Here is a 231,868-nt window from a genome sequence, read left to right on the forward strand (position 1 = left end):
AAAGTGTCAGGGACCACAGAAGTGCTATAAGTCATTTAATCATTTCTTACATTAAAATGCAAAATACGTCAAAGTACATTCTGTACAAACTCCAGCATAACACAGATGAAGTCTGAACAAATTAAAGATTAAATTCTTTCCAATCAATGCACCTTTATTTTTTCCTCTGCTCGTAATAAAACCTTTCAAGTTCTCATTGTGGAACAAATCCTGTCACCATCCTTGTAAGAAGGCAATAGAACGCAAGGCACACCTATGCTTTGTAAGAGTGGAGGACCAAGCTGCAAGGACTCCATGCAACAAGATTCCACAATCCCTCTACCTACCATGGAATTGTTCTGAAGCTGCATTCTGTTCTGCAACACAGTCTGTGGGGGCAAGTGAGGTTAATTCCATCTCTGCTGTTGATGGGGATTGAGGAATTATGGAAATGTCAATTATTTCTTCCTATGCCATGTAGTAAGGGATGACAGCCCGCCTATTGAAACAACAAAAACCGTGGGACATTAGAATTCTGTTAGTCAGTCCTGTAGAGGCCTTACAGGGTACATCTACACAGCAAGGCTAAGTCTAGACTGGCATGATTTTCCGCAAATGCTTTTAACGGAAAAGTTTTTCTGTTAAAAGCATTTGCGGAAAAGAGCGTCTAGATTGGCACGGATGCATTTGCGCAAAAGCACTTTTTGCGGAAAAGCGTCCGTGCCAATCTAGATGCAGTTTTGCACAAGAAAGCCCCGATCGCCATTTTTGCCATCGGGGCTTTTTTGCGCAAAACAGTTTTTACCTGTCTACACCGGCCCTCTTGCGCAAAAGCATTTGCACAAGGGGGCTTTTTCCCGAGTGGGAGCATCATAGTATTTGCGCAAGAACACTGACAATCTTACATTAGATCATCAGTGTTCTTGTGCAAATTCAAGTGGCCAGTGTAGACAGCTGACCAGTCTAGACACAGCCCAAAGCTAAAGTGGAATTAAACTACACAATTGCATAGCTTAAATTGAAATAGCTTAATTCGGCTTTTGGTGCTTCGACTTCCCTTACTGCTCATGAAATGAGGGTTACCATGAGTCAGAGTAAGAAGTCCTCCATCTCAGCATTATTTCAAAATAAAAGCTTGTAGTTTAGACATGCACTACGTTTTTTCGAAATAATGTCAGTTATTCTGAAATAATGCTGCTGTGTAGACATACCCACATAGAGCAGGTTCCTGTGTTTGAAACAGAGATATTATGTAAACTAACAATTTCAGCGATTGTTTGGTTATGTGAACAGGAGACATCTGCAGACCTGACAGCTTTGGTAGTTCCCAGTTGTGCTGCAGCATATGGTCTTCAGGTCTTGGTGTATCTTTATGTATCTTACTTTCTTGACTAGAAGAGTTCAGTTGTCAAGAATGTAATACATTCAAACTCAGTAGGATAGGGTAGGAAAAAATGATAGCTGTTTGCTGCAGAACTCCATAGTGTCAGTGCTAAAAGAGCCTTTTCCACTCTGAAAATGAGTTGAACATTTGCAGTAGGAGAAATGATAACTACAGTGGGAATTCCTAAAGGCTAGATCTATGCTGCACACCACTGATGCTGGCATATAGGGTACGTGTAACTATATGCCGCAATGAAAAGCAACCTGCATATACTTTGTGGTGTGTAGCAATACATCAATGAAAGATAGCAGTAGGGGGGAAATAGCTGTGGCCAGGGAAAGGCTCTGGTGATGATGAACATTGGGAGCCTTTCCCTACCATCTCCTCCATGCCCTTTCCTTGCTGCTAGAGTCTTTCCATGTGATGGGAAAAATTCCACTATACAAAACAGAACTAAAAGTAGCCCTACAGATGTGGGAGATATTGCTTGAACATGTAGAGAAGTGAAGCTGTTTGTAGGATAGGTGCCCACAGGGTTCAGACATGTCTATGCTCCACTCAGCAGTGCTTCCCCGTCTCCACTGCTATTCATGCACATACCAAAAGGATGTCTTACTCCACATGCCTCCATAAAGAGTGCGCAATGCTGACATATTTTCAGTTTAGGTCAGGAACGAGGTAAGAGATCACTCACTGTCAAATGGTCAGTTTCATACAAATTCAAATAGAAACGATGATTGACCATAGATAAAGTGTGTGTGTGTTGGTTTGTGGTTTATTTAGTTTTTGGTGAACTCTGTAAATGTCTGAGTCTATTGCATTCAGGAGGCTAACAGTATGCATTATATAAATTATTCTTGCACTATCTTCAAGATCGTAGATACATTAGGCTTTACATTATACTTTTTTTCTTATGAGATGTGACAGACATCTCTCCCAGCACCTTTAATCTAGTACCCATCCTTCTTGTGCAATTTGCAATCTGTAATATATACTAAGGTTACCCCCACAGTGCTGCAAAGTTTATTTATGTTGACCTGGTGTGATTTTAAAAAATCCTATTTGTCTCTCTAATGAAAGCCAGACAATCCACCCACAATGTATCTGATAGTGTAATAGTATTTCCAGATGCACAAACTCAGTATGTTATACTAACCATCAAAAACCCACATAATTTAATGTGTTGTCCAAATGTGTGTGTGCGCATATATATGCTGGTTTGTACAAGGAAAATATTATAAAACAATTTTTTTCTTAATTCAGTATTCCTTAACCAAGCAACACAGGAACAGGAGCATACAATATAGCAAAAACCATTAGTTCCAAGTAGGATCAGTGCCCAAGGGACTATGAGTTATTGAGGGAGGAAAGGACACATAAAAATAATATAGTTAGACTCTTTTTTTCTACTCTCACAAACTCCATAGAGAGTTTTAATGATAAAATGCACACTGTGGGAACAGGATCGGTCCCATAGAAAGCAGTAGCAAAACTCCAAGCTCTAGTGCACTGTCGTAACTTTTTTAATCATTAACTTCGTCCGGTAATTATTTATTTTTCCCCCGGGAGGTCCTTCATAAAGCTCTCTTGGCATTTTTTAAAAAGTTCATTTCCAAATCTCTCCTTTGAAAGCAAAGGAGCGACTGACTGATTTTAGCCTCCCACTCCCGTCTCCCACAATTACTCCTTATCAGTCTTTTGCTTTCTGACAGAGTTGCTCGGGAACTGATTTCCACTCTCGCCTCCTCAAGAACGCAGGCGAGACTTCCCAGTTCGCTTTTGCCAGACATCCTCCCTCTCTCACACACACCCAGAGAGAAGGGCCGAGCCCGTGTTTACTTCCAGGAGGTGCGGAACGCAGGGGATTCCAGCAAAGTCAATGGGATTAGGCTACCTCCTGCGTAGCTGCGGCGATTGTCAAAGGGCGGGGGGACGTGCAAGTGAGCAGGGCTCCAGTCCCCTCCCAGCCTTTCGCCCAGGGCTCAGCTCGCTCTGCCTGAGGAGCCCTGAGGCAAAGACTGTGCTCGATCCCTGCCCTTCCTAGGTACGAGGCCAAGGGCAGGGCTGCAAAGCTGCAGCCACAGCGAAGAGGGCGAGCTCCTCTTTAGCAAATGCTAAGGCGAGCGGCAGGCTGAGGGGACAGGCGCCCTGACTGGGCAGGAACTAGGGACATTCGCTTAGCTCCCCCCCCAGGGCTCCCGGCCCAGGTGAGCGCCCCCCTCCCCCCAGCCCCTCACCTGGAACACGGGAGGGGGAGGGCACCGCCAGGGTGTCTCCTCCCCCGGCCCCGCCCCTGCCCCGCCCCCTGCGCGGGGCGGGCGGATTCCCCAGAGGGAGCCCCTGAGCCTGCTGGCTGGCTGCGTGCGGGGAAAGTTTGGCTGCGAGCGGAGGAGTTGGGACAAGGGGGCGAGAGCGGAGCTGCCGCCTGCCCGAGCCAGCAGCGCCCTCCGCCCCGGGCGCGAGCAGCAGGGTCGCCGCCAGCAGCCCCCGGCACTTGCTCCGCCGCGCACGTGGGGCGGTGGGAGCCGCCGCCGCCGCCCTGGCAGCAGCAGCAGCAGCTCAGCATGGTCTGCAGAGCCGGGCAGCGCAGCTGAGCGCCGCCGGGACCAGGAGGGAGCCGCGACGAGCCCCGGGGATTGTTGCCCAGCCCAGCATGGGGGACTGGAGCCGCCGGCCGCGGGCAGCAGCCAGCGGGCACCTCCGGGCTGGGGGCGCCGCTGTCCTGGTGCTGCTCCTCTCCTGCGTCTGCCTCAGCGCCGCGGTGGAGAAGAAAGGTACCGCTCGCGCCCTGCTGCGCTGCCCGCGTGTTCGGGGGGAGCCCGCTGTCCCCAGGCTTGGGGGGGGGGGTTAAACTTTCCCTCCGGCTCCCTAGCGCTGCGCTCTCCAGATGCCCTGACCGAGAGGGTGTCACTGGCGCGGCGTCCCATTGCCTGAGGCGGGGGCTTGCTTTCTCCTGGGAGGGGGGGGGGGAGAGAAAATCCTGGGCACGTCCCTTGCCCTTTCCCCAGCCAGCACCGCGCGCTGCGATCCCCAGGCTGGCCCCTCGCAACCCGGCCCTCCGGAGCGCCCACCCCCCTTTGCGCCCCGCACGTGTAAACCCGGCAGCGCCCGAGGCGGGTCCTAGGCAGCCTGGCAAACGAAGTCCCTCCGTGCCCCGCTTCTCAGGGGCCTCTGCGAGGCGTCGCTGGGGGTGCGGAGCCACGAGGGGAGAGGCAGTGACAGGCGGCTGGGTCGGTTTCACAAGCGCTGAGGCTTGTCCTATTGCCCGAGGCTTATTAACGTCTTCCTGGATGGGGGCGCATGGATGATTCACAGACCTGCCGGAGCCAAATAACTCGTGTACCAGGCGAGCCTCAGTTTTGGAACAACTGCAGGCAGGTTGGGCTCTTGGCTTGTGGTTCTCACCGGCTCCTGAGCCCTGTTGAGCTGAAATGCGCGCAGGGGGCACGTTGTGGGGTGACCAGTCTAAACAAATTGGCAAGTTTTGTGAATGGCCGGCGCGGCTTGTTTCTCACGGTCGGCTGCGCTGACTGTTTCTTGTCCTGTAGCCGTGTACCGACGCGGGCGTAGTGAGAACTGTTCAGCCTAGTTTGCAAGGTTTTAATACGTTAAGGAAGCAGTTTCAGTTTGGGGAAGAAAAAAAGTTTTTGGTTGGCCAAACTCTCTCTTCCCCCCCCCCCCCTTTTTATAAGCTTCAAGGATAGGCAGCCAACTTCGGTTCCAGGCAAAATTGTCTTTATCTTGGGAATCCTCCAACAACAACACAATGCAGATTTTTGTTTAAAAAAAAATTGAGAAAAGACCTAATAGTTTTAGAAAGTCTGTTAGAGGAGCGTTAGCATTTCGTGACTCCGAACAATCAAACCATCTTTGAAAAGTAGAAACACGCCTTTTCAGAAAGCTAATTGCACAATCTTGAAATCAAGAGGCACTCTGGTTCCAAGAAGCAAGCTCGTACCTGTTGCTGATGTAATTAGGGCAGGGTTTGGGGGCAGTTGACTCCCTTTGCTGTGATTGTGCAGCTCAGATAAAATTGTTTTGAAACACAGACTGAGTTTTACAATTTCTGCAAAATATTTTGATGCAAGGACAATACTAAAGCTTACAGCATTAAGAGGTAGCAATTATTGTATTGGTGTTACAGTCTAGGAGCCCTAGGTCTGACCAGGAAGGAGCCCATTCTATGATTATTTAATAGCCAGTAGTAAAGAAATGATAGACAATAGCTTCACCACCCACACCCCGGTTATAATTAGTTGCCAGTGCCTTTTCACATCAGGAGAGTTAGACCTGTTGACCAAGACAGAAGTAGTGTATGTCATCTTCAAATTACACTGAGTTGCCTGATTGTTCTGTTTTTGCTGTATTTGTATGCTCATTAAAGGTGAGCAGCAGAAAAGTGCTTTTAGGTAGCATGCTCCTGCTTCAACAAATTAAATGATAAAATTCCCATTGGAGGCTATGATACAGGAAGAATCCTCACTGAAGAATCATCAAATAGTTATGTAGCACTTTAAAGACTAACAAAACATGTAGATGGTATCATGAGCTTTCATGGGCACAGCCCACTTCTTCAGATGAGCAGAGTGTTGGATGTCCAGGCCCAAAATAAATAGGGGAGAAGGGGGTGGGGATAGAAGAAGGAAAAAATGGGAGGGAGGAACAAGAAGAGGCAGTGGGTAAAAAATATCAAGGGGAAAGCTGAGCTGGAAGTTTTAAGTTTATCCTGGACAGACTAACTTGGATACCCGCTGAAGGTTCATAAAATAGTTCCACATTTTAACTTTTGCCTTCAAAGTAATAGGTGCATGATAGATCAGATCATCTTCATGACCCCAGAACCTGCCTCCATGTTTGGGTACATGGGATCCTTTTTTTGATACGATATATCACCAACTTGAGGGGCTGGAGGTGCATAAGCAATACAAACCAATGAAGTGCTACAGTAAACTAATATGAAGCATCTAAGAAATTTTAAGCTGTATATAGTTATGAGCATTCACATTTTAAAAATTTCACCTGAACTTAATGTCATTTCTTACTGTACAAAGAGATGATTTTTTTAAAGGACTCGGATACTAGTACAATGTTTGTTAGAATGCAAAATGTACAATTTTACATTTTGGTTTGAGTTGAGGTGACTTCAATACCATTTTTTTTAAATCTTTCTTTAAACATTGAGAATTAAAAACAAATTTAAATACAGCCGAGTGAAAACTAATCTTGTTTTTTTTTTTTTTTTTAAAGAATCATCAACTTTCCCAAACCAAATCAGTGATACTAAACATTTTAACATACTGACAGATGAGAATCTGGCTCAGCCTCAGATCCATTGGTGTAAACACAGATTAATGCAACAATGAGCCATTTTCACTTATCTGGTCACAATAATAGTTTTAATGCTAGAAATTTGCAGTAATAATAGGGCCAGTTCTTGCCTAGTACACTTCATTAATAACAAACTGAAGAGCAAATAGTAAACCAGTGGTACCACTAAAATTCAGATAACCTGTTTTTCATTGTATTCTGCATCAGTTTAATTTTGATTTTGAGTGGTCAGCCATTCATGTGAGCACAGTTCTATATACTGGGAATGTGCAGGGCAAAATACTGGGCAACTACAGATGTTCTCTTGGGTTTCCCATAGTGCCTGGTGTTCTGTATTTTTAATTTTAAAGAGTTTTTCATTTATTTTCATGTGAAATAAAAAGTACACATCCAATACTGTCCAATATTTGCACATCCACTAAATGTGTGTAAATATATTAGTATGCAGGCTAATGATGTCTTTTATTCTGTAGGCACCAAATATTTTGCTCATGTTCATACGCTGCTAAATACTGCTAAACCAATAGTTAACATTTCTGTTACAACTTTTTGGGTCATACAATTCTGGCATCATATAATATCCTTGACCCGCGCATGCAACTTCCTTTGATTTCTGGTAGACAGAAGACAATGTATTAGGGTCACACATGATACATATTGAGCAAAGAATTTCCTTTCAATGGGAGTTTTGCCCAAGGGAAGATGGTGCAATATGCCTTTTTAACATCTATATGTTTGTCTATACTACACACACAAACTAACTCTATTGGTTTAGAAACTGACATTTGTTACATTGTAGATGTGTACCTTAGTATGGTTTATTTTGATTAACATAAAATACAACATACATTGTTTAAAAAGGTGCGTTGATTGACCTCAGATTGCTGCCTAATGTATGAAAAGCTTAATCTTACCTGTTGTTTGTTTTAAAACACACAATAAAAAAAGGAATATCCACCCACTGAAGACCACAATTTGCCCTCTGCCTTAGTGCAAATATTTATTATATTCAAGGGATTTTCTCATATGTAAGGAGGGAAAGAGACAGCAGTAAAAGTATAGCCAAATGTATATAGTCCTGGGTTTTCATCCTCAATCTATGCCTTTGGCAAAAATGGTCAGATTAAAATCCTTAGGTGAGCAAAATAACTTTCAAACAAAATTGGGCCTTAAATTAAGAATATCTATAGAATATATGAATAAAACATATGCATAGCCAAGTGTAAAAAATACTAATGTATTATTTATTGCCAAAATAGTGTATTAAGTGCTTTTTATACAAGTAAGAAAACAGGGTGCCCTGGATTCTAAGTCCGCTTGTTAATTTATGGAGATAAACTCCTTCATGGAGAGTGTCAGACAATCTCTTGCTTGCTCTTGCATTTGGGTATCTGAGTTTGCTGTAATCTTTGTGATAGATTAGTTTAAGGCAGCAGTATAAGTGACTGGTCCAACCAGTTTGTTCATAGTGCTTCAGTGTTCCCTTTTAGATCAAATCTTGTCTTGTTTTGTGACTTGTCAAGAACAAGCATAGTGAACATGCATATCTGCCTTAACTCACTTTCTTCAGATTGCTTGTATCTTGATGAAATGGTTTGGCATGAAAGCTGCTGATATTCCCAGGGGAGCTTGGGTTGTTCCAAGTCTTGGTGATGCATGTGTGTATCAGAGAAACAATCATTCTGTATTTATGAATATTGTATTTTTAAAACGTGCCATAGTCACAAATACACAACATTTGTCTCAAATGTAGCATTTTAAAAGGTGAGTTTTTACCCTGTGAAATGGCATCCTAGCCAGAATAATAGAAATGTAGTCTCTGCTTCTTTGAGTTTCTACCTGTCAAGACTCTGATAATCTTGGCATAATTCAGAGTTCTTTAAAAAGATGGCTAAGATCTTATTTGCCCCCATGTTGGAGAGAGCGTACTAGCTCTTCTTTATGCAGATTTGCAACATGGCAGCCTTGTTAGTTCTATAGTTGTCTCTAGATACTTACATAGTATTAATCACGAATAGGATTTTGCTACAATTATTTGTGCCTTTCTCACCTCAAATGTAGACCACAGTAATGTTTCTACTTCCAGGACGCTTCTAAAGACCATGTGAAAACTAAAGGTAGTGTGAAATCCAGTGTATCTACCTCCCAAGCAGTGCTTCACACTAGCTGTTTTGTTGGTGATGAGGAAGCTGCTGTAGCTGTCAGCCAGAAAGTTTGCAACTGTTCCCAGATGACTTGCTACAGTTGTAATTAGCACAATCTGTGGTCAGTGATGTGATACTACGTGAGGAGCCCTTTACTCCAGAACACTCTTGTTATGTAAGAATGGTCAAACCCTGTCTAGACATCTTGATGATGAGGGTGGTATAAAAGCCTGGATGAATACAAAACGTGGAGAGTCATTCCTTCTTAAGCATTGCAGTTATTCATCCTTATCAGTGATTCCATGAAATGCATAAAGACATTGAGGACTGGTGTTAGAGTTTTATCATATTTTTGTTGGTCCAGACAGAAAACATTCAGCTAAGTTTCACTTTGCACTTTATGGCCATGAGGTCATAGTACATATTGTGGGAGCCTGTTATTTGATACTTCATTTGGACTCTTTTACATGTTGAGTTGACAGTCTTTGTTATACTTATTGGAACACATGATCTCACTCTTTAAGTCATATCAGTTTTATTTTGTTTGTTTTTCACATGCACATTGCTGTAAGGAAGGACAATAGTGCTATTTGGTTAGTGTGGGCAATACAAAGTCTGATACTGTTTCTGCCTATATGAAATAGTTTGCTGTAACAGTTCTCCGGTACTGTAATTCTTGGCCTTCAACTATGTCAAAATAGATTATAATACTTCTTTATTTAGGGCCTAATTCTGCCACCTTAATCATACTGAGTAGTACTCATTCCCCAAGTGTTTTAGGAGCAAGGAAATATTCCACAGGAATAAGTGCAACAGAATTGGCCTCTGTGTGTGTGAGAGTTACTATATGTATAGTGGGGCACTATCAAAATAAGTAATTGTCTGGTGGTACTGCAGGAAAATTGTCTATATAATCTGCCAACTATGATATACCTTGACTGGCTTCCTCACAGGGAAAATGCATGCATATGGGTGGCAGTGTGTTGCTGCCAATGACTCTCAATTTGTGCTCCGTTATTACTTTCAAAGAAAAGGGTTGAGGAACCTATTAATTTGTTTTCCCATTTAAAGAAAAAAGAAGCCTTCTTATAATCACAATCAACAAAGAAGGCATTGTCATTTGGCAACCAAATGTGTAAGTGCAGTTGCTGCAAATAGCTATGCTAAGGGTATATTGATACATACAGCACTGTAGTGGCACAGCTGTATTGATGCAACCGTGCTGCTGCACCATGTCTGGTGAAGACGTTCTAGTCTAGGCTGACACAACCCATCTCCAGAAGCAGCACAAACTCTTTTGGCAGGAGGAGCTCTCCTGCTGACATAGTCTGTGCACACAAATGCTTATGGTAGGGGGAGGGGTTGGGAGTAGAATCATCACATTGTGAGTGACATAAATTTTGCCAGCATAGGCTGTAGTATAGACATAGCCTGAGTGTATTTGAGGAACAAAATACTGATCGAGTACAGTGCTCGACTTACGTCAGTTGAGCTGGTGTGTGAGTTTAAAGTAGTACTACATGTGTTTTGCATGGTGAGAGCTCCCTATGAGACAGATGCAAGACTCCTTCACCTATTAAGCTAGTATTTTAACGAGCCTCCTCTAGTATCTTACTGTACATTTTAGAAATGTGCATTTGTCTGTCCGTCTGTGAGTCTGTTTGCTCAAGCGCTCTCCTAAATGATAAGAACTAGAACAACCAAGCTTGATATGCAGCTTCCTCTTACCTGGCCCATGAAAGCTCATCACCTATTAAACCATCTTGTTAGTCTTTAAAGTGCTACATAGTTTTTCCTGTTGTTTTAACAAGATCAGACTAACACGGCTACCTCTCTATTAGTAGGAGGGGGGCAGCTGTACTGCCAAGTGACCATAAGGGAACAACCGCACCAGTAATTGAGTGGCCAGGTGGGACCGGGACTCTGTGTATTGCAGGCCACAGGCAAGCGGCCCGCCTGTCCCAAAGCCACACCCCAAACCACTACCCCATCTCCAGCTCTTTGCTCCAGTGCTGGGCACAGGGCTGGGCAGCACAGCCCATCCCGCTCCAGGGCCCCTGAGGAAGCATTGCTGGCAAAGCAGCACATCTCTAGCCAGCCTTGAGGCTCCCCATATTCCACCACACACACTTCCTAACACCCTGCCCTTTCCCTCAATCCCCTGCCCTGAGCCCCCACAATGCCAGGTAAATCCTGTAGCATTACTCACTTTTATATGCATAAGGGATGTTAAGTATTGGTTAATTAACTAATCATATAGTCAGTGGCATTTCCATTGACTACCTGATTAGTTGATAAGGGGTGTGTGTGCTCCCACTGAACAGTCCCCCCACCCCTTAAACACCAGGAGTCCCTGGCCAAATGTACAGTAATTAAGTTGATGCAGTGTCAGTGTAGATTTAGATGCTGTGTTGCTTACATGGACTGTTGCTGCCTTTCAGAAGCCCCACAATGCCCCACAGTGATAACTAAATCAGTGCAAGTGCTTCTGGTGAGGGTGCACACCATTGACAAAAAGAACATAGTGTGAATATGCAAACATGTTTTAATTACTGCGGTGGCTGTGCGTCAACATAATTTAGGTTAACTGCATTTTAGTGTTGGATTAGTAGTAGCAGTAGTGGTGCAGACTTGCCTTAGAGCCTTCTTCCTGCTAAATGTTGGGAACTGGAGAAGAAAGAGGATGACGGGACTATGTCGTCTAGGAAGGAATAAGAGACAGTGAAGCTGTGAGGCTCAGGGGAGGGGAGAAGAAGGGCTCAAAGGTCAGGTCAGTGGGAATTGACTTGAGGTTTCTGCCAGAAGAGAATTACTGGTGTCCTGTTAGCTAAACATTATTTGCAGAGTGCACTCAGGTAAGCCTATTAAAGGAAGATAATACTTGATTCCACATCAATTTCTGCTCCCAATGCTTGAGGTTGCTTGGCAAAGGGGCAATGCGACCTTCATAATGCCTCTCTTAAGTAGCCAAGTATTATTTTGCCTATTGGCAGATTTGGAATCTGAGGCACAGAGCGGTTAAGCAGTTGCCTGATGCAACAAAGAGGGAGAGCTGCATTTTGGCCTCCAGTCCCATGCTTTACCTACTAATCACACTGCCTGTCAGTTTAATGTACCCCCCCTTCCACTTTCCCAGATGTGCTTATTGTCAAGCTTTGAAATGATCTGTTTCATTCAGAGGTCTATTTTCCCTGGTGCACATGTATAAAGGCTTATCTAGCATTTGCTGGGCTTGCAAGAACTGTGTGTGCTGCTCTGTGTTCATCCAGCTTCTATTACAAGGCATTCCCATCACCTGACTAGATCCTTGGAGCACAACTACAATATAACTAAACTTGATCTTAGCCAGAAGGCCGAGAAGTCAACCTCACAAAGAGGGCTCTCATGCAGTGTGCCTGGTTTAATACCACACTACCAAATTCCATTTCCATACTCTGATTGCTGATAAGGGAACTGTGATAAAACACTTAAAGCCAATAAAAGAGTCCCCTGTGGATATTTAAATAATGGAGAATTGTAATTGTAGAGCCAAATTCCGGGCTGTGTAAGCAGCTGCCTACTCACATTGGGTTTGAATTTGAATCCTAAATCACTTCTCCACTGTAAACGCAATATAATTTTAAGGCTGGTTCTAACTTCAGTGATATAGTGTTTTAAACAAAATAGTACTCTATTATTTGTATTACCAATCCCATAGCAACTAGATCTGTCAATTTCTGACTTACAATATGCATGCACACTGCTGATTAGATTGAGTGGAAATGGTGTGCACATCTGAGAGTGGAATTTGCCCTAAATGCAAAATAGTTAATACTACTTATTCAAATTCTGTGCACTTATTTCCATTAATTGCTGCTGATAGTCTTATGTTTAAATCTTCTAAATGATCCTTTATTGAAAAATGCTACATTTTTTTCACTGCACATATCATTTTAACAAGTGATGTGTCTGTTTTTAAACTTTGTTGGAGAGTAGGAGTGTATCTTTGAAATTCGTGCACAAATTCATGTGGGTTTCCTGAGACTGATCCAATATGTGGAGATATGTAAAACTGAAAGGGAATGAGGTAAGACTGGGGGAGAAACTTGTTTTAGCAGTTGGGTCAGTTATTTCAACAATGCCTTCAGCAAAGAAGCAAGAGGTTACTTACTGAAATCAATGGCTACTTTCCATGATTCAAATTAGGACACACATTTCAACTCATTTGGATGAGTAAATGACGGCTAGTAAAAGAGACAACCTCTGCAAATAGCACGTCACATATCTTGTGTTATTTATTAGAATAGATGTGATTAGGTGTGTTGCTTCTGACGAAGTGGGTCTTTGCCCACGAAAGCTTATGCTCCTACACTTCAGTTAGTCTATAATTTGCCACAGGACTCCTCGTCACTTTTGCAGATTCAGACTAACACGGCTACCCCTCTGATTCTGGAATAATGTTATGCTTTGAAAAAAAACCCACTTAGCAAAGGCTTACATTAAAATAAACATTTACACTTATTTGTATAGTGGGTATAGTATTATATCCTCAGCCTGCTGGATTTTTACTTGTCAGTAAACAAAATTTTGACTGTGAAAATTCTTTTCCCTCCTGCTTACATTTTTATAATTTTTGAGTTTCTCCTTTTTTTCCCTTCAATTGCTGTACCATTAGATGTCCTACTTACACTGTAGCCTCAGGTGCTTATGACACTCTAAGTGAAGCAGTGCAATATCAATCTAATATCAGTTTTATCTTTTCTCTCAAATGAATATATCTTGAGGTATGTATTATCTCTAGTGCTTCCAAGGGGTTGTGCTGCATAATCAATCAGGTCTCTTGCATCTCCAACTTTTATCATCCCGATTGGACTTTTGGTGACAGCAACACTTTCCCAAGGTGTTCTCAGATAAAGATTGAACTTATTCTTTGTTTCCTACTTTAGTTACTGTCAGTGTTGTCTTTTACTGCACAATCCGTTTACTATAAAAGTTCCTAGGCCCTTTGGTTGTATTGTGCAATAAGACACTAGACATATGGTCACCTAGTTTACTGTGTTGTTACTAGTGATCCCATGCTATCTTAGACAAAAGTGACTGATGAGGTTGTTATATGTTTGAAGGGATACATCCTAGAAATACTATGGTATTGCTTTATGTGTAAGGGTAGGACTTGGTATCTCTGTGGGATGGGAGTGCGGGTTGGCATTGTATGTATATATTTAAGAAAATACGGAAAATAAGTTTTCAGTGCTGTGTGAAAATGTATTCCTTCTAAGTGTAGGTAATATTTCTTTCACAATTAGAATTTCAGGTTGGGTTCCTTTCTCATACTTGGAGTGCCTAAAGCATGAATCTGAAAATAGTCAGGGTTTTAGCAGCATTTTAGCTGTAAAATGAGGCCATTATTTTTTTAAAAAAGAAATAGATACAACTATAACTTGGCAAATTCAAGTGTACATTTTTCATTGGAGGCATGTGGATTAATAATGTCCATTATGGCACATGATCACAGAACTTTAAACAAACAGAAACTCCCCCAAGTGTGTGTTAAATGAAGTTGTTGTAGTGACTGTTCATTTGGCAAAATTCACTATCATGGAATGACTGAACAAGAATTTGGAACTTTTAGCCATGAGCCAGTTGCTTTTTCCATCTTTAAACTTTGTTTGATGTTATAATTAAATTTCCTGTAAAGTTGAAACTTAATCCTCTTGCTTTTTTAAAAAAAGATTCATTTTGTTTAACTGCTATTCAGCCTGGTCAATTTTTGTTATGACCAGTGTTCCCTCTAATCTTTTTCAGTCATGTGTGGAATAAATTTTGTTATGTGCATTGATGCATGTGCAGAGGTGCACAACCATTAGAAACACATGTTGCTAGCTGTGGGTGCTGTGGGCACTTTGCTAATCAGCTGGACAGCATTTAAATCTTATTTTGCATGGCTGCCCAAATGCTCAGCTTTCAGGAAACACTGGTTGTGACTTCCAATTTTCCCCTGCCCATCCCCCCCCCCTTTCTTTTCTGTCCTGTTCTAAATTACAAACAACTTTTTTTTTTAGAGTGAATAACTTGGCTAGTTCTAATGGGAAGAGTTAAGAGTGGAATTTTTTTCTCTCCATTTCTTTGCTTTAGATGTGATACTTTAACATGCAGGTTTTAGATATGCATCTTATCACTGGATCAATTTGAGCACTTGCTCAGAGTTTGAAAGGATTACCACACACTCATTTCCATTTTCAAGAAGGGACACAATTAATTTTGAACAAGTGTATTTTCAGTGTGTATGTTTAGTCTTAGTAAGCTCTGCAAGCTGCTCTTGTTTAATGATTTTATTATTTCAATGCTTGTACTTTCTATGTTGGGTGGCTTTTTGTTTTTAAAGCTTTTTAATGAGGCTCATTCCCTAGGCAGCATCATTTAGTTGTGTGTGTGTGTGTGTGTGTGTGTGTGTGTGTGTGTGTGTGTGTGTGTGAAAATAATTCCCCTTGATGCTAAGGAGTATTGTTTGGGCACAAGTGAGATGGAATAGACCCTCACCAGAATAATGATTGGTTAGTACTTTGTATGGATGTATTTAAACTTCTTGAATAACAGTCTGTTATGTGTCAATTAATGTAAACTACCAACTGGATTAAAAGAATAAAAATTACCTATTAATTAACAAAGCTTCTGTTTCCTTTGTGTCTGGCTGGTACTAATTATGAACCTAATAAATTAATGATAGGAGAGAACATCCAAGAAGCTGCTAGTATAAAAAACTTATCAAAGATCTTGATGGCAATTTGCTGCCCTCAGATATAACTTGTCCCCTCCATGCTGCATTTCTAGATCATAAAAATACTGTGCTTGTCTACTACATGTCTACTATATTGTCTGTATTTTGTATTCATGAAATGACATGAAAGTCAGTCGTTGCCATTTACAAGAGAGATTGAGACTGATTGATCTTTCCGTACTGTGGAAATTGGACTCTGCCTATAAACTATTATCAAATAATGTTTCAAATCTTCAGCCATTTCAGAAGGAGTAAGCATGTTATTTCTATCTAAGTAAATGGACGAGCCAGAATAGATTGGATTATAAAATAGATTACTCTGGAGCAACATTGTGTTATTGAAAATGATGCTATTTTACCGATAATCCTATTGTTTGACTTTGATAAAGGTATTTGTAAAATTGGCAGCAAGAATTCTTACCTTTGGGAATTTTCAAAATGAACTTTTTCACTCTCCTTAAGTTAACAAATACATACATTTTAATGATACAAAATGACGCTTTCATTCCCTAGATGTAATACCACAATTGGGGGGGGAAGGGAGGGAGAAGGGGGAAAGACTGTCATTTTAAAATTCACGGGCTAGATCCTCAATTCGTGTAAATTAGCAGAGCTCCATTGAGTAGGCTGTACTAATTGACACCAACTGAGGATCTGGCTGTATTTGTTGTGAACACTGGTTAATCTATGTTGCCAATGACACCTTAGGTTCTTATGAAGAAAAGAATTTTAAAATTTGTTCTGTCATTAGTTATAGTCTTTGTCTAAACATTTTTCTCAATTTGGACAAAAAATCAAGTTTTACTTTGGTTCCATTTTCAGGCTTTTAATGATGTAATATTGAAAATTGACCCTGCAGTGGAATGTTGGTTTAAAATGTGCTTTAATTAGCATTCTAAAATATTACAGAAACACTTTAGCTTGTTTAAAACTTACATTTTGTGTCAGTCATAAGTGGATAACGTCCTTTTAAATTTTTCTCAAGTTTACTATTTCCCGCTGCCTCCATCCTCTTCTCCCGACTGGTAAAATAACAATCATGTGACATCTGATGGGAAATCTTCCCTGTAGACTCTAGAGAGAAGGCGACTTGGAACAAACGCCACGTGAGAGATGTTTACCAGGTTGCTTATGGCACCGACTGGATGGTACTTGCATAGTATGTAGATGAGGGCAATGTAGAATTAATTCACAAAAGCTGTGAAATAGCATGTCAGTTAGCATTCGTGATAGTTGGCACTACACGACAGAGGGACAATGGGGAAAAAAGCAGAGAGCTGAAAACGAGTTCTAGAACCTTACAATTTTGTAGTCCTAGTGACATGGGAACAACCTGTTTACCTGCGCAACCCATTGAACACTTTGCCTCCAACCCCAGTGTGCTACTAATAGAGAGATGAAATTACAGAAACTAGTCAGAATACTTGTGCACTCTCTGCAGCTCGCAGGCATATCTGTTAGCCCAGTAGTGAAGCTGGAGTTGGCAGGGAGAACTCAATGGTTATCCTGGCGTCTTTCCAGATGATAGTCTAGCCTTGTAATTTTGCAGTGCATTTCTTTTTGCAGAAAACCTGCAGTGATTCATCTCTCCCCATGGAAGTTCATAGGAAAAAGAAAATTTTGGTCTAACAACTCTTATGTGGCTCTGGAGTGGGATAGGGGATGAGGCATTTGGAGCAGTGGGGCTCCAGGCTGTGGTCAAAGGACTTGGAATGTGGGAAGGGGCTCAAGGCAGGAGTTTGGGATGGAGGTGTGGGGTCTGGTCAGGAATTTGGGTGTAGGAGAGGACTCAGAATTTGAGTGTGGAATGCAGAGTCTGGGGGAGAGGTAGCGTTTTAGGGTATGGAAAGGGGTTAGGATAAGATAGGAGACTGGAGTAGGGAGTTGTGCTGTGGACGCTTACCTGAGGTAGCTCTCATTTGATGATGGTACGGATCGGGGGCTCCATGTGACCTACGCTCCCTTGCAGGAAAGCACTGCTCCCACAACCCCCATTGACTAGGAATCGTGGTCAATGGAAGCTGTGGGGGGTGGAGCCTATAGGCAAGGGTAGTGCGAGGACAGTTTCTCGGTGCAGAGCTCATTGTACAGTGCCCAGAGGAGGACTGGTAGGATAGGGAGGAGAAACAGCAGTGTGTAAAGCCACCTTCCTCCTCCCAAGCTGGAAGGATACAGCACACAGGAGCTATGGGGGCTGCAGTCCAGGTTCCCAGACTAAGGGATTCCACGGGCTGCAGCCCCTAAAGCCCCTGTCTCAGTCTGGCTCTGTCTACCTCATGTTTTTCGTATCCTGGGACTGACCGCACTACAACATTTTATTATTGCTAGTTAGCTAGGTGTGCTGTGGCATATTTGCACTGGTATCCTGCCTGAAACCTCAATAAAGTTTGTTTGAACAAATACGAAAGCACTTTAACAAAGTTCATTGAGGCCAAGGTCAGTATCTGTGGCTGAAACTTGGGCAGTTGGCAGTTCCACAGGTGGCAGAATTTATTAGGACCGTACTGCAAGGACAAGGGAGCACTGTGAAGTGTGTGTGTTTTGGGATGGGGGTTGGGGTTCACTGAGAGAATCCTATTAATAATTTATTGGGACCTGGGCTTAAAAAGCCCAATAGTCTATGCAATTTTTTTTAAAGCCAATGAATGTTGCTTATGTCTGTCTAAGGACATTTAAATACGTTGTGTGGTAATTTGCCTTGAGCTTGAAAAAATCCAGTTCATATTCTTACGACACAATTATAAAAACAAACCAAAAAAAAACTCCTCCCAAAAATGTGACTTCATTTTTTTTCTCGCAACAAGGTCTCCACGAGCAGTTTTCGATTGCCAGTGAAGAGACAGTTCAGCATCATAAGAACTGGAGAAGTCATGTTTCTGTGTCTGATGACACTTGTAATTTATTTTGAGAGAATGTGCATATTTTTAAAAGTATAACTCCCTGCATTTCCAGTTAAGTTACTGTACCCTGGGGGATGACACAAGCATTGTTTGAGGTACTTTCCTCTAAAAATTGTTTTAGATGTATGTAAAAAATGCTTTTGGAATTTGAAACACCAAAAATAGAATAGGTCAGAAGTTTGACATTAATTTATCTGAAAGATGTTCTTAGTGGCACACTTGGTTTAAACATTGAGGGGATTTATATGGTATTCTACGCACAAAAAGGTTGAGGGATGAGGTGATGCCCATTTCTGTTTAGTCATCTGCGCTTTGATTTCTTTAAATTGCTGATACCACAAATGTGCTGTAATGAAACTTAAATACATCAAACCTGAGTTTTCCAGGAGAAGAGAGGAATGGACACAATCCTGGCCACAAAAGCATATTTTATCTAAGAAAGGGATTCTGTCCTGCATTTGCTGGGGTTAATGTTAAGCTCAGTGATGTACTAGGTCCATTGCAATTCTAACTATTGGTCTGGTACTGCAAGTAGTTACCCAGAATAATTGTCACACCCTATGGTCTGGGGCTCCCTGTTTGGCAAGATACCTAAGTAACATGCTTAACTTTAAACTCTTGAATAGTCCTACTGAAAACATTGAGACTAGTGCCATACTTAAAGAAAGTAATGGGCTTAATTGCTTTGCTGAGTCAGGGCCATAAATAGCAGGGATTAAAATGAGGGAAAAGTGGGGTGGTGGTTGTGTGGTTTTGTTTTTTGTTCGTTTTGTTTGGAACTTGCTGTAAAAGCAACAGTTAAGTGTGTGTCAAAAATTAGAATTAGAGACATTCTCAGGGATTAGAAAATAAATTGAAAGGCTTTGTGTTTTGTTCTGCTAAATCAGCAATAGTGTCTGACCCATCCTATTAAAACATATGCAAACTGTAGCTGCATTTCCTTCTTATAAAACATGCGGTGCATTCAAAAACAGATTAAGCTTGTTGATTTAAGGGTTACTTCTTAGCCTTTTGTTCATCTCCAATAAGGGCCATGACTATACTGCAAAAAAACCTCCTAAAAGCCCTGAAGCAGTGATTTTTATAGCCCATCCAACTGGTTGGCTACAGGGTTAAAAATACTAATAGAGAGTAGCCGTGTTAGTCTGGTCTTGGAAAAACAAAAGGAAAAAACATGTAGCACTTTAAAGACTAACAAGATAGTTTATTAGGTGATGAGTTTTTGTGGGCCTGACCCACTTCTTCAGATCATATCCTGAAAGAGAACTGGAATGACCATGTATAACAAAGGAATTCTTTTGTTATATATGGTCACGCAAATTCTCTTTCAGGATATAATCTGAGGAAGTGGGTCTGGCCCACTAAAGCTCATCACCTAATAAACTATCTTGTTAGTCTTTAAAGTGCTACATGTTTTTTCCTAGGGTTAAAAATAGTATCATAGATGTTCCCATTCAGGTTGGAGCCGCAACTCTGGAGCACAGCAAGGGGGAAGGGTGGAGAGCCCAGTCTCCAACCCCAGTAGGAACGTCTACACTGCTGAAACTAGCTTGAGCCCAGTTACCGTGAGTCAGTTGACCCAGGCTCTGAAATGTGCTGTGTGGTGGTTTGGTGTAGATGTACCCTTAGTTATGGACACAAACTAATGACTACATCAAAACAAAAAATGAAGGCTTATTTGGTTTGATGGGGGAGGTGTCTTCTATGGGGAGGAATAGCTAAGATTAATTTGTGCAGCAACCAGCGGTATGGGCAGGTGTTATCTAAAGCTAAGAATACCTCAATGTGTACAGGTATGGAACACAAGTTTTTAAGTAATTGGTAACATGGTGTTATGTAAACACGGGATCGAGTACTGCCCTTAGCTAAATCTGTCAAGCCCCAATGAAATAATGAGGTTACATAAGTGTAATTAAAGACAGAATTTGGGCCAAAATATCCTCTGAAACTAAGGCAAAAATCTGTCCTCTTTCCAGAAAATGGTGTGCTGTCCTATATACAGTAAACTTCCGATAATCCGCCACCTTTAGGACCTAGGGGGTGCCGGATTATCAGATATGCCGGACTATCGGAAGGGGGGGCTGTGAGGGATCTGGGGTGGAGTGGGGGGGATGTGCCCCTCTGTGCTGCGGGGCCAACCCGACAGCACCCCAGCTGCTCTGCCCCAGACTTCCTCATGTCAGCTGCTGCTCAAACTGACGAGTGGCTGAGTCTGGGAAGCTGGGGGCAGAGCAGCTCCAATTGTCCGGCTGCCCGGAGCACTTCTGGGTTCCAGATGGTGCCGGACCATCAGGAGTGCCAGACCATAGGATGCTGGACCACTGAAGTTTTACTGTATAGAATTTGTGGCAAAGCCGCCGTTTTCACCTTTATGAACTGTAATCACTCCGAACATCTTTTATGCATTAATTCTATTGAATTCTGAAGAGAATAACTTCTCTGTGTTTTTAACTACTGTAGAATTGTATAGAGCAGGGGTCTCCAAACTTTTCAGCCCGAGGGCCGCATTAACTATCAAACAGCAGTTCGGGGGCCGACTACACACTTGAGGTCCAAATAAAAAACAATCAAAACATGGATGTTGTTTTTAATTATTTATTTAATATTATTTTATTCAGTTATTATTTAATAACACATTCATACACTACACATGAACACCTGTATTAGTGTGAATGGTGAAATTGTTTCCTGGATGCCAAAATAGCAGACATTTCTGGCTTTAGATTTGTTGTCCCTAACATCAACAGTGACCTGAGATTATCATCGGACAAGTTTGTTCTCAAATTGTTCTTCACGTATTTCATTCTTGAAAATGTTTGTTCACACAGGTATGTTGTTCCAAAGATTGAAAGGTACCTTGATGCAAAAGTTTTGACATTAGGAAAGTCTTCCTTGGGCAAAAACTGGTAAAAACCCACCAGTCCTATTTTGAACTTGTCCCTAAGGAGGTCATTTGCTTGCAACTCAATGACTTCCAGCTGCAGTTCATCTGGGAAACTGGCCACATCTGCTTCAAATGGGTTTTGAAACAATCTCACTTCTTCTGCCTTTGAATCCAAAAAGGTCTCCACGGGCCGGATGAGAGGGCCTCGCGGGCCGCATCCGGCCCCCGGGCCGTAGTTTGGAGACCCCTGGTATAGAGGATTATGTTCCTGCTATAAAATTCTATATGATTCACAAAAATTGTGAGGATACTTAATCTCCATTAAATTCCATAGATTATTTAGAGCAATAGCTATAGAACCCTATTGACTTAAAACTATTACACTGCATTGGATTTTTCCATAATTTGTAATTTCTTATAATATATACTGCATGCTTAAGGCACATTGAAGTGAGTAGGAAGTGTGTTGCTCTGCTTTTCTTCAGACCTGGCCCTAAACTGGTTATGTGAGATGCTTTTAGATTAGTATACATTGGCCTTCAAATAACACATTTACATAGATGGCAATCATTTGTGCTCATCTTGAAGAAAAACTGGATCCTCCCTGGTAAAGTGAAAAGTAACATACATTTATTTCTGTAGCACCTTTCATCCCAAAGCAGTGGGTTTAACAGGTGTAAGCTTTGTTGTTACATGAGATCTTTGCAAAAAGACAGCGAAACAGTGGAGCAATGAAATGTGCGTTCTGACTCAAATTGTCATGTAGGTGTGCTGTGAAGTGGCTAGGATTTTTTTGAAGCATTAATTTTAGTTGTATCAGAAATGTATTGTTGTGGGGGGGTTGTTTACTTTAGCTGCAGGGAATTTTAGTTTAGTGTGTCAAATAATACTCCAGTGACCTGCAGGCATACGGAAGAAATACGGGGGTGGGGGGATGGAGTTTATTTGAGGAGAGCCTATTATGAAAGACAGCTTGAATTCAAGCATTAAATCCACTGCATGCTCTGATTTTTTGGACTATATAGGGATCAGAGTAATAGATTTCCCATGTGATTGCCCAAAGAGGATTATAAAGGCAGTGTCTGTGTAGTTCCTGTGATTACCCACATAGTAACATATTTTCAATATGCCTTATGTGAGACACTAGACATTATAAATAAAAAAGAAATCATACTTCTAAGTACAAAATGCATGGGCTTAAGGGATTCTCTTCTCTTTTTTTAAACTTTGTACAAAAGGAGGAGGAGAAATTCAAGGTAAGACATAAGGATGATAGATTAATGAGAAGCACCTTTGGTTTTTATTTTTAATTTCTGTAATCTGAAAGGTGTGTGGGTGTGCGCGCAGATATGCAATTAAAGAAAATATTCTTGTGATACTCCATTTTTCTGGGAACTTTAGCCTTAATCATATACAACTTACACTTTTTCTTTCCTAAGTGGGTGCATAAGGGGTAAAGGAGCAAGAGGTGTGACCTTCACATGGTCTGGGCTACCTACATTGCAGATCCCAGTGTAGGAACAACAGCTTCCATGAGGTTACTCCTCCATTTCCCTTTCACATGAGCAGGGTGCGGGCAGACAGAAATGAGTTAAGCCTGGTTTTGCTCTGTAATGCGCTGTTCCCCTGAGGGGGGAATAATTTATTCTCTGCTGCTTGTACCCGAAGTGAAATCACCTGTTTCTGGCCTAGACCATTGCTTTTACTGGTAGGGCAACTGGTAAAGACCAATCCCAGGTCTGGTATAATGGAGAAGCACAACGCAAATGACAGCTGTTGCAGTTGTTACAATACCATCACACCTTTTATGGAAGTGTGTACAGGTCTAAGTCATTCAGAGCCAGATTCTCAATCGGCTTAAATCCACTTAGCTCCATGATCTGGACCTTTTTTGTTTTCACAAAAATATGGATTTTTTTTTTAAAAAAACATGCATGCTAAAACCTTGTTATTTAAGGGCCTGTTTGGAGGAGAGATGTTGAGAAACCTCCATTCCCACTGAACTTAAGCGTGCACAGCATATCTCAGAATCAGGCTCTAATTACATAAGACATTTTAATCACCAATAGCCCCAGAAATCTTACCAGTCAAAACTTAGTTGTTCTGTGTCCAATGAAGTTAATACTCTGTTGATAAATTTGGAGGTTCTATTTGGTTTAGACATCGTTCACTGGGTTAAAAATATCATAGAATCATAGAATAATAGGACTGGAAGGGACCTCGAGAGGTCATCAAGTCCAGCCCCCCACCCTCAAGGCAGGACCAAGCTCTGTCTACACCATCCCTGACAGATGTCTATCTAACCTGTTCTTAAATATCTCCAGAGAGGGAGATTCCACCACCTCCCTTGGCAATTTATTCCAATATTTGACCACCCTGACAGTTAGGAATTTTTTCCTAATGTCCAATCTAAACCTCCCCTGCTGCTCTTTAAGCCCATTACTCCTTGTCCTGTCCTCAAAAAGCAAGAGGAACAAATTTTCTCCTTCCTCCTTGTGACACCCTTTTAGATATTTGAAAACCGCTATCATGTCCCCCCTTAATCTTCTTTTTTCCAAACTAAACAAGCCCAGTTCATGAAGCCTGGCTTCATAGGTCATGTTCTCTAGACCTTTAATCATTCTTGTTGCTCTTCTCTGCACCCTTTCCAATTTCTCCACATCTTTCTTGAAATGTGGCGCCCAGAACTGGACACAGTACTCCAGCTGAGGCCTAACTAGTGCAGAGTAGAGCGGCAGAATGACTTCACGAGTTTTGCTTACAACACACCTGTTGATACAACGTAGAATCATATTTGCTTTTTTTGCAACAGCATCACACTGTTGACTCATATTCAACTTGTGGTCCACTATGACCCCTAGATCCCTTTCCGCCATGCTCCTTCCTAGACAGTCGCTTCCCATCTTGTATGTATGGAACTGATTGTTCCTTCCTAAGTGGAGCACTTTGCATTTCTCTTTATTAAACCTCATCCTGTTTACCTCTGACCATTTCTCTAACTTGCTAAGGTCATTTTGAATTATGTCCCTATCCTCCAAAGAAGTTGCAACCCCACCCAGTTTGGTATCATCTGCAAACTTAATAAGCGTACTCTCTATCCCAATATCTACATCATTGATGAAGATATTGAACAGTACGGGTCCCAAAACAGACCCTTGAGGAACTCCACTTGTTATCCCTTTCCAGCAGGATTTAGAACCATTAACAATAACTCTCTGACTACGGTTATCCAGCCAGTTATGCACCCACCTTATCGTGGCCTTATTTAAGTTATGGGTAATTAAATAATCTAGTTTATTAAATTAATTCTAATTTATCTACCTACAACTATAGTCTAATAAAGTCTGGCAACGTATATGTAATGGAGAAGCAGAAGGCACAAAAATGAACTTTTGAACAACACACTGATTAACTACAAATCTATGCTTCTGCCCTCCAGTCCAATAACAAAAATGTATTTTAATAGATCAATTTTTGGGATTTTTTTTCTGTTCCAATTAATATTGAAAATGAAGATCGATGGGGTTTTTTGCATAACACTGGCTTTGCTGCTGTACACAAACTGGATTTTTAGGCCAAACTCAACTGTTGATAAATATGTAAATGTGATATTTCTGATGCTCCGGCAACACATTTTACTGTTGTTTTGTATTACAGGTGTCACTCTACCAGTATAACTGATTAGTATTAACAGGGCTTGACAAATGGCAGTGAAAGCTGCTTGCCAGTCCCGCACTGCGCATGCACAAGAGCCGCATTGCGCATGTGCGCGCTGCTGGTAAACGGGGCACATGGCTGAAATCTGCTTGCCACAGGCGAGTAGATTCTATAGTTTGTTGGGACCTGAGTATTAAATTTACTTCATGTCTTAAAAAGTGGTTGATCCATGAATATGGAGCTATACTTATTTATGCCAGTAGAGGCTCTGCCCCTTTTAAGCTGAGAAATATAAAGATCACAGTGTAATGTTTTGTTTAAGGTTCTTGTAAACATTTAGAAAATAATGATTCTGTGATGCAAAAACCTGAAGTTTTGTTTACTGGGAACTTGACCTGGAAGGTTCAGAGAGCCTCCTAAAAGGGGCTGAGCAAACTCCTGGATGGGTTATGAGGCTACTCCGCAATTGGCAAGATTGAGCCGTAAGGGAGATGGAAACTATTCAGTAACAAAGAAAAGCTTAGCCAGTCTTGGGTGTATTATTAGTTTTTCTTATTTCAGCTAAGTTGTATTTAACCCTTCCCATTGCTGTGTCTTTGTATTTGCTCACCGATCTGTCTTTGCAGGAAATTTTCATTTCATAGTGATGCTGAGCAACTGTGCTGCTGTAGCACTTCAGTGTCAGCCTTCACTACAGAAGCTAGAGAGGCTCTGCTGTCATTGTATTTAATCCATCTCCTACAGAAGCAATAGCTAGGTTGATGGAAGAATTCTTCTTTCAGCTTGGCATTGTCTGCATCACACCCCCAAGGCATCCAGTGTGTAAGCCAGCCTTAACTTCCACAGAATCAAACCACCACTACACTTCTCGTTTTCCTGTTCTAGTGTAAAGCACTTTTTTACAAGCTTGCATTCTTGCATACACCACATCAGATTAACTCCCCGTCACAAAGAGGTATACATTATACACAGGGCTTGACAAACGGCGGCAAAAGCTGCTCACCAGCCCCGCACTGCGCATGCGCAAGAGCCGCATTGCGCATGCATGCGCCGCTGGTAAATGGGGCACGCGGCTGAAATCTACTTGCCCTGGGCGAGTAGATTCTATAGTTTGTCGAGCCCTGATAATACATATACAATCTTTCTCTTTGGGGCGAGAGTGAAGAACATAGTTTGACAGAGGCTACATCTAGACTGCAGTCTTCCAGAAGAAGCTTTTCCAGAAGAGATCTTCCGAAATTCTGAAAGAGATCTTCCACGCTACCAAACCACATCGAAAAAACAATCTCGCATATACATTGTGATTACTATGGATGGAGTGGCCACTAGGGTGACTGACTGCTTTTTTCTCTTTCCTCGTCCCTCTTCTTCCAAAAGAACTCCCTCTTCCCCATCCACACACACCTTTTTCCGAAAGAGCTCTTTTGGGAAAAGGCTTCTTTCTTGTAGAAAGAGGATTACCAATGCCGAAAAAACCCTTCTGTTCTTTTGATTTTTTTTTTTTCTTTTGAAAGAATGCGATTGCAGTGTGGACGTAATTGAAGTTTTTTTGGAAAGTCATTTTTCTGAAAAAACTGTAGCGTAGACATACCCGAACATTACTCACTATCTGGTTTTTTTACTCTGGAACCAGAGTGACAAGTATGGTGTAAGAACCTGAAAAGAACAGACTTTTGATTTTTATTGACATTTTATTATTAGATAGCTATATTTTTCTGGCTCACATATAAAAAAGGAGCTTAATGTTCATGGCAGGTGGAAAGTATCTGGGGAAAAAAAATATTTGTGCTTTATCCTTTGTTCTGTGGCCATCATAGTCTTGGAGAGTGACCCCCTTGTTTTACCAGAGATTTAAATCCATTAAAACACACAGATCATGTAACAGACAATAGCATCTCATCCATATTGGGAGCACAGTCATGGACAAACATTTATTTGACCAGCATTGCTTAGTTGCTTTAGTGTGAAGTGGGCACTTAACAGCTTAATGGCCCTTTTTAAAACTTGAGTGCTTTATTTTTAGTATTTATTGACAAAATTGTGTCAGGAGTGCAATTTAGTATGATCCATACGGATTTATAAGCTAACACCTCAAAGTATTGTCACTGTTAGTTTGCTCCAGTTACTAGGTAAAGCTATTTGAATTGACTGCAAACATGGCTGGGTATTACTATTGCAATTTTAGTGAAATGTGATGTGCTGGGTATTTTAATTGCTTCCCTAATCATTGCAACAAGAAGACAGACAACCTGCCACTTAAATGAGAAATTTGTATGATGCAAGGGGAAATCATTCAGGTCTTAAATCAGCATAGTTTTTGAATATTTATTTGGTAAGCTAAGTTATAGATAGGTCAAATTTTAGTACACTGTGAAGGGAATTCAATTTAATAATATTTTATTAGTAATAAAGACAGTTTGTTGAATTTGCTGGGTTAAAATTTGAGGAGGTTTTTAGGGGGCGTTAAGGTGGTGAGACTGAGGGGAAATTTGTTTCCATAGCTTATAAGGTTATAATATCTATGGCAAAATTAAAAATCCAATATCAGCATGACAAAGTGATAAAACTAAACTACTTGGAATACTATAAATGGCTTGAGCTTGGGTACTGGAAGAGATTGTGGGATTTCCAGTGAATGGAAACTTTTGCTTACCAGTTTGAATCTAGTGCAGTGAATCTGGTCCAGATCAATGGTTACCAAAAAACATTTTCTTCTGATGGTGGCTGTGCATTCATTCTTGCTCACAGTAAACAAGTGTTTGTGTCACAAACAAAATTACTGACCTTGTAAGTTGTTCTGGACTTACAGTAGATCCCTTGAGTTTAAGATACTTGGAGGGAGAAGATCTCACTATAGATGCTCGTGCTTCCCTATTCAGCAACTTTTCCGAACACTAATTTCACTCGAAGAATAATTAATAATAATAAAATGGAACTTCTGGTAAAGACAGAATGTACTAGACTGGGCATTCATCTTCTCATCCCAGTTTAAGATCCCTGCAAAAGAGACTTGAATATGTGAGGAAGCATCTCCTGCTGATCTTGTGCAGGTTTCTCTGGCCAATGTTCAAAACAGCTGCAGGAACCACAATAAGCCTTCTCTGCCAGAGGAGAGGTGATTGTGACAGAGGGCCTTTTTGGAGGGTGGGAGACAAGTAAAGCTGTGGTTCTCACCTGGTGGTCCATGGTGACTTTTTTCGGTGGTCCACAGGAACATTGTCCAAAGCCACACGGCATGAGCAGGTGCCACCGTTAGGCTGTTTTACGCCGTGTTCATAAGCACACGGCATGTCATCCATAGCGTCACCTAGGACGCAACTGCGTTGTGTTGCCAGTAACTTCCATCTGAGGCTCTGAGTGTCAGTATAGCTGCCCCCGTCGTGCTGAGCAGTTGCTGTGTCGTTCGTCCTGTGCTACATGTGCTGTTTTACAGGTGTGATATAGTTTGTTTATAATGGCAACGACAGGAAGAAATGTCAAGTGCAAGTATTCGGAGGACAACATCAAATGCAGCTTCACTTGTCAAGAAAAAGAAGGCATGGATTTGCCACAATGTGGTGTTTGTTTCAAAGTCTTGGGGACTGATTCAATGAAGCTGGCTAAGCTGAAACTCCATCTCCGTGTCACCCCAATTTGTTGCAAAAGGATGAAGATTATTTTGAGCGGTGGTTATCAGGTCTGAAGCGGCAGCGCCTTGACTCAACAAGTGCATTCTACAATAAGACAAGCAATGTAGTGCACGCTTCCTACATTGTTGCATACAAAGTTGCACAGGCCAAGAAGCCTCATACCATTGTAGAGCAACTTGTGCTCCCCAGTGATGGTGCAGCTTGTTCTTGGCGAGGAAGCAGCAAGGAAGCTGAATGATATATCTGTCTCTAACGACACAGTATCGAGATGGATAAATGAGATCACAGAACATCATTGAACAAGTTGTGGATGAAATAAAGAAGTCTCCATTGTTTGCCATACAATTGGATGAATCGACCGACTTTGCATTGTGCTCTCCGCTATTGGTGTTCGCACGATACATAGTTGAGGGGACTTCAAGGATTAGTTGCTTTTTTGTAAGACTCTTGATACCACCACAAAGGCTCAGGATGTGATGGAAATAGTTAACAATTTCTTTGAAGTACATGGTCTGGATTGGGTAAATTTTATGGATGTCACCACTGATGGTGCACCTGTCATGCCGGGCTCAAGATCAGGCTTCCAAATGCAGCGTGCTCCAATGGTAACCAAAATTCATTGCTTCATTCATAAGGAAGCTTTGGCGTCAAAACACATTGCCTGATGAACGGAACGCCATTTTCAAAGGGTTGGTGTAAGTGGTGAATCACATCAAATCATCGGCTCTGAACACCAGGCTGTTCAAAAGATTTTGCCTGGACATAGGTTCCGACTTTGATGTGTTGCTGTTCTACACTTCTGTACTGTGGTTGTCAGCAGGGAATGTACTCAACAGAGTTTTTCAATTGAGAGAGGAGTTGGATTTATTTCTCTAGGCTCAAGGGAAAGAGGAATTCTGAAATGTGCTGATGCAGTCAAATTTAGAACTTGCTTATCTTGTCGATATTTGAACAAAGTGAATTTTCAGCTGAAAGGGAAAGCTGCAAGTCTGTTCGCTCACCAAAGCATCATCAAGGCTTTTCTTGACAAATTGGAACTCTGGATTGTTAGAGTTGAAGGCAATAATTTGGTTCCATTTCCATATGTGGATTGCCATGCTTGGGGAAAAGGAAGCCATTCGGACGCAAATTCTCAATCATTTACAGAAGCTACGAGACGAATTGTAATGATATTTTCCGGAGGTGGACAGGAAAAGGGATGGATTATCTTTCATCAGGAATCCATTTAAAACAGATGTTAATAGTGTTCCAGAGGATCCGTAGGAGGAATTCTTGGATCTGAAAAATGATTTTGTGGCTCAAGACATGTACCAGCAGTCTACCATAGAGAAATTTTGGGCCAGCGTGACTAGGAGTTGCCCAAATCTGTCACCACACGCATTCAGATTCTTCTGCCATTTGCATCAACTTATATGTGTGGGTATGTCTACACTACAGCGCTAATTCGAACTAAGCTAATTCGAACTAACGGATCCAGACTAAAAAACTAGTTCGAATTAGTGTTTTGCTAATTCGAACTAGCATGTCCACATTAAGTGGACCCTGAACCGGGCTTAAGGATGGCCGGAAGCAGTGCCGGCAGGGCATCAGATGAGGACTTAGAGCGTGGAGATGCTGTCTCAGGCTAGCCGAGGGCTGTGCTTAGAGGGACCCGACCCCCACCCCGGACAGACAGTTCTCAGGGGTGCCCCGCTTGCAAAGCAGTCCTGGCTTGGAGTGCCCTGAGTGCCCACACTGGGCACATCACAGCACTCGGCCATCAGACCGGCTGCACTTGCTGCAGGCTGCCATCTGGGGAGAGGGGGCAATTGGGGGGCTACAGAAGAGCTTCCACCCCCAGAAGCCCGCGGAACCAGCCCAGTCCTCCCCATTGGGGGCTCGTACCCCATTCCTCCCTCACCTCCTTCCATTTACCCTTCCCTAGCCCCCCTTCCTGATGTACAAAATAAAGAAAACGTGTGGTCAAAAATAGAATCTCTTTATTGAACAAAACTCGGGGAGACTGGGAAAAGGAGGTGGGAGAGGGGAAGAGAGAGGGTGGGAGAGGGGAGGGCAACTAAAATGATCAGAGGTTTGGAAGAGGTCCCATATGAAGAGAGGCTAAAGAGACTGGGACTTTTCAGTTTAGAAAAGAGGAGACTGAGGGGGGATAGGATAGAGAGGTCTATAAAAGCATGAGTGGGGTGGAGAGGGTGCATCAAGAAAAGTTCTTCATTAGTTCCCATAATAGAAGGACTAGAGGACACTAAAGGAAAGAAATGGGGTAGCAGGCTTCAATCTAGTAACAGAAAGTTGTTCTTCACAAAGCAAAGAGTCAACCTGTGGAACTCCTTGCTGCAGGAGGCAGTGAAGGCTAGAACTAGAACAGAGTTTAAAGAGAAGTGAGATAAAGTGATGGAGGTTGGGTCCATGAAGTGGTATTAGCCAGGGGGTAGGAGTGGTGTCCTTTCCCAAAGTTTGTGGAAGGCTGGAGAGGGATGGCATGAAACAAATGGCTTGGTCACTGTCTTCAGTCCATCCCCTCCAGGGTCCCTAGGGTTGGCTGCTGTTGGCAGACAGGCTACTGGGCTAGATGGACCTTTGGTCTGACCCAGTACGGCCATTGTAAGCTCAGGGCTCAGGGTCGGGGGTCTCAGTGGACCACCTTGATTTTCATGCACACCTGCTCCTGGGTGGCCAGGCTGGCAGCTATCCTGCCCTAGCCGGCCACTTTCCTGTGCCTAGTGCGGAGGTCGTGGATGAGGTCCAGGATGTCTGCACTGGACTAGGCGGGTGCCTGCCTCTTGCGGTCCCGGACAAGCTCCCAGGAGCCGCCAGCCTGGTCCCGGGAAGAGGGGGAGAGCTGGGGAGCATCGGGTGGCTGGCTCGAGCTGTGCCAGGTGCAGGGTCTGCTAGCTGGGTGCTGGCAGACTTGCACCTGGCACGGGCATCGTAGCCAGCCCGTGCCCCTTTATTGCCCCCCTCCCGGCCCCGGACCCCTTAGAGTTTCCCTGGTGTTGGCCAGAGTGGCCGCCAGGGAAAGCTGGGGAGGGCTAGCCTCCCACTAGTTCGAATTAAGGGGCTACACACCCCTTAATTCGAACTAGTAAGTTTGAACGAGGCTTAGTCCTCGTGGAATGAGGTTTACCTAGTTCGAACTAAGCGCTCCGCTAGTTCGAATTAAGTTCGAACTAGCGGTTTGCTAGTGTAGTGCCTATGAAAGTTAATTCGAACTAACGTCTGTTAGTTCGAATTAACTTTGTAGTGTAGACATACCCTGTGAGACTGGATTTTCATGTTTGTACACGTTCAGTCCAAACAGAGGAAGCGATATTCATTGTGTATTATCAGGTACTACTCCAAATATTGAAAAGCTTGTCAGTGAGAAGAGAATCCAAAAACCTGTTAGTAAGAAATACATTTCAAACCAAAATGTTCGTTGTCTGCTCTTTCTTTATTGTGTCTGAAAAAGGAGGTGGTCCACGAACATTTTTTGATTGGCCTGGTGGTCCATGGACTGAAATGAGTTGAGAACCACTGAACTAAAGGGAGGAAAAGAGCTGATAGTTGTTCTCCAACCAAACTCTTGTCAAACAAAAGCAATTGCCAAAAGGAGAGAACGAGACCCAATTTTATTCATGGGATCGATACAAGATTTTGAAAATAAGTATATGCACAGTGCATCGAAGGGACATTATTTAAACAGAAGTCAGTTTACTTTCTGTGGATTTGTGGTTATATTCCTTAAGTAACTGGTATGCACTGATGGGAGTTGCATATGTATATCAACAGGCAAACAGTCGCCTTTGTAAACAGTGGGTCCCTCCTGCATAATCTCCCTCTTTTTTTCTTGTTTGTTTCTATTGATGTCAATGGAAGCTGCATGTTTGGATCAAGCAGTACAATACATGACTCTGAGAGATCTCTTTTCATTGCCTTTGTTAATACCCTGTTATCAGTTTCATTCCTATTCATTTGAAGGGGCAGGCATGGAAAGCTTTTTTTTTTTTTCTCTTTTTCTCTCTCATTCATTCATTCATTCATTCATTCATTCATTCATTCAAAGTATTTACAGAGAAGTGAGAGTGGGGGAAGCCAGAATAGCCATGTTTGTGATTATCACCTAGGCCTCTGAAATCCTATTCTCTCTTTTCTAAAGTCTCTAATTTTCACTTTGTTGGAAAGACATCACTTTGTGTTAAATGTCCATCATTGAAAATATACAGTGATCAAATGCTTAATCCTCTTCCTGTATAATAGGTTGGCTATAGACTGTTTAGTTAAAAATACTAAATTAGTAACTTCTAAGGTTTTTAAAACTGATGTTAAAACTATTATATAGCAAAATTCTGAAGAGACAGCAAAATGTGCATTAGTGGATTGCCTGTATTGCGTGTATGGTATGAGTGTGGGTGTAGCTTTTAAAATGTCTTCTAATGCAGTTGAGAAGCAATAAACAGAAAACTGTCCCAGACTTAAACTCCATTTTTGATTTACCAGTGAGTATAAGTTTTGAAGCCTCCCATGTTATATTGGATGTCAGATACTGCATTCATAGAAGAACTATCATATTTATGCATGCAGATGACAGTATGCAGATGACAGTATAACATTTGTAACCTATATTGATTGTATCTTCATCATAGTAAATTCTGGAATTCTTATGGATGCGAGTATCATCTACTCTAGTGTGTACCTTTTACAGCTCTCAGTTTAAGAACCTGGCTCTTACACTCAAGCTGAACATACTCATATTTGGACCTCTTGACATCTCCGGTGTCTACCAAGATGATGGTTGTTATGCAAGTAACACCAGTTCCATGCAATAAAAAATTACTGGCGGTGTAATCCCTTAATTGGAATATTTGAAATTTATCCTAAACCACAATGACCAAAACCGTCATTAACTTCAGGGGAAGTTTTGTCTGACTAAAGATGTTGTAACTTTGATTATTTTTCACAACGTTATTCCGATTAATCTCAGACTTTGCTTTTCTTTTTATGAACACCTAACCTTAAGTGGAGGGAATGCTGAGTATTAAAGGTGTTTGTTAAACTGTTCGGGAAAGTGAGGAGGGAGGATAGCTTCAGTGTAGTACAAATCTGCTATTCTCATATAATTTGTGGAAGTAGCAGCAAGCAGTTTAATGCTTTTGATGTTTCAGTTCACTTGCTCAATAACCATTTTTATCTGGTTGGTTTCACATTTCAGCATAACTTATTTGTCTGCCCTGAAATAGTAAACTTTGGAGAAAAGTGTAGTTACACTGAACAGTCTGTGAGTATACAAAGAAGATACATATACATTTGTCTGAAGTCATTAGCTGACAAAGTATGTTTCCATTCTGCATAAATTGAGCAGATGACCAGTATACAGTTTTCTTGCACGCTGACTTTTAAAATTAAAAATAACCAGTGGGATTGATCACATTTTCCAGCACATCATAAGCATTTACCTTTGACAATAAACCAGACAAAATGCTATCCATATAGTTGCTAATGGCTGAATGACAATTATTAACTACAGGATTTTTTTTTAAAAGAGTGAAACAAAGTGTATTACCGTTCCAGAGAAATATTAGCCCCAATTTCATTAATCTGTTACATTTTAAGATGGAAAATAAGAGGGACTTATGTCCCGCAACAACATTTTATCAGCAGGCAGACTCTCATTAAATAAACCCCATCGGCTGCATTCAGGCCAATTTCTGAGTGGAAACGTATTAGTATAGCTCTTCCGTATAGGTTGTTACTTTAAAAACTGTAACAAAGTGAAAAATCCACAAATCCGCATTTCTCATTTATCCCAGGCATCAATATAAAGTGCAATATAGAAACATGGCTCCCTGAAGAGTCCCCTTTGTGCCATGGAGAGGAACAGAATTATTTTGCGTGTCTAAAATAATCTCGTGACTTTTTTTCTTTTATACTTAGTTTACTGTGGTTTTCATGAAGTTGGCCTGCATGTATGTTTTACTTTACGCCTATGAAGTTGATTACAACTATATAATTACATATTGCATATAATTTCTGGGATCATATTTTACCTTTTGTTTATTTGTATTATGTGGCAAAGTACATTTCTCTGTACAAAAATGCTGTAGGTGATTTCTTTTCTATTGCTCTGTTTCACCTGGCAGTATTTTGGGTCACACCTATAGTACATCATTAAGCTTGAAAACATTTCAAGTGAAAGCAAGGGAAATTTTATGAATTCTTAATTATACCTTCCCATCAAAGCTTTGTTTATAAAGGAATTTCACGGGTCTAACTAAGAAAGCTGACTCCTTTATTCTGTAGATACATCATAAATTTAGCATCTGGCAAACATTTTTTTTTTTAATTTCATAGCATTGCAACAGTTCCAGTAAACTTGGAAAGCTCTAAATACACCGCTCCCTAAATCTTTGTGAAAAGAATAGCATATTATGCCATATCCGGTAAGGGGGAAGCAACTTTTTTTTTTCCATACAAGTTTTATCAAATGTTAACAATAAGTAAAGACTTGCAGGGAGTTACTCCTCCTTTCTTGCATAAGAATTTAAACTGAGAAATGAAAAATAAAGTTATAGATGCTTATATTGCAGATTTCTTTCTCATAGATAGAATGAGTTGCTAAATTTCCAGAGGACTGAAAAAGCTCTAGGGCTTAAATTTGGATTTCCACCTGGCACAGGTGTATAGTTGTGTGTAGCATATATAGTTAAATGTTGTTCTTTCTATCCATAATCCACTTTTCCATTCTGAGAGCTCAGCAAGAGTAGAAAAACATTTTATCCCAGAAAGCTTTTTGAGTGCAAATATTGAATACAAGTTCAAATTACTGTGGTTATGCCAGGTGAATTTGAAGCAGTTGGCATTGTTGTTCTAGCTGATTTAGCTTTGTTGATAGTGACTGCATAGAGTGATAGTATAATGAAGAGAGCAAAGAAGTAAACACAGGAAAGGAGCCAGTTTTGTAATCCTCTTCAGATGTGAAGATTGGTTGAGTTCCATGAGTTGGTGTCATCTTGGATTGGCCTGAAAGAAATACTCTTTTTGTTCATTTGTTTTGTTTTCATCTGAATTTGGATGTTCAGAGTTAGGCCTTGGATATATGTCCTGATTTTAAGAGAAGTCATTGGGACTTCTAGGTATTCTGCACAGCTGAAATTCCCAAAGGCCAACTTTTGGCATTCAATTGTGGAAAAAATTGATCGTTCTATCTAAAGGCAGGAAGAATTTGTGAGTTTAATGCAACTCACAACATTTTCATAGGATAGGCAAAAATAATGTGAGAGTCCCTCAAGAAAAACACGACTACAATAATGGTAGAATTCTAGAGATGTTTCTAGAGATGTTCCCAGACTACTAGTATTGGGAGAGATGGGTCTTGTAAGCCTAAAAATGGATTCTATAACATCAGTGAGCAAAATCTTATTTTGTTTTGTGAGACTGAGCCCAAGTGGTAATGCTCTTGAAAGTTGTGCAGAAAAGACAATGTGGTTATCCTATAAATATTCTGGATGGAAATTATACAGAGGTTTTGTTACAGAAGCATCAGTCAGACCAATTAAGCCTTGATATGACCTTTAAGTTGTAAAGCTGTCAAAATGCAACAAGTCATTTAGACATAGATGTACAGGTACGAAAGGAAGCTTTAGTCTGTCCTGGATAAATTCTAGGGGTCTTTTCAGACTAGTTCATGGAGAGGAGCCTGACTAATGAGTATGAGGAAAATGTTGGAAAGATGATGGATTGAATTAAAATGGAATTCTAATCGCCTTTCAGAGGAATTACAGATGTATCTGTTACACAACATTATTTAGAGTGAGGTGGATCATTTATTAAGGCATGAAGCTTGCTTATTCTCTGGGGTGAACTCATTGCTACCAATGAATTATCTTTCATGGGAGAACTTCAATTCACAGGCAGTGACGGCCACACAAGACTTTGACCAAGGGATTTCTGAAATAAACATTATAATGCAATAAGTTCCTCCTGTACCATATGACTAGCAATTACAGATAAACACATGCAAAATATTTGTCACATATAAGTAAGACTCTGAGAGATGAAGCAGGCCAGCCATGAAATTATTTTCGTGATTTTTTTTTTTTAAACAGTCCATGATGGACTTTTCACACAAGACATCCATGTTTTTTTTTCCTTTTGGTGTGCCTATCTAGTATACTCCTTTCTAGTATTTGTGAGGTGCTCAGACAGCTGTCTGGAGATACCAGATCTTTCTGCCTCAATCTTCTGAAGCCTTTAGTAGAATAGAAGAAGTTTTAGAACAAATTGGTCAATTAAACAGCCATAAGGCACCATGACCAGATGATATTCACCCAAGAGTTCTGCAGGAACACCAGTATGAAATTGCAGAACTGCTAATTGTGGCATGTAATCTATTGAGGAAACAAGACTCTGTGCCAGATGACTTGAAGATAGCTAATGCAGTGCTGATTTTTTTTTTTTTTTTTTTTTTTAAAGCTGCAGAGGCAGCCCTGGCAACTCTGGGCCAGTGAGCATAACTTTGTCAACAGGGAAATTTATAGAAACCATTGTAGAACTGAATGATCAAACACAGAGCTAACCCTGGTGTGTTGAGGAAGAGTCAATAAGGCTTTTGTGAAGGGAAGTCATGTCTCAATTTATTAGAATTAACTCCGAGAGTGTCATCAGGCATGTAAATTAGGTTGATCAAGTCAATACAGTACTTGGATTTTCAGAAGGCCGTTGACAAGTTGCCTCACCAAAGTGTCTCAAGGAAACTTAAGTAGTTATGGAATAAGAGGGGATGGTCGTCTCATGTATCAGTAACTGGTTAAAAGACTGGAAACCGAGGTTAGGAATATGGCCTGCGGAATATGAAAACACTGGTCAGTTTTCACAATGGAGAGGTAAACAGTAGGGTATACCAGAGAGCATTACACGGACTAGTGCCATTCAGCATATTCATAAATGATCTGAAAAAAGTAATGAACAATGAAGTGGCAAAGTTTGCAGATGATACAAAATTGTTATAAGAAATTACAGAGGGATCTCACAAAACTAGGTGATTGTTCAACAAAATGGCAGAATTCACCATTAATAAGTGTAAAGTAATGCATGTTGGAAAACATAATTCCAGCTACAGCTCTTACCACTCAAAAATATTTTTGGAGTCATCATGAGTAGGTCTCTGCAGACATCCAGACAATAAAGAACATTGTTGATAAAGCCTAGTGGAATGTTGGGAACTACTAGGAAAGGGGTAGGAAAAAAAAGACAGAAAATATCATCATTCCTCTATCTAAATCCCTGGTCTTCCCACACCAAGTGCTGTAATTAGGTATTTTTACACCCAGGGCAAAATTTTAATTATGCGCCTCCTCTCCCTAGGTTAGCACACATTGCGCTCTTTACTTTTGCATCTTCTTATTGCATCTCTGTGCCCCTAATTATGATGCATATGGAGTGAGCACCCTGCTTGCCTGCCCTTATTATAGCCCCAGCCACATCTTGAATATTGTATCCAGTTCTGGTGTCTTCTCCCTCTTCCCCCATTCCAGAAAAGGATCTAGTAGAACGGGAAAAGGTTCAGAGAAGGCTAACACAGATGAACAAGAGTATGGAATGGCTTCCTTATGAGTAGAGACAAAAAAGATTACTTAGGGCTTTTCACCTTAGAAAAGAGACAACAAAGCGGGAGATGTGATAGAGGTCAATCATGAATGGTGTGGGGAAAAAAGGAATAGAGGAGGGTCCTTTACCTACTTCCACGTTATAAAAATTAGGTATCACCCAATGAAATGTGTTAATACTGATAAGAAATAATACTGTTTAATGGAACATACAATGCACCTGTGGAACTCATTGCTAGAGAATGTTACAGTGGATCAAAAGTATAACTAGGTTAAAAAAGAGCTCAGTAAGTTCATGGAGGAGAAGTTCAACACCTGTTGTTAGCCAAAATCTAGGGATGTAAAATCCCACTTAATCAGTTAAAAGGGGGTGGGCTGCTCCAGCCATGCTTGGCCCACCATGGGTAGGGACTACTCTGCCTGGGCTGGAGCACCCACTGCAGGCTGCTCCCATCATGCCAGGCCCATCGTGGGTTGGGGTTGTTCCAGCCTGGTCAAGCCATGGGTTAATTGTGATGGGTAAGTGTCACCCGGTGAAGGTGATGCTTACGGGTTAACTCTTCACATCCCCTACCCTAAACCTCTGACTTCCAGAAGCTAGGTGTTTAAGACAGAAGTAGGTTACTCCAACTGCCCTGTTCTGAAATACCGCCCCTCCTCACCCCCTTCCCCCGCCCCAATGTGACACTGGACTGTATCATGGACAAGATACTGGGCTAGACACTGATATGATCCAGAATAGCTATTCTGATGTTCCAGAACAGTGATGAGCAACCTTCAGCCATTAGGGTTTTGTGTGTGTGGCCGGTGAGACCTTTTGTTTACCATTGCCCATGGTCAGGGTTGCCAGATACTGCTGGTTTCTGTCCGCGTTAATTTTTTTCTATGGCGTTACTGAAGTGACACACACTTAAAACAAGGGCACGTGAAGGTAGGGGTGTGTGTGTGTGTTGATTGCACACAATATTGACTAAGAACCGTGTGTTGTGTCTGCATCCAGTCAAGGTAGGGGTGTGTGTGTGTTGATTGCACACAATATTGACTAAGAACCGTGTGTTGTCTCTGCATCCAGTCAAAGTGCTCCTACAATTCAATTTGCACACCCCGCAAATTCTAGTAAACAAGCAGAGTTAGCAAAGCCACCCTATCCCAGGAGGCCATCTTGGTTATGACACTCACTAGCCTAGGTTGTCCACTGCTGTTCTAAAAGACATGCTGGCAAGAATCATATGTCAAATGCTTTCTTTGATTGCACTGGGACAACAGTGAGTATTATGTTTGCCTCCAGAAAGGGAGCTCTTTGGAGAGACCACAGTGACCATAAGTTGGCCCAGGGAATGCTATTAATTGGTTTGGCCTAATTGTGAGAATGTTGTCCTTTTCTGGGAGCTATGTGGCAACAAAGATGCCATCTCGTGGGGCACAGCCTTGTCCCACAGCTGCAGGCTTTCTCACACAGGATGAATAACCTTGTTACCTTCCTGCTTGCTGATGTAAAATGTAATTGTCTGTCATTTGAATTAGGTCTGTGATTTGTAATGCCACACCTGACTGCTCTGAGTTCATCGAGGGCTTCTCTCATCTCAAGAAAGCTTACATCCACGTGCTGTTCCTAAACAGAGCAAACCAGTATCTTGGGTATGGTCCCTTTAATGTGGTCTCCTTTTTTCCCCAAATATAGTACTTGCAAGTTCTATATTTTTGGATGGGAGGAATTTGGATGTCCCTTCTGAAGAGCACATTCTGCGCTGTCATCACTGCAGCATCAGGCATCATTTCTCATCTGTGAGAAATGGCTGTGTGTGACCCCAGATATTACGGATGGTGCACCAAAATTGTTGCATGTGACCTTCTGGGGAGCGCTTTGGAAGAAAATGGTTGAATTCTGTAGTCCCACTTGACAATGCTGAGGACTCTTATGGCCAAGTTTCTGCCAGGAGAGGGTCTGTAGTCTCTCTTTCAAAGAAAAGTTCTCTAAAAGCAATTGCTGGCTGAATAGCTGTTTGTCAGAGCCTTTAAAAACATGAAGTGTCTTGGAAGTAATTCCCTGTAGCTCTGCTATGGGGGAAGTTGTACACCCTTACTCTAGTGATACTGAGCAACCTTGTAGCCTGACTAAAAAACATAAACCACCTTCTTCACTAGTGCCTTTCCCTTCTCCCACTGTTGGGCAAGAAAGAAGGCTACAGGACTGACCTTGGAAAGTAAAAGGTGTCTTCCTTTGTTTTGGCTTTGGAATTAACCTTTCCCACAATGGTTTCTCACTGTCTTGGCAAGTCCTTGAGTTTCTGCTGTGCTTCGGTAATGAAGGCTGGGTGATTGCAGCTGTGCAAATTGGCCTGCATCTTTCCCAGAGGCAGCTTCTCTTGCTGAACCATCAGATATCAAAGGCTGTCCTAACCGGCTGCTGGTATGTCTTTGTGCTCTTGTAGTTAACGTGTTTGATTTATATCCACATATCTTTGGACAGAGAATTGACTTGGGCCTTCTTCCATATTTCAGATTGGTACTTGCCAATGTAGGATGGGTAGCCAATAATCAACATTGGAGACTGATTTTTAAAATCACTTTTTGGGACGATGGTGGATATGAAAGCCAAACCATGGGTTCTGCCAGTTTTGCTTGCAGCATCTGTAAAAACTAAAAAGTACTCGTCATGTTCCTTTATAGGCTCCTGTTATGTTGTATTGAATCTGCCATCCCTCACCGTAACAGTTATCCTGTCAGCAGACGGTGCTGTGGCTGAGTTTTTCAGAATGCCTGCCTTAGAATAATGGGCTCCTCTTGAAGTCCAGTGTGCAAGGGAATACCGTGACCATTTTCTGAGTTAACAAATGAAAGGCAGGGTCAGGAGGAATCCCAGATCTCTGGAAGAGTTATTGGATTTTTTCCTCTTTCCCTGAAAAAATGCATCTTATTAGAAGGGTGATCTTCCATTTTGTGTCAAGATTGTACTTCTGGTAGGTAACTAAATATTCTGTAATAACTAGCACCAGTTTCATTGACAGCCTTTATCTCAATTATGTTTTTATGTTTGTGTGAAATGCTTTATGCCTATACTGAATCTTTTATTAAGTGAACTGCCTGCCCTCCTGCTCCCCATCCATTTAAGCCCTGACAGAGCTCTGTGTCAGTGCTATCAAAAAGGCGTAAGCTCTTGGTTATGGAAAATTGATTGGCACTATCCTGGCTTAGTCAATGTTTTGTCATTAGGGCCTTCTCGTCCAACGGTGTCAGGCCTGTAGTAAGGGCCAGAAGCAGCTTAAGCTGTTTCTGCAGGTTGTAGGTCCTAGGGTGAGCATCTAGGTCCAGACAGCACAGTGCAGCTAGGGTTGCCAGATGGTTTCAACAAAAATACCAGACACACTTGACATTACATCACAATCGACATTACATCTTATTTAGAAAATACTGGACATTTATATTTTCTCAATTTGTTTCCCAAACAGAAAGCTCAAATACTGGACTGTTCAGTTCTAAACCGGACACCTGGCAACCCTAAGTGCAGCCACTTGTTGCACTTTAACACACTGATTATGCTCAGTGAAGAACATTATACTTACACCAGTTAAAACAGAGGCTTCTGCTTCTCTGCCACAAAGATGGGGAGGGAAATGGACAAGAGAAAGTATGGATTAGAGATACTGCTGCAAAAAACATTTAATTATTTTTAGCCGCTCCAGAGCGTATGGTCCTGATCTGAACACTTACGTAAGCTTGGAGCTATGACCCCTCATGGCCAGAGGATGTTGTGAAGACCAGGACTTTAACAGAGTTCAAAAAAGAATTAGATAGATTCATGGAGGCTAGGTCCATCAATGGCTATTAGCCAGAAGGGGAAGGAATGGTGCCCATGTTTATCAGGGGATGGAAATGGATGACAGGAGAGGGATCACTTGATGATTCCCCATTGTCTTTACACCCTCTGGGGCATATGGCATTGGCCATTGTTGGCAGCCAGGGTACTGGGCTAGATGTACCTTTGGTCTGACCCAGTATGGTTGTTCTTATCAACAATAATTACTCCATTTTTTTAAAAAAGAACCCCCCCGCCCCCTAAAGCAACAGAAGGATAAACAAGTAAAAGCATATATTGCACACAAAGGAGGTAGGGAGAAGAGGCAACTCCCCATCAAGAGTGCAGAAAAAGTGCAGCAAGTAGCTGAAATGAGCATCACAACAACCCCCAGGGATCTTCTGTACAATCCACTGCAGGAGGGAAACTGATTTTTAGAACCTCTGAAGCTGTAGTTTTCAACCTTTTTTTTTTTTTTTTCATGTGTGGACCCCTAAAAACATGTTGGGTGGAGGTGTGCACCCCCTTTTGGAAATCTTAGAAGTAGTGTGTGAACCCCCAGATGTCCATAAGTCATAGACTGAAGATCACAACCCCATTTTGGTTCCAAGTAATGGCTGCTGATGCTGATGCACTAGCCCATGCTTTAGCTGATGGTTAAATCTTCCAGGCCTAGAATCATAGAATACTAGGACTGGAAAGGACCTCGAGGAGCTCATCGAGTCCAGTCCCCTGCCCTCATGGCAGGACTAAATACTCTCTAGACCATCCCTGATAGACGTTTATCTAACCTGCTCTTAAATATCTCCAGAGATGGGGATTCCACAACCTCCCTGGGCAATTTATTCCAGTGTTTGACTATCCTGACCGTTAGGAAATTTTTCCTAATGTCCAACCTAAATTTCCCTTGCTGCAGTTTAAGCTCATTGCTTCTTGTTCTGTCCCCAGAGGCCAAGATGAACAAGTTCTCTCCCTCCTCCTTATCACACCCTTTTAGATACCTGAAAATGGGTATCATGTCCCCCTTCACTCTTCTCTTTTCTAAACTAAACAAACCCAATTCTTTCAGCCTTCCTTCATGGGTTATGTTTTCTAGACCTTTAATCATTCTTGTTGCTCTTCTCTGGACACTCTCCATTTTCTCCACATCTGTCTTGAAATGCAGTGCCCAGAATTGGACACAATACTCTAACTGAGGCCTAACCAGTGCAGAGCAGAGCAGAAGAATTACTTCTCGTGTCTTGCTCACAACACACCTGTTAATGCATCTCAGAATTATGTTTGCTTTTTTTGCAACAGCATCACTCTGCTGACTCATATTCAGCTTGTGGTCCACTATAACCCCTAGATTCCTTTCTGCCATACTATGGAAGTTTCTCTGAGTGTGGGGATCTATGACTGCAGGGGCCTTCTGGAGGAGTTTTGAGAGAGAAGTTAATGCTGCCTTCTCTCTCTACTTCTCTCTGATTATAGATACGTTTCATTTTGCTCTCTGAGCAGAGAGTTTAATAGAAACACCTGCTTGTATCTGAGAGAGTGATATATGGTAATGTGTTCAAGGCCTAATGCTTCAAGTACTAAAGTACATAGGTCTCCTTGACTTCAGCAGGACTTCTTATACTTAGTACATTATGTTATGTGTGTGCTCAGTATGTTATGTTTATGCTCATGTACCTGGCTGAATTAGGGCACTAGATATTTATCTCCCTCTGAAATGTGTAACTGCTTGCCCCAGAGAAAGACTGCTTATTAAGTAAGGAAACTGATAACTTAGAACCCGGAAATTTGGCTTTGGCAGATAGTCTTTTAGTTCATTTAAAAAATGATACTATTTGCTGTTTCAAAGATCTGTTTCTGCAGTTGGGCTGTGTGCTGAATTTCATGCAAATTTTACATCTGTGCTTTGTTAAAGTTTTGGGATCTTAAATGGTTGTTTGATATATTAAAACATTGTACAATCACTTTTTAATGATAGGATATTTTTAGGCGTTTAAAAAGCTAGAAGGAATGCAAATTGAACAAAGTGATTAGGAAGCCATATGGTTAATAATTGAAAACAGCCCTTTTTCATGGAGGTTGTGGCATAATTAATAAATGACAAAAGGTAAAAATGCCATATGTGTTGAAATATTACTGAAAAATTCATTCATAGAAATATTTCAAAAAGAAAAATCTGTGCTACTGTAGGTAGTGAGTGGGCAGACCAAACACCCTTTTTTCTTTCTTTCTAATGATGAGTTTAAGCTGATTAATATAGAAGCTTAGAGTGGTGACTTTGATCATATTTGTGCATGAGAGGCCATGTCTGAAAAAGAATTGTTTTCTTTTGGTTAATAAACATTTTTTCTTTGCCTGGGATGCTAAAAAATGTTCTGTTCATTTGTAAGGTTTTACAAAGGAAACAAACAAAAAGCAGGGGAGGTAAATAAAACCTCTAATATTTGTGTGAAAATCTAGAACAAACAAATTTTTTGCTTATTTTTCCTTTATTGTAAACTTGTTACGTTGGTGAAATTACTCACTGCTCTGTCATGATGAGCTTCAAGTTTAGGCTGCCTCTTATAGATCTAGCTACCCACAGACTAGCAGTAATTAAAGCTATATCTTGCTATTAAGCAATTGTTTACTCAGGAAAATTCTACTGGTCTAAACTAAAGTCTGAATTTAATCTGATGCTATATTGACACTTAACTCAATGCCTTTTTTGTAGTTTTGTCTTCATTGTGGGCAAGGCATTTAGATGCAAGTGATATTCAGAAATTAAATCATATCATTGTTTTGTTCTTCCTTAGCAATGCACCAGTCCTTCAAAATATTTTTCTGGGGCACAAAATGGAAACCATGTATACATGCATGTGTCCTGCATGGCTTATAAATGATGTATGTGGTGGCATGTCTGTCTGAACATTTGTGGTTTTGAAAGTACATAGGTTAAAAAAAAAGTTCAATGTGATTATAGGACTTCTGCTTTTCATTTTCCTGTAGGACTTAAGAAATTGTATTTTTAAAAGTATTAACAAAAATGGCAACGTTAATTGCTTTGTAGCCATAATTCATGTTCTTAATACATTTGAGAATGATACTGGAGGAAAATGAGCCTGAGAGACAGATGTTGCGAACCTAAATTAGTGGTAGAAATTAGCTAATTTGTTTAGGTGAGTGTGGATCTCGTTCTTCTGTTCCTAGCTTCTGAACACTTCTGTATTTGTAGAGGTTTAGCATTTGTTTGTTATGCTCCTAGTTAGCTTATCAGATAAATGCAACTGGAACAGAACATATAGGAGCAATTGACTAAATGGCTCCAGCACCATTGCTGCAATAATAAATCATGACTGAGACATCTAAGTGGTTCAGAATGAATTACCACCTTTGTCAATTATTTTTCATGTCTTCTATAATAGCAATACGAACTACACTGAAAACAATAGTTTGATTTTTGGTAAGATGGTAATAAGAACCAATCAAAAGAGCGCATGAAGAATGAATCATAGAATACTAGGACTGGAAGGGACCTCGAGAGCTCATCGAGTCCAGTGCCCTGCCCTCATGGCAGGACCAAATACTGTCTAGACCATCCCTGATAGACATTATCCAACCTACTCTTAAATATCTCCAGAGATGGAGATTTCACAACCTCCCTGAGCAACTTATTCCAGTGTTTGACTACACGGACAGTTAGGATTTTTTCCCTAATGTCCAACCTAAATCTCCCTTGCTGCAGTTTAAGCCCATTGCTTCTTGATCTATTCCCAGAGGCCAAGATGAGCAAGTTTTCTCCCTCCTCCTTATGACACCCTTTTAGATACCTGAAAACTGCGGGTAGAGTGGTCTGGATTCTGATCACTTGCAAATGTTCTTATTTCAGTTTCCTTTAATTTTTGAAGGTCTGTCCAAAGATCTTATTTTTAAACTAAAAACAGGGTGTCTTATAGAATGTGAAATAGTTTATTTTACTGAGTATGGTATTTGAGTTTATATGAATGTTAAGAGTCAGATGTGCTGGAACTAGGGAGTGCTGCTGTACCCCCGGCTTTACTTGGTTCCACCTCTAGCACTCCCCATTATAAAAATTGTTTCAGCACAACTGGTTAGAGAAGTATACATGCAATATTAATGCCTTTGCACTTTTCATTATCTGTAACTTTTTTCTATTATTCATAAACTGCAAGAGAGTAGCCGTGATGAGCCCCAAACATGATTTCAAAGGACCAGATCCTTCCATTCTTACTCACTTCCAATTTTAAAAAATAATAAAAAAAAATCAAATTTTAAATATTAAAAACCTGATTTTTGTTTTAATTTTAAAAATAAGTCCTCAATATTGATCCACTCTGGTTTGTACAAGCTATATGCTGTAGCTCAAAAGTTTGTCTTTGTCACCAACAGAAACTGGTCCAATAAAACAATGGCTCTCAACTTGTCCAGATTACTTTATCCCTTTCAGGATTCTTAGGTATCTTGAGTACCCCAAGTGACATCTTACTAAAAATTACTTTTTCTTAAAAATCAGAATTAAAATTTCGTAAGTCTCACAGCACACAATCACTGGAAAATTGCTTGGCTTCTTATTTTTATATAATTATGTAATTAATCAATTGGCATGAATATATGTGTGTGTATATAATATAAAATGTATGTTTCAGTGTATAGAATATAGAACAGTATAAACAAGTCAACATCTGTATGAAATTTTAGTTTGTACGGACTTTGCTAGTACTTTTTATGCGTCCTGTTGTAAATCTAGTCAAATACCTAAATTACTTGATGTACTCTAAGATTATGCGTACCCCTGGATGAGAACTACTGCAATAAAAATATTACTTCACTCACCTTATCTATCTTTGTTCAACTATCTGTCAGGTTTGCTGGAGGATGTTTTCTTCCAGTTTATTTCAACAATGTGACAGAGGCAACAAGTCTCCTGTATATTTGGTGCACTGAGGCTAAAGAATGGTGCTTTAGCTGTTCCTCTTAAGGGAGTTCTACAATGTCTCAGAAGCCTGCTCGCCTGGAGGAGTCCTTCCTATTGCCTTTCCTATTCACCCCTCTGAGTGTTTACTTCTTTGGTTGGCACCGGGATGCTTTATTGTCCAACAGGACTGTTTTCATTTTGAAAGCGTTTTACAAATGATCCAAACTACATTTTACCGTTATTTTTCCTTGTAATATTCATTTGGTAACTTCATCCCAATTAAAAGATCAGGATTTGGAATTTCACACTTGTTTACTATCTGGTGAAACCCCACTTTTCACCCATGCTTTGGCACTAAGCAAAATGTAAGGGATTTATTGTCCTGATTCATCAGCAGTCATTACCACTCACAGCATAAAGTATGTTCCTGGAGAGATGTCCTGGTAAAAGTGATAATTAAGCATGCTCCAATTAAGTCAAATATATGGGTATGAATGTGTCCAATTACTTTATCGTTTGTTTGTATTCCCATTGCACCTAGGATTCCTTTTCATGGCTCAAGACCACATGGTGTTAGGCCCTCCAACACAAAATATAGAATCTTCAGTTTTAGGCTTTATCTGCCCAGGGAAGATTATACCAGCATAGCTATGACAGCATCACCGTGGACAGTAGATGCAGCCTAAGCCAACAGAAGAGCTATTTGTCAGCGTAGCACAATAACACCACTTCCCAAACAACATTAGTTACGTTGATAGCAACGTAATATGGATGAGTACTTCTGTGTCTACACTGGGGTCATGTTGGCTTAGCTACGTCTCTTGGGGTGGATTTTTCACTTGCCCAATTAATGTAATTATGCTGCTATAACTTGTAAGTTTAGTCCAAGTCTTTCTGGTGTATCTTGCTTATCAAGCCCTAAGATTGCAGAATGTAAGCACCAAAGCACGTGACTTTTTTGAATACCAAAATGGCTATGTGCACATGAAAGTGTCCGATTTATACATGCACAGCCGTCAACTTGAAAATCTGGCCCATGCTTTGTGAAGCATGTTAGATCTCTGATGGCAAGAGGTGCTATATAAATTTAAATTATTCTTAATTATCATGTAACAATAATAGATTCATTATTTTCTAATGCCACATTAGGAAGCTTATTAAGCTAAAGGGAACAGCACTGCCCTAAAGCTTGCTTCTTCCTTTTTCACCAAAGAACAACTATTTAGAACATTCTTCAGCTTGGGATCCACCTGGCTTTTGGTTACAGATTTAAAGAAACCGGATGCGCACACTCCGTGGAAAACTGCTGTAGATTTAAGATTGTAACTTGAAATAAAATACTTTTTATATCTAAGATGACAGTACCTGCCTCACTGTGGATATGTCTTCACATATCTATGTAAAATAACACAAAATTATCTGTGTTCTAGTTACTCTTTGCTAGTTAGTCTAGCTCAAGTGAGTCGCACACTGAAGTAACATGGCAGTAGGTAGTATCCACACTGGTGTTACACTAATGTGAGTGATACTTAGCCAGTCTAGGGACCCATCCTATGGTCTTTAGCACTACAGTAAGAATTCATAGAGCAGATCTGCTTTCTTAGTGGCAGAACTTACCTGTCCTTTCTGGGTATATGATAGTTTTGTGATGGTGTCAGAATGGCATTTGAGTGGCAGTAGCCTGTGTCCACACTGCAGAGTGGTCGTTCTAGCTAAGGGGTGGGCAATAATTTTTAAAAGGGGAGGGATGGGGTCTCTAGTTCAGAGGTGGAGCTTAGGGCAGAAGGGGCAGGGCTGGGAGATTTCTTGTGCATCCCGCCCTCCCTCCCCCAGGCCCTCTAGAGAGAAATGCCATCTGTTTTAAAACAGCTGGCAGTTTCCTCTAGGCACCTACAGGGAGGAGACCTTGCACCCAGGTCAATTAGTGCCTGTGGGGAGGGGAGCACACAGCAGCTAGACACACATGCCCGCAGTTTTAAAAGATCTGGCATGTGTCTCCAGCAGCTGTGTGCCCCTGGCAGGGCAGGTATGGGATGTGAGAGACTTTGTGTGCTTTTCCTCTCCATCCCCAGCCCTGATTGGCCTAGAGTCAGGGAATGTGCAAAGCTCCCCCTCCACTTCCCCCCACCAAAGGCACACGGCAGCTAGAGGCTGGCTGTTTTAAAAACAGGCAGTGTGTGTCATGTGCTCTTGTGGGGGTGAGAAGACTTCACTTGCTTCCCTGCCCTCAGGACCTGATTAGCCTGGGAGGTGGAGGAGCAGCCGTGGGCCAGATCCACTGGCTTGGCATGCTGGATTCAGCCTGCGGAGGGCTCTTTGCCCACCTCTGTTCTAGCTGCTGGTAAATTTTTGCAAATTGAAGCTTTGGCCTATTCACCCAAGAAGCCAGCCAAGGCAAATTAAAATCACCATCCCTCTGAAGGGATGTATGTGTGGATGGGACATGAGTTAGGGGTAACTTTTGAGTTATAACTTGAGTTAACTTTGCCATGAAGACAAGAGCTAAGCCTTAATATTACAAAAATCTGTGGACAAGGAAGATTTTATCTATAATGGAGTGAAATTAGACTCCTTATTGTGAACTCAATCTCACTCGTATATTGAGATTGTTTTTCATGTTGCATAATTCATTTGACTTGATTCACAGAGCTTGTGTCTATAGGAGTCTTCTAGGAGTTATTTATTCATTCATGTCTGCAGCACTGTTCAGCATGAATACTTGGTGAACATTTTTAAAGGTAGCTAAACCGTTCCCACATAGACACAAATCCCAATATTGCTGTGCCGTGCATCGAATCTGTAACTCTTAGATATGTAAATGAGGCTGAGAGGATACCAATTTCTGCTTTTGAGTCTTTAAAGGATTTTTTGAAATGCAGATCTTAGAGCTAGCAGTTAGTTGCGTGTTGTGGTTTTTAAAAAAATTATTAGATATAACATTCTGGAAGTATCCTAATTTAGAAGACTTTAAAAAAACCCCTCAGAAATCCTAATGGTTACTCAGTGTGCCCATTTGTGCCCTCAAAAATTACAAACCTATTAGAGGAAGCTATTGTTCTGTGAAATGGCAGTTAGGCTCAGGTGACAATGCCCTGAATGGTTTGAATTGTAGCCTTCAAGGAGTATTTCATTCAGAGTTGTTCTTTTTGACCTCTTCTTTGATGCCATTTACTTTGCTGTGAGATCCAGTCCAGAGAACAACAAAAATGAGTCTCACAGAAAAGCAGAATTTAACAGAACTGCCAAAGCATTAGTAATATTTGAGCATTTTCTAAACTAGTACAAACACTTAGGCCCCAACCCTGCAAATGTTTACATACCTGCTTTGCCATAAGCTTTTGAGGAATCTTGTTGAAGTTAAGAACCTGTGTAAATGTTTGCAGGACTGGGGTCTTTAATTGCCTCTCTAGGCATGGCCACAATAATTCTCTGAGCTCTGAGGCATTTGAGAACCAAATCTACTTCATGCATAATATAAGGTGTGATTAGCTTCTTCCTTCTGAAGTCCCCAAATGTGCACTTCAGGAATCCCCAGCTGCTTCATCAGTCGGTGGCTGCCTGTGCTGGGCTGGAGAAGGCTTTTGTTACTGATCAGAGTTGGGAAATAGTCAGCTTGTGGAGGAGAAAAATGCTGAAGTTTTGATTCTCTTCTGTGCTGTACAATCTCCTAAGGTTTTCAATATTTTATGTTTCACTGGCAATAAAAATAATGTAAGTGCCTTTGTGGGTAAGTTTTGCGTAAAATCAGGTTGGTGTTTCCTACCATACTGTTTGGTTTTATTACATTAGTTCTTAAAGGGTCAACCAAGAATAATGCCCCTTTGTGCTAGGTATGCTACAATCACAGGCAGGCCTGTGTTTTGCCCTGATAAGTGATGTTACCAACATGGAGTCAGCGTGTAACAGGGAGAACTCAGAGCAGGAAGCTGATCAAACCACTAACTTCGGAAATTGACAAAAGGAGGAGGATGTGACACCCAAAACATCGTAACTCTGGAAGAAATGGCTGAAATTGTTTGGCCATTCAGCTACTCCTGAGAGAAATTGGTCTATATTTTCCTAATGTAGAATCTCTTTTGTAGTGCTTTTTACAGACTTCATTTCAAGGATGTTTTCTTATTTAAAAAGAACTTCAACCCCCCGTCAGTTTCTTCTTAGTGGGCTGCTCAATAGCCACACATTATACATGATGCTGCCCTTTCCCCTCTCTTGTGTCCCCCTGCCCCCGCCCAACTTGGTGAAACCCTTCAATCAATTAGCAGGTTTTTAATGTTTTATGGTTTAAAAGGGCTTAGCTGCATTGTGCTACAGGCTATTAACCTGCATTCATTCAATTAGATAGATGTGATTCATGTTGATCTGACATAATGGGCTAATGAAATGTTCTGGCCCATAGATTGTTCTTATAGCTATGGTAAATGGATTTGCAGAGCAATTTTGTCAAGTTACCATTATTCCTCAGGGGAAAATATGCCTATACTGTTGGTTGTCTCATTTTGATAGGCATATTCAGAAAGGCAAACAACAACTTGTTGTTATTGTTTTTGCTATTTCCCTTCTGGCTACAGATCTTCTTTTTTCAGTAATCTTGAATATCTAAAAGGAGGACATACACCTATTATTTATCCTTTTTCTTGGGACACTCAGCCTGATTCCCTTTCAGGTGATAATTCTGTACATTTAGGCAGTTTTGCTTCTCTCCCTGAAAGAAAATGTTGATCCTCTGCTCTTCAAGTGGCACAAGAACCCAGCTGGCATTCCTTTGCTTGTCAAATTCAAGGTTAACTGCACCTTCGATTTCACTTCCCCACCCCCAAATTACATCTTCCTCAATGGCACCCTGTTAAGATGTGTGTCTCAGCTCCCTGAGGCCTTGTCTATACTGTCACCAGCCTTTGACCTAAGTTACACAACTTTAGATTAGGGAGGTAATTGTATAGTCGATTAACCAATAAGCAAAAGCATTCTCTCCCCCCCCCCCCCCCCCCGCCCCTTGCTAGTAAACATTTTAGCAGGCTGGCCAGCAGCCCAGCTCAGTCCCAGCTTGCACTGAATCCTGGACCTACCCCCCTCTGCAGCTCTGCATTTAAAGTGTATTAGGAGCCAGATGGGCAGGCAGCTTGGGAGCTGAGAACATCCCCCCTTTCTCTCCCCCGGACTGGGGCTGTGCCCAGGGACTATAGAATAGTCGACTACCCAATAAGAATTCATGAGGTTAATCACCTATTCAGTTAACTGATATTTAACATTCCCTACTTTAGATACATGAGCAAAACCCAATTCTTCTACTACATCAACTTCAGCTACGTTATTCATCAAAGCTCACGATACTTTACATATATTTTTGTTAGTCTCTAAAGTGCCACAGGGCTACTTGTGGTCTTTTTAAAAGCTATTTTTGATGGACTTAGATGGATCTGCTTCCTGTGGTATTTTCATAGTGAGAAGTCGACAGATGACACTCTCCCGTTGACTCAGTTTATTCGTCTCGTTTTGGTGTAGTACTGGAGTCGACGGAGTGCTTGGCAGTCGATTTTATCGCGTCTGTACTAAATGCAATAAATCAACCCCCGCGAGCTCAGTCACTGCCTGTCGATCCAGCCTGCAATGAAGACATGCCCTTATGAAGAGACCTCGGTTAGTTTTTCCTTCCAAACTAGGGATTTAGATTTATAATCCTCTAGTTTCCAAAGCATGTCTACCCAGGGCCCATCACCCACGGTTAACCTTTCTCCAAGAGCTACAGTAGAGTATGCTAGTTATCAGCTGCCTGCACACAGCAATCTGCAAGTATTCTTAGGATAAAAGCATTACAGAGAAAACACATACAAAGCAATATAAGTTTTGACTTATACAGGTATTAAAAACTTAGGAGTTATTATCGGTCATTGTTATGGGGTCTTAGCAGGAGAGGATTTACTATGAAACAAATTGTGATGTCACCTTGGGCTCCCCATGACAGGGGACTCCAAAATGTAGGACAAATCTGACAAATGACTTGAATTTAATTAGTGTTTCAAGTCGCAGAGTGGTCCAGAACATTTGAAAAGAATATCAGTATTGTGGGTCAGGGAAGACCAGCTTTTAATGCACCAAACCTACAATGAATTCATCACTGCAATGGCAGAGCAGCTCAGAAACCAATTTACTGATGAAATAAAGCAGGGGTGGGAACCTAAGGCTCGGGGGCAGGATAGGGTTCCAGTCCCTGAGGCTCAAGGCTCCCTCCTAGCATTGGGGAGCCTGTGCTGGTGCTCCAGCCTCCCCATCCACTCCCCTGTGGGACTGGAGCAGACAATCTACTAGCCTGGTGTCTCCAAGGCTCTGGTATGTGAGGGGAATGTGGGGAGTGTCTTTCTTCTCTTAGTCCGGGGGCACAACCGTGAAGATTTGGGAATGTTTCCTTCTCGCTTGTGTGTGGCCCCTGACTACTTTTTCTGTGGCTCAGCAGCCTTGGACCCAAAAAAGGTTCCCCATCCCTGAAGTAAACGATGCTATTTCACATGTCAGTTCAACATCAGGTATGGGTTATTGTAGACCCATTAACATTTATTTTAAGATCTGTGACTAGCAATGATGAAGTGTTAGAGTAATTTCTTTGTTCCACTAAAATCCCACACTTCTGAATATATAGAGATAACTCTTCTGGAAAACATTGCAAATTTAAGTTTGGACATTAAACCCTGTTGTGTGTAGAGCTTTGATTATGCTGCAATATGGCAGGTAAATCTTAGTCATTCCTTACATTTTAATCTGCAATTTTGCAGACTAATCTGTTGAGGGAGCTACATATTTTTTTACCTCCCACCCTTCTTCCCCCTTTTTCCCCCTATTTTCTTGCATTTGGTAGAGTATTCTACAATGACATTCAGAGCAGGCAAATGGAAAGCATTTGACAGTCAAAAGAATTTGACACACCAGATGGTCTGCCCATGCAGATGCAGTTGAGGTTTTCTACATATCATCATAGCTCATTTTCAAAGCCATACTAAACATTGCTACTTCACATTCTGAAAAGTCACGAGCGAAGAGAAGCAAAATCATTAGTAGAAAAATTTTGAAAGGTATGATATTGCTGTTTTGTGGAACCATTTACTTCAAAGAATTAATGCCATCATCAAATCATTGCAAAAGTAAGATACAAATGTATTGAATGTTGCCCAATTGTTAACCTCAGTACGTTTTCTCATGGAAGTTCAAAATGACTATAGCTAGGTGGAAGCAGAGGCACTAATATTAACTGAAAATAGATGTTCCTCTGAGAAATGTTTAAAAAAAAAAAAAAAAAAAGCTTTGATGAAACTAGAGACAATAAGGAAAAGAAGATCATGGTTGAGACTGTCAGTGTTATTTGTAACAAAATAATAATGCAATTACAGGATAGAGGTGAATCTCTAAAGAAACCTGATATATTTTACGTGTTTTTTGATAGAAGTATGGACAAAAATGCTGAAAGTCACTACAGTAAGAAATTAAATGAATTCTACCAAGGGGACATAGACACAAATCTCTTTGAAGAGGAAATGAAACATTTCATTCTTTTTATCAAAAATGATGAGGTCTATGCTTCAAAATCACCAGTTGGATATGTATAGATTTATATGTGACGGTTTGCAGGCAACTTTTCTGAATGTAGAAACCATTCTGAAAATATTTTAACAGTACTTTTCAGACATGCTTCTAGTGAATGTGGCTTTTCTGTATTGAAACAAGCTAACCTTATATGTGAAATATGTTGAGATGGGGACATTTGACAAATTCAGCAATATTGACAATTGAAAGTGCCTCTTCACAAACGATTACGTACGATTACTCAATTGATTATTTTGTAAAGAAAAGGTATAAAAAAAGCTGTCTGAATAAATATATTTTTTCCCAAATTAAGATTTTTCAGAGGAATTTAACTTGGATTTTTTCCATTGATGTCACCTATGTTTTTTTCATTTTTGCACATTTTTCATGTTAGCATAATGCAAATACAAGCTTTCATCTAGACCAGGAGTTCTCAAACTAAGGTCCAAGGACTCCATTCAGCTGGCTAAGGAAAAGTTAATAAGTGTTTTTTATAAACCACTCTTATCCAAAACACTTCATAATAGCTAGCTATGGGTACAAACAACATTTGCAAAGATCCTTAAGTAGTCCACTGAGACAGACCATCAGTGATTTTAAGTGGTCTGTGAAGAACAATTAGATTATAAAAACAATCAAGGTACCTCACTTTTTCAATTATTTCCTATTATGTATAAGAGGAGGCTGAAGGGTAAAAAAGGAAAAATGGGGGTGGGATAGTGTTTTGATAAGAGAGAATGGTCGTGCATGTGCGTGTGCGTGTGTGTGTGAAAATGAAGATGAAACCAGTAGGCCTTCCAACCCATCAAGGGTTAGAGCCAGTGGACATTGTTGGATCACAACAAAAGCCCTGATCTGGTTTGAATGCAGCCTTCTTAAGCTACACACCTTTCTTTATTTTTCTAATCTCTAGAAAATCAGTGTGAACCAGTCTATACAAACCTCCACAGGGGTGCTACCTCACTGGAAATATTTACAATGTGACTGATTCACAATCAGCTTAATCACACCCTACTGTTTTAGAACGTAAAAGAGCTGTGAAGAACACAGTTTATACATGCAATCCTTGACCAACAGTGATACATAAATGCATTACAATATGTTCTCCCTGAGATACTACATGCAGTGTTATCTGTAACATTGCCTGCCATTGACTGCATTGTATCTCTCTGCAGTCAGTGAAAGAAACAAGGCAAATCACTCTCTTTTTAATTTGCAAAATCCAGTAAATGCAACAGAAAATCAATATTACAGCATCAAAAATGCTCTCTCGTAACAGCTGTAGGGTTTTTCATGGTCACGCTTCATAATGTACAAATGTAATATAAAATTTTATTATAAAAATAATTTTTTTAATCAAATGTGTTCTGAGTCCAAATCCAAAGAGAGTCTTCTCTGAGTTTTAGTTCAGTTTTTTGGGGGGCAAATTGTAAGAGAATGTGGGCTAGTGAAGCACAGTTTAGTTAAAATTCTCCTATAGTAATAAGGACCAAATTATGCCTTTAGATGCACATGTTGCAATTTTTATTGACTTCTTTGGAACCTAACTATGCATTCATGAAAGTTGGAGTCCTCTAAAACTGTAATTGGAAAATTGAATTCTATAGACAGTGTAGAAATCAAAGTGCATCACAGAAGTATTATCTGTTTATTTACAAATAATATAATTGTGGATCAGCTTTTGTGTATGTCAGAAGCTTTTAAGATTTGACAATACATCTGCTGAATAAGCCTTATACTTGAAGACGACAAGACTATGCATATGCATAAGGTTTGCAGGATCAAGGTTTGATAATATGCCTAATAGTAATAACAAAGTATGTTTCTGTACACATGCTTAATGAATGTAACTGAAAAATGTGACCTGCCTAACAAAGCACACTGGGACAGTGCAAGAAAAATGGGACTATCTGATGTATTATTAATATTACAGCAGTATCTAGAGGGCACAATCAGCTATTGGTCTTGGGAGAGGGAAAACTTTATTGCTGAAATATTGTTCCAGCAATCTGCAGTTTGAACTGATGGCATAAATACAGGTGCAGGAATTTAGTGGTTCTATCTAAACTATGTCCAGATTCCAAACTCAAGCACATGCCAATAACACTTTGTCACTGGAGGCATTCCTCGGATTATCTTGGAATGATCTTGGTGACCTTTCAATGTGACAAAAATGACTCTTTAAAAGATCAGTTTGCTTTTTTCCTTTGCCAGGGCAGAAGCTAATTATACTGGTCTCATTGAGCCTCTGTGTAGGAATTCCACCCCTAGATTCAGCGATGACAAGGTATGAGGCAGATGCCACTTCCTCATCACCGGCAGGGGCCAAGGTAGGGTTGCCATTGAGAGATACTGAGCAGGCCTGCCAGTGGAGGGGGCAAATGCCCTGAGCTCTTTAAATAGCTGCTAGAACGCCTTGTGGCATACTCTGGGCAGCTGGGGCTGGCATGGTGCACTCGGGGAAGCCTTGAGGGTTGGTTGTTCCAGCCCTGCCCCTTCCATCAGAAACCTCTTCCAGGGATGCAGAGTTTCTCCCACAACCTTTCCCAGAGGCATCCTCTGGTACTAAGAGTCTAAGCCCTGCATAATATCCTGCCCTAAGGACATGAGTGACAGCCCTCTGTGATTTCCTTATTATCTGGCATTTTCCATATAAGCTAGTAATTGCTGGGGTTCGTCTGAGCTATGTAAACCTCTGGGATGCCTTTGCCTCGACCCTGCAAACTACTCCTCTATGTGACTTGTGAGGATCCCAGACTCCTGGCTCTTGACCCTGATCTTGGTTTGTCTTTGGCTTACGGCCATTGCTGATCCTGATGAAAGAACCCCAATTCTTCTCTCATGCTCTCAATTTAGTAATGGACTCTGACTCCGTGGTTTTGACCAGGCCTGATCTTGGAATTGACCAGTTCTCTCCATCCCATCAGATTGCCTAGAACCAGCCCGAGACTGATTGGCATGTGTCAGCTAAACGAAACTGAAAGGGAAGTTGGTTATTATATTGTTGGAGCTCATAGTTTCTGTAATACTTGTTGCCATCATTTTTTCTTAGGTTCTCATATGATCATCCATAGCTGTGTGTTTTTCAAAGATGCCTTCCCACAAACTGTCGAAGGGAGTACAATAGTTTCAGGGTGAGCAGCAGCTGTTAAATCATATCTCATCTGACCAGAGAACTCAACAGATAATTTTGACTTGTTAATTGTGTTTTACTATTCTAGCTGCTATTTGTTCTTCACAATGAAAACAAAGAAATTCATAGCTAGGTAGTCCAGTGAATTAATAGAAAACACTTTTACATTTGGATACCCAAGTTCAAAAAATTTCCCAACCTAGTTACTTACAGGATATCTGTCTCGTAAAGCCACCTTTAATTATAATTTACTTATAATGGGGCAACACAATTGGCTGCCTAAATTACAGGGAGGCGTAGGTAATCATGGTGATGAGTGCTGTGGAAATACCTGAGAGATTGAGGCTTAGAACTGGAACAGCAGAGGTAAGGCAGGTCAAAATCCAGATGTGATGCTGTAGCACAGTGTCATTACATGGTAACACAACGTCATAGAATCATAGAATAATAGGACTGGAAGGGACCTCGAGAGGTCATCGAGTCCAGCCCCCCGCCCTCAAGGCAGGATCAAGCTCCGTCTACACCATCCCTGACAGATGTCTATCTAACCTGTTCTTAAATATCTCCAGAGAGGGAGATTCCACCACCTCCCTTGGCAATTTATTCCAATATTTGACCACCCTGACAGTTAGGAATTGTTTCCTAATGTCCAATCTAAACCTCCCCTGCTGCACTTTAAGCCCATTACTCCTTGTCCTGTGCTCAGAAACCAAGAGGAACAAATTTTCGCCTTCCTCCTTGTGACACCCTTTTAGATATTTGAAAACCGCTATCATGTCCCCCCTTAATCTTCTTTTTTTCCAAACTAAACAAGCCCAGTTCATGAAGCCTGGCTTCATAGGTCATGTTCTCTAGACCTTTAATCATTCTTGTCGCTCTTCTCTGTACCCTTTCCAATTTGTCCACATCTTTCTTGCATCATTGTAAGCTTGTCCCTTCCAGGCTGCAACCAGGGTTTACTTAGCGTGGGGAAAGATAAGCCTTGTCCAAGGGGACAAAGGCTATGTCTCTATTCTGGGAAGGTGTGGCGACAAAAGTGCCGTTGACATGCAAAAGTTGCCAAAAGTGAAAACCGGCTAAACTGTTCTGCCTCCATTGCTAACATTTCATTACCACATTGCTAGATCCCTTTTGACAGATAGAGCAAAGCAATGTGAGTAAGCAACCCATAGTACAGTGTTGTGGGAAGTCAGAGCTGATCTCTGCCCTTCTTGGGGTTCCTTCCGAGCTCTTTGAGCTCTCTGTGCTGAGGAATGTCAAAACAGTACAGCAGTCTCTCCAGCCCTCTCCCTGCAACAGCAGTCTGCCTGATGCTGTGTTCCTAGCGGGGCAGAACAGGAGCATTCCAGGTGGTTGGGGTTTTTTTGGTTTGGAGTTTTTTTTGGTTTGTTTGTTCCCCAAATGGAGCAGCTCACTCAGCTGTGAGATACTTCCTGGAGCTTTGAAAAGGGAGGGGTACATGCCTGCAGGGCAGCAGAGGTCACAAAATACTGGCAGAAGCCGGTTCTCTCAACCAAACAACAAACAGCAGAGTTCACACTGGCTCTTTGTTGACAATCAAGGAAAGGAGAAAGAAGAAAAAGTCTTGTGCGGGGGTGGAAGTTTTGTCACCAAAACTAGGTGTTTGTCCTGTCAAAAATTGCATTGCAGTGTAAATGCTCTCACTGTTTTGTTGCCAAAAGGCAGTTTTTGGCTACAGAACTTGCCAGAGTTGACAAGCCCTGAAGGCAGTCCATGTGTAAGACTGCACCTGAGCAGGGGGAGCTCTAGCAGGCTAAAGGAATTAAGTAACGTTCCTGAAAAGCTTTTTGTCAATCAAGTCATGCTCAAAACCATATTCATAGGCTGCTCCTAATACTCACTAGCTGTGACCGTGTTTCCCTCCAGCATGCGTGTCATTCTCTTTGCTAAGAGTTCAATAACTAATTTGTGATTAATGTAATATACAATGAAGTAAATAATATCTGGAAGTGAGAAATGACATACCATAGATGGGGATGTATTTTGCTGAAATCAATTAAACCACTAAGAATAAATTAGAGGGTTAGCAAATACAATTAATGCATTGTCTACCACCAACTGTATTTTCTTATTTCTTTGAAAGTGAGCTACTGTGGCTTATTAGGGAAGATCTATTATCATTGTGAGGTAGGGAATCATATGGCATAATTATACAAAATGCTGAAAAACAGCAGTTCATGGAAATACACTTGTATTACATATTATTCTCTTTAGAAATCTACAGTATTTTGTGTTCAGTTTTTCTTTAAGTATTTTCTCCATTTCCATATCTTGGCATTTTAAAGTATCAGTACACCAGTACATGAACAAGTTCAGCTATATATATACACATCCTTACACAGTGGACAAGCTACTAGTTCTGTTTAAACAAAACAAACACCACATCCCTAATGCAAGTGTTTTGTCCTTGCCAACAAGATAAATACCAGCAATTTTTGTTTTAAAAACATTGAGCAGTGCTGCCTAACTGTAAATTGCTCAAGGGAGAATCAATAATGTATATCCACTTCTAATAGTCCATTCACCAACTGTTTCTTTAAATCTATATATAAAGCATTGGCATGGATGATTATTGTGCATTTCACTCAGCAATATATTGCTTGTAACAAATGTTCTAATTGAGGGTCACAGTGATGGTTGTGAGGATGCAAAGAGAATGACAACAGACTGTGACAAAAAAAATTGACAGTGACTTGAAATTAATTCGTGTATAAACTTATAAAACAACCTCTCTTTTGTTTCAGCTAAGTTATTCAATACAGGCAGTCCCCAGGTTGCGTACAAGATAGGGACTGTAGGTTTGTTCTTAAGTTGAATCTGTATGTAAGTCGGAACTGGCGTCCAGATTCAGACACTGCTGAAACTGACCGCCAGTTCTGACTTACATACAGAATCAACTTAAGAACCCCAGGCATCCCCAAGTCAGCTCTGCCTGGGGCTTCCTGTAGTCAGCGCTGGTCAGTTTCAGCAGAAGCTGACTTGGGGACCCTGGGGCAGAGCAGCTGGGGTGCTACTGGACCAACCCAGCAGCACCCCATCTGCTCTGCCCCAGACGTCCTGATTCAGCCGCTGCTGAAACTGACCAGCAGCGGCTGAATCAGGACCTGGGGCAGAGCAGCTGGGGTGCTGCCGGGTTGGTCCAGTAGTGCCCACGGGCGCTGCAGGACCAATCGGCAGCGCCCCAGCTGCTCTGCCCCAGAGTCCAAAACAAAAGCCTGGTCTGCTGGGGGGGGAGGGAGCACACTAGCTGCGCCCCCCCCCCCCCCCAGCAGACCAGGGACACGGGGAGCAGAGCCGCAGCGGCAGCGGGGTGCCGTGCCTCTGAGGCTTTGCCAGAGCAAAGCCTCAGAAGCGCGGGACCCCCCCGCGGCTGCGGCTTCAGTCCGGGTGCCTGTGGTCTGCTGGGGACCGTCCCCAGCAGACCACAGGCACCCGGACTGGAGCCGCAGCAGCGGCGGTTCCCGCGCTTCTGAGGCTTTGCTCTGGCAAAGCCTCAGAAGCACGGGAACCCGCCCGGTGCCCCTGGTCTGCTGGAGACAGTCTCCAGCAGACCAGGGGCACCGGAGCAGCTTACGAACGGGGCTTTCTCGCCCCGACTTCCGGGGCGAGAAAGCTCCGTTCGTAAGTGCGGATCCGACGTAAGTCGGGGACTGCCTGTATAGCATTTATTTTCTGTACTCTTAGTGCAATGATCTTTTACCTTGTTTTTTAAAACCAGTTGTAAATGGAAAATGTTACCAACATATACAAGGTGATAGTATCTGAACCTCTGAACAATGTTGAATTTGAAATGAAGCTTTCAGACTCTTGTGTCTTCAATGTCATATATTACAGAAAATATATACTTGCCCTGGTAACTGCCCTGGTTATAGGTTAAAATAACTTGCTAATTATTGGAAGAATAAATAACTGACTGTTCCAACAGAGTGGTTCTCAGGGATAAAGAGAGCAGGATTGAAAACAATACTTTTTTTTAATGAAAAGAGTTGAGGTGGCTCATTTAGATATCTTCATATATTTCCTTAAATTTCTGTAGATTTTTATGTCTGTTGATTGTCTAATTGCCTTCTCTCACATGCATTTTGGTAAGCCATTCTATTCTGTATTTTTCCAATACAAGCCCAGTGCACCAAGAAATGTCTTTCAAACTTTGTTTATCTGGTGTTTTCTTAGGCTTTGTCTACACTGAAAAATACAGTCGCTGCAGCAGAGATTACAACCGAAAGTGTGGCCATGGCACGAGTGGTGGGAGAGAGGTCTCCCAGCGCTCTATGTAAGCTAACACCACTCAGGGTGTGTGTTTTTTTTCACACCTCTGTGTCAGAAAGCTACAGTGCTATAAAGTGTGGATGTACGCTAAGTGTCTCTGTTAAATGCAAGTTACTCCTGTCAGATGGAAAAATACTGGCATTTCATATTTTTTATTTTTTGCAATTATTGTGACTTTTGAGGATTTTTTTCCTCCCTGTTAAGAAACCAAAAAGGGCTATGTTATGTTTTTGGTTTTTAAGACTAACTTGCCTTTTCCTTCAACACCACATGAAAATCAATAATGTTTGCTTAAAAAATGTGTAGTGTGGATAGTTGAGCTGGGAAGCAATGCCTGGTAATATTGAGGGGGCTCATAAGTCACTTGTCTTTAACTGTACGAGTAAAAAAAGTACTCTGAAGATACTTGCCAGAAGATACATAGCAGATACTGATTGGCTTGGTCTCAGTTTGCTGACATTAGAATTTGGGATTTAATAAAACTATAATGCATAGCTTGACTTGTTTGTTACAAATTCGATATTTTCCTTCCTAAATATTCCTGTAAAACTTGTCAGGAGTAAATAGTATTTGTGTCAGCATGTATTGAGAGAGGGGAAGGAGAGGTGTTCATATGTCGCAAAGAGATGGCTGAAATAAAATATTGGATCAATTTTCCTAAATGTCTGATTCTCGTTGAACAGGAGACAAACTACAGCTGTTTCTGAAGAAACATGGAAAACCCTTATTTTTTTCGCAGTCAGAATCAGGTCTCTGAGTAGCAAGCTGGATATATTCTCATTTCAAACTTTTAAGAAGCTTGGGGGAAGTGTGTGTGTGTGTGTAAGTTAAAGGTAGCTGTTGGCTCTTCTAGGTCTCAGTGACTTCTAGGGTTGCCAGGTGTCCACTTTTGAACTGGACAGTCCAGTATTTAAGCTTTCTGTTCGGGAAACAAATTGAGAAAATATAAATAAGAAAATATAAACGTCTGGTATTTTCTAAATAAGATGTTACGTAGATTGTGATGTTATTTCAAGTGTGTCCAGTATTTTTTTTGAAACCATCTGGCAGCCTTAGTGACCTCTTCAGTGTTTTACTAGGATTGTACTTTTCACTAGGTGTTCTTGACCAGTTTCTCTAATGAGTTAGAAACAAACTGGTTTCTCTACTACATCTGCCAGGCATGTGTTTTTCTGTTTTACTCATCTACTTCTGCTCACATACTTTTTGTTATTGACAAGGAAACCCTCACTTTCCAGACATGTTTTCAGTTCCCTGTACTCTTCTTGTAGTACTCCCAGGGCAACAGATTGCTTCATGATCATAGGGGGCTAGATCCAGAATATTGTTTTTCTGTTTTACTCATCTACTTCTGCTCACACACTTTTTGTTATTGACAAGGAATCCCTCACTTTCCAGACATGTTTTCAGTTCTCTGTACTCTTTGGTCAAAATCAGTCCAAATTTGAAAAATATATTCCAAATAAGTTAGTTGAGCTGAGTTATTATATATGATATATAAGGTCTTGGAAGTCTGCTCTGATCCATAGACTGGCAGTAATCACAAGAGTTTGTGCCTGAAGTTTATCAGTGTGAAAAGAGACTTTCAAGTGGATTCCCATGAGTGGCCATGAAAAACTGAATACATAGCTCTTGAGCAGCTGACTAACAAATAAAACTACCCCAGAATCTATTTGAAGATCTCTAAGTTCAGAATTTGGGAGATTTTGTTGGTTTTGATCCTTGGCAACTGAAGTGAAACATCCTTGCTTAATGTATTAATAACATGAGCATGTTTGGATTTGGGATGTTAATAGTTATCTGGAGCTAATGCCCGCATGATTCAGGCAAGGGGGCTGCTCCAGCCCAGCTGGGCCCACCAAGCCATGGACAGGGGGTGCTTCAGCCTAGCCAGAGCAGCCCTCGTCCATGCTGGCGCCCTAGCCAGACCAGAGTAGCTTTCCCCTGCCCCTACTGAAGTGGTTAACTAGTTAAACATAACATTTAGCTGATTAAAACAGGAATTTACATCCCTAGTTTGGATTCTCTTTTATGCACCTTTTAGCTTGGACCTTTTGTTGGTGCTTTTTCCTCCGAATTATATATGAAACTTTTGTTCAAAAAGTACATAATTTTTTCAGTGCATGACAAAGTTCTAAATGCGCCATGTTTGTCCTATTGTGCTTTGCCATGGATATCAAGCCTGTGATGATGATAATGGAAAAAGCCACCTTTCTGCGCTGCAGTGTGCCAACGCTAGCCTTCAGACTAAGTTTTTACTTCAGTGTTTGTTTTTATCTCTTTTTGGTCTGCCTTCACTTTTGCCATCCACTAATGTTTTTCCATGTTCCTTCAGAAACAGCTGTAGTTTCTCATGATACTGTTGTAATGTTACTTTAATTACGTGATGCTCCTTCTGCTTCTAACATTGCACAAAGTATTATAACGTCTTCCAATATTCAAATCTTATGGGAATTTAATTGCTAAACTGTGCCACATATACTCTATCCGGGGGCTGAATGAAAAAAGCAGGTGGAGTCAGCTTTTACACAAATAAAAAATATTCAGAAAAAAATCAGCAGGAAATAACCACTGGACCCATAGTGGCTCCTTGCTATGCTCATTTCTGTTTTTTCCCTCCCTTTACTTCCCCACCCCCATAATCCTGGGTTTGTCTTCAAAGTTGTTATTCTGTTAAAGCCATTAACTGTATATGAGCAGCTATAGACAGAACCACATGCAAACAGAGCTAACTTCCCTAACAAAATATTAGGCAAGGTTTCATTGCCAAGCCTTACAAGAAGATGGAGTAAAATATGATGGGGGGGATTATTTTAAAACTCTCCCCCGCACCCTGCTTGAAATTTACTTGCATCCCAACACACTTCCTGTTCAGTTCATACATGGATTATGCTCAACCACCACTGAAATGCTGCCCCCTCTGGGGAACACAACATGGTCAGCCAGCAACACGTTATTGGAAAGGAAACAAAAAATAGTGTAACCCATTCAAATGATAGGAAAGAAATAACAGGCTAAAAATGTTTTTTTTTTATTCATTGTCCTGATTTTTCTATAGGTAGAGTTCACATCTTGAAATTATTTTAAGCTCTAGTAGTCTCTTCCTATTAACATCTGCCAACGTACTAACAGCGTTAGAGAGCAAAGAGAGAATACTGTGGCCAGCTTTGGGTTAACTGTACTAATACTTGTTCTCTTTTCATCTTGTTTCCTACCGGAGCACTTACTCTTCAAAGATAAAAATTTCCTTCCCAGAGGTGCTGACCACCTGCAGCCTATATATGCTTTGATTGGGGGTTTGGAACATATGAGTATCCAGAAATATTGGAGAAAATCCACCCCATGTTAGACTATTTGCACAACCCAATAAACCATTTAAGCACTTAATGCAGAGTTTAAGTGGGACTTTATTATTGCACAGGGTCTTGCATAGGCTATATACGCTGGGATGAATTTTAACTCCAAATTGTATATAATAATCATTTTAATGATACTTTAAAAAAACAGTTTTGCCTAGCATAATGGGTCCTTAGCCTGCTCTAGGCTTCTAGGGGCTGCCACAGTGCAGATAAGAGTGTGTGGCTACAGTGTGATTGTGGTAACTGATGACAATGCAACTTTTCAACTGGATCATCTTCACTAATCTCTGATTTGATGTTGTCTTTAGCAATTTCCCTTCTTTTGAAAGTCCTGGCACTAATACTAAATCAGGTTTGGTTACCTTTTTTGTCCTTGATTTACAGTTTTAATACTACAGGTTGAACCTCTCTAGTCCAGAACTCTCTGGTATGGCATGATTTTAGTTAGCCAGATGTCCACTTATCATGAGTGTGGCCAAGTTTCCTGTGGTCCTATAAAGTTTGTTTACAACCACCAGTCCTGGCTCTTAGTAGTCTGTGCTGCTATTTAGCTCTAATTTACTCCAAAATATCTTCTAAGCACCCAATAGGCAGTGAAAATGTTGGTAATACTGCTAGACAATAGTGACCTCCTGTGGTTCAGCAAATTTTCTGGTTCAGCTCCGGTCAGGTCCCAAGGGTGCCAGATTAGAAAGGTTCAATCTGTAATGGCTTCAGACACTCCAAGTACTTGACAGACACTCAAACAATATAAGAGAGTCATAAGTTCTTCACAATTTCTTGGGTGTTGTATAAAAAATAGTACGTACCATTCTTATAGATATCATTGTGGTGAAGATTTTTTTTTTTTGTGTCATCTCAAGTCAGGACCCGATTTAGCATGCTGATTACCATGTACATTACCTGACTTCAGTTAAAGTAAATATCCTTTGTTCTGACTCTGACTAAATCTTTTAATGGCTATTGGTTTTTTTAAAGACGTGTCCACTGAAATGTGGATGATTGAAAAATTACCCTTTTAGGCAATCCTTTGATAAAAGACATCCATTGCTCTGCCTGTAGTATGTTCTGTCTTGGCACTTCTGTCTGTAGCATTTTATTAGAAGGTACTTGGGCTTTAAGAGAAAGAACTTTAAAAATCTGACTGCTAAACTTTAGTTTCAGTTATGTATCCAAGCAAGATAAACAAGTATTTTACCTGAAAATCTGTCCCCAGAAAGGAGTAAAAAAAAGTCAGACAGATGGAAAAAAAGAAAAAGCAAACTTACTTGTACTTGCCTGTAGTTAAGGCCCTGTTTTTTTTTTAAATTATATGGCCACACACATGACTGAGTCGTGGCTTTCTAAAAAGTTGCTATATAACTGTTCTTGAGAATCTAAGCTTTTTTGGGGGAAAAACTGTCAAGGTCTTCTGTTGTAAAGCTAATTTTCAAAGTGTGAAGGAAGTGTAAACAAAGTCCCTCACCAAGGACTCTTAAGTAAAGTAAGTTGTCATGGAGTAAGAGGGAAGGTCCTCTTATGGACTGATAACTGGCTAAAAGACAGGCAGCAAAGGGTAGGAATAAATGGTAAGTTTTCAGAACGGAGAGAGGTAACTAGTGATGTCCCCAAAGGGTCAGTACTGGGACCAGTCCTATTCAACCTATTTATAAATGATCTGGAGAAAGGGGTAAACAGTGAGGTGCCAAAATTTGAAGATCCTAAACTGCTGAAAGATAGTTAAGATCAAAGCAGACTGTGAAGAACTTTAAAAAGATCTCACAAAACTAAGTGACTGGGCAACAAAATGGCAAATGAAATTTAATGTTGGTAAATGTAAAGTAATGCACATTGGAAAAAATTATCCTAAATATACATACATACAGTAGACTAATAACTACTCAAGAAAGATCTTGGAGTCATTGTAGATAGTTCTCTGAAAACATTCACTCAATGTGCAGTGGCAGTCAAAAAAGATATCATGTTAGGAATAATTAAAAAAGGGATAGAGAATAAGACAGAGAACATTTTATTGCCTCTGTGTAAAACCATGGTACACCCACATCTTGAATACTGTATGCGGATGTGGTTGCCTCATCTCAAAAAAGATTTATTGGCAGGGCTCGACAAATAATGCAATCTACTCGCCCGTGGTGAGTAGATTGCAACCCGGAAGAGCTGAGTTCGGGTGATCTGCGCATGCGCAGAACAAGGTGCACATGCGCAGATCGCCGGATGGCGTCGCTGGTGAGCGGGGCTCGCCGTGGTTCGGCAAGCCCTGTTTATTGGCATTGGAAAAAGTCCAGAAAAGGGCAGCAAAAACGATTAGGGGTAGCAAATCATACTCCATTTTTCAGGTCAGTCTGACGTCAAGAAAGATGAATATATATTGTAAAAAAATATGAAGTTTGAGATGAGGAAGAGACCAATAACACAGATTTCTTGCTGTATAAGCTCATGACTATCCGACAGCAGAGGAGCTCATAATTCTCTCATTCCTATAAGGTCAAGCCACAGGAAATGCCAAGGATTCTGTCCAAGAAAGTAATCAGAGTGTTGCACTACTTCTACGCACTGTAATGCAAACAATAAATAATAATTTCTTATGCAGAGAGAATATAGTCTTCCCTCTTTTCCAAGTGGATTAATGGAATGTGGATGTTTTCTATCTTAAAAGGACAAAAAAGTTCTCTCAGATTTTTTTAAAAAGATGTTTAAATAAAATACTTGCCAGGATTTCAATCTCTTCAGAAGTTGTAAGAGTTCTCATAATCTGCCAAAAAAGACAGTGTGTGAGACGGGTACGCCATTGTGAGCTTTCACAACGTAACACTGGCTGCAGGTTAAACGCAGCAAAGCTGCTTTTGGCGTTAGTAGCTACATTCATTGGGCCCAGTCCTGTTTCCCTTTATTCACATGAGAAGACTTTGTATAGCCAATAAGACTATTTTCATGAATAAAGATGAACAGAACTTGGCCAGTGACTTTAGATTATAGCTTTCACTAAAACTGCTATTTCTAAGGACTCGGATCTCTCTATATGACAGTATAAAACAATACTGCAAACAATTCCGCAGTCTTAATGAAAGCAAAGCTCCCATTATATTTAGTGAGAGTTTTGCCTGTTCACAGAGATTGAAGGAGGACCTGCATTACTTAATATTTTCTTTCCAGGATGAATATTTTTGCTCACCTAATGTTAAATTGACTGAAAACTAAGATGACCTAAATGGCTTTATTATTCACCATAGAAAAACATCTCCATACATACACATTAGTACAGTCTGCCTATGTTGTTTTCAGAAAGATTAGGTTATTTAGAATACTAACATTTAAACTAAGCTGGGAAATCACAACCATAGTTAGCAATACTGATAATTTGATGGAAATTAGTTTAGTTGCTAATGTAAATGTAAACATTTCCAAGAAAGAAAAGGAAGGCATGATTGTATTTGCTTTCCCCCCTCCTCCCCTCTCAGCCCTTCAAGCTCTCCTGGTTTTGTCTTTCAAAAGACAGTCACTGTATGCAGGTTTATTTAGAGTAAATAAAACATATAGCTACTTTTTCACATTGAGTCAGAGTGCATAATTGGCTCAATCTGTAATGCATAAATGACAAATGTAAATATTTTAACAAGTGAGCAGCTGCTGCATTTCCACTTCATGCTCATTGCACTGCTCTTGAAGGGGGAGGAATATAAAGGGAGAAGGAGAAAATGCACCGAAATGACACATCTTGAGAGAATTTGTTTTAATGGTGGAGATTTACAAAGTTTTGCTCCATTCCATGGCAACCTGGGTACACAGATTAAACATGCCATTTGAATAACATAGGGCAGGTAATCCCTGTGCCAAAAAATGGGGGAGTGAAATGGGGAAGCTTGGTGAAACCAGTGGATATGTGTGATTCTGTTTGCTGTATGTTAGCAGCAGCCATCGCTATGGAGCAAACTGGGGTTTTGGCTTGTTTCGTAGGTTTCCATTAATTGTGTGCGAGAAATCCATTTGATTTTTTTTTTAAAGGCAATATTGAGCTCTAGTATATGGCTGTCTGTAAGCCATTGGCACTTTCTTTACAAAGCTCTCTAACAATGCATTAAAGATGCAAGGCTTCTTGAAAATTGAGACTTGCAGTTTCTGACTTCTTAATGGCAACCCAGTGCCAGGGTCTTAGTTACATTCAGAACATTAACGTGCTGTAACACGCTGCCATTACAGTGTGGTTGTGGATGCAGTGCTTAGAGAAGGCTCTCTCAGAGCTCTAGGAAAACCACCTTCAGGAGAGTAGATAATAGCACTGGGAGTGTTGGGAGCCTGTTCACAATGGCACTTTACAACGATGTAACTTGCTGCCCTAGGGGTGTTTCTTCACAGGCCTGAGTAAAAAAGTTAGTGCAATAACTTGCCAGTATAGACAAGAAACTTGTGCTTCCAATTGCATCTCTTGGCCTGCTGTATGTACTCTATGGGTGTGATACTAGATGTTGACTGTATGTTGATTAGCTACTCTGGAGACAGACAGCACTTTCTTATGCAAATGGGCTTTTATTGCTGGAGTTGTCCTAGATGTGGCCTGTTGTTGCAAATTGTGTGCTTTTATTAAAATGGTAGTGCTTGGAACCCAGTCAGTGACTCGTGGTGCCCATTGTGCCAGTAATCAAACTGAAGAATTCCTATAGGACTAAAGCCTAAGAGAGATTTCAGGCCATGCCAGAAGTCTTTAAACAATTGCAGTGCTCTGTGATTGACAAACCATTCCCTGAATATGTTTCAGCAGGAGATCATGCTGAGAGACCACTACTTTCTCATGGCAATTCAGTTCATTCTCATCTCAGCCCAATTCCGCAGCATGTACCATTCAGTAAGTTGCATTATCTTAGCCCACTGGGTCTGTCTGATCTGGCAGATTAATGACAAATTGTCTTTTTGTTCAGTTTTGTAGGGGAGTGTGGGAATCAAAAAATGAACTGACATCTCTTCTCAAAATAGTTTCCTTTATTTAGTGCTTAATATAAAACATCAGTTGTGCTCCCTGGTGCTAAAGAATGTGTATGCACTCAAGTGGGACAATTCTCTGTTCCATGAAGTCAATATTAGATTAGTAAAACTGAGAGGAAAACCTGGCCTGTGAAACAGACTTCAGTGAGAGCATTTGAAACTGTGGCTATCCAGCGTGTGTTTGTTTATTGCTTAGATTACAGTGGTGCCCTAAGTTCAGGACTGTGGAGTCATTTATACATTATGCTTTTCAAGTAAATGGGCAGACACATATTCTGCCCCAAAGAGCTTGCACTCTATTTTTTTGACAAAGCACAAGAACAAGTGCAGGATAACAGCTTGGACATTCAGATAGTCAACATTAAGTTTCAGAGTTCACACGCAGTTGGGACAGGTGAGGGAAGCATGCTTCTGTTTTATGGCCACGTGCTGTGTTTAGTTCATGTCACAGCACCTTTAAAAAATGATGGGGGGAAATAAATTAGAAACCGGGGAGAGGAAGGGGGTTTTCCCATAGTAGCCAGGAAGCAGAGAGTGGGCTCAGATAGGGGGAAAGGGAAGCACTGCTTCCACAAACTGGGAGGAAAGAAAAATAAGGTTTCCTATTAGAATAAGAAGTGAATTATATTCCACCTATTTTAGCCCCCTGTTTACACTTCTTAGGAAAAATAGTGTTTTTATGTGGTCTGGTATTTTCCCACTCTCTTGCAACTCTATTTGTAGTTCTATCATTTATCATGACAGACCTGGAAATGAAATGACAGATGGTCACCAGCATAACTGTCTCTAGCCAAGTCCCCATGGGAATAATATTAAAATTAGTGTAAGAGCTTTACAGACCTCAGCTACTTAATGAACTGTTTGCCTTCCAACAGAAAGCAGAGGAGCTAACTTGGCACTGTGAATAACTTCTGCTTTCCCATCCTATCCCATCCCTTCCTCTGGGTAAATTAATCAAGGAATATAAGTTTTGAAGAGCCAACAGAACTGAAATGGAAAATGGTTGTTCAAGTGCCTTTTTTCATTACAATATAAATAGATCAAGATATGACCCTACAATCACAGAAAAGTATTGAAGATGGTCAGCCTATGAGAGATACCTCTCTGTTACTTTAAATCTCATTTGTAATTCTGTACCAGTGAAAAGAAAGATCAGGGCAGTGATTAGCTATTTGAGGAATGGTTTACATATGTAAGTAAACTGAGCAATGGAGACTGTGATCAGGGGGAAAGAACTAGACCAGGCCTCTCCATCAGGTTCCAGAAGTGAGTGGATTATCATTTGTCTGGGTAATGTATACTTGGACTTGCGGCATTATCTCTATTCTTGTGACAGGCCAGTTACTCATCTCCTTAATGAAGCCATGTTAACCTTGCTTATCAAAACCAGAATGGTCATGTTTTTGTAAGGTCAGTGAAAGTTTGTTCTGTTTGTATTTTTTGGCAATAATTTGTTGGGCAACTCAGACTTAGCAAGGCCCTTTCTACTAGTTTCCTGTGATGGCTCACTCTTCTTGACTAAGGTGCATCTTAAGAAGAGTGAGATAAGTTTACAGTTGGAGCAAGAGTTGTTGGGAGACAGTCATCCCACTATAATTGCTCAGATTTTCAGTAGGATTGCTACATGGCTAATCTAAAATATTGTGCAAGACCTGTACTAATAATTAATGTCACTGCTAAGGACCATGTTTTGCTCTTGATTCTATCTGAAAATCTAGAGCAGTGTTTCTCAACCTTTTTTTATAAAGCATCCCTTTTTTTAAAAAAAAAGGATAAGTACCCCCATTCCTCCACTCTAACCCAATGCACACACCCTTCCCCTAGAGCCAAGCACCGCCAACCCCCCCCAGTCTAACCCAATGCCCTCCCCCACTCGCAGAGTCAGGCGCCCTCAGCCCACCTGCTCCAACCCAATGCCCCTTCCCTCCCCCAGAGTCAGACACTAGATGTATGGTAATCCTGCCTTTGAAGTGCCCACTCCCACCACCTGACCCTGCTTCGGCTGCTTGTCTGCAGGGAGCAAGTGGCCCGCTAGTGCTGGACTCACAATGTGGTGCTGTGCGCTCTCGCTTCAGCTCGCCGCCCCTCCCCCAGTGTGCCACCCGGGGGCAACTGCCCCCCCTTTGCTACACCACTGATGTGGGGGAGGGGTCCTTTGGAGCAAAGCTTATTGTGCTGCTTCACTGCCTTGTAGCTCCTCTCCGCAGCAACACTGGGAATGGGTGATGGAGATGCATTGCACTGAGCTGCTGGCGGGAGTGGGACTAATGCACACCTCCAGGTTCAGCCATCCTTCCCGCTGGAGCACCCTGGGGGAGGCTGCCGGAGCGGTAATTAACTAGGAGAGGCAGCTGTGGAAATGTTTTTTTTTTTTCCTCCCCACCCAAACCTGCCCCCCAACCCGGAACTGCTCTGGGTCTCACTGGAGCTGCTGCAGCCTAGCACTTATCCCACCAGCACTGGGGCATGTGTGCAGAGCGGCTATTAACATCCGGGTGTATGGCTCTGAACATTCAATTTGACAGGTATGTGCCACTGCCCTGTCCCCGGTACCCTTTGCAGGGCAAAATCCCAGACATTTTTTTGCCAAATTTCAGTTGTGTTGATGTATCCCCATGACTTCTCTCATGTACCCCTCAACCAGTGGTACGCGTACCTTTAGAAACACTGATCTAGAGCAACACTTTTTTTGTTTCTGTCTTTTTGGGTTTAGGCCGGTTACTCTGCATATTGTGCCAACCTTCATTATAGATTATTCTTGTTATCTCAAAAGATAGCATTGTCCACAGACATTACATTCAATATCCCACAGGTTTTTGCAATTTCCAGAACATCTGAAAGGTGTGCTACCTTCTCTGCTGCTGTTTTAAAAAGTTGTGTGTGACTGGGGAGCTGTCCAGCATCTCCTGAGAAACAGACAGGTATCAGGGCTGAATTCCAAGTGGAGAAAATTACCAATACTATTTACCATGAGAAAATGCAATGGCTCCATCTTCCTCTTTGCTTAAATAATGAATCTCCTCCCCCCCCCCCCCACACACACCAATGTTTCTTCTGTGAACTAAATTTTCTTATACAGATATTTGTAAAAGCTGAATAGAAGCGGCTGTGAACATTTTTTAAGTTCATTATCAGCTGTCGACACTGACATTGACATTTGGTGTATGTGTCATCATTTCTGGGTGCACTACTCTGGTTTTTAAAAACACAGGGCTAGTAGTACTGCAGTTTTTATTCAAACAAAAATGTAATACTCTTCCGTAGCTTTCACCCAGCTCTGTATTAATCTCTATATATGCTTTCAGAATATTTATCTAATGCACATGGTAGGTGAAAGTTTCTTTTAATAACTTACCTTCCATTGAATCTTTACCATGTTAAATATATTTAATTATAGTTGGATTAGGAATATAAGGGTGTACTGTAGAGCACCATTGGAGGCAACATTTTTGTCATTCCTGCTGCTAGTACCAAGCAGACAAGTGGCAACCCACAAATACAGACTCTAAATTTGTTTGCTGAATTGTTGTCTCACCATTACTCCTTGAAAGATCATTTCAGTGTAGTCAGTAATTAGTACTTTTGCTAATAATTCATTTAAATATTGCATGTTTTCAGATCCTCTTGGTGTCTCCTGGGGTGCGTCTAAACTGGTAAGATTTTTGCGCAAAAGCAGCTGCTTTTGTGCAAAAACTTGCCAGCTGTCTACACTGGCCGCTTGAATTTGCGCAAAAGCACTAACTTTGTAATGTACAAAATCAGTGCTTCTTACGCAAATACTTTCACGCTCCCGCTCGGGAAAAAGCCCTCCTGCACAAGTATTCTTGCACAAGAGGGCCAGTGTAGACGGGGAAGAACTGTTTTGCGCAAAAAAGCCCCGATGGCTAAAATGGTGATCGGGGCTTTCTTGTGCAAAATCGCGTCTAGACTGGGCACGGATGCTTTTGCGCAAAAGCATCCATGCCAATCTAGACGCTCTTTTGCAGAAATACTTTTAACGGAAAAACTTTCCCGTTAAAAGTATTTCCGCAAAATCATGCCAGTCTAGACGTAACCCTGGAGTCCTTTTGATTGTTTCTTCCTAAAACTAAAGCATAACATAAGTATTGTAATATATATGCCAGGTTTCCTTTTACTGTTAAAAGAAACTGAGTATACTGGAGGAAGGGGAGCATTTAGGGGGTGTCCCCTGATTTTTTTGGGGGGGGGTCAGTTCCAGCCAGAGTATAGTTTACAGCAGTATTTCTCAATGATGGGGGCAGTGGACCAGCGCCAGTCATGAAATCTCCCTGATACAGTTTAGGAAAGCAGCAAGCCAGTCCTAGTGTTCAAAGGATTGAGAAACACTCTGACTTCATTCCCGAGAGGCTCTAAATCAGTGTAACGGCTGCAGAATGAGACATTCTCTTGCCCGTGGTTGTTCTTACCCTACATTCCATTTTGGAGCAAACAAAAACTCTCAGTTGTTTCTCTTAGTGCTAGGCTCATCTTCCCTTTCTGTTCCTGCTAATCTTCTACCATAAGAGGTAGAAGAATCTTAGAGCACGCTAAGGAGGGTGCTAAGGAGGCTTCTGGAGGGTTGTAGGACGTGTGCAGAATTATACCGCAGTGTTGAATGTTGTGTCCGGACCGGGGCTGAGGTGTGGGCCCAGGACAACCCCCCACACCTGTGAATTCCCCCCCACCCCGCCCTGCCCCTGCCTGCGCTATGCCACTACTTCAAACCTAGCCTACCCCTGTTCTGCTCTGCCCCCTATCCCATTTCTTTTTACCCCTAGTCTGCCCCCCTCTCAGCCACTTGCACTCCTTCCTCCTAGGAGGATTACCTGGTGCTAATAGCAGTGGTTGAGTACCCGCACACTCACTACAGCATGGAAAAGCAGAGTGACTGAGCCCCAGCCTGCTCTGTTCCTCTGAACCAGCTCCCAGCTGTGTTACTCAGGGGAGTGGAGCAGAGTCACTCTGCTTCCCAAGGTTCCCGCTGCCAAGGTTTCCGCTGGGACCAACTCTTGCTGTCAGGTCTAGGCCCTCCCCTGGTAATCCCTTAGGGCAGCTGACCTGAACCATCATATGGACAAGACAGCTCTAGATCTGACCACCCCAGGAGTGCTGGGAGGCTGTACATAGCTGGTGAGCCACAAACAGTATTGCTAATTACATAGTAAGTCTAAAACTCTTTTATATGTTGTTTTTCTTGCATTCGTCTCTGTGTTTACCACTGCAGTGACATTGGTGAATGACACTGTTTTATAGCTGGAAGGCTTTATCCAGATCATGTGACTGTAGTCAGTAGTCATGTGATTCTGCTCAGTTTGGAAATTCACTAAACACTTTCCAGGTTAGCAGAATACTATTTGGTTTCTGGGGTTTAATTCTGAATCCTTCTGGTGCTTAATCCAAGCAGAAACTTCTTTACTTGGAAGTTCTTTATCTTGCTTATCTTTTGCAGTACAGACACTGCTCTCAACTTCTTATGTAGTCTTCTCCAAATAAAGGTAAGAGGGTCACATTCTCCCTGATTTACAGCGGCTTCAACTCTTTCAGTATCAGCAAGGTTGACAGGTGTAGGCTCACTAATACCTATTTAGTGAGCCAGTTGGCAGAAGGTGAATTACTAAAAGCTTTTTGGAGCAGGGACTATCTTTATTCCGTGCGTGTATGGCACCCAGCACTGTGAAGTTTGTCAGAGCTACTGAAATACTAATAATAAATAATGCCAGATGCTATTTAAAAGTAGGAATGTTAAATTTAGATTAATCAAAAAGTTGATGGGATGTCCATCGACTATTCGATTAGTTGATAAGGATGCCTCTGCCTTTGAACTGTAACAGGGGCCCTGCTAGGTTCTTGTTACAGTTCAAAAGCGGAGTGCAGGGCCAGCAGGGGACTCCCACTGACCCTGCACTCCCTGCCCTACTTCAGCCCATGAAATGTACAAGAACCCCACCAGGGCGCAGAGCTGGTGTGAGTGGAAACTGCTTCAGTTCCCGCTCACGCCATTTCCTGCTGGGCCTCTATCTCTCCTGCCCCCCCTGGAGACTGTGATGGGGGGAACCAGCTTTTAAGCATTCCCCTCCGCCCACATCCCATACCAACAAATCTTAGTGCTTGAAGAGGTTACATGCATAAGTGATGGAACTGTGGATGCAACACCCCCTGGCTTGAAGTGGTTCTCTTTATATAAAAGATTTACAGTTTGATTCCGCTGATCACAGCAAAATTGTTTCAGCATTCCTAGTTACAAGTTCAACTAATTCCCACTATCACTGGTAAGTGATCAGGAGCACAATGGAAACAAAAGAAAGAAAATCCACTAAGAGTATGAAAAAAACTCACCTGTTCGTCTTTGAAGCTGTATTCAAATTAGATGCCAAAGTTTTGGGCTTCTAATAAACAATTCCGGTATAAGCCATTGGAAGAGGGAAAAAAACAGGTAAAACAAAGCAACCAACTCTCCTTTCTTTATGTATGCTTGTGTGCTTATATGGTACCCTCCTATAGATAAACTGACCTAATAGGGGCACTTGCTCAAGAAACCCTATTTAAAAGTCACAAAGTTCACCTTTGCCTCCTCCCTTTAGAGGTGTGGGACAGGGACAAGATGCAGCCATTGAACTTGATGAATCCTGAAAGTCTTGCAACTCAGAGCATGCTACCGTTGACCCTGGACTAGGGTTGCCAACTTAGATCGGAGAAATTCCTGGAGATATGGTCACATGACACAATCTTTAGTTAATCTTTAATTCCTGGAAAACCTGTAGGACTGGCAACCATTCCCTGGGCTAGCCCCACAAAGAGCTCTCTTGTTTTTCCTGCAGAGAAGTCTTCCACTCTCCCCATCGAGCACAGCTATCTCAGGAAGGCATGTTGTCACTGCATGCCTGCCAACTAAGAGAGATTGCAGGAAAAGCGATGGCTTTTTGTAGCATTTACTCCCTGAAAATCTGTGGGGTTCTGAGGTGGGTATGCAATGGGCTGCCCAGCTTCAAACCTCCTCATTCCTGTTGGCACCTCTTTAAAACCCAAGCATCCCTCAAATCTTGAAATAATCACAGAATTCCCATGGTTTGGGAGCAATCAGGAGTAGGGATGTTAAATTGCAGTTATCTGACTAATCGTGAGTCGATACAATTTGTATCGTCTACACGATTAGTCGATAAGGACCACTCTGCAGAGCCACAGCTCTGGAGGCACCTGTGCTTAGACTATCCATTTTAAATCTACTAAGAGCCACTAGGCTCTTACTACATTTAAAATGCTGAGGCACAATGTCCTGGACCAGCATGAGCCAGGACACCTCGGTCCCAGCTCGCACTGAGTCCAGTAGCCCCTGTTTGCAGTGGCCAGCCCTGACCACCACGAACGGGCTGGTGTCAAAGCAGCACCTGCCTGTGGTCCCCCCCCCAACTGCCACGAACAGAGGCTTCTTAGGCACCAGCCCCTATTTGTGGCAGCCAGGGTTGGCAGGCTCATAGGGTGTGTCTAAACTAAACTGCTCATAGGGTGTGTCTAAACTACATGGCTCCGTCGACGGAGCCATGTAGATTAGGCTGACCAGTAGAAGGAAATGAAGCCGTGACTTAAATAATCGCGGCTTCATTTAAATTTAAACGGCTGCCGCGCTCTGCCGACCAGCTGATGATCAGCTGTTTGTTGGCAGATCGGGGCAGTCTGGACGCGCCGCAGTCGACAAGGAAGCCTTTGTCGACCGGCACAGGTATGCCTCGTGAAACCATGTTTACCTGTGCTGGTGGACAAAGGTTTCCTTGTCGACTGCAGCGTGTCCAGACTGCCCCGATCTGCTGATAAACAGCTGATCATCAGCTGGTCGTCAGAGCGGGGCAGGCATTTAAATTTAAATATGGGGTTTGGTATCAAACTTACAGCGTGGTTTGCAAATTTTCACCTAGCAGTTCAAGATACTGCCACTGGTGCAAACAGCTGTAGTCCATAAATGTAAATAATTTAATCTTTGGTCCTACAGCTTTTAATCACTAATCCCCATTAGTTAACAACTCTTTCAGCATTTGTGCCCTCTGCACTAGACGTGGTCATTTTGCATCATTTCTGTTACCTTTTATTGGGTCCTTTGGCAAACATTGTGCAATGAATTTCCACTTCACAAAATCTATTTAGTAATGTAAACACTGTGTCAGAGACTTTATATTGCAAAGCTGGAGGCACAATATTAAATAAGCATTAAAGGGAGTGATCAATTAACATTTTCATTTGGTTCTGCAAATGAAAATGGTAATTGAGCTCTCTTTTAAAAATACTATAATGCTGGTCTAAACTTGCATTGTATTTGATTAGATTCCACTTCTCATCCAATTAACAACCTCACAGAGCCCTTCCATCTGAATCTGGCAGTTAGATACAGCATGTTACCTAGGTCAGATGATTCATTTTTGTTTCCTTTGTGTGGTTCTCTCAAAGGCTACTTTTCACTATATACAAAGTACCATGCCTGCCATCTAAGTTAAAACTGTATTAAGGAGAAGACTACATGCTGAGCTTTCACTGCTGATATGAAATACTACAGCTATACCTCTTTCCTTCCCCCCCCCCCCCCCCCCAAGAACTTAAATGCTACAAAATGTACTTTGGAATGGGAAAACTTAGTTTGTTGAGCAGGAGTAAATAGGATTATGCTAAAATCCATGCAAATCAGCTTTCTAAAGCAGTGCTTGCTGATTTGAAAAGACTATTAAATTAGGCACTGTCACTTTCAAATGGCTATACTCCGACATACCTCTGCACAATTCTCTTGAAATGGCCGATAAACACATTACATGCTAATCCCAATCAAAATGTCTGTGTGTTATGTTTGTCCTTTACGTCCTTAATGGAACTGTAACTGAATAATTCTCTTGACCCTGTTGGATTTGCATAAAAAGCACATTGAGTTAGTCCTGTTCTTGTTTGACAACAAGCACCTGTTATTCCTAGACATGATCTTGTAGTCTGAAGCAAGAGATTTCAAAAATGTTTTCAAGCCATTCATGTTAGGATGAAGCAAATAATGGGATTTTACAGTGTGTATTTTCCCGGTGTTGTAATGCAAAGAAAACAAGCACAATTAATTGGAAACTAGCTCAAAAAGCCTGAAAAAACAGAGTTTACTTGGGCATGTGAGATTTTCATGTTATGCATGTAGCATGTAGGCTTTGGGGAAAAGAAGTGATGTAGACTCAAGTCATAGGATATAAAGGATTGGATTCTGCCCTGAAATACCGAAGCCTACCTTCTGTTGACTTCAGTAGAATTTGTCTGCTCATATGTTGAGACAGAATTTATACCAAAGCCTTTCACTTATTGGGCATTGAGTCAAACATGCCCAGTTCAATAACGATAAAACATTATTTCCATTAGATGGCCTCTAGTTTCTAGTGAATATCGCCACCATCCCAATTGGCATCACAATATAATGAATATTCAAAATAAATATTGTTTTAAGTTGTCTGTTCCCACCTGCATGCTCTATGGACAGTTGCAAACTAGCCATGCTCTACTGGCTAAATAGCCACATGAGGCTAGTGTGTTGGACACCATAGTCCTACACTGTTAAGAGTCAAGGTTTTTGAAGGACAGAAACGAATGCAGTCCAGATCAGGAGCTTTAAAATTAGGCCTACCAGCCTTGCTTTCATTTCTGGGTCTGTGTGTTCACTTCACATAGTACCTCCACTCTGTTCTGTTCTTGTAAGCAGTCAGGAGAAATGGACCCTTGTACAGAAAACCCCTTTCTAAGTCCATCACTTTAACCTTTTTCTGAAGTGTAGAGAGAACCTGTATTAAGTGACTAGTATTGTGTATTTCTTTGAAGAGTTACTTAAGATATGTTTCACTGTGTTTTCACTGCCTCCTTACAAGGAGAATAAAAGGAAAATACAGGGTATGATTACTGTGTGTATTATCACGTGCAAAACATGCACCTAAAATCTCAAAGCACCCAAGTGCTTTGAATTGTCAGTGACTCAGTAGAATAGTCTAGCTTTGTCTGTAGTTTGTACTTCACTGAGGGGGATGTCTGGATTGGGTGGGATGTAAGAAAACACTAGTTTAATGATAAAGGGGATACCTTAAAAAGAAATGGAGTGTTCTTAAACTAGGTATTTTGGAAGTGTCAGTGCTAACTGCTTATAGACTCTGTAAATAAAAATAATAAAGGCACTATATTGGATGATTCCTGATATTTTAAAAAGCCATGTAACCAAGAATTTGGTGCATTGTTGTCAGGGAGTTTTTTTGTCCTCTTTTCTACTTAGCTGTGTCATTTACAAGAAAACATACTTGAGACTTAGACTTTGTAACTTATAAGTGAAAACATATTGATTAGAAGAGCAGCTTTTCCTTTCATATTCTGAAGTGTATGACTATTCTGTTTTTAATTAAATGACAAGGGGATAATGTTTGGTTCCTACCCAAAGCTGCCCTGTGGTAACCTTTCAGCAGCTGTTCAAACTAGGGAAAAAAAAAGGATCATCTTAGGAAAAGCTAAAAAAGGACATGCAAGAAAACTGTTCTCTCACCGATTCACAAAAAAGCTGCTTAGGGAGCTGAAAGATTTTCCATTTGGTTTAATTACAGAGATCCGATGAATTGCAAGTTAAAGGAGTCAAAACTCTGCCACTTAAAACAGTGAGTTTCAATATTCTAAACAGAGGGACATGCTATACTGGGTCAGAGCAAAGGTCCATGTAGCCCAGTATCCTGACTTCTGATAGTGGCCAGTATCTGATGCTCCAGAGGGAGTGATCAAGTGATTCCTCTCCTGTCATCCATTTCCATCCTCTGACAAACAGAGACTAGGGACCTCATTCTTACTCATCCCAGCTAATAAGTATTGATGGACTTATCATCCATGAATTTATCTAGTTCTTTTTTGAACCCTGTTAAAGACCAGGTCTTCACAATATCCTCTGGCAAGAAGTCCCACAGGTAGACTGTGCGCTGCGTGAAGAAAAACTTCCTTTTGTTTGTTATAAACCTGCCCCCTATTAAATAAATGATTTATTATTACTTCAACTCACTTAACCAATTATCCTCTCACAGATACCATAAGAAATATGCTCCCCTGCATGAGCATGCTTAACTCCCACTAAAGATTGATGGAGTTGTACACATCTCAGAGGACAGCAGACTCCCTGAATATGCTTTTATAAATTTCTCACTCGGGACATGGACCTTTGGTCTGATCCAGTATGGCTGCTGTTATGAAATATTTAGAGTATGATGTTTGACTTGCTGAGACTGATTAAAAGATAAAATAGAAACAGTAGCATATACATTTTATTGTACACATTATGTAGGAAAATAACTGTTTTAAAGAGTAAGTGCCAAGTCCTTCCATTTGTTGAGTGACTTCTTACTTAAACAGTCAATTGCACTTGAAATCTGCAGGAGTTGATAGCATGCATTTAGCACCTTTCAGGGAACAGGGCATTAATGATAAGATGCAAAACTAGCATGCAGTAAAGCATCAGGTCCCAATCATTGTCCGCATAATAAATATGCAAATAAAATGTTACCAGTCCGCCCAAAGTTTGTGAATGTTTGACAGTCCATGGTTTAAAAAAAGTTCCCTGCAGTAATGGATTGCTAGAAGTATTTGAGCTTATTCATTCAGTTTGTAAACACTGCTTTTCTTCCCATGTGCATGTATATGCACACATTTTCTTTTTCTCTTTCCTTTTCTCTGTCGGTGCACAGAGCATCAGATTACAAAGTGGAGCAAACTAACAAAACAAGCAGAGCAGGATGTAAGAATTTATATTTTTTTCCCTCCGTGCTGTCTTTGGCAGAACTGCGACATTTACACTATTGCTAGACGGAGGGATTTGAGTTTCCTGGTATTCTGTGACCTACTTAGAGAAAAAGAGTAGCTTATAGTTCCAATTAATATACAGAGATTTTTATATCCATAAGATCATGTTATAAGGAATGATGACTACCACAGTATAATTGCATAATAGCAATTGCTTACATCTATAGTACATCAGATACATCTGCATCATTATGGTCCTGCATGAACATAAAATATGTCCTAGGAATTAAACTGGGGATGTCCATAAAAGTTGAGTCAGGGAGCATAAGGTGAATGAGAGAGAGACATACATCCATGTAATTTATAAACATTTTTTAAAACCTATGTTGAAGTAGTTTTTTATGTTAAATGTTTATCATTGGGGGGGGGGGGAGCTCTTAAGAACGTCCTTTATAATTGGGATATTTGTTGTTAGTCCTATTTGTAGGGGTTGCCTGAAAACACTCCATTTGCCTTTGATAACATGATTACTATAGAATCTGCAGTAATTCTTGTGTTTAGCATAGATGCTAGTAAGGGAGCATGGAGGTTAAGTTAAAGGCAAATTACAGACTTAAGAGGTGTCTGCAATATATAGAGTGGTATGTTTATGGCAGATTGTTCTAAAGTACAAACTCCAGGGGACCACTTTGTCATATTTTATTCATTTGGCTCAAGTATCATTTTTACAGGGGACATATCTCATTTTGGACCTCAAATTCTTTCTTAAAACACAAAAATAGTTTCATGTTTGACCTCTCTGCTGGCTCGAAAGAGGAAAAGGAACAAATGATGAGGATGATGTGCATATTTTCCTTGCTTGTATTGCTTGACATTATTCATGCCTCTGGAATGAAGGAATGTTGTTTAGGGTCCCCATGCTGAATATGGGACACCTGGTAAAATTATTTGTATTCAAGCAGGTTTAACAACAAGCAAGCAAAACTATACAGTTAAAACAGGGTGCAGGGAGTTGGTAGCTCAGGTGTGGCTGGGGGGGGCTATGTGCAGGCAGGCAGGTAGCTCAGGCAGGGAGGACGTAGCTAGAGGTTATGTGCGGATAGGCTGCAGGTAGGGAGTAGCTAGGGGTTGTGCAGACAGAGGGTAGCTTGAGGGCAGGCAGAAGGTAGCTAGGGACAGTGTATGGCTAGGGAGTAGCCCAAGGACTAGCTGCACAGGGCAACCCCTTCCCAATGCCCTAGGAGTGGGGCCCTGGGCAAGTCTCCTGCCACAGGCCCTGCCCCTACCTATCTCTGATCCACCCTCCCATGCCCCACCCCTGCTTTGCCCTCTGGATTCCTCTGCCAAGCATCGCAGCCCAAGGGACTACTGGGCCTGGCACGTGGCAGCAGTGATCTGCACTCACCACAGCGGCAGGATCCGAAGTGGCCTGCCAGCCTGCTCTGCGCAGTGGCACACTCCTTCCCGTTGCCATGGAGAAACAAAGCGGAGCCAGCTGGAGGAAAGGGGGGTGGGGGGGGGGAGAGAGAGACTGAGACTCTCTTCCTGCTGCCCTACACCAGGCCCTGTAATCCCCTGGGTCCCTCCCATCCATAGGGTGGCCACCACAAGCCGAACACTACCCTGCCTGCACAATGGCACCAGCCAGAGGAACAGCTGCCTGGCTCTGGCTTCCTGCCTCCAAACTGTCCAGGGGGCAGGGAGAGGAGGGGTGGGTCTGTGCACTTCCACTGAAGTTTGGAGGGGAGCAACATCCCCAATGCCCTCTCCTCCATCCCCCCAGTTCTGGCCATGCCGGCTTCTGCTGTATGGGGAGCACCAGGGATCCAGGATTCACCCCCTCAGCTCCTGCTTTCATACTGCAAGGGTTGCCAGGGCTTTGAGGTTCAGCTCCCAGCTTCAATAGGGTGTAGGGGGAATACCAGGGATTGGGGATGCTGGAGATTGAGGCTTCAGGCCTGGGGTGGGGCATCAGGGATTTGAGACTTCAGCAGCTCTTGCTTCAGTCCCATGGGGAGCGCTGAGGTTGAGATGACACTCTCCTAGGGCTGGCTCTCCTCCCACCTGGCTTTGCCTCTTCTCACCTCTCCACCTGGCCTGAGGCCCACACATGCTTTTCCTAACTGGCTGCTGCCTTCCCACTCTTACTGGCTGTGTGAGCAAAGGGAGGTGGAAGCAGAGGGGCGGCTTCAGCCCCTGCACAAGAGGAAGGAACACCAGCAGTGCCTACCCCACGGCACTAGCCAGAGGAGTAGCTGCCTTGTGGCTGGAGCACTGCATTTGCTACAGAGCCCCACAACTTTGCCCACACGCTCTGGAGGTTTCTCCCCACAGACAGCACTGGGCACGCGGGCTGCAGCTCTGCTGCTTCCAGCTGGAGCCCATCACTCATGGTTTGGGCAACAGGAGGAGGCAGAAATCCAGGCTTCTACAGGATATGTGCGTGCGCTAAGGATTGAATTCAGTGGAGCGCTGCTAATTTACACTTGAGAGGCATGGAGTCCAGAAAGCTATTTCTTCAGAATCTGCTTTACTGTGCCAAGGTGTTTGAAATAAAAATAATTCACAATTGAAAATATATTGAAAGGAAAAAGGGCCACATTGTGGATTAGTCATTTCCCGAGAACTAACCTCCCCTCGTACAATTGTAATTTGAAAAGCAAAATGAAACTGCAACGGTGTTCAAGCAAGCAGCAGGCTACTATTCAGTGTTATTTGTCAAGGTGGTCATAGATGAGTGACAGACCAGATTTTAGTCAATGGAATTACTCTAGTCCAGAAATTTAGAGATAGTTAAATTGCTTTTAATTAAAGAGGGAAGGAGCATAGAACATACAATATATTTCAACTAAACTCTAGTTTCTGGCTTTCCTGCCATTCTTCCCTGGTTCAGTTTCCAAATACTTGCAAAGCCCTTTAGCTTATAGACAAAAAGAAAGCTCATGCAATGCACTCATGCTGACCACATAACTCTAGGATCAATGGACCAACACCATCCACTCCTCTACAGAGATTTTATAAATAAGGAAACTAATTGTGAATAAAGAGAACTGGATTCAACCCCAGGCATCCTGTGTGAAGCTGAGCAAGATCATTTACCTCAAATTGCAGACATTTGAATATCATGGTGATGGGTGACCTTATAAAATATTAGATTGTGGGCAGGAGGTGGCTAGGAAAATCCAGCTCATTATAAATAATGTCGTATATTTCAAGCCAAAATAAACGAAGAACATTGACATGATGCTGTATTTGAACTCAACGAACTCTAATGTTGAGAACAATATCCCAACTTTTCTCAATTTGATTTTCTTAGTTTTATTTTTTAGTATGGCATTTTCCCTTCTTCCCCATATGTTTTGTTGCCCTTCACATTGATGGTCCTTGCTTATAGTATTTACTTCCATAATGGCTCAGAGAAAACTTCCTTTATGAACATGAGCCAAAGTACTGAAGGGTACTTGCTTCACTCCAGTGCATGAACAGATGGGGAGCAGTGAACTAGCTGCACAAAGAGTTCTAACTGTCTTCCATGTTATTATAGCTTCCCCACGCTCACAATTCTCATGAGTGGGCACAGAGAGCCTCTTTATGATAATGACTTGGAATTCATAAAAGTTAATGGAAAAAAATCATAGTGACACCATACACGCTCAGATGGTTGAGTAGGCACTTCAGTGCTGCTAAGTACATTTGCTACAGTGGGACTGGTGATTGCTTTCACATTTCTCAGGAGACCATATTTACTTGAATTCTGAGTTTTATTTTTATACTGCTTCCTCTCTCTTGAGCTCTTCCCGTAACATTTGAAACTACTAAGGATTCCATAAATATTGTCATTTGAAAGATCTTCTTTTAAAAAAAAAAGGAACAAAATCAACCAAAAATCCCCATACCATTGGAATTCAACTGCATGCAGTATTGCTTGTTTCTAAAAATAGTTCTAAGGAAATGTTACATATAGTAGATGATAACTTACCACATCCCGTGAGTGGATGCCATTTATTCTTAAAATATTGAATGAACAACATTTTTAGTTTGTTTGGCTGGGTCATGGCTACTAGCTCTGTTAGTTGTTAACCTTCAACAAGGTTTTGGGTGGCCTACTGCAGGCCATGGGAGTTGTCATGGACTTCAGGGAGGCCAGTGTTTTGATGTTTGTACACATTTTCTTTAATAATCCATGGGAATTTCCCTTAGGCCCAAATAAAAACTGAGTAAGGACCTCAGGATTGGCGCTCTTGCTCCAGGATTGCATCAGTATATCTCACTTGAAGTCAGTGTATTAACATGGGTAATAGTTAATTCCGACCAATTTTTTTTAAATGACCTCCAATCCATGAGTACAAAAAGTTGGACAAGTTGCAATTTAGTAATATTATGGCCCAGAAGTTTCCTGATACTGTGGTTATATGACCATGACCACCTGACCCTACTTGGATGGATCATTCCTGAAATATACATTTCAAGCTCCGGTCCTAAGCTGAATGACTCCAAGACAGAACTTGACTTGTATTCCCTGTGGTTCCTTCTGCTCTGCACCTGTTTGAGGCTTAGAGGTGGTGCCAGCCTCTTCCTGGTGGGAGAGACCGAGTGGGCTTTAGCCTCAGGGTGTGTCTAGACTACCTAGTTTTGTCGACAAAAGTGGACTTTTGTCGACAAAACTATACCAGCGTCTACACTACCACTGAGTTCTGTCGACATAACGTCGACAGAACTCAGCAGTTTTGTCGACGCTGGTATACCTCATTTTACGAGGCATAACATCTTCTGTCGACAGAACTCTGTCGACAGAAGGTGTTTTATTGCCTGTAACGCTGCGTCCAGACTACGGAGTTCTGTCGACAAAGCAGCTTGCTTTGTCGACAGAACTCAATGTGTCTGGACGCTCTTTGTCGACGGAAGTTTTGTCGACCGTATCTGTCGACAAAACTTCTGTCAACAAAATGCGGTAGTCTAGAAGTACCCTCACTCTCACCCCAAGACTCTGACCCCGGCTCCTCCTCTTCCCTCTAAGTTCAGCCCCTCTCCAGCTCATATGCGGGAGTTGGACAATGAAAAGAGCCACCCAGAAAGCCCAGTACTCTGCAGGGAGTCTCAGAATCTCAACCTGCCTTGGTTGCCATGGCGGGGAGGGATATGAGCTGGGGCTATCCTTGGGCTCCTATCGCTGTCCGGCTTTTTGGCCTGTCGGGGCGGTTCAGCTCCTGCATGTGTTTCATTTTGAAAAGGTGGTCACCCTAATAGTGATACAAATTTATATTGAAAATTCTTTTATTTAGATTTAGCTTCTACTCATGGTTAAACTTTTGACCTCCTTTTATGTATTGAATGGAAGATTTTGATGTCCTTAAAGAAATTTAAAAAGTTTGATGGTGATAAGTTCTGTCCCCCCACCAAGTTATCATATAGGTGCCTTCTGAATATGTTTTAATAATAATTAAATATATATGTCAGCCAAGTTGGAGTGACAGAAATCTATCTCTGTGGATGTAGTATTTTGAATTTGTATACACATGCTCATCTCCAAGTTGCCTATTCAGAAGCTCATCTACATTAAAACATAGCAAAGATAATACATATTTTAGGTTAAATACATTCACAGAGTTGAGACAACTATCATTTTTGCCCAAATATGTTTTTAAAATGCTATTTTTGTCAGAAAAGCAAAATGGGAGGGAATGGTATCTGCAGAGAGCAGATTTCAGGGTTTAAATTGTCAGCTTCTTTCTCCACCTAAAAATGCATTCAGCGTTTGCCCTGAGAAATCCTAGTTCATTCATTGCCTCAATGACAGCCCTGCCCACCTCCACTAAAAATAAATCATACAGCTGTTAAAATTTAGTGCATATTTGGTTTTCTTGTAAACGCTGATGGATTTTTCTAAATATTTTGGAGGGGGAGAATTTAAAAGTGTTAGGTAGAATCTTTTTTTAAATGTACATGAAAATAAATAACATAATAATGTCATAAGCTAAAGAACTGAAGCTTGAAACTATGGGAGGCATTGAGACACCAACAAGCTTCTAAGAAAACCTTTTATGTTTTATTATTTTTGTGTGGGTGTACTACATTTGTTCATCTACTGCTGCATGGTAATAGTTGGTATAGGTGCCCTTTCTTCCCTCCATGCTTTGTCCCATGTGTCTTTTAATTCCCACTAACTATGTTGAATTAGCATTGAATTCCTGGTATGCAAGCAGAAAGTTCTGAACAAAATAGAGCCATACGGTATGTAGCGCCTGCTAATTTTCTCGAGGGAGTGTGGGAAAACAGATGGAACATGGCTTTACCAAATTCATTTTGAAAAGCACATAAGCATGTAGGAACAAACCACATAAACAGTTAATACTTAAAACACTGCAGAATGGTAATTAAAATAATAATATTTTTTAAACAAAAGTTTTTTCATAATACAGTTGATAATTGTAACACATAATTCATAGATGTTTGATTTGATCTACCTGCCCTATCACAGCGTTTTTTGTTGGGGTTGTTTGTTTGTTTGCTTAACTAAGAAAACCTGGGATCGAGTGTCAGAGGGGTAGCCTTGTTAGTCTGAATCTTCAAATGCGGCGAGGAATCCTGTGGCACCTTATAGACTAACCGAAGTGTTGGAGCATAAGCTTTCTTGGGCAAAGACTCACTTCTTCATCACATGCATCTGACGAAGTGGACTTTTGTCGACAAAACTATACCTGCATCTACACTACCGCCGAGTTCTGTCAACATGATGTCGACAGAACTCGGCAGTTTTGTTGACAGCGGCAAACCTCATTCTACAAGGAATAGCACCTTTTCTCGACGAGTTCTGTCAACAGAAGGCATTATTGCATCTTCACTGTCCTTTGCGTCTCGACTCTCGTGTCGACAAACCAGCTTGCTTTGTCGACAGATCTGGATGTAGTCTAGATGCTCTTTGTCGACAGAAGCTTTGTCGATGGTATCTGTTGACAAAAGCCTGTAGTTTAGACGTACCCTGAGGCCTTGTCTATAAGACACAATTAAGTCAACCTATATCAGGTCAAAATACAACCACCACAATAATTACTGCATTTTTAATGTCCACCCTATGCTCCTTCACTTCCTTACCTGAAGCCCTTGCATTGGCTTAAGTGGGACAGTGGTAGTGGGTGGAGGGGGCTGTCAGCTGAGAGGTCCTCCTGGAGCCAACAACTCTATAGGCCTCGCTGGAGATGGTTTTGGTAACTATGAAGGAATAATAGAGGTTTAGTGCAGCTGTACCGAATGTTCTTGCTAATAAAATACTAATAATGCTTCACACCAGAAATAGAAGCACTTTACAAATATTAACAAATCTAATCTCAGCTCCTCTGTGGTGTACTCTTAAAAATAAATAATGTATAGTCATTTCCTGACTTGGGCTTGTGAGTAAGAAAGAGATGGAGATAACAGGCTATAATTAGACTGAGAGCTGAGTTCTTGAGACCACCTTACCTGTTCAAAACAACCCAGTCTCTTCTTCTGAGTTCTGATTCTTTCTTGTGGGGAGGGATGGAGAAGACAGCCCAACCTTTCTCTCTTGATTCAAAACAATCAAAGCAAGGACAAGTATAAAACCTACCACACTGTCGAACTAGCATAGTGGCAGGAATAAAAACAATCTTTTAATTGAAGTTCATTGTCAACAAGCCGTTATGTTCTGGGTAGTGTAATATAGTTTGAGATACACTTTTATGAGACTTCTAAAACAGAACTCCCTTTGCTAATGAATGGTGAACTACTTTGTCATGGAAGCTTGCATGAAGGGTGATTTTTCTCTCTCTGCCTCTTCCCCTCTCCCATAAATCCCATCAGTCTACCTTTATGATACATCAGACCCGATGAACTTTTACACAGATAGCTAAAGGCCTTGCTAGGCTCCTATCCTACAGCATCATCTTCACTCACCTGCAAGAGGATGGAAATGGGTTGAAGAAAGTACTGCACCTTCTGTGTTTTGAGAGACTTCTGGTCAGAAATATCTACTATGATTAAATGTGCAGCAGTTTTGTGGTTAAATATTTAGCTTATGAATTGTCATCCACAAAGAAAATAACCTGACCCCATTGCACTCATTCACCATTTTCTTGCCAAGTTAAACAAAAAAAATAGGCTGGCACAGATTTTATTAGTTACCCTTGGTAACTCTAGACCAATATAAATGTATTTTACCCAACTTTACAAGGTATGAGCCAAATCCTAAGAGATGCTGAGCATAGTGAAGTCAGTGGGAAATGCAGGTGCTTACTGCTTCTTGGGATTTGGCTCTATATTATTTAATACATAATCCCTTACTTAAACACCTTTTCTTCTTCTTTAGAAGGAGTTAGGCAAATTTTATTAACTAAACTAACAAAGCAGGCTTTCAAGCTCCTTTTTAGCCCCCTTATGTACTGCTAGAGAGTTTAAATTGAATACAAGAGTATGAAGCACTTTGTTGCTACATTACAGTCCATATTTTTATTAGTCGATTAGCATTTTCCTCTATCAGTGCATGATGATTTGATGGGAGTCCCAGGGTAGATTGAGACAAGAACTATCACAACCAACCTCAACCCTTCCAATTACAACTTAAGATTTGGCAACAAGAAGCATATCGCGATACTTATCACTCATGTTTCATACATTTTGTTTCTAAACATCAGAGGAAAAATAATACCACTTTTTCCTCCCAAGCAAATATTCCAACTTCATATGTCAGAATTCTCCAAATGAAGTATTATTTATCTTGTGAAACAGAATATCTGGCTGATGTGTTATGGCAGAGGGAAGGGGGCGATAGAAGTGAGCATGGTATCCAGCAGAAATTGGGCTTGAAAAAACTAGGAGATTCAGGAAGAGGCCAGGAGTGTGTGCTTGTGAGTTTGAAGGGGGAAAATACAGCAACAAACTCTGGAATTAGTTAGACAGATTACAGGTCACCACAGGGAATCTTATTTTCATTTAAATAAGCATATGGCTCAATGCATTTGACAGTCAGGAGAACTTCATTACTGGCAAAACTCCCACCTGCTTCCCCAGGCAGTTTCATGTTATCTGCACTCCTACTAGCAGCTAACTTAAAAATCATATGGCAAGATTTCCCACACTGACCCTGAGGAGTTTCTGAGAATCAGGGGGTAGCAGCAGGGGAGCGAACAGACTCACCTGGCCCATGGGCAAGGTGGGGGTGGGTCTGGCTCTGAGATCCCAGAAGGGGTGAGGTCTCAGTCAGGAGGAGGCAGACAGCCCTTAGCACTGCCTGGAGCTCACCATTCAGGGCTCAAGTGGCAATTTAAAGGGCCTGAGGCTCCGGCTCCTTTTGAATCGCCAAGCCCAGAGGCAGCCTCCTCGTACTCTCCACGTCCATGGGCTTGGATAGTCTATCAGGATTTGTTTGGCATAGTCAGTCTCACCCAAAGTCGTCATCCTCATCCTCTCCTTGTCCTAAACAGGTCCCCTTAGCTATCAGATCCCGGGCATTTTTCTGAAGTTACTCCATACTTGGTTCTGCCTCATTTCCATGGTAACACTATATGTTAATTCACAACACCTAAAGCTTTAGTCAGTGCATACAGAGACTATTGCTTTGTGGTATTGGATGAAAGGGCCTGGGCACAGTCCAGATAGCTATCTCTGGCATATCTGATAACAAATCTCAACCTGACTAAATCCTTACTCACTTAGCCACAGGAAATGACCAATATTTGCATTGTGTTTCTTTGCATTGAGAATGACGCAAGCAAACTCTATGCCCGGGTAGCTCCGGGATTCGAATTCAAATCTTTCTGCCAAGCTCATGGCAGTTGATGTCAACTGTGCTTTATGCAGTCCTCCTCCCAATAACGTTTTAGGTCAAGGTAAAGTGATTTATTTAGTGCAAATAATTCTCTTCCCATATGCTGAAATACCAGCAGTGTACAAATCCACATCACTGTTGTCAGAGTAGCCCTGTAGAACTTAATTAATAACATAAGCCTCTTCCTTTTGATACGTTCCGCACCAAAAAGCTTTTATGGAATTTATGTAGTCATTGGATAACTGGGAAGTGCATCTCATAGATCAGCAACTAGTTAAAAGTAAGGAACCAAAAGATAAGAATAAATGGTTAGTTATCAAAACAGAGGGCGGTAATGATTTGTACTGAGACTATTCACAAATAAACTGGAAAAGACCATAAAATGGCAAAATTTGCAGATGGTATAAAATTATTCAGAATAGTAGAGTCCCACAGGGCCCTCCAAAGTGTGGAGCCTGATTGCCTTGAACCATCCAATGGACAGGGCGGCTTTGGTGGATAGTTCTCTGCCATCTCCACATACAGCAGTAGTCAAAACGTCTAACAGAATGTTAGGAACTATTGGGAAAGGATAGAAAATAAGACTGCAAATATCATAACTACCACCTTGGATACTGTATTCATTTCTGGTTGCCCCTTCTCAAAAAGGATATATTGAAACTGGAAAAGGTTCAGAGAAGCACAACAAAGATGATCAAAGGTAGGGAACAGTTTCCATATGAGGAGAGAGTAGGGCTGTGAATACACAGGAGAGCTTACAGGAGCACAGCTGTACCAATGCTGCAGTGCCCTAAGTTCTCTTGCATAGTTGCTCTGTGCCAACACTGGTTTATCTGCGTGTCCACATGCATGGCTACTTGCAGCTGCCATTGGCTGTGGTTTGCCATACCCAACCAATGGGGCTGCATGAGACCACTACTTTCCCACAGCTCTCGTTGGAAATGGTGAACCACAGCCACTGGGAGCTACAAGTGGCTATGCCTGGGTGCTCTAGTAAACAAAGCATCTGGCATCTTGCCAGGGGCTTACAATTTGCCAAGGTATCTGGCCGCCCTTGCCAGAGGTTCCCAATCCCTGCTTTAGGCTCAGTGGACATTAGGTGTGCACTGGAGTTAGCCGAGCAATAAGCTCAATGAGGACATCTGGCTAATTAAAATTATCTTTTTGAAAAGTTTCCTTGACAAATAAGCTCCTAGGTGTTTGTGTCTGTTGCAGAATTCCAAGTAGGGACTGAAGTGCTGCTGTATAGGCCTTGGATTTGCAGCTATGGCAGCAGTATCTTTAGAGAAGCATTTTAACCAATGCTTCATGTGACCAGGGTACAAGTACTAAACCGCCGAGGGGAAGAATGTCCCTCTGTAACTTAGCACACTGAGGCGTTGCATTTCACAGATGGCATTTTCACCAGCAAGCTTAGGCTTGTTGTTGTCCTTCTCCCCAATCCCATGCCCTTTCACTTATTTAATTGAAGATACTGTACAAAGCTGATTCTTCATCCACATCAAGGGATTGCTCCAAAATTTAGTAAGGTTGAAACGGTTATGGATTACATTAGGGCTTCCTATTGATAAGGCTTTCTGCATTTCCATTGCTTTGATTGGAAGGAATGATTAATTTAATTGTCTGATGAAGTCTCTCGAAGGACTTAAGTCACTTCCAACTCCATCCTGATGCCATATGGCTTTATGTACAGTATGCCATTATAGACACTTTCAGAATTGTTTTTCCTTTATTTAAGCATGAACGGTGTCTGAACTTCCTATACTGTTGCGAGAACCACAGGTCTGATGATGCATACCCAAGGGGAGAAGGACAGAACCAGGTGGACTGTTTTAGCAAATAAGAGATTTATTTATTACAGTGATGAATTTATAGTATTTATTCTAAGATTTTTAATAGACCGTGTTAATGAATTTGCAGTATTTATTCTATGATTTCTAGTTAAACATGTCAGAAATATAAGGATGGGAACGGAAAGGGGACTAGTCTCTATTCTAAAGATATCCAGCTACACTAATTAAATAACAGTGATAACTACATACTCTATGTACTACCAAAAACAACTGCAACACTAAGCTTATACAACAAAGAAAATCAAATCATTCATACCAACTTACACAGCACACAGAACATTTCAAAGATATCGGTTCGGTTGCAAAGGCCTTGGTTACGCTTGAGAGTCGGGGGAGGTGGCTGGTCGGTTGATCAGGCCGGCAGCGCTTTGCAGTATACGGGAGGGCACATGCACGATGGTACGTGTGTTGCGAAGATCTCCCCGAGCGAGCTGTGCGATCGGGGTTTATCCCCAAGTCAGCACATCGCTTTCCCGTGATTGCATATTACCATATACAGCCCAACGGTCACCAAGTGGGGTCTGTGTCCCAGGGGTTGGGCCGAAACTGTGCAGGTTTCATGTGACCAGGTAAGCCCCGCAGTTTTCACGCCAAGGTAACAAGAGGGAGAGTCTGAGGCTATTTTCCCCTTTTCACACCTTCCCTTTTTCTAAAGGGGTGCGACCGGTTTCTCCCAAGGAGTATTGCAGACCACTATAGCAAGAGTGGCCTGGCCAAACTTTTTTACTGGGGGACAGTTTTTTTTTCTAACATATACATGAACTTTTTGTATTTATTTAATGAGCCTTTCTAGAAGATTAAATAGTCACTAACCAGAAATCAATTATCTGTGGTAACGAGGGCTCCTGAATTTACTACTTTTTAGTCCTTGGGGGAATTCTGGAATTTAAGGAAACCCTGGAAGAAATTATGCTAATTTACTTCAAGCAGATTTTAAGATGGTGATAAACGTTGCAGAATTCATGGAAGCACTGGAGTTTTCAAAGGAAGTGAGCATTGCATATGTACAGGGTATATATGTAGTTAGCCCATCTATACAGCTGACCCTGCAGAGTACATTTCCAGGATTAGAAATCTTTTGTTTTATTTAGCAATGATTGTTTTGCCATTGAATTACAAGTTTTTTAGCTCCTAGAGTTTTTGATGAGTTAGAACTAGGTGAATTGTTTGTGTTAAATGTTTCCTGAAATACATGCAAATGAAAATTCAGTGCTTTTATTTGGTATCCTTTTGTATTCACTTCCTGGAGTTGTCTAGTGACCTAGGCAGCAGGGTTTTGTGAAACAACAAACCTTATGTGAATATTACAGACTATTTCTGGAAAGGAAATTATAAATGTGAAATAGCACCAGAAACCTGCTTTTAAGAGTTACTTTGTTCCTCCTACACAGGCTAAACCACGCTTCAGTCAGGCCATCCTTCCCACCAATTGGCTCCTGTTTTAGTCTTCACTCTGACTTCTTTATGCTTTTTTTTCTCTGATGCCTGCTGTGCCTGGAACATCTTTCCTCTCCTCCACAAATCTCTTCTTAAAACCCTCTTCCTCCCTTGATGGGAAAGAACAAATTCCCATTCCCCAGTGCCAAAGAAAAGCCAATGCAATGCACGTGCTTGAATTTGAAAATGGAACCCCTTATATTTGACAGTTGTAACCTACTGGGTAGTATGCAGGTTTGTCCCCATCTGTGCCTGATCCACAGAGCACATGAGTTTTATGTCCTCTCTAGACACCCTGCCTCTTCAGCTCTGGGGGTTCGTGGTTCAGATCTTGGTGACAGTCAAAATGGTGGTGGTTACTCTCTGCACTAGACACAACTAAGGAGGAAGGGGCATAGTCCATGCCCCCAAGAAGTCATGATTAGATCAATAATACAATTGATAATTCAATTGATAATTCACCAACTAACTCCTCACTAATGAACTGATGTCACAGAAGAGAAGATGTTTGGTGGGGAGCCATGTGTGTTTAAGAGGGGATGTAAATGACAAGGGGTTGTTGTTTGGCATTGTAGGAAAGAGAAGAGGGAATGCAGGAGGAAGAGGTATCAGGGAAGAGGGTCAGAGGATGCAAGAGTTGGGAGAAGTATATAAAAAGTTTGAGTGGTTTAGAAAAGAATAAAGAGAAAATGACTATGAGTAGGAGAAAATAAGTAAAGACCTGCCAGGATACAAAATGTGTGTCTGCATCCATGTCTATGTCCACAAAAATGAGCCATAGATAGTTACATCCATGGATGTGGATACCTGCAGATATAAAGTGGATATCTGCAGATTTACAGGGCTCCAGAAATGAGAGAAATTTGGCATGGCGTGGAGAAGGGAAGTAAAATCCAAATTTGACAAGGAAGCTATTGAGGATATTTGGAAAGTCAAGTAATTTAGTCTGAGAGGCAACAAAGTGAGATGATCTTAGCAACATGTGTATGTGGACTTGAGGGAATTGCAATGAGATGGAGAGACCAAAAGAGGTGGAAATTACTGTAGACAAGTTAAGAGAATGTGGAGGAAATGGAAAGGACAAGTTTGAAAGATTTGGCAGAGGGGAAAAAAAAAGTTCAGAACCTAAAATACATACATTCATTCATGTGGGGTTGAGTTAACCCTGGGAGGAAGGGGATTTATTTCCTTAAAAGAAGCTGGTGTTTTCATAAGAGCTCTTTAGAACCAAGATCGTGACAGGATTCTTATTCCTGGAACCTGAATAATTGTAATTGTGCACCACTGGTCTAGTTTTTCTCCTAATGATCCTAACAGATTGAATAAAGAAACTATATTGTTGTGTATATACAACCCAAAGCTATCCACAAATTAGCATAGAATATATTTCACAGGGATGCTGTAGGTGAGCCATCAAAGTTCCTGATGAATCTGATATCATTATGTGACTGCCATAGGGGAAATAAAGAAAACCAGGTGTAAAGAGCATTTGTATTGATCAGTTAGTGGTTTCCTTGTAAAACTTTGGGAACAAAAGAGGTTGCGTCATCGTATTTGATTTGCTTTTTTGTATGTTTAAATGCCTGATGTGAAATATCTTAGGTTCACTTGTGCAAGGGCCATTTCCTCTCCCCTGCCCCCACTCTTCCTATGTCCCAGTTAATGTTATAACCAGAGATGTTCCTATGTTAATGCTGTCTGCTATTGCTGCTGCTATTTCTGTGTTCTCCCTTCCAGACAAATTGCATGAAAGCCGCCTGCCTTTCAGTTGTAGTTGGTTTCCTTTCTTTTGCTTTCACAGCACTAATGTTACTCTGCTGGCAAAACTCTGGCTGGAATGCATTGCAGTGCAGCTGGGGAATGTAGAAGCAGCTGGTGTGCTGAGTAGGAATGATGTGTGAAATGTGTGGGTTTCATGCCCCACAATAGAAACTTATTTTTTATTCTCCTGGCTTTGGCTGCATGGAGAGTTCCTCCCTCCCGCAACAAACAAAACTCCACCTCCCAGCCAAAGAGCTAGCTGCCTACATACCCTAGTTAGCACTCATTCTGTTTTTCCTTTCCTTCCGACAAGAACAAGAGCTGTGTCTGTTTTTCTAGGCCATTCAGGAAGTCCTACAGTGTAATAATGACCCTGTTATCTAATGATCAGAGTTTACTTAGGCTTTCACTGCTGCTGCTATCTGCTTGAAACAACAACCCCCCAAAAAAATTTTGTGTTGCTGCTGTAGTTCAATTCAGAGTTGACAGCCAAGTGAAAAAGACGGTTGTATTCCCTAAAAGTGCTTTCCACTATAGTAACACTTTTTTTTTAAAAAAAAAACTGGAAATCAAACACAGATGTAGGAAAACTTTCGGCTTGTCTTACAAAAGTGAATGTGCCACCACGGCTCATTCATTTGAATTTATTGATAATGATTCATAAGTTTGAATATGGTGGTAATTCTGTGATGCTGCAGATTCAGAAAGAGGGTTATTTTAAAGCATTTAATACTAAATGAATATATTATTAGGATACAGTTTTACAAAGGAGAAGGTTAGAAAAGACCACTTCATTAATCTTTGGGGAAAATCTCATCTCTTTTTCTCCCTTATTCTCTGACATGTATTGTAGCCAGCATGGTATATTTAAAGAATACTCTAGAGCTTAAAATGCTAATGCATGGATTCTGTGTAGATATTTGTTTGTAAAGTGTCATGCATTTATTTAAGGTGCTATCTAATTAATAGTATGGGGGGGGGGGGGGAGATCCGCTACCACACTTCAGTGTTCCCTCTAAGATTTTCCAACCATGAGCAGAATGAGTTTTGGTTTGTGTACCAATACAGAGCTCATGTGCGCTGTTTTGGATGTGTGCCACCATGGCACCTATTGTATTAACACAGACACGTTCCCGGCCGCCAGAGCAGACCTTCCCCACCCCCCGTCAGGTGGCAGGCCCCATTCCCTACCACTGGAGCAGACGTCCCCCTGCCATCTGCTAGGTCCCATTCCCGGCTCCAGCTGCCAGAACAGGCCCTGGTCTCCCTACCACATGGCAGCCCCAGCCACTGGAGCAGGCCTCCCTCATTGCCACGAGGCCACTGCAGGTTCTGCCTCCACCCCTACCCCAGTGGCTCTCTTACCATGCTGTCTCAGCCAGCCCCACCCACCAGAGAAGCCACTGAGGCAGCTCTCCAGAGGAGGTGGGCGGGGGGAAGAATTTTTTGTGCACAGCCGCATAGGCGCTGTGCACCTTAGCGGGAACTATGCTGCACTTACACATGATAGAGAACTTTGGACCTGCTAAACGGGGATATATAAGCAACTACACTGATACTTGGAACTTACATAACTTCTTTCTTCTGAAATTTAAGGCATCTTTATAGTCATTTAAATAGGGTTCACCGCTCCCCCACGGGGAGTACATATTAAGCCCATTTAATAGACGGATAAACTGAAGCACCACGTATTTAAGTAGCTTATGAGGGGGGGAAATCAGTAGTAGTCACTAGAATAGAACCCAGGGGTCCTGACTTCCATTTCCTACTATAACCACAGATGTTATAAGTAGGCTCCTGTCCTGCCTTGACGGTAATATCAGGTTAACTTTTCAAAAGCACACAAGTTCCATTTGTTAAGAGCGACTTATGCACTTTGGGGATCACGTGTCCTTAAAAGTCAACAATGCTAAGTCTCTTCAGTGCCTTGGAAAATTTTATCCATCACTGCTAGTATATCTTCAACCAAGACAGAAAAGGGTGTTTGTCAGGATAGGATACACAGATTGTTGTGGCTTCCTTTACTAGGCTATTACATTTTCAGAATAATGCCCATTAAAATAAATGTACATCTCTTATTTTCAGTAATAGGACTCATGCTTAATTTTTAGTTTACGCTAAAAATAAATGTGCTGCCTGACATACAAGCAATGCCTGGATCAGACTAACTTGTAGACACTCACTCAAACTACATGCCGATAATTTCCATGTCATATCAAGCATTTGCATATTGAAACTAAAAGGGATGTGTATTATTTTAACATAATGGTGCATTTCAGTACAACTTGCAGTAGATGAGAACACCTATGGGCATGTGACATTTACAGTAATAGCAAGAGAGTGCATTATGCTCAGGGCTATCCCTATGATGATCAGATGAATTGGCACTTAAAATAAATCTTCTAGAATATCTGACACTCATGAAAGAAAGAATCCAGTCTACTCCTTTATTCTAAATGAGGGCCTTGGTGATGCTAAATTTCAGCTCATCTTCTTAAATGCTGGCATGGTGTTCTTTCTGGGGTTTGTCACAGCAAAGGACTCTTTGACAGTTCAAACATTATAAAGTTCTAACTTCTCTAGAGCAAAATAACTTCTCTTGAGTTATTTTGAATTTTAAATTCTGCCTCTGAGGCTATTTTAAAACAATATCTAGGATTATGTTTGTTTTCTGATAGTGGCCCGAAAAGCAATATCCATGCTGTGGTACTGATCAAGTTATAGAGTGGTAAGCGTACAAAAATGCAAATGTGCCTTCAGATATGCTCATATGCAATTCTCACTGGGAATGCTAGTGAGCCAGGTCCACAGATTATGTACATTTTTATAATTTGACTGACAATTTACACCAATTGAGAATTTGGCTATGGGTGTTACACATGTATATTTGGTGGGGCCAGAGTTGGGAACGTCGTATTGAAGCATACAAACAGTTTCTTTAATGTCCTCTCCAGTGGGAGATGCCTTACCTTTCTAAAGATGATTTTCACGACAACCAACCAACTCTCCGCCCCCCCCCCCGCCAATATTCCTACTTTATATATAACGTGAAGATTATGAAGGAAGTTTGTGCCTTTTGCTGGGGGGGGGAGGGGGAGAGATCTGTCTTATTGATCTATTGGCCATGACTTTGTCTTAAAACGTGTAGCAAACTATGTGGGTTTGTGTCCTACATAAGCAGCAAGGATATTTTTAAAAGGTTTCAAGAATGCATTGAGTGGCCTGATCTACATTTGTGTATTGGCAGCTCCTCACAGAACTCAGTTCTTTACAGTCTGTGGAACTGTGGCAGTGATAGTTTTGTTTATTAATTGCAGCAGCATCCCATGAGAAATTGCACTTGTCATGTGACTGCCACACCTGCACTCTGCCCACTAATTCCTCTCCCTGGGACTATGTCTAACATTCCAAACCTCTGAGCAGCTTTCATACAGCTGTTTTTTGTTTGTTTGTTAATTATTATGATGTATTATTTTGTATCGCTCCAGGGCCCCCAGTCAGGACCGTTTGTTTCCCGTTGGGACGGTGATGCTTTTCCTAGATACTTGTACAGCAGTAAACACACAGACTTTCCAATCTATGAACAGTGGACTGGTGGGGCTTGATGTTTGGTATCTGAACTATGGTGACCAAATCCAGGAGTTCTTTTTTAAAAAAGGGCCTTTTTTCTCCTTTCCCTTCTTTCAGTAGTTCAGACATAATAGCAAAGCTTAAAATAGCAATATTCTTGTTGACTGAAAAACGACTTCACAGATTTCCTTCAGGGATTCAGTTGGATTTGGTACTAAGGCTTTAGCTGTAGAGGGGTATGAAACTAGCATCCACAACATAATTAAAATGGTCTTTTTAGAAAATACGTGGCATAGGTTGTGGTATGAGATTTTATCAGGACTTGTTTGGGATGACTGCATTTGTGGCTTTGCCACTAAGGTAATGCAGGTCATTTGGAACACATCCCATAAAACTTTTGTACCACATAGTCATGTATTTTTCTGGCTATATATCAAATATGCATTACTCACCCACCACTAGCACATTGACATGTAGGTATGTCTGACTCTAGGGTAACTTGCAGCAGCCATTACGGAATGAGCATCCCAGAGAGCATCTTACTTAGCTTTTAACCTGTTGTGTGTGTCTGAAAGGCCCCTGTGCCAAACAGATATTGATTCGTCTGTCATTGCAATTTGTACTATTGTAGGGAAAACTTTGTCTCTCTCAAGGTTGTATAATGCTAATTCTCAAGCAGCATAGTCGAATTGTACTCACATTTTAGTTATTTGGGTATTTGATCAAATATGATGAATGCGTCATCCATGTGGTTTCCCTTCATTCAATTCTCAGTTCTTTGTTACAGAAGTTTACCAAGCTAGGGTGTTTATTCCTAATAAATTGTGTGCAGACATAATTAAGAAACATGTTAAGTCTACTGTTCATTAGCCCAGATCATGCTGAAAAAAATGTGTTTGGATCTAAGTGAGGTTGGGGAGAGGGGCTGGGGAACAAAACGCTTATATTCGCCAGCTACAAATAACCAGGTTATTCATCAATTGTTTTATACTATATGGCAAGGGAAACTAAGGGCAAGTCTCCACTCAAAATGCTGCAGCTGTGCCATGATAGTGCTTTGATGAGGGCACTGTAAGCCGATGAGGGAGAGCTCTCACTTCGGTGCAGTTAGTCCACTTCCCTGAGGCAGTAGAATTGTCTCTGGGAGAAGCTTTCCTGCCAACATAGTGTGGTCTGTATGGGGAGTGGGGGAGGGGATTAGGTTGGTATAACTGCATCACTCCGAGATGTGGATTTATCACACTCCACATGGCATCGTGTCCATACAGGGCTGTAATATAGACCAGATCTAATACTTGTAGTGGAAAGCATTGTTTACCACAGAGGTTCTCAAACTGTGGTTCATGGATAATTCCTGTTAAAGTGTGCACCTGGGCAGCCTGCATGTGAGAGAACGAACAGATGCCAACCTAATCAGTGACTTGCAGGAGTGGCTCTGCTATTTAGGTGTCTGGACCCTTACATGTGAGGTGAGGTGATAGCCTGAGAGGGGGGATTAAGAGGTAGGTGGAAGAGGGAGTAGATATGAGGTGGGAAAAATAAGTGGTAAGTGGCAGGGGACTGTATGGGTGAAAAGAGAGGAGGTGGGGGAAATTTGGGAGCAGGGATGCAGTGACCAGAGAAAGAGGTGACTTTCCCCAGCTCCAGAGCAACAGCTGCTAGGGAGAGAAGGCCCTCTTCCCTACCACAGCAGTCACAGAGGTAAAGTTGCGAAAGAGACCCCTAATGAATGTTAAAGGGAGCTTTGTGATTGCATCTGTAGAACAATAAAGTGTTTGTTATTAAGGGTACTTTTATTAATTATTAATACATTTATGAATAATAGATTAAATTTATTAATTATAATGCTTTTATCCGAAGTATTTTATGATAGTTAGCTAATGGTACAAACAACATTAGGAAAGATCATTAAGTAGTCTCCTATAGAGTGTTGCTATGAAGGTTGATATGTTTCTGAAATGGTCGGTGTGAAGGTGCTTTTGAACCAGTTAGAATATAATCAATCACAAATAAACTGAAAATCTTCAAAAATACCAACATTATTGTCATGTGAAGTGCTCTTTTTTTTTTAATGCATTTCATGAGGCCTTCACACTGGATCTTTTTGTTTTCAAAAACCATTATCTTACTTGGGAATATGGTAAACCCTTCTGTGGGTGTGTAAACCCTTCTGTGGGTGTGTAAGAAGGACATGGGAGAGATTTTATCAATTAAGCATCTGAATACTGTCATGTATTATATATTTTGTTAACATTAAAAACAAAATAATTCCCGTAGTATGTAGAACCATCATGCTTTGAACAATTTTCCATATTTCAAGGGGAGTATGTATTTCCTAAGGGTATATCTCACAGGATGACATCTGGTGATGATAATATGCATTTGGAACTTGTTTCTGTACAAAATACAATTTCTGTTGACTGACTGACTGAAAAACATGTGTTAGTACAGTATCAGAGTAAACACCTACTTACACCATAGCTCATTCATCCTACCATACAAGAGTATCATATCCGAGGCCAGGCCTACTCTAAAAGGGAACACTGAATCAAGATACACTTGTCAAGCTTCAATAATTACGTAATTTTTTTTAACTCAATGGACTGAATTCTCTGTTATATAAATTTAGCTCTGCTGAAGTTTAAGGAGTTGAGCCTACTGAGTTAGGTAACTCAGAGGAGAATTGTGCCCCCATTCATTTAAATAACATCTGACCATGACTACTATGGGTTGAACGTCTGTAGTCTGGCACTCTCTGGTCTGGCAGCATCCATGGTCAGCCATGATTTAGTTAGCCATGTATCCTTTTGGTTTCCTGAGGTCCCATAAAATTTGTTTACATCCACAAGTCCTGGCTTTCAATGTTCTGTGCTGCAGAACATTAGATCTAATTTACTACTAAATGTCTTCTAAAAGCCCAGTAAGCAATGGAAGCGTTGGTAATGCTGCTAGACAACAGTGACCTCCCATGGTTCTGCAAATTCTCTGGTTTGGCACTGGTCAGGCCCTGAGAGTGCGGGACTAGAGAGGTTCAACATATACTGTTTTTATTCTTTTTCTTCATTGGATCCAATCCCATTTAACTCAGCAGGAGAAGCATTAGTGTAACTGAAGTGCCTCAAGTTGGTCATCCAAATACTGGCATATGCAAAAGAATGACTTGCTTTTGAAAGTTTGGGTTGTGGTATGTATCATATTGCCCAACAGAGAGGAGAGAAGGATGAAGAAACATTTGGTCAAGACTTCCAGGGCAGTGTTCTAGTCTTAAGGGAAGTGCCATGGAATTATTAGGATCAGAAAGCATGTCAACATTTAATGTCTTCCCTAAAACTAAAGATCCCGATCGCTTAAAAACCCACTCTTTTGGGCTTTGTTCTGTAATTCAGAACGGTTTTGAAAATAACAATCCCAAAATTCCCCCCAAAAACAGTTTCTTTTCATATTTATCCAGGAACTTTGATTTTCATTAACCTTTTCAGTCTGTTTGCATTAGGAGAGGACAGGGCAAAGAACAGTCAATATTTATTGTTCTGTGACTGATTCCCTGAATCACTCAGTTATTTAAGTCAGAGCACTTGTGTCATGGTCAGTGCTGACGTCTAAGACAGAGAGACATCTTTGATGTCTCTTTCACTTTCCAGGGAATCAGCACAGAAACTCTGAGGGAACAGGCTGAGAGTTCAAAGCATAATAGCTGAAGCTTTAGTAATTAGGGATCGGGCCATCCTTACCCATATGTGGAATACACAGTTGGATGGGGCACCACTGGGTTTTAATGTCCACCCACTTCTTCCTTCCCCTTTTCTGTGGCTCTGCTTCCTCCAGAGAGGATCAAATTAACTTAAAAGTGAAAAAGCATGCCAGACCTGTGAGCAAAACACTGAACTCGTGAAAGAGCTATTCAAGTGGTAGTGAATCCATTTAACAGGTCTTTGCCCTAACCAGCTATATATTGTCAGTTTCTGAATTCACTGTGTTAGTCTACTGGAGCTTAGTTTAAAAATTGCTTTAAAAATATTTCATTAGTGTCTTGCTGAAGACTATAAAACCACCTCTCTGGAAAAATTGCCTTCCCCCAGTTGCCATCAGGCATAGGGCACCAGTTTAATAGCACAGATTGGACCTCACTGGTTCAGCACCCTCCAGATCTGACTGGTCCCAAATGAGTGGATTTGCCAGATCAGGGAAGGTCCCTCCCCTCATGGCCTGTGCTACCACCCAGCTAGGGCTCCATCCTGCCCCCCGCTGCTGCCCCAGCCCCTAGGGCAGTGGTTCCCAAAGTTTTCGGCATCACGCCCCCTTTGATTTTTGAAAAACCCTCATGGGCCGTTCCGCCCCCCAAGCAAAACTTGTTGGGGGGGGGGAAAAAAACCTGACCAGGGCAGCAAAATTTGATGGGGGAACCCATGCCCTAAGGGCTCTCTAGGTGCACCACAGCCAGGGCAGAGCTCTGCAGTTGGGGACAAAGCTTCCTGCCTGCTGCTGGGTCTGGAGCCAGAATGGAGCCATGGCTGGAGCTCTGCAGCTGGGCCAGCGCCAGACTTCCCTAGCTGCTGCTGAGGTCAGAGCTTCCTGGCTGCAGCCGAGCTTCCCAGCCACTCCTGTGCTGGTGCTCACTGGCCACTGGGGCCAGAACTCCATGTCATGCTGCCCTTCTCTCTTTGTCCCCCCCGCCCCTCCTCCCCAGACACTGGACTCCTGACTTAGTTGCTGATGCCCCCTATTGGGCTCCTGCCCCGCCACCAGACCTCCCTGCTCCTATGCTCTGTGGTCCAGGAAATCTGAGGTTCATACTGGACTACGGATATTGTCGGGCCACTGAGTCCCAGTTGAGGGAAGTACAACCTGCACTACATAGAGCTCCAGAAATCCTAAGGACAGCCCTGATTATGAAATGATTTTTAATTAAAAGAAGCAATCAGTAAAATGCTGTAGCAGGGTTGGCTAAGAATTACCGATTAAATGACAGCATTGTAATTGACCACAAATAAGTCTTTATTTTAAAACTTACATATTCAGTGGAAATTGTACTCCAGAATTACATAGGTACTTTAAAAAAAACAAAAACAGGGAGTCTGGTGGCACTTTTAAGACCATCAAATTTATTAGTCTTAGAGCGTAAGCGACTCACCTTCCTCAGCTGCTGAAAAGAAAAAGGCAGGAAGGGGAGAAAGCTTACAGAGATGGGAGTGAGACATTAGTGCTAATTAAACCAGAATGGATGTGGTTCATCTACAACAGTGACTAGAAGGCGAGAGTACCTGAATGGGAAATAGATACTTGTGAAATTCCCCCCTTAAGGCTGTATCCTAATGTTTGGGATTATTCCTCATGCAGTCATACAAACTCACTGAGTTAGCATCCTGTTTGTAATGCGTCTCAGATTTAATACACTCAGGAGCTAGGGAAGAATGAAAGTATCTGGGAATTAACCAGACCCTCAGCTAGTGTGAATTGGCATAGACTGACTGACTTTATTTCCCCATCAACATCTACTTAACTGGCAAGTCATACTTCCCCCTAAAACAAAAGGAAAATATATGTAGCACTTTAAAAACTAATCAGATAGTTTATTAGGTGATGAGCTTTCGTGGGCCAGACCCACTTCTTCCGATCATATTCTGAAAGAGAATTGGCATAACCATATATAACACAGTAATACAATGAAGAAAGTGAACACATTATAAACGAATAAATCAGATTTTAGAACAGAAGGTGGGGCGAGGGAGAGGGAAGGAGGAAATAGCTTATTGTAAGTCAATGAGTGGCTAATCTGGAGTTACTAGGACCATCAATAGGTGGGGAAGCTAAAAACTCTGCCGCTATACTGAAAATTTTCCTTCCATAGAGCGTCATTGATTTACACTACCTGAGGAGCTGGAGTTTACAAAAGGGAATAGTTAACCGAAGAGGGCTCTGAAAAGGCAGAACGCTTAATTATAATAAATCCTCCTCATTCGGTGTGAAGAGAATAACTTAATGATTATAAATTGGAATTGCCTTATTCTAGAAGACGTAAGTAGGGTAACTTTCCATGCTTGGAAATCAATCTGCTCATGACTTGTTTGGGTGAATACACAAAATATACGCCAAATGTGTGTACTAGATGGCGTGTATTTGCTGTTGCTTCTCTTTAACGAGTTATGGGCCATGTTAAGCAAAACTAAATCTTCACTCTTTAGTTGGAAGCACTCTATGTATTAGCCCTATTAGCCCATTTCTAAATAGATCTTCATTTTGTGAAGAAGGATGGTCTTGTACTTGAAGTGTAGTACTGTTCTGTTCAGCATGACAGTCAATTAGGACAACTTACAATAAAGAGTTTGTAAATATATTATTGAAACTCATAATATAAACTTTCCCTGTGCCTTTATCTCCAGTAAAGAAGAAAGTTGCAGGATTAAGGATTTTTCACTAGGACTAACAGATGATTTAGGTTACTCATCCCTTCTTCTCCCAGTCCCATGGTCATCAGGGTATGTTCTGGATAAATACAAACCTCAACAATTGCAAGTGGGAAAAAGGTGGATGAAAATTCTACAAGACGGCTGAGATCTATAAGATTTTGTATCCAACTAAAGAGAGAGGTTTGATATCCCACGCTTAGAAAGGTGTTTCCGCAAGGATGTCATGGTACAAATCGCCTGTCCATTAAAACTTTTGTCAGACCGTATGTCATTGTAGTTGAAATTAATCAGGGAGGCTCTCTGTAGTTTTCATATTTACATTGGGTTTATTGTCACAGTCAGTCAGTTGTACTGAGATTTTATTTAGTTAATGAGATTTTTGCTTTAGTTCCCAAAAGTGGGTGTTGTAGTATGACAGGTACTGATGTCGTGGAACATAGAGAGCTCTGATTTTTAGGGAAGGTTTGATTTGAGAGGACAGGATACGTTGCAGAAGGAATAAAAGGCCGCAATGTTGCATAATTTCGGCACTTTCTCTGTATGCTTAAACACTGAGTAAATATCGATTAAAGTTGTCATGATTTGGAGGATTTGGCCCAAAATTTAAAGGGAGTAATAAATAAGGAACACTTTAAAAAATCTACAAATGCACAAAACTGCCTGTTTCATTTTAGGTTCTTTTATTAAAGAAATCCTATATGTAGTAGTGGATGAATTAATTCCGGTCTCTGGACTGGCTTGTTAATTTCCCTGCTCATATTCTTCTGTACTTCAAAGTGTCAAGTCCCAGAAGCAACACTGAACTTTTATCCGGATATATTACTAATGAGCACAGAAACATTACTGGAAACTCGGTGCTAGTAAAATGTCACTCGACGTAATCGCTTGGTAAAAGCTTTTTCAGAAAAGTTAATGGATACCCTAAGTTGCCAAGATTTTTTTTGGCAGTGGTTTCAAAAAGACAGGATGAGAGCAGTATTACCATTGGTGAGTGTGAGTATGTGCTGCTGCAAATTGTTCAGCACAGCAAAATCAGGATCATTGATTAACTTGGAGTGAATTTTTAGATCTGATTATTGCCCAAGCTCCTGGGATGATTACACAGCGGTAGAAAAGCAGCATCATGAACACATTTGATTATATTCTGACTCCTTTTTATTTTTCCCCCTTCAAAGCCTGAGAGCAGGGGATTGGTCTAATTTCAAGCAAAGAGCCAGGTTTTCATGCCACCCACAAACCTTGGTAATCACCAGGTGATTTGAATCCTAACTGTAAGCCTCAGTGAGTAGGAACTGAGCAGCCACTCAACTGTTCTTACTGCAATTCTCTAAAGATAAAATTCAGGACTGTGCAGAGACCCAAAACAAAGTCTATGCACCACTTGTAGGGTTTAAGTGGCAGGTAAGTGATGAATAGACTTTGTGCTGCATTGCAATTAATTTTACCCAATGAGCAGATTATGGTGAGTGGAACCAGATGGACCCTGGCCTGCCCTTGAGCGGCTTCCCTTCCATTTTGTGAAGAGAGCTATCTTTGATTCTCCTGTGAAGCCTCTCCAGTATCTATGCAATTCTATCCCATAACACAGCTTCCCTGTTTCCACTGCTTTGCTGGGAATCTATTTTGTCAGTTACATTGTAGCTGTTGTTTTATTTTAATAATACACAGGCAGTCCCGGCGTTATATACAAGATGGGGACTGTAGGTTTGTTCTTAAGTTGAATCTGTATGTAAGTCGGAACTGGTGTCCAGATTCAGCTTCAACTTAAGAACCCCAGGCATCCCCAAGTCAGCTGCTGCTGAAACTGATCAGCGGCTGATTCCAGGAAGCCCGGGGCAGGGGCTTCCTGTAATCAGCCACTGGTCAGTTTCAGCAGCGGCTGACTTGGGGACGCCTGGGGCAAAGCAGCTGGGGTGCTGCTGGGTTGGTCCAGTAGCGCCGCCGCTCCTCGGCGCTACTGGACCAACCCAGCAGCACCCCAGCTGCTCTGCCCCAGGTGTCCTGATTCAGCTGCTGCTGAAACTGATTAGCAGCGGCTGATCAGGACTCCTGGGGCAGAGCAGCTGGGGTGCTGCCGGGTTGGTCCAGTAGCGCCAAGGAGCGGTGCTGCGGGACCAACCGGCAGCGCCCCACCTGCTCTACCACAGGCCTGGGGCTTTTGCTCCACGTCTCCCTGGTCTGCTGGGGGGGGCCCACTAGCTGCGCCCGCCCCCCCCCCCCCAGCAGACCAGGGACACGGGGAGCAAAGCCACAGCGGCGGTAGGGTGCCGCGCCTCTGAGGCTTAGCTCTGGCAAAGCCTCAGAGGCGCGGGACTCCGCTGCGGCTTTGCTCCCGGTGCCTCTGGTCTGCTGGGGACCGGGAGCAAAGCCGCAGCGGCGGTGGAGTCCCGCGCCTCCCCGGCTTTGCCAGAGCAAAGCCTCAGAGGCACGGGACCCCTCTGCCTCCCCGGCTTTGCTCCAGGTGTCCCTGGTCTGCTGGAGACGGTCTCCAGCAGACCAGGGGCACCTGGAGCAGCTTTTCTCGCCTCGGAGGTCGAGGTGGCGGGACCGCTGCGCTCTGGGCGGTCCCGCTGCCTGCGAGCTCCGGGGCGAGAGAGCCCCGTTCGTAAGTGCCTGTACTCGGGGACTGCCTGTACACTGATCTGTTCTCTTTTGGTCTTGGATATTTCCACAAAGTGAATGACAAAGTGAAATTAAAAGCAGCCCTAGTATATAAACTTCCTTGAAATTTAGATGTAACTTTTTCCTGGCATGGTACATTCTTTGTGCCCATCACAAATTGTTTTTTTATATTTTCAAGCATCTTTTTCCTTCCACTGTTGAAAGAAACACTCATGTGAAATCTCCACTTCCTCTGGGTTTTTGTGAGAAGTGGGAAGTGGAATCCTGAAACATGATAGCAGTTTTCCCCACAAAGAGACAGTAACCAACTGGTTCACTACAGCATTATTTGGAAGACTAATACTGAGGGGGTGAGCAAAAGGTTTAGTATGTGTAATTCTTTCCTTTACTTTCTTCCTCTCTGGGCCCCCCTCCCTCCCAAGTAATTTTAACCTCACCCCTGCCACTAAAATCCGTCAGCCCTGCTTTGGTTTGTATTTACATTGTTAATGTTGTGGTTGTATAGCAGCTGTTTGACAGAGTTATTTCAAAGCTATCCAGAGTATGAGCACCACAAAGGGGAAAGCCTGTGGCATTTTACTCTGAATTTTTGTGGGGGAACCTAAGAGCAGTTGTAAAAAAATCACCATCTTTGCTGATGTGTGTCAAATTTTGTGCCAAATATCCACCAGTCCGAGACCTTAACTACAGTAATAGAGAAGAAACAATTTACTGGAAGTGCAAAATGCTCAGCTGAATCCAGTATTTGTACAAGTAAAGAGACAATGCATATTCTGCAAGTCTGAGCTACTGGAAACCCTTTTAACAGTTAGCAAACCTTGCTTCAGAAATTCCCAGACAACGTTATATGGGCAGTATCAAACTATGTAAATTAAAATACGCCACTGTGGAAGAGCTGTCACCAAAACTCTGAAAGTTTTAGAACCATTCTCATGTGATTCAGTCAACATCAAACTGCTGTTGAAGAAACACGTTCGTTAGGCTTCTCCACACAGTTCTATGGCAAATCGCCAAGGTGTTGAATGTGTGAGAAACTCCACAGTTAAATTCCACAATTACCTATCATATCTTGTTGATGTCAGAAGATACAAGATTGGGTTTTTCCACCTCTAGTGTACCCGTGCTGTCATGTGATATCCAACGAGAAGTGAGATACCTTTCCTATACCAATATTGATTATCTTTAATATGACACCCCTCAGGGAAAGGGCATTCTCTTTCATGCTCCATATGGCACAGCGTGGTTTTTTTTTTTTTTTTTAAGTGCTCATCTAGTAAATTATGCCATCAATTTGTTCTTGGAAGGTGAGGCTTGTTGGAAAAACCGATATATGGTAGAAATATTTTTTAGGCTTTGCTGTACTGTTTGACTAAAAAGGGATTGTTATTGAAGTGTAGATCTTGGTCAAGCAAAGAACTTAAGCACTTATGTAGATTTCCAGTGAAGGTAGTAATGAGTTCTCCCACATACTATTATTTTTGCCAACATTTTTAAAGGTTTATTAGGCATTTTTTGGGTTTAGTAGTGTAATGAATGTGTGATTTAGAATCCCAGATCGCATCTTTAAAAAGGGATTTAAGGAGCCTAAATCCCTATGATTTAAATGGGATTTTGACCCCCAAAATGCCTAAATCCCTTTTTAAAATTAGCTTTAGGCTTCTAAATCAGCTAGGCATTGCAATGCTGAGTGTAGTGACACCTAAATATCAAAAGATCTGGGTCTGATGCCTAAAATTACACATGTGCTTAATCCATTTTCTGGATCAGGGTATTAGGTGCCAAGGTGATAAAACACCTTACAGATAACTAATATTGATAGATAGGATGATGATGAGTTAATGTAGAAATTAGCTGTTTCCATACATCTATTTTTCAATATGGCTTGTTAAAGATTAAACTGGTAGGCCTATTTTATTTCTACCTCTGCCAAACCACCACATAGTTAACTATGGTTTTGTCACTTTACTCAGAAATATGTTGTGGGGGAACAGGGGATAGTTACTTGGATCCCTGTTTGAGTTGTCAGCTAGATGACAGAAAAAGAATTGAGTAGGGCACTGCTTTCTGGTTTTGATGTCCCTTCATCCACCCTTCAGACATGAATTCCCTTGCAAAGCAATTTTATACCAGAAAACTATCTAATTTAAAAATAGTTATTTTATCAATTCCCTGCTCGCTGTATCTTTGCTGCAGGCAATTAGTTTTCCCAAGTAGCAAACCCCAGACCGTATAACAGCCTTCTTGCATAATAAATCCTGGGACCAATGTAGCCAGAAGCTCTTGAGCTATAAATCAAATTTTGATCATTTCAAGAACTTTGTATAGATGGCAACTTCCGTTTGTAAATCATGAGATCGTGATCATGAAACTATCCAATCACAGCTGTTTCTTGCACACAGTGACTGTGTATGATTATACAGATGTTTTCAGCAAACAGTTATCTCAAGTCAGATTTTCTAAGTAGAGCTGTAGTATTTGGCTGGGATTCTGTGTGTATGTAAAAGACAGATGTATGCAAATATCTTGAGGTTCTCTGTTGTTTGAGGGTAGACATGCCTAAGCTAGCTTTAGCCTAGATAGCTCAGTTCCTGGAGTAATGAAGTCTTGCCTGAAACCCTGAATGATTATTCTGGTGGCTAGTCTGCACTGAAGTCGGTATTGCTGTCTCTCACAGTTTCACGGTGCCAGTACCAGCCCAGCCGAATTAAGGCTAGGTGTGGTACGTCCGCACGGTATATAGTAAGGATGTTAAATATAGATTAATAAACTAATTGAATAGCCGATTCAATTTGCATTGACTATTCGATTAATCGATAAGGGCACCTCCACCTTTGAAATGTTGCAAGAGCACAGGGCTAGTGGGGGACTCAAGCAGTCCCCTGCTGACCCTGTGTTCCCTGCTTTTAAAATGTACAAGAGCCTGAGCACAGGGTCAGTGGGGGACTGCTTGAGTCCCCCGCTCGCCCCCTGCTCCTGTGGTGCTGCTGCTTTTGAAATGTAGCAAGAGAAGAGCTCTTGCTACATTTCAAAGGCGGACACACCACTAGTTCCCTGCTGCCCCTGCTTCCCCCCCACCCCAGGACCAGTTTCTGCTCTCCCCCTTGCTGCTTCCTTCTGATAAAGGCAGCAAGGGCCGGGGGAAGCAACTAGCTGTGTCGACTGTCTGATAAGCATATGCTTATTGGCTAGCTGACTAGTTGCTTACATCCCTAGTATATAGTCACACCCTGTGCTTGCAGTATAGACATATCTTAAGCCAGTTTCTGAGAAGAAGTATATAAGGTGAAAAAACACAATCACAAATCAGGAGATTTGGGTTCTCTGCCACTTGTGTTATTAACCTTGGGCCAAATCACTGGGCCTCTCGGTATATCAGATTTTTTATCTGTTAAATGGAAATGTCTCACAGGATAGTATTGAGGTTCAGTTCATTAATGTTCGGAAAAGATCTCTAGTTGACAAGTGTTTTGAAAGTGCAAAATCTTCTAACCTGTGGTTAACAACATTTCTGTGTTACTGCTTTTAGATGCTTCTCAAAATAGGAGAGGCTGAATCTCTCTAGCTCAGCACCCTTGGGACCTGACCTAGGCCAAACCAGATAATTCACCAAACCATGGGAGGTAACTGTTGTCTAGATTAGAAGCATTACTAACACTTCCACTGCTTACTGGGTACTTAGAAGACATTTAGGGATAAATTGAAGCTAAATAGCAGCACAGACCACTGAGAGCCAGGATTGGTGGCTGTAAACAAACTTGATGGGTTCACTGGAAACTTGGCCACACCCATAAGTGGACATTCATCTAAAACAATTCCAGACCACGGGTGTTGCCAGCCTAGAATGTGCCAGACTAAAGAGGTTCATGCTGTACAACATTTGTTTCTGATTACTTATCAGTAGCATTATTTAAAATAGAAAATTCTGTCAAATATGTTTGTACCAAATTTAATTAATATTTCTCTCCATAAAATTGGTTACTTTTAACTTTCTGCTTTTAATTCAACTTTAGATTGTTCCTAGACTGGTTAATTATTTACATCCCCAGCCCTGTGCTAAGCAGTTATAAGGAAAGGAGTTTAGGATAACCATTTTGAAGGCCTTACCTCATGGTACAGTAGCAACTGTTTAATTCATTCACTCGTTGCCAACAGCCAATTTATAAGTTACTACAAAAATCATTTATTGTGATAATCTGGCTTCATGGTAATAAATACTCAGCTAGTGTAAACTGGCATTGCTCCCTATTCTTCAGGGTTACCCTAAATCAGTGGTCTCCAACCTTTTTACACCCAAGATCACTTTTTAAGTCTCAGAACAGGCGAAGATCTACTGCCCCGCCCCTTCCTTGAAGCCCCGCCTACATTATATGAGGAAATCTAATGTAAATGTACTGCGCAGGTGCGCAGTTCAGAGAGGGATCAAGAGCTACTCTTAGAGCCCCTGAGATCTACCGGTAGATCGCGATCTACTGGTTGGTGACCACGGCGCTAAATGCATGAATAATGGAAATGTTACCATTGATTTCAGTAGGTACGGGATCAAACCCTTATTACAGATTTGGCAGTTAGTTCATATGTTTAAATGTTCTTGTGGCAGGACTCCTGGAAGTTATTTGTAGCATTTGTGATTTTTTTCATTAGTCCATTTCACAAGGCAGAATTCAAAGTAATGTTGTCTACAAAACCTGAAGCATTTTGGAAACTCGTACATTTGTTGTTGTTTGCTAAATTGTGCTAAGTGCCAAATTGCAGGTAACTCTAAGAAGCACACAAAGTATAATAGCAAATCAGTCTGGTCTGCAATTAATGTTAACAGGGCAGAAGAAGATTGATTTTCTTTTTTGCATACAGTAGGGGACTGTGCACACTGTTTGCTACACTTGACAAATCTATCCCCGGAGAGAGGTGGGATCCGGCCAGTTGGAAGGGGGCAGGAGTGGGCAGGGGGCAGGTGTCTGGCTGGAGGGAGGGGAAAGGAGCAGGCTGCAGGTACAGGGTCTCGACAAAAGGTGTAAGGGGAAGGGGAGGCTGGGCTCGGATGAGGAAGGGGGAAGCAGGGCAGCTCGGGGGTGGAGGAGAGGGTCAGGCTTGGGTGGCAGAAGGGATGTGGGGCAGCCTAGCGGGGTCGGGCTTGGATGGCAGAGGGGACTTAGCCCCAGCAGCTCCTCCCCGGCAGCGCAACACTGCAGGGTGTGAAGCGGAAGATGGAGCTGAAGCAGCCCATGCCTGGAGGGGACGGTGACGAGGCTGGAAGCTGAGGACGAAGGTGGGCAGCCGCGATGGTGAGAGAGAGAGATTATTGTAGGTCTTGAATTGTCACAATGGCTTTTTATAGGTTTTCATTTTCACTTGTGTAACTCCAATATCAGTAAAGGACAGTAAAAATAATAAAAGGAATTCTTTATATTAACTTCTTAAAATTAAAATATTTATTAATTCTTGCTGAAATTATACTCTTTATGAACAGTGACTTTTAAAAATCCCAATCAGGTGAAATTCAAGTGGCCTAATAGTGGTGTACTTTTTTTGTTCCAGGAAAAAAAGGAAATGTTTAAAGGAAATGCAAATGTAGAAAGACTGTGCATTAGATTTACTTTTCAGTAATGCTATCAGAATAGGAAGAAGCAAGATATGACGAGTGAAGAAGGGATTCCCAAAATATGCTAGGCCAAATTGTCATTTTGATTACATAGCTGGGATGTAGCCCGTCTTACTCTTTTCTTAATTGGAACCTGGCAAAAGTTTGTGTCGCCTTAACCATTTTTTTAATCTAAACTGTTGGATCAATCTAGAAGAGCAGTATTTGTAAATTTCATCAAGTCTGTTGTCTGTAACATTTCCTGATTATAATGACATCTTAAGGCCCAGTTCTATTCTCAGGCAGAGCGGTAATCTCCTTCTGAAGTAATAGGGAGTTTGTACTGGTATTTGTGAGGATGAAGTTGGGTCGTGTAGGCCAATTTAATCTCTTGTGTAGGTCTGCTGTTGGGAATAGGTTACATAAGTTTTAATTTGTCACTATGGCAGTTCATCTGATGAAGTGGGTATTACCCATGAAAACTCAAACCCTAAGAAATCATTATTTTTATGGGAAATAGTGATAGAAATGTAGCTGTGTTAGTCTGGTCTAGCTGAAACAAAAGACAGAACTATGTAGCACTCTAAAGACTAACAAGATGGTTTATTAGGTGATGAGCCTTCATGGGCCAGACCCACTTCCTCAGATCAAATGGTGTCCTATTTTTATGGGACATATTGCTAGCTAACTTCAGTGGAACTACATTACCCCAGCTGAATATCTGAGGTATAAACATGGGGTACACTTATTCCCCCCCTCCATTTTTGTAGCCCCAATCCCACAGTATGTTAACAGAGCAGCTTATGTAGGATCCTTCTGTGCTCCTTTCCCCAATACGCTTTGTGCCTTCTGCCTAGTTCTGTTGGCTCTTGCTGCCCTCTGCCAGCACAAATGTGGAGGAACTATGCCTGTATACTGTATCAGCACAATTACTGGCTGCCCCAGTCCATAGCTTTTATCTGAAAGGGTTTACTATAAAAGGTACAAGCATAAAATCTCCATCAAATTTAAGAAGCTGAACATCCCTGAAAATCCTGGTTTGTTCATTGTCAATTCCTGTGACTGCCAGAAAACTATTCTTGAGAGAGATTTTATTTTCTGTTCATGTATTTTTCATTAAGATTAGATGAGCGAGACTTTAAATGAATGTTCGATATATAAAGAGACAGAGAATACTGTGAGCTTCCTTTGGGAGCCATAGAGTCAATTGGAAAGCAAAATAATAGTGTAGGCAAACTTCTGTTTTTTCATTCAAATAAACTAGCCCCTTTGCCAACTTTGAAATTAATTGCCTGCTCCTAGTTCCTGGGACCACTAGGCTATATAGAAACTTTCAATTATGTCAACACCTAAGAATCTGCTGTTTAAGGATAGCCAACTTCTTTGTGCTGATCAGATTTAATTCTCTTTCCAAGCATATTGTTTTAATTGTGTTTTTTTAAAAAAAAAAAAATCTGGGCCTAGCAAGATGACTGGTGGAGGAAGAATCTATATCTGGTTCACAGGAAAGTATGGTGCCACTGTGACCCGGTTTGAAGCAATGTGTCTACGAGAATTTATTTCTGGAAAGTTGCTCTTCTGCCTGAACTACCAAAACTTCCAGTAGATATTCTGATGAGTGACTGCTTGAGTGGAATTGAGGATTACTTGCATTCTGATGATTTGCTTCATTCCAAATGCAGAGATCTGCTGGGAGCTATGACACTCGCTCTGTTAATCCCAGGAATCAAACACTCGGAGGCCAAAAGTAGAGTGTTCTGTGGAGGGTCCTCAGCTCTGAAATTTGCTTCTGTGCCTGCTCCCTTAGGAACAGAATTTGTCGACCTTCAGGGTAGAAGTCTATTCACAAAGGATTTTGCTGGCATACTGCGAGGGGACAACGAGTATGTGATTTGGTATTTTGGGGTCTTGTTGAGTTTGTTGTATGTCAGTTTATAATGTTCATTTTATAACTGCTGACATTCACCAACTCATGACGATAACGAAAAAGGCACATTGGAAAATAGATATAATGATCATATTTCCAGGGTTTCTCAATGGGTAGACATGTAAAATATGTGAATATCTTCCCCTTCGAAGGCTTTGATATAAGGTAGTGTAGTCTCGTGCACATCTCCATCTTCATGGTCAAATTCAGAAATGTGTCTTCGTGCCATCCCTGTGTGAATTTGTTCTGAGAAGTTTGAGGTTGTGATGCGAACTGGGACTTTTCAAGTTTTGGAATATGAACAGGGAGAGCGGGAGGATTGTAAAATGGATACCGTGCCTTTTAGTTGCGTTGGAGGGATGATTCTCACAATAGCATTGCCAGTGTTATCACCGACAGTTGTGTGTTAAAGAAAAATCAGCTGGTTTAGCCAAGCCCTTTATTATACCTAACAGTACACCATTGGGTGTAAATCTTCTCTTTATAGAGCTTCTTTTCTTAGGGTTCTGACTTTTTTACTTAGCTTAAAAAAACAACAAATAGTCTGGTAGCACTTTAAAGACTAACAAAACATGTAGGTGGTATCATGAGCTTTTGTGAGCACAGCCCACTTCTTTAGATGACAGGGCATCCATGTGAAAGGCTTGCAGAATAAATATATCTGGCATTTTATGGCTTGAAAACCTTTAGCCAGCTTACTGGAACAATTTAGAACTGCATGCACAGATGGCTTAAAACAGAGGTGGGGAACCTGTGGCTGGATTCAGCCCCCAGCTTGCTTAGATCCAGCCGTCGAGGCGCTTCACTCTCCCTCCCTCCTCCGTGGGGCTGGCACACACAAAATCTACTAGCCTGGCCCCCCTAGGCTCTAGCGTGTGAAGGCAATATGGAGAGTTGCTTCTCAGGGAGAGCCACATCAGTGAGGGTTGAAGGGGGAAGAGTTGTTCTGCTTCTCACTTGGATGCAACCCCAGCCCAAAAAACTAGGGTTGCCAGAGGGTTTCAACAAAAATACCGGACACCCTTGACATTACATCACAATTGACATTACATCTTATTTAGAAAATACTGGACATTTATATTTTCTCAATTTGTTTCCCCAACAGAAAGCTCAGATACTGGACTGTCCAGTTCAAAAGTGGATACCTGGCAACCCTACAAAAAAACCCGGCCCACCTCTTGCTTAAAAGATGGTTCTGAGCTTGCAGTGTGACTCTGTGTTTTTACTTGCATAATTATGAGAGATTGAATCTGTCACTATCTTAGAGGGTATGAGAAGAGAAGGATAACAAGAAACAATGTCTCATTTTTACTGAAAAATAATAAAATTAAGATATTCGGCTATAGGATTTAAGCTCAACTTCTGAATTCACATATATCATGTGAAAATATGCTGAGCATGATGATGAGGAAAAATTTAGCTGTTTACATACCTAGAGTATTTGATAACTTAAAAAAAAATCTATTTTGCTAAGGGGGAGGAATTACTTTTTGTTTTGTTTTACTTCAGAGATTTTCTTTCATTAAAATATGAGGCAAAAGGATGAAATTCAGATATGGAAAACTTTCCAGAGTCTGGAAACTCTCAATTTAGCAGATTAGTGAAAAAAGGTTGACTCACACAAGAACAGAGGTTTAAGAAGCGTTTAGATGTATACTTCTTCCAGAGTTGTATGTCTTTTTGGTTGATCAGTGCAAGCTCCTTATTACCGACTGATGCCTGATTTCTCCCTTAGTCCTTTAATAAGGAGAGCCTGCAAGTCAAACCATTACTAATGTAAATCTCCAGCATATTGCTATGGGGCGGGGGAGGTGAGATATTTTCTCAAACCACCCTCAGAAGTCTCGTTTCCTTGCTAGCCCACTGGGGGGGGGAGAGAGAGAGAAAAAAAAAAGAAGTAATCGTCATTTTACTTGAGAGCTATGTTTTGTCCAGAGTTATAATTGAAACTTAAAGCTTTCCACTCCTCAGGAATAATCTGGTTTAAAGTGTGTGTCTTTTGAGCCACACTATCTCATATTTCAAATAATGCTGCCTTCTCATTTGGCACAACATGTGTGATGGTTCTGATGCCCAAATTGGACCTTGTCTAAGATTAAATAATTGAAGAGTAAGACACACTAATACTTCATGTGGGATTTGGCACCTTCATCCACCAGTAATAAATATATAGCTATATTTGCATGTCTGTGTGCGCTCGCTCGCCCGCTCACTCACCATATGCAACAAGGCTAGACTGGCATGATTTTGCGGAAATACTTTTAACGGAAAAGTTTTTCCGTTAAAAGTATTTCCGCAAAAGAGCATCTAGATTGGCAAGGATGCTTTTGCGCAAAAGCATCTGTGCCAATCTAGATGCGCTTTTGCGCAAGAAAGCTCTGATGGCCATTTTAGCCATCGGGCTTTCTTGCGCAAAAAATTAAGGTGCCTGTCTACACTGGCCCTCTTGCACAAGTATTCTTGCACAAGAGGGCTTGTCCCTGAGCGGGAGCGGAAAAATATTTGCGCAAGAAGCACTGATTTTGTACATTACAAATTCAGTGCTCTTGTGCAAATTCAAGCGGCCAGTGTAGACAGCTGGCAAGTGTTTGTGCAAAAGCAAGTGCTTTTGCGCAAAATCTTGCCAGTCTAGACACACCCCAGGAGTTGATAGCCAAGTGTGAAGAGAGTTTTGCATTCAAGCCTTTTTCACTTAAGTAGGAAAATATATTGATCTGAAATTTTTGAGATCTAAGCTAGATTTGGGCAATCGAGGTCTGAATTGTACTCACTAGAGTAAGGAAAAGTGAGATGCAGGACTCAGTGTTATCAATGACACATGCTCATATAATGGTGGGTCAGTTTTATGAAGTACAATTTTCTTTCAATCTTAACTCCTGGTTGGTTGGTTGAAACACAAACACGCATCTGCTTCACTGAAAGCAAGAGGAGATCTGTCTCTTGGCTCAGAGCAGTTTACATTGCAGGCACAGACCCTTTAAAATAGTACTGTAGTTCTCTTTTTGGTATGTTGTTCGTGGGAAGACTTTTTTCCATTTTCATCAAAGCTAAGAAAATAAAACCTTTCTAGCATGAAATAAGAGACTACAATGATAAGCAGCTAATCGGTGAATAGATATTAATAAAGAAGTGATCCTCCTGTGGAGCAGAAGGAACCACTTGGTCAGGTTACTCCTCTTAAAAAATGATGCCACATTTCTTTATTTGAAGTATATTATCTTTGCTACTGAGCCACGAACTCCTGTGGTGTTTAAACAGTAAAAATCCTGTTATTTCAGGTGGCTGAGCAATGCTTAGTTTATGCACAATTCTGCCACTCGTATTATTAAAAAAAAAAAGCAAAGAAGAAGAGAAAAGAAGAGTGTATACTAGTTTCATACACTCCTTTTTCTGCATGTGTCTAGCATGGGCATTTTCGTTACTTGTAGTAGCAAAACTTTCCCGGAGAACTGTACCTTCTTAAAGATAAAAAAAAAAATTCTGAATCTCCTCAAATGATCTGAAACAAGTTGCCAATAGAATCTTACTGGGACAGGTTTACAGGATGAACTGTTTGCAAGCTAAGAAAAATATTTAAAGGTTATGTAAATAAACAGAAAATAAATACGTAAAACCTACGGTAAATAGATGTGAATTCTTAGTTGACTCCACAGCAAGCTAGATGAGGCATCTGTCTGTGCTGTATTAAGAACAGATGCTGGAGATAGCTTGTCTTCCGTTGAACTGCAACCTGTAAGAACCAAATTCTGCTTGTAAGGATATTAAATTTAGATTAGTCAACTATTCGATTAGTTGATAAGGGCATCTCTGCCTTCGAAATGTAGTAGGAGCCCTGCTGGCTCTTGCTATGTTTCAAAGGCGGAAGCGCCACGGGGAGCACGGGGCCAGCGCGGAACTCAAACAGTCCCCTGCTGGCCCTAGGCTCCCTGCTATTGAAATGGACGAGAGCCCCTCCTCCCGGGGGGGGGATGAGGGACATGGCTTGGGATGCAGTGCAGGCTGTGGAATGTCCAGGCTGCTTATATTGTTTGGTTGGGGGTGGGTATGTCCGTAAAAATTTTAATAGATTGAAAAGGGGTCCATATGCTGGAAAAGGTTGGGAGTCACTGCATTACAGACATACAGTTCAGACCTTTCCGCTGTGAAGCAAGAGCTGTACCAATCTCTTCGCATGCTTTGCTAAAGAGTCTGCTTGCATAAATGATTGGATCCTGAACACTTTGTCTTTCCATGTTCTTTAGTGCATATACTCTCATGCACATACTGATGCATTTGCTCCCTCTTCACAGATAGAAAGAAACGATTGAATTTTTAGGGATTTTTTTTCACTGAGAAAAGAACAAATTTCAGAGTTTAGACTTGCATTGACTTTCCATCTATTTTGGAAACACCAAAGAACTCCTTACCAAGTCAAAAATTGGGCAATGTTCAGGCTAATACTAATAATGAATGAAGATTTATTTTGCCCTAGTTCACACAGAAGTACCCAGAATGGCCCCCTCTTTGTGCAGAGAAGGGTGTAGTCCTTTTCAGTAAATAAAAGCAGTGGCTCTCAAATTGTTTGAAATGAAAGGTTGGATAGTACATGCATATTAGTTATTGGTTAATGATTCCCCTCATTGAAAGTAAAGAGCTGTAAAACAATAAGTGAATGTACAGCTTCTTTTCTCCAGGTGACTCAGCCTTAGAATGATTCTCTTGCCATATTTTCAAATAAGCAGAAATCTGTTGTAAAAGTTAAAGGGATACAGTCACAATCAAATCTGTTAGGTCTACACATTAATGTACGGTACCTTGAATGTTGCTTGATTGTCTCTCATGTTTCCCGACACTGGTTTACTTACAATGTGGAAGCTAAGTCTTTTTTTATTAATTGGTTAAACGTATGCATTGCTGGAATGGGGACTTTAAAAAGTGTCAAAAACATGTCATGTGCTAGGCAGAGGATTAAAAGTACTATTCAGCAGTCAGGAAGGGATTTGGGGGCCTGTTAGCCATGTTCATTGACAACACTTAGGCAGGGGTGGGCAATTAAAAAAAAAAAACTTGCCAGGGTTAGTCCCTGGTGGGCCGCCATTATATTTGCCTGTACCTTCTGAGGTATCAGGCAATCACTGTTTGGAGCCAATGGGAGTGGCAGGAAGCAGCATGAACTGGGACTCCACTTACCACTTCTCCCATTGGCTTTGAACGGCAATCCATGGCTAACTAGAACTGTGCTCGCCTGATACCTTCCGAAGTGCAGGTAATGCTAAAGGTGGTGGCCCACCAGGGAGTAACTCGGGTGGACCAGATCCAGTCCGTGGGCCAGAATTTGCCCACCTGTGGCTTAGTGTGTGCTCCAGCTTCTACCTGTCGGTAATGGAGAGGGTTCTGAACTGTATAGTGGTGTTTTGATCCTATACTTGCTTAGAAGTGCCTTCACCAACCTCTGACTTCTGATTCATCTTTTGATTACAATGAAAGCTAAAATGTTTTTAAGGTTCACACATTTACACCTAAGCAAGTTTTAATTACCAGGGTCAACTGGATTGTTTACAAGCCAGGGCTAGAAATTATAAGCTATCTTCTAGTTGGGTTAAGTTTCCATGTACAAGAGGACATTTTGAGGCAACATCATATGATAAGTTTTAGTATCCTACCACAGGCAAGAATGCTACATTAAACCATCAAATATTGTAATGGAAGCCTTGGGCATAGAAAAATGGCTTTATTGGTCTTGCCACTGTATACTACAGATTCTATTCTATTTTACACAAGCAATTCCTTTAAGGAGTAGTGTAAGCTATGCTTCCTTAAATGGAGACTTTCTTAGCTGACTTGTATCCAATAACTGATGCATAAGGCAGTCCAGTTTACTGTAATTTACAGAGATATAAGGACAAAAATGTAAGTTAAAACTGAACGGGAGACTAATGTTCAGTTTCTTACATCTGTCTGTTTTTCAGCTTTAAGTACACTAAGATTCAGAGGTGATGTATAAATCAAAGGATGGTAGTATAGGGAAAGGAGTTGTAAAGGGGATAGAGGTTTTAGTTACACATTGCAATGCATGTAGGTCTAGAGGGAATCAACGTTGATATTACATTTACATTGGAAGATAGAAGAAGGTATAAATTATACTCTTTAGAGTCACCTCTTGGAGCCAAATTCAGTAAGTTTGAAAGTCACATATGCTGCTTCATAGAGAATAGTAATAGAGATGTAGCCGTGTTAGTCTTTTGTTTCATGCTGCTTCATAGAGAAGGAAAATCTGACTAATGTGCCTAATGCCTACTCATCCATACGTAGATTTCCTGTACATGTATATTAATTCTATCAATATCAGTGAGATCTTGCGTAATACTTGGAGTGTAAATCATGTGGCCCTTTCTCAGTTAATTCCTAACACATGATTAATGCATAGATGTAATTTATCCAGTCAGGATAATTCTTTCCCTTTATTCCTTTGCTCTTTTTTGGACCTCAGCAACTACCTTCCCACAATTGCCTTGGACTTTGGCCAGTGATTCCGAAGAGCAATGGCAAATACAGGTGGAAAAGTGAGCTCTGCTATCATTTTAAATCAGTTATGTGATCCGACCTTTTTCCATTTACCAAAATGTAAAAATCAGAGTTAAGGGGGATGCAATGCCCAATGAAGAGTCCATATAATGAGTGGGTAGCTTGGAGTCCTCCAAATGGCTAAAAGCTTTGCTGCTTGTGGCTTTATTTTTTTCTGTCTGTACTCAAGGAACTGATTCTGTAGCTACACAAATGAGTTTTTGAGTAATAAAACAGTACTGTAGTAGACAGCTGATGGGCTGTCACACCAGCTACTGCTTCCCTCCCCACCCTGCACGTTATGCCCCCATTTTACATCTTTCAGTCCATCAACTTCACTTCACTAACTTCTCAGGGAAGTTCATATTGGAACTGAACGTTTTGACTTAGCTGCTCAGTAATTCTGTGGTTTTGGACTCAGATTTGGAGAATGATTTATTTTGATCCATGGCAAGTCTGGTTTCAGACAGCTGTCAAACCCAAGCAGGCTTCATCTTGCATTGGCTGACCTCACACCTTATCACTTATGTATGGCTTCGGGCATCCTATCATGTAGTTGTAATGCAATCTAACTGATGTGATGCATCTGGGGCGATGAAGGGGCTGCCAAACTAATGTACAAGAAGGAATGGATCTCTCAAAACCACTGTGGGGATTGGAGGGGAAATGCCCTTAAAGCTGGTACCTGTAGTTTGTTCAGTAAAGACTGAATGAAATTCATTCAGAGTCCCTTGAGTTGATCTGTATCTATGAATTTTGATTTGATTCAACTGCAAGAAAATAATAGCAATTTGACAAGTTGAGGACTGTTAAACTCAAATTAAGCAATAGATAATTGTATACGTTTTAGGTTTGCCATCTATTGGTGTCTCGTTGCGACAATCTTTATTGAAAAAAATAAAACCCTATTATAAGTACACAGTTGGTATTCCAGGGCAATTGCGAGTGCCCTGCAGATAGACAGCACGTCCCAAAAGGTATGTGGCCTTGTTTAGAGATAGTGGTGTGGCTAAGAAGCTTGGGGGGTGTCCTGCATCACATAGGGTGCCTCAGCTAGCTGTTGGAATTCATTGCAGAGAATAAAGTGACTCTGTCTGCTCAAAGAGGTCCATCTGAACAGGGTCATTTACAGAAGGAGTTCTTCTCCTCCATTTGCCATATCAATTCCTTCTGGACTTCAGTGGAGCCAGTGCAGAAAGACAGTATTTCCTCTTTCGCCACCAAGAATGTGTCTAGCTTGTCGTTTCCTTATTGTGGCTAATAATAAAACCATCAAATATAAAAACGAAAGTATGTTGTAAAAACCTGAATCACTTTTTTCTATTGATCTTTGGATCATCACTCAGCTGAGGAATGAGATAGAAGAAAAACTCCATGTAAACAGAAGTTAACTGTTTGGCTTTCATGTCCTGATTATTTGTGTAGCACCACACTAACCCCCCTAGACTGCATATCATAGCATGGGATGTAGGAACTGGTTGGCTGTGGAGCTCATGCTGGCTACTGACCAGATGTGACACAATGTTTGCAAGTGAGGGGCACAGTGTAAAGGTGGAGCCCATGACCATCCCACAGAAGCTTTCAATCTGTGAGGGTGTCCCTTGTGGGGTACGGGTGAAAATATTTTTGGGGATCAAGAAGCAACACCAGATGGCTTAGGTGAGTGACTCTAGGCAGCTTGAGGTAGTTCTGGCAAGAGAAGCTATGCCACCTCCACCCCGTGATTCACTCTAACATGCCAACTAGACTGTGGGTTTGGGTGGGGGGAAATGCAACCAAAAAAATCTAAGATGGGGAACATGTGACACCATGTGACCTCCCTACATTTCATGTCTCAGGTTAAGTATCTCCAATGAGCAGTTAATTGGAGAAATTGAAAAAGGGTGACATGCACAAGGCACTACATAGTAATAAAGTGCACAGAAAGGTTCCCTCTGCCATTAATGGCCTAGGGTGCAGCCATAAATCTTTAGTAAACTAAACACCTAATTTCCAGAAAACAAATGGCTCATAGTCAATGGGCAGTAGAAGTGTAAAAAGAGCTTTTTACTCTTCCAGGTTTCTAGATGATAGTAAATGCTGCAAGAGAAAAGAGGCAGGAAGAGGCAAAATCCCTAAGATAGTACAGGACGTCCATGGTAGACCTGAGAATAGAATCCAGATCTCCTCAGTACCTCACTGCGAGCCCATGCTGTGTGTGTATCTTCTGTCTCATACTTCTAGATGATATTGCAGAGCTACATATACTGCAGTTATAAACAGCAGCACAGTGAGAGTGCGTAGGCAGAAGGGTCCTCTATCGGAAAACACATAGAAACAGAATATTTGCACAAGGCCTAAAACAGTTGTCAGTAACTCTTTCTAAAAAGAACAGTAGTGATCTCAAAAGCAGAGGAGGAACAAATAGCCCAGGGATTTTGTGAATCTTACGGTTCCCTGTGTGTTGTTTCAAATGCAAAATCCCCTGGATTGCGGACACATTCTGACATTATATAAGAAGCCACAAATTTACATAGACAAATGCACTGTTATTGTTCTCAAGTGTCAGTTTCTCTGTGGTAAATCTCTTCCTAGATGATGCCAACATTCCCAAAAGTTTCTCTTCTCTTCACAATAAGCGTGTCTTTATTTCATTTTAGAGGGGTAGCCAAGTTAGTCTGTAACAGAAAAAACTTTTAAAACAAACAAACAGTCTGGTAGCACCGTTGTGTTGGTCCTTAAAGTGCTACCAGACTATTTGTTGTTTTTTAAAAGTTTTTATTTGATTTGTTCATCATAATGTTGGTCTTTTTTTTTTTTTTTTTTAAACTGTATTTGGAATGAGTAATCTGCAAGCATTTATTGTACAGGCAGTCCCCGGGTTACATGGATCCGACTTACATCGGATCCCTACTTACAAACGGGGTGAGGCAACCCCGCATTAACTGCTTCCTCCCAGCAGACCAGGGAGATGCGAAGCTAGCGTCCCTCCCCCCCCCCCAGAAGACCAGGGAGACGCGGAGCAGCTTTTCTCAGCAGACACCTCAGCTTGAGAATAAAGGACTGAGGGAAGTGAGGTGTGAGAGAATAAAACTGAGCTCTGGAGAAATGTTTGGCTAGAGCTTCCCCTACAATATGTACCAGTTCCGACTTACATACAAATTCAACTTAAGAACAAACCTACAGTCCCTATCTTGTACGTAACCCGGGGACTGCCTGTATGTTAATTTCCCCTTGACTCCTATTAATATCATAGAATCATAGAATAATAGGACTGGAAGGGACCTCAAGAGGTCGAGTCCAGCCCCCCGCCCTCAAGGCAGGACCAAGCTCCGTCTACACCATCCCTGACAGATGTCTATCTAACCTGTTCTTAAATATCTCCAGAGAGGGAGATTCCACCACCTCCCTTGGCAATTTATTCTAATATTTGACCACCCTGACAGTTAGGAATTGTTTCCTAATGTCCAATCTAAACCTCCCCTGCTGCACTTTAAGCCCATTACTCCTTGTCCTGTCCTCAGAAACCAAGAGGAACAAATTTTCTCCTTCCTCCTTGTGACACCCTTTTAGATATTTGAAAACCGCTATCATGTCCCCCCTTAATCTTCTTTTTTCCAAACTAAACAAGCCCAGTTCATGAAGCCTGGCTTCATAGGTCATGTTCTCTAAACCTTTAATCATTCTTGTCGCTCTTCTCTGTACCCTTTCCAATTTCTCCACATCTTTCTTGAAATGTGGCGCCCAGAACTGGACACAGTACTCCAACTGAGGCCTAACTAGTGCAGAGTAGAGCGGCAGAATGACTTCACGAGTTTTGCTTACAACACACCTGTTGATACAACCTAGAATCATATTTGCTTTTTTTGCAACAGCATCACACTGTTGACTCATATTCAACTTGTGGTCCACTATGACCCCTAGATCCCTTTCCGCCATGCTCCTTCCTAGACAGTCGCTTCCCATCTTGTATGTATGGAACTGATTGTTCCTTCCTAAGTGGAGCACTTTGCATTTCTCTTTATTAAACCTCATCCTGTTTACCTCTGACCATTTCTCTAACTTGCTAAGGTCATTTTGAATTATGTCCCTATCCTCCAAAGAAGTCGCAACCCCACCCAGTTTGGTATCATCTGCAAACTTAATAAGCGTACTCTCTATCCCAATATCTACGTCATTGATGAAGATTTTGAACAGTACGGGTCCCAAAACAGACCCTTGAGGAACTCCACTTGTTATCCCTTTCCAGCAGGATTTAGCACCATTAACAACAACTCTCTGACTACGGCTATCCAGCCAATTATGCACCCACCTTATCGTGGCCCTATCTAAGTTATATTTGCCTAGTTTATCAATAAGAATATCATGCGAGACCGTATTAAATGCCTTACTAAAGTCTAGGTATATGACATCCACTGCTTCTCCCTTATCCACAAGGCTCGTTATCCTATCAAAGAAAGCTATCAGATTAGTTTGGCATGACTTGTTCTTCACAAACCCATGCTGGCTATTCCCTATCACTTTATTACCTTCCAAGTGTTTGCATATGATTTCCTTAATTACCTGCTCCATTATCTTCCCTGGGACAGACGTTAAACTGACCCGTCTATAGTTTCCTGGGTTGTTCTTATTCCCCTTTTTATAGATGGGCACAATATTTGCCCTTTTCCAGTCTTCTGGAATCTCCCCTGTCTGCCATGATTTTTCAAAGATCATAGCTAAAGGCTCAGATACCTCCTCTATCAGCTCCTTGAGTATCCTGGGATGCATTTCATCAGGACCTGGTGACTTGCTGACATCTAACTTTCCTAAGTGATTTTTAACTTGTTCTTTGTGTATCCTATCTTCTAAACTTACCCTCTCTCTGCTTGTATTCACTACGTTAGGCACACCTCCAGACTTCTCGGTGAAGACTGAAACAAAGAAGTCATTGAGCATCTCTGCCATTTCCAAGTTTCCTGTTACTGCTTCTCCCTCCTCACTAATCAGTGGGCCTACCCTGTCCTTGGTCTTCCTCTTGCTTTTAATGTATTTATAAAAGGTCTTCTTGTTTCCCTTTATGCCTGTAGCTAGTTTGATCTCATTTTGTGCCTTTGCCTTTCTAATCTTACCCTAATGTAATCATGTACATTAAAAAGAGAATAGGGAAACTCTCTCACTTAAAATTATATATCTATCTGAAGATCTTGAGCAAAGGGAGAACAAGCATACAGTATAGTACAAAGCAGCCTCGTCCTGTGAACGGGAGCTGAGGACATGTAGGTTCTACCAATGACTCGTATTGTCTGGGGGCAAGTCTCGGTGTCTGTTTACCGCCATTTGGTTTTGTTGCCTTTCGGACTGTAAGGCCTTTGAAGTACATGCACTGTCATTTATTATACAGGCAGTCCCCGGGTTATGTACAAGATAGGGACTGTAGGTTTGTTCTTAAGTTGAATCTGTATGTAAGTCGGAACTGGCGTCAGCCGCTGCTGAAACTGATCAGTTTCAACCGCGGCTGAATCTGGACGCCAGTTCTGACTTACATACAGATTCAACTTAAGAAACCCAGGCGTCCCCAAGTCAGCTGCTGCTGGAACTGATCAGCGGCTGATTCCAGGAAGCCCGGGGCAGAGCAACTCTGCCTCGGGCTTCCTGGAGTCATTCGCTGGTCAGTTTCAGCAGCGGCTGACTTGGGGACGCCTGGGGCAGAGCAGCTGGGGTGCTGTCGGGTTGGTCCGGAGCGGCGCTGCGGGACCAACCCGGCAGCCCCCAGCTGCTCTACCCCAGGGGTACGCAAGAAAAGCCTGGTCTGCTGGGGGGTGGGGGGGGAGGCACTAGCTCCCAGCAGACCAGGGAGACGGGGGTGGCGGGACGCCCAAGTCCTCCACGGCTTTGCTCCGTCTCCCTGGTCTGCTGACCTGGGAGACGCGGAGCAAAGCCGCAGAGCACACGGGCAGCGGGACAGTCTAGGTACGCCACGCTGTCCCACTGCTGGCGTGCTCCGAGGCTTTGCTCCCCATCTCCCTGGTCTGCAGGCGACGGGGAGCAAAGCCTTGGAGCACGCCCGCAGTGGGACAGCCCGGGCGTGCTTGAGCTGTCCCCCTAAGGGCGTGCTCCGCAGCTTTGCACCCCGTGGCCCTGGTTTGCAGGGAGACGGGGAGCAAAGCCTTGGAGAATGCCCGCAGCGGGACAGCCCAGGCGCCCCTGGGCTGTCCCGCCGCCGGCTTCCCCCGAGGCTTTGCAAAGCCGTGGAGGGGCTGGCGCTGCGGGGCAGCCCAGGCGCGCCTGGGCTGCCCGGCTGCCCGAGCCCCTCCGCGGCTTTGCTCCGCATCTTCCCAGTCTGCAGACCAGGGAGACATGGAGCAGCTTTTCTCGCCCCGGAGTACACGGGCGGCGGGACCGTGTGGTCCCGCAGTCTGTGTCTTCCGGGGCGAGAAAAGCCCCGTTCGTAACTGCAGATCCGACATAAGTCGGATCCGCGTAAGTCGGGGACTGCCTGTATGTCTGTAGCCTAGCATAGCAGGACCCTGTATGACATTTTGGTACTATCATGATATAAGTGTTTACTAATATTTATTTATTTTATACATTTTTACATTTTTCTTTTTCTTTATAGTGCACTTTTTTTGCTTCTTTCACACTTCCTAGTGTGGGGGGGGGGAAGACGAGAACACAAGGCCTGATTGTTTTTAACAGCTATTGATGGTGTAAATCCATGCTGATAAGAACATGCAACTACTTTGACAATAAAGGTAGTTATGTACATGTATTTCAGGAAAAAATCTGTTCCTAAATCTCACTAGGAATCGTAATGGTAGTGGCAGCTATAGAAAGAACAGAAACATAACTGCCAAAGAACTTGTTTTGACTAAAGTAGAATAAACCTAATGTGAAAGTCATTAAGGAAACAAAGGAAAATTCAGAAATTGTATCCTCTTACAAAGAACCTTTTTTTTTTTTTTTTCACATGAAGGATGGGTTAAGCAAAATGCCAGACTGACTTTTATTTAACTTGGAAGAGGGAAGTTTATTCTCCTTTTCATTAGAATTTCACAAGTATAAAGCATATTCACATGTTGAGTCTAGTGGTTTTTTTTAAAATACTGTGAGGTGGGGAAAGGATTAATGTTTTCCCCTCTTTTTGGTTGTAATTGACAAAATACAACCAGTCTGGGTTTGTTTAATGGATTATACTTTCTCAGGGCCATGTGGTAGCTTCATTTTGGCAGATGCAAATTTGGAGCAATTCTACACCAGATCAATGGAGTTATTCCTGATTGGACATCGGTGTATCTGAGACCAGAGTCTGGCCTTGCTATTGAATATCAACAACTTATAGTTCTATCTTTAATAGACTTTACTACTACATTACAGAGAATATTATCATAATGGTTCTTTTGTTAGAGGCATCCCACTTGGCCATGCAGACCTTAAAATTACCATGCACTAAGGTAGGGCTGATTCTATTAGTTTGAGAAAAATGAACTTTCATATAGCACTGAATTTTATAGGGATTCTCAGAAGGGACAAAATATAGGCTGCAGTACTGCAAAAACATGCCTGACCTTCATGTGCTTAACATTATGAACATTCACAAGTCCTTGCAAAATCCACAGGAAGAAATCACTCCATGTGCACTTGCATTTTTCCATGTTTCCCTCCATGAGTGCTAAATTTAGCAGATATCCCACAGCTTGATCCCAGGATCCTAAATCTGTTGCCACACCCTTGTGCAAATACCTTCAAATAGGAAAATATGCATGGGGGGTATAAATCATTGTTTCATTAAAAGTCAGTCCTCAGCTGTAATCCAGGCACATGGAGCTCTGATAAACTAGCCAAGAGGAGAGTAAAATTGATATACATTCAATTCTGACATTAGTTTCAAGTCTTTCTTTAAAGTTTAATCCTGAGTCCGGGATGACCCAACTCTGAATCTTTGAGTATGACGGACAGTTTTACTTCCTCATTGTTCCGGCCACGCTGGAAAGCAGACTTAGTGTGTGGGGGTGTTTTATTGTACACAATAACATGATTGCTATACAGTGCGGAAACAGTGTCTTACATAAGCTTGGTTATGCAAGGTGCCCTCAACCTCCCACTGTCGCCACACTAAATTTGCTCAGTACTTCCCAGGAATATAAGACTGAAACCATAATGTACAGCATGACACAAGCCTAGACAGATGTCAGTGATAAGCTAGAGCTCATGGGCAGGATCTTACTTTCCTTGCATACTGAAAACTCCCATGGACTCTGACAAAAGAGCAAAAGTACAACAAAAAATCAGAAGTGGCTTCTCAGCATTGCCATGAATTGAAATGTGTTTCTGCCAACAGTATAATCCTTTAAAACTCTTCTCAGTACTGTACAGAGGTGAAGGAACGTAATGAGTGAATGACAAATTACAGGGGTCATGATATTCTGAGAAGGCAGGCAACAGATAAGAACTCCTTCCATGTGGCATTATTTTATGCAGAAATAGGTAGCGCTCCTCCTAAAGCGGGGGGGGGGGGTGTCAATATTTGAATTCGGCCTACTGACTAAGTTGTATTTTTCTGGTAAATATTTGTTTTGTTGGAAAAAGCCCATCAGGCTAATTTGTGGTGAACAGCCAAATAGTGACAGGTAAGTAAGCAGAGCTTTACAAATAAGGTATGCAGAAGGCAGTGTTGAATACTGTTGTAAAGAACAGCACCAGGTAATTGCTCACAATGTCTCACTGATACAGATATGACTGATAGGCTTTTTATCATGTTTGCACTTGAAATTAACTCACTTTTAAGAGACAAATCTCCCATACTTCTCTAAAGGGTTGTGATCAGGTGATGGGTCACCAGGAAATTGTATTGTTTAAGGATCCTCACTTCTGAGCAAAAAGGAAATGAATCACAGATGGGCTCTGTAGCCTGTCAGTCTTAATTTCTCCACTTGTAATCACGTAGAACGTGTGTGTCACTGGAAACACGCACGCACAATTAACCTGCATGTATTTGCCCTGCATTTAGTTCCTGTGTTGTCAGAACTTTTTGTGTGTTAGTGCAATTGCAATATTACTGGTAAACAGGCCAGCATTATAAGGAAGTAAGGGTGCAATTTCTAACTAATAGAATTTCACGTTTAATTGTTTATACTGGAAATTTAACACTGCGTATGTAATTTCTGGGTTTTCCAGTGAGTATCCCTCTCAGTCAAGTTTTTTGATTTGATACAAATAGTTTTAAAAAGATTAATAAATTATTAATGTAGGTTTTATTATATGGTTAATCAATTGTTGTAGATTGTTAGAGTACGGCATGTTGCTTGTTATCATGATGCCTAGCCATCTACAACATTATCTATTGACAAGAACAGGGAATGGCAATACTGGGTCAGACCAATAGTCCACCTAAGACAGTACAGCCGATCCCTGAGTTGCGAATGGTCAACTTACGACTGTTCGCATTTACAACCGAAGCTGTTGTAATGGCGGACCCTGAGTTATGAATGCAATCCGTGCTCACGAACAGCACGGTCGTGTATAACTCTATGGGGTCCCACTTACGAACAAACCGAGTTAAGACCAATTACTTCATCCGTAACCGGTTCGTAAGTCGGGGAGAGGCTGTAGTCTGTCTTCTGATAATGGCTAATGCCAGATACTTCACAGGGAATTAACAGAACTGGGCATTTTTTTTGCGTGATCCAGCTCCTGTTGTCCAATCCCAGCTCTGACAGTCAGAGGTAATCTATTTTTTGAAATAGTTATACTTTTGACCTTCATAATATTGCCTGGCAATGAATTCTACAGGGTGGCTGTTCATTGTGTGAAGTAGTACTTTCCTATATTACTGCCAAATAATTTCTTTAAGTGATCCTGGTTATTGTGTTGAGCAAAGGGGTAAATAATATTCTATCCACATTGTTCATGGATTTTATAGCTCTCTAGCATGGTCTTGTAAATATTAGTAACACATGACACTTTCCTATATCATACTTATAACAACTATTATTAATTTATTTACTCATGTTAAACAATCCACAAGTACAACTTCAATATAAAATGGTACCCTGATTTTTGTAAGGAAATCTTATTGGTGCTTTTGTCTCTAATACGGAAATTTTGTTTTGAGTAAAACATAAGCAATGTTGCCTGATGCAGAAAACCTTTTTCTAATCTGAATGTTCAGAACAGGGACAAGGAATCTTTTTTGGTTTGGGGGGAAGGAGGGCACTGATCCACAAAAAAATCAGTTGGGAGCCGCAAACAAGTGAGAAACAAACCCCCCCCCCCCCCCCCCATCAGCATGGGTTTCCCAATGCTGGCGGGAGTCCCAAGCTTCAAGGGCTGGATCCAGGAAAGCTGGGGGCTGCATTCAGCTCCCGGGCCTTAGTTTTCCTACCCTGGCTTAGAGAATAAGATACATGGAGTATGTCAAACTAATACTCCAGTAATTCATACAGCTCTGGACAAAACTGTCCTTTAAATTTTATTTTCCTGAGACTTTATCCAAAGTTTATTGAAATCAATAAGAGTTTTTACATTGACTTCATTATTGAAATGCAGGCTAAATGTGGGTGGGGAGGAACCCAGCAATTAGTGTCAAAGCTCCATTCAAGATGTAGGGGGATGCGAGACTGTGTTGTGTGTTTAACTGACTTCCACAGAAAGCATAGGGCTTAAATATTCAAAAGCATTGAACTAACTGCTCCCGTTAAAGTCAATACAGTCTTTACCACTGACTTTACTGGGAGCAGAGTTATTTTGAAATCTCATCTTAAGAGTTTGAAGAATAAAAATACGCTTGATTTTTCATAGAAATTTAAAAAGGTTTTAGTTAAATATGAATACATTGAAAAATGAGATGTAAGCAATTTGCTTTGTATGAGGTGTACACATTAGTAATAGTGGATAATGCTATTTTATATTTGTTGTATTTAAGTAATTAAATCCACTGGCCATCCACATAGTTTTGGGTAGAGACACTTGCCCTTGGAACCATGGTGTCTGAAACCTCAGCTTTTAGAGGGCATTTGTTCTGACTCCTCATACCTAATTTTGGTTCTTGAGTCACCGAATCTAAGCTGATGTAACAAGATTGAAAAGCCCCGTTATTAGGCTTAACCATCAGTTTGCAAAGTTTGGAAGAAAGGAGACCTCTCAAATCACATTTGAATGTGTCATAGAGGGGGGTGTATTATATTTTCAGTGTGGTATAGGTAACACAAGATATGCTGTGTCCTCAGTACCAGATATTGCTGCCCCCTCCCCCCCAACCCAAGGATAAATTGTATTTCCATTTATTGGAAGAGGTCAGTGGAAAACAATATGTAGACTATACAGAAACTGTCTCTAGACCGTTTTAAGACTTACTGTGGAAATATATTTGCTAAAGCTCTCAAGTGCTCTCAAGTTTACAATGCTCTGTTTAACAAAGAATTAGGAGCCAAGATACAAAATCCTTTTATCAAAGTCAGCCTTCTAAAAACAATCCCTTGTGACAGTAAAGACATCACCATATTACACTCAGATCACAAGCTAGACTTTGGGTATTCTTCACTCTTGTACTAGAACCTTTGGGGTCACTACCAGCAATTATTTTCAATTGATACCTAGTCCTCTTATCTTTTTGTTCTGTTGTAATTGAGGTTCCATTGCATTTTACTTGCAAATGGAACTGAGAGCGTTTCAAAATGGCATTTCTTAGGCATAATATGTGTCTCCCCATATGTGACCCAGAGACTTGGCGCAGCAATCAAATCAAAGCCCCAAGATTTTCGAAAGCATATCAGACAATAAGGTGTTCAAATTCTAGCAACTTCAAGTGGAAGTTGGGTGCACAACTCACATTTTTGTCTTCGGAAAAGCACCCCATAAATTCTTGATCACACAGACCCTTACCAATGGGCATAGAGAGGCATGAAATAACTGTGCACAACAGTTTGTAACATCATGGTGTAACATTCCAGAACAACATTCTGTATCTCTCACTACTTTCTCACCCTGAACAAGAAATGGCTTGACTAGTTCAAGGTTTTCATTTGCTTCATTGTATACGTGTGGGGAGGGGGAAGAAACTCTCTCAGTACAAAGAATTTATTCAGGGACCGTTAAATTGAAACTACAGTATTAGAATTGACATTCTGGCCCTACTTAAGTCCGTGGCAAAACTCCCATTGATTTCAATGGGCCAGGATTTCACCCTAGCTTTTGCTGTTTTAACAAGCCAATGGGGAGAGAAATGAGAGCCAAAATTACAGGGCAGTAATTCAGCTGCCATCCAACAGGATTCTAATATTTTTGGCTAATACCACTAAAAAGGCTTGATTCTTCTTTTTTTTTCTTTTTCTTTTGTATAGTTACACAAATGAAGAGTTGAGATTAAAATGCTCCTTTTCAGTCCTGTCTGCAAATCTCTTTTACCTACTGTATTTGGCTCATCAATACATGAAGTGAGTGTGATCACCAGGCAGTAGAGATTCAGGGAGAAGCAACTGGCCCCAACACGCTACTTCTCTCTTAAGCAATCACTTTTAATCAATTAATTGGCTAAGAAAGAACCCTTGGTTCAGCTCCTATAATATACAGTTTGAACACAAACTGTTTTTGTTCACCAGGGCTGTAAATTCCATTATTTTCAGCTAGGTTTTTACAATGGCTGTCATTGATGCATTTTCACTCTCATATCAACATCTGTTATTGGAAACGCTGTCGCAGCCAAAGGGCCCTGTGGTTTTAAAAGCTTAGCTAGGTGTCATTTCAGCAAAATAAAATAGCTCTGTTGAACTCACCTGTTTGTAGTGGAGTGGAAGGGATCAAAGAGTACATTATACACTTTTAGAGAATGATTGTGTTGCAATTTTGGAAATTTCCTGAAAATGCAGTGGACAAAACCAAGTATTTCAAACATGAATGTGACGACATGAGAGAGTATATTTAACTTCTAAATTGCAGTCCATAATTATACCCTCTATTCGTGTGAGTAAACATTTAATTGTATGCTTTCTTTTTCTGATGTTACTGAAAAGGCATTGGAGGACACAAATTGTTACACCCTTTTACAATTAGATATGTCAGCATACAAAGTTGCAGGGACTGCTCAAATAGGAGCTCAAGTACTCCAATTCAGGTTGCTGTGCAACTTGCATCTCTACTGGTTTTGGAGTCCTTGTACATTTCAGATCAGTGTTTCAATGTACATCATCCCTCACTCCCCCAAAAAAGGAAGCAGCTGCATGTAGTATAAAATGATTTTTTTTCTGATTTAAAAATGAGAGCCTCTCAAAATACAAAGGGTGTGATACTCATCTTGCAACAGTGTAAGTAAGGTAAAACTCCATTGAAGTCAAAGGACAACCAGCTATAACTAACAAGAAACATCAATATTTTAAGACAGGAGCTTTACTCATGTGATAGGAGTAATTTATGGTCTGCAGCCCATAACTGAAAAACAATCATTCTGCAGTTACTGGTACGGTTTTGCCTCAGTCTTTAGTTCAAGTCTATACAGAATATGTAGGTGACCAATTTTCTCTGGACCATTTCATGGTTGCTTGATTTGTCATTATATTTGAAATATTACACATCTAGAAGTTTTTCATTAAGTAACAGCTGCTTTGCTTGCATTTACAGCAATTAATATGCCAGAAGCTTTCACTTTTTACAGCTCACACACATCAGTCTTTTTCAGTTCAGTTAAATTCTTCAGGCAGGTGAGGGAAGGGGGCCTGATAGAATGTGCATTCATTTGTTCACAATGGCTGAGAATCATACTACAGAGGTCCAGAACACAGAGCAGGTGCCATTATAGCCGAGCAGCTGGAATAATGGTTTTGGAGATGCTGCACAATGGTCTCATGGTTGGCCCATACCTTGGATTAAATCTCTGCCCCTTAACCACTGCTTGGCTCTTAGTGTAAAGCATATTTATTTTGGCTTTATGGAAGGATGGAGTAAATTTCACCCCCACTGGCCTGATTGTCCACTGCCGTACATCTTGTAGACTCATTAACCCTGGAAAAGAGTGAGGGAAAAAAATCCTGCCTGATCAGAATGGTAGCATTTCACATCCATTTCACTTTCATTCTACCCACACTCAAATGACTACATAGGCACTGAAGAATCACCAGGCTTCAATTTAAGAGTTTTTAAAAAGTTTCCTATGCTTTCACTACAGGTTTTTTTAAATCTTTTACAATGCAAGAGTAAGAAAAAACACCTCCACTAGATTTCACAAAACCCTGTAACTGACAAAATAATTTAAAACAGTATTTTATGAGGGATGGAATAGTACCTGGGAACAGAAATGAACTAGATCAGTTTAACAATAGAGCTTTCATGTCTGTACGTGAACTTTGCTGTACAAGCAGAAAGTACATTTTTTTCAAGTCATCTTTGGCAAAGACAAGCACGGTGCAACTGACTGACTTTTACAGATAATGTATTACATTTGATGCTGTAACTTCTTTTCTGCATAGTTTGACAACTTTTTGTATTGAGTGTATGTTACAGTTAATTTCCAGCAACTTTATCTTCATGGAAGAGGATGAATTTACATGTTTTGAGGATTATGTGATTTCTTTTGGTTTAATTTTATTTTATTTGAATTTGCAATTGATATTTTGAATTTTCACCTTTGAAATTTCAGCGTTTGTGTCTGATTAAAGGAAATTGAGATTTCCCTTTTTTGGATCTCTCTTTCACTCCCTCTCTGTATTAGAATTGGTCCAAATTGTAACACTATAATGTAGATGCCCCAAAACTATAGGGAAATTCAAGTTTCAGAACCCAAATTTGATAGCTTGAGTCTAGGTAATAATGGTTTTAGACCAGAAAACTGACTCTAAACAGCTATAAATTTGAATAAATATGTTTTTGCATACAGGTAAAAACATGGCCCAGGATTTCTCTCTGCTTTTGCTGTATGAATTTTTTTATTTTTCTTAGCAAAGAAAATAAATACATTAATCTATCTCTTTTATTAGTGTTTCCAGGAATAATATACAGAATAATGATTCCATTAAGAAGTATGCAATTATAATAATTAACACACTTTCAGATAGCCCTTTTATGATTAGATCTCAAAATGACTTATAAAGATGAATACTTGTCACCAGTTCAGAGATGGGAGAAAAAAATAAAGCACAGAGCAAAAAATTATATCTGCAAAGCCTCAGAAGCCAAGATAAGACATAACCCTGTCCTCTGATTTGCAATTTAATATTCCTTGTACCATTTTCCATTTGCCTATACATTATGAAGGTGTAACTCTGTGAATCCTAGTAAATATTTTCCTGGTGCAACAATTTATTTCTGGAGTACAGGCTGCAGATTCCTTAGGATGAGTAACAAAGCATTACCTTTAATTAAATAGTTTGTACAATATTGAGAGAGCCCAGGGAAGTAAAATACCATTCAAATGCAGCATACACATTAGAATTTGGTAGTGTAAATCTGTGATCATGGGTGAGAAAAGAGAATTTTCTCCATAGTTACAACTTTTTATAACTCACTGTTGGGTGAATTTCAGTAAATTTTAAAATGTTCAAACTTGTTTCTCCACAGGACTGAAATGTGGCATGAAGTATAGCTGAGATTCTGTATTGCTGATCAGGAATAATAAGAGCAGGCAACTTGTTTTAACGTGCATAATTTATAGCACCAAATATCAAACCCAGTATTTTTCCCCAGACTTTTGAAGGTGAATTGGTGTGTCATTTTCAAAAGCTATCCAGATATTGTTAAATAACAGAGTGGCTTTCCAGCTGTGCTACCAACACCAAATAATGAAAAATGGTGATTTTGGTCAGTTTGTCTCATTTATTGAATTTCACGCTGTTAATTTAAGCAAAATATAAGCTTGATTCAAGTCCCATTGAAGTCAATGGGAATTTTTCCATATACATGTACTAAAATGGTTCAACTATTTTTTCTAAATCTGCACATTACTGAAAGTTTGAAAAACCTCCTGCTAGCTAGCATGTCAAGCCCACGCAAGCATGTATTTGCTAGTTCTCTTTTCAGAATCTGCCACTATTTAAATATAAATTCAGATTTCTGCTGGATGTCCTAATAACTGTATATTAATGGAAACACTCATTAAAGAGCATTTTCTAGAGGTAATCTTTCAAAAAAGTAAAACCAACAGCTTTTATTTGTTCTCTTTTGGTTATTAAAAATACTGTTGGTGTTAATGGTACCCAATCTTCATAGAAAATATGGTTTAGCTTGCACACTTTTTTTTAGCCTAGTTGAGAGAGTCCTAATCTGTTCCTGAGACACACTGTGGCTCCAGGGGATGCTAAAGTGAAATGGATCCTTTCATCTCTTAGATGTATGGTTGGAATCCACATGATTTTTAAATTTATAATATTAGTAACTATTAAATGGGTCTTTGGTGATCTACATGAAATGGGCTAATTGTGTTCTAGCCCTTGCTGGCAACATCTGTGGAGAGGTGAAGAACTGGATCCAATACCCACTAACATCACTGGGAATATTTACATTGACTTCTGTGAACAGTAGATTAGTCTATCTAATTCCAAGATGGCGTCAGAGCTCATACTGTTGCAGTTTTTTCTCTATGTATGGCCAGTTTCAATCTCCATGTTGTTAATCTGGTAACTTTGATCATTAACTTTTTTTAAAAAATTGAAAAGGGAAAAGTATTGCATTTGTAAATAAAAGTGCTACTATGGACAGGTACTCTGAGACCGTTACTCTATGAACGTATACTTTGAGGGGTTTGTGAAACTTTTAGGAAAGCAGGTGAGATGGCAATAGCTCATGGTTGCAATATATTAATTTCACTGTTGGAAAAGATTTGTTTAGCAGTAGATGCTGGATGATAGACATCAGTGCAGGAGAGAAGAAACATGCGGTCTGTCTTCATGGCAAAGAGAAACAAATATGCAACTGCAGCAAATTAATGAAATCCCATAGGTGACAAAGTTTGTGTGATACAATCTCATATTCAAAAATCTCATGTAGTCAATTAACTATTATGAATCTGTCCTAAACAGTCCATAACTAATGTTTAGAGAAAATAATCCTATATATGCCTAGGTACATGTCTTCAGTTTCTTTCCATTAAGCTGTAATGTTTTATTGATCCTGACAGGGTGCCAGTACAAACAATATAATGATGAATTTTCTTAGCTCTCAAGACATAAACTTGCATCTGTTACTGTCCAGTTATTTTCCCAAATAACAAGGTGTTTGATCTTAAAACACCAAACCCCAGTCATACATCTCTCCCATAAATACAGGCTTGTTGACATATTGCAGTTGTACTTGACCTCTCATTCACTTGAAAGCCCGTTAGAAAACAGACTTTACAGAACACTGGCCTTGCAGGAACACACAGAATGCTTGTTGTTTCCAGCAACAGCTCTATCTCTGTGAGTGCTTCAAGGCTGAGTGAGGCACACAGATAGACAAGGTTGGACTGTGCTATTTACAAGATCTCTGAGGTGCCAGTTAAATAAGGTAGGGCACGGGGGAGCTCTTTCTTCTATGTGCATTAGTAGTGAGTACCTGAGACTACCATGCTTAGCTGATTTTTCTATTTAGGGTTGCCAGGTGTCCGGTTTTGAACCGAACAGTCTAGTATTTGAGCTTTATGTTCGGGAAACAAACTGAGAAAATATAAATATCCGGTATTTTCTAAATAAGAGGTAATGTAGATTTGATGTAATGTCAAGCGTGTCCAGTATTTTTGTTGAAGCCATCTGGCAACCCTATTTCTACACAGCAGGTTTTTTAGGTCTCCTTCCCACCACAGTGCTGCTCTATTGTTAGACCAGCATGCTGATTGGTGCCTAAAGAACTGCTTGTCGTTTTTTGATGTGAGTCCATGTGTGCTGAGCACAGTGACTGCTTGTGGCTTTTTTGACAGGCGAGGCACAGATCACAAAATAGTTATTTGCACTCCCGCCCAACAGATAACGTACTTAGAGTGAGGCAGCAGCTGGCAGCTCTGGGAACTGGAGTCACCACTGCTGCCAGTACGGGGCGGGTCAGAGTGGAGCACAAGATGGGCCAAGAATTGAGTGAGTGGCTCCTCGTGTAGGAGCAGGATGGGGAGGACCGCACCTTGCACTCTTGCCATGGCCTTATCAAGCTGTGCTTAGCACAGCAATGTGCTGATATAGAAAATCCATCATGGACATGGTACGCTGCCATTGTCACACAGCAGCTTTTTCAGACTCTGTTAGCTATATCGAAATTTGGGCCTCACGCAACGCTATGTGCTTCTAACTTCCTGGCGTTGCATTTCACTTCTGCGGAGAGCGAGCTGGGACACTTCAAGAGACAAGTCATTTGTCCTGTTGTAAACCAGTCTCCTGCTTTTCTAAGGTTTGTCTCATTCCCCTCCAGTACTAAGAGATGACATGATATGATTTTGTTCAGTATTGAAACAGGAGAAGCCTGTTGGAAGAGTGTACCGTTCCGCCCCAGCTGGCATGGCCTTACATGCCTCATGCATGTGAGATCATGCTGATGGGGTTGAAGTCATGCAAGTGGGGACAGAAGTACTGGAATATCTTGGCCATCTTACATTTTAAATAAAACCAGGCTCTCCAGAAACCCACGTGCATTTATCAATTCCATGAAAAAGAATTTGCAAAATACATTTGCTAGCTTTTTGGGAATTCTCGCTTGCCTGGGCAGATTAAGCCTTAGTGCATACTGGACACGTGGCCTAAAACTTTTTACTGAGACATCATTTCTAAATACACTCATAAAGCCAAACTATGCCTGATTGTACCAGATGTACAATAAAGGGGCTACATTAAATGGACATTGAATTTGTAGACTTGTGAATAATCTTAAGTGCTGCCCTGAAAGTGGTCTGATTGTGACTATAAATGCTTCCTGCCATAGTGCTGCTATATTGTTAGACCTGCATGCTGATTGGTGCCTAAAGTACTGCTTGTCGTTTTTTGACGTGAGTCCATGTGCGCTAAGCACAGTGACTGCTTGTGGCTTTTTTGACAGGTGAGGCATAGATCACAAATTAGTTATTTATACTCCTGCCCTTTTTGCCTGAAGCTCTGCCCCTTCTGGGAGCACAGAGTCCCCCACGGCCAACCTTGCCCCAGGGCCCAGCAATTCTGTCAGCTCCCCCACCCACCCACACACACATAGCTGCAATTTGCAGGAGGTCAGTCTACATGATCATGAGGCTCCCTTCTGGCTTTGTACAGTCTTATGAGTCCATAATGGAAATGACGTGTTTGGCTTCACTGGCAATACAAGTTGCAATAGATTAGGGTAATCCCCTCCTCCCTACAATTATGCAGAAAGGGAAACGGTGGGTATGTAGTAAAACTTAGCTAGTTACATTTCACTTTGCCTTTTGGGTTGCCTTGACTACGCAAATAGCATTACCATTGAACTTTCAGCAACAGGTCAAACAGCCATGTTTGATCACTTCCTCTCCTAAAAGAAGAAAGAAACAAATGGTATTTAATATAGGTATCTGACTTCTGGTCAGCATCCTATCTCCTCCAAACAGTAGTAGTTCTGAAAACTGATCCTTCATTGCTGTCATTGGGCTTGAGCCTACTTCATGGCATTGCTTATAATGATTCAGAGGAGGTCAATTTTACAGATAAATAGCCTGCAATTTTTTTTAAAAAAGCATGACAGTTTTCCTTTGTTACAGGATCACAAACTCAATGGCAATAGATTTAAAAAATTCATGGATTTTTAGAGCTAAAAGGGACTATTATAGTCATCTGGTCTGAACTCCTGCGAAGAATAGTCCATATAAACTCACCCAGTAATTTCTGCATCAAGCTCATAATTTATGAGCACTCTGGCATATATTTTAGAAGGACACTCAGTCTTGATTAAGAATCTTACCGATCTAGGTAAGTTGATCCAATGATTAGTTGCCTTAATTGTTAAAAACCTGCACCTTGTTTCTAGTGTGTATTGGTCTAGTTTCCGCTTCCAACCACTGGATTTCAATAGGACTTCTTGTGCTAGATTAAACAGCTGTCTTTTATCAGAAATCTCTTCTCCATATAGGTATTTTTGTCGATCAAGTTACCTCCTAAGCTTCTCTTGGATGAATGAAATAGATTGAGCTGCTTATTTCTTACCACAGGGCATGTTTTTAAAACACTGTCATTCTTTTGGAACTTTTTTGGACCCTTTCCAGTTGTTCAATATCCTTTTTAAAGTCTGGATACAGTGCTCCCATAATGGTCTCTCTAATGCTGTATGCAGAGGTAATACATAGTCCTAACTTCTATGTGATAGTCTTCTGCTTTTACATCCAAGGATTTTCCTCTTAGGCTTGCATTGGGAGCACATAGTTAATTATTTCTGCAATACACAATAGTTGTTTATCTACCGTGATCTATGTAAGTAAGTCTTTTACAGTGTCCACTCATTCCAGGATCTTCAATGCTTAGTCTACACTGGCACTTTACAGCACTGTAACTTTCTGAACACCATCCCCCTCCTTCCAAGCGCACCAAGTTACAGCACTGTAAATTGCCAGTCTGAGCCAGGCTACAGCCGCATACCCCCAGTGCTGTTAGCTACTCCCCTCTTGGAGGTGGTTTACAGAGTGCACTGGGAGCGCTCTTTCCCAGTGCTCATGCCATGGGTGCACTCTCACTTTAAAACGCTGCCACAGCTACATTTTAAACTTTTTAAGTGTTGACAAACCCTTTTCTGTTCCCTGGTTTTTAGGCAGGACCTTGCTTTTGGCTGTTTTGAACACCTGTTCAGATGAACTCATCAAGTGGTTGAGGTTGGTCTGTATAATGATGGGTCACTTTCATTATTCATCAGCCAATCAATTTTTGTCATTTTCATATTTTACCAGTGATATTTTCTTCCATATAATTGACAGATACTGAATAACACCAGGCCAAGAGCAAATTCCTGAGAGACCCCATGAGAAACACCACTCACTGGATCAGGAATCCCCACTAAAGTTTGCTTATGGGGATCTGTTAACTGTAGAAAATTCTTGGGTGTAGGTTATCATTCTATTGAAATTCTGCTTGTATTTAAAAATAACAGTTCGATGCTAGTTGACATAGTTCATAAAATGTTGTTCTAACTTTTTGGACCTTCCTTACTCCAAATTTATCCCAGTGTAGAAGAAAAAAATTCAAGTCAATAGACAGGCTGCTGCTGCTGCCTTCAGTAAACTTTAGATCAGACATTTACTCCACAGAATTAAGGAATAGCAGAAAAATAGCAAAAAATGATTGGGTGGTAAATAATAATAGTGACATATCATTATACATATGAATCTCAACCACTTGGTAAGGTGAATTCATTTGAACAGGCATTTAAACACAGAAAACATGAAGCATAAGCAAGTGGGGGAAAAAACCTTCTTAGATGGTATTTGAGAAGAAAAGGGGAGTCACTGAGGCAGAGAGCATGAATCAGTAAGGCTGACTTAACTACTATAAAAACTGTTCTGTCTTGCTTTGGCAAGTCTTTCGTTTAGGAGAGGGACCTCCTGGTTCTACACAACTATATCTCACAGATTGTTTGAAACCACAAAGGGAAACAAAATGATCTAGGTCTAGAGAAGGGGAAAAAAACTACATTCATTAAAACAAATATTTAAGAAAAAAGCAGCTGGGAAGTTTTCCCTAAGGCATGTTCTTTGTTTCCACCATGGTGAATTTGGGTTTTGGGGCTGGCTTCTTTTGTAACTTGATTCTCCTCTAAATAGATTTTAAGAGCTATGTCATTGTTTTTATTAATGTGTCTGGAAGTCCAAATCAACGTGTTAGTGTTCCAAACGACACTCATTGGATACAGACACAAAAAACATGATGGGATGTGTAGAAGGGGAGGGGTGGTTTTGGAGTACAGTAAAACTCCTGATGGTCCGGTACTCCTGATGGTCCGGCACCATCAGGAACCTGGAAGTGCTCCAGACAGCCGGACCATTGGAGCTGCTCTGCCCCCAGTTTCCCCGATTCAGCCGCTGCTGAAACTGACCAGCAGCTGACTGGGAAGCTGGAGGCAGAGCTGCTCTACCCCGGGCTTCCTGGAATCAACCCCTGATCAGTTTCAGCAGCAGCTGACTTGGGGACACCTGGGGCAGAGCAGCTGGGGTGCTGCCATGTTGGTCCCCGCAGCGCCGAGGTGTGGCGCTGGGGGGACCAACCCGGCAGTGCCCCAGCTGCTCTGTCCCAGGCGTCCTGATTCAGCTGCTGCTGAAACTGGCCAGCAGCTGACTCCAGGAAGCCAGGGGAAGAGCAGCTCTGCCTCCGGCTTCCTGGAGTCAGCCGCTGATCAGTATCAGCAGCAGCTGACTTGGGGACACCTGGGTAGAGAAGCTAGGGAGCTGCTGGGTTGGGCCCGTAGCGCCAAGGAGCGGCGCTGTGGGACCAACCCGGCAGCACCCCAGATGCTCTGCCCCAGGCATTCCCAAGAGCAGCTGGGATGCTGCCGGATTGGTCTCACCGCGCCAAGGGTCGGCACTACCGGACCAACCAGGCAGCACTCCAGCTGCTCCGCTGCAGGCGTCCCCGATTCAGCCGCTGCTGAAACTGACCAGCAGCGGCTTATTCAGGGACGCCTGGGGCAGAGCCGGACTATCAGAAGGGGGGCTATGAGGAGTCTGGGGTGGCATCCCCCACACCCCATCCCAGGCCCCTCATAGCCTCCTCTTCCGATAGTCCAGCATATCTGATAATCCGGCACCCCCTGGGTCCTAAAGGTGCCGGATTATCAGAAGTTTACTGTAGTTGTTTTTGGGTTTGTGTTTTTGGAGGATTTTCTTTTTATTGTGATGTTTAAATCCTATAATGTAGAATACATGCAAAGATAATCGTGAGAAGTTCTGTTCTGGCTATGTTTTCAGTGCCCAAATGCTGTTATCTTTATCATTTTTTTTAAATGAAAACTGCTCTTTTTTTAAGGTGGGGTTCGCATCTGCAGCTACGTTTTTTTCAAAGGAAACTATCCCCCATTGTCTGATTGCTATACAGGGTTAGGGGGAGGATTTCCTGCTCTTTTTCTATCTGAAACTTTTGAGAACAATTTATAGCAGATTTTTTGGTTTGGGATTTGTGCGCACTTAGGGATTTTTTTATGTTTTGTTTTTTGGTATCATGGGGGTTTTCTCTTTCTTTCTGTCTTTCTCTCTGTCTTTCTTAGGAATCCTTACACTCAGATATAGAATGTAATTGAGTCAGAAAACAGAGAAAGTGTACAAATAAATCTAAATACTTAAAGGTTTACTTAGATGGCTAATTATCTGTAACAGTACTTCAGTGTTCTTAGCTCCCTCTTCCTTCACTCCTGAAATTCTTGGACAGTCGTCTTCGTATTATCATGGGTTGCTCTTTTTCAGGCAGCATGTTATTAATCGTAACAAGCCACCTATCTGCTACTGGTCTGTCTTTCTAACATTAACACTATTACTTTGAACCGTTTACTGAAGAGCTAAAAATTGTGCTTTCCCAGATTCCATAGGAAAGTACTGCCAATGCTGGAAGTATCCTATCTCACATGAATCTATCCCGTATTCCATAAGACCAGCTTTTAAAAAACAATTCATATTACAGCCATATTGTTCATGGCTCACAGCCAGGTACACAGGGCTGGGGCATGAGGGTGCAAGAAATCTTCACTCAGTTGGAGAGTGCCCATGTGGGCTGTAGTCCATGACAGTGCCTGTTTTTGGGGGTGCACCAGAACAGCTCCATCTATGCACTTTTAGGGGGCACACATCTCCTCAAGGTGGTGAAGAGTGGGGCTGCAAGGTATGGAATAGAGGCAATGGTAGAACTCCATCCTTTCTTCTGAATTGGCGCACATTGGGCAGTACAGGAGGGTACACACTAGTGTGAGCTGGGTTTTCATGCAGTACCCGCCAGCAATCCCAGATTTTCTCTCCAGATTCTTCCTGAAGCGCTTCAGCTTCAGACTGCTGCCCTACTTAGAGCATCAAATAAATTACCCAGCCTAGCCCTTGGAATTGGTCACAGACTTGGCCTGTCCAAACTGCACAGCAATGCAAATGTTACTAAAGCACAGAATAGTCCGTAACTCCCTGACATGCCTTTAACCCTTTTATGCCTTCCCTTTATCTGGCTGGATGAATGGTATGTGTTTAACTGGCCCTTTAAAAACAAACTTGCACAGATATTAAAGGAGGGTTTTATTATTTATGTTGCTTTTACACTATGATTTTTAAATGGAAAAATGAATGAAGCCTGGTTATGTGGAGCATGTTAAAATTGAGACTTGGCAAAATAACAGGAAATGGATTAATTCACCGAGAGAGCTTTGCTATCTCGACCTTCAGTGCTTCTGTCCAGTCCATATGATGAACAGAGTGAAGAGATTATCTTGTGGGCCTTCTATTGGAAGTGGCATGTCACAGCCATGCAGCATATGGAAATATATTGTGATGTTCTAGCTTACTAACCAGTTAAATAGCATGACTCAACACTGTCCATTGACCTGTGTTATTTTATGTCCAGATAATGTGATAAATAACCTGCTCCTAAAGTTACAGTCATGGGCCTTTGTCATGAAGATAAACAAAAAAATTAGGGATCCCTCCCTTTAAATGCATGTATTGCATCTGTGGATATCTTGCTTTTACTTCATCTCCATTGATCTGTTAAAATAAACTTCTCATATTCCAGCTTCATTGCTGCGCCTTTAAAAACAACAATAATATGGGAAGCTGTCATGTATATCTGTCTCCAGCTGGGCTCCTTCCTTAGGTAATTCCTCAGTCCCCTCATGGCCTGCTGACCTTGCTGCTTTCACCCAACTTCTCTCTAGCTATTAGCAAACAGTGCGAGCACTCATTTCTGATATGAGAACCTCTGCCTCAGAAAAGTAAAGCACTGTGAGCAGAGGTCAGGTTGCAGGCTGAGAGCATCTGTGTGGCCTTGTATAGCCCTAGTCAGAAACAGAACTTCAAAATGTTTTTGTTTTGTCGGCTTGCTAAGATGGAAGGGGGGAGGATATGCAGAGATTGCATGCTAAAATGGAGAGAGAGCTGTGTGTGTGTAGGAGGATGTGTTTTTGAATCATGGACCTGGTTTTGAAAGGGGTCTCTCAGTTTCGCTTCTCATTTAACACCCAGAATTTTGGAGTCTCAAATATTTGTGACCACAAATTGTGTCTGACTTGGCTAGCTAGATATATCGTGGACCCTATGCTCATGGTTTAGAACTTGTATACTAAAAGATGCTTGAAAAAAAAATCTGTTAAACCCTTGTTATCTCGAGTTGCCTTTAGTTCTGTGCATTTGTGAGGAGTTGACAAAGTAGAAAGTGTATTTTTTGCGCTTGTGTGCAACTGTGGCAACACATACACGCATACATACGCACGTATGAGAGTGTGAATTCACGCTGAGCAGTGTTTCATAAAAAAAATTTCCTTTCATTGATTTCCCATCCTCTCTCCAAGCCCTCTGAAAAAAGAATCAGTTACAAACAACACAGATATTAGGACACAAAAGTACTACTCTCTCTGGTGTCCTTCAGAGGCAGAAAAGTATTGCACAGTAGCCTTGGAAGAAACTATTCTTCTATATACTCATGATATATCTCAGAAGCAAAATCAACATAGGAAAATGTGTAAATAGATGGGCAGGTGTAAACAACAGAATACAGAAATATGCTGCTATCCTCCAATAAAGTAACTTTACTGAGTTACTTTCAATAAAGGCGGAAAATGCTACATTTACTCAGTGTAGGAGTATAGGTAACACATGAAGTAAAGAAATTGACCCAGGCATCTCTGAAATCGCTGTGATTATTTATTTTGGCATGTATTAAAGCTGGCAAAAAACAGCATGAATGGCAAAATGTAGACTGCAATAGACGATGGAGGTTGATGGTAATTAGGTCTCATGGCATTCTCAAGGGTCATTTGAGGTTTTAGGGAAACATGAACAACAGGATTTGTACTGTGGTAACTGGAGAGTTGCTGAAAAATGTAAAAAATGTTTCTATTTGTATCAGGACTGGGGGCCAGGTTTTAACACTGAGTTTTAATGTACAGTACTTGGGGATATTACTCCTGAGTCAAATAACATGACAAATGAGACGCCTCTAAATTGTTTGGATTCTGCATTGTTAAAGTCCTCTGTATATGGAGGCTTCACAGAAGATGTATTAACGAATTTATTTGGTCTCCTCCAGTTTTTTTGTCACCTCAGTTGTCAGTAATTGGCACCCTTGTTGATCGTCTTACAGAGGATTGGGAGGGAATCGAGACTGAGCTTTTAAGGTCAAGGTTGCGGCACCTTGGTGGGACAATGAAGAGAAACCATTTATTTCTGTGCATAAACAGAGGAATTTAGTCTCCAGGGCTGTCAGCCTCATCCCTGTCACAAACACTAATATTGAATTGATTCATATTTTAAAGACCATAGACAACTGTTAATGGTGTCTTGTGATTGTTTTATCTTTGCTTATGTGGGTTGGTGTTCATGTCAGCCTGTGCAATGCTAATTTGGCTCACAGTGTTCCTGACTCCTGCATAAGGGTTAAACATTAGTCTCAGCTGGCATTCTGAAAAGCTGTTTACCTGATCATTTCAGCCATAGCTGTACATGTCTATGCTGCTGCATATGACAGCAGGGTTTGTTCAGTGTTTACATTGGCCTAAACTTAATAAATGTTACTGACAATTCCTATTTCGTGTATACTTTCTTTAGGGTGTAATTTTGAAATTGTCTAATAAGATATCCACCAAACCTTGGCACTGGTAAAGTACAGAGTGTTCTTCTAAGAAAAACATCATAAGGGAATATCCTACTTTAAGTTGTATGTGGCAATGTTCATCCTTGACTAAGTCTCCAGGCAAAGACTGATAAACAGCCTCATTTATTACTATTTTACAGGTGGGATGACTGGGGCTCAGCCAAGTTAAGTGACTTGCCCAGGATCATACAGCTAGTCGTCATTCACTCTAATCTTTTCCATCCGTGTGCAGATTTTTTTCATCCATATGGAAATACATTTTTATGTGCACTGAGACATGTGTGAATATACACCACCAGTATAACAAAAGCCTAGCTGTGGGCTCTCTGCTAATCAGCTGGGTGGCATTGGACTCTCTCCTGAGTGGCCACATAAGTGCCAAACTTACAGGGAACACTACAGCTAGTCTGTGGCAGTATGATAGGATCAGAAACTGGATTTTGTGACTTGCAGCCATGTTCTCAGCCCAGCAGATCTTAGCTGCATGCTTTTGTGTATCTACAATATCCAGGCTGGCTGTGTTTGTGTTGTATTCACATTCAGTAAAAAAGAAAGTTTGTTGCCTTTAAATATTAGCCTATGCCTGGATGTTTGGATCTAGATCTCAGCTTTCTTAGTGTTTGCAGGGACACTCTCACCCAGGAGTTTGATCTGGAAATATCCCTGCCTTCTTTGAAGCCCTTTATCGATATAGAACACTGAAACTGTTTAGGAGAGTGAAAGTTTACACATGGGCTGAGTATGGAAATGTATCTAGCACAATAGATGAGGTATCCCAAAAGCAATTAGTAGTGTCACTGATGTTTGAAATATATTAACATGAATGTTGTTTCACCTTTTAAAGAATTAAGGTATGTGGGATCAAAATCTGCCCCTCTGAGTGCAAGAGAATATGAATATATCCAGCTGCCAAGAGGTTAATCCATTGTATATTTCTCTTTAACATCACCTTTCTTGTGCTTAAATCTCTGTTAAGAAACATGAATCCTGCATGGTCTGTGTATATGTTCTTCACAAATTCAGGTTTTTGTGGACTAGACAAAATTACACTTCATTATTCCCCATCAGATATAGATACCAATCTGGATTGTTTAGTCTTCACAAATGTATTATAATAAAGCTTCTTTCCCCCCCTTATATCTGGCCAAAATTAATGTTTTAGAACTGAGTTAAAATGACAGCATCAAAATGATAGGGTTTGTTTCCTTCTCAGAGTATAGCTTTTATAAGCAAAGTATTGGAGTTTAATGCCCCTATTCATAAAAAGCTAGCATGCCAATTCCTTCCTTCTCAGTCAAAGCATTGTATTCATCAGGTGCTTCTTTATAAATTAGTAATTTAGTGGGTTTGGTGGAAAGGGTTGTTTTGGTTTTAATCATTCTTCTTACCTAATTTACCCATCACAAGAACCAGATGAACATCTGGAACAATGAACCAGATTCTGAACTAGCATAAATAAATTTGTATAAATATGTTGAATGACTTATGCCATGTCTGTACTAATGGGAAGATCGACACTGCAGTGGTTGATCTTCTGATGTTCAATTTAGTGGGTCCAGTAAAGACCTGCTAAATCAAATGCTGAGGGCACCCTCATCAACTATGGTATTCCTTGCTGTCGCGAGGAGTAAGGAAAGTCATCGGGAGCATTTCTACTGTCTACTTCCCACTGTGGGGGGCGCACAAAGTTCATCTTAAAGTATATCGACTCCAGCTATGCTATTTACATAGCTAGAATTGTGTACCTTATCTCACCTTGCCCTGTAGTATAGATCTCGCCTTAGTAGAATGAGATCTGCTTAGATCAACTAAGGACCCAGCCCCGTATCTTCCGTGCAAATAAAAGTCAGGGAAAGTTGCAATAAGATGGCTCTAAACTTCTTAATATCACTAGGAACACGGGCAACTGAGGCCTCCAAAGAGTGTCAAACAATTCCCTACCTCTCCACAGGTGACTACATGCCCTTGCTTTGGGGAAAATCTTGTGTTATTATTGTGCCTGAGTGGCTGATGATGTTCTTCTTTTGATCCATGGCTCATGACAATCTGTGTTGAAAGTTGTCAAACTTCTCCCTGCCTCCAAAATGCTGGAAAGGAAGTGGGTGCTGGGTTGGCCATTGCAGTGTTACCCTTACACCTGGTTATGAAGCTCCATCTTTTGTATTAGACCTGTGCTCATGTGTGTCCAATGAGTTTGAAGCCCTGCCCAAGCACACCTGCTGGAAAGGAAAAAGAGCTCCCTTTCCCTCTTCTTCCTCCCCTATGACTATTACAGGGATGTCTGCTACGCTCCAGCCTCTATGTATTGGGTCTTCCCATAGACTGGCCCCAGCACCTGAGGTTCCCTTAGTTGTAGCTTTTGCAACAGGCATCAGAAGAGGGAAATCAGAAGATTATTAGCATCACTGCTTCCCATAAGGGTCTCTACCCTTCCAATGAAACAAACCAGGTTCTTGTTAATTTCTGTGCCCATTCAACAGCAGAGGAGATGCACAGAGCAGTTTTGCTGCCGATTTAAGAAACCGTACTTCATAGGTTCCCTTTTGGAAGGCTTAGCTCCAAAGGAACACAGAATGTACTTTTGTTAATTGAAGAGAAGAGTATGCAGAAATTTATGGGTTAGGTCATGTTACTTGAGGCAGGCAGGATCTTTCGAGTCCTGACAATAATTTGTTGGCTGACATATAGCAGGTATGTTGGTAAAACTGTACAAAGGGATTTGGAGCCAGTTTTGTTCTATTAGAACGCCAAACTATCTTTAAGCTATATGTAAATTAACTTAATCACAGATTGTTAATGTAAATCTTTGAAAGGTGGACTACTAACTCAATAATGCTTAGTTCTCAGAGAACATATCAGATATTAAACTCATAAGAACAGATAGAAATGTTTGTTTAAGCAAATGTTTGAAATAAATTGATAGCAAAGACAAATTAAGGTATAGCGAATCCAGGGATCAAGGGTGACTTACCGAGAAAGCAAGGAAGCAAACACGGTTAAAAAGGCTATAGATGTAACTCACCATGTCTCAAATACAGGTGAAGGGTATTTAACAACTTAGACTATATTTGCCCTTGAGGGCACCACCCATTAGTAAGACAGAGTTTTTGTCTTTGGCATAGTTCATAGGTCCATGGGTGGAGGAGACCTAGCAGTGTGGTCACTACACTTGATCTTAGCCAAAAGGCCTGATTTAGAATTCTTGAATACTTTTTGATCAGTGAACAGAGGCAGGGTGCCATGAATAACTGTTCCTGCTTATGGTATAACAAGTTCTGGTGGTCGGTATTGGTGGATAATCCAAGAGCCAAAACAGTTTTGCCTAAACTTTTGCTATTGGTCATTCACATTGGATTGGGTGCAAAGAGATCATTTTAAATACACGTTATTTTAGGGTCAGATCTTCCACCTACACCCATATATGCTAACTGAGAATTGGGTTCTTTATTATGATGTTTTGAGAGAAAACATTTCAGTTGGCCGAGTAAAATATAAAGATAGAATTCTGCTCATAATCTCCATAGTAAATCTCCAATCTGGCACTCTGCTCTCCTGATTTATGCAGAATTCCTGTTAATGACACAATCTGCAATGTATTTCAGTGCTCCCTTTCTAATATGACTGTCCTGTGGGGAGAAAGGCCCATCATACAACTCCTGTGATCATTCACAGTTCTGATGCCTGAATCAAAAGGACTCAAAGCAGCTTTTTAAACATGTAAAACTTGGGGAAGGTGAAGTTTGAAATCACAGTTGAAATATCTTGTTTGTTTGAAGGATTTTTCAATTTTTCAATCAATGATGCATGGTACAAACACAATTTGAAGCAAATAGGAAAGGGCCTGATCTACTCTTGATCCTCACACACACTGTGGAAACTTCAGTGAGAATTCTGTGCGTCTCCCAAGACAATACGTAACCTTTAATATGTAACCTTTAACAGTTCAGTGACATGAGGCTTACATTGTCTAATTATAGTCGACTCTACTAAAATGACCCCCGTTTGCTAACAGTTGCCACACAATTTGTACCTGTGATACATAATCCAACAGCCTGTTTTAAGAATAAGCAAAGTAGTGTGGTATCTGGTATGATTTTTATGGTGAGTGTGGAAAAAGAATGTGGTGAACACTGTAATGAGAAATAAAAAAAGTGTTCGTTCAAAGGTCTTGATGCATTGTGCCTTTAATAAAGCAGTGCTAAAAACAGTCTATTCTTTCTATTGCACAAGCATCCATTGTGGAGTAATTCTTATACAGGTGTTGTTTCTATGTCTCCGGCTATTTTCGTAGCTTGTATTGTTTCTTTTCTTTCATCCTTCCAGTGTAGCACATCAGCTTTTGATTTCAGTCACAGTGGCAACAAAATTAGAGCCTCTTTCTGAAGTACATGAAATAAATGAATAGTCCTGTAGCACCTTCGAGACTAACGTGTGTGTGTGTGTGTGTGTGTGTGTGTGTGTGTGTGTGTGTGTGTGTGTCATCATGAGCTTTCCTGGACAAAACTTACTACTTCAGATGAACATGGTTTTGCTTATGCAAGCTCATGATAGTATATATAATATATATTTTTCTTGGTCTCTAAGCCCTTGTCTACACTAGGGAGTTATTTCAAAATAAATCCGTCCCCTCCCCCATTTTGAAATAATAAGCAAAGCATCCACACTACTAAGTCCGTTATTTCGAAATAACAGACTGGTTACTTTGAAAGCTGTACCCCAGCTTTCTTTGGGGAATAACACTTATTTAAAAATACATATTTTGAAATATCAATAGTGTGGATGCGCTGCTGCTGCTGCTATTTTGAAATAATTACTCCCCTGAGTAATTTGAAGTAATTACTCCGCAGTGCTTCCTAGGGCTCTAAGTCAAGGTAGTGCATCCACAATAACAGCCTGCGTCAAACTAATTTTTGAGGCTCGCCTGTAATGAGGACACATTATTTCAATTTTTTTGTTCCGGGAGTTAATATTTCAAATTTAGTTATTTCAAAATAATTTCCTGGTGTAGACATGCCCTAGCTACTGCAAGATTGCTCATTGTTTCTTTAAAGTTACAGACTAACACAGTTATACCTGTGAAGTACATGAAGTCAGTCCTGTTTTGCACTCATGTGGGTGAACTTAGAATTGGTCTTGATGTGAATTTGTAAGGAGGCTGGCACTTCAATGCTCACAGTGTGTGACTGTGTATCGTTTTCATGCACTGTTCTATTTCTCTCACTTTATTAGTGTGGCACAGATAGAGGTTTTATTTATATCTACAGAAAAGTAACCTGGGGAACAATGGGATAACTGGGAAAGGGGATGAGCAGGAGGCGTACTTTTATGTAATATGGAATTGAATAGCTAGATAACTTGTGTTACAACAAAGCATTTTACACAAAAATACTTGCAATACCATTCTTTTGTTGTGACTAAATACACTGATGCAATTTTTTGACACTTCCAGTAGTTTTGCTAAAAGGGGGATAATAGAATGCGGAGCAAGTATTAATTTTTCCAATACCCCATTTTAAATTTGACCTCAGCAGCATGCTATGTGAAGCCACTTGCCTCCCCATTGAAAATGCAGACTTCAGCATTGTTTATTACATTTGTGCTCCAAGGCAAAAGTATGTCAGGACAACTCACCCCTGAATCAGGCTTCCAAATGTTTCTAGCCACAAAAGCTGTGTGAACCCTGCAGGACTCAAGTTTGCTTGGGGTTGCCTAGCTAAATCCTCAGCTTTGAATGGTAGGGGCATGCAGCAAAACAACCCCTGTAGGCTTGCGTGGAGCATTGGGTTCAATAAACTCAATATGTCCCATCTCCTCCATAGCCCTCACTGTTTCTCTTTTCATCTCATACCCCTGTTTTTTTGTGTGTGTCAGTTGATCACTTGCTTTGCTTAAAGTAGCCCAAGAAAGGAGTTTCAAGCCATTCAGAACATGTCTTTCCGCTGGTCTGTAAAGGCTCTTTTGCGGGACAGGAATGTCTTCCACCCCATTGGATGGCATGGAGTCATAAGCCTGCTTCTTCTACCACAGATGCCAGCCACTGAGCTGGAACTGAAGGCAGCCCTGTATTTCCTTAATGGTCTCCCAGGGTGCAGTTGTTTGGAAATTCCTAGAGTTCCCTATCTAGGCATGATGGGGTTTCTGTCAGCCTCAGCTCAGCACAAGTGAGGTTGGCAGCAGCACGCTTGAACAGCTAATAGTTAGCTTGAACTAGAGGGCTCTAAATTTGATGTGATTTCTGCCCAGTGAACATGATGGCTCTAAATTCCTGACTTCATGTGTTCTCCCTTGACCACAGGCGTAGCATTTTGGGATTCCATTTCTATATTGCCCCTTTATGAACACTTAACACATTGCCTAGGCTGAATTTTGCCCTTCATTACATTTGCGAAGCATTATTAGATTTCCTCGCGAGGCTGCCCAGCTATAAATAATTTGAATGGCAGTATTTTTGTTCTGATGATGATGCATGAGGACACAATCTTGATAAGTTTTTAGCATTGAGAGTTTAGATGAAAAGAACAACCTCTCTCTTTATACGCCACTCCCCAACTGCAATTGGAGCACATTTCAATATGGTTATTGTGATATAGTAAATATGCCACAATTCCATATATTCCTTTTTTTTTAACCCTCTATTTTAATACAGATTGATGACGTTAAATTCATGGCCATTCCACCATTTGATGTTTGTAAAGGTGGCTGTGACTGATTTTAATTTTGCTCCAGGTACAAAACTCTTGGGGCTGGTTAGATCTGGGACCCTAAATCAGAAGCTGCCCATTGGGCTCTCTCCGTGCAAAAAAGTAGATGATGGAGGGATATTTGTTCTGACCCATCTCTGATCCTCAGGAGTGTTGCACATTCCTAACAAATTAATTATTAGATAGTAGGAAATACTACATAAGGGTGTCACTTTTCATGACAATCTGCACTTATACTTCACTTATACAGTTCTGATTTGATGCTTGTAAAGGTGGCTGAGACAGTAGCGGCTCATTCTGTATGAGAGTGTTCTTGTTTCATGTGGCTTTCTCTTCTCCCCACAGTTTGCCAAGGAACAAGTAACAAGTTGACCCTGCTGGGGAGCGTGGAGGGCCATTTCGCCAGCCTACAAAGGATGTATAACAACTGTGAGGTGGTGCTTGGCAATCTGGAGATCACATATGTGGCACGTGATTACGATCTTTCATTCCTGAAGGTTAGTATAGCTAATCACATTGCTCTGATCCAGCACACAACATACATTAGTGAAATCCATAGGACCTCAAGAGAGTTTACCTCCAAATTGAGAGATTTTTCTAGTCTGTTGAATGGTTTTCGAAGGCGATGGGTCAAATATGTATAAAACATCTGGTGGCAGATGTAAACACTCTTCAAATACATGGTTACTGATTGTCAATCAGAGACATGGCAGATTAGAATTCTAAAATATCTGTCTAGCCTAGGATACTCTATACTTTTATCAATAATTTTACAGCTCCCATCAAGCAGTCTCTTTATGCTCATCACCCACCACTCAAAAGTAATTATTTTAAATAGGAAAAGTATTGCGCTCCTATTCTCCTACTTCTCTCTCCCCACCCTCACGCCCCCATGCTCCTAGGAAAAATAGAAAAACAAACTGTGATGCTGTTATTTTTGGTGCGTCTAAACTACATCCCTCTTTCGAAAGAGGGATGTAAATTAGACATATCGAAATTGCAAATAAAGCCAGGATTTGAATTTCCCATACTTCATTTGCATAATCACGTCATGGCGGTTTTTTGAAAAACACTATTTCGAAAGTGAAACGGTGGGCTAGATGCAGGTCTTTCAAAAAGAAAAGCTTTTCTCGAAAAATCCTGTACTACTCAAAAAAATGAGGTTTACAGGATCTTTCGAAAAAGGATTTTCTTTTCAAAAGAACCGCGTCTAGACTGCAGTTTCACTTTCAAAATAGCATTTTTTTGGGGGGGGGGGGTGGGAGACCTCTGAGACGTGATTATGCAAATGAAGTGTGGGAAATTCAAATCCCGGCTTCATTTACAATTTCAATATGTCTAATTTACATCCCTCTTTCGAAAGAGGGATGTAGTCCAGACATAGCCTTTCAGGGAAAAACCACCAACGTTGCAGTTTGCTTGACTGGTCTGACAACCCTCTAATTTGGTTATCTTCAGGGTGCAGAGCAGATCTTTTTCCATTTTTCATAGGAGCATTCTACTGCCATGGTGATACCTGGCAAAAGATGTTGTCTCCCTTATGCTTAGAAACCAAGACATGTTAATATCTCCATTCATCAGTACTTGTCCGATATGTTCCTGCACCAAGGAAGCCTGCTGTGTTCTGGACAGTAATTTTGTGTGATCTTCAAAGGTAATCCTAGACAGTAGTGCATGAAATTGTACTTCTCTCATGCCCATCTCTATGCTAGTGTAGGGAGGACATTTAAAAGAGGGACATACATAGTTTACTGGATGTATTGAGAAAAGAACTTTCTGGCATATTGCAGAATGCTGTCCCAGGTAGCACAGGAAGGGTGTGGAACAGGTGGGAGTAGAATTCAGCTCTTCTGACTACTGGTTTGACGCCTTACACACTAAATAAGCAATTCTCGCATTGAGGGTTGTGACTAAGGAGATGTTAAATATCAGTTAACTTACTAGTCGAGTAATCGATGGCATTTCCATCGACTACTTGACTAGTTGATAGGCACTTCTGCATTCCTCCTTTGAAACGTACAAGAATCCCATCAGGAATGCGGAACTCTGCGTGCAGCCCAGGGCCAGCGGAAAGTCCTGCTGAGTCCAAGTTGCATGCAGCTTTGAAGTGTACAAGAGTCCACAGCGACTTCTGCGCGGCATTTCCCCAGAACCCGGGGTCAGCTGGGGACTCCCAGTCTCTAGCTGACCCCGGACTCCATGCGAGGCAGTGCCACACAGCTGATCCTGAGTTCAGCTGTGCCACGCTGCTGCTTTGAAGTACCTCCCTTTTCCCAGCGGGGGGGGGGAGGAGAGGAAGATCGACTATTCAACTGACTATCCAATAAGCAATGTTTATCGAATAGTCAACTAGTCTTTAACATCCCCAGTTGTGACCAGGGTTCCATGTAATAGTTTCCAGCCATGAGCACAGTGAGTTTTGGCTTGTGCAACAGCATTAAGGTTCATGTGCTCTGGTTTGGACGTGTGCCGCTGTGACACCCAATTTATTATTACACACACTTTCCCAGCTGCCAGAGCAGAAACACTGCCCCTTCTTCTGCTCACCATGCAGCATGTCCCATTCCCAGCCACCAGAGCAGGCAGACACACCCCACCATGCTGCAGGTCCCGTTCCCACTGGAGCATACCCTGACCCAGCCATGCGGTATGTCCCATTCCTGGCCCCAACTGCTAGAACACCCCCTAACCCTGGCCACTGGAGCAGGCTTTCCTCCCATCATGTGGTTGCAGCAGGTCCTGGCCCCCAACTCCAGTGGCTACCTCATCATGCTGTCTCAGCTGGCCCCTCCTGCTGAAGCAGCCATTGGCTGCATGAGTGCTGCTGTGTGGTTCTCCAGAGGAAGTGGACAGGGAAGGCGCACACCTTAGCAGGAACTATGACTATGACCCCATTTTAATGGGAGTCACCAGGATTGGCATTAGACTGGCTGGGGCTCAGGGCCAAAGCCTAACCCCCTCCTCCCACCCAAGGATCAGGCTTCAGCTTCAGGTCTGGGGATGAAGCCCATAAGCATTGGCTTTAGGCCTGCCTGCCCTGGGTAGTCAGATGTGGGCTTTGTCCTCCCTGCCTGGAGCAGCAGGGCACACATGGACTTCAGCTTCAGTCTTTCCTCCTGGAGTCATGTAGTAATTTTTGTTAGAAGAGATTTCCGCCGCACTAAATGATTCTTCCTCAGATCTGTGCTTTTGCAAATAATGGTGTGTTCAGTACTTATTTCATGATTGTTTATTGGGTTACAGTATTTTTGGTCGGTGAGAGATTATGAGAGTAATTATATCAAATATAACTCACTTGTGTGTTAAAATAAAATATATAAAAGAACTGTGGGGTACCTGAGATTCATGGGTGGATCACTGATCTAAGTTCTGAGGTGATAAGCTCTTCAAATTAATCTTGTTTTCTTCTCGGCAAACAGATCAGAAAAACAGCTTGACACAATGACACTAAATGTCTTGTTCCTTCCGATTTTCCTCAGACCATACAGGAGGTTGCAGGCTATGTCTTAATAGCACTCAACAACGTGGATAGCATTCCACTGACCAGTCTCCAGATCATACGAGGAAACGTGCTTTATGACAACCTTTATGCACTGGCAATTTTATCCAATTATGACACAAGTACAGGTGAAACCAGTGGACTCAGGGAGCTGCCAATGAAACATTTATCAGGTGAGATGGCGGGACAGACAATGTGGCTGGGAAATGTTACTTTATTTGAAGTAAACTCCCAGATCTTTATGAAAAGGTTCATTTAAGAATAATTCACCTTTAGAGCCCTGTTCCAAAGAAGATACACTGAATTAATTTAAATGTAGTCTATCCACATACCTACTCACTTTATAACTACCCAGGTTTCAGTATAAAAAATTCCTTGTTTTACAATGCATAGACACGTAATGTCCGGTGGTCAATAGAAGTGTAGAGTAATAGTGTTGGCCCAAAAGTGAGAAGACATTTTTTGGGTGCTAGTTACAGATGCCTTAGAGCAGTAGTTTCCAAACCTGGGGTCATGGAATGCCAGGCACTGGGTCTCATTATTGCAGGCAGATGAGGTCATCAGCAGGGGTGCTAAGGCTACCTACCTGTCCTGACACTGCAGACTATACTGCGCCTCCGAGGTGCAGGGAAGGAGAGAGCACACAGGGCTCTGAGCACTGCCCATGCCCCAATCACTAGCTCTGCACTCCCAGTGGCTGGAAACCTGCTGCAGGTTGCTTCTGCACTGCAGGGTTTCCGGTGACTGGAAACACAGAAAGCCTGCCTTAGCAGAGCAGCGGGATTGCTAATCAGGAGTTGCTGAAGGTAAGCCCTCCTGGCCCACCCCTGATTCCTCCCAACCCATAGCCAAAGCCCCCACTTATGCCCCAAAACTCATCATGTATAGAAAGAAAGAAAAAACAATCAATTGCTTCATTTTCATCCTGGTGTGTGTGTGTGTTTTGTTTTTGTTTTTTTCCCCAGAAATTCTTAATGGGGGAGTTAAAATCAGCAACAGTCCAAAACTGTGCAACATGCAAACAGTTCTGTGGGATGACATTGTTGATTTGAGCAAAAAACCTGCAATGATATTGGATTATCAAGAAAATCTGACTGATTGTAAGTATCCATTTAACAAAACAGTAGTCGCTCCAATGCCAACAACAGTAGTATCTGTTTAAGTAGTAGTGCTGCTTATTGCTTTATAGAGCTCCATTTCTGTAAACACTTTTATGTAAATGCATTGCCTTCAAATCTTTCTTGCATAGAAATCAATTACATCTTGCTATTGAATTTACTAGGACCAAGATTTGTACCTAACAGCCTGATCCAAAGCACACTGAAGTCAATGGATTGGATCCCATTGATCTCGGTGGACTTTGGATTGGGCCTTTAAATGTGTGCTTCTTTGGTAAAAACAACACACAGCAATAAAATGCATATACATTTTTTTTTCAAGTGATTTTAAACTTACAGTGCAAGACCCTGATTCAGCAAAGCTCTTAAGTGTATGCTTACCTTTAGGCATGTAGGTACTCCCAAGGTGCTTAAATGTGTTGCTGGGTTGAGGCCCTTTTTCCTATTTGTGAATATCATGAACTCTACACATGGTTTGACAGTATAGGAAATCTTTGCAAAAATGAGGACCAGAAATGGATAAACAGTGATTCTTTAGATCAACACACCGACATAGATGTAGATTTGAAAGCTTATATGCCATGTATCCATGCTTATATCTGGTCCAAGCTAGGGATGTCAATGTGTAGGTTAATCTTATAGTTGACTATCAGCACAGGCCTATCAGTTAAACTTGATGCCTACATGCATTCCATTCCTCCCCGCCCACTGCTTCTGAATCAGAGGCATCAAGGGGGGAGGAAGCAGGAGCCAGTGCTGAGGGAACTGCCTTAAAAGCTTGTTCCGCCCCCCCCCCCCCCCCATCACCGGCTTCATAGTGCGCCCAAAGTCCCCCTCCCCACACAGCTACCTCTATCAGTGGCAGCCCCTGGGGGCAGAGGAGGCTGCCACAAACCAGCCCCTGTCCCCAGCGCATCCAAGCGCCCCATGGACTGAGCCTGCTTCTCATCCCATTCAGCAGCCCTGTCTGTAGGGTATTCAAGCTCCCCATGGACAGAGGATGCCTGTCCATGGGATGCGGGATGCAGACCAGCCTCTGTTTGCAGAGAGCTCAGGACCCCCCATGGGCAAGCGCTACTGCCACTCCGCTTCTGCCTCTGTGTCAGAGACAGCAGCACAGGGCAGCAGGCAGCCAGTCTGCAAGGGAAGCTGGTTTCTAAACTGACTCCCCTCATGGACTGGCTCCCCCTGCCACCTTGCGCTGCTGCCTCAGACCCTGGGATCACGGCCAGGAGTGCATTGGCTGCCACCCCCCGCCCCTGGACTATCAAACAGTCATGTAACCACTAAGAGAGGTTTTCATGCAGTTACACAACTGTTCAATTACCCAATATCTAACATCCCTAGTTCAAGCCAGCACTGTAAATTCTTTGTAAGATCTAAATTCATCTCTCAAATTTTTAAAAGGTGACACAAGCAGTTCGTGGAATTGCAAGAGTTGCAAATCAGCAGAGAATTTGGCCCTGAAATGATGGAAATTTTAACCTTTAGCTTTTCAACTTGAATCCCTTTGATCCCACAGTAAATCAGTCAGTTATTGGACATGTATTGGCACTTTTCAATTACTTTGGCAGTGAGGGGTTTGGAAAGAGCCATGCATTATTTGGACAATAGTGTTCTAGGTAGATATATTCCTTAAATATAGTGAATTTCTGATTAATCTTCTCAGGCAGCCATTTTTTAAAATAAATAATGAGCATGCAACATGCCCCTGGGATTTTAATAATAAATAAATAGAAGGGGAAACAAAGCAACAAAAATAACAATAAAAAAGTAAGGGGAGAGAGATGAGAGTTGGAACGATTGTACTTACTCCACAGATCAATTTGTTCACCTTAACTTGTTTTCATTAATTGTACATGTGCTGCACAGTTCAGTGCTGAGAATTACTTTTTTTTTCAGAGCTGTGGAGATTACAGTAATTAAGTCAAGGTACATATTACCCTGTGGTTAGAGTAAACAGTGTGTGCCAATTGCTTGCAAATTCTGTCATATTTGTTTTCTTGTTAGTGGTGTATTAATCAAAAATATTGATTTACATGGCCAATTACAATCTGGTTGGGAGCGCTAACTATACCATTTCAAGGTGAGGAGGCCAGTTAGTCTTTGTTTTCAATTCCCAGAGATAATATCCTGGTTTTATATTCAGTTCTGCCCAGACACACATACTCTGTCCGTTAAGGCTCTAATTCTACCTACTAATTTAACTATCTACAAATCTGCAGAATCAGTGACAAACACTAGCTGGCAAGTTCTTGGTTTTATTTATTTTATGAGAGTAATTTTTAAAATACTTATTTTTAAATTAAGTGGGTTTTTTTCCCTCTCATTAAATAATTCTTCCAACCATTTTCTTGAGAAACTCCATGCTTTGGAGCAACCATTTGAAATTTGCCTGGGGCAGTTGGGGGAGGTTTCTCTGGTATCAGGAATGTGCCTTCAACTATCCTTCTCAACATTCATCCAAATTTTGCCAAGTTGTAAGTCTCTGAAAAATCACACGTGCTCCAAAAAGGCTTGATATAGTACGACAGCCGTATTCTTTGTATTGCCTCTGATCCATCTTACAACTCCTATGTGTCAACCTGATTGTGCATGTGCCATCCCCATAAAATAACTGAGCCCTGATCTACATTAGAAATGTATGTTGGTATGACTACGTCTCTCCAGGTATAGAAATCTACACTCCTGAGTGGCACAGTTATATTAACCGAACTCCTGGGATAGACAGTATTATGTCGACGAGAGAGTTTTTTTTCTGTTAACACAGTTTTCCTGTCCTCTGAGAGGTGGAGTACTTACACTAACGGGAGGGTCAGACTGGCTGGAGTGACTCACTACTGGGAGTGCCTGTCTCAGGGCTGACTGTCAGAAAACAAGAGCAGACACTCCAGACTGATAGCATATTCTATTATTAGATTTCACCACACCAGTAATGAGCATGTAAAGTCCTGGATCACTATCCCAGTCGTACCATGGAGTCTCACAGTCCCCACAAACTCTCCAGCCTATCTTGTCACCCAGACAAACTGAACATAGTGAAATGGTCACATAAATCAGAAATCACACACTGTCCCAAATGACTGATCATACCTCTTCCCCTCACCCCCATCATTTGGTACTCTGGATCTTACACCAAAAACCTTGCTGGCAGCCAATTCTGTAGTAAACTGCCTATAGGTTTATTAGCTAAGAAGAAAAAGAGTTATTGAGAGGCTAAAGCAGGTAAAATATAACAAAAGGTGAATCAACGTTGGTTAAGTCCAAAGCGGAGATGTAGTGATTGTCAGCTTCCCAAAGATCTTTTCCAGGGCTACCCAAAAAAACTGCAGATTTCCATCTGTCCATTCAGTTATTCCATCCTGTTAGGATTCAAACAGTCTAGAAACAAAGGATCTTCCTTTGTATCAAGTTCTGATAAAAAGAAAAGGACAAATTTCTATACCTACACAATGGCCAATTGCTTTGCATTTAGTGCTCCTGTTCTTTTGCATTTGATGAGTTATTTAGTTATAGGGATGTCTGCCATTACTTTGTATTGGGAATAGACAAATGAAAATAAAACAAGTAACATTCCATTGATTTTCATGAAGTTCTAACACCTGAATACACTCTTTCATTAACACACACACTTTGATCTAGGGTTACTTAATTACTGAGCCTCCGTTATTTACTATTACATAACAGGATATAGATAGGGAAAAGCAATGCAATTTAACATCATCTTTGATCTCTGTTAACACACAGGTGAGTGAGTTGGCCTGAATGTATGCTAATACACTTAACCCCTTTGATTTGCATGCATAAGTGAATTGGCCTATGTCTCTGACCCTGAACTGGTCTGTCATTGTAATAGAGAGAAGCTTTCCTGTCAGAGTAGGAAGCATTTTCACTAAGCACAATAGCACTGTAATATGGGCCCTGAATATTCTCCAGCTCCGAACTTCAGGGGCCAAGCAGGCTGGGAGCCACTATGGTGCCAGTCACTAGACTGTCTCTCTCCTATGCCTTCAGTGCTACCCCTGCAGAGCCTAGGCAGCGTGAAGCAGTAAGAGGAAGCAACCTGACTTAAAGGACAGGGGGAAGAGCAGGAGGTAGTGGAGCTTGGGGTAAGGAGTATAACAGTTACAGAGGCCCACAAAGAATAGGAATAGAGGGAGGCTGATACAGGAGTTGGGGTGGAGATGGACACAAGTTTGAGGGAGTGAACTGAGAAGGACAGAGACAGGCAGATGGGGACATGGAAACCAGTAACCTGTAAACTACCTTTCTCTCCACAGCCTGTATCCATATTTCTCTGCTGTCAGCAAATAGTTATGAAATCCACTGGCAGAGTATGTGTCTCCTCCTTCTCTAGTGGCTGATCCACATAAAGAACAACAGCCTAACACCATTAGCTCAAGAAATAGAGATGTGTGCTGTGAATTGAATATCCCAACCCAGTCAGTGACCATGCTGGAGTCCATATGGTTCCATATGATAGAATTTCTGGGATTTTTTTTTTTTAAATAAATGTAGAGAATCACAAACAAGAAGAAAGTTAGGGTTGTGAAGTCAAGCACTCAAACATGAACTTCCAAACTTAAAATGTTGCTCCAGCTCCCTTGTGTTCCGCCTTTCCTGCCAGTCCCCTTCCTCCCCCCGTGTGTGTGTTTTAAGATGCAATTAATTATGGGATCGTATACTGTTTTTTTTTTTTCCCCCACAGGACCTCCTCCCTGCCTTAATTAGTACGCAGGGTGGACAGTGCTGACTGTGAATGGGTATCTATTTAACATTTATTTTTAACCACATTGTTCATGTGGCACAGAAGCTGACTTTAACTCTAGTAACAGGCACATGGGAGATATTTTGTGACTAAAAGACTAAGATTCAGTGCCCAACAGCCCTGGTGTGTTATCTAACAATTGCGTGCACAGATTTCGTACATCATAAAGGTTTTCCTATCAATGTAACATTTGCATTTTAGGTCCTATATGCCATGCAAATTGTACAGAAGGACACTGTTGGGGTGCTGGCCAAGAGAACTGTCAGACATGTAAGTCCATTGATTCATTTAAAATATCGTTGACTTTTTTTGTGCTTACATATTTGTTTTATTCACTGAAGAATGTCCTTCACAAGCCCTGATGTGGTGACAAGTGTTTTACAAAGAACAGTATGCTCCCTTCCACTGCCCTGAGAACTCATAAGCACACCATGGACCTTCGTGGCATGTTCCCCTTGTAATCCATCAAATATCCGAGTGACAATTAATGCTGATCATATGCACTCCTCCCTCTTCTTGTATAGCAGAATTGAAAGGCAGACGAAAAACACAGCAGACCCTTTTGTGGAGGCCTGGTAAGCAGCATAGCTGCAAAATAGCTTGGGTTGGATGGAGATGTCTCCATGATTGCTCAGCTGTGTGGGGCACTCTAAGTTTTGGAGGCACTTTTCCTGCCTCTCATGGCTTTTCCCCACAAATGTGAAAATATAGCCCGATGTTATTATAAAGGTGTAATGAAATAGCTACAATGTTAGTTTTCTCCACTTTTGTTGTTTCAAGTAGAATAATAGCGTATTAGCATGCACATTCTTACATAATATTTTAGGCTGAGAATGGGACTAACTCACCAATACTGTATTTTTTGGTTTTTTTAAATCCCCATTGTAGAATTCCTTCCAACATAAACACCAGAGAGCCAGAATAGGTCACACTCATATATTGCATAGGCATATAAAGCAAGTCCTGACACTCTCAGAAAATGATATGTTAGCCTTACGGGTGTATGGTCCAGAGGGTTCACAGCATGGGGAAGGTGTCTCTAATTATTTATAGAGCATGTCAGGATTCTTAGGCAATCGTGACTCACAGGCTGAACACATTTTACCCTGCAATTTTGCACTTTGGATGCTGCCCTTAGGCATCAAGAGAACAACAAACACAAGATGTTCAGACACTTAAGTTTCTATGAAGATTTTACTTTTTGGTATATAAAGACTGGCGAGGAATGTATTTTGAATGTTTTTTGTTTCTCTTGATGCCTATTTCTTCACTATTTTATAATAAGTGTAGTCTGCATTTAGGGAAATGCCGTTGGTCCTTATTCTTCTTTCTTGCAGCTTTACACTAATCTAATTCCACCGAGTTCAGTGATTTAAATCTGCATAAGTGACAGCAGAATCCAGCCCTACAAATGTATTTAGATCGAAGTTCTTTGCTCTCGATTCAGATACAAGTTGAACCTCTCTAGACCAGCACCCTCGGGACCTAACTGGTGCTGACCCAGAGAATTCAAGAACCGCGGGAGGTCAATACTATCTAGCAGCCTTACCAACACTTCCACTGCATGCTGAACTCGTAAATGACATTTAGGAGTAAAAACTTCAGAGGGTTAGCCGAGTTAGTCTGTAACTGGAAAAACTTAAGACAACAAATAGTCTAGCAGCACCTTAAAGACTAACAAAACATGTAGATGATATCATGAGCTTTCGTGGGTACAACCCACTTCTTCAGATGAAACCACGAAAGCTTGTGATACCATCTGTGTGTTTTTGTTAGCCTTGAAAGTGCTGCTAGACTATTTGTTGTCTTTTAAATTTAGGACTAAATTAGAGCTAAATAACAGAACACTGAGAACTAGGGTTGGTGGTGGTAAACAAACTTTATGGGACTGCAGGAAACTTGGCCACACCTATGATAAGTGGAAATCTAGCTAACTAAAATCTTTCTGGACCACAGATCTTGCCAGACCAGTGTGTGCCTGACAAGGAAGGTTCAACGTGTTTCAAGCCAGATCTATATACCTTCTAGAGCGATTTGAAACAAAGCACTCAAATATTCCCTCCTCCCTCCCTACTGCCCCCGGTCCCCTCAGTTTTTTATCAGTTTCATAATTTTCAACTAGTTCTAATGGTTTCATGACTCAGTCCTTCACAGCTGCTCATAAAACACCCTATACTGGATTTTGTGGGACTAATGTAACAGTTACTCTGTACGTATTGTTGTAAATAGTGGTTGGATCATGTTAAGGATTATGTTCACTTTTAGCTTGATGTCCAGAGGTAATGCTGTCCCTTGGGCTTAAGAAATTTACATCCTGATCTTGCAAACATGTATGAATGCATGTGCTTAATCATACGCACTGCAAGTAGACTTGTTTACTTCAGTGAGATTATTCAAGGTTGCATAAAGTTAAGCATACTCATACATGTTTGCAGGATCAAACCTTATTTAGCAATTAAAACTCATTTGTTAAGCTATTTATGAATCTAGCTTATCAGAATACTTTCCATATGTGGGAAATGTTTACGTCCTGTTTCTTGCCATCCTTGAACAAATGTGGAATATATTGCACAAAATATAAGCATTTGCTCTGGTAAGTGTCCAGTGGGAAGCTTTTGTCAGTTGCTCTCAAAATGATGAGCTGTTTTACACTCCTGCTGATGCTTACAAAAATGATATAAAAATTCTGTTGTAAAACAATGTGTCTTCTATCCCACCGTTCCTGGTTGTGTGGAGCAGCTGCTATACCAATTATGTGTATTTTGGAGATAATGTTTTTTTGAAAATGTAGTATTTGGTTACAAATTTTGAGATCAGAAAAAAATAAAACTTAGTTGCAAAAGTTTAACAGAAAAAAGTAAATAAAAGAAAGAAGCAATCCTAGTTGATTACCCTGCAGCAGAATGCAATTTTCAGATGATATAAGTATTAACTCTGTGATTGGACTACAGTCTGATTATTTCTGAGTTACAAGAATTTTTAAAATATTGTAACAACTCTGAGTGCATCTGGACTACACTGCACCCTGTAACTATTCAACAGGTTAGAAATCAAATCCTCCTGCTCAGAAAACAAAACAAAGGCTCTATCAGTCTAAGGAAAATCAACTTGCCGTGAAGGACGCATAGTTGAGCAGTTCTGGTTCTGTCCTGCCTAGGGCAGTAGCGCAAACACACATTAGTCAATGGTTTTTTTTTTTCACTATTTTAGTCCTGATAATTTTGATATTAAAAAATTGTTGCGGGTGATTGCTTTGGTAATGGAAACAGCTTCTGATCCAAAATTATCCTGTCAATTATATTAGCACAAACCCCAGGCAAGCTGTATAAGAGGAAGACTTAGCCCAAGGCATTGAAGTTTAAAAAATAGTGTAGAAACATATGAAATGAGTTGCAGGAGTGGGGTTCCTCTGCTAGCATCAGGAATATGTTTAATACTAAACAGGAATTCTAATGACACACAGAATATGTACTGTTACCTGTTCATATAAAACTGGTCTTCCCACAAAGTTGATATCTCACAGGTAGCACCAATTAATATTGTATCATCTCAGACAACCTATTTGAAACAAGGGTCAAATTCTGGTGTTTCATAGGTTGGGAGTGACTTCATTGATGCCTATGGAGTTATTTGTGATTTAGCAAGGTGCTGTGCATTGGCTCCTTTTTCACAAAGCTTCACTTTTAACTGTGATTTATGAGATCAGGGCCACTGTGGTCAGGTCCTTGAAGAACTGATACTGTACTGCCGGATAACTGAGAATTAAATTTGGCTCAAATACACTGTTAAGGAAAATCTCAGAAATTCGCTTCTGGCCTCTCCATCCCACCAATTTCACAGGATGCTGACACTAGAAATTGGTGTCCCATGAGAAGCCCTCCCCACTTGCTTTTTATCTGGAGTTTTCTCCATTCTTGTGGATCTTGGTTTGGCGAATATGCATTTTAATTTGGTTTTTTTTTCTGTCTTTCAGTAACAAAAGTTATCTGTGCCCAGCAATGTTCAGGCCGATGCAGAGGAAGGGTGCCCAGCGACTGTTGTCATAACCAGTGTGCTGCTGGTTGTACGGGGCCTCGCGAGAGTGACTGCCTGGTAATAGTACAGCAACTTACTTAAAGTTCAATAGCAGCAGCCAAGCTTTGGACTGAATGTACTGTAACTTTTTTTAAATCTTTAGCAGCCCTGAAAGTAACACTGAGCACAAAATGTAAATCACTAGCTCAGGGCTGGGCAATAATTTTTGATGGGGGGGCCACTCCAAGGTTTTGGGGAGTGGTCTAGAGCAGGTTTCTGGCCAGTAGGAGCTGAGAGATTGTGTTGGGGCCAGAGGTGGCACATGAAGCCCCCCCTCTCTGTGGAGCATGGTGCAGAGAGCTGCATGGAGCAGCCAGCCACTTTCAGTAGCATGGAGCTGCTCCATGCCTGCGAGGGAGGGCCATAGGCCAAATTAAAAGGCTTGGTGAGCTGAATCTGGTTTGTATCTTGCCCATCCCTGCTACAGCTTCACTTCTTCGTAGCTATGCAAGTCTACACCAGCTGATGGATCTGGTTCAGGTGTTCCTTACACTAGGCAACAATTTTAGAAGTAGAACAAAATTGGAATTTTAAAACAAAGAATTTTAAAAATGAAACTTAACTTCTCATCATGTTTAATATTCCTTTTTGCATTTCATTTAGCATAGACCATGATAATACACTATTCACTTTCTTTTTTCTGTTTCTTATTTACCGGCACAACTTCACTAGGTTCTTAACACTCAAGGGGATGAAATTAAAAAAAAACTGTTTACGCTAGCTGGTATTTTAACTGTTGCAGCGTTTTCTTCTGTGGTTTTTTTTTTGTTTTGTTTTTTTTTTGTATCTTTCCTCCTTTTAAAAGAAGTGATTCCATATAGTTGGGGCTTACTACTAAATTAAGTGGAATTCAGCGGTTTCTATGGAAACAGTCCAAGTTCATTCATTGTATTTATTTATTCATTCATTCATTGGCTTAGATATATTTTGTGCTCATTAAAGATGTAAACAAATCACCTTTATTGTGTTCTTACTGACTGATAGAAGGGAACATTAATTGTGTCTCTCTCAGGAAAAAAGGGAAAAACCAAGAGAGGAAGGAAGATGGTCAATTTGAATGTAGAATTAGCTTGGTAGAAATAACTTGTACTTCATACATGCCAACTTAATTGCTCATTACCAATAGCCAAGCCTAATGGCATTCCTTTAATAAACTGTCCAGATCAGTAATTGACTGCAGGGACTTCATTTCATTAATGTTATTAAAACGTTGCCAATAAAGAAAATAGCCATTTCTCTTGATTTGGTTTCTGATTTCTTGGCACTGTCCTCACAATCCAAAACTTGCAGGCAGTCGATGTTTCTAGGTGGAACCTATGGGCATTCCATACAAGTATAAGGGTCCATCTCTCAGGGATCTGATCGAGTGCAGGAGCCTGGGTTCATAAGACTTTGTAAAGCAGAAGCTATTTGCATGAGTCCATTAAGATTAAGAACCCTCATACTCCCTTTTTGTAAATATCAGACAAGCTTGGCCTACACCCTTGGACTCTTTCACTTCCACAGCACAAGAGATCCATCCTGGAGAGTGTTCTGTACCAATTGGGGCCAAGCAGCAGAGCCAACAGCCTCTGGGTGAGGGAGGGCGGCTTCGTGCTCTTGGAAGGGATAGGAATGAGGACAGGTTGGGGCTGAGGACAGTCAGCCCTTAGTGCTCCCTGGAGCTCAATGAGCCCCTCCCCACCGGCCTGTAGCGTTGCCCAGAGTGTGTGGCACAGTGCGTCAGCAGCAACTTAAATGGCCCAGGGCTCCAGTCATTGCAACCTTTGAAACATTGTGCCCTGGGGCATCTGCCCCCCTTGTCCTCCTATCAGTGGGCCTAGGGCTAAGAGCCTGGTAGATCTGGCCTTAGCAGCCTTATAAAATATACATTTATTGTATCTTCCTTTTTGCTGTACAAATAGACTGTAGTTTACTTTATACCCTTGTCACCTTCGCAATGGCAGGCATGCCGCAAGTTTCGGGACGAAGCAACATGCAAGGATACTTGTCCGCCTTTAGTGCTGTACAACCCAACCACCTATCAGATGGATGTCAACCCTGATGGAAAATACAGCTTTGGAGCCATTTGTGTGAAAGAATGCCCGCGTAAGTTCACTTAGACCTTTAATCTGATCAGAGCTGGGAAGATAGTAGGTCCAAAAGGTGGCAGGCAGAGGTTATTGTCTGTTTCTTCCCACGCATTTCAGGCACCTCAGTTTAGTGCTTCCCTTTAGACAGAGGAATTTCCTCTCTCTCCTCAGCTGCTTTTGCTTTGGAAATCATTAGCAGACATCAGAAATGATTTATACCTGAGAAAATACAAATCACGTAACATTTTTGTATCAGTTGTTTTTTCAGGGTTATTTTTGGTCTTTTTATTTTGAAAATTTTATCTTAGTCTATACTGGTGAATGCCAAAAAAAAGAAATGCTTTATAAAATCTATCGAGTGCTCTTATAAGACCTGCTCCCATTGAAGTCAGTGGCAACTCCCGCTGACTTCAGTGGCACAAGGGCAAGCCCATAAATAAAGCAGAGCTGGTTCTTACTTGGGGCTTACAGAAATCTACTGCTTTAAATACCTCTGGTACCACACCACAAAGCATATGGATTTTTCTTGGCGTGTGTGTGTGTGTGTGTGTGTGTGTGTGTGTGTGTGCGTGTTCTCTCCTGTGTGTGTGTGTGTGTTCTTCGCTCCTGTGTGTGTGAGAGAGATTTTTGTTTAGTTTTGATTTTTCTCTCTGTTCCCTGTCCACGGTCTTTTGAAAATATTTATTTAAAGGTAGAGAAGCAACTGACACACAGAATTAGGCCCTATATCTCAAGATCACCATTGTCTATTAGAAAGACCGTTTGGTCTGGAAGATTGAGGATGGAACCGGGCACTGGGAAGTGCTCAGTTCTTCTGATTATGTGACTATCTTTCTATTTGACTTTAAGAAAGGCCTTTTCAACTGGTATGATGATAATAGTTATCAACCTAACCCTCAGGGATATTGTGAGGATTAATTAGTTAATGTCTTTAATTTGGTTGGTTAGTGCTTTGAATGCTGTGTGTGTGTTAATTCTCCTTCTCTATTCAAAAATTAAAAGGCACTTCATAATTTTGTGTCCATTAATTGCCTGTTTACAGCATAAATGCAACCCCCAAAGCATCTCTCCTTTGTGTCAATGCCCACCTTGTATTTCCCTTCCTGTCTTTGCAGATAACTACGTGGTGACAGACCATGGCTCCTGTGTTCGCTCATGTAATGTCGATAGCTATGAAGTGGAAGAAAATGGTGTTCAGAAATGTAAAAAATGCGACGGGCCGTGTAGCAAAGGTACAGGAAGTGCAGGAAAACAGTAATGTTTTTAGTGTGGCACGAATTTACTTGACAAAGCATCCAACCAAATGGGACCCTGATCCTAACTGGAACCTCTGGGTGCTGCAGCAATATAAATATCTATTAACAATATGGAGCCCTGAGCAAGTAGTTTAGTACGGAAATGAATGCTCCAGAGCATGTACTTGGGTGGGAAGAAAGTCCCCTGCACAGTTTTGCTTAGCTTGTCTCACCAACTGTTTGACCATGAGAGTAACACAAAAATGGAGAGGAGCGTGTATGGAGAAGCATGCATGTGTGCAACTTTATGGGCTTATCCTAGGTCCTGTGCTGCACAAACAATTGAACAGCAGCCATATTATATTTAAAAAAAACAACAAAGAGGAGACCTGTGTAGGGAGCTGACCAGCCTACACCTGCCTACAGCAAGTTCCTTGTACCCTCCTCTGAAGCATCTGGCACCAGCCTCTGTCAGAGACAGGATGCTGGACTAGATGGAGTGTGGGTCTGATGTAGAATGACAATGTCTGTTTGCCTAAACCTCTAGTTCCTGAGTAGAACTAAGGTCCCAGCTCGTATTTTAACATTGCCAGTATCATGTTCAGCAACTGCAGCATCGGATGCAGTGTCATAAATGCCTGACCACCACTACTACCACTCCTTAGTATGAACTGCTTTGTGATTTGTGTGGGGTTTATTAGGATTATGCCCAGATGTTCTATGAGTTTATAAGGCAATATTACTCATTCACATCCGTAGATACACATCCGTGCAGGCAGCTCTTGTAACCTGACTATTAAGAGTCTGACTATTATAAGAATCCCTGTGGTCTTATAATAACCTAGTTATTAGAGTCCATCGTGTACAGCAGGGGTGGGGAACCTCAGGCCCGGAGGCTGGATGTGGCCCGTGACTTGCCTGGATCCCACCCTGAGGCTCAGGGATCTCTCCCCCTCCCTGGCCCCCGCAACACTGGGGAGCCTGGGCTGCGCTCCAGCTTCCTGCCACCCACCCGCAGGGCTGGAGGGCACAAAATCCACTAGCCTTGGCCCTTCTAGTCTCTGGTGTGCGAGGAGAATGTGGGGGACTGTCTTTCTGCTTCTCAGTCAGGGGCTTCTCACTTTACTTCTCACTGGTATATGGCTCCCGACTGATTTTTCTGTGGGTCTGCAGCCCCCACCCCAAAAAAAGTTCCCCACCCCTGGTGTGTAGCTGCGTGCCCTCTCCTACCAAGCAGCACATCTATGTTCTCCCCATCTTTACCTGGCACCTTTGGCTCCCCCTCCGCTTCCTCTTCATCGTAATACGCTTACTGCCATCTCCCTCCTCCCAGCTCATCATCTGTCCTTTTCCATAGTCCTGCCACTTGGTGCATAAAAGCTTTCACAGCTGCAGCTACTGCCATGTATTCCTCCCCTTCATTCACTGGCCCTAATTCTCCCTTCACATCAGGTGTAAGTGAGATGAGTCTCTGGAAACAATTGTTTCACTCCTGCTTTTATAACTGCTAATTTCTCTCCACTCTGGCTTTGGCCATAATACTGATTTTTTTTTTTTCTTTAAAAAAATATATTCAACATACAAAACCAAAGCAGTGTAAAAGGGCCTTAGACGCATGCACAATAAGTTTTTCAGTGCCTATGCACTCCCATTTTCTCCAATTATTACCATGTCTTGTCAGCTGTCTCCCCCTAGGTACTTCTGTAATGAATTTTATAGCTACAGATCTAGAGATAAAACTGCCGCAATTGATTCTCTCCAGAATATCACATTGATGTTTATTTTCTTAAATTCGTTAATTCCTAAAATCTCTAAAAAACCTGCAGCTTTTGTGCTTTCATTTTAACAGTCTGCAATGGGATTGGAATAGGTGAACTGAAAGGGGTTCTCTCCATAAATGCTACAAATATTGACTCTTTCAAAAATTGTACCAAGATCAATGGGGATGTCAGCATTCTGCCAGTCTCATTTCTAGGGTAAGTTGCCAACTGATTTGTATGTGGTTGAGGGGAGGGGTGAGGTCAAGGTGGATCTTTTACCAGTAACAGCAGTTAAAGTTGATGTGTTCTTTTTTCAAACTATGTGGTCTGTTTGATATTTAGTGATGACTTCACCAAAACACAACCTCTGGATCCAAAGAAACTGGATATCTTCAAAACAGTTAAAGAAATAACAGGTAATGATATGTTTAGCTAAAAATTTTTTCTGACCTGAGTGCTAGAAAAACATCAATAAAAGGGTGTAAAAAAATAAAAACAATTTTTGTTGAGACACACAAGAAACTAAATAATCTGAGTTAGTGCTGGTATATATCTACAGTAATGCCTCTCAACTGCAGTCCATGGAATTACTCTGGATTTACAGCCATGTAATTCAGATCAGAACCTGATCTAAGGTGCCTGGTTTTACTAGCCCATCCCTTCTGCTGAATTATCAGACGTATTAAATAGCAAAATCAGAACACTTTCAGAAACTCAAAAATGTTAATGGAGACACACAGAAAATGGTGTTCACTGAAATAATGGTTGTATTTCTAATAATGGAAAGCTTTTCAAAGGTAATTCTATTGAAACTAAAGGACTCCATGCTTTTGCGAAAGCAGTGTAAAATCTGAATCAGACCCATGGTCTCTCCCTTTTCTCTCTCACTTTAAATATATCCAGAATAGTGACAGAAATGTAGCCGTGTTAGTCTGGTGTAGCTGAAACAAAATACAGGACTATATAGCATCTTGTTAGTCTTTAAAGTGCTACATAGTCCTGTATTTTGTTTTAAATATATCCAGTTACTTAAGATAATTGCCACTAAATTTACACACAACTTTTATATAATTTTGTTCCCAAAATTCTTTCCCTGTTGAATGTCCAAGCAGTCAATGCTTTGAGCAGGTAAAATCTTCTGTGCTCCCCCCCCCCCCCCACACTCATTTTTTCCCCCATTTCCTAAATGCTTCCACATCTAGAAAGATCCAGTGTTGTTCTCATGTTCCAGCAGAAACTCCTGTGGTCTCTCAAGTGCTGCAGGAAGTACAGCTCTATAGCATATGAGACTTGTATAATGTTAAGCCTTCTTGGTGGCCTGAAAGTAAACTGTTTACGAAGCAGCGTTAAAAATATCTTCAGACTCCTGAAAATGTCATACTTCATTTTGCAAGTCTCATAAAGATGTGAGGAAGGTAAAAGTGCCTTTCCTGGCTCACCAGGAATTCACAATTAAAACAACATTTTCAAGCTGCTGAGTTGTTGAGGGTTTTTGTTTTGTTTTGTTTTTTATTCCTGTTTCAGGATTTTTGTTGTTTCAAGCCTGGCCTGAAAATGCCACTAATCTCTATGCTTTTGAAAATCTGGAGATTATACGAGGCAGAACAAAGCAACAGTAAGTAAACGATGTGCCAGAATGAGGGTGGGAGAAACTGTGTTTACTGCCGGGTTTGTCTAAATAATAAAAGGTTGTACAAAGTGTGGGTTGTACAAATTTCTCTGCTGGTGTAAATTTGTGTAGTCTTATGAAATGATGCAGTTCTTTTGACTCAATGCCAGTTTTATACCAATTTTGCTCTATGTTTTCAAGTGACTGTGTCAAGATGGTCCCTGTCTACATTTGAGAGGCGGGATGGATTTGGGGTTAGAGCACTAGAATGGAACCTGGGAGATGTGGCTTCAGTTACTGGTTCTGAGGCAGTCTTCCTCTCTGACCTTGAGCAAGTCACAAAATCTCACTGGCTCAGATTTTTAAATGCCATTAAGGGTCACTGTGCTCAACACTGCAATACTGCCTAATTTAGGTGCCTACGTTACTTTTGAAAATGAGACCTGGGCCCGTAAGTCAGTAAGGCCTTGTAACTCAGAGCAGAGCAATGCCCAAGTACTGCAGAAATCTAGCCCTATGGGCCTCAGTTCCTTAGCTGTAAAAGGTGCTTGTCTATATGCTGGAGCAATATGCTGTATGGGACTGTGATGTCAAAAGCTCACTAATGAGCTGCACAGTAATTGGTCTGGTTAGACCCTGCTGATTCAGACTAAAGTGCCCTTGTGTGCTTTAAAGTAGTACTATTTGAAACAGTAGTGTGCAGAGTCTACATGGACCAATTAACATGCAACATGTTAGTGTGCTTTAGAAATCACAGCTCATCATGTAGACAGTTCTAATGTTTTATTGCTGCCTCTCCTTGTCCATCTTTTATGTAGATTGCAAACTCCTTGGTATAGAGATTTTCTTTTATTCAGTACATGGACAGTGCCTAGCACACTGGGGCCCTGAGTTCAACTGGTGCCTCCAGGCATGACTGTGAAAGAATGAATTACAGCAGTGTCTAAAATAGGGATGTAATAGTGTAGTCGATTAATCGATAAGTAAAAGCTTATAGGTTAATGCTATAGACTACATGCATTTCCCTCCCCTCCTCCCTTGCAAGTAAATTTTTTAGCAGGCTGGCCAGCAGCCCAGTTCACACTGGGTCCGGGACCTACCCCTGCTGCGGCTCTGCATTTAAAATATATTAGGAGGCAGGCAGGCAGCCCAGCTCAGTTCTGGCTTGGTCTGGGTCCAGGAGCTCAAATACTTCCCCCTCCCCCCACCCCACAAACCCCTCAGAGTCTGCCGCCATCCCTCACTGCTGCGGACCAGCTCTTGCCTGGAACCCCACACTGCTGCTTCTGATACAGTGGCTGCCGGCTCTGCCCTTGGGGACTATAGAACCATCCCCAATCTAGAAGTCCTAGTATGGATCAATGTCCCTTTGTGCTTTGTGCTGTAAGTGCTTAGGAGTATGGCAGATTCAAGTGCAAAATAATGACATTAGCTTCACTTCTATATAGTATTAGTGCATGCGTGCTGCAGTGTGTCTGTTCCATGGCAGGGCTTAACTTCCAGTGTCTATAGAAAATCAAATGTGACCATAGTACCTTTACAATACAAATGTTTTTATGCCACAACTAATGTCCTACAAATTAAAATTGGTGGACCAAGCAGAATCTTTCCTTGTAAAAAATACAGTTTACACTAACCCAGGTGGGGTCTTTGAAATTCAGAAAAGGTACTCAGTAAGACAACATTTAATCCCTTGTCATCTATTATTCTTTTTGATGTTCACCTATTTTAGTGGTCAGTATTCTCTCGCCGTTGTTAACCTAAATATAAACTTCCTGGGACTGCGCTCCCTCAAGGAAATAAGTGATGGTGATGTTGTCATTATGAAGAACAAGAACCTCTGCTATGTTGAGACATTGAACTGGAATAAACTGTTTGCGACAGAAACTCAGAACACAAAAATAAGCAACAGAAAGCAAAATGAATGCAGTAAGTTAATGCTATTTTTTTGTCCGTCTTGAAACGCCCTTTTGAGGTGCAGAGAAAGAGATGGAGAGCAGTAATTTAAGCACACTTTTCTTCCTTTTGTATTACCACAAACAAAAATCTCCATTAAATTGTTGTTGATGTTGTTCAGCCTCCTTGTCTATCAACGCAATTGCTAAAATTCTAGGCATCAGTGAAAGTAATAGTCACATCCCCCCTCAACCTCAGCTCACATGTCTTAGAAACTAAGCACCACAATAAATGAGTACCCTGCTCCACAGAAAGCTCCTGTCAGTTTCAACATATAACCAAAGACAACTCCCCGTTCCTCTCACTTCTCCTCAAAGATGCATGCTCACTCCACGCTCAGCCATACGGTGTTTCTTGAGGAGAAAGTGTGCGGAAAGAGTTTCGGTGGTTCATTTTGAGTGTGATTGAGAGGAAGTGGGTGTCTTCATTGTATTTGGTTAAATAGAGGAACTGAAAGGGAGTTTGTTGTGGAAGGCAGGAGAGGGGAAATCCTGGTTTGGCTGAAGTGAATGGAGGCTTTGCCCCGACTCTCCTGGGATCACCATTTCACCTGAACTGACTGAGAATGTGTATGGGTATGTTGCCAAGAGTGAAGTAAGGCATGTATGTTGCAGCTGATATGAATGCAACAGTGGTGCCCTCCTAGGTTGCGTATTACTATTTCTGTCCACTTCTATGGCAGAGGCAAGAAAGGGCAGACCCAAAATGTCACTTGTTTCCTCTCAAAGGCTGTGAATTATGCAGTCCTTATGTAAATGTCATTACACCATGAGCCCAAAATGATGAGACGTTAGCCTTGCAAAACCTAGTTTCTGGCAGTTTGGTGCCAAACAGCCCTTCCCACTCACACATTGGCAGCACTCGTTCATATGTCCCAAATGGGGAGCAAGAATAAATTTTTAAAATCCTCCAGAGTCAGGAGGATTGTGCTCTTCTGAACACATTCTCTTGCACAGTAGGGACTGGGTGTGCACATGCATGTGTGTGTTTGCATTATATTGTGCTGTAGCAGTTGGCCTACAGAGAGGATAAATGCAGGGGTTGGGAACCTAAGGCCTGAGGGTCGGATGCAGCCCCTGGCTTGCCTGCACTGGTACAACCCACCTCCACCCATCCACAAACCCACCCATGGGGCTGGAGTGCACAAAATGTACTAACCTGGGCCCCCATAGGTTCTGGTGTGTGAGAAAAATGTGGGGAATGTTGTTCTCCTTTTTAAATGGGAACCACGTCAAGGAGGGTGATTTTTTTGGTGGTGGTGGTTTTTTTTTTTTTTTTCTCACTTATGTGGCCTCCAATTCAAAAAAGATTCCCCACCCTGGGATAAAAGATTAACATGACCTACAGCTAGGCAAGGTTTGCTTTACTATGCCTCAGCTTGTAGAGGCTTGCAGTTTGGGAGCTGAAGTACAAGAGTGCATGTTCCAACTTCATGTCAGTCACATTCAGTCAGGACCCAATTTGAGTTTTCCATTGACTTTCTTGGACGTTGGATCAAGCCCTTATTGTGTCTGTCTGCAGCATATTGATTTGTTTTATGTTAATGTCCATTTCAGAAGTAGATTTCTTCACAACAGAGTAATCACAAAAGTTAACAGTCCCATTACATTTCAAGTTTTGGAAACTAGAGAAAAGTATAAATGTTTCTCCTCCTGCTCTGTAATGCTATCAGAATCCTTCAGATCTACACTGAGTTAATTTGGAAAAATTGGCTTTCAAAAATGAGTCATTTGTGGTGCTCTAATTACTCTCTCTGAAATTCCTGGCTATTGTTTGTCTTTGTCTCTGTCTGTCTTAGGTGCTACAGGACATGTGTGCGACCCCTTATGCTCAGAAGTAGGCTGTTGGGGGCCGGGGCCATTCCAATGCTTTTCCTGCCGTCATTTCAGTCGCCAAAGGGAGTGTGTGAAAACATGCAATATTATACAAGGGTAAGGAGATTGTTGGGGAGGGGAGGGTTGTTTGGTTTTTTTTTTAGCTTAGAAAGAAAAATATTAACGTCATAGGGGGAAATAAAAAGCAGGCATTCTAGTTGTATCAGTTTTTGTTACTTTTGCAAAAAATGTTAGGTTGAGTGTGGTACCTAAATGCAGAAAAGGAAGAAATAACTTTCTTGCTCTATGAGCTGGTTCTCCCAACATCAGGTGGATGACTCCCCTAGGACCTACTGGAAGAAGACTGAGATTTCAAAGGGGCTGAAGAGAACTTAGCACCCAACTCCCTTTGAAAATCAAGCAGCCTACCTCCTTTAGGTTCTTTTGAAAAATCTGTCTTTAAGAATATTAAGTGAAATCTTGACCCTAGTGTAACCAATGGCATTTTGATACTGACTTTACTGCAGCTAGGAATTCACCCGTTGATTAGACTCATTTACCTCAATGTGATGACTTAATGGGCTTATTGTTTTGCACACGCCAAAGTGAATTTGCTGGATCACAGCCTAAACATTGTAAGGTCAAAGTCTTCTCTCAAATGCCCATGTATGGCTCCCATCAAAACTACGGGAAGCCTGGCCTAAGTGAATAATTTGTCCTTACAATTTTTGCCCACTTTTATTGCTGAACTATAGTGGAGGCAAGATGACCTAAATTCCATCAGCTAGGCTAATGTTTAGCAACATTTATAAGTGTCCTTACATCTTGAAAAGGAACATTCTCCTAGTTATTTAAATTTGTAATATTTAATATAATGATACATGAAAGATTATCCCCAAACTGAAGGATTTTGAATACTCTGCATATACAGAGCACAATATGTTTAATTCTCCATAAAACTACAGTGACCGTATTTTCCCATTTCATTTTTACTAATTATTTGAGATTTGTAAAACTTTGAAAAATAATAGTATGACAATAATTTACAGAATGCTGATGTCGATAATGTTTATATTTATCTAGCAATTTGCGGTTCAGTAGCTGTTATCTTTTCAAGTGAATTCCCTCCAGCTGATATAATGCCTTACAGGGCAGAACTGGATATTTTTGTGTGTCAAATGATGGGTGGATTTGCTTTAATTAATAACACAATTACCTGAAGTAGAACAGCTTTATTGCTATCAAAACCATCTGTTCTCAGTTTTCATATTTTAATGATTCATTGTGTGTTTGGGGGGAGGACATGAATCTGATTATTAGCCAACTTCTTATTTAGGGTCTCAAAATCACTAGAAATATTTTTGCTGATCAGCTATTAAAATATTTTGAAATTTTTTGAGCATATTCTTCAGAAATGGCTTAAAATGTAAAGACTAATTTGTAGTTTACAACCTGAATTGCCCTGTGTGGGCAAATTTGTCCTTATTCACACCTTTCCATGTGTTATGTTCAGTAAGTTTTATCCATGTGCTCTAACTAGTCATGTTCTTCTGATATTCCCTCTCATCTCATTATAGTCATCCTAATAGGCGGGAGGTTGTGACATGTAAATTTGAAGTTGACATCTTGTCAGGTATTTCTTCTTTTATTTTTCAGGGAGCCAAGAGAGTTTGAAAGAGACTCTGAATGTCTTCCATGTCACCCAGAATGCTTGGTGCAAAACTCAACTGCCTACAATGCAACCTGCACAGGGCCTGTAAGAGCAAATTTAACCTAATAAACTTGTATACATAGAGACCCTGTCACGTAGTGAACATCTAAGTTCCCTGCAAGCTGCATGCCTACATGATCATGCAGTTGTTTTCTGAGCTCCTCTCAGAAATTCAAAGCTCCCACATAGGCAGGGAGCTCAGCTGACCGATGGGGAGCAGGGTGTCTCGCTAAACAGGCAGCTAAACAGAGCTAGCTGCATGCTTGAAACGGAGCAGCTCCTAGAGCAAGTAAAAATGCAAATAAGCAGGGAATAAGTGGCTGGGACAAAGAGGGAAGGAAGGAGTGAGTGAGTAAGTAATTGGCTAAGGGGGAGTGTGCTGAGTTTCTGCCTCTCTCTCTCTTTCTCTCTCTCTCGCTCTCCCCACCCTCGTGCATATGGGACTCTTCAAACTCACCTCTCCTGCAGATATCTAAAACTCTGATCTTAATTTTTTTTTAATCCTGTGTTACTAATTAATACATGGTAAACTGTATTGCATTAAGGCCAGATCTTTGGTATGTCGTAGAGTTGTGGCTCTTATGAGTCAGAAGTAGCAAGTACTAGCTTGAACTGTTAGAAAGGTTGATGATATATGTACTCCAAGGGTAGTGTTAATTTTCTTTATTTGATTTCATATTAAATATCATAAGTATTGCTCCTTGTTATATTTTTCCCACATACATGTGAACTGCAATTTATTTTTATTACATCTACACTGCCTCAATATTATTGGTGCAGAGAAGAAATCAATAGCAGATGTTTATTAGAAAATATTAAGGAATCAGTTTCTATTTAAAACCAACTTCCACCCCAACACAATTAAAATTAATGCAGTTCTTGTACTGTAACTGCCAATTATTCAATGTTTATAAAAATGATAATCAACTTTTCCAAAGTAATTTAAACTTTCAGGACTTGTATAAAGGCTCTTTTTATAAATATTAAAACATCTTGGTCTTTCCCAATATCCAGTGGCAAATTTCTCCTTAGTTTTATCTTTTTCAGATTTTTAAAATACTATATTTTATGAAATCTCTTGGAACCTGTGAAAAACACACTTTTTTTTTTTTTTTTTTTTACATGTTGTACCAAATTCAGCCTTAAGGGTAAAAGTGAATGGAGAATTATACTCCTTTACATCCAGGGCTGAATTTAGTCCCTTATTTTTAATTTGGAGGATATTTCAATTCCAGTGTACCCATTAGCTCAATAATATATATTTTTAATAAAGGAGTGGAAAGAATTTTCTCAGGCCCTGCCAGAGTGTCAAAGATCCACTTTTATCCTCCACCACATCATACAGTCCTTGGAAACCCCCTGAACCTTCTGTTGCAGCCACTATCCTGACACAAGATGGCTGTCTATCCTTCATGAGTCTGAAAGCCACTGTTCAGTAATGCAAGGTGCTCACTTCATTCCATTATGGCTTAGAACAGCAGTACTCAACCAGGCGTCTATGGCCCCATAGAGGTCTGCAAGAGAGTTCCAGGGGCTCTGTCAAGCAGGGCCAGCATTACACTTGCTGAGGATCAGGGCAGAAAACCGGAGACTCGCCGCGAAAAGGCTGAAGCTGCAGTGAGCCTGAAACCTGAGGCCAAGCAATTTAGCTATGCAAGGCCTCCTGTGGCATGGGGCCACAGGCAGTTGCCCTGCTTGCTACCCACTAATGCCAGCCTTGGCTTCTACATGCAGAAAAACAGTTGTTGTGGCACAGGCAAGCAGTGACGTTTTTGTAGCATGTTGGAGAGCCCCTGGGGAAGAAAAAGGCTGAGAGCCCCCACCTGAGAACTTTGGGCCAGATGTACAGCTACTAAGATTGCAAGCTGCTTGGGGGTAGGAGGCATTGTTTTGTTCTGTGTTTATACAGCATCTGTACAGGGCAGCCCCAATCCATAAGTAGGGCTGCTAGACAGTACAAATAATACATAAATACATTCGTGTTGCTCTGCTGCAGTCAAAACTAAGGATCTAGCCTACTACTTTCGGCAACGTACTTGGAGCTCCTGCATGGAAATAAAATATGCCATCCAGGTAGCCTGGAAGTTTTGTTAAGTGTCTTCATGTTTGTGATTAATTGCTTACTGGCCTCATAAAACTACATTCACAAGTCTTCCTTCTGGTTGTCATGTTCACATCACTTCCAGCTTTTCCTTCTGAAAAAACAGTGTTGCCTGAGACCTCCTTGCTCCTCTGTTTGAGAGTATCTAAATCATTTTGGGCCCTGCCACAATCTCAGTTTTGAAAATGAATGAAAACAACATTCCAGAAAATGGTCAGAGCAATTCAGCTACACTTCAGCTAAAAGCACTTCAGATTGGCCCAGAATAGAAAAGCTTATCATATTCCCAGATTCCCAGTTTCCCTTTCTTCAGAATGAAATAAAGAAATGTTGTCTTAAAGCTGTTTGCTTCTCTGTATAATCTATGAGCCAGATCTTTTATCTAGTATAAATGGATATTGAAATCCACTGATTCCAATAGAGTAACAGTGATTTATATTAAAGGAGGGACAGGCCTTTTGACTTTAAACTTATTTACTGTCAGAGCATCTTAATTCACAGTATTAAATAAAAAATGTAAGTTTTTATTTTATTAGAACAGAAAATAGGAAAATTACAGAACAGCAGGAAACATACTTCAGCAGTGATACACAGAGAGAGAATAATTTAACATCAGGTGCTTTATCTCACATAGCATATTATACAAGAGAATCAAAACTTTGCAAGCATTTCATGTAGTACAATAATAGGATAATAAAGTAGGATAAAACAGTGTCATGTTTAGAATTTCAAATGATCAAACATGAATTTATTTATCTTCTGAGAGTCTCTTCCTGTATATGCTAATATATGGTTTGGACAAATCTATTACAACAACAATTTCTTTCTCTTTATCCAGGGTCCAGACAACTGCATGAAGTGTGCCCACTACAAAGATGGCCCTCACTGTGTTAAATCTTGTCCAGCAGGCGTTCTGGGTGAAAATGATACCTTAGTCTGGAAATATGCAGATGAAAATCAAGTGTGTCAGCTTTGTCATCTGAATTGTACTCGCGGGTAGGTGAAATTCCTGCTCATACAAAAGTGGAAGGAGTAAATGTTTCTTGCTTGTGATTGTTCTCACTCTAAAGTCATTCATTGGGATTAAAAAAATAGAAAATTAAAGAGGTTATGAATTTGCAGGTAATGTAAGCAAAGTACTGCTGAGTTTGGAAGAGGGAAAGGTTCAGTAGTGCTTCTAGTCTGCAGAAAAGATGAAAAAGAAGTGGAGGCTTTAGTGAACTTAAAACAAAATTATTTTTAAAATTTGACTTTCTGGACTTTTACAAGTTTCCTGCCATATGATTCACTTTTTTCCCCACCAGTTCAATGTTGTGTCAGCTATATTTGTCTGGAGCAATAGTGACATCTGGTGGGTTTTGAGATCCCTTTATAGACAAGTTTCTGGAAGACTACCAAGTATGCCCTGTGCCTTTAAAATTAATGTGATAGTACGAGTGGCTGCTCATGTATCTCATTGAAACTTTGACTTTTTTGTGCATGCAAAATAGAGATGTAAAATCCAGTTCAATTGGTTAACTCGTTAAATGTGATGTTTAACTGGTAACCAATTAAAGGGCAGGTGGCTGGCCTGGAACCTCCTCTATACTAGTGGGAATCTTGCTTCCAGTGCTCTCAAGTAGCTAAGAGAAGTTTTATACATTGCACTCTTCCTAGGCTCAGACTGCCATTTGGCCCAGGTCTCATGTCCTCATCAAGTATTCAACTGCCTCCCTGCCAAGCCTTGAAAAATAGAGCCTTCTTTGGACTTGTACATGCATGGAGAGAAAGAAAGCAAGGGATTAAAGAGCCTACACTATTATTGCATAGATGACTGGAAGCTAAGTTCTTGTCTACAAGGAAATGTTAGTGCACACTGAGCTAGGGTGTATATGTTCACTAGCATTCCACACAAATATCCTGTGTGTACTTTCAAAATGCACTAAGGCCAGGTGCACAAAGACACTGAATGCGTAGTAAGCGCATCCTCATACTGTGGGTTTTCCCCATGTAGACATGACCAAAATTAGTGTTTCTCAACCTTTTACGATATCAGGGACTAGCTGCCTTTCTAAACTGTGTTAGGGAGATCTCCTATATCCGTGTCAGACCATGGATTGCTCATTGAGAAACACTGCCCTAAGTCATCTGGTGTGTTTCAAGTCTTTATGGAATTCAGTGCAGTGTTTTCCAGATTACATCAGTGACAGTAACACGGATTGATAATTTCCCTGTGTTTTATCATGATTTCAATTAGTCCCCGTTGATAGAAACTTGGCCATAGTAAATCAATGTCTTTTTTTGCAAGCCCAGAGTCAGAGCTATTAAAATATCTATCTAGGCTGAACTTCTGTTTATCACAGGCCCCCTATACCACCTGGCACCCACATACTAAACCCAACAATCAAAATTAGACCACAGTATTACAGTCCCCTTTAGACATGGTTAGCCGTTATTCTGCTAAAGCTATCAGCTAAACAAAGCTTTTAACTGTGTGGTTCTGCTAGAAAGAAAATTGAAGTTAAATGAACAACACATTTGAGTAACACAAGTTGCCAAATGTGTGAGTAGTTGTCATTTAGGTAAAGAGCTTGTTGGGCAATGTTTATGCCTCAGCCTAGAGCTGGAAGTGGTTTGCATGTCACCAGGAACCTCGGTTTTTTGGCTGTCTTGAGCTGTAGCAAGGTTTAAGACGACACAGCCATGACAAACCAATGTGTGTGGTGGGGCAGGGTTATTTGAATATGTAATAAAGGTTCTATGTATTCCACCATAAGCCATATTAAGGAAGTGCACAAAGACGGATACTCCTATTTGTCTTTGATTTGCGTGAGGTGGGATAACTTTGCCATTGTTAATTATTGATATTATAGTAGCTCCTAGAGGTCCCAGCTGAGACCCCGGTGCAGTAGAGACTGTTCACTCTCCGGGCTTTTTGTTCCCCATTGTGCTCTGGGTTTGTGCAATCTCTGTTTCTCTCACTATACTTTCATTAGAATAGGGATCATTCAAACCAAAGAGCCAAACTACATCCAAATTGAGAACAAGTGGTCAACAAAGAGCCATAGAAAAATGCCCATATGCATGACTGAAAATATAGAAATTAATGTTATTGATAATTGACATGATTAATAATAGCCTAAATTAAACCTTAACTGTGGCATTTAAGTCCTTTTGTGGATTGAATTTTGTCTCCACTTGTTTCTGTACCTACAACATTGTAAAGTATTCATAATAATAAGTGGAAGTGAAGTACAAGGCCACCCCACCAAGGAGCCAGAGCACTCACCTGCCAGAGGCTCCTGCTAGCCTTGTGGCTCAGGGTGAGGAGTGGTGGGAGGTGGCTTCCCACAGCAACCCGAGGAGACAGGAGCGGAGATGCTGGAGCTATCAGTGCTAGTGCTGGGCCAGGGACACATAATGGCTGCCCAGCTGCTCTCGGGACAGGCCCTGTGGCAGCTGCCAGGCCTGGAGCCACACCCTGTCCCAGGCTTCCGGAGTAGGCACACTACAGCCTGGCTTCAGCTCCAGCAGCCACCCGGCACATGGCCCACCCTGGGAGCAGACAGGCAGCTGCCATGTGATCCTGGCCCACCACTAATTCTTTGTGCACGCACACTAGAGGGAACGCCCAGTGGCTGCCAAGAGCCATATTTGCTTCCACGACAAGGCCGTATTTGGCTCACAAGCCATAGGATGCTGACCCCAACATTAGAGGTTTTACCTCTTTGTTCAACTTTTCATAAGACAAACGGAAAAAATGCAGCCATCACTTATTCAGCCTAAATGGCCCCTTCTCTACCTCCACCCTCTCTAACTGCTTGGGAATTTTTCCTTATTAACGTTTGTTTCTTTCCATGTACAACTGAGAGAATATATGTCATTTAAAGAGAGAGTAATTCTACCAAAGCCTAGGAATTACCCAAGTCAGTCTTCCAGCAATTAATGAAACACATTCATATGATTAATCTCTCAAATGTGGGTGATTTGAATTTTCCTCATATTGTCCCAGGAGACTACAAGTAAATTTCATTCCATCCGGTGTGGGAGTGCAGCAAAAACTATGAAGAGAGAGGCAAAAGTATAATTAATTGTGCTCGGCTTCCTCACTGATAGAACCTCCCTAGACATTTAGTTACTACTGATTTATAAATTCTCAGATCATTCATGCTAAATGACCAGAATAAATTTTTGCAGCCATTGCACATGTGGGACATATTTGCCTGTTATTTAGAAGGTCCGTGAAAAAGAAAGGATGAGGAAAGGTATTTTAAGACTTTAAAATCCCCTGATGGTTTCCCATTTCACTTCAGTATTTCCTCTGAGCTGGGAAATAATTAGCAGTATCTTCTAATTAATGAGACAATTAATATGTATATGTAGACAGTTGCGGATAGCACCAAGATTGTCATTTCAGGGGACTATATGCTGCACTAATTTTACAGTAAGTGGACAGCAGAGAGGTATTTCAGAGTATACCCAACATTAAGTTCAGACTAATATATGCTTAAGATCCCCAGATAGTTTATAACACAAGGCCACATTTCTCATTTTAGGTTCTGTAAGAAGAAGAGGAAAAATAATTCAGGAATGGAAAAAGTGATCATTTAGATTCAATACAACATTGGTTGCTTATGTTAGGTATAATGATACAAATCCACACTAAGAAAGATAATTTCTATTAGTCTTGGATTGATGTTTGTTATATGCTTTGATTCTCCTTTGACTTGTGAATTGAATCAGAAATTCACACGGAATTTGAAAAGCACAATCTGATCCAGCATTTTTCTTCGCAAACCTCTTTTCGCTTTATCTTGGAAGCCTTCATATTGATAGATTTGTATGGATACCAGAGTCCACAGATTAAAATCTTTGCCCCTTTTTCAGTTCTAGTTTCTAATCTCATCTTTCAGACTATGGGCAAAGCATTAAGGGGGAGCGTTTCTTTTAAGTGAAATAATATGTCTGCCCCATGCAACTTCTTTTGAGATGGAAACATTTGGAGAATGTTATATACCTTTTTCACTTGTACATTCATTTAGAGGTTCAAGGGTGGTGGGACTGCAGCCTAGGCAAATGTCCTAATGGAGAAGCTCTGTGCTATCTTGTGCACATGCTTACAGCTATCTCCTCAGTCCTACTACACACACGCTTAGATTTGTTATGTTTACTTATACAACTCAACAAGTTGTAGAAGTAAACAAGTCCTCCGAGAAAACCATAACCAGATGAAGGACGTTGGCAAAATTGGATACTCAAGTTTCAGGAACAATTGTGCAAAATAACTTAACTGTACACCAAGTTCTTCTATAGGAGCTCAATGTACTCACTGAACTTTTCATACGCTGGTCCCTGTTGCACTGTGTTCACACTGAAGACACAAGGAAAGAATAAAATAGCAATAATAGGCACAAGAAAATGAGCAGTAAATCCCTCAAAGACCTGTGTCACGGGGTCGCACCCCCTAGGGGGGAAATCTGGCCCAGTGGCCGAGTCTATAATGTGCAAGAATGGCTCCCCTCTCTGGGGTATAACGGTAGAGGGTCTCGGGCCCTACCTCTCCACTGGGCCCTAGCCCAGGGTCCTATCAGCAGTGAATGGTTCCCACCACTGTCTCGGTGAGGAGTTGCCCCTGAAGCACGCCAAGCTCTCTGGGATACCTTCTGCTCCCTGCTCTGGGCTGCTTCCTACTCCCATCTGCTGACTGGCCCCGTCCCCACCTGGGCGGGCAAATACTGCTGCGTCAGTGGCTGTAGCTGGTGCAGCGGAGGCAGTCAGCGTACAGCAGTCGTGGTGGACCATGGCTGGTGTGGCGATTCTGGCTGGTGCGGCAGCGGCTGCGATGGTGACTCCTGCTGGTCCAGCAGGGACGGTTACTCCTGGGCTCTGACAGGAGCTCCTTTCTCTTCGGTGGTCAGCCCTGACTGAGCTGCTCCACCAGCCTTTATACTGACCTGGCAACTGGAGCCTGCCCACCAGGGCCTCGGGGGAGGGGCCTTTGCAGCCCAGCAAGCCTGGTTAACCCTTCCACTGCCAGTGCGGGGTTGGCATGTCCTGTCACAACCTGGAATAATTTATGGAGTAAATTCTTCCTTTCTACCTGCCATTTTAAAATGGCTCTGGTTCTTTTTTCCTACTCATGGAATTCAAAACTGCATTCCTGGCCCTGGCTCGCTTCTTATCCCCTGCTTGACCTACTCTGTATGTGCTTTGAGATTATGTATTTTTTGTAAGAGAGGAAGGCAGAAGCCTCAGACTGAACTCTTGTCCTTGCTCGGCTCCATTTGTCAGAAGTGATGTAATGGTTTCTGCAGTGCTGTCCTCTCCTTGGTAGATACCACAAAGACCACAATTCCCACGAGGAGCACCCATCTTACCACTTAGAAGTGCTTGTACTGTTCTGTTTCATTTAGCAGTACTTGGACTGTGGCACTTCTAGTTGGAGCTTTACACTTGTGCAGTCACTGTATTTTTTTTTTTACTTCAGATGTTAGCGATGGTGTGCAGTATACTCTACCTGCCAGAAATAATTGAAGGCATTCAGAAAGTGGTATAGTTTATAACTATTACAGAGGGTAAAATGTCTGATTCTTGGGAGGATTCTACAGAATATGGAACCTTGGCATACCCATTCTAACACATCTGCTCAGTGTCAGCAAAGCCATGTAAGATCCTCTGTGAAAAATATCATGGATGCTTACACAAATAGTGTACCTGGTGGTAAAATAGTGCAACCAAACACCATTCATTGATGAGGAGATGTCTGCTAGTGATATTTTTCATTAGACTAGAAGACCTGGACACTGACATCCTTTACTGGTCTATAAAACAGGTACTGTACAGTGTGGTGAGCAGCAGTACAAGCTTTTCCTCATAATCCCCTGCCTTGTATGAAGGACCTCCCCTAGTGTGAGAGGTTAATTCCGTCTCCAGACAGATTCAGTCTTTGCCTCCCTGTTAACAAAAAGGCCAGCCTGTTACAATGAACATTTTCCCACTCAGAGAAAGATCACGAGCTCTTTTCACACAGACCACCAGTCAGCTCTTTGTGATCAGTCGTTTTGTGCACCCCCAGGGTAGGAATGAAGTCGGCTCTTTTGAAGTTGTTGAATAAGGCAGCACTTGTAAAGATGGTGGAGGTATTGCGGGGGAGGTGGGAGAACCCGGGAACCCATGGTGCATTCAAATGATATGTGTATATGCCTTAGCTGTTTTCTTCCACATTTATAGGTTGATATTCATAAATTTGTTCTTTTAAAGGAATATACAGCACACCAGAGCCCGTGAACTCTGATTACACAGTAAAACTTTCAAAATAATATTTTCCAAAAAAGGATTTTTTAGCTATTAATCAGGAGGTTAATATTCAGTCAGCTTTTAAAAAGATAATTTGTGAATGACCATACAGTTATTCCACAGTATGTGAGAATAAGTGCTCTGCTAATATATATTTGTAATTGTCTTTTTTTTTTTTTTTTTTTTTTTTTTTTTTACACAGGTGCAAAGGACCAGGTCTTGAAGGCTGTCCATTAGGGTAATTATTGAATTCTTCACAACTAATGATACAGTCGGGAAGAACATTCCCGTATTTACATTTCAAAAATGGTTTCTGAATGAAAATGATGCCTGTGTTGCTTGAATGTAAGTAGATTAAAGCTATAGATCGGGATCGGCAACCTATGGCTCGCGAGCCGAATATGGCTCTTTAGAAAGTCTGATATGCCTCTTCTGGAGCCCCAGTTCAGCTCTCCCCACAGCAGGGAGCCCATGTTGACACTACAGCTTTATGGCCCCCGGAAGACTCGAATGCCAGCACAGCGTCTTGCGGGAAAGGGTAGGGGAAGAAAGCCCCCTCCCTGCCAGATGTGGCATGCGGTGAACAAACAGGCTAGACGTGGCTCAGTGCAACAGCTTTTTCCTTCCCCATGCATGGGGGAAACCAGGAACCAAAGATAGCTCCCTGTGAACTAACATTTCCTTCCCTCAAGACACATTTCCAGCAGCCTCCCCTGCCAGCCCTTCCTGGAGATTTCTGGGAAATGGGAGCAGCGGGAGGCGTGTTACACGGTGCCTTACTGTGGTGCAAAAACCAGTAAGTGTCCCCCATCCCCTCATGCCCAGACATGCTTCCCCCCCACTGACACCCCCAGTCAGACAGCCTGCTCCTAGCCGCCTGGCAGACATCCCCTGTTTCTGTCCCCTGGCAAAAATCCCCCCTGCCCCCGGTCGGACACCCCCTTGCCTCTAGCCCCCTGGCCAAAATACCCCCTTGCTTCCAGATTCCTGGCCAGACACCCTCTGCCCCCTATCTTGCCACCTCACTGTTTACCCCTTTATTCAGTTCCTGCCCCCTGAGCAGACTTTGCACCCCCACCCTCCCCACCACACCCACCTCCCGCTCAGATCCTGCACTCCCATCTCTATCCTATTCACTGGCAGTCCTGCCCCTCACACTTAATGCCTCATTTTTGGCCCCAACCCAGAGGCTGGAGGGGAGGGGCACAAAATGCACTAACCCTGGAACCCCAGGGTTAAATCTGGCCTTGAATCTCAGTCCTCCCTGTCCTTGCCCCGACTATAGGGCTGGAGCACCGGTGGAGTGAAGTGTTTTAGTTGGGGGCCACGCCAGTGAGGGTTGGAGGTTTTTGGAGGTTCCCCACCCCGCCATAAATAAAGATAATGTAGAAAATTTTTGTGTTGGACATAATATTTTACTTTACTTAAAAATGAAGCCTGGCCAACAAGCCCCAAATTTGGGCCCAGCCCCCTTCTGGCTGCAGTGTCATAACACTCCCGCATCACCACCCCCACTCCCACCAACTCTGAGGCCATCATACGCCTGAGCCCCTCAGACCTCCCCCTGCTCCCCAGACTCTTGCACCCCCACATCCCCAGTCACAAAATGTCTGCACCCCCAAACTTGTACCCTGAGTCCATCATACACCCCAATCTTCTACTCTGAGCCCCTCATGCATCCTAACCCAGACTCCTGCACCCCCGCATCACCCTCCCCCTGCCATAAGATTGGCAGAAGACAGCCTGAATGTGTGCATTTGACCAGTTATGATGTAAACTTCAGAGAACTGTGCAAAAAGATACAGGAGCAGAAGTCCCATTTTAAAGTCTGGGAGTAGAATGTTTTATTTATGCTATTCTTAATCCGTATGTCAATTATCAATAATATTAAAACATAAGAACAGCCATACTGGCTCAGACCAAAGGTTCATCCAGCCCAGTACCCTGTCTGCCGACAGTGTCCAATGCCAGGTGTCCCTGAGGGAGTGAATCGAACAGGTAATGATCAAGCGATCACTTTCCTGCCATCCATCTCCACCCTCTGACAAACAGAGGCTAGGGACGCCATTCCTTACCCATACTGGCTAATAGCCATTTATGGACTTAACCTCCATGAATTTATCTAGTTCTCTTTTAAACCCTGTTATAGTCCTAGCCTTCACAACCTCCTCAGGCAAGGAGTTCCACAAATTGACTCTGCGCTGTGTAAAGAAGAACTTCCTTTTATTTGTTTTTAACCTGCTGCCGATTAGTTTAATTTGGTGGTCCCTAGTTCTTATATTATGGGAACAAGTAAATAACTTTTCCTTATTCACTTTCTCCACATCACTCATGATTTTATATACCACTATCCTATCCCCCTCTAGTCTTTTTTCCAAGCTGAAAAGTCCCAGTCTCTTTAATCTCTCCTCACGTGGGACCCATTCCAAACCCCTAATCATGTTCGTTGCTCTTCTCTGAACCTTTTCTAATGTCAGTATATCTTTTTTGAGATGAGGAGACCACATCTGTACGCAGTATTCAAGATGTGGGCGTACCATGGATTTATAGAAGGGCAATATGATATTCTCTGTCTTATTCTCTATCCCTTTTTTAATGATTCCTAACATCCTGTTCGCTTCTTTTGACTGCCGCTGTACACTGCGTGGACGTCTTCAGAGAACTATCCACGATGACTCCAAGATCTCTTTCCTGATTGGTTGTAGCTAAATTAGTCCCCGTCATCTTATATGTATAGTTGGGGTTATTTTTTCCAATGTGCATTACTTTACATTTATCAACATTAAATTTCATTTGCCATTTTGTTGCCCAGTGATTTAGTGTGGTGAGATCTTTTTGAAGTTCTTCACAGTCTGCTTTGGTCTTAACTACCTTGAGCAATTTAGTATCGTCTGCAAACTTTGCCACCTCACTGTTTACCCCTTTATCCAGATCATTTATGAATAAGTTGAATAGGATTGGTAGTAGGACTGACCCTTGGGGAACACCACTAGTTCCCTCTCCATTCTGAAAATTTACCATTTATTCCTACCCTTTGTTTCCCGTCTTTTAACCAGTTCTCAGTCCATAAAAGGATCTTCCCTCTTATCCCATGACAACTCAATTTACTTAAGAGCCTTTGGTGAGGGACCTTGTCAAAGACTTTCTGTAAATCTAAGTACACTATATGTACTGGATCCCCTTTGTCCACATGTTTGTTGACCCCTTCAAAGAACTCTAGTAGATTAGTCAGACATGATTTCCCTTTACAGAAACCAAGTTGACTTTTGCCCAACAAATTTTGTTCTTCTATGTGTCTGACAATTTTATTCTTTACTATTGTTTCAACTAATTTGCCCGTACTGATGTTAGACTTACCAGTCTGTAACTGTCGGGATCGCCTCTAGAGCCCTTTTTAAATATTGGCGCTACATTAGCTATCTTCCAGTCATTGGGTACGGAAGCTGATTAAGTTGTATATTTTCAGTCATGCAAACAGGAATGCTTATACAGCTCTTTGTTGACCACTTGTTCTGAATTTTGATGTAGTTTGGCTCTTTGATTTGAAAAGGTTGCCAACCCTGGCCATAGATTGATCACATTTCAAACAAGGAATGTTCTATTCAAAATATCCCGTATGTTTTCTTACACCAAATCACACCTCTTTCCCCTTTTTTGTTTTCTAGCTCCAAAGTTCCATCCATTGCAGCTGGTGTTGTTGGAAGTATCCTGTGTCTGGTTGTGATTGCCTTGTGCATAGGGCTTTACATGCGCAGGCGTCGCATCGTTAGAAAGCGCACGCTTCGCAGGCTGCTTCAGGAAAGGGAGGTAAATATTGCCAGAAATTTCTAAATATATTAACCAACTTTATTGGTGTACCATAGCATCTCTGAAAGAGCTGTTTTATTGGGTCAAAGTACAGTGGCCCTGACCTCATCCTAGCACTGGGGTCAGCAACTTTTCAGAAGTGGTTTGCCGAGATTTAACTTATTCACTTCTATTTACGGGTCAGTGTGCCGGTGATACGTTTTCAAGTCAATAATAGTCCTACTCACAGCAGCTTCATTCATTAATACATTGAGATGCAGATCTTACTGATTAGTGTGAGCCTTGGCCTTGCTGTGCCTTGCTGAGTTCTCTGATCTCGGGCTCGTAGCTTGATACTTTCAGCAGCACTCAAATCTCTGAGTCAGGGTTTGGAATCCTACAGCATGTCAGAGTGGCTGCATGAGCAGACACACACACCCCAGTGTGGCAGTGGTCCTGTCCTTACCTCCAATCCGCCCGCCCACAGCTTCAACCCCCCTGTCTGCAGCTTCAAACGCTCCCCCTCCCCTTCCCTCCCCCCACCCCCCCTGCAGCAACCTGCCCCATGGTATGGCCTCAGCCCCAGTGGCGGCTGGCTACCGATGCGGCCCTGGACACCAGAACAGCTGCCTGAGGAGCCACCCCCAACTCAGCCCCAGGCCATCTCTGTCTCCACCCGCAGGAGCGGCCATGACACTCACCCTCTAGGAGCAGGAGGAAGTGAGTGCTGCTGCAGAGGTAAGGGGGCTTAGGTTAGAATTTTTTGCGCGTCGCTGCGTAGGCACACACATTAAGGTTACGTCTAGACTACAAGCCCCTTTCAAAAGACAGCATCTAGACTACAAGCAGACTTTTCGAAAAAGCGGCTCACTTTTTTGAAAGAGAGTCAAGGTTTTTAGAAATGAACCTTTTATAGAATATATGATAATTAAACTGGTCAGCATTATGTACATATTTCAAGGGTATAAATTTTACATCCTAATATGAAAAATGACATCTGTCCATGTTCTTTTAAAATGTTAGTTGTCATGCCAAGCTCACATTCTGTTTTCACTTATGTTGTGTAAATCTGGAGTAATTCTATGGAGTTCATTCTTGTCTCATTTACATAAGTGGAAATCTGGAATAACTCTGCATGAACTCTAGAGATGCTTTTGATTTTCATAGCCATAAAAAAGAGAAGGATTTGCCCCATGAATTACCAGCAATGTTTGCTCCGTTTCAATAGTATGTGTTGCTTGCTTTCCTTCTCTACATTGTCTTTCTAAAGTGCAGTTCCTTTTATACAATAGCTTGTTGAACCTCTAACACCCAGTGGCGAGGCGCCAAACCAAGCTCTTCTGAGGATTTTAAAGGAAACAGAATTTAAAAAGGTCAAAGTTCTAGGCTCTGGAGCTTTTGGTACTGTTTATAAGGTAAGACCACCATGTTTTTCTCACCACACACATGCACACAAACAGTGTATGCAATGGAAGCTGAAAACATAGTCATGGGGGGTTTTTTGAGTTCTTTTCAAATAGTCTTTAGCTTGAGCCATGTGTGAGTGAATGCACAAAGTTTTGCATTAGATTGTATGAAAGCCATGCAGCTGAATATGAAATCAATGTGTCTATTAACAAAATACCACTGCCAGAAATGCTTTCTTAGGGATGTAAAAATATTAAGAGAAATCAAAGTATGGCCAACTCAGTCTGCTGTGCTAAGCAGAATTTTGTTCTCTTTTTTTAATCTTCTTTCTTTATCTGTGGATCACATTTATTGGGTGAAAAGAACTACATAGAGTTACAGAAAGGCAATTGGATCCTTTCTGGTAGGGTGTTATGCAGAAAGATTTCCTTTCCCCTCCCCACAGTCTGTATAGAGAGTCTCTCAAAGGCTATGCACACTTATTTTGAAATAACTCATGTTTAAAAATAAGAGTGTGTGCGTCTACAAAGCAAGCCCATTATTTTGAAATAATTTTGAAATAATGAGCTTCTAACTCCGACCTCTGTAAACCCCCATTTCACAAGGAGTAAGGGAAGTTGGAGGAAGTGTTCTTCCTTCGACTTCCTGCTCTGTAGACCACGCCAAAAGCCGAGTTAAGCTACTTCAACTTCAGCTACATAATTAACGTAGCTGAAGATGTGTACCTTAACTCAACTTTAGCCTGCAGTGCAGACGTACCCTAAAAGTTTTCTCAATGAGGAAGCTTCAAGGTTGTACACATTTGGTACTGAATTGTAAAATATAGACTTACTTACTTATATTTTAGTTTAGACATTTGGGAGCAGATTTTCAAATGTGCCTAAGAAATTTAGAAACATAAGTCTAATTATTTTTCAGGAGCACTTGTGCTCCTAAGTCTCTTGGTGTGATTTTGAAGTTTTCCTCTTTTGACCGCTGAAACCCCTCTGCCTAAATGACAGTGAACAAGAAAGCATTCTGACACAAATTTACTTCTCATAGTATATATTAAGGATTGGATTATTGTATAAGCTTTGGAGCAGGCTGGCTGAAATTTAGTTTCAGATGAGAAAATCCTGATTCCCATCATTCAACAGCTAATACATTGGAAGTGACACAATAGTGTCACTTTGAAAAGTGAGTTCAGCAAAGACTGTGGGTTGAACCTTCCTAGTCTGGCATACTCAGGACCTCACTGGTCCCAAACCAGAAGTTTGCTGGACTAGGGGAGATCAATGTTGACCTCTACTCCCCGCCTGGATGCCCTTTGGGTTCTGCTCCTCCTGTCCCCAGGCACCATGGCTGCACAGCTCCAGTTGCTGGCGCGCCAGGGCACAAGGGTTCTTCTCCGGGGTCTGTGGTTCCATTCTTCCATTCTTCAGCAATACACTTGGCCCTAACCCACCATTTTTTCCCTGTCAGTGCTCTGGGCCGGACCAGGGGTGTTGCCAGACTAGGGAAGTCCAGATTAGAGAGGTTCAACCTGTAGTAATGTCCAATTATGTCCAACTTGCATGTACAATTGCTGTGACTGGTAGCATTAACTGGATATTGGTGTGCACATATCACCATTTATGCATCTTTTGGGCTCTTTGCACATGCAGATAACTGCACATGCATGTTGTGGAAGATTAGGCCCAAGAGATTGAGATGTATGCCGAGTCCAATAACAGGATTCTGTGCAGCCCTCCAGAGAGAGTGACTGCTTAAATACCTCCTTCACTTGCTTGCTTAGCCTCCCTTAACAGTTGCTTGGAATATTTGTCTGGTCTGGAAACATTATAAACATTAAAATATAAAGCATGCATTTGCAGTTTCCTCAATGATAGTAAGTCATCATGCTAAGGACTTGAATAAACTTTCTTCATATTTTATAGGGGCTCTGGATTCCGGAAGGAGAGAAGGTTAAAATTCCTGTTGCTATTAAAGAATTGAGAGAGGCTACCTCCCCAAAAGCCAACAAGGAAATACTCGATGTGAGTTTTCATCTTTATTTGTTATAATTAAATCTTTGCTGGTGATAGTTTTAATAGGAGGGAAATTGTGTGCTCTGAATTCATGTAGCATTGGTGGCTTTTGATTTGCATTCATATCAAATGCACAAGACATCTTTAGCATTTGAAGGACTAGTTTTCATATTCAGAGTTTCATATTGCCAGGTATAGTAAAGCTGGGGTGGAGAAAAGACTAAGATCATTGTATACATGTAAGGAAAACTGGGTAAAGGGTAGGACGTTGAAGACCCTGGTTCCAGTGCTCTCATGGAAGTCAGTGGAGGTTTTACCGTTGACAGAGCTAGACCAAAAGCAGAGTGCTGTTTGAGAACCCTACCTTGGAATGGTACAAGCAATAATGATGTGAAGTTTTAAAATGACAAAGTCCGACTGATTATCCATTAAAACATTCTAACAGTAGTATCTGTTAGACAGTGGAGCAATCTGCCAAGAGGAGGCATGGAAGCCTAAGATGTCTGAAATAAGACCAGTCAGATAGATCTCTGAGTGCTTTCCCAGCTCCTCAGGGCTTTACAGAAATTACAGGTTCTAGCACTAAGCAATATTAACCTATTTGACTAGCAGCAGAATAGTCGATGGTACTTCAAAAAGGAATGGAGAGGACAGTATTTTAGGCTGATAATTCCACTCTGTGCCTCCTGGGAACCCCATGAAAAACAGTGTGCTTTGAGATACGGCAGTCATCATTAAAAGATTAACATTTGTTGACAACTGGTGAATCCTTCACCAAGCCAGCCAAACCCTTTATCCTGCAGTCAAACCCTTTATCTGCGTGGTTGGTCTGTGGATACCATTGCATTCCCTTTATCTCCCCTGGACTCCTCTGTGCATAGGTCATGTACTAATGCACTGCACAGAGAGTTTGATTTGGTGCTAAAGGGCATGTTAAAACAGTGAGTTTAAGGCAGAGACAGTCTTTGTTCTGTGTCTGTCCAGTGTCTAGCTCAGTGGGCTCCTGGTATGTGACTGGGACTCCTAAATATGAGGGTGATACAAATTAGAACAGTAGCAATGATCACTAATCTTCTTTGGGCTCTGACATTTCATGTAGGATTAAATGTTTAGTTACATAGAACTAAATGAACTGGTTTAAAAATATATATATTCTGGCTCATGTGCCATGGAAATTATGAAAAATCATCTGGCCTTGTGGAAAAAAAAACCAAGGACCACAGAAGCCAGTTGGATTTTATTTGCTTTCTTGAACCTAGCCCATAATTAACAAATGAAAGAAACTCACATGAATTCTACTTCTATTGTGCTTGGACAGGACAGATACTGTGACTCACAGCTGCTAGAGCTGGTCTATGTCTGAACCCCTTCTCAAACCTCAGGCACTATCTAAGGCAGCTGAGAAATGAAGCTACACTGCGCTAGGTTCAGATCAGATACAGGGTACCTCCCACAGCGAACAGGCAGGAAACGGGTGATGGAGTGTCCTTCTGAATCACAGTTTGCCTCTTAGGGGCTGCACAATAATGTACTGCCCCTTGCTCAGAGATCATGTTTTAGATGTATGTATATACTGTAAACCCATAAACCCAGATCCAGGGTTCCTTGAGCTTAGTGAACTTTGCTGTTCGAGGCTAATGTGCATGTGTGCGTGCGCGCATGCACACACATACAATTTATTTCCTCCAAGGAAAATAACATTAAAAGAAAGTGAAGATCACAAAGACCAGAAAAATTAGGAAATGTCAGTATAAAGGTTACTCCTGCAATCTTATTTTGGCCCGTGTGTGGGCATTTAATAGTAAATTTTAGTTACATCAGTGATGCCAAAAAAAATCTGTTAGTCTGTAAAGTGCCACAGAACTCCTTGTTTTTTCAGTGATGCTGATATCTCAGTGGGTCAGGAGCCAAATTACTGATCAACAATAGACAAAAGAGCCACAGTAGTGTGAAAGATGGGAAATCTATATAAACGAAATATTTCCTCTGTCTTTCATGCTATTGTGTTGTGTGTAATTTGCTTTGAAAATAATATATTATTCTCACAGCAAATAAGTTCAGTAACTTACTGCAAGTTGATTACTTAATTTGTTAATAGCATAGTGAAAGTATCCTGATTGGTTAATAGCTTAGATTGTTTAATAATTAAATCACATTGTTTTAATAGCAGGTACTAGAAAGCATCAGAGGGGACACATCAAAAAACCCACTTTTGACTCGAGAGCCACACACAGTCTGAGCATCACAGAATTATATGATCACATGCTGTTTGTATGAGCCCTACTAATCCCTGCAGCCCGGGCTGGAGCACACTCAGTCTCTCTGTCGGGCTCGCGTGTGCACAGTCCGCTCAGCACATATATGTCTGTGAGAGGCCGAGCATGCTTGCTGCAGCTAGACACTTCAGAGTACTTAGCTTATGAACTCTTAACAAGTCTCTATTGAGCATGTGCAGACTGTGATTCCTCAGCAGCTTATAATTTGGCTAATTTGGACACATGTTCACAGGAATGGCAAAAGATATATCCGTGGCACCATGGCAACATCCCTTTCTAATGTCAGGGTCCTGCCTCCAAAATCTAGAGTTTCTTGATGATTATAAGCTTTTTTTTTTTTTTTTTTTTAAGTATGAGCCAAAAACTTTATTTTTCTCTACCCTCAGTCTCAGAAGTGACTCAACTATTTTAGCTGAAACTTTCAACAGTAACAAAAACAACCTCAAGCTGACACCTGGCCTGGAAAATTTCAGCCTAAATGGTTAAAGTTTGGCAAACCGATAAGCAGCCAAAAACCCGGTTTCACAATGGGGAAGTATTGAGCAACCGTAGCTATCGGCCACCTACAAGAGAGCACTTTTGAATCCTCGTTTCATCCTAGAAAAACAACTTTTCTATTTCACACCTATCTTAGTGTATTGGCCTGACACATCATTATATGCCTATACTATTAAAATGCCCCGCTCCCCAAAAAAGAGGGGGGTACTTTCAGGACCAATATATCAAACAATAATCCCTGCTGATTTTAGGTGTTTTACTAAAAGCTGGTTATCTCTTCACAAACACCATCTATGTTTTTACACAACATAGAGGCAAAACAGGTAGGCACAAACAAAGGATGCAACCATAGTGCTGACCTTCAGGAAAACATTTGGCAAAAGGAAAACCCGCTGATACTCTCCTTATAGAATTTTGTCCAGAGGATGTGAGAAGGCAGGGTTTTCCCACTGTCCTAAACCAATGGAAGTAATAAAGGGTTTGGCCCCTAACTACATGCAACTCAGCAAAAACACAGGCACATAGACCATGTGCCTCCAAACCTGCTGTAAGACAAATACACATACTGCTGCTTTTCCCACTGCCTTGAGGCACAGTTACATGATCCCCAAGATGGCAGCCTCCAATCACCTATGAAGGGCAGTTTCGTAGCAGAGAGGGTCTCTGTGTAGAGGAAAGCTAGTGCAGGTGCATATTGTTTTATCTTTCCTAGAGATTTCCCTATATGGTGAGGATGGTGCAAGTCCACCCACTCTGAACCATGCTCCTCCTCCCTTTTCACACTGGCATGGATCCCTTGACACACAAAGGGTTCTTTGCAGATGCTGAGGTAAATGACACAGCTCCTTTATGGCCAAAGATAAAGCCACAGTTCAGGGAACTGCATGGCCTGTGTGTGTGTGTGTGTGTGTGTGTGAGTGTACTTACCGATCTGTCTGTGTGTTTTAAACATTTATATCTCATGAATACATGTCAATACTTTTAACCTGATTTAATGGAAGAAATAAAAATGTCTTTAAAAACTGTTGTACAGAGATGTAGAGAGAATACAGGCAGTCCCCGGGTTACATGGATCCAACTTACATCAGATCCCTACTTACAAACGGGGTGAGGCAACCCCGCACTAGCTGCTTCCCCCCAGCAGACCAGGGAGATGCAAAGCTAGCACCCCTCCCAGCAGACCAGGGAGACGTGGAGCAGCTTTTCTCAGCAGACACCTTAGCTTGAGAATAAAGGACTGAGGGAAGTGAGGTGTGGGAGAATAAAACTGAGCTCTGGAGAAATGTTTGGCTAGAGTTTCCCCTACAATATGTACCAGTTCCGACTTACATACAAATTCAACTTAAGAACAAACCTACAGTCCTTATCTTGTACGTAACCCGGGGACTGCCTGTAATGTAAACTTGCAAAAGCTGCCTTGGCCTTAAAATTCCTAAATGCATGTTAAGTGCATGAAGGGTTAATTAATAAGCCAAAATGATTGCTTTTGTATTCAGTATCTCAAGCTATTCCCATGGCAGGGCAATAGATGTGTCGCCTGTGTGCACTTATGGAATATCAAAGTACTTTTTTTTTAAGAGCTAGATATCTCTACATGATCTTTCTCCCCCCCCCCCTCCCCATTTGTTCCCATTGAAGTGGGACTCCTAGCAAGCAGCTCGTGCCATTTTTAGCCCTGTTTACATTTTAGATGACTTAGTTGATGGAATTCATTCCCCATTTCACAGGAAAAGAAAAGATTCAAAGAGATGGAAGCACAGAGAGAGAGAGAAATAAACAGAGCTTCAAAAAAGATTTTACTAAACTCTCCATGATCACTGATCCCTTGAAGATAGTGGCTAATTAATAACAACTTTTTGTAAGAAGAATGGTTAGGTATTCAGTGTGTAAAAAACAGCATTTGTTTATATAATCCAGTTTTATTCTCCAGCCGTTGGCTTTATTAGGGCAGGGATAATTCAGTAGATTTGTTACCAAATACCAAGCATAGTTGGAGTGGGTCAGAGCGTACCTCAGAGATTTCCAAGATAAATATTGAAACAAAGACTTGCTTTAATTTAGTAAAATATTTAAAGGGACCTGTAACTGCACAATGGTTCCATTGTAAGTTCAATGATTCTTCAAAGAGTCCATGGCCTATTTTACTTTGCAGTATCAGATTTAATAGGCAGCGTTAAATCCTGGAAGAACTCCATATTCCGTGTGGCCCATACACCCACTCCACACATTCAGTTCCCAATTTCCCAGTCTTGAGGCCTGCTCCTTATAGGTTGTGCAGCAGATGGGCAGTGAGAACATCTCTGAGTTTGCAGATTTTTCACTCGGCTAAAATTAATTCAGTATGCATCTGAATCTGAACAGGAAACAGTACAAGAAACAGACTTTCTTTATTGCTGTGGTTGTATGGTTTTTAAGTCCTTTGGGATCAACATAATTGAGCCTCTATTCATATGGAAACATCTTACAGCGTGTGAGGTATCGAGCCATGAGGTTCCTATATAAATTACTCTGAAACCCTGTATAATTTAGTAAAGAATGACATGCTTTTCCTGGAACTTCATTGAGAATTCTATAGCTTTGTTTCAATATTTTGTAGTAGGATGATCATTCTTTATATGGTTCTGTAGAAATCGTTTATGATCCTGCTGCCCAGGAAATCTTTGTAAAGGGCAGCCTGAGTGTGGGTTGTGTGGCAAACAAAACAAACAAAAACAGTTATTCCTCAGAGCAGACCTCTCAACATTGTTATCTCGGTATCTTGTAGTAAATATTATATGCCAACAACAGATGTCATCATTTAGCTGACAATGTCACATAACTGTAGAGTGGACAAAAGAAAATATTACTCATGGATTTTAGATTTTTTTTATGTCAATGCATAAATGTGCTTCTAACACTAGCTCCCTGACAGCCTCACAACAACTTAACATCTGTCAGAAGTCTGTTAGATAATGATTAAACTGCTATCATATTGCATTTCTTTCACCTTTGTAAAGAGTAGAACTTTTTCTATCTCCATGACAGAAGTGTCTTGACTTTGATTGCTTGCTTTGGGCTGCTGTCTTTCAACGGATGATGTTTTGGTGTCTGATGTCTTTCCAGGTGGTGATTTAAATGCTGACCTAAAAGTTCACCACATGGAAGATTTCCCACTTAGTTCTGCCTTAAAGTTCAGTGTCATAAAAAAAATAACTAAAAGCAATATCCTGTAGATCAGGAACAAAAGCAAGTAAAAAGATGATTGCTAAACATTAGACTTTATTTTTCCAGAAGACCATTTTTGAGGGAGCAGCTTAGTAGTTGCAGTTCATAATGGGTGTAAAAAATTACCCTGCAAAAAATGGAAGTCCCTATGGCTACAGCTATACTACACCCTTCTTCTGCAAAAACTTATGCAAATGAAGCGCCAAGTAGAATATTGCCACACTTCATTTGCATAATTAATTAGGGGCTGTTTTTACGCAAGAGGCTTTTGCACAAAAAGGAGCTGTGTAAATGTCTCCTTTTTGCGCAAAAAAACCCTCTTGTGCAAGAGCCATTCTTCCTGAAAATGAGGCACCTCGCACTTTCCATTGAACTTAAAATTAAGTCTTGTTAGGTTTCCTGTTTTCATGTCTGGAAGTTTGCACTGACCACGCTGCTTGGTATATAAGAACCAGGAAACAGGCTGTCCTGATACCAATTTAAATGCTGCCTCAACATTTGATATTCAGGACCTCTTGGTGCACTGGGAAATATGCATTAGCCCATATGAGACACAAAGCATTTTACAAAAGGTTCAGTAATCAGGAAAGTGCCAGATTTTTTTTTATTTGTTTGTTTGTTTATTTTTTACTGCTGTCTCTTGAATCCTAGTATTTCTGTCACCCATGAAGGACTGTTTCAGGATGTCTTCTCTTTTTCTGACCAGGAGGCTTATGTGATGGCTAGTGTTGACAATCCATATGTGTGCCGCTTGCTGGGAATCTGCCTTACTTCTACTGTCCAGCTTATCACACAACTGATGCCTTATGGCTGCCTCCTTGACTACATCCGAGAGCATAAGGACAACATTGGCTCCCAGTACCTTCTCAACTGGTGTGTGCAGATTGCCAAGGTAAATGAATGGCAGCACAGTCCATTCCAAATGCTGATCATAACTGGAACCAAGAGCTCTGAAAGTATGTAATTTAGTTGTCTCTCTAGGTCTAGGGTATAAAGGCTTGTTCTAGTAAAGTTAACATTTTACATTTGTGTAGTGCTTTTGATTTTCAAACCACTGTGTGAATATTAACTGATCCTCAGAACATTCCTGCACAGTGCAGGGTTATCACCACTGTATCGATGATGAAAATTGCACAGATTGCAAATGAATGACTTGCCCAAAGGCATGCAGTGGATCAGTGGCAGAAGAGGGACTAGAACGTGGTGGTTCTTGGCTGTCTATCCTGTGAAGTTCCAAGCTTCTCCTACAATAATCCATAAATGATTGTTCCAAAACACTGTTTCTGTTCTATGTTACTGGGCACATATGAAGGTAAAATCTCTTGTGTTGGGGATATCACCCTGACTTTGCTGACTGTAGAGGAACGGTGAGCAAGTGCAGAGACTTTCATTACTAAAAACCTCATTTTAGTAGTGAAAATGCTACTGATGCTATTTTGTTATGACCAAAAAACAGTGTCGCTAGGTAAGGGGTGGGTAATAAGCAGCCTGCGGGCCAGACACGGTTCTCCAGAGTTAGCCCTTGGCAAGCTGCTGGATTTTTTTTTTAACCTGTGTGTCCATGGGTGTAGCCGCACACAGCTCCCATTGGCTGTGGATTGCTGTTCCTGGCCAATAGGAGCTGCGGGAAGCAGTTTCCCATCTGCACTACTGTCTGCAATTTTCATTGGCAAGGAATGGCAATCCAACAGGAGATGTGAGTGGCCACACCTGTAGAAGTGCAGATAAAAAAAAAGCATCTGGTGATCCACCAGGGTTAACCCTGGTGAATCACATCTGGACTGCTTCTTGCTCACCCCTGGTATACCTAAACCAGTTCCAGTGGGCATGTATCCATATAACAAAACCATGATCACCATTGTCAGGGATGGCATGTTGTCAGGTTCAACACGGAATGAAAGGCAACATGGAGACTAAATGATACTCTCTAGCCCTCAGCAGTAATCCTCTATATTAAGGCTGTGCCACCATGACAGGGCAGTATAGGAGATATTTCACTGCTCCTATCTAGATGCTCCTTTTTCTTTGTATAAATAAAGAAGCTCTTTCTCCTGGCCAGCCATTTTGCACCTCGCACAAGCCCAAGATTGCTTAAATTTTTAAAGGTTCCATGATGACAGCCATTTTCAAGATGTCACATTTCAACAACCTAAACAAACTTTGCTTGCATAGACATTTCTACAATTTGGCTGAAAGCATGGTGCTCTGGCATTTCTGTTTAAATGGTATGACATAGTATGCTGCCTCTGCAGCTTTGTGTACACCTTGAAAAACTTCCAGTTAGTGTGGGCAGAACAAAAAAAAAGTCTGGATAAAAACAGGAAGGACTACCCACATTAGCAGAAGGAAAAACAACAGCATGGAGATTTCCTGTGCTGATGAAGAGTACCAAGATCATCCATAATGGCTTTCGAACCAGTAGTAGCTTGCATCTGCTGTTAATACTTCATAGTGAGTCATTTACAGTACTGAGTGTCTCATCACCTATCCATTTGTCATGCATTTGTATATTCTTAACCAAATTATTCTAAAGAACATTGAGAAAATAACTGGAGTCAAAGTTAATATAAACTTTGTGCATAGTAGAGCAAGTCAACATTTCAGGGTAGTATAAGTATGAACTAGGATGGCACAGCACAAGCAATTATATTTTTACTAAAAATTAAAGTAAACTTGTTTATAAGGAAAATCATTAACCAACAGAATTTATTGGCTCATTGTCACAATTAATTGATGGCATATGCCAAGTCATGATATTAGTCAGTCCTGAGATGTTCTTTAAATAGTTATCTTCATAAATTATTCTGTCCCGTGTAATTCAGATTTTCAGATCTGATTAAATGACTAAGTAATTACAACAAAACTACTGTAGCTCAGTCCAAAAGAAGAAAATGATGAGAGGCAAAACAGGTCTTATTTTGAGGTAGCTCTTAGTAATTTTGTGGGAATGTAAGGGAGCTTTTTCCTTTCTTTATTAAAATTTCTACAAAAGAAATAGAAGACTTTGTCCTGGGAGGACAATAGCCGTTGAATGTCTGGGGGGGAGGGGGAGAGAGGGAAACAGAAACAGAGCTTGAGAAGCATACAACCCTTCCATTTTCTTTTTCTAAATCCTTGTATTTCAGCGGTTGCTACCTGTACCCATTATTAAGATTGTAGAATGGTTTTTATTTTAACTTTCCATTCTCAATCACTGAAGCATCCCCATTGTGGACTAGGTCTATGTTTGGGCCAGTTCAATGAGATTTTTGGAAAGTTGGAGCAAAATCCCTTTAGCCATTTTAAGTTGCAGGAGGATGAAAGACAGTTGTCTTCGTTTTAAAATATCATTGCAACATGGATCATTAGGAGGAGGTTGGTGGGATGGGGGGGAGGGAAGGAGAGAGAGGATTTGAGCAATAGATGTAGTTGCTGTTATCTTTCTTATGGACACTAATAGTCTTTAAGATGCTCAGGTCCCTATAACACTCTGGCTGTATTACATTCATATCTGTAATATCTATTTTAAAATTAACCAGAACATATTGGTGCACTTATCTCTTGAGATCTTATACACATTTCAATTTCACCTGACTGTGGTTTACTTTTGATGAACGTGCAGAAGACTTCATGAACTACACAGCTCCTTTTTCCTCTTAAGTGTTTACTGCACTTAATAAAGTATATAAACTTTAGTCCATGTATCACCCAAACTGCCCCTGTTTCTAATCTGCTTAATTTTAAGCTGATTTTGGCACCTTCCTGATTTTGCCACTTCTGGAGATTTTATTTTCTCACTGTATTTCCAATCTTCCCCAACATTAATTTCTCAGGTGACAAAATTGATCTTAGAATTGTGACATCTCATTAGTTACATAGTTCTGCACATCTGAACTGTTATCTTTCACAATTGTTCACTTCTGTTTAATTTTCACACCCTTTCACCCTCCAATTCAGAGTAATTCCCTCCTTCACAGATACTAACTGATCTTCTACCAGAGTCTTTTGTGTGTGTTTTTATTAAATGCTCTTCTTAAAATCAACATAAATAAAGCTTACAGTTTCTCCTATCAACACTTTTTTTTGTTGCTACATCCACAAATCTTGTCTAAAAATTGGACATTATCTACATCTTTTAAAACCCACACTGTTGTTTTATTCTATAAATAATAGCATATCTATTCATCTTTCTTAACTAACAGACTCTCTAATGGACTCTTGTAAAGTTTATTTTTGTTTCTCTTTTTGTGCCTTAGAGTTAATTTTTAATATATTTTATGGCTAACTTATTTCCATAGTGTACAGAATGAGTAGCTTTCAGATAAAAGGCTATGGGTGACTGGGTTTCTCTGGCCCAGTCCTGTGCTGTCGCAGTGAATTGGTATTTATCAAAACCAAGTTAATAGAAGAATTATCTTCTTACAGATTATATCAAATGATTTTTTCCAATGTAGGCTGCTTTTTCAATAGCTTAAGGTGGTTGGTTTGTTTGTTTGTTTCAAAAGCTCAGTTCATTAAAGTTAAATTAAATTATTTTGCATACTGGCATTCTGCCAAATTGCTGGGGTGGTGTATTTTGGCAGCATTAACCACCCATCATACACTGAGGAAGTTTTGCTTTAAAACATCAGTGTAAGATTTGAGGGTGGTCTAGCTTAATGGTGGAGGAAGAATGGGAGTGGGAGCTTGAGAGAAAATGATTTCCTGGTGTTTTGTCATCACATTAATATGATCCTTTTTGTGTTTTGTTTGTAGACTGGAAGTATTTTCTGTATTAATGGTTCAAAAAACAACAATAGTGAATGACTGTAGTTCTTAAAAAGGATCTTGAAAGAAACTTAGCAGCCTGAATATGTGTCTCTTTTTAATGCACTTCGTGCACAAAGAGGCAAATGGGGAAGTTCTGGGGTCAGAAATAGATGTTAGGTTCATGGCATAATATAAGTAAATCAGTGCAATTAACTTTTTTATCTGCTTAAAAGAGCTTTACAATCAATATCAATATTCCATAAGAGGAATGGAATAAAAGGAGCATAGAGGTGGAATGTCAAGAGTTACCTAGTCACAAAGAGTTACTGGAACTGTTTCAAGAGGAGCCTTAAAAAGGAGTGTGTCACTGAACTCAGCCATAAACATATAATTTTTGTTTGGTGGTTTTCCATCATCATGGTGACAGTCTGCCTGAGTATTACCAACTACAAAATGGTGTCTGCAAGGATGAAGCAGAGATTCAACTGCTTGGTGGTGTTATTTTTAATTGCTAAACTCTTCTTCCAGTTCAATGTATTTACAGTGCATGTGAAGTTAAGCTGTCAATATATCAACATGTATGTTAATGGGGTGGCCTAACTCTACTCTGAATCACACTGAGGTCAGTTGGATTGCACAGAGCAGCATTTGACCCACAGTTAACATCCAATACGTAGATTTCTTGGGCTTAATCTCAGTGGAATGCATTGACCCAGCTTCAGATCTGATCATTTATCCTCCCCTCTCCTTGACAGAATGAGTGTGGGTGTTTGAGAGGTATGCCAATTGCATGTCATACCTCTATTGCAGGGAATGAGCTACTTGGAAGAACGCCGCTTGGTCCACCGTGATCTGGCTGCCAGAAATGTCCTTGTGAAGACTCCTCAACATGTGAAGATCACTGACTTTGGACTGGCAAAACTGCTTGGTGCTGAGGAAAAAGAGTACCATGCAGAAGGTGGCAAAGTAAGATATATCAGAGAACCATCTTTGTGTTATTGGAGGCAGATATTTGCACTTGAATATCACCCTTAATTTTTTAAAAAGAGAGAAATGTAGTGGGATTTGCAAAAGTGTTCATCCGTGGCTGAAGTCTGTTCCCACTGTAGCCAGTGGAAGTCCATAGATGTTAATGCAAGCAGAGTTAGCCTCATGTAACTTCAGTGAGAACAGAGGTGGGCAGATGATGAGCCCTTTCAAAAATCTGCAGGAATGATGTCTGGGAAAATCCAAGATTAATTTTTAAAAAGGGCAAGTGTGAATTCTGTCATGTAGACAACACCAAATACTATGTAGTTTACGAACAGAAAGGGAATACTATGTTTATATATGAAGAAGGGCCTGTCAGATTTTCCTTCAACATCCCTGATTAAGGGAATGTGCTCCAAGAGAAGCTGCTTGTGAATATTGCAGAGAGCATAAATAGAAGCCATCTGATCTCAGATCAGTCTTCGCTGCATAGCCTGGGATTGGACTTGTGCCCTGATCTAATATGAGATGTTAAAACAAAAACAAAAAAAAGCTCATAAAAGCTTAGCTGTTAAGAAGCAACCGAGTTATCAGTGATATTTCTGCTAAAAAGCAAAATGTTATCCAAGTTCCCAGACTCAGAGTGACAAATCAAAACAATGATCATTGATCCCTGCAAATTTCAAACTGCTTGCTGTACATCTTGGATTCTCTGCCGACAGTCAAATTGACTGATGATAATACTGTTGTACTAATAGCATTACTCCTAGATTTGAAGTAGGTGTTTTACCGCTTAACTGAATCTTAATAGGTTCCTATTAAATGGATGGCTTTGGAGTCCATTTTACACCGGATCTACACGCATCAGAGTGATGTCTGGAGTTATGGTGAGTCTAAAAATGATAATGATTTTAGATGGCTGAGAATAATTGTAGGATTTGGTAGGGACACCACAGCCTACTCCTCCCTCCCAGAAATCCAGTCATCTTTTCATGATATTTACAACAGGGTCTTAATACCAAAATGAAGGAGAGAATAAATATCAATGATGGGCCAAATCCTGACCTTCTTAATGAAGCAAAATTTCAGTTGATTTTTGAGTGTGGAACAGGCCTGCCAACAGCAGTTCTGGGCCCCCCATACGTACAAGCTGCACTCTTGCACAGTCTGCCTGACATTGGGTGGTGCTGCACTTGTGCTGGCTGGTTCCCAGCAAGCTGCCAGCTGTGCTGTTGGGTGTGCTTTTCCAGCATTGCCAGGGCTTCCACATGCCTTCCCAGTAGGGTTGCCAACTGTCTAACTGTGCAAAACCCCCAAACCCTTGCCCCATCCCTTCCCTAAGGCAATGCCCCATGCTCTGCCCACCCTCATTCACTTTCATAAGGCTGGGGTAAGGTATTGGGGTGCGAGAGGACATGCAGGATGCAGGCTCTGGGTTGTGTTGTGGAAGGGGGTGAGTAGGCAGGCTCTGAAGGGGAGTTGTGGAGCAGACTCTGGGGCTGAGCCAGGAGGTTAGGATTCAGAAGGGGGTCAGGGAGTTTGTGCTCTCTGAGGGCAGCTCCCAAATGTGACTGGGACATTGCTCTGGCAATGGCTCCTATGCCGGGTGGAGGGTTTGGGGATCTTTGCATACCACTACCCACAGGCACCAGCCTTGCAGCTCCCATTGGCTGCAATTTGAAGCCAATGGGAGCTGCAGAGTCAGGGTGGGGGGCAGCCCATGGAGATCCTTCCCCAGTGGCTGCGTGGATGGTGCTGGCTGCTTACGGTAGTGGTGCAGAGTGAGGGCAAGCAGGAAGCCTGCCTTATCCCTACTGCACTGTGGCCAAGGACCCCTGGGTCCTTTTAAAGCTCCTGGATCCCTGGGCAGTTGCCACTTTTGCTTCCATATCCCCTGGCAAGCCTGGTGGGGAATGGGATTTTGTTAGTATATGCTTATTATTGTCCCTGAAAGAGCCACACCTTGTTTTATTAATGCACATATGCATACACATATTTTGGGGGACTTCGGAGGTCCATGTTCTTAGGAGAAGTGTCAAGGCTGATTCCCCACTCTGGCATGATGAATGCAGAAGTGGGGGCCTGCAAAAGTACCCCAAAATCATATCTTTCCAGGCTTAGGTATAAAGCTTCCCCCCAAAATCTTAAAAACCTAGAATTTGGGGATAAAAATCTGCTGCCACCACCCAAGTAATGGTAAGAAAACCAGGGAAGAAATCACTTGGGAAATCTCAGCCCTAAAATAAAACCAGGACATACAAATTAATCAGTACCAGGTTAATAAAAAAGAAAGAACTTTTATTATCACCATAATACTCCTGTTACAAGCATAATGACTAGATGGAAAAGTCACCAATTAATATACAGCCGGTCCCCGCCTTATGAACGAGTTACGTACCAAGCACTAGGTCATAACGCGATCTGTTCGTAAATCAGATTACATTCACTTACGTACGGCCGTGCTGTTCATGTGTGCGGATTTTGTTCCTAAGTCGGGGACTCGCTGTATAGGAAGTTGGTCGTAAATACAAATGGTCATAAGTTGATGTGTTCGTAACTCGGGGACCGGCTGTACTGATAGGGGACTCCCATGGGCCAAAAACTTAGTTACAAGGGAGAAGAAAACCCATTTTTAAATGCACAGACATCAGCTTCCCATTCCCAAACCATAAAACAATAACACCTAATGGATTTATCTAAATGTTACCTTATTTACAGATAGTGAAGAGTCTTTTCTTGGAGAGAGACATGTTATCTGTCCTCCTCAGTATCTGGAGAGAGACTGAACAGAGACAAAGGAGGGAAAACCCAAAAATTCCTTTGTTTCAGTTTGGAATTCCTACCTGCATTTCTATTGGCTAACTGCTACCTGGCTAGGTACAGTTAACCCCTTAGTCCCCAGGCTGCTGGCTAACCTTCATGGTCATGACAAGAAGTTGTGCAGGTATAATTCCCAAAGTGCACTGTGTTAAAAATAACCAACCCCCCTCTACAAAGTAACATCATAATGGGACGTCAGCATAGCTAAGCAAAAACCATTGTGGCAGATTGGCTCAGGGTGTAATTTGGGCCAGGTGATGAGCCAATGTCAATCAGTGTACCTGTTATCTTCAGAAGAGCTTGATTTAAATCAACTAACAGTGGCCAGAAATTATCTTCCTGAGTCCATGAGTGAATAAGTGACACAGTGAATACGAGTTCACCCTATTCCATAGGAAACAAACTTTAAAAGCAGATAGACTTTTAGCCACTGAACTAAAACACACAGACACAACTATAATTGAATAGGTAAACTATTGGTTTTTAAAATTAGCAATTTTAAAGTAGGCTGAATTTTGGACTTGAATGCCCATTACATTGGCCCATAAAGTCAGGTTGTTAGGACACCAATATCCTTTATGTAGAATATATGCTAATTCTTCTTTTCTGAGCTCATATCTAAAAATTCATTGTATATGTTTCCTGGAATAAGCCAACCTCTAATTTGGGAGCAGGTAATTTCATACCTGTTTTTGCATGGTCTCTTGCACCTTTCTGTGAAGTGCTTAGAGAGAGACTAGAAAGACCTTGGATCTGATCAAATATGGTCATTCCTATGTCCCTGTTAGTTCACTGAAATACATTTTCTTCATGCCTATAATGTTATTTTAGGGCCCATATAAATGGAGAGCATGATGTAAGAGAGCCAGTATGGAATAGGTGGTATGCTGAAAGAAAATATCTTGATGCAGTACATTTAGAAAGCCTTCAAAGAGAGAAGTTATTATTTTACATCCAGAGATTATTTAAAACATTAACAAAACTTTTATTTAAAAAAACCAAACCCAGCATTGTGGTTTGGAATCAGTAATTAGCAATCTAGTATCTTTGTGTTGTGAGGATGTGAAGTCATGAAGTAAAGGTGAAAGTTGGGATTTTACATTCTGTCAAAAAATATAACCTAAGTAATTATTATGTTTTGTTAACTTGGACCTCATTAAAACAGCTGCAACTGTGAGATGGATGGTTTTCTTCTTCCATGAACAGTTTTAACAAGTGAATAAATAAATTATTGAACCTTTAGTGAGCCCTAGCAGTGCTAAAACAAACGTTAATGTCTCCACTCTGTATTTTAGACATACTATTCCTAGGTCAACCCAACAATAACCCATTGTATTTTGGGAACATCGTGAATTCTTGCTGACCTGATGAGACTTTAACATTGTCCCTTTCTCCTACTCTTCAGGTGTCACAGTTTGGGAATTAATGACATTTGGATCAAAACCATATGATGGGATCCCAGCCAGTGAAATTTCGTGTGTATTGGAGAAGGGCGAGCGTTTGCCTCAGCCTCCTATCTGTACAATTGATGTCTATATGATCATGGTCAAATGTGAGTTGAGTTCTTTCTAGTAAGAAGGAAAATGGTTCCAGTTATGGAATGTTTGCAGGCTATGCTGTATTATTGAGATTCACAGGAAAACATGGCGATGTGATAGATATGAGAAGACTATCATCACTGTCTATGTGCAGATAGCTTATACTTCAGACAAGACCGCAGGTTTTTCTTTGACTACAGCTCAGAGTCCAAATTCTCGTTCTCGTCTTTGTGTTGGTGAGCATGATGTAAATGTAGATTACGCCACTGTAAATCCAAACTAACAGTGGAATTACTCCAGAATTGCAGCAGCATTGCTGTAATCCGAATCTAGCTTCAGGATTCCAATCTTACACACTCAATCATCTGTCCTGCCTTCTCTTCCCATGTTTTCATTTAATTTCATTCAGTAACAAACACACACATAGGAAAAAAAAATCTGAGAATGCAGACAATCGCCATGTTAGTGGCTGCACATGAAGACTTTGAGCCAGAATCCTGAGCTTCATAATTGGTCTGGCCCTCCAATTTGTTATGACTTATACTCAGACACAGACATTACGATAAATGCACAGAAGCTAAATGATGCGGTAAAGCAAACTTCTGTGGCATTGGTTCATTGTTCTCATTACTGAGTGCATTAGAAGACATTCAGAAACAGCCCACTAGGTGGCGATTAAATACTTTCTTAGATAACATTTATAAAGTCCTCCAAGAGGTAAAACTTTTGATTCATATAATTTACTTCTACTAATGCTATGGTTTTAGGAGTCTCTGAATACATACTTCTTACAACTACTAACAATGGTAAATCACTCATCCACAAAGGATTAGCCTATTAAAATAAGAGCTTCACAGATCTAATGGTTGATTTCACAACTAGCTAGCTGATTTCACAACCTCCCCTAGTACATGACAATGCCATGTACTTGCACAAATGCTATGCAGACCAAGCACGGACAGTGATACTGCTCTGGAATTTACAATATTTCTGATTTAGTTCAGTTCTAGAAATATTAAGCAGCAAGTCTGTGGTTGAATACTGAGAGAGCTCGGAAATATAATTTTACTGGTAAAAAAAAAAATCAGCCAAATAAACACACACTTCTAATCTGGAAAGAAATCTAAACAGGAGTTTCTACCAAAGGGCCCAACCCTGATCTCACTGAAGCTAGTGGGAGTTTCACTACCAACTACAATGGTATCAGTCCCAATATTGTATCTAGTTAATGAAGACTATAGAGTAAACCTTAACTGAAATAAATATATAAAAACATCACTTCAGTTTAGAAAGAAAATAATAAAAATGTGCAAAATAATCACCACATCAAATTATAAATAAAAATTTAAACCAGTAAAATAGCAAATATTAAAATATAAATAAAATTAACTTAATGTTATATATTAAACCCTGTTTTCAATCTACTTAGCCCATTTCTGAGCTAGTGTAAATCACTATAGAGTTGTTGAATAATTAGCAATGAAGAATGATGCTGGCCATCTGTACACTAGTTTGGACACAGGAAACATATCTCATCACTGCTTCCAACTGTAAATTTGGTTTTCTTTCAAAGTTATTCTAAAGAATGTTTATGGGTTTGAATGGTATGTGACAATATTTAGACTGAAGCTTAGTTGACCAATGTGTTTTTTAAAATTAATTGCATTACAACAGCAACCATATCTCAGATTTGCAATTTATTCCAGTAGTGAGATATATTCCCTGGGCAGGCTGAAGTATTTGTCAAGGAGAAGCCCTTATTGCATCAGAAGGAATTCCATAAACCACAAGGAGATGTGTATTCATCTCCCTGCTCCAATGAATATTGAAGGTTTTATATAAAAGTGGAACACCTTCAATAGCAGAGACTGAGTACAGCCCACCCTCGAATAGCTGATGGTCTAGTGGTTAGGATGCTCACCAGGAGATGAAGATATGACTTTGTCATTACCCCAGAGTGGAGGGATGGGGGGGAGGGGGAGGGGAGTTTCAAACCTGGGTCTCTTATGTCCCAAGTGCCCTAACCCCCAGGCTAAAAGTTATTAGGGGACTTGTATACAATAATCTGTCTCTGCCATCCATCCCCTAGTCTGAAGCTGGATATGAAAACCATATGTCTGGCTAAAACTAATCATGTCAAATTCATGGATCGTGTCAGGTGAGCTGAAACTTCACCTTTCAGCCAGTACATTTTTTGTGCCAAATAGTCTTCCCAGCTCCGTTAGCCTATCTGTATGGTACCGTGTATAGGAGATTATTAAAAATCCAGTTACTCATGGGGCCTTGTTCTGGTCTCAGTTACCCAGCTGATTTCCATGAAAAGTGCACCCATATAAACGAGAACAAAATTGAAGCTGTAGAGGCAAATCTAAATACCATCAGCAGGTCATGTATTGGTCAAATATATAGGGCAATGGGAGAAAGGAATCCTCCCCACCCAGAGTAACTCTAAAGCTTAAGCAGCCTCCACAAATCTGCCATGTGGGGTGGGAATCTATCCGGGCCTGCATAGTGTTGGATCCCCTGCCTGTCTTCTGGCTCACCCCTCCTTTGCCCACCCTGTGAGCTGCTATGTAGTGAGTTTGTGTGGAACAGAAATCCTGATCTTTTAGGAGGCTATGCGAGCAGGAATTAAAGAAGGGCACCCCCTTCATGTTGATGCTAAGCAAGAATCTTTCTACCACATCTTTTATCGTTTTGGTCTTACAAGAAGAGCACGGGGTATTGTTGTTCTTTGAAAAAGGAGCAAAGACGAAAGTCTAACAAAAAAGCTGATGTGAATAGGTTCCGCATTGTTATGATTTGATGTTCTATGCGCAATACAGTTCTTCATCTTATTTTACCCTCTCTTCAGGTTTTCAGTTCTAAGATGATTTGATTTGTTCTTTGGTTTCTATACTGTCCTTTCAGGCTGGATGATAGATGCAGACAGCCGCCCCAAGTTTCGTGAGCTGATATCGGAATTTTCCAAAATGGCTCGAGACCCTCAGCGCTATCTTGTTATTCAGGTGAATATTCATTAGAGCTTGTTTTACCAGGAAACCAAGATATCAAACAGTCATATTGAGAGCTGGTGGGGGAAATAGCAGCAAATACAGAGGCCCTGACTTTCTGAGTTACTGTGGGATGCTAGACCCAGACTCTCCCTCACTCCATCCATTCCTCCACGATCTTACACCTGCTCCACCTCTTCTCACCCCATTATACTCTTTCCCATTCTCCCCTCCCCTCCCACCACCACCAGTTCTGCCTATGAGATCACCAGCAGATGGGCGGTGCTGTGAGCGAGGGAGAGGAAGGGATTGGTGGGGCTGCTGGTGGGTGCTGTGCATCCACTATTTTTTCCATGTATGCTCCAGCCCCAGAGCACCCATGGAGTCTGCGCCAGTGAGCAAATATGAAATCATACACATGGCATGCTCACAGATGAGAAAACTACTGAGTTCTTAGATTTCATGGCCAAATCTCAAAAGAAACCCGACCACATGAACTTCAAAATATCCAATAACGAAAACCAAACACCATCTTGATGGTTCTAGTCTATTTCCAAGTGATTGCAGGAAAAGCTTTAGCATATTACTGTTTGCTTAAAATTAAGAACAGGACAAATAATAAATATGGACATGAGGAACAGAAATGTAACTAGGAATGCCAGGGCACTTCATCTTTCATAGAATCAAAGAAGATGCACGGACGAGAATTGTTAGACCATTGAGTCCATTTCCCTGCCAAGGCAGGGTTGTGCACTTCAGAACATTCGCTAGCACTCAATGTGGAGGGAAGAGCTACTTAGGAGAACAACAATAGCAGCAGCAGAAATCTCAAATAGCTCTCAGTTTGTAGTGGAACAGCAGAGCTGTTAGTGTATGTTGTGGAATTATCGAGAGATTTCACAAAAGCAATATTTGATTAAATAGGGGCATGACCTAACTTCAGAAACACACATTTTTCAAAGTCTGATATGCTGCAACCCAACAGGGCTAGAAACACGTAGTTGGGCCTATACAAATGCTTTCAGGACTAGTACATTTTTCAAGCCTTGATCTTAGTTCAGGATTATAATAATTCCTGTTGCAATCTATAAAGGTTAGATTTTGAACACTTTAAAAAGCAGATACTCTAGATTTAATAATCAGAAATGCTAGGTCTAAACTCCCTGCAAATTTACATCCAGGTCTAAATTGTGCATCTCCAGAAAATTCCTTTTTCTCCATAGAGAAAGTCACTTAGTTGTAGTGCAGCCTACAAGGTGTCCAGCAAGCAGTTCTTATTGTTGCTTGGTTGACAGGGAGATGAAAGAATGCACTTGCCAAGCCCTACGGACTCCAAGTTTTATCGCACCCTGATGGAAGAGGAAGACATGGAGGACATTGTCGATGCAGATGAGTACCTCGTTCCACACCAGGGATTTTTCAACAGCCCCTTATCATCCCGAACTCCCCTCTTGAATTCATTGGTATGAAACCTTTCATCCATGTTGAAACACCTAATGTTAATCATTTCCCAGGCAAAACCTATTTTTCTCATTTTAAAATGTTTTCTCTGTCTTTTGAAGAGTGCCACAAGCAACGATTCAGCCACAACCTGCATTGATAGAAATGGGGTAAGTGTGAGCAGCTGCAGTTAAACACATCTCCTCATTGTATTAAAGCTGTGAACTTAATTAAGGAATTAAGTCTTAATTTTGCAGATAGTGCCTCAATTTCATCACCAGTTCTTGGCTTTTTCTCCCCCCTCTCCCTTTTTTCCCCCTGCACTCACATATCAGTACACACCGGCCTCTGTGAAATGCACTATTCTATACTCGTTTTCTTAACCTGTCCCTCTAACCTAGCAGGGATTCCCTGTGAGAGATGACAGCTTTGTCCAGCGTTACAGTTCAGATCCTACAGGCCTCTTCTTGGAAGACAGCATAGATGATGGCTTCCTGCCTGCTCCAGGTGAGTAAATCATCTAGGTATCCTCTCATCCTCAAGTTCATTCACTGAAAGCAACTTGGAATGCCACCTGCTTCTTTTTTAGATCTTGGAAGATTCTTGCTGATCTCTGAGTAATCTTTTTCCTTCCCACTCTTAGCAAAGGAGGAGTCTTTGATGTCCTTATAATCCCCACAGTTTTTCTTCATTGTCAATAAATGGAGAAAAAAATGTCCTGGATATTTTCTGAAAGCTTTTTGATTACATTATCCACCACCACCAATCAGATTTCTAGTTTTTGTTGGGAGTGCATTATCACGGTGGTTTCTTTCCTGCTATTCACACCTCTCAAAGAACTCTTTAGTCCTTTTAATTGTTTTTATTGTAGAAATTGCTTATTGTTGCTGTTTTTCTGCTTTTAATACAGACACATACTCATGTAGAACTGACGGCACAATGAAATATTGAGTGCTGCTAATCACTACCTCACATTTACTTATATAGTAGGTGACTGGAGCCAGAACTAGCTGGCTTAAAAGATTACTAAGGGTATTTCTATATAGCAGGGCTAAAGTCGAATTAAGCTATGCAATTTCAGCTACATCAGTTGCATAGCTTAAGTAGAAATAGCTTAATACAGCTTTTGGCGCTGTCTACACAGCAGGAAGTCAAAGGAAAAACACTCTTCCTTCAACTTCCCTTAGTCCTTGTGAAATGAGGGTTACATTGACTCAGAATAAGAAGTCCTCCAGCTTGACATTATTTCGAAATGAAGGCTTGTAGTATAGACTTACACTATGTTATTTCTGAATAACATTAGTTATTCCAAAATAAGGCTGCTGTGTAGATGTACTGTGAGAGTGTTACAGTGATGTTTTAATAAAACAATACTCCCAGTGCCTTGTCCTTAAATAGTACTGCAGTTCACTGAGGGAAAAGCATTGAGCATCATATTTTTGGGGGGCATGGGGTCTCGATTGCTGTTGATCTTCTTTTTTTTTTAGGCATTTCCATAATCTATCAGTATTATGCATGATAGCTCTTGGCTAAGCTCGTTGGCTAGGATTTCTGGGGACTGGGGCTGTTTTGAAAATCTGATGCCATTCAAAGGAATGTCTTGCCTTTGGCCAAGTCTCAGAATCCTGAGGAAGATCCCAAAGACTTTGCAGATGTGTGCAAAGATTGTTTCCACATGATTAAAAGTACACATCAGATCATTGAAAGGACTGTTACTTACCTTAATTTCTTTCTTTTTTTTAAATCTCAGAATATGTCAATCAGTCAATCCACAGCAAACCACAAGCACCTGTAGTACAGAATCCAATCTACAACAACTTCTCTTTCCCAATGAACCCAAAGCCTTCCACAGTCTCAAACTATCAAAATTCCCACAGTACAGCAGTGAACAACCCAGAATATCTCAACACCAACCATTCACCTTTTGTGTCAATGGTTTTGGAAAGCTCCCGCTACTCAGACCAAACAGCCAACCACCAAATAAATCTGGACAATCCTGACTACCAACAGGACTACTTTCCTAAGGAAACTAAGGCTAATGGCATATTTAAAGTTCCTACAGCAGAAAATCCTGAGTACTTAAGGGTAGCAGCACCAAAGAGTGAATACATTGAAGCCTCAGCATGACCACAGAAAAACTCTCTTCTTGCAGTAATACCAGTTAAAATTCAGATGAACAATATAGCTGCTTCAGGATCAAACTTTGACCAGACAGAAGAGCAATTATTAGTCACTGGCAGATACACTTTTCCTTTCAAGCCTGTGGGCTGACTTAACCAAGCTTATTTTACTGTGTATTTTGGGCTTTTCCTTGCCCATCCTCATATGTAACTTAGGCACATACCATATGCATACATGCCTGTTGGACTAGAGCAAGAACTTTCTGCAGATAAGAAACTGAAGATGCATTCCTTTTGTTTTCCAGTGGTGGTAGCCTAAAAAGCCATTTTGGGATAAACCGTAAGAATTCCTTTCTACCCTGCATATTTTTATAAACATTTGTAATGGAATTTTTGGAACTTTTACAAGATGAGATGGTTGCTTATTGGATTGTTGTGTGACTCTCCAGAAAGGGGAGGGGGGAAGCAATATATTATTAAATCGCCCCGCGAAGATTTTTTTCATACTGTTGGAAGTTGAATACTGTTCCAAATGATTGGATCTTAAATATTTACTCTATTTACTGCCTCTTGGTACAAACAGGAAAAAAAATGTTTCTGGGAGAAGTATGGATATTCTACTTGATGAAGTGGGTTTTTTTTTTAATGGAACAGATTGGTGAAATTTTATAACCCACAGTGTATTTAGCACAAGGACTGGATGGTAGCATACGTGACCTTACTGACCACTACTGCTAGACACCAGCAGAAAGAACTCAGCACATGGAAGAGTTGTTTGTAAATGTTTATAAAGTACTTGTAAGTCTGTTTTCTGCATGTTGAATGCAAGCCTTTCTTCTTTCCAGTCCCTTGGTTAGTTCTACATTTGTTAAATTAGATTTTAAACAAAAATTTTAATGATGTTACTATAATTGAAAAATGAAGTGTTAGTTCCCTCTGTCTCAATCTCATTTGAACAGATTTTCCAGAACGAGCAAAGAAATGCAAAAGATTGTTAACTGGCTTATTAGTGAGAGAGCTGATTATCAGAATCCAGCTACACAACATTTATATGTGGCTAAGATAGAAATGCCAAAAGTGCAACCCAAGGAAATGAGATGATCTGGTTTTTTTTTAAAGTTGCTCAGTGAAAAAACCTTTTTCCCTGTATAAAAATCCCAAAGAAAAGGGGGGAGGGGAATACATCGATATACTGTTAAACTTGTGGCAGACTATTGCCAATTGCTGTATCGCTATGTGGGAAGCTGTTGTCTCTTGGATGACTATTGCTGTTGTGTTAGGGTGGCCTTTATTGCTAGGTATAAAGGAAATACGGTGAGAATGAATCAGAGGAAAAAGAATAGGTTGAAGTGTTTGAATGCAATTGCATAGTTTAGGGGGCTCAACCTTTTTTTGTACTGCAGCCCCTTTCTGACAAAAAGTCTCTTGATCTCAGGAGAAGGGACTGAAGCTAGAGCCTAGGCAAGAGGACTGTAACCTGAGCCCCAGTGTACCCTGGGACTTTGGTCATGGATGGTGGAGCTTGGGCAGAAAGTCTAATGCCAACCCTAGGAACCCCATTAAAAAGGAGTCCCGATCCACAGTTTGAGAACTGCTGGCTTAGTTTATTCTTCTGAAATTGGATGCTGGAAATGCTACAGGCCCCTTTGAAGTCCCACCCTATTTGTCTGATTGTCACAGTGGAATAATCGAAATGAATATTTGGCTTAATAAATATAAAATATATCTAGTGTACATAAAACCATGGTAGCACAAGAAGTTAGAGATTGTCTCTCTATGTTGTGTATAGTCTTTAAAACACCCACAGTTCTTTTAATACCTTCTCTTTACAGTGTTGCTGTCTTCTTTCAAAGTAGTGTGAAAAACAATAGTTTTAAAGGATTGATGCAAAAAGTAATCAGTCATGGGGAGGCAACCCTCCAGACTGCGCCTTCCTGGAAAAAACATTTTAGCCAACTAGCTGGATCGGAAGCCAGATGTGAATCAATACATAATACATCTCTAAGATTCATAGCTAATCATTAGGAAGTTACTTGAGATGACACGAAAACTGTAACATAGAAAGTATGTAGCATTTATTCTTATGGTATTAATGCATCTATAGCATCAGGGAACTGTCAAATTTCACTCTTCCTCCACTGTTTGGAATACCTCTGTGTAAATTCCAGTTGAAATATTGTATTCGAGACTGGGATCAGGTCAAAAACCCTTAAAATATTGTCATGGCAGGCTTGTTAGAGGGGGCAGAAACGAAGACAGGCAGTGTAAAATGTCTCATGTTAGAGCAATGCAGTGCATGTTTTCATTGAAAACCAATGCACGTAATACATCTCTAACAGTACAGAGTCTGGAACTGAAGAGCAAATTTGGTCAAAATATATTTATCATCCTCCTCTATGGGCAAATCTCACTTGCAACGATTGCATCCCAGCCATAGCCTTCCAGCGAATATGTAACAACTTATATTACTTTCTTGCAATTAAAACATTGAAAAAAATTCTGCTCTCCAATACAATTTACTTGTCTGAGAGCAAAATTTTGTCCCAATATTATGTTAAAAGTGAACTGGACACACACATGCTCACACAGACTCTCACCCATGTACACAGCCAGACATTTTAACAATCTTTTATTCTTTTTTCCCCCATTAACAAACTCACAATAAGATTGTATTTTGTCAAATGAAATGACTTTCCAACAGAAGTCATGGATAGTTTACTAAGTCTGCTACTCAAAGCAATACAGTACAGTACAATTTTACCTGTTTTCCTACAGGCTTTCCAAAGCTATTCTGAAAATGATTCATTTCATCAAGTGATATTTTGAGCTGTAAAATGGTTATTTTTAAAATAAAAATAACACTATAAGTTACCAGCATTATGTAGCATGAAAACTATTTAATACATACTAACCACTCTACATTTTTAAAGTGGTTGCTGGCAGAGATCATCATGAAAGCCAATGAGTCATGCAGCTAGATCCTTTAAAAGTGTTTAAGAAATGTAAGGATGAGTTATCATTTTTTTTAATGTATTGTTTAATGGGAAACATAGCAGAGAATTATAGGAGCCATCTTCTGATACAAGATTGTCTGTCTGTCTGTCTAACTTACAGGCTATCCTAATTTATGTAGTACATGTGCTAGGTTTATGAATTAACAATATTTTAAAATAATTCTGATAAGTGTGTGTCATGATTTCCTAATAGGCCACCCTAAGTTATTCAAATACCAGCAGAAATGAAGAGCAATGAGCATATTAGCCAATCAGCTCAGCTTAATTGTATCAAACTATTTCAGGTAAATGTATGGTTTACATGATCTGATGTTTTTACTAGAGGACACAAATTGTGCAGCAGGAAACATTCCACTTTGTATTGTTGAGTTCAAAACAGAACAATGGAAGTTATGTGGCAATTTCACCCTTTTTATGGAATCCTGATAAGCTGCTGTTCTACAAACCCAGAACTATAAATCTTTTCTTTCTGCATTTCAGGCCATTTAGTCAGGCCTCTCTCTAGATAAATGTGCTCCATCTCAGCTGGGAATAATCTGAAGTCCCTTATCCTTTTTGTGGGCCAGTCGCTAGAGTACAACAGTGAGCAAATACACCTGTACGTAGCTATAAAAGCAATGATAAATTAGAGCATGCTAGATTTCAGAGTAAATCACACAGTCTCTTACGATGACTATGAAACAGCTGCATGTCACTACTCAGCGATCTACAGTAAACCAATAAACCTAAGTAGCCAGTGAAGTCCACATAGCTTTAGCTGTCCTTACCAGTTTGCTAGACGATTTATGAATCTAGTCTCAGAATTCAACTGATATGAAACAGACTCTAGGTATAAATGAGCATCTTTTACTGATATCCCAATTGCACACTTATTTTTGTCAGAGGGGGGTATTACTTGCTATGTTGGACTAGGGATTTCATGATTATTGCATTATAGAGAAGGTCTATATGACAAGAATAGTTATTTTATTATATTAAACTGTGATTACAGCTGTATTGCTACATACACTATTGCAGCATTAGGGCATAACCTAATTTATAACTTTCTTTTCTTTTTTGCATTTTTCTTGGGCATTCTATGATTCCATTATAAAGTCATCAGAGCATCTCCAGTTTAAAACCAGGAGAGTAGCCAAAAGAGGATGTTTTTGCAATATCTGAGCAAAACATAGATTTTGATTTTGAAAAGTTTGCAAGGAAATTAAAATTGCAATTTGATATATTATAAAGCAGCCCCAATACTTCCTGCCATTATGATCAAGAATCTGTAGTCAGGTCCATTTTAAGAGTTTCCCTAAATACTAATACATAATAGAGTAAAACCATTTTAAAATGGCTAGGATGGTATACTGGGAGTTGTATACATAAAATTTCTTTTTAAAAAATATTCCTGAATAGAGTGAGACCTAACAGGCCACAACAGCTTTTAGTGGACCATAGACTCACATGGGAAGGAGTTTTAAAACACTTTCTCTAATTCCTCTCATAAAGGGTATGGACTGTAATGTTACAAAAAGGGGAACAACACTGACAGCAGTTTGCGTATTTACAATATCATAAACACTAATTTAGCAGCTAATATTAAGGATATTAAAATTACATTAATGGGCTAATTGAATAGTCAATTCAATTTGAAATGTCTCCCCATCTGGCCCCGGGGGGGAGGGGGGGCTGCATGTGGCATTTCAAAGAGGCAACACCATGTGGAGCCCAGGGTCTGGCCCTGGGCTCCACACAGTGCTGCTGCTTTGAAGCACCACCTCCGCCCCTTGCTGCCTCTGCTTATCAAATAGTTGACTAGTTGTTCACATCCCTAGCTAATATTTATTTTAAAATGCTGTTTTTAAACACTACATTTCAAGATCATACCACTAAATTGCAAAATATCAGAACACTTAAGGCGTAAGTCAGAATTTTCAAGTTTGGTGTTTTTCAGTGCTCTCTGTATAGAGCAGTGTAGTATAGCTCACTTACCTGTAAATTGTTTTGTTTTGCATTGGGAAGGAGTTGGCTTGGGAAAGTCTGAAAATGCTTCACTAATGTAAATTCTCTGCAGGGTCCAATGCCCTTGTCTCGTTTCCAAGTCAAGTGAAACAACCTGACAAATTTCTTTGGTCAGAGCGATTTGGAATGCATGGCACTTCTCAAATTTTTTCTATTTTTTATTTGTTTTTAAATGTTTAATGCTGCTCCTTCCTATTCCATTCAGCCGATCTTTAGGGCCCTGAAGTATTACATAGCTTCTGAAAAGGAAACAGGCCAACATGGGATGGGGTGGTTGCAGGTGGAATTATACTGGCGGACCATTACCTGGGGATCTACACACAATACACATCCACTGGCCCAAATATTGCTTAGAGAGGAAGGCACAGCGGTCATTGCCTATTACTTCAGCTCAGGATGATCGTAGCTCTTGTGAGTGGTTAAGCAGGTGCCTAGTGCCCTACCTGCTGATTGGGAGGAAAATCCTCTCAATTTCCACATTTTTTTATTTTTGGGTGCAAACCCCATTTGCTCAAGCTTTATGCTATAAATGTGAAATTTATCCTGTGCACAGAAGATCCAGTATGCATTCCAAATCCAGTATGTATTCCAAATCCAGTCAAAACCATAGGACTTGAAATGATTCAAGCACTTCATACTGAGAAGTGCTTGAGGTGTCTGTCTATAAGGGGATGAATAACTCCATGTCAAAGAGACACTTTGCATTTGCTGACAAATATTCATTTTTTAGGTTAGAAGTTTAACATCTACTATAGCACAGAAGCTGCTACCTCTTCACTATCCAATGGTAAAATTGCCATTGCTCTTCTTTTCACATTTCTCTGTGAGAAAACATTTTAGTTGGGACAAAGTGAGAAAATGTATCTTAGTTGTATCCTTCTTCCTGAAGAAAATGTACAGTAATGAAATTTTAAACTCTGTATGGTTACACTGCCACGCGGGACACTTCACCAGAGTGTTTTGTAATGTTCTTAAATCACCACTACCCCGGATTTTTATATTGAAATCCCATTTTTCTAGCTTTGCTTTCCCAATAAGTTTTGTTTCGTCTTTCTTCTCTAACATATGCCTTTTAAAGACCTTTTTTTAAATAAAATAAAATAAAATAAAAATTTCTGTAAGTAAAACAAGACACTGTTCAATAGCTCTTTAAATGGATTGCATTAGGACCAAAGACATAATATCTTATTTTCTTGCTTTAAAGTAATCAATCAAAATGCCAATTGATTACCATTTCCACAGCTTCTTATCTGGGGGGGAAGATCACTGTCCCATAATCGTACAAAAGGATCTGCCTGAGCCTTCCCGAAGTCAATAAGGCTTTTCATGAGAACAAGGATTTGCCCACAGATTCAAATTGAGCCAGTGTAACTAATGGGCCCAAACCTGATGCCTTTATTCAATTTTGACTTACATTCTACGTGGACAAAACTCTCATTAAATTAGGGGGAGTTAAGGCCAAATAGGGACTGAAAAAAAACTGAACAAAGACTTCAGATTTGTTTCTGGGGGGGAGGGGGAAAGAGAGGCAAATGAGTGATTAGATCACTTTTCATCTGGATAAGGTTTGTAGGCAGATAAGACTGTCATGTAAGCACAGTTTTGATTACATTATTTCTTTAAGTATGGGGTGTGAACTGAAAGCATAAAATTTTCATGAGGCACTTCTGTCTCCCACCCACGTGTTCTTCCTGCTTTTGGAGACTGTACATCTTTTCAGGCCACCCATGTTTCCTTAGGCTTCTGGATGGGAAATTATCATATTTTCCAATTAATGCTAATAGGAATTAAGGTGACTTTGAGAGAAGGAGGTAAAGCTTAGGAATGAATGCATAGCAAACCTGTGATAGTGTCAAAGTCAAAGAAAGGGATTCTTTCAGAGCGAATGAGAGAATTTGGAACATGGCTGTCAAAAACCACAAGATGCATTGAGCCAAACCCTGGTCACAACAGAGAGTGGCAAAATGCCTGAAGCTGGGATTTTGCGCTCTCTCTCTCTCTCTCTCTCTCTCTCTCTCTCTCTCTCTCTCTCTCTATATATATATATATATATATATATATATATATATATATATATATATATATATATATATATAAACGTGGCCCTCACCTCATTATTGCCTTAGAGTAACTTACCCTCCTTATGAACAAGCTGAAAAATCAAAATCCATAGCCCTGAACCTAACCAATAGCTTCCTGAGGGATTTGTGATTGCGGTACATGTGCTTAGCTCTCCAGTGCCCCTGGAGATTCTTCCAAAACATCTTTCTAATCGCTTAGAATCTATCTAACGCATGGTGGTTTTGAAAAGCGATCCGCATTGGCCTAACTCTGCTCCTATTCAAAGCAATCATTGATTTCAGTGGAAGCAGAGTGAAGCCGATGTTGAGTGTTTTTTAAAATCCTTCTCACTATGCATAGAGATCCAATGGATCCAGTGCCAGTTTTAGGTGTCTTTGATGCAATCAACTGGGAGTAATGCCTTGGTTGTAATAAACTATCCAGCAATATACCCATATAAACAATATCTTTTAGCAATGTAAAGTTAATCAACTATGAAAGCACTATTTGTACAAATAAGAAATGCTGTCTTTTATACAGTTTAATGGTTTATATTATTGATCAAAGATTGTTTGTATATTGAGTGATAAAAATAAGATGTATATTATTCTTAATTTTTAATTTTTGGAGAACATTTATTGTAATATACAGTATTGTGTTTGAAGGGGAATAAATCAGGTTGGCTGGTTTGTAAGGCTAATAGCCATGGAAGAGCTAATGTTGAGTCTTTTATTGAAAGATTTTGATTTTTAAAAAGGTGCCACTATGGGGATTTAACCAGAGCTTTCTGATCTTAATAACAAGGCACCATTCCTCTAGCACATTCATCCTGCCCTCGTGACCAATGTTCACTATTGGAGTTACATAGCACAATCTAATACAACTAAGAGTTTTGGCCACCACACTCTATGAAATGCACAGCAATGTCTCTCAATTTTATCACAAAACCAAAACCAAGTCAAAGCAAAATCTCAAGCTCAAATCCACAGGATATTTTGCATTTGAAGACCATGCTGTTGCCCATTTGTGAACTAAAAAAGTCCCCGTCTGAAGCTTCCCTCTCCACCACAATTAACAGAACAAGAATTGTTCTGGGATAAGGGCAGGGAATATGAATACATTAAAATAATCTGAAAACCCACAAAAGACTTTAGTACGTAAGGGGGAAAATGACACTGTGAAAAATGCCTGGAAAAATAAATAAAACTTACAACCTCTGACTCCAGACTAAATAGTGGTATGAAAAAAGGAAGTAATGAAATGTAGTTTTAATACATGATAGAAAAGAGTTTCTCAGACTAACAGCATGGAAGCATGAATGAGCAGGGTTGCAGAAGAATGGAAACCATATAAGTTAGGATCATACCCTATATAGGATATTAATTTAAATGGTGGAACTCCCTGTTGAATGAAATGGGTGTTGCATAGAAAGATTAAGGAAACACATAGTTCTAAATGTAATGGAGATGTCAATGAGGTATATAGTAGGGATATAAGAGTGCACTACTACCTGATAAGACTAGGCTTATCAGGTAATCAAGTTGACTGCTTGCATTCTACCCCTCCTCCCCCCCCCCCGGCCCCCACTGCTGCCTCTATATCAGAGGAATAAGAACAGGTGCTGGGGGGAGCTGGCTTAAAATCTAGTTTTCCCCAGCACCGTCTCTGCAAGGCACGGAGAAGGGGAAACAGGTGCTGCGGCTCTACCTTTTAAATGTAATAAGAGTTGGGTGGCTTTTATTACATTTAAAAGGCAAAACAGCAGTGGTCTGGAGCTGGCAAAAGCCAGCACTGTGTCAGGTCCCAGATCTACTCCCACTGTGGCTCTTCTGTTTAAATGAAGTAGGAGCCAGGCTGCTTGCACACTTGGCTCCTATTACTTTTAAGCTGTAGAGCCGCAATGGTCCCTTATCGACTTATCATGTACTTAGATATATATTGTATCGAGTACACGATTAGTCATTTACTCGATACTTAACATCCTTAGTACATAAAAGGTAAAGAAAATCTTACGCTTCCTCTGGAAGCAAAATATATTAAGATGAGATAGTAAAAGGTCAAAGGAGCTGGAACTAGATACATGAAGTGCAAGATCAGCCTGGATAAGTCCCCATTATACTGACTTGTTAAATAGTACTTTTTTCTTTATAGATGACCTTTGTACACCAAGAAAAAGCCACTACAACACCTTTCATCCAATCCCTTCCATTACGTAAGCTGCATGCTGAACCAGCTTGACTTATTTTATGCAGAAAATAATGTAGTTTTAAAATAGCCTATAACTGTTTCTCAGAAATGTCTGTGTATTAATGCATGATATTTTTATTTTAATAAAAGTAATGAAATATGACTTTTCCTGTTTTGGGTTTTTTTCCCACTCTAAAGATTAGTAGAGCCCTGCAAACCTGCAAATATCAATTTTTAAAGCTTTATACCTGTGAACCATGTTTGTGGATCAGATGCAGATACAAAGTATGTATCTTCACGGGGTTCTAGAGATGAGCAAGTCTGGCTTGTGGGGAGGTTTCTTAATATGCTCCGATTTCCTTCCCATGTTATAATAATCCTTTGCGCGTCTATAACACCTTTTATACAAAGATCACCACACAGTTGACAAAAACTAATTTGCAGTGTTGTAATAGCCATGTCAATCTCAGGGTATTGAGACACAATGGATGAGGTCATGTCTCTTTATTGGACTAACTTCTGTTGGTAAAAGAGACATGTTTATGATCTTACGCAGAACACTTTGATAGTTATCAGAGACCTGAAGAAGAGCGCTGTATAAACTCAAAAGCTTGTCTCTTTCACTAACAGATGGTCCAAAAGATATTACCTCACTTTGTCTCTCTCAACTCTAATTTAGGTTCACAACTTCCTTATAAGGCAGAAAATAGAATTATCACCCCAGTGTGACAAGTCAGAAAACTCAGGCACAGAGAAGTTTCCTGGTTTGATCGAAAGAAAGACCGCAAGAGAGCTGGAAATACAACCCACAGCCAAGATCTTCAAAAACAGATGCCTAAAGTTAGACTCCTGCTTACATAATAATGCAGCTAAGTAAATGGCCTTATACTCAAAGGTGCTGAGCATGCAGTGGTTTCCACTGAGCTCA

General features: G+C 41.2%; 1 protein-coding gene across 2 annotated transcripts; it reads left to right on the forward strand.

The window, feature by feature from the left end:
- Window positions 1-3,670: 3,670 nt before the first annotated feature.
- On the forward strand, window positions 3,671-231,103 carry EGFR (epidermal growth factor receptor). 2 transcript variants are annotated; one of them, XM_075921718.2, is made up of 28 exons: window positions 3,671-4,137; window positions 157,243-157,394; window positions 160,377-160,569; window positions 161,362-161,496; window positions 166,484-166,552; window positions 170,256-170,374; window positions 172,303-172,444; window positions 173,544-173,660; window positions 175,513-175,639; window positions 175,766-175,839; window positions 176,948-177,038; window positions 178,765-178,961; window positions 180,787-180,919; window positions 182,459-182,558; window positions 185,453-185,610; window positions 192,092-192,127; window positions 195,555-195,696; window positions 196,968-197,090; window positions 198,999-199,097; window positions 205,773-205,958; window positions 210,605-210,760; window positions 211,575-211,650; window positions 214,989-215,135; window positions 218,032-218,129; window positions 219,410-219,577; window positions 219,677-219,724; window positions 219,956-220,061; window positions 221,305-231,103. In XM_075921718.2, the coding sequence occupies exons 1-28, from the start codon at window positions 4,017-4,019 to the stop codon at window positions 221,679-221,681; spliced, it is 3,690 nt and encodes a 1,229-aa protein (XP_075777833.1). In that variant the 5' UTR covers window positions 3,671-4,016; the 3' UTR covers window positions 221,682-231,103. The 2 variants fall into 2 exon arrangements, with proteins under 2 accessions (XP_075777833.1, XP_075777832.1); XM_075921717.2 differs by having other exon boundaries at window positions 3,673-4,137; window positions 219,959-220,061.
- The last annotated feature ends 765 nt before the right edge of the window (window positions 231,104-231,868 follow it).

This window comes from Pelodiscus sinensis, chromosome 2 (assembly GCF_052426305.1).
Source record: "Pelodiscus sinensis isolate ZL-2025 chromosome 2, ASM5242630v1, whole genome shotgun sequence".
NCBI classification, from domain to species: Eukaryota; Metazoa; Chordata; order Testudines; family Trionychidae; genus Pelodiscus; species Pelodiscus sinensis.

What these genes read in the sequence shown, in the direction of transcription:
- EGFR (XM_075921718.2), top strand. Translation starts at nt 4,017, where the DNA reads ATGGGGGACTGGAGCCGCCGGCCGCGGGCAGCAGCCAGCGGGCACCTC. An exon ending in CTGCCAGTCTCATTTCTAGG is followed by an intron (nt 175,640 to 175,765) that starts GTAAGTTGCCAA and finishes TTTGATATTTAG; the next exon opens with TGATGACTTCACCAAAACAC. An exon ending in CTCCCCTCTTGAATTCATTG is followed by an intron (nt 219,578 to 219,676) that starts GTATGAAACCTT and finishes TGTCTTTTGAAG; the next exon opens with AGTGCCACAAGCAACGATTC.